We start from the raw sequence: 288,358 nt of genomic DNA on the forward strand, positions 1-288,358 counted from the left end.
GAAATAAGCAGGGCTCTGTGTCTAGGGACAGGGAGTGGGGAGGAAAGCGGGGCTGTCTGCTGAAGGTTTGGGTCTAGTGAGGAGACCACTGAAGAAAGGCAAGTCAAGAAACCAAGATCAAACTCATAGACACAGAAAGTAGAACAGGAGTTGCCAGAGTGTGAGGCTGGTGGAGGGGGCAGGCATATAAGGAATTACTATTTGATCAGCATGGAGTTTGAGTTTGGGAAGATGAAAACTGTTCTGGAATGGGTGGTGGTGATGTTTCCATGATAATGTCAATGTGCTCAATGCCACTGACTGTACAATTAATGGCTAAATAGTAAGTTTTATAAAATACATATTTTACCACAATTTGAAAAAATAATCTCAAGATTACCTCATAAGAATTTCCAAACAGAGGCAGAAACAGTGAGGAGATATTTCTGCACCACCCTCAAGTGCCAATATGGGGAAGACACCAGGGGTGTCCTGTGCTGGGGAAAGCCTTCTACATCCAGTGGCTCCCCGAATACCCATCAAGACTGCACCTCCATCAGGCCTTCTTCAGCTTCCTGGCCCCACACACCCATCTGGCCACCATGCCCAGCAGCTTCCCACAGAGCCACAGGGTGCCCAGGGTGACCACCAGCAGGAACAAGACGACGTCCAGCAGGTACTGCTCATGCCACGGCTGCTGCAGGGCACGGGGCTTGAGGTGTGCCGCACCCCCTGTCTGGAGGATGTGGTCGATCCAGCCCACCAGCCGCTGGGCAGGAGTCAGGGGGTGGGAGCGCCTGATGATGCTGGCGGCCACAGCTGCTGACTTGTACCTGTTGGCAGAGGCAGAGGTGGGCGTTACTCATGTGGTCTTAGGAGTCTTAGAGACCTTGTATCACACACACGCACACATTTTCATCCATATGCACAGAAGACTCAGTTTCAAGAAAAGTGGTTAGCCTGGTCTTATCACAGTCTAGCTGGGTCCCATGGAAAAGTTCTAACTGGACCCTAATGCAAAGATCCATGCATTGTGCTAAAAGTGCTAAACTATAAAAAAGTAACGAAGCTGTAAGGACAAGTCTCTACCCCAGGACACTTATGGTACAATAAATGAAAAAGTATATAGGAATATATGTGATGCACCATACACCTGATTCAGGGTAAATGTCCTTGAGACCCTAGTAAGATTACCACATCCTTGTGCTGGATGGGAATTTACCTAAGAGAACATGGACCCTTTTATTGACTCACTTAACAGAAATTCATCCTACCTTACTTTCTGGCAACCCTGTACTAGGCCCTGGGAGCAGAGGGGAAAACAAGAGACACGCCTGGCCATCCAGAGGAGCTTACGCTTTCCTTTCTAGTGTAAGGGACACACAATAAATTTTAAAAGAAAGAAATGGGGTAGGTACTGATCCTGAGAAGTGTTAAGATGGGAAAATGAATTATGATTGAAAAGGGTGGGAGAGAGGAGCACATTTAGGACTGTCAGACAAAGACTACCTCTCTGAGGAGAGGACATTGGAGATGAGTCTGACTGTCATGAAGGAGCCAGCCTTGTGAGGAGAAGGGAAGGATGTTCTAGGGAGCAGTACTGAGAAAGGGCCTGAGGCAGGAAACAGTGTGGCATATTGGGGGACAGAAAGGCAACCTCCTGCCTCAGTGTAATTCTACCAAGCACCCCAAAATATAAGACCTCTCACAGACCCTTTGTAAGTAGGTCAGAGTCTTCACAACACCAAAGGTAGAAAATTGATGTCAGCATCTACCTAAATTGCCTAGTCTTGTTCTCAGAGGAAAAGGTCAGCTGTAACCATCACACACATATGATTCCGTGTCCTGGAAGTTTCAACTTTTATTGCAAAAAAAGTGTCACACAGTGCCCTTCGTATTTGATATCTTCATTTAGCCTGAATGACCACAAGCCCCCTCCATACCTCTTGTCTTCTATGACTTGCTTCATCTTCAGAGCCAATGTCTCTGCCTTGATCTGCTTTAACTGGATGGAGACACCAAACTTTTTGGCTTCTACTCGGACCAGGTTGTCAGGCTGGTCTCCAAGGACAGGAATCCCCACCATGGGTACACCATGTTGGATGGCCTCCATTATGCTATTCATCCCACCATGGGTGACAAAGAGACGGATGCGTGGGTGAGCTGTTGCAAATCAGGAACACAGCAGAATATTTCAGGGTAAAGCTTCCAGAATGCCAAGGAAAGCATCAGAGTAGAAGAAAATACCAAGGCATTTCAAGGTATATTGGAGAAAATGTATTTATTGATTTAGTTTTGGACACACTCAAGGGTGCATATTCCAAGATCAAAATTCTGGCTTTGTCACTGGACAGAGAGTCCTCTAAATCAATCCATCTAAGACTCAGAACCCAGAGAAAGCTGCAGGACATAGTGCTAAGCAAGGCATATTCCTCCTCCCATCCATCCTTCTCTCCATCCTTGTCTTTCCACCCTGTCTCTCTCTTTATTTCTCTTCTCTGTTCTCTCTCCATTACTCTCTCCTAGTTTCACATTCTCTCTCTCTCCTCTGATTTTCTATCTGTCTCTCTCTATCTCTGTCTCTGTCTCTAGCTCTCCAGGTCTCACATTCTCTCCTTCACTGCCCATTCACTTCCCTCTTATCTGAAGCCTTAACACTTTCACTGGCATCACATCTCATGTGTCATTCATCAAACTTACACTGAATGTGCTCTCTCCTCAACTTCACAAAAATAATCCTCTAAAGTAGGGCAATGATGGACCACCCAACTCAGAATTTCCAGTTCCCGTGTGTTCATCTCGCTCTTATTTAGAGAAAATGAAACCAAGTGTTGATAATGAAGAGTTCATCTCAAACACTGCCTATCAACAGAGACGTGCATCAGAATCTATTCGTGTTTCTTTGAAAATCAGAATCCTTTTCCCCATACCATGCCTTGTGAATAAATGTGCAGAACCCTCCATCTTAAGTTCCCAATATTTTTGTGAGCCATAATCTGGGGATGAACCTCTGATGTAGTTAGTGGTTATGACAGTGAGGGGGCGCCAAAAAGTAGCACAGGACAAAGAAAACATATTGGGGCTTAACGAGCCCTATGTTACCAGAGAATTTGATGGACTAAATAACCACAAGAGGTTACTCAACTAGACATTCAGATATTTTGGCTCACCCTTCAAATACCATCAACATCAATTTTGTGAAAGCATGAGTACACTTTTTGCAGGGCAGGAGAATGTACTAAAATGCGTGGGAGTGTGTGTCTGTAATGGCACATGGCCTAACAGATACTCAATAATGGCAACAGGACCCCGGGTATGTGTTCTCAGAGTCTCCAAACTTCTTCTATTGTGTCTGGGCAACCTTGGTCTGTGCCAAATATGGTAAAGTCAAAACAAGCTGACAACAATATCACTTCTGGCGGCAGGTATCAGGACTGCAATAGAAAGAAAGAAGAAAACATGGCAGTTTTAGCCATTTGGGAAGCATAGCTTGATTTCCCAAGAACTCCAGCTGGCTGCTCCATTCCTGTCCTCTAAAGATTATCTTTAGCTACCAGCTGCCCTTTCTCATGCTAGTGGCATTGTCCAGTGGAAACCTAAAGATACATAAATGGAAAGAGAGAAATAGATCTGTACAGTCCTTACCCAAGAGGTCATTCTGAGGAAGCCAGTCAACAATTTTCACATTTGCTGCCAGTTTGACGTCTTTGGGCCAATGAGAAGGATTACACTTCCATATCACCCCTTGAGACAGATGAGCAAAGGCACTGTTCATCTCCCTGAGAACTTCCTGGGACTGATAGATGCTCACCATGGAGCCCAGGGCCACAAGGACAAAACCAGAGTCTCCAAACTTGGCAATGAAATTCTCAAATTCCTAGAGAGAGGTAAGAAAGGAAAGGAAGTGAACACAGTGGTTCATCAAAGCCTAGACAGCCCTGAAATGAAAGTCAGCTTTTTACTGACTACACCCTCCTGTCAGTCCCTAGAGCTCACTGTCTTGTAAAGTTTCTCATAGCCCCTGGACAGCTCAGTGCCCTCTGCTCCTATCTATCATGTCTGCTGGCCTTGAAGTCATTTTTCTGATATCTCACGACACATTCTACCAAATAAGCATTTTCAATAATCACAAAAGAATGTGAAGACAGCTGTAGGGGTTCAACCACTACCACAATAGTCCAAGTTGCCCTTGAGGCACTTAAAACATACTGTAGCAGCAAACTCTAGATCCAGGACTTGCATGCATAACAATGTTTTATAGAAGAGCAAAGTTGAGGTGGTGGGAATCTCTTTCTTCATTGAAAATATGGTCCCAGCACCAGGGTCATCCTCATGCCTCATTCTAGGTGTGGGGACATATGGTCATTTAGGAGTGTTCCAATGCCAGACCAAAAGTGCTAGTGCCTGGGAGAGTTCCAGTTGCTGTCCTGGTCCAGTAGGGGGCAGCATGCCTTCTGGAGGCTGAGGTAGATGCTGGGGAAATGTCTCTATGGTGTGTCTCCTCCATATACTTATTAGCCATCTGTCTTCTTTGTTCAGGGGTGTGGTAAGCTTTGGGGCCCATTTGAAAATTTTTAACTGGGTTTTTTTATTATTATTATTGAAATTTAAGAGTTCTTTGTCTATTTTGTATGTATGGTTTTGTACTTGTGTGCATAAGTGTATATTTTGAATAATAGTTGTTATCAGATATGTCTATGCAAATATTTACTCTTGGTCTGGGGCTCCTCCTTTTATTCCCTTGACTGTTCTGGCCCAGAACAGAAATTTTTAAGTTCAATTTAGCCTACTTTTCAACTCTATCATAGAACATGCCCTAGGTTCTACCTCTAAAAAGTATTCACTAAACACAAGTTCATCTATTTTTTCCTATGTCCCCTCATTCAGTTTCATACTTTTGCATTTTACATTTGGTTCTGTCATCCACTTTGAGTTAATTTTTTGTGAACAGGTAAGGTCTATGTCCATTTGTTGGAAAGGCTATCTTCTTTTCATGGTATTTCTTAATGCTTTGTCGAAGATCATTTGACTAAATTTATGTGGGTCCAGGTGTACTCTCTATTCTATTACACTGGTCTATTTGTCTATTCTTTTGCTTATATCACACTGTCTTGATTGTTTTAGCCATAGAGTATGTCATGTTGTTGACTAACGTAAGATCTCCAACTTAATTCTTCATCTTCAATATTGTGTTGGCTCTTCAGGGTTTTTGCCTCTCTGTGCAAATTTGAGCATCAGTTTATGAATATCCACAAAATAACTTGCTGCGATTTTCAGTGGGATTGCATTGAAGCTATAGATTGAATTGGAGATAACAAACATCTAGCAATATTGAGTCTTCCTATCCATGAACATAGACTTTCTCTCCACTCTTCAGTTCTTTGATTTCTTTCATCAGTGTTTTGTAGTTTTCCTCTTATAAATCTGATACATATTTTGTTAGATTTATTCCCAAGATTTCATATTTGGTGGTGCTAATGTAAATGGTATAGTGTTTTAAATTTCACATTCCTCCTGTTCACTGCTGATATATAAGAAAGAGGATGGATTTTTTTTATATTGAACTTGTATCCTTTTGATATTGCTATAATTGACTATTAGTTCCAGGAATCTGTTTCTTGACTTTTTCAGAGTTTTGAAATGGACCATCATGTCAGCCATGAACAAAAACAGTTCTTTCTCTTTCCTCCTAATCTACATTCCTTTTATGCCTTGTGTTGTCTTACTAAATTACTAGGACCTCCAATATGAGGCTGAAAAGCAGAGGGAGGGGACATATTTACCTTGTACCTGATAAATTGTTCTTTCATTTTCTATTTACGTGTTCTTCGTTATAGAGAAGTTTTCAATCTTGATGAAGTCCTATTTATCTGTGTTTTTCCTTTATTACTCATGCTTTTGGTGTCACGTCTACAAATTCATTGCCAAATTCAAGTCCATGAAATTTACCCCTTTCTTTTCTTCCAAGAATTTTTTGGCTTTTAGCTCTTTATTTAAGCCATTGATCCATTTTGAGTTAATTTTAGTATGTAGTGTGAGGAAGGTTCAAACTGCATTCTCTTTCATGTGAATGAATGCCCAGTGGCCCCAGTACCATTTCCTGAAAAGATTATTCTCTCCATTGATTGCTCTTGGCACCCTCATCAAAAATGAATTGGTCACAGTTGTATGAGTCACCCAACTCTGTTCTTTTTCATAACGTTTTTGTTATTCAGGGTCTCTTACATTTCCATGTGAATTTGAAGATTGGCTTCTCCATTTCTGCAAATAATAATAATAAGACCATTCAAATGTTGATAAGGATCAGATAAAATCTGTAGATCACGTTGAGTAGTATTGCTCTCCTAACAATATTAAGTCTCACAATCCATGGTCTGGAGATGTCTTTCTATTTATTTAGGTCTTTCTGAATTTCTTTCAGCAAATTTGTGGTGCCCATGTCTTTCACCTCCTCAGTTTAATTGGATGCTGTTGTAAATAGAATAATTTACTTAATTTCATTTTCAAAATATTTATAGGCAGTGTATGGAAATACAACTCATATTTGCATATTGATATTTTTCCCTGCAACTTTGCTGGATTCATTCATTAGATCTAGCGGGAGGTGTGTGAATTCTTTGGGATTTTCTATATATAGGATTATGTCTACAAAAATCAAAATATTTCCACATTGACCACTCCAATTTGGATGCCTTTTATTTCTTTTTCTTGTGTACTTGCTCTGTCTAGGGCATATTTGAACAGCAGTGATGTAAGTGGGCATCTTAGACTCCTGATCTTAGGCAGCACGATTTCAGTCTATCATAAAGAGTATGATGTTAGCTCTGTTCCATAAATACTCTTTATCATGTTCGAAAAGTAGCTTTCTACTCCTGGTTTTGTGAGTGTTTTTATCATGAAAGAGTGTTAGTTTTGTCAAATGTCTTTTCTGCATCCCTTGGTATGATGTGCTTTTTTATCCCCTTGATTCTATTAATGTGTTGTATTATGCTGATTGATTTTGTATCCTTTGTATACTGTAAGAGTTTTGACATCAGTCTATTTTGTCTGATATTAGTTAGTATGTAGCCACCCCCAGATGATTCTTAAAGAAGTTCATGATCTAATACCCTAAAAATTAGTTCAATATGTTTATGTCAATTCTGCAAAACATTTGTTTCTTCCTTTCTCTGCATTTGCTGGCTATCCCCAGCTGCCAGCCCCTTACCACCCTGTGCCATTCTGGCCCTACTTATCTCCATCCAGCATTACACTAAGAATTACCATCCCAAAGGACCACTAGAATCAGCTTTCTTATCATTTGACATTTATAAGATCAGTGTAAATCTATAATTTAAAATTGGCAAGGGCAGAACATGATGTCATAAGAAGCTACATACTCCCAGTCCCTCACAGAAAAAATAAAAGGACCAAAAAAGCTAAAGACTGACTCCAATAATTTTAAAGGACTTGGGAAAATAGTCACTGATATACAGAAACCAAACAGATGCCATTCAAGAAAACAAACAAATGGGGCGCCTGGGTAGCGCAGTCGTTAAGCGTCTGCCTTCGGCTCAGGGCGTGATCCCGGCGTTCCGGGATCAAGTCCCACATCGGGCTCCTCCGCTGGGAGCCTGCTTCTTCCTCTCCCACTCCCCCTGCTGTGCTCCCTCTCTCGCTGGCTGTCTCTGTCAAATAAATAAATAAAATCTTAAAAAAAAAGAAAACAAAACAAAACAAACAAACAGACACACTCAGAATGGTGAGAATTTCCATGGCATTTTTACTCCTTCTTGCCCCACAGTCTTCCTGGAGTGGCATGCCAGGAGCCAGAGGCAGCAGTGCTGGCCCTGACTTCAGCAGCAGGAGTAGAACTGAAACAATTTGCAACATTGTAACTGCTCTGTAGCTTCCCAAGTAACAAGTTTAGGTCTCACCAGACTCGGAGCTCTGGCTGAAATGGCAGTATAGTTCAGGTATCAGGCTGGTGGGAGTCTTGAAAGACAGTAGAGGGCACCATGCCATGTAAAACCTTCAGGGAGACTACAGAACTTTTTGAATCTTGGGAGCAAGAAATTATGGGAATAAAATACAATGGAACATCTAGGGCTTGGAGCAGAACCTGGGACTCTGGGAATTTAAGACATTAAAATTAGCCAAGCGTACAGGAAGAATCAGGTGACTAAAAGCTTACAAAAGGTCTAGACAAGAAAAATGCTTAGAAAATACGTAAGACTAAGTTGTCTTCTCTGGCTGATCCAAAGTATTAAAACATTCCCCACTAATTAGTGAAGGTGTTCTACGGCAGCCTGCAAATACAAGTAGAGGTGACTGATTCTTACAAATGCCCAAAACTTTCTAGAAAAGATCACAGGCATACCAAAAAAAAAAAAAAAAAAAGAATTAAAAAAAGAATAAAAAGCCAAAATGTGTCATATAAAGGGACAAAATCAATCTCCAGAAACTCTCTTTGAAGAAACAGACATTGGATTTACTAAACAAAGTCTTTAAAATTGACTAAATATGAGCAAAGAGCTAAAGAAAAATATGGGAAAAGAACTAAAGGAAATCTGGAAGACAAAATATGAACAAACTGACAGAAATTACTTTTCAAAATGAACAACCAAAATCAAAACAAAAAATTACAATAACTGAATTGAAAAATTCACTAAATCAATGCAGACCCAAACAGACAGGAGAAAGGCTTCGTACACTTGAAGACAGGTCATCTAAAATATCAGGTCTAAGGAACAAAAAGGAGAAAGGACCAAAAAAGTGAATAGAGTGTAAGGGACTTGTAGGACCCCATCATGTGGATTATTATATGCATTATGGAGGTCACAGGAGAGGAGAAAGGGGAAATAGCAGAAAGATTGCTTCAAGAACTTATGGCACATGACAAGATATTATATGTAGACAGCTCTAAGATTCCTCATACACCAATAAACCTGTCAGAACTAATAAACAAATTTAGAAAAGAAGCAAGAAACAAAATCAGCTCAAAATATTAGTTGCATTACTATACATTAATAATAAACATTTCAAGAAGGAGATCAGAAAACAATTCCATTTACAATAAATCAAAAAAATAAAAATACACTTAGGAATACACGTAACTAAGGAGGGGAAAGATTTTACATTGAAAACTATAAGACATTGCTGAAGGAAATTAAGAAAGGCAAAAAGAAATGGAAAAAGAAATCCAGGCTTCATGGATTAGAAGACTTAATACTTTAGGGGCGCCTGGGTGGCACAGCAGTTAAGCGTCTGCCTTCGGCTCAGGGTGTGATCCCGGCGTTATGGGATCGAGCCCCACATCAGGCTCCTCCACTATGAGCCTGCTTCTTCCTCTCCCACTCCCCCTGCTTGTGTTCCCTCTCTCACTGGCTGTCTCTATCTCTGTCAAATAAATAAATAAAATCTTTAAAAAAAAAAAAAAAAGAAGACTTAATACTTTAAAGAAGTCAGTACTTCCCAAGGTGATCCATAGATACCATGTGATCTCTATCAATAGTGAACAACATTTTCTTTTGGCAGAAATAAAAAGCTATCCTAAACTTGATATGGAATTTCAAAAACTTGAGTACCCGAAACAGTGTGGAAAAAAAGAACAGGGTTGGAGGTCTCACATTTTCTGATGTCAAAAATTACTACAAAGCTATAATAATCAAAATAGTGTGCTATGGCAAAAGACAGATGTATAGATCAACGAAATAAAAGAGAAAGTCCAGAAATATTCCCACGTACATTTGGTCAAATAACTTTTGACAAAGGTGTCAGGCCACTCATTAGGTAAAAAGCAGTCTTTTCAGCAAATGGCATTGGAAAACTGGATATCCACATGCAAAAGACTGAAGTTGAATGATTACATTATACCATATACTAAACCAACTTAAAATAGACTGAATATCTAAAGATATGAGCTAATAGTATAAAACTCTTGGAAGAAAAGAGAAGGAGAAATCTTCTTGTCATTATATTTGGCAGTGATTTCTCGGTATAAGACACCAACACCACAGGCAACAAAATAAAAAATAGTTAAACTGGATTTCACCAAAAAGAAAAACTGTGAATCAGAAGACACTATCAACATAGTGAAAAGGGCAACCCAGGGAATGGGAGAAATATTTGCAAGTCATATACCTGGTAAGGAATTGATAGCCAGATTGTATAAAGAACTGCTCTACCCAAAAAACCAACATGATTCAAAAATGGGCAAAGATTTAAACAGATATTTCTCCAAAGAAGATATATAAATGTCCAATAAGCTTATGAAATGGTAAACATCACTAATCAGGGAAATCCTGATCTAGCCATAATGAGACACCACTTCCCACCCATTAGGAGGGCTAAGAACAAAATTAAAATACACACATACAAACAGAAAATGACCAGTGTTTATGAAGATACAGAAAAGTTGGAACTCTTATGCATTGTTGGTAGAAATGTAAACTGGGACAGCCACTCTAAAGGACTGTATGGCAGTTCCTCAAAAAATTAAATATACAACTGTATGACCCAGAAATTCCATTTCTCAGTATATTCCCAAAAGAATTAAAAGCAGGGACTCAGACAAATATTTATACACTACTGTTCATGAACATAGCAGCATGATTCACAACAGCCAAAATGAGAAGTAGCCCAAGTATCCATGAACAGATGAATAGCTAAATAAATGTGGTATATACATACAATGAAATACTACTCAACCTAAAAAGGAAAGAAATTCAGACACATGATAAAACATGGTTGAATATTGAAGACATTATGCAAAGTGAACTAAGCCCTCACAGAAGAATAAATATTGTATGATTCCACCTATAAAAAGGTAGCTAGTGTAGTCAAATTCATACAGACAAAAGGAGAATAGTGGTTGCCAGGGTCTGGAGGCAGAGAGGAAACGAGGAGTCACTGTTGAATGGATATGAAGTTTCAGTTTGGGAAGAGGAAAATGTTCTGGAGATGGATGCAGTAATGGTTGCACAGTAGTGTGGAAGTTCTTAATGCCCCTGAACTGTATCCTTCACTATGGTTAAAGTGGTAAATTTTATACTATGTATATTTGGTCACAATAAAAAAAAATTGGGAAATGAGAGAAGAAAAATTGTATGAGCATCTGTTATCTGACAAATTACACACCTTAACTTCCATTATTCTCCTCCTTAATAACTCCGTCTCGGTTCCAAGACCTGACCCACCATCATGTCAGGTAAGACCTGTGTTTTGGCCTAGTCTTATTTGTGCAATTGAAGCTTCCACTATTCTAATCCCTCTAGTGTCACCAAGGGAACCCAGCCTCATGGCCATCTCACTGATACCTCCACCCATTGGACCTCCTGTTCTCTCAACCTGTGTCTTCCTCCCCAGTTCCATTTCTTTAAAAATGCCACCATGAACCAAAGTCCATTTTGCCCATGAATCATTCCCCAGCTTTTTCTGTTTACTCAATGCAAGGTCAGTAGTGAAAGGGTAGAGACTTTGGTGCCTAGAAAGCCCAGTCCAGACCTAGGCTTTTGCTGCTCTGAGCTGAATGGTACTGGGAATAGTATGTACATCACCTGAACGTCTGCCGTCTCATTTATAAAATTGGAGACCATCACCATTCCCTCACGGTGGCATGATATGCAATATATGGGATGACTTCCATACAATAGCAACCCAGTACCTTCAGGCAACAGGCAGCGACTAATCTCAGCTCTACTTCACTTTGATAACTTCTAGAGCAGTGGTTCTGAATTCAGGCTCTGCATTCAGACCACCCGAGTAGCATTTAAAACTTACAATACCTACACCCAATCCCAGGCAATCAAATCAGAAAATCTAGGCTGAGTCAGGAATGGCGGCTGTACAGGAAGGAACCATTGGAGATGATGCCTGCAGGTCTTGCTGTCAGGGGCACCCAGTGCCTCATTATACTATGTCTCTTTTTTTTATATGTTTCATCACAGATAACCAATCTCCTTAAATATTCTTTCATGTGGTAGCCTCTCACTTCATAATTATTGTACATGTGATCATAAAAAATGAAAATTAAAATATCAACAATCTGAAGCATTTTTACCTACACGTCTAGGACTAGAGTAAGGCATAGGAAGAGCTTAGGGTTGTTCTTCAAGGAGATTATCAGTAACAGGGTCATGTAGGACCTAACAGTACTTCCACGACCCTTACAGGAAGGGCTTCCTTAAAAGTGGGCCCTGCGGTCAGCAAGACGGCAGAGCAGGAAGCTCTGGACACTCCTTCCCCCCAAAACATGCCAATTTGGCAACATTTCGTGGTCCAATTCCCCTTGTAAGAAATCCAGAAACTAAATGAAAGGGTACTTCACCCCAGCAAAATGTGTTATCAGTCTCACCAAAGCCAGAGGATAGTTATGAAAACACCCTCTCACCGGAATCCCGACCCCCAGCATGTGGATATCCACATGAACAAGAATAAAACTGGATCCTCACCTTACACCATACAAAAACACAAAATGGATTACAGATTTAAATATTAGACCTGAAACTGAGAAGCTCATAGAAGAAAACAGGGCAAAAACTTCCTGATATTGATCTTGGCAATGATTTCACTGATAAAACACCCAATGCACAGGCAACAGAAACAAAATAAATTAAAAAAACAAACAAACACAAGTTTCTGCACAGCATAAGAAACAATTAACAGAGTAAAGAGACAATTTACAAAAGGAAAATATAGGCAAATCATATTCCGGATAAGAGATTAATCTCATTAATCTCCAAAATGTATTGAAAAAGCCTACAACTCAAGAGCAAAAAAAAAAAAATCTTATAACCCCATTAAAAAATAGGCTAAGGACTTGAATAGACATTTAGCCAAAGACAACATACAAATGGCAAACAATATGAAAAAATGCTCAGCAACACTAGTCATCAGGAAAATGCAAATCAAAACCACAATGAGGTATCACTTCACACCTGTCAGTATGGTTATTATTAAAAAATAGAAGACAAATGTTGAGGATGTGGAGCAATTGCAATCCTTACATACTGTTGTTAGGAATGCAAAATGCTGCAGCCACTATGGAAAACAATACAGAGATTCCCCCCCACCCCTCCCTGGCCAAAAACATAGAACCAGCATATGACCCAGCAATTCCATTTCTGTGTATATACACATGAGAATGAAAATCAAAGGCTCAGAAAGATATATGTATTCCCATGTTCACTGAAGCACTATTCAAAATAGCCACGATGTTGAAAAAGCAAAATGTCCATCAAAAGATGAAAGGTTAAAGAAAATACAGTGTATACATATATAACACACACACACAACACACCATATACAATATATATATACTCACCATATACAAAATATATATACACCCCATATATATATATATATATATATATATATATATATATATATACATACACCATATATATAATGTCCTCAGGGTTCATTCATGTTTTCATATATTTCCTTCTTTTTAAAGGCTAAATAGTATTGCATTGGGTGTGTGTGTGTGTGTGTGTGTATAGTATTGTATATATTGTACATATATTGTATTTGTTGTATATATTGTATTGTATATATATTTTTATTGTGTATATATATGGTGTATATATATATTGTATATATTGTGTATATATATTGTATTATGTATATACTATACATACATATGTGTATAAATACTATATATACTATATATATGGTGTGTGTATATATAGTGCATATATATACTATATATACAATGTGTGTGTGTGTATATACACAATGCAATACTATTTAGATTTTAAAAAGAAGGAAATTTTGCAATATGTGAAAACAAGAATGAACCGAGGACATTATGCTAAGTGACATAAGCCAGTCACAGAAAAGCAAATGTTGCAGGATTTCACTTATATGAAGCATCTAAAATAATCAAGGTCATAGAATCAGAAGTGGGAGTTGGTTTCCAGCAGTTGGGGGAAGGGGATAACAAGTAGTTACTATTCCATGGAGAGAAAGAGTTGTAAAGTTAAGTGAGATGAGTAAGATATAGAGATCTGAGGCACAACATGGTACCTACAGTCAATAATTCATATTGTACTTGCAAAAACTTAAGAGGGTAGATCTCATATTAAGTGTTTTCATGAAAACAAAATAAAATTTTAAATAGAATAGAATAAAATAGAATAGTAAATTTAAAATAAAATAAAAATGTATATTCCAGGTGTTTTGTTTGTCTCACCCCTACTTCAATCCCAGTTCCCACTAGCCGGGGAGCCCCCAATTCTGCACTGAAGAGCTCTGCATGAAGTCCATATTGACACTTAAGGTTTTACTTACTTGTGGTATTGGTTTAACAGGTCTGGCCAGTAAGCCTCCAACATACACAGTGTTGGGAAGCAGGGGCCGAGCAAACTCAAGGGCAAAGTCAGAGTTAACAAACCACAGCTCTGCTTTCTTTAGAAGATGAGACAAAACCGGCCTAGAATCTTCTGGGAAATGTTCCTTGATGGTGTTGTCAAATGTAGACTGGATTCGCCATTGCTTCATGGAGAAATCAAAGAACATCAGAAAATTCTTCACTCTGCCCCAGAAGTCCATGTGGTCAGTTAGCAAAGAATGGAATACTGGAACATAAGACACAGGGTTTGGTAACCCAAGGTCCACACTGCCAAAGGGAGTGGGAAGAATTGACACAAACTGCTTCCTAAGCTTCTCAGCAACCAGGAAAGAACAGAAGTCAAATGCTTCAACAAATACCAAGTCAAATTTCTCATTTTTTAAAGAATCCATGATATCACTTCTCCTCAGCAAATCACTGCACTGAATCCCCAATTGTTCCATTAACTTTACAAAGTTGTCAAATGCTTCTCTGGAAAAAAAAAAAAAAGTAAGGGCAAACAATCATTGGAGGTGTTAATTTCACAGTACATAATGGAGTCTTGGGCTACAAAGAAAATACCCCAGGTAAGTAAAACCATATCTGGCAGCAGCCCACCTATACCAGCGTCCAACGAATAACTCCCCTCTGGGCACTCTGCTCTGGGTGTTTCTGCTTCCTAAAATGTTCTCACCTCCTCCCCTCCCCTTTGTGCACCTAATCATATCCACCCACCATCCATGCCAATTCAAGAGCCCTCCACTTTGCAAGCCATCTCTGACTGTAGCAGACCTCATAGGCCCTTGTCTACTTGACACATTCTATGATGCTCTCTTTAACTTTTTTCTGTATACTGACTTTTAATGAGTGACTGTCTTCTTTCCCAGCCTACCTGTGGAAGTAACTTGGTAGCAGAGTCCACCAATATTGATAATATAGCCCTGTTTTTTTCTTTAAATTTTGTATAGTCTACATTTGACAGATTGCTTCATACAAGGAACTTTCTGATGGTAAAAATTAGAAGCCAAATTCTAAGCTGAATATGAGATTTACATTTTTCTAGCCTATGAGGGTTGTTAAAACAAACAAAAATAAAAGTCTGTTTAAAGCTTCTTATTAACCTTTCCATTTCATGCTTCCTAGAGTATTCAAAGAACTAACACTAGCATTTTACTGATACCTATTTAAGACGCTGTCTATGGCACTATTCTCCTTCAATATTTTCCCACTAGTGCCTGCAAGGAAAATGACCCTTTTCACACAACATATGGGCAATAGATGAGAACGCTCCTGACCAGAGGTTACAGGTGCTTTGGTGACCCATGGGCCTCCTACTTGAATGAAGGACTGAGAGAATCAATGGTCCAGCAAACCTCTAACCTATACAACACTGCACCATGTCAGCCCACCTAAAAAAGGCCCACAGGTGAGAACTTGCTAGCAATATGCAGATGCCCACGTGCACTTTAGAATGGACTTGAAGTGACAACAGATGATTAGCTGAAATGATCCTCCATTATATTTTTAAATGATTTTACATAATGAATGACTGCTACATATTGTGGATAAATTCAAGATATGAAGTACAAATTCCTCAAAAGTAGAGCATTAATAATATTGGAAATTAAGTTAATAAATGGAACAAAATACAGGAAGGTACTGTTCTCACCATATTGCACCATATTTAACATGTGTGTACAACCAGACTTCAAAGAAATAAAGTGGGGGAGAAGAGTCAAGACATACACTTAAAAAAATTATGAATAACAACACAAGATTATATAGACAAAGTTTAAAATGAGCATTTTAAATAAGATATCATAGACAAGAGAATTTGGTCTTCTAGTTTAGGTAAGGAGAAAAGCTTTATGGAAAAAGCCAGATTTTAAGACCACCTTGATGACTGAATAAAATTTTTAAGGAAAAAAAGGAGGTGGAGTTAGGCCACTATAATTAACCAAGCAAGGCACGAATATGTGTCTTTTCCTTCTTATGCCAAAGATGAAGATCGTTCAGTACATCCCAGGTAACAACAAAAACTTTCAGGCTAATCTCACACTGTATCATCAAGGCATTTGGGTTTTTAAATGAGTTAAAAAGACAGTGGCTCAAGATATGAAAAATCAATGTTCATAAACATTTTTCCATTCCTTTTTTTTTTTTAGATTGTATTTATTTATTTGAAAGAGAGAGACAGAGATAGCGAGAGAGAGCACAAGCAGGGAGGAGAGGGAGAAGCAGGCTCCCCGCTGAGCAGGGAGCCCAATGCAGGACTGGATCCCAGGACCGTGGGATCATGACCGAAGCCAAAGGCAGACACTTAACCAACTGAGCCACCCATGTGCCCCTATATTTTTCCATTCTTGAATTTATGTGATGAGAAGAGAGGAAAAGTAAGTATAAAGTGGGGGCTCTGGTATGCTTACCAACAATGAGAAATTATGTTGCTTATCCTGCCCTCTGCGTTGCAGAGAGTATATATGCAAGCACTGTGGGTGAAGCGTTGCCACGAAGATCCAGAAGAGACAATCCCCCCGTGCTATACAGAAATACTTTCAGGCTTTTACCGGAAGAGCCAAAGTAGACAGACTGAAAGACTGGGAGTACAAAACTGATCTACTCCGTCCTACCACTGCCCCCCATCACTGGTCTCCCCATCCATGCCCTCATCCAACCACCCATCTACTTTTCTTAAACTCACTCCAGGTATCCATGCATCCAACCATTTATTTGTCACTAAAATCGTCTTTCATTCAGAAAATAAAAGAAATTACCTGCCATGCAAAACTTCTGTCATATAGAAGTCAAAATATTTCTTTAATTCTTTTTCATGTTCCTCAGGTAGAAGCCAACTGATAACTTGGTATGAATTTTCCTTCTTTTCTAAATAAAACAAATTTAAAACACCAATAAAAAAATATGTAATTATGTCATAAAACCCAGATTAATATTAGCATGAAGACAATAGCTTTTATTCTAAAAATTTTATATATATTTGAATGTTTGCTTTTAGAGGGTTTTTTTTTTGCTCGCTTTTTCATTTCTTCAATCATAAGATCTGATAATATTTACTGAGAACCTTATAATAACTAAATTACTTCTTTCAATTTAAAGCCTTCAGGTAAAGGCATAGATATTTTTCATTTTACAAGTGAGAAAACAAAGATAAATGGAGTGTCAGATAATTTGTCAGGTTTGCACATATAGTAAGCAGTACACTTCATATTTAAATACAGTTCTTATTTTATCCCAGTTCCCCAGTCCTTTGTCTCTTAGAAAAAAAAAAATCATTTTTATTACTTAAAAGAGATACATGCGAAGGTTTTCATTCTGCCAAAAATATGCCAAAAGCTAAGTTAAAAATAGTAGTCCTCTGCAGCCCTACTTCACATCCTGGCATTTCCCCCATAACCCATGTGTTAAAAGAGTCTGACACCATTTTTGAAGTTGGACTGATGACAACTTTCAAGCTCCATCTCCCCCTTAACATTCTGTGACATATCTTGGCAAACAGAAGAAAGCTTCAACATGCCCTCTCTTCTGTGAGCAAGAGTTTCAAGCCAAGCAAGCCAGGGACCCAAGTAAGAGAATCCTCACCTCCACCCTACTTAGAAGCTTCCATAATTAGCATTTAGAGACAAAAGTATGGGTTTAGGTTTTCAGTGGCCCTGGGCCATGTGTCTCACACAAACCTGTTTTCTGTGTCAGCTTGGATTGTGCTTCTGAATCCCAGCATGTGCCCTGATTGATACAAGGCTAGGGAGAACCCTGTGACCAATAATTGTGTATCTCAAGGACTGCCCCCATTATAAACAGTGCTCTGGGTAAGACTGATTCCAGTTTACAAGAATGGTTGAAGAAGGGTAGTCACTATGTCATATGATGAGATTCACACCCACAAAAGTAGAAGGTGCACTAGAAACCCAGAAAATTCCTTTGCTACTGCTGCTGATTATATCTCTGTAGCTAAAAGAAAACCTTGATTAACACAGTAATGGGAAAAAACACTGATGATACCCCCATGGATTTAATGCAAAGAGGTCATTCAAACTCAATCTCAGGTCTCTCAAAATCACCACTAGGGAGGCCCCTAGCCTTGATGGGACATTCTGAGGAAGAAACATGTAAATACAAGCATGTTAGAAGGAACACCCTCCCCAGAGTATATGTAATAACAACAAAGGAATGGTAAAAAATGGGAAATTGCAGGGTGAGAGAGTCAGGAAAGAAATTAAAACAGAGTTCTTAGTTTTGACATATGTGGAATCTAACATTACTTAAAAAAAATTATTACAGAGAAATGACACAGATTGTGACTTTACATCAGAGGTTCCAAATTACTTTAAACATTGGATAAGATGACCAAAGACAAACCTTAATCGTCTTGGTTAATATTGGGGGGAAATAACAGATATATCATAAGAGCTCACCAAATTTATCAAAGTATATCTGTACTCTTAGGAGTTACAAAACATTAGATAGAGGACAATTGTTCAGGCCCTGTCTTAACTACCGGTATTAAATAACTCATAGTCGTAAGACCCATTGGTTAAGTTATTTCATAGCGGCTATGGTTGCTTTTATGTAACAAGTCATAAAATAAAATTAAGGTCTTAGCACTAACAGCATGACAAAAAGGGACTCATTGGATCTGCCAAATATATTAAAACTGTTAATACAATCAAATATGACTTAATAGAGTGCCTTCAAGGATTAAATCCCATTAAAAAGCATCTATTAACAAAGGAGTGATTATCCTCACTGGTTCTCCATTTAATAGCCTAATTTAGACTATTCTTAAACCTGAATGAATGGTGCCTCTCAGTGGACTACTGTAACTTCACTGCCAATGTCTACATATTAGGGCTGCCATTTCTAATATTACTGAAATTACTGATTGTATCTAACTACTAATAGACACTTTGCAAGCATAGATTAGGTAATATATGCTGTTCAATTCCTTTTTTTTAATTTTTTTATTTTTAATAATATTTATTTTGTTATATTAGTCACCATACAGTACATCCCCAGTTCTTGATGCAATGTTCCATGATTCATTACTTGCATATAACACCCAGTGCACCATGCAATATGTGCCCTCCTTAATACCCATCACCAGCCTATCCCAATCCCCCACCCCCCTCCCCTCTGAAGCCCTCAGTTTGTTTCCCAGAGTCCACAGTCTATCATGGTTCATTCCCCCTTCTGTTTACCCCCCCCTTCATTCTTCCCTTCCTTCTCCCACCGATCTTCCTATTTCTTATATTCCATAAATGAGTGAAACCATATGATAATTGTCTTTCTCTGCTTGACTTATTTCACTTAGAATAATCTCCTCCAGTCCCATCCATGTTGCTGCAAATGTTGTGCAATCGTTCTTTCTGATGGCTGAGTAATATTCCATTGTATATATGGACCACATCTTCTTAATCCAGTCATCTGTTGAAGGGCATCTCGGCTCTTTCCATGATTTAGCTATTGTGGACAATGCTGCTATGAACATTGGGGTGCATATGGCCCTTCTCTTCACTACGTCTGTATCTTCGGGGTAAATACCCGGTAGTGCAATGGCTGGATCATAGGGTAGCTCAATTTTTAACTTTTTAAGGGACCTCCACACTGTTTTCCAAAGTGGCTGTACCAACTTGCATTCCCACCAACAGTGTAAGAGGGATCCCCTTTCTCCACATCCTCTCCAACATTTGTTGTTTCCGGCCTTGTCCATTTTTGCCATTCTAAATGGTATAAGGTGGTATCTCAAGGTGGTTTTGATTTGAATTTCCCTGAAGGCTAATGATTTTGAACATTTTTTCATGTGTCTGTTAGCCATTTGTACGTCTTCATTGGAAAAGTGTCTGTTCATATCTTCTGCCCATTTTTTGATTTGATTATTTGTTTCACGTGTATTGAGTTTGAGAAGTTCTTTGTAGATCTTGGATACCAGTCTTTTATCTGTAGTGTCATTTGCAAATATCTTCTCCCATTCCATGGGTTGCCTCTTAGTTCTTTTGACTGTTTCCTTGGCTGTGCAGAAGTTTTGATCTTGATGAAGTCCCACAAGTTCATTTGTTCTTTTGTTCCTCTTGCCTTTGGAGATGTGTCATGAAAAAAAAGTTGCTGTGGCCGATGTCAAAGAGGTTGCAGCCTATGTTCTCCTCTAGGATTTTGATGGATTCCTGTCTCACATCGAGGTCTTTCAACCATTTGGAGTTTATCTTTGTGTATGGTGTGAGAGAGTGGTCAAGTTTCATTCTTTTGCATATAGCTGTCCAATTTTCCCAGCACTATTTATTGAAGAGACTGTATTTTTTCCACCAGTTGTTTTTTCCTGCCTTGTCAAAGATTAGTTGCCCAAAGAGCCAAGCGTCCATTTCTGGGTTCTCTATTCTGTTCCATTGGTCTATGTGTCTGTTTTTGTGCCAGTACCATGCTGTCTTAGTCATCACAGCTTTGTAGTATAGCTTGAAGTCCGGCAATGTGATGTCCCCAGCTTTGTTTTTCCTTTTCAAGAATTTCTTGGAGATTTGGGGTCTTTTCTGGTTCCACACAAAATTAAGGGCTGTTTTTTCCAGTTCTATGAAAAATGTCATTGGTATTTTGATCGGGATGGCACTGAAAGTGTAGATTGCTCTGGGTCGCACAGACATTTTAACTATGTTTGTTCTTCCGATCCATGAGCATGGAATATTTTTCCATCTTTTTGTGCCTTCTTCAATGTCTTTCAAGAGTGATTTGTAGTTTCTAGAATATAGATCCTTTACGTCTCTGCTTAAGTTAATTCCGAGATAACGTACGATTTTTGGTGCTATTGTAAATGGAATGGATTCCCTAATTTCTCTTTCTTGAGTCTCATTGTTCGTGTATAGAAATGCAACTGATTTCTGAGCATTGATTTTGTATCCTGCCACATCACTGAATTGTTCTATAAGTTCTGGAAGTTTGGGGGTGGAGTCTTTTGGGTTTTCTATATAGAGTATCATGTCATCTGCGAAGAGAGACAGTTTGACTTTTTCTTTGCCAATTTGGATGCCTTTTATCCCTTTTTGTTGTCTGATTGCTGTTGCAAGGACTTCTAGTACTGTGATGAATAATAATGGCGAGAGTGGGCATCCTTGTCGTGTTCCTGATCTTAAGGGAAAGGCTTTCAGCTTTTCCCCATTGAGAATGATATTCGCTGTAGGCTTTTCATAGATGGTTTTTATGAAATTGAGGAAAGTACCCTCTATCCCTACACTCTGAAGGGTTTTAATCAGGAAAGGATGCTGTATTTTGTCAAATGCTTTTTCTGCATCAATTGAGAGGATCATATGGTTCTTGGCTCTTTTCTTGTTGATATGATCTATCACACTGATCGATTTGCAAATGTGGAGCCACCCTTGCATTCCAGGGTGAATCCCACTTGCTCTTGATGGATAATCCTTTTAATGTACTTTTGGATCCTATTAGCTAGGATCTTGTTGAGATTTTTGGTGTCCATACTCATCAGGGAAATCAGTCTGTAATTATCCTTTTTGATGGGGTCTTTGCCTGGTTTGGGGATCAAGGTAATACTGGCCTCATAGAATGAGTTTGGTAGTTTTCCTTCTGTTTCTATTCTTTGAAAAAGCTTCAGGAGAATAGGTATTTTTCTTCTTTGAATGTTTGGTAGAATTCCCTGGGGAATCCGTCAGGCCCTGAACTCTTGTTTTTGGGGAGGTTTTTGATCACTGCTTCAATCTCTGCATAATTAATTGGTCTGTTTAAATAATCAATTTCTTCCTGTTTCAGTCTTGGTAGTTTATAGGTTTCCAGGAAGGCATCCATTTCTTCCGGGTTGTTTAATTTATTGGCATAAAGCTGTTGATAAAAGTTTCTAATGATCCTTCCTATTTCTTTGGTGTTGGTTGTGACCTCTCCCCTTTCATTCATAATTTTATTAATTTGGGTCCTTTCTCTATTCTTTTGAATATGTCTTGCCAGTGGCTTATTGATCTTATTTATTCTTTCAAAGAACCAGCTTCTTGTTCTGTTGATCTGCTCTACTGTGCTCCTTCATTGATCTCTGCTCTAATCTTGATCACCTGCCTTCTCGTGCATGGGTTAGGCCTATTCTTCTGTTCCAGCTTCAGCTTCTTGAGGTGAGAATGTAAAAACTGCATTTTAGATTTTTTTGTTCTCTCGAGTGAGGCTTGGATGGCTATGTATTTTCCCCTTAGGACCGCCTTTGCAGTGTCCCACAGGTTTTGGACCGATTTGTTTTCATTCTCATTGGTCTCCAGAATATGTTTAAACTGATTTTTAATTTCCTGGTTTACCCAATCATTTTTGAGCAGGATGGTTCTTAGTTTCCAAGTGTTTGAGTTTCTTCCAAATTTTTCCTTGTGATTGAGTTCCAGTTTCAAAGCATTGTGGTCTGAGAATATGCAGGGAATAATCTCAGTCTTTTGGTATCGGTTAAGACCTGTTTTGTGACCCAGTATATGGTCTATTCTGGAGAAAGTTCCATGTGCATTCAAAAAGAATGAGTATTCTGTTGTTCTGGGGTGTAGTGTTCTATATAAATCTATGAGTTCCATCTGTTCCAGTATGTCATTCAAAGCTCTTATTTCTTTGTTGATTTTCTGCTTAGGTGATCTGTCTATTGCTGAGAGTGGAATGTTGAAGTCCCCTACTATTAATGTATTATTAACTATACGTCTCTTTATTCTGATTAAGAGTTGGTTTGTGTATCTAGCTGCTCCCCTGTTGGGGGCATAGACATTTATAATTGTCATATCCACTTCTTGGATACATCCTTTAAGAATAATATAGTGTCCTTCTGTATCTCCAACTACAGTCTTTAGTTTAAAATCTAATCTGTCTGATATGAGAATTGCTACCCCAGCTTTCTTTTGAGGTCCATTGGCATGAAAAATGGTTTTCCATCCCTTCACTTTCAGTCTGGATGTATCTTTAGGTTCAAGATGAGTCTCTCGTAGACAGCAAATGGATGGGTCATATCTTCTTATCCAATCTGCAATCCTGTGGCATTTATGGGAGCATTTACGCCATTCACATTGAGAGTGATTATTGAGAGATATGATTTTAACGATGTCATGTTGCCTGTGAAGTCTTTGTTTCTATAGATGTAAATTTCTGTTCTGTATCAATTTGGGGGCCTTTTTACTTTTATAGAACCCCCCTTAATATCTCCTGTAGGGCTAGTTTGGTGGTTACAAATTCCTTCAGTTTCTGCCGTTCCTGGAAGGTCCTTATCTCTCTGTCAATTCTGAATGACAGCCTTGCTGGATAAAGGATCCTTGGCTGCATATTCTTCTCAGATAGAGCTTTGAAAATACCCTGCCAACCCTTCCTAGCCTGCCAGGTCTCTGTAGACAGGTCTGACGTTATTCTGATATTTTTACCTCTGTACATAAGGATTTTCTTCCCCCGGCCGCTTTCAATACTGTATCCTTGGATCTAATATTTGCGAAATGCACTATGACGTGACGTGGTGTAGGTCTGTTCTCATTGACCTTGGGAGGGGTCTTCTCTGCTTCCTGGACACGAATGTTTGTTTCCTTTGCCAGATTAGTGAAGTTCTCAGCTACAATTTGTTCAAATATCTCTTCTAGTCCTCTCTCTTTCTCCACCCCCTCAGGGATGCCGATGATGATTCTGACATTGGAACGCTTCATTGAGTCAGTGACCTCCCGTAATCTACATTCTTGAGATTGGGTTTTTTTGAGCCAAGTTTCTGTTTTAACTTTCTCTTCTACCATCCCATCCTCCAATTCACTAATTTGTTCTTCTGCCTCATTTACCCTGGCTGTCAAAGCATCTAGTTTAGACTGCAATTGATTCATAGCATTTCTAATTTCTGCGAGATTCGCTCTCATTTCTGTCCTTAGAGATTCTATATTCTCGTTAATATTTTCATTAATAGTTTTTTCAAGCCTACACATCATCTTGACCATTGTTACTCTGAACTCCATTTCTGACAATTTGGTTATATCTATCAGTTCTCTGGCAGAGGCCAGACTCATTATCTTTTCTTTGCTGGGGGGGATTTCTCTTTCTCATCATTCTGATGAGGAGAGTTTGTGGGGATGCCCAGAGCCCAAGTTATTGACCAGGACACAGGCAGTGCGCACTTGTTTTATAGGGACCTTAGGGATGTCGGCTTCCTGATATTTCAGCCTGCCTTCTGGGCAAGGGGCCTGCTGCGCTAATATTCAGGAAGCCCTGTTTGGGTAGAGTTGCCCCATCCCCTGTGAGGGGGGATGGGGATAGGCACACTGTGAGCCAGTATTTCTGGGCTTTTGTTCTCCGGCAGCTTTCCCTGGCGGTTTTCTATGACTCTTCTGAGAGTCAGAGCAGCAGTGGCCGTATCCTAGCCTCTGTCTCAGAACAGAGAGATCGCAGTTGCCTCTCCACTGAGCTCTCTTGGGCACTTTAACTCTGTTTCTATCAGTGCTGCTAAAAACCCTGCAGCAACCTGGGATGTGCGCCCCACAGCCTGTGTCCCAGCCCTCACTTCCAGGGCCAGCAAGTCTCTGTCCTTTGTGCTTCTAACACCACCAGCTGCCCCCAGTTTCCACGGGCACTCCTGAGCTCCTGAGCTCCCTGTTTCAGTGTGGTTCATGTACGCTTCAGAGCGCCAGTTTTTAGTCTGGTCGTGTGCACTCCAGAGCTCCTGGTTTCAGTCTAGTTCGAGTGTACCCTCCAATGTTCTGGTTTTCAGTTTGGACACGTGCACGCTCCCAAGCTCCCAGATTTAATCTGGTTCCAGTGAGCGCTACAGAGCTCTGGTTTTCAGACTGGTCGCACGCGTTCCTGGGCTCACAGTCTCAGTCCGCTCTCTTGCGGGTGCCGGTCCACAAGTCCACTAGCTCCCCAGTGCAAGTCTCTACTGCTTCCTGGCGCCGAAGCACGGAGGCTCCCTCCCCCTTCCGTTTATCTTCCAATATCTGTGCGCGGTTTCACAGCTCCCTGCTTCGTACCTCAATACTCAGCGCTGGAGATGTTCATTTGTAGAGATCCAGGTGTATCTTCCTGCATCTCAGGCTGATTCTGTGGGTTTTCAGGATGGTCTGGTAGATATCCAGCTCGACTCAGGAACAGCTGAGAAAGGGTCTCGTATTCCTTTGCCATCTTTTCTCCTCCTTGCAGAAAGTGGTCGCTTTCTGTTCATAGAGTTTCTGCTATTCTTTTCTTCATTCTCCAGTTGTGTTCATAGGTATTCAGAATGGTTTGGAAGCTCTCTCGCTGAATTACCTGGGACCAGATGAACTTTAGGTCTCCTGCTCCTCCACCATCTTGGACTCCTCTCCCTATTCTGTTTAATTCCTATTTCCACAAGCTCTCAGCTGCAGTGTCTCTTCACCTTCATCTTGGCAGGACACAAATCACTTGTAACTGGCTTCACATGGACTACCTCAACAGCCCTGCTCACAGGCTTTGCCGGCAAGATCTTAACCACCTTCAACTTTCTCCAGGAGCACATGTGTGACACTGCATGGAGGACAACCTCCTTTCTCAGAGATTCGTCCAGCGCACGCATGCAGGACACAAACATTCACACAGGAGCTCGCAGGAGGGATGTGCTGCTGGCCCACACAAAGCACAAGCCATGGCACCTCAGTTGAATCCCTGAGAACAATTACTTGTCACTGGAAGGTCTTTCTACCCCTGATGCTGTCAAACACCTATTACAGCTCCATTTCCAGCATGAGAGTATATGGAGTTTTCCTATTTTCAAGAGAGGAACTGCTGAAAATTTTGTATTTGTATGAAATATATGAAAATTGTATTATACATGCACATATATGTGTATATGTATATACTCACATATATATTCAACTATATAACTATACATAAAATTCTGAAAAGAAATAATAAGTCAAAAGGCAGTGGGGGAGTTTCTGCTAAGACGGTGGAGCACCAGGAATCTGTCTCCTGACCTAGACAACAATTCCACTGGCAGAATTTGTCTGAAATAACTATTTGGGAACTCTGCAGTCAATTGATGGTTTCCAAATACCAGGGGAAAGTCTTTAACTGTAAACTGCAAATAATTTCAGTCAGTCTCAGCTCTTTTCACAGTAGCAACTACCTATCCCCTACCCCTCAGTTTCTAAGAAGAAAGCTGTATAAATGTGTTCATAGAGCAGCTTGTACACAAGTTTCAAGAGCCTGAGTGGGCAAAAATGACCTTCAAATATCGAGTATCTGAGCTCTGATCACTGATTACTGCTTCGGAGCACAGACATACAGACAAAGAAGTCAGCAGGAACATTTTTGCTTTATTGTTGCAACCACATCCCTCTCTGGCTGAATGAACTTCAAGGGGTTTTAAAAGACTGATGCCCCTTTTCCCCCTCATTTTTCTCATTTTCTCCTTTTGGGAGGGAAACATTAAAGACTGGGACATTGTAAAACAACTACATATACCAGAAAAATTAGAAAGTGTCCATTCATGCCCAGGAAAAGGTTCAGAAAAGACCTAAGAATACTGAAGTTTGCACTTCACATTGATCCTTACCACAAGGGCAGCCTAGATCAATTTTTAAAAAATGAACAAAATTAATAATAAAAATTTGCAAACCCTAGAGAAAGGAGGAGAGTCTCACCTCCATAAATAGCACATTATCAGATTCAAATGGTCAGTTTTCAACAAAAATTACCACACCCCAAGAAACAGAAACTAAGGTTTATAGAGGAAAAACACTGTCCCTGAGAAAGACCTGATGGCAGATATACTAGATGACGACTTAAAAACTGCTTAAAAGTCCTCAGAGAACTAAAGGAAGAAGTGGAGAATGTCAAGGAAAAAGTGTATGCAAAACAGAAATGTCAATAAAGGCATAGAAAATCTAAAAAGAAACCAGAAACAAAATCTAGAACTGAAAAAAGCAATAAATAAAATGAAAATTTCATTAGAGGGATTCAAAGGCATACTTGAGCAAGTGGAAGAAATAATCTGTGAACCTGAAGATAAGACATTGGAAATAATCAAGCATGAAGAACAGAAAGTGAAAAGATTGAAGAAAAGAACACAGCCTAAGGGACCAACATAAGTATTGTGGATTCACAAGGAAAAGAGAGAAAGACAGGGATAGAGAGAACATTTTAAGTAATAATGGCTGAAGACCTCCCAAATGAATGAAAGATATGAGTATAAGCATCCAGGAAGCTCAACAAACTCCAAGGAAAATGAACTCAGACACTCACATCAGGACACATCATAATCAAAATTTAGAAAGATAAAGAGAGAATATTAAAAGCAGCAAGAGAAAAGTGACTCATCACATACAAGTGTTTGTCAATGATATTATCAGTAGATTTCTAATAAGAAATTTTGTAGGCAAAAAAAAAAAAAAATTGGAGTCCAGAAGACAGTGGGCCAATATACTCAAAATGCTAAAAGAAGGGGTGCCTGGGTGGCTCAGTGAGTTAATCATCCAACTCTTGGTTTCAGCTAAGGTCATGATCTCAGGGTTGTGAGATTGAGACCTGTGTTGGGCTCCGTGCACAGTGGGGAGCCTGTTTGAGATTCTCCACCACTTCCTCTCCCTTTGCCCCTCCCCCTACTCACACTCTCCTTCTCTTTCTCTCAAATAAATAGATAAATAACACCTTTTTAAAAAAATCCTAAAAGAAAAGAACAATCAACAAAAATATCTTATATCCAGCAAAACTGCCCATCAAAAGTCAAGGAGAATTAAGACAATCCAAGATAAACAAAACTAAGGGATTTTGTTACCACTAGATCTGCCTTGGGAGGAATACTCAAGGAGGTTCTCCAGGGAAAAATGAAAGGACACCAGAGAGTAACTCAAAGGTGTATGAAGAAATAAAGACTTTAAAAAGGTAAATGAATGGGCAGTTGTAAAAGCTACTGTTATTGTAACAATGGCTTATAACTACTTTTTTATTTTCTACATGATTTAAGAGACTAGTACATTAAAAAAATTATTAGTTTAAAAACTACCACATTATTTGGACTTTGCCTGTAACTTCATTCAAATTTTCTACATAATTTAAGATACTAGTACATTTAAATTAATGACAGATTATGTTTGGGGGCACACAATGTATAAAAATGTAATTTTGTGACATCAACTAACCAAAAAGGTTAGGGTTGAAGGCATAAAGGAGCAGCATGGCTGGCATAAATTAAAATCCGGATGTCACAGATTTAGAAGGTTAAATGAAATCCCCATTGTAACCACACACATGAAATAGCTGTAGAATATACACAAAAGACAATGAGAAAAGAATTTAATGTTTTGCAAGGAATCAACTAAACACAAAAGAAACAGTGATACAGAAAGTGAGGGACAAAGAAGCTATAAGGCATAGAGCAAACAAATATTAAAAGGACAGAAGTAAGTCTCTCCTTAGTAATTACATTAAACGTACATGGATTAAACTCTCCAATCAAAAGACAGATAATGGCAGAATGAATAAAAACACATGACCCCACTGTAATATCTTCGTATGGTGACAGATCGTGGATACACTTGTGGTGAGCATAGCGTAACTTATACAGTTGTCAAATCACTATGTTGTACACCTGAAACTAATGTAATGTTTTGTGTCACTATACTTCAATAAAGAATAATGATTTTAAAAATTAAAAATAAAATAGAGTTAACAATGGGGGGAGAAGGTGTGGGGTGGTGGAACTTCCCATATTATCTTTACAGTTTTCCTGTAAACCTAGAATTATTCCAAAAAGAAATGTATTTAAAAAAATAAAAAGGCCACAGACATACACACAAAGAAAAGCACAACCCAACTATATTCTGTCTACAAGAAACTCCCTTTAGATCCAATGACACAGATAGACTGAAAGGGAAATGATGGAAAAAGATATTCCATGCAAGTAATAACCAAAAGAATCAGAAGCAGATAAGCAAATATCAAACACAACAGATTTGAAATAAAAAATATTACAAGAGACAAAGAGAAACAGTATATATTAATAAAAGGTTCAATATAGCAAGAAGACATAACAATTATAAACATATATGCACCTAATAAGATACCATCAAAATGTCTAAAGCAAAAACTGACAGAATTGAAGGAGAAATAGCTCTATAATAATCATTGGAGATTTCATACTCCACTCTAAATAATGGATAAACAAACCAGAAAGAAGATTAGCAAAGAAATAGAAGACTTAAACACATTGATCCACTAGATGCAACAGACATACAGAATATTCTACCCAATAACAACAGCAAACACATTCTTCTCAAGGGTACACGGGACATTTTCCAGCAGAGGTCATATGGTGAGCCACAAGTAAGACTCAATAGATTTTATAAGATAGATATCATGCAACATACTTTTTTTGACCACAACAGTTTGAAGCTAGAAATCAACAGAAGGAAAACCAGAAAATTCATAAATCATGGAAATTAAACAACACCTTTTATATAAACAATGTATTAAAAAGAAATCACAAGGGAAATAATAAAATACTTGAGACAAGTGAAAATGAAAATACAACATACCAAAACTTAAGGAATACACCAAAAGCAGTACTTAGAAGGAAATTTAAAGCTGTAAATGCCTATGTTAAAAAAAAAAAAGCTCTCAAAAAAAATTTCTCAATTCAATAACCTATTCTGCCACCTTAAGATACTGGGGAAAGTGTTAAACCTAAAATGAACAGATGTTAGAATTAATAAAGATAAGGGGGAAATTAATAAAATTGGAAATAGAAAAACAATATGAAAGCAATGAAACCAAAGTGAGTACTTTGAAAAGATCAAGGAAATTCACAAACAAGACAGAAAGATGCAAATTACAAGAACCAAAAATGAAAGAAGGAGCACCACTAATGACCACGCAGAAATATAAAGGACTATAAAAGAATCCTATGAACTTTAGATGCAATAAATTAGGACACAGATGATATAGACAAATTCTTGGAAAGACATAAACTACCAAAGTTAACTTAAGAAGAAATAAACATTCTGAACAGACTTATAAAGAGTAAAGGCTGCCCCATTTAGGTAAATCTCAGAATTTATTGATCAATAATAATGTATGGAGGCTTCCTTAAAATGAAATGACACTAAGTGACAGAGGTAAACTATGCAGATATGGCATTGTGGAGGCCAGGTCTACACAGCCTAATAAGATATCCAGCATTTAACATAAAACACACACATACATTTTTCCCATCTTTTCAATAAGACATTGTTTATCTTTTCCTGGGATAGAGAAATTTAATAATTACCAAAAAAACATACTTGGAATTAAATAATCTCCTCCATAAAGCAGCATGGTGACATTATGGCCATGATCTTGAAGAATCTGAGATACCCGGTCCACAAGTAGATAATGGCTTCCACCTAGAAACAATACAAAATTTCATTTTTGTAAAGGTGAGAACAGAGAGTCGGAAATTGATATTGGGGATTGGGAAATCCAGGGTAAGGCAGCAGAGAGCTGATGGTCAGTAGAAGAAAATGAGTTTCTTTTGGATAAGCCCCAGATTAGATATCCACATTCCTTCTGACCCATTCTTGACATGTAGCAATCTTACGTGAAAGATTCCCTTTTGCATTTCAAGGTCTCTGTGCCAGTGTGATGAGCTTCTTTATGCTTAGGCCTGAAGGAGTTCCTGATCCTCCGTACATGTTGCAATTTAAGCAGGCTTTATGAAGATATGTGTCCCAAAGAAGTAACTACTTGGTGGAAATTTTGGCACAGTGCTATGTATGTGAGAATGAAGGGTTTCCAAGGGAAAATCAAACAGAGCTATTTCTGGGATCCTTCCCTCTCGAATTTATGTTAACGTGGAAGCCAGAAACATGGAAACATCAGTATCAGTCCAAGAAAGAGCCACGGAAGTGGAAGGGGATTAGAGCCACTGCTCAGAGTCCAAATCCTTCAGATTCAAATGTATTTGGCAAGAGGTTCTTCAGTTGGGTCCTGCCCCTTGTTGAACGTGAAATGAAGGCATGCAGGATAACTGCGGGCCCTTGGAGTAGAACTGCAGGACCCCGTATGCATGATTGACGGGGACATCACCCATCCAACAAAAATCCTGGCATCCTAAGGAAATAGAAACTCGATCATCTGGGGAGGTACAGCCTCTAACACACGAATGTCTACAACCATGTGATAACACAGAGCTTTTTCTTGAATTTATGGGTCAAGGATTAGAATTTAACCACATTGGGAGGTGGGGGTTATATGGAAGATAAAGAGCTCATGATGACTGGGCCAGCAGAGAGGGACATCGGACTACAGTAATGGTGTGTATCTGTGGAAACTACTCTAGTTTTTTATATCTATACTTGCGTTGCCTGAGATATCACGGATTATGGAAAACACAAACCCCTACCCCTAAGACTGCCTGCTCTGGCTCACAATCAACCCATGGAAGAAATGGATACAGGGGAGAAGCCAACCCGCAGCGGCAACCAGTCCTGAGGGTCTGGGTGAGCCCAGTGCATTCTGGGCCAGAGACGGGGCTTCCAGCCCTCCCCCCCCCCCCCCCCCCCCCCCCCCGCATCCACATCTGCTGCCTCTCAGAGTTTGGAGGATATGTACTTTCAGGAGATGAGAAAGTTCTTTTTTTTGTTGTTGCTTCTAACTATCATTTAAAAAAATAGATTTAAAATAGAAATCAAGGTTTTTTAAATACGCATTCTTAGGAATCCCTACTGTAAAGAGTAGATTCTGGGGAAGAGGACCGGTTTGAGGAAAGAAACAGTGAGTAAAGTTGGGTGTGTCCATCAGGGAGGTCTAATGTGCTCTTGCAAAAGGCCCCTCACTCCCCTGACCCTCAGGTTCCCCGTCAGGAAATAAAAGAGGGGTGCCCAATTAGATGAACGCTGTGGTTTCTTCCAGCTCTAGGATCCCCAGATTCATAGGGATCTAAAAGTGATCCTGGGAGCCCCCTATCCTTTCACAGTGGATCCAAAAACTTCTTGGGGACACTCCATCCTATGATGCCTCCTTATCCTGATAAAGGTACCTGTTCCCCTTCTGTTCCCTTTGGGGCAAAAGTGAAGGAAATAAACCTGAGTTCATGCGGAATTAACTGTTTCACTGTCTTTCAAAACCTTCCAGTAGCAAGGGCGAAAAGAGAGAGGTGCTCTCAAGAACTTGATTGTCCTGGGGCCCCCTCCTCTGCTCTGTCAATTCTCCAGGTGTCCTATTAATGACACATTCCCAGTTTGGGCAGCTGCCCCAGGAGCCCCTGTCCTCGGCCTCCAAAAGCCTGAAACTGACCTCACCTTCCACTTTCCACTGGCAACTACTCCACAGCCCCCAGAGTTTTAGCCAAAGTCCCCTCCACACCCTGGAGTAGGCGGCTCTAGCTCAAGGTCCCCGGGTCGGGACCGGATCTACATTCTGGCCGCAGCTGTGCACAATGCGAAGCACCTCCAGAGCAAATAAAAAGAGGACAGGGAACTGCTGTTTTCCCCAGAACTGACTTCCCCAGCCCAGCAGTGGGGACCCTTCTCTGCCGCACAGACATACCCACTTCTCCCTCCTCTAGCCTGAGACACAATCCAGTCTGGAAATCCACATGGTGTGTGCGCCTGAGCCCCGGCCCGGGTGCCTGGGATGCAGCTCTGATTCTCCTGCCACGCACTCACCCAGTGAGGACACAGTCAGAATTTTGGCGGCTTCTGAGAGCAGGAACCCAGGCAGAAGGAAGCCGGCTAGCAGCAGCGCCCTCTGTCCGGCCATGTTCGCTCCCGTACCAGCTGTGGAGCCCAGCGCTGTGCCCAGAGGCCGGCACGGCGACCTGGGCGCCCTGGGGACACGTGCGGAGCTGGCAGCCAAGGAAATGCGCTGGCGGGCGGATTGCGAAGAGCTGAGAGGTGGATCCCGCCGGTCTGCTCTTCAGTCGCTACTCGCCCTTTGCTCTTCCTCCCCAGGGTGCTCGCTGCACTGCTATTATTCTGTTCTCACCCTCCCTAACCTCCGGCAGTGCGAAGGAGGGGTAAGTGCGCTCTCCTTAACCCCTCTCTGTCCTTGTAATCACCATACTCTGCACAGAGAAGATACTCCGAACCAGGAATGCAGGGACCTTAGAAAGTTGCTTCCAAGATAGTTCCACCTCCACGTGACTCAGACCCATCTCTATTTTAGAGATCTTTTTCCAAATTTTCCCACACCTAACTGCTCTTTTGGCTGCATACTGCCATCCCCAAGCCGCATTTCCCCAGGTAGTTGCTTAAAATCTATGCTAGTGTTCCAATCTCAAGATCCCAGAAGCTGATTCCCAATGGAAAATACCTACACTTATTGCTCAGTGTTTCTTTGGAAAGTAAATTAGTGGCGACAAGTGCCAGGGTCGCCTAAGTGTTAAGCCCTGCTGGAGGCCCTGGAGCACTGAAGCTCTAAAGGTCAGTCTATAATTCTGAATGGGCATGACAAAATAGGACTGGGCGGTGGGCACCAAGAAGGTCTATTCTTATAAATGTTTCAAATTATTCATTAGAAAGATTTTTAAACTCTCTCAATATTATTCCATTATCTTCCTTCAAGTTCTCTCTCTGTTTGTGCTATGTAGTCTTTGAGGCCATGTGATTACCTGCGTACACATTCACAATTACCATCTGTTCAGGTGTTCTATCTTCCCAGTGAAAAAAATAAGCGTTAGGAAGGCACCATTTAATATTAATCTAATCACATTACTTTATCTACAAACCTTATTCCAAACCCTCCAGTTGTTCGGTTAATATCCTGTGTTGTGGTGTGAATTTGCTGGTGCAGGAGCCAATCCAGGATCACGCATTGCATTATCACATCTGTTCATCTCCTTTCATGAGGACTGGTTCCCAGCCCTTCTTTGTCTTTCATGTCATTGATATTTTAAAGAGTACAAGCTGCTTATTTTGTATGATGGATCCCAAGTTGGGTTTGGCTGACCCTTCTCATCAGACTTCAGGTTACTAGGAGTTTGGTGGGAATACTACAAAGGTGGTGTTGATTCCATCGCAGGGAATCACAGTGGTTAGTACATGATATCAGATGGTCCTGTCATTAGAGATGATAACTCTCTCTCATTTAAGGTGGTGTTCACCAAGATTCTCGACTGTAAAATTTTTTGTTTTGTTTTGGTTTTTTTACCCTATAATTAGGAAATAAGATGTGGGGAGACATTTTGAAACTGAAATACCGTTCCTCATCAAGTTTCCCTCATTTTATCATCTTTTATATTTCTTACCTGATTCAAGTATTACTGTCATCATAGCAAATTAATGGTTTTTTTAAAGCACCAGAATCCGGGAATTACCAAAGCACTGGACCTGAGGCCCCAGAGCCTCACACAGAGGTCTGGGTTCTGCACTTGAGGTCTCCATGACTACATTTTTAAGAGTATGAATCTTGAGAAGGGGATTGTGGGAAGTGAAAACCACAGCATGAGCTGTGGCCCAAAGGCAGTCTCCATGACTGACAAGCAAAGGAGGTGCTCTTCACAGGACAGACTCCGGACAGAGAGCACGGAGAGTGTCCTGGGGGGCCACGCCTGGTTAACTGCAGGACAGAGACCAGGCTTCCTGAGCTTGGAGGTGAGGTGAAAAGGAGATGCAAGAGAATAGGTCAAAATGGAGGAAGTGGCCAATATCTTATGTTATATCATGAAAAGTGCAAAAAGCAGAAAGAGGGAAAGAGATTGAAGTTTCTGAGGCAGTGAGTATATGAACCAGACTAAGGCCATCTTGAGAAATTCCACCATGATAACTGCTCCGTGGCCTAAAGCCTTCTTGAGTACAGCCCCTTCCTCCATTCTTTTCCTTTGTTTAACACACACTTAAGTACACCCTCCAGGCAAAGCTTCCTTGATCTGCCCAGGATAGGACTCCTCCTGGTAGCCCCCCAGTAAGTACTGCCCAGCCTTCAGGGCCATAAAAGCAGGTCTAACCGGAGATGGTGTTGTGGAGATCTACTCATCTTGTAGCAGCCCAAGACAGGCTTCTGTTCATATAATAATTGTTCATAATGAACTATTTCTCATTAAACTGGACCTGTTGGCCTTTTTCTTCAGTCTCATGACTTCTTTGGCCTTTGAAGTTAGTTTTGCATATACCTCCCTTTCAGGGAACAACAGGATGACTAGGCAGGGTGTTATTGTGTCTAGGAACAGGGAGTGGAGAGGAAGGTGGGGGCTGTCTGCTGAAGGCTTGAGTCTGAGGAAGGAGTCCATTGATGAGGGGTAAATTAAGATGCCTGAGATCAAATTCATAGACACAGAAAGTAGAACATGGATTTGCCAAGAGTCAAGGGTGGGGGAATGGGGTAGTATGGGGAGTTATGATTTAATCAGTGCAGTTTTAGTTAGGGAAGGTGAAAAGTTCTGGCGATGGAAAGCAGTATTGTTTAAACCACAATATGAATGTACTTAATGCCACTAAACTCTATACTTAATGGCTAAAATGGTCAATTTCATGTGATGTATTTTTTACCACAATTTTTTTGAAAGCCCCCCAAGAGCGCTTCACAAGAATTTCTAAACAGAAGCAGAAAATAGTGAAGAGCAATTTGTGTGCCACCTTCAAGTGCCAATATGGGGAAGACACCAGGGGAGTCCTGTGCTGGGGAAAGCCTTCTACATCCAGTGGCTCCCCGAATACCCATCAAGACTGCACCTCCATCAGGCCTTCTTCAGCTTCCTGGCCCCACACACCCATCTGGCCACCATGCCCAGCAGCTTCCCACAGAGCCACAGGGTGCCCAGGGTGACCACCAGCAGGAACAAGACGACGTCCAGCAGGTACTGCTCATGCCACGGCTGCTGCAGGGCACGGGGCTTGAGGTGTGCCGCACCCCCTGTCTGGAGGATGTGGTCGATCCAGCCCACCAGCCGCTGGGCAGGAGTCAGGGGGTGGGAGCGCCTGATGATGCTGGCGGCCACAGCTGCTGACTTGTACCTGTTGGCAGAGGCAGAGGTGGGCGTTACTCATGTGGTCTTAGGAGTCTTAGAGACCTTGCATCATACACATGCCCCCCCCCACACGCACACACTTCCATCCATATGCACAAAAGACTCAGTTTCAAGGAAAAGTTGTTGGCCTGGCCTTGCCACAGTCAAGCTGGAAAAGTTCAACCTGATCCCTCTATACAAAGGTCCATGCTTTGTGCTAAAAGTGCTAAACTATAAAAACTGACTAAGTCTATAAGGGCTAGTCTCTACCCAAGGAGGCTTATCACATACTATAGATAATTATATGTATAATAAGCAGCTACTTTGTGCTGGTGTCTGGGGTACATGTCAAACGTGACTCTGGGGACTGGGGCCCAGGACAAGGCCTCACTCTTAGAGCATCATATTGGCCAGCACTGGCTTCATGGGCTCCAGCCTACACATTTGCACAGGATCCCACACTTAGACAGGTCCTATGCTTGCTTTAATTCTCTGCTGTCATTGTCTTGAAATTCTTAAACTTTATAACAATGGGCCCCACATTTCCATTTTACTTTGGGCCCCACAAGTTATATACCCAGCCCTGAAGTGCAATGTATAGAGACCATCCCAGCCCAAATGACTCCTTCACAGGGCCAGCAAATTATGGACATTTCAGGTCTAGGTCTTTGAGTAGCCAATGAAATTCACAAACTCATTCTCCAGAAAGTGAACATTTGCTATTCATGAGATACCAAACATAATGAAATGTCTGAGGTTACCTGACCCCTGGAGCTTACAACTTTTCTAGGGTTAGGAATCATAAGCTATGTGGTGACTTTCAGTCATCTAAGAAGAATTCTTTGGGGTCTCCTTTGTGCAAGGTAATGTGGTAAGTCTTGAGGTCTGAGTCAGTTTATGCCCTTGAAACTTTTAAGTTATTCTGTCCTTATTTATAAGGTAGAAAGAATAAATTTTTTTCTTCATATGAGATCATTGTACTAGATAGGAATTTACCTAAGAGATCATAGGCCCTTTTATTGACTCACTTAAACCACAAACTTACTTTAGCAGGCCCTGTACTAGGCCCTGGGAACACAAGGGAAAACAAGAGACACTTGGCTGTCCGGAGGAGCTAACTCTCAACTTTCTAGTGTGAGGGACACACAATAAATTAAAACAGAAAGAAATGGGGTAGTTAATGATCCTGAGAAGTGTTAAGAAGGGAAAATGAATTATGATTGAAGAGGGTCAGAGAGAGGAGCACATTTAGGCCTGTCAGACAAAGGCCACCTGCCTCTCTGAGGAGAGCACATTGGAAATGAGTCTGACTGTCATGAAGGGGGAGCCAGCACTGTGAAGAGAAGGGAAGGATGTTCTAGGGAACTGCACTGACAAAAAGCCTGAGGCAGGAAACACTATGATATATTGGGGGACAGAAAGGCAACTCAGTTGGAATTCTATAAACACTCCCAAATATAAGACCTTTCAGAAATCCTATGTAAGTAGGTCAGGGTCTTCACAACCTTTAAGGCAGAAATTGTTTTTAACATCTAACCTAAATTGCCTAGTCTTGTTCTGAGAGGAAACACGTCATCTGTAAGCATCACACACATGTTATTCCGTGTCTCGGGTGTTTCAGCTTTTATTGCAAAAAAAAAGTGGCACTCAGCGCCCTTTGTGTTGGATGTCTTCATTTAGTCTAAGTGACCACAAGCCCAGAGAGCTCCGTACCTCTTGTCTTCTATGACTTGCTTCATCTTCAGAGCTAATGTCTCTGCCTTGATCTGCTTTAGCTGGATAGAGACACCAAACTTTTTGGCTTCTACGCGGTTCAGGTTTTCAGGCTGGTCTCCAAAAAGGGGAATCCCCACCATGGGTACACCATGTTGGATGGCCTCCATTATGCTATTCATCCCACCATGGGTGACAAAAAGACGGATGCGTGGGTGAGCTGTTTCAATTAAGAAGTAGAGCAGAATATTTCAGATTGAAAGTTTTCAGAATAAAAAGTTTCAGAAAACCATGGAGAAGCAGAAAGGGCAGAAGAAAATACTAAGAGAATTTCAAAGTCTGTTGGAGCCATTATAAAGATATTTTGCTTGGGATATATCCAAAGTGCATGTTACTAACATACAGGATTCCAAGCCTTGCCTTTCTATGGAAATTCCTTGCCCTAGCCAGAACCAAGCTAAGACTCAGACCCAGGGGACTCTCTAGACAATACTGCTAAGCAAGGCGTATATGTCTCTCCATCCACCCACCCATCTTTCTATCATTCTAGTCACTCCCTTTGTTTTGCTCATCTCTGTTTTCTCATTGTGTCTCTCTGTCTCTGTCTCTATCTCTCTCTCTCTTTGTCTTGAGCACTCTTTTCTCACCTGCCAATTTATTTCCCTCTTCTCTGATTTTCCTACATATTCATTGGCATCATAACTCGTGGCAATCATAAAATTTATACTATACGCATTGTCTCCTCTTATACATGATTAGCCCCTTGAAAGCAGAGACTAAATCCTATGCTTGAGTATTTCCATTTCCAGCATTTCCATCCCACCCTATTTAAAGCTAACTAAGATTATTGTTGAAAATGAAGAGTTTATCTCAGGCTGCGTCACTCAACTGGGATGCACATCAGAATCTCCTTGTCTCTTCTTTGAAAGGAGCACCACGTGCCCCACTCCAGACTGACAGAATTTAATTTGCAGAGGTGGAGCCAGGAATCTGTTCCTTCAATTCCCCAGGTTATTTTGAGTTGCTATCTTGGTAATGAGCCTTTGCTTCAGTCAGTGGCTATGGCAGTGAGTGGTCTGTAAGCAGCAGCACTGGGCACAAAGAAAACCTACCGGGGCCGGGGCGGGGAGGGGGCGACTGGTAAGAGAACTGTCTGGCACCAGAAATTAAATAACTATGACTTGTTCATCTTGGCACTCAGGTATTTTGGCACAACCTAAAGACACTATTGGCATCAATGTGGTGAAGGTATGAATTGCTCCCACCTTAATAGCTAAGAAAGAGGTGTTTGTGGGACGAGTACGTGTATATATATATATATATATATATATATATATATATATATATATATATGTAAGTGCATGTGGATGAACAGTTACTCTTGAAGCCACTAAATACAGTGGAAACAACCTTCTAGTATGTTTTCTTTAGAATCCATAGGTTGTTTCAGATTGTGTTTGGGTGACCCTGTTCAAGACACAATGCAGTAGGTCAAGGGGTCAAGGTGACTTTGATGTCTGCCGACATCTGGCCTGGGATAGAAAACAATGAAGGGAAGATGGCTGTTTGGGCACTGATCTCATTAGAAGTAGGGTCTGATGCCCCGAGAACTCCAGCTGGCTGCTCTGTTCCTGCCCTTCTGCAGACTTACTTTTAGCTATTAGCAGCTCCTTCTAGTGCAAACAGGATTGCCCTACTAGAGGTCACAGCCTGATGAGTTCTAAAACTATGTAAATGAGAAGGGTGAAGCAGACCTGGACAGTCCTTACCCAGGAGATCACTCTGAGGAAGCCAGTCCACAATTTTCACATTTGCTGACAATCTGATGTCTTCGGGCCAATGAGATGGCTTATATCTCCATATCACCCCTTGAGAGAGATGAGCAAAGGCACTGTTCATCTCCCTGAGAAGTTCCTGGGTTTGAAAGGCGCTCACCATGGAGCCCAGGGCTACAAGGACAAAACCAGAGTCTCCAAACTTGGTGATGAAATTCTCAAATTCCTGGAGAGAGGTAAGAAAGGAAAAAGAGGTGAACAAAGTTGTTCATAAAAGCCTAGACAGCCATGAAATGAAAGCCAGATATTTACTGAACACACCCTCTTGTCCTTCTCTGAGCTCATAGGCCCTGGGACAGCTCAGTACCCTGTGCATGGTGCTTATGCCCATGGTGTTGGTGGAAATATCTTTCTTCTTTAAAATCCTGATGCTAGTGTCAGGGCCATCCTAGACCCTCTGCTCATTGTAGGTCAATGGAGATATGGTCACTTGGGAATTTTCCAAGGCCACCAGCAAATGGAAATATAGGAAGAATACTGGTGGGGTGTTAGGGTCCAGCAGAGGGAGATGCTACATCTGAGGCTATATTGGAGAAGCTGGGAGAAGGCCTCCAGTGTACAAAGTGGAAGAAATGGAGAAAGTCTCCTGACCACTCACACTCAACACACCACATAGAGTAATTTGCTCTGATACATTGTGATATTCTTATTGACTGATCTTTGTAATTCCTCTTCTACTTCAATGGCTCACCCACATGACTGCAAATTATATTCACATAAGAAGACTTAAAAATTAGTAGTGCCCAGGGGCGCCTGGGTGACACAGTCGTTAAGCATCTGCCTTTGGCTCAGGGCGTGATCCCGGCGTTCTGGGATCGAGCCCCACGTCAGGCTCCTCCGCTAGGAGCCTGCTTCTTCCTCTCCCACTCCCCCTGCTTGTGTTCCCTCTCTCGCTGCCTGTCTCTGTCAAATATATAAATAAAATCTTTAAAAAAAAAAAAATTAGTAGTGCCCAGTCCTAACTCCAAACCTGGGCAGCTTATTTTTTAAAGTCCTTGGGCAATACTTAAGGAAGGTTGGGATTTAACATTGTAATCTCGACTTTAACACAGTTTTGGTCAATTCTTGTTTCAAGTATTTCTTCAGACCCTGACTCTGGACTACTAGAGCCCCCTTCCCCAGCTTCTAGATCCTCATCCCTAGATTGATTCCATCCAGCATAACACTGCCTGATTTACCATCTCAAAGGACCACGTTGATAACAGCTTTGTTGTTCTTTTTTTTTTTTTTTTAAGATTTTATTTATTTATTTGATAGTGAGAGAGACAGCCAGCGAGAGAGGGAACACAGGCAGGGGAAGTGGGAGAGGAAGAAGCAGGCTCCCAGCAGAGGAGCCTGATGCGGGGCTTGATCCCAGAACGCCAGGATCACGCCCTGAGCCGAAGGCAGACGCTTAACAACTGAGCCACCCAGGCACCCCAAAAGCTACACAAGGGACGCCTGGGTAGAGCAATCGTTAGGCGTCTGCCTTCGGCTCAGGGCGTGATCCCGGCATTCTGGGATCGAGTCCCACATCGGGCTCCTCTGCTGGAAGCCTGCTTCTTCCTCTCCCACTGCCCGTGCTTGTGTGCCCTCTCTCGCTGGCTATCTCTGTCAAATAAATAAATAAATAAATAAATAAATAAATAATCTCTAAAAAAAAAAAAAGCTACACGAGACACTATATAAAAACTGGAAAATACAGAAAATATTTTTTGAAAAAAGCCTCTGTTATCTCCCAGCCATTACAACACTTACTCCCATTATGCTCCTGCTTAACAATCCCCTCCCTCTGCCCTATAACCAAGGCGTAACCCACCTTCCTATCAAGTAAAGTCTCCTGCAATCTGGCCTGGGTGTATTTATGCAATTGAATCTTCTGGTCCAGTCTAGCTAGAGTCACCAAAGGAACCCAGAGTCATGCCTGTCTTATTTTTACTTTGACACCTGGAGCTATTTGTTCTCCCCAACTGGAACTCTTTTTTTCCCTAGCTCCATCCATAAAAAGTCCTGCTACCAACTCAAAGCCCATTTAGCCCATGGATCATTCTCCAATTCTCCCTGCTTACTCACTTCAAGGTCAGTAGATGAAGGGTAGACACTTGGGTGCCTGGAAGACCCAGGCCAAATCAAGTCTCCCTGGCTCTGAAATGAATGGCAGTGGGAAAGTCACTTATGCCACCTGAGCCTCTGCCTCATTTATAAAAATAGAGATCATCATACTTCCTTCCAGGTGGCAAGATATTAAATAAGATAAATTCCAAAAAATGGCAACCCAGTGTTAATAGGCAACAGGGAGCCAACTCATCGTAGCTCCCCTCCATTTAAAAACTTCTACTGCAGGGGCGCCTGGGTGGCTCAGTTGTTAAGCGTCTGCCTTCGGCTCAGGGTGTGATCCCGGAATTCTGGGATCGAGCCCCGCGTCAGGCTCCTCCACGGGAAACCTGCTTCTTCCTCTCGCACTCCCCCCGCTTATGTTCCCTCTCTCGTAGGCTGTCTCTCTCTCTGTCAAATAAATAAATAAAATCTTTTTTAAAAAATAAAATAAAAAATAAAAACTTCTACTGCAGTAGTTCTGAGTTTATGCCTTCAAACCAACTCGGCAGCTTTCACAATTTACAATGCCCAGGACTGACTCCAAATCAATCAAATCAGAAGGCCTAGGTGGAATTATGAACTATGGCCCTACAGGCTGGGGATGCTGGGGGTGATGATGCCCACAGTTCTTACTGTCAGTCCCACACCGTCCCACCTTGGTTACATAGTGTTGTGTGTTTCATTGTGAGTAACTCGTCTCTTTAACAATTCTCACATGTAACGGATGCTTGCCACACAGTTACTATATATATGATCCTACAAAATGCACATGAAAATATCAACTTACTAAAAGGCTTATCCCAGGGCACCTGGCTGGCTCAGTGGAAAGAGCATGCAACTCTCAACCTTGGGGTTGAAAGTTTGAGCCCTGTGCTGGGTTTAGAGATCACTAAAAACTTAAAAAAAAAAAAAGAAAGAAAGAAAGAAAAGAAAAGAAAAGCTTATCCACCAGTGCCAGAACTAGAAAGGACCCCTGGGTATACTATGTAAGGAGGTCCTCAATCTCAGGGCTGTGCAAGTCCTAACACTCTAATTGCATGACCCGGCAAGTGAGTCTTCCTCAAAAAGCATGTCTTAGGTGCACTTGTCTCACCCTACTCTGCCCCAGTTCCCACTGGCAGGGGAGCCACCAATTCTGCACTGAAGAGCTCTGCATGAAGTCCATATTGAGCACTAATCACTTACTTGTGGCACTGGTTTAACAGGTCTGGCCATTAAGCCTCCAACATACACAGTGTTGGGAAGCAGGGGCCGAGCAAATTCAAGGGCAAAGTCAGAGTTAACAAACCATAGCTCTGCTTTCTTTAGAAGATGAGACAAAACCGGCCTAGAGCCTTCTGGAAAATGTTCCTTGATGGTGTTGTCATATGCAGACTGGATTTGCCTTTGTCTTATGGAGAAATCAAAGAACATCAGAAAATTCTTCACTCTGTCCCAGAAGTCCATGTGGTCACTTAGGAAGGAATGGAGTACTGGCACATAAGACAGGGGGTTTGGTAGTCCAAAATCTATAGCGCCAAACGAGGAAGAGAGAATGGACACAAATGGTTTTCCAAGCTTCTCAGCAACCAGGAAAGGACAGTAGTCAAAATTTTCAACTATCACTAGGTCAAAGTTCTCATTCTTTAAGGTGTCCATGATATCCTTTCTCCTTAGAAAATGACTGCACTGAAGCCCCAGTTGTTCCATGAAGCTTAAAAACTTTTCAAATGTGTATCTGTAAGAAGGAAAAAAAATGGTGAATATTCACTGGAGGTGTTAATTTCACAATACATAAAGGAATCTGAAACTACAAAGAAAATACCCCAGGTGAGCAAGACCACATCTAGCAGCAGCACACCTGTTCCACCACTGTCCATAAATACCCTCATCAGTCCCTCTGAGCACATATTCTGCTCTGGAGAGTGCTCCCTTTCTCACCTCCTCTTCCCTCTCTCACCCAAATCCCAAGCACTCTCTTTGCCAGTTTATTCATAAAATTATAACTTTGAGCTCTTAATTCCTGAAATCCACAGGCACAACTAAATTATGTTAACTGAACACAAATTGTGGCTGTTGGACCTTCTGCTCTGGGAACCTTCTCTGACCATAGCAAATCTCACAGAACTCTTTCTACTTGATAAATTCTATAATGTACTCGTTAACTTTCTTTTACATACTGACTTTTTTATGAGTGATTTTCTTGTTTACTCAGCCAAACTGTGGAAGTCACTTGATGACACAGTTCCATAAATAGTGATCATACAGACTATTTAAAAAAATCACTGTGTACTCTAGGGCATATGATGTGATGAACACTGGGTGTTATACACAACCGATAAATTATACAACACTACATCTGAAAAAAAAAATCACTGTGTATTCTGAATGTGACAGATCACCTTACCCAAGGGACTCTTTTATCACATTAGAACTCAAAACTCAGCTAAAATGGGGATTCCACCTTTCTATGCCCACAAGTTAAGCAATGGAAGACAAGAGAAGAGAGAAGAGAAGAGCAGAGAAGAGAAGAGAGGAGAAAAGAAAAAATAGAGAAAGAAGAAACGAGAAAGGAAAAGCAAAGCAAGGCCTGGTTAATAAGAAACATATTATTAGCTTTACTACTTTAATGTAGATTGACATGTCCAGAGAAGATAATGATAAAGAGTACTAACATGTAATTAAGAATTTGCCCATGGGAATATTCCAGGGCTCTATCTCCTTACAATGCTTTCCCATCACTGCCTGTATAGAATATGACTCTGTTTCCTTCCTGTTTGTACACCTATGGGGAAATAGATAAGAATGGCCACCTGCACTTTAAGGTATCAGACGTAATAAGTGCAAGAGCTCAAGACATCAGCAGCCTGCCGGCTACATGGAGAACCAAGAGAATCAATACCCTGGAACCCTGTAATTGTACACTACTGTACCACTGCATCCCAGGTAGAGAAGGACCAGAAGCGAAGAACTCATTAACAATATACAGATCTCTCCCTGATATTTAGGAGCAACTTCAAGTCATACAATGGAAGTGACTTCCAAAAATCATCCTTGGCTGTGTATTTTTGAAGATTGCATGTAACAAAGGAGTATGATTGTCAGATATTTTATGTAATTTCAGTAGTGTTGTAGAAATTCCTAGAATATATTTCATTAATCATATTTAAAATTAAGCTAACAAATAGGGGGAAAAATGTTTAAGAATGCATGGTTACCTATGCCTGTCTCCAAAAATATTACACTAAGGGAGAAGAGACAAAGCATGTATTTAAAATATATAACCAACAGTGCAAGATAATATAGACTAAGTATCAAAGGAATAGCTTGCATCAGACCTAGACAGGAGGGACTGTGGCTGCCCAGTTTGAGTAAGGAAAAAGGTTTTCTGAAGAAAGGCAAATGCAAGCAAGACCTTGACTAGTTAGTAAAATTTTCAAGGTAAAAAGAAGGCAAGGCCACTGTAATTATTTAAAATATGCATGGATTTTTGTCCTTCCGCATTTATGTCTAAGATGAAGGAGTTATGTGTTCCTTTCAGTTCAGATAAAGCAAAAGGAGTCATGTCTTATTTTGCCTTAGACTGATTGCTTTTTACAAGGACTTTATATGGCCAGGGTGCCTGGGTGGTTTAGTCAGTTAAGCATCCGACTCTTGATTTCGGCTCAAGCCATGATCTCAGGGTTGTGAGATTGAGCCCTTTGTCAGGCTCTGTGCTCAGCAGGGAGTCTGCTTGAGATTCTCTCTCACTCCCTCTCTCTCTCTGCCTCTCACTCTCTCCCACCCCCACTCCTGCTCTTCCTCTCTCTCTCTCTCTCTCCCGGTTGCCCCAGCACCCCAAAAAATAAATCTTTTTTTTTTAAAAAAAGGACTTTAGATGACCAAAAATTAAAAAAATAAAATAAAAGGACTTTACATGGCCAGATGTTCAACTACTACAAAATCAATGTTCATAAATCTTCCCCCACATTAATAGAATATATGTGAAGAAAAGAAGGAAAAATAAGTGGAAGAAGGTCACTTTCATTTCCCTACCAACAGTGAGAGGTTGAGGTACCTACATTTCTGTGCTGGGGAGACTATAAACAAATGTAAAAGAAGTGTTGAAAGGATGTCCCAGAAGGAACAACCTCTACTTTCTACCAAAATCCATTCATGGAAGAGGGACAGTGCAGAGCAAAGAAGAATCTCCATTGACTGAACTGGGTAATTTGGAGTGAATACTAGTTTCCCCAACCATCCACTCATCATGTATCCCTTCACCTATCCACCCATCCAACCATCCCTTTCTTATGTCTTCAGTCCAAACATCCATCCATCTACCCATTCATTTGTATCACTAAAATAGTGACTCTTTGGTTCAAATAATAAAAAATAACAATTACCTGTCACCCAAAGCTTCTTTCATTAAAAAATCAAAATTCTCCTTCAATCCTTTGTTAAAATCTTCAGGTGGAAGCCAAGAAATAACTTGGTATGATGTTTCCTTCTCTGTAAAATCTAAAAAACACCCATGGGTTAAAAAGGTTAAATATGTCACAAAACATGGGTTAACACTAGCATGATAAGATCAATATTTGTTTGCTCAAATAATTTCATGTTTATTTGAATGTTTGCCTTTTGAACTATTTTTATAGGGTTTGGTTGCATTCTCATTCATTCACTCTTATGAAATGATAACATGTATTGAGAACCTTACACTAATTCAGGAGTGCTTCTCAATTTAAAGTTATGGAAGCTTCCATTTATTTTATTTTATTTTTTTAAGATTTATTTATTTGAGAGAGAGAGCACATGCAAGTGAGGAAAAGGGCAGGGGGAGAGAGAAAGAGGGAATCTCAAGCAGGCTCTGCTGAGTGTGAAGACTGTTAAGGGGCTCGATCTCAGGACCCTGAGATCATGACTTGAGCCGAAATCAAGAGTCATACTTAACTGACTGAGTCACCTAGGCGTGCCCTGGAAGCTTCCATTTAAAGCTTCCATAAGGGGGCGCCTGGGTGACTCAGTCGGTTAAGCATCTGCCTTCAGCTCAGGTCATGATCTCAGGGTCCTGGGATTGAGCCCCACATAAGGATTCCTGTTCAGAGGGGAGCCTGCTTCACCCTCTCCCTCCATCACTCCCCCCTGCTTGTGCTTTCTCTCTCTCTTTCACTCTCTCTCAAATAAATAAGTCATATCTTTAAAAAATTTTTTTAAAATAAAGCTTCCAGAAGGTACAGCTATTTGTCTCATTTTACAGGTGAGAAAACAAACGTAATGGAAGATACAAAGGTAATTATCTTAAGCAAATTAAGATAATTTGTCAAAATTGCAAACATAGGGAAGTGACAGAGTCTGTTTGATTCCAGAGCCTCTGCTCTTTCTGTTTTAGAAAATCTCATTTTCATTATTTAGAGTGATAAATCCAAATAGCTCTTTGATTCAGTAAAAAGTACTAAAAAGGTTATATAAAATAGTAGACCTCTGTACCTCTACTTACTAGCATGGTTTCTCCCACATGCCCATGTGTAATGAAAAGTCTGAGTCCATTTCTGATGTTTGACTGCTGACAGTTTTCAAGCCCTATCTCCCACTCCCTCTTCAGTGCTTCACCTGGCCAAACTATTAAGAAAGTCAGCATGGTCCTACACTTGGCCCTAGTGGGAGTTTCAAACCATGCAAGTTAAGGCCAATGAGGGGGAACCCTCAACATATCCCAACTCTCTACCCACAATAAAAACTCAAACTAGTCATCCCTCCCTCCTCTGGAAAGCCATTTTTCAGATTCGCTTAGGAGCCTATCTTACTCCTCTTAATAAATAAATAAATAAATAAATAAATAAATAAAGCCTTATTATTTAAGTAATAAAAATTCCATACTCTCTTACACATGTATGCTTTCATCAGTCATAACTTCCAATCAAATTGTATGTAAACTGGGGACAGATTAATGCACAGCCTTACACATTAAAACTACCAAGCCCAATCTTAGTGAAATTACTGCTATCCAAGTATGTACTGGCAAATACTTTGCAATCATAGATTTGGCTAGTATGTTCTTCAGTACCTATGTCAACAGGCCCTCAATGTCAGTTTTCCTTCATCTTGGAAAGGACACATTGTACCTTTAACTAGTTGTCCATGAGGTATTTCAACAGTTCTACCATTGGCCACAATCTTTATCGGCAAGATCTTAACCACATACAACTTTCACCAGGAACCCTGGTAGGACATTATATTGAAATTATCCTGCTCTAAGGAGATTCATTTCACATACTCATTCAGGACAGAGAAACATTCCCAAAGGAGCTCACACAAAGGGATGTGCCATTGCCCCCATGCAAAGCTCAAGGCCTAGGACCTTGGTTAAATTCTGAGAATTATTTGATCAGTTAAGGCCTCTCTAATCTATGACACTATCAAGAAACAGCTATTGGGCCACCTGGGTGGCTCAGTTGGTTAAGTGTCTGACTTCAGCTCAGGTCATGATCTCGGGGTCCTGGGAACTGAGCCCCAAGTTGGGCTCCCTTTTGAGCTAGGAGTCTGCTTCTTCATCATCCTCTCCCTCTGCCCCCCCACTGCTTGTGTGTTATCTCTCTCTCTCTCTCAAATAAACGAACAAAATCTTTATTAAAGAAAAAAAACAGAAACAACTATTGACTCATGACACCACAATATCCCAACAAGTCCAAAAACTTTTAAGCCTTTTTGCAATCTGGAGGCAATATATTTCTGATTTATACATTTTCCTTAAATCCATTTATGCTTATTTTTGAAAATCAGCCCACTTTGAGTAAGGCCAAATAACAAAAAGATCGAGAATCTGTCCAAATTGCAATACAATAGGCATTGTCTTTAGTGCCCCCCATATTTGCATTCATTATAAAAGCTTCAGCAACCTCTTCCCATGCTTCCTGGAGTTCTCTAGACCATCTGTTGATAGCAGTATTAGTCTCCAATTGCTGCTGTAGTAAATTACTATCAACTTAATTGCTTAAAACAGAACAAATTTATTATCTTATAGTTCTGGATATCAGAAGTCTAAAATGAGTCTCACTAGGACAGGAGCAAGGTGTGCACAGGCCAACATTCCTTTTGGAGGCTCTGAAAAACAATCCACTTTCTTACCTTCCCATCTTTTAGTGTTTGCCTTCTTTCCTTGGCTCACGGCCTCCTTTAAACAGACAATGACATCATCCATCATCTGACTTTCCCTCCATCACCACATTTCCTTCTCTTACTCTCTTGTCATCTCTCTTTTTTTTAAATAAATTAACATATAGTGTATTATTAGTTTCAGAGGCAGAGTTTAGTGATTCATCAGTTGCATATAACACCCAGTGCTCATTACATCAAGTGCCCTCCTTAATGCCCATCATCCAGTTACCCTACCCCCCCCACCTTCTCAATCTTTTTTTTTTTAAAGGACTCTTGTAATTATATAGAGCCCAAATGGATAATCAAGATAATCTTCCTGTCTCAAAATCCTTATATTAATCACATCTGCAAAGTCCCTTTGCCATGTGAGGTAGTATATTCATTGGTTCTAAAGATTAGAGCATATCTTTGGGTGGGAACATTATCTTCTACCACCATGTTCTACTCTCTGGACCTCAAACATTCATGGCCATATCACATACAAAATACAACACCCCATCCCAACATTCCCACAAGTCTCAAACCATCACATCATCAACTCATAGTTCAAAATTTCTTCTAAATATCACTAGCTTGAATGTCCCAAATTATATTATCCAAATAATTCAATCGAGTATGGATGGAACAGTCCAGATATGATCCATCTGTGGACCTACGAAAATTAGGAAACAAGTTCGTTGCTTCCAAGAAACATTAAGATACCAGTTACAGATATTATCGTTCAAATGGAACAAAATGGAAGGAAAATATGGATTTCTGGTCCTAAGAAATGTTGGCATCCAACCGCGCAGACAATGTTAGGTTTTAAAAACTGGAAATAACCTACTGTGACTTGACGCTCAGCCTTGTAGGCTTAAAGTTCTACCCTCTGTACGCACTGCTTGACATTTCGACTTCTCATTTGTTCTTCATGAAAGGTAGCATGAGTTCTCAGCTCAATAGTTTATGAGCGTTGTTTCTTACTTTGGGGTGGTTCAGGGGTTCTCTCATGTCACTCTTTCTCTGTCCTTTTAGTCCAAATTGGCAGTATTTATCCTGTATAAAATTCTCAAGTATCTTATGGATCTTCTGGGTATGTCATGGGAATTCACTCTGCTAGACAAGAGCTGCTATACAGATCTTTAAAAATAATTTCATCTCAACTTTTGGCTTCAGCCAACAGGGCTGAAGGGACTCATGATTCACACACCCAACCTTTAAAGAGCTCTGTGAGACTGAATATTCTGACCTATTCAGAGGCAACAGCAAGAGGTTATCCAGCCACACCGCTGGTTTTCTCTTTCTTGACAGCGAACCCCCTAACTTTAGAATCTTTTGCAATCTGGATAGGCTAAGGATTTCCAAAATCACTAAGTCCTCATTTCTTTATGCTTAATGGTTCTTCCTTCAATTTATCTCTTTCTACTCACATTTTACTATAAGAAGCAAGAAGTCCTTACCATCTATATTTTTACTGGAAGTGTGTTTATGATGATTTACATATTGTCTTAGACAATACAGATTTTCTCTACCATGCTCCTTACTTCCTTCTTAGTCCTCATTAGCAGAGTTCTTATATTTTTTATTAAGACACATTAGCTTCAGGTGTAAAACATAATGATTTGATATTTTTATATATTGCAACAGAGTTCTTAACATCCACATTTCTACCAATAGTCTCTTCAAGACAATCTAGACTTATTCTATCACGCTTTTTAATATTTTTCCAGCCTCTATCAATAACCCAATTGTAATGCCAGATATTAGTTGGAGCAGTAGGATATGTGAATACTGAAGATTTTTGCTTCTTCAATCTGATATCATTTCTTTATTAAAGTAGTAAATAAATGAACAAGATGGAGAAGTGTGTCCAAACAAGGAGTTAATCAATGGTTTAAATGTTACAATACATTGAAATGGGCATCAGGTCAGAAATAATAACTCAATCATGTGTTTTCCCTATTTACAGACGTCTAGTCAAGCTCTATTCCTAAGGTAAAGAATTAATATATTGTTTCAAAGCCTCAGAAATACCTGTGACTGGGGAATATTGGAAGAAACTCTAGACTTTTAAACCTGGAAACTAAGAATAAAACTGAAGGGATCCAAAAGACATACAAATGGCCAACAGACACATGAAAAAATGTTCAACATCACTTGACATCAGGGAAATACAAATCAAAACCACAATGAGATACCACCTCACACCAGTCAGGATGGCTTAAATTAACAAGTCAGGAAACGACAGATGTTGGCAAGGATGCAGAGAAAGGGGGACCCTCTTATGTTGTTGATGGGAATGCAAGATGGTGCAGCCACTCTGGAAAAGAGTATGGAGGCTTCTCAAAAAGTTAAAAACAGAGTTATCTTATGACCCGACAATTGCACTACTAGATATTTATCCAAAGGATACAAACACAGTGATTCGAAAGGGCAACTGCCCCCCAATGTTTATAGCGGTAATGTCCATAATAGCCAAAATATGGAAAGAGTCCAGACGCCCACTGACAGATGAATGGATAAAGAAGATGTGATATCTATCTATAGATAGATAGATGGATAGATAGATAGATAGATAGATAGATAGATACAGCAAGCTGTAATGGAATATTACTCAGCCATCAAAAAGAACAAAATCTTGCCATTTGCAACGATGTGGATGGAACTAGGGGGTATTACGCTAAGTGAAATAAGTCAGTCAGAGAAAGACAAATACTATATGAATTCACTCATATGTGGAATTGAAGAGACAAAACAGATGAACATAGGGGAAAGGATGGAAAAATAACCATAAGAGGTGCTGAACTCTAGGAAACAAAATAAGGATTGTTAGAGGGGAGGTGGGTTGGAGAAGGGATAACTGGGTGATGGGCGTTAAGGAGGGCACTTGATGTAATGAGCACTGGGTGTTATATGCAACTGATGAATCACTAAATTCTACCTCTGAAACTAATTTTAAAAAAACTGAAGGGATCCATGAACTTCCTAAATTGTTTATAGATTTTTGTGTACATATATTTATTAAAGGGGTAGAAGGTCTGTGGCTTTTATTAGTTTCTCAAAATTCATGGGAACTACCAAAATTATTTTTCAATCAATCTAAAATTTTAATTTAACTTTATTTCATTAAAATTTTTAATTAAATTTAATTGTAATTTTCAAAATTAAGAATAACTCCTTTGAAAATTAATACGCTACAGCTATTTAATCATGTCTGTGGTCAACACAGATTCAAAAGGGTATGTATATAAATCACGTTCAGTGAAGAATGCAGAACCTAATCTAGAAGGTGATTAAAATTATTTTAAGTAGGGACTCCAGTAGATATTTGTGCTCCAGTTTTCACAGCAGCATTATTCACAAAATCCAAAAGGTGGAAACAACCCAAATGTCCATCGACAGATGACTGGGTTAACAAAATGTGGTATATACTTACAATGGAACATTATTCAGTCTTAAAAAGGAAGGAAATTGTGAGCCATACTACAGCATGGATGAACCCTGAAGACATTATGCAAAGCGAAACAAGCCAGACACAAAAAGACAAATATTGTATGTTTCTACTTAAATGAGCTATCTAGAATAGCCCAACTATTAGAGAAATTAGTGGAATAATGATGACCAAGGGCTGCAGGCAAAGGGTAATTGGCAGATACCATATAATCGGCACAGAGTTCCCATTTGTGATGATGGAAATGTTCTAGTGGCAACAACAGTGATGGTTGCACAACGACATGAATGTACTTAAAGTCACTCAACTTACAAAACATGTGTAAGAGGTCAAGTCTATGCGGTGCGTATTTTACCACAATAAAAATCTTGAAAGAAATTTTCACAGAAAAAAAATTGTTTTAATAAAACCTGAACAATAACAAAGCCTGATCACCTTCAAAGTTTTACAAGTTTTCAGAATTTTATTCCTCCAAATGCTGCTTAAAATTGCATCGTTTTTTAAATCAAAGCCTGCGAAAATTTCAGATTGAGCAATCCAGAGCTTAAAGTCCTAAATCTATCCAACACTATTATTAACCTGGCATATCCCCTTGAGCAAACCATTTCAGTTCTCTGGGCTGCTGTTTTCTTGTCTGTCAACAGAAAAGATTTGATAAGATTTATTTGATCATTTTTGCTAAAATTCATTGGATTCAATGATTCAGTTAAGACCATCCAACACCATTATACACAAACTGTTGGGCAGTCATTGATTTTTCTAGAAAACAGAATCATCTCAGTGATAGATTCTGATCTTAGCTGGATAAATAAGGGACTTCCTAAGAAAGCTTTCTTAGATTTCAGATATCATAAAAGGAGAAAGTAATCAATATTAAAAAAAGTAATCTGTGATTTAAGAAAAGAAAATGGTATATTTGGCTGAACACTTCTGTTCACATGTTTTCAAGCTGTTATGAAGACCCATTTACCAAAATAATCTGTAATATATGGAGGATTGCTTGGGATGAAGTGGAAGGCAAGGTAAGGGAGGAAAATATGGGACTACAGAGTGTGGAGTGCTGGCAGACAGAGCCAAGAAGTTTTCCAACACCTTACATTAACACACACACACACACACACACACACACACATTTTTCATTTTTTTCAGTCCAATTAGATTTTAAAAATAGTTTTCTAAGCAAAAGGCATCATTGTTTTACTCTACCCTTTGCATAGAGTAGAGGAAATAAAGAATTAATGGGAAAAGATACCTGATATAAATGAATTTCCTCTCTGGTGAAGCATAGTGACATTATGACCATGATCTTGGAGAATCTGAGACACCCGGTCCAGCAGTAGATGATGGCTTCCACCTAGGAACAATGTACAATTTCACTTTTGTAATGATGATAATAAAGTGCCTGAAGCTGAGAGGTTGAGAGATCTGGGAGATGAGAATTAGCAAACAGAAAGCTGTTGGTGAGTAGAGGAAGATGAGTGTCATCAGTCAGTCTGTCTATCTCCATTTGGGTAAGCCCCAGCCACTCACTCATAGCCCACTGGCCCAAATCTTGACTTTGGCAAACCTCCATCAGATCCTCTTTGTGACTGTGGTCACAAAAATGACCAAACATCAGTGTGACGATCTTCCCTGCTTATGCCTTAAGGAATTCCTGATCCTAAGTACATGCTAATTTTAGCCAGGGTTATGGAGACACTGTGCCCTAAAGAAATAACTGTGCTGGTGGAAAGTGTGGCTCTATATGAGTGTGAAGGGTTCCCAATGGACAATCACAGTTCATTCTGGAAGCTTACTCTTTGGAAATTTATGCTAATGTAGGAGCCAGAAACATGGGAAATTGAATATCAGTCCAAGAAAGAACCATTGGAGCAGAAGGATGCTGAGCCACCACTTAAAGCCAAAATCCTTGAGATCCAAATATACTTGGCAGGATGTTTCTCAGTTGGGGCCTGCATTTTGCTGAACATCAAATTAAGGCATTCAGAATAACCATGGGCCCTTCAGGTGGAACCACAGGATCCTCTATGCGTGAGAGATGGGGACATCACCCAACCTCAGAAAATCCTGGGATCCTAAGGAAACAGAAGCTTGGTCATCTGGGGGAGGTACAGGTTCTATCACACTAAATCTTACCCAAAACCATATGAATCATGGGACATTTTTCTTGAATCCATGAGTCTCAGTAGCAGAGGAAGTCAGACCAGGAGGAAAGGAATAGAATTTGCTCAAGTTGGGAAGTGGGAGTTGTTTGGAAGATGAACATCTCATGATCTGGGTCAGCAGAGAGGGAAGTCGGACCTCAGTAATGGTGTGTATTTGTGGAAATTACCCTAGTTTTTAAAATCTGTGCTTGTGTTGCCTGAGGTAACACGGATTATATACAACACAAACCCCTACCTCCCTCGGACTGCCTGCTCTGGCTTCACATTTAACCCTTGAAGAAAAGCATACAGGGGAGAACCCAACCCACAGAGGCAGCCATTCCTGAGGGTCTTGTGAGCCCAGTGCATTCTGGGGCAGAGGCGGGGCTTCCAGCGCCTCCCAACTGCACGTGCTCCCGCTGAGTCCAGAGGACACATGCTTTGAAGAGGTGAGGGAGCTCTTCCCGATCACCATTACTAACAATCCAAACAAAACAAACAAACAAAAAAAAAGAGTTCAAAAGGAGTTACAGGGTTTCTTAAAGAGTATTTTTTTTTTTTAATCCCCCACTGAAAAGTGCTTAAGACTGGAAGCTGTGGAGAAGCTGGTCTTGGGGTAAGAAACCCTGACTAAATTCCTGATGTGTGCCATTAGAGAGGCCTGCGGTGCTCTGGCAAAAGGCGCTTCATGTCCTGACCCTTAGTTTCCTGCTCAGGAAAACACTGTGCGGGCTCAGTGAGATTATTCACGGCTCCTTCCAGGTCTCAGATTGCCCCCATTCCCAGTGGTCTATACACAGTAAGTGACCTAGAAGAGCCCGCTGTGGTTGGAAATACAATCTTGGGAAAGCTGCATCTTATAATGACCCTTTATCCTGGTCCTTTTCCCTTTGTCCCTTTTCCTTTTCATCATCCCCCGAATCCTTCAAACACTTCTAGCAGCACGGGTGAAAGGAGCGGGCATTGGTGAGACCCGAACATCCAGGGTCCTGTCCCCTGCCCTGCCCAGTTCAACAGGTTTCCTCTGGATGAAAGCACTCCACCTAGGTATCATTGAAATACCTTCCCTGCTCCACCTTGGCTCCCATGCAGTGTCAGAAAATTAGTGCTTCTGCCCCTGTAAGCTCCTTTCCCTGGCCTCCAAGAGCTGGCAACGCTCCCACAGTAGCTTGGCAATTGCTGCGCACCACCGAGAAGTTTAGGGTGAGCCTCTGAATTTGCAGCCCGCTCCCTGGAGGAGGCAGCCCCGGGTCTCCAGCACTGGAAGGGATCTCAAACTTCTGGACCCATTCCTGCGCGCCTACGAGAGCAAATCTGAGTAGGAAGAGAGGGGAAAGGGTATTCTATTTTCTCAGGAAGTAGCTCCTTCACCTCTCGGTGGTAGGGGCTCCTCATTTCCCCACAACCCCCTCCCGCCTCTCCCTCCTCTAGCCTGCGACCCAAGCCCAGTCTGGAAAACACATGGAGTGACCGACCCTCTGACCCACAGCTGTTTGAGCCCTCCCGCGGGTGTCTGGGGCGCGCCTGTCTCATTCTCCCGCCAAGCACTCACCCACCAAAGACAGAGTTAGAATTTTGGCGGCCTCTGAGAGCAGGAACCCAGGCAGAAGGAAGCCGGCTAGCAGCAGCGCCCGCTGCCCCGCCATGCTCGCTCGGGTATGAGCCCGGGAGTCCAGCCCAGCGCGCAGAGCCCCGCGCCCCGCACGGCGCAGCGACCTGTGCGCCCTGAGGACACGCTCGGCTCGCAGCCAAGCAAACTCGCTGACGGCAGATTGCGAGGAGCTGAGAGAGAGAGATGGACCCCGCCCGCGTTCCCTTCTGTTTGCGGTTTCTTGCCCTTCTGCTCCTCCCCGCAGGGTGCTCGCACCACTGGCTAATGGGTCCTCACCCGCCTTAACCCCGGGCATCGGGAAGGAGGGGTAAGTGCGCTCTCCTTAACCCCTCCCTGTCCGTGTAGTCGCCACACTGTCAGCGGAGAAGGCCCTCCGAAGCAGGAGTGCAGGGACCTTAGTTAGGAAGCTGCTTCGCAGGTAGTTCCACCTCCATCTGACTCACACCCATCCCCGTTTTAGGGACCCTTCCCTGAATCTTCCCACCTCCTAACTGCTCTTTTGACCGCATCCTGCCATCCGCAGCTCCATTTCCCTAGGTATTTGCTTAAAATCTCTGGGACACTACTCCCTAGAAGTAGTGTCTTCTCCCTGGGAGTAGCTCCTGTCTCCTCTCTAGAAGCAAATCGCGAAGAGAAGTCGACCTACCAATCCGGGGTTGCTTTCCGAAGACCTCTTAAGGAGGTCGTTTATTCATGAAGACGTGCTAGAGTCCTAACTCCAGAAGTCCAGGTCTTTACTGGGAGGTTTGAACCACTAAAGCTGAGACTATAATTCTGAGTGAGAATCATAAAAAAAGGACTGGGAATCTTTCCACAGTCTCCTCAGGCGCAAACTGAGGATATCTTGTAATTCCTCCTCTGGTAAGGTCAGCCCTGGCAAGCACAGGGCAAGGAAACCCCAGGAGGCATCTTTGCATTTTCTATCCTCAAAGCCAGACTGGCTCTTGTAAAGGTTGTCAGTGCAGCTTCCCTTACAGGCTTGAGAAACCAGGTAATGAATTCTGGACAATGAGGACAGAGTCTCTTTTCTAGGAAGGGGAGGATAATTCTGTGAAAACTTCTACTTTCCTGATCAACAAGCTATATTTCTTTGAAAGCTATATAGCTTTCTGAGCTTTGACAAGAGTTTACAGGAAAGGCAAATAGAAAATGAAAGGATTTGTAAAATACCTGTTTTATTTTTTTATTATAATTTTTTATTATGTTATGTTAGTCACCATACAGTATATCCTTAGTTTTTGATGCAATGTTCCGTGATTCATTAGTTGCGTATAACACCCAGTGCACCATGCAATATGTGCCCTCCTTACTACCCATCACCAGCCTATCCCATTCCCCCACCCCCCTCCCCTCTGAAGCCCTCAGTTTGTTTCCCAGAGTCCACAATCTCTCATGGTTCATTCCCCCTTCTGATTACCCCCCCTTCATTCTTCCCTTCCTTCTCCTACTGATCTCCCTGCTATTCCTTATGTTCCATAAATGAGTGAAACCATATAATTGTCTTTCTCTGCTTGACTTATTTCACTTAGCATAATCTCCTCCAGTCCCGTCCATATTGCTGTAAATGTTGTGTAATCATTCTTTCTGATGTCTGAGTAATATTCCATTGTATATATGGACCACATCTTCTTAATCCAGTCATCTGTTGAAGGGCATCTCGGCTCCGTCCACGATTTAGCTATTGTGGACACTGCTGCTATGAACATTAGGGTGCATATGACCCCTCTCTTCACTTTGTCTGTATCTTTGGGGTAAATACCCGGTAGTGCAAATGCTGGATCATAGGGTGGCTCAATTTTTAACTTTTTAAGGGACCTCCACACTGTTTTCCAAAGTGGCTGTACCAACTTGCATTCCCACCAACAGTGTAAGAGGGTTCCCCTTTCTCTATATCCTCTCCAACATTTGTTGTATCCTGCCTTGTCCATTTTTGCCATTCTAACTTGCGTAAGGTGGTATCTCAATGTGGTTTTGAGTTGAATTTCCCTGATGGCTAATGATTTGGAACATTTTTTCATGTGTCTGTTAGCCATTTGTATGTCTTCATTGGAAAACTGTTCATATCTTCTGCCCATTTTTGATTTGATTATTTGTTTCTTGTGTATTGAGTTTGAGAAGTTCTTTGCAGACCTTGGATACTAGTTCTTTATCTGTAGTGTCATTTTCAAATATCTTCTCCCATTCCCTGGGCTGCCTCTTAGTTTTTTTGACTGTTTCCTTGGCTGTGCAGAAGTTTTGATCTTGATGAAGTCCCACAAGTTCATTTTTTCTTTTGTTTCTCTTGCCTTTGGAGATGTGTCATGAAAAAAGTTGCTGTGGCCGATATCAAAGAGGTTGCAGCCTACGTTCTCCTCTATGATTTTGATGGATTCCTGTCTCACATTGAGGTCTTTCATCCATTTGGGCTTTATCTTTGTGTATGGTGTGAGAAAGTGGTCAAGTTTCATTCTTTTGCATATAGCTGTCCAATTTTCCCAGCACCATTTATTGAAGAGACTGTCTTTTTTCCACTGGATGTTTTTTCCTGCTTTGTCAAAGATTGGTTGCCCAAAATGCCGAGGGTCCATTTCTGGGTTCTCTATTCTGTTCCATTGGTCTCTGTGTCTGGTTTTGTGCCAGTACCATGCTGTCTTGGTGATCACAGCTTTGTAGTATAGTTTCAAGTCCGGCAACGTGATGCCCCCAGCTTTGTTTTTCCTTTTCAACAATTCCTTGGTGATTCGGGGCCTTTTCGGGTTCCATACAAATTTAAGGGCTGTTTTTTCCAGTTCTATGAAAAATGTCATTGGTATTTTGATCGGGATGGCATTGAAAGTGTAGATTGCTCTGGGTAGCATAGACATTTTAACTATGTTTGTTCTTCTGATCCATGAGCATGGAATATTTTTCCATCTTTTTGTGCCTTCTTCAATGTCTTTCAAGAGTGATTTGTAGTTTCTAGAATATAGATCCTTTACATCTCTGCTTAAGTTTATTCTGAGATAACGTATGATTTTTGGTGCTATTGTAAATGGAATGGATTCCCTAATTTCTCTTTCTTCAGTCTCATTGTTCGTGTATAGAAATGCAACTGATTTCTGAGCATTGATTTTGTATCCCGCCACATTACTGAATTGTTCTATAAGTTCTAGTAGTTTGGGGGAGGAGTCTTTTGGGTTTTCCATATAGAGTATCATGTCATCTGTGAAGAGAGACAGTTTGACTTCTTCTTTGCCAATTTGGATGCCTTTTATCCCTTTTTGTTGTCTGATTGCTGTTGCAAGGACTTCTAGTACTGTGATGAATAATAATGGCGAGAGTGGGCATCCTTGTCGTGTTCCTGATCTTAAGGGAAAGGCTTTCAGCTTTTCCCCATTGAGAATGATATTCGCTGTAGGCTTTTCATAGATGGTTTTTATGAAATTGAGGAAAGTACCCTCTATCCCTACACTCTGAAGGGTTTTAATCAGGAAAGGATGCTGTACTTTGTCAAATGCTTTTTCTGCATCAATTGAGAGATTCATATGGTTCTCGACTCTTTTCTTGTTGATATGATCTATCACACTGATTGATTTGTGAATGTTGAACCACCCCTGCATCCCAGGGGGTGAATCCCACTTGGTCATGATGGATAAATCCTTTTAATGTACTGTTGGGTCCTATTAGCTAGGATCTTGTTGAGATTTTTGGTGTCCATATTCATCAGGGATATCGGTCTGTAATTCCCCTTTTTTGATGGGGTCTTTGCCTGGTTTGGGGATCAAGGTAATACTGGCCTCATAGAATGAGTTTGGTAGTTTTCCTTCTGTTTCTATTCTTTGAAAAAGCTTCAGGAGAATAGGTATTTTTCTTCTTTGAATGTTTGGTAGAATTCCCCAGGGAATCCGTCAGGCCCTGAACTCTTGTTTTTGGGGAGGTTTTTGATCACTGCTTCAATCTCTTCATAATTAATCGGTCTGTTTAAATAATCAATTTCTTCCTGTTTCAGTCTTGGTAGTTTATAGGTTTCCAGGAAGGCATCCATTTCTTCCAGGTTGTTTAATTTATTGGCATAAAGCTGTTGATAAAAGTTTCTAATGATCCTTCCTATTTCATTGATGTTGGTTGTGACCTCTCCCCTTTCATTCATAATTTTATTAATTTGGGTCCTTTCTCTATTCTTTTGGATAAGTCTTGCCAGTGGATTATTGATCTTATTTATTCTTTCAAAGAACCAGCTTCTAGTTCTGTTGATCTGCTCTACTGTGCTCCTGGTTTCTAATTCATTGATCTCTGCTCTAATCTTGATCAACCTCTTTTTCGTGTGTGGGTTAGGCCTGTTCTTCTGTTCCAGCTCCAGCTTCTTGAGGTGAGAATATAAAAACTGCATTTTAGATTTTTCTATTCTCTTGAGTGAGGCTTGGATGGCTATGTATCTTCCCCTTAGGACTGCCTTTGCAGTGTCCCATAGGTTTTGGACTGATGTATTTTCATTGTCGTTGGTCCCCATAAATTGTTTAAATTGATTTTTAATTTCCTGGTTTACCCAATCATTCTTGAGCAGGATGGTTCTTAGTTTCCAAGCGTTTGAGTTTCTTCCAAATTTTTCCTTGTGATTGAGTTCCAATTTCAAAGCATTGTGGTCTGAGAATATGCAGGGAATAATTTCAGTCTTTTGGTATCGGTTGAGACCTGTTTTGTGACCCAGTATATGGTCTATTCTGGAGAAAGTTCCATATGCGTTCGAAAGGAATGAGTATTCTGTTGTTCTGGGATTTGGTGTTCTGTACATATTTATGAGGTCCATCTGGTCCAGTATGTCATTCAAAGCTCTTGTTTCTTTGTTGATTTTCTGCTTAGGTGATCTGTCTATTGCTGATAGTGGAGTGCTGAGGTCCCCTACTATTAACGTATTATTCACTATATGTCTCTTTATTCTGGTTAAGAGTTGGCTTGTGTATCTAGCTGCTCCCCTGTTGGGGGCATAGATATTTATAATCGTCATATCCACTTCTTGGATACATCCTTTAAGAATAATATAGTGTCCTTCTGTATCTCCAACTACAGTCTTTAGTTTAAAATCTAATCTGTCTGATATGAGAATTGCTACCCCAGCTTTCTTTTGAGGTCCATTGGCGTGAAAGATGGTATTCCATCCCTTCACTTTCAGTCTGGATGTATCTTTAGGTTCAAGATGAGTCTCTCGTAGACAGCAAATGGATGGGTCATGTCTTTTTATCCAATCTGCAACCCTGTGGCATTTTAGGGGAGCATTTAGGCCATTCACATTAAGAGTGATTACTGAGAGATATGATTTTAATGATGTCATGTTGCCTGTGAAGTCTTTGTTTCTATAGATTGTAAATTTCTGTTCTGTATCACTCTTGAGGCCTTTTTACTTTTATAGAACCCCCCTTAATATTTCTTGTAGGGCTGGTTTGATGGTTACGAATTCCTTCAGTTTCTGCCGTTCCTGGAAGGTACTTATCTCTCCAACGATTCTGAATGACAGCCTTGCTGGATAAAGGATCCTTGGCTGCATGTTCTTCTCAGATAGAGCTTTGAAAATGTGCTGCCAACACTTCCTAGCCTGCCAGGTCTCTGTAGACAGGTCTGACATTATTGTGATATTCTTCTCTCTGTACATAAGGATTTTCTTCCCCTGGCCTCTTTCAATACTGTATCCTTGGATATAATATTTGCGAAATGCACTATGACGTGACGTGGTATAGGTCTGTGGTCATTGATCTTGGGAGGGGTCCTCTCTGCCACTTGGACACGAATGCTTGTTTCCTTTGTCAGATTAGGGAAGTTCTCAGCTACAATTTGTTCAAATATCTCTTCTAGACCTCTCTCTCCACCCCCTTGGGGACGCCGATGATTCTGACATTGGAACATTTCATTGAGTCAGTAATCTCCCGTAATCTACATTCTTGTGATTGGATTTTTTTTGAGCCAAGTTTCTGTTTTAACTTTCTCTTCTACCATCCCATCCTCCAATTCGCTAATTTGTTCTTCTGCCTCATTTACCCTGGCTGTCAGAGCGTCTAGTTTAGACTGCAATTGATTCATAGCATTTTTAATTTCTGTGAAATTCGCTCTCATTTCTGCCCTTAGAGATTCTATATTCTCTTTAATATTTTCGTTAATATTTTCTTCAAACCTACACATCATCTTGACCATTGTTACCCTGAACTCCATTTCTGACAATTTGGTTATATCCATATCCATAATTTGGCAGTTGCCAAATCCCAGCCTCTGTCTCAGGACAGAGAGATCGCAGTCCGCTCTCCACTGGGGTCTTCTGGCCACTTTAACTCTTTTTCTGTCAGTGCTGCCCAAAACCCTGCAGTGTCCCGGGATGTGCACCCCACAGCCCGTGTCCCAGCCCTCACTTCCAGGGCCCGCACGTCTCTGTCCTTTGAGTTTCTAACACCACCAGCCGCCCCCAGTTCCCACGTGCGCTCCCGACCTCCCCGTTTCAGTGTGGTTCACATGCGCTCCAGAGCGCCGGTTTTCAGTCTGGTTGTGTGCGTGCTCCCGAGCTCTTGGTTTCAGTCTAGTTCGAGTGAGCGCTCCGGAGCTCTGGTTTTCAGACTGGTCGCACGCGTTCCCAGGCTCAAGGTCTCAGTCTGCTCTCTCCCGGGTGCTGGTCCAGGAGCCCGCCCGCTCCCCCGTGCAGGTGGCTACCGCTTCCTGGTGCCCAAGCGCGGCAGCTCCCTCCCCCTTCCGTTTATCTTCCGATATCTGTGCACAGATTCATGGCTCCCCGCTTCGTACCTCAATACTCAGCGCTGGAGATGTTCGTTTGTAGAGATCCAGATGTATCTTCCTGCATCTCAGGCTGATTTTATGGGTGTTCAGGATGGTCTGGTAGATATCCAGCTTGACTCAAGGGACCAGCTGAAGAAGGGGTCCCCTACTCCTCTGCCATCTTTTCTACCTCCCTCTGTAAAGTACCTGTTTTAGGTGTTATTTCAAGTGGTAGGGGCAGGAGTGAGGGAAACAGGCTGAGAAGATACTGGACATGGAGGCTGGAATGGTTCAGGCTCAGTGCCTCAAAGAGGAGCATGACAAGGAAAGTGGCTTCAAGCCTTAAAATATGAGGGTCACTGGTCCAAATTATCCTGGGACAAAAATCACAGAACAGCCCTTGCTGACTGGCAAATAAAGACAACCATAAGGGCTGAATAAAGAGTTCCAATTTTAGGAAGAAGCCAATGAGAAGGAATTGCAACAAAATTAACAAGTGGATATGATGTGGAGAACAAGAATTGCCAGAATCAGTGGGAATTTCATAAGAAATGGTAACACCATCCCCCCATACTCTTCTCCTATGGCTACACTTGGCATCAGGCCTTCTTCAGCTTCCTGGCCCCACACAGCCAGCTGACCACCACACTCAGTAGCTCCCAACAGCCACACATTGCCTAGGATGACCACCAGCAGAACAAGATGTTGAGAAGGTACTGTTCATGCTGCAGCTGCTGAGATGGGTGGGGCTGGAGGTGTCCTTGCCTCCCCATCTGGAGGTAGATCCAGCCCACCAGCCCCTGGGTGTCAGGGGGTAGGCGTGTCTGATGATGCTGGCAGCCACTGCTGCTGATTTCTATCTGTTAACAGAGACAGAGGGGGCCGTTACAACATTAGATGACGGTTCTCAGCAGCTTAGGCTGGACAGAGAAGGCTGGTTTTCAGGTAATTATAATCTGGCCCTGAAATTTACCAGCTGGGTGCCTATAAACAGTTTAATTTTATAAAGATTCCTGTATGCACAGAATCCAAATTAATGCTGAAAGGTAAAGTTTGCCTAAGTCAGTCACTGTCTTCATGGAGTTCATGATCTACTAGACCAAAAGATACCCAAAATGTTGCTAGGTGTGCTCATTGCTAACAAATCACCACTGTTTATAATCCTTTCAGTGGAGACAGCTAGGAAATACATGGTTATAGATATAGATATCAAGATCCTATTTGTTTCTCTACTTATTGATGCTGTAGCTATGTCTATTACCTAGTTACAAAAAATCAGTTTATAATTTATACTGATATCTCAGTTCAATACATCACAGCGGTTGTTCTAATCTTCCCCATTTCCACATTTGTAATTTTCTTTTCCAAAAGTAAGAAACAACATCAATACATTTACTCATTTGCTCTGTGCTATCATGCCTAGAAAGTGAGGTCAAATATACTAACCCACACAATGGTGAAAAACCTACTCAACAGACAAGTTTTGTTTGCAGTTTTTGTTGTCTTTAGACTGGATATACACAGTTGACCCTTGAGCAAATGGACTTGAACTGCATGGGTCCCCTGCAGTTCTAAAGCAACTGCATTGCTTGTATGTGGATTTTTTTCAATATATACAGTACAGTACTGTAAATATATTTTCACTAATGATTTTCTTAATAACATTTTCTTTTCTCTAGCTTATTTATGGTAGTGTATAATACATATAACATATACATGTGGTATATGTAATACATGTACTAGTAATACATATACATCTAGTATATAATACTTACAACGTACAAAGTGTATGTTAATCAACTCTTTATGTTATTAGTAAGGCTTTTGGTCAACAGTAGGAAATTAGTAGTTAAGTTTTGGGGGAGTCAAAATATATGCAGATTTTTTACCATGTGAGGGATTAGCTCTCCTAACCCCATGCTATTCAAGGGTCTATAGTACTAACAAACCAAATTCAACAGCATATAAAGTTGATTACATACCAATACCAAGCAAGATTTATCCTGGAATGCAAAGAGCGTTCAACATATGGAAATTGATCAATGTAATACACCACTTTAACAGAACAAAGGAAAAAAATTGATGCAGAAAAAGCATTTGCCAAAATTCAACACCCTTTCATGATAAAAACATTCAATATAATAAAAGCCATAAATGAAAAATCCGCTGCAAACTTCATACTCAATGATGAAAGACAAAGCTTTCTCTAAGATCAGGAACAAAGAAAGGATGCTTGTTTTTACCACTTCTATTCCACATAGTACTAGAAGTTCTAGCCTGAGCAATTAAGCAAGAAAAAGAAATAAAAGGCACCCAAATTGGAAAGGAAGAAGTAATATTATTTCTATTCACAGATGACATGATCTTACATGTAGAAAATTCTAAAGATTATACACACATACACACACACAGAGACACAAACTTGTTTGAACTAATAAATGGATTCAGCAATATAGCAAGAATACAAAGTAAGCCACAAAAATCAACTGCATTTCTATGCTAACAACAAACAATCTGAAAAGAAATCTACAAAGCAATTCCATTTACATAGCATCACAAAAAAGTGAAATACTTAGGAATTAACTTAGCCAAGGAGGTGAAAGACTTGTACAATGAAAACTGCAAAAGATTGCTAAAAGAAATTAAAGAAGATACAAATGGAAACACATCCTATATTGGTGTGGAGCCGTAGCACCGATCCTGCAGCTCCCTCCTTCAGCTTCTGTGAGTTCTGGGCCAGGTGCACATGCAGCTCTGTGATAAAGAGGCCAGCTTCTCTGATAGGTCCCCCAGCACATTGAGGTTGGAGGTATGAGAGACATTACATGGGTTCTAGTCATCCCCAGAAGTCCCAGGTCATCCTTGCTGGTTTCAGTGTATTCCTGCTCTCATCCTCATCCACTTTATTTTTCCTCACAGCCAGTCTGACTGACTTAAATATCAATACTAGAAGCTTACATGAGATGTTCCACCTGCTGCCTCAAATATGTAAGGTCTAGCCCAAATGATAAGTCTTTTTTTCTATATAATTCATAGTGTTCTTTCTTCTCTGATCAAAGCCTGACCTAATATTCCTTTTCCCATCCTGCTTACTAAACAAAACTCAATTTTATTTGGGATTAAACTTACAAACAAAAGGAAAAGGCTCTACATTTTCCAGCCTCTTTTGTAGCTGGGATCATCATGTGACATAGTTCTGCTTAATGAAAGTTAAATGGGAGTCACTGAATAGTTATAGCTTTCAAGGCTGACATGCACTATTAGGCTTCTACTTCCTGCTGTGACTAATTTCTGCAAACTTGGTGGCTTAAAGCAACATGACTTTATTATCTTACACTTTTGTAAATGTTGGTTTTATGGGCTAAAATCAAGGTGTTGGCATGGCTGTGCTCCTTTTGGGGACCCTAGGGATGGATTCATTTCCTTGCCTTTTCAGTTTCTAGAGGTCCACATTCCTTGGTTCAGAGCTCCTCTTCTGTCTTCAAAGTCAGCTACATTGCATCTCTCTGGCCATGCTTCCATGGCCACATCTCTCTCTGCCTTTCCTCCCCTTCAACTGTAGAGGGCCTTTGTGACTGCATCAGGCCCACCAGATAACCCAGGACAATCTCCCTATTTTAAAGTTAGCTGATTAGCAATCTGAATTCCATCTGCAATCTTAATCACCTTCGCCACGTGACCTAACATACTTACAGGTTCCAGGTATTAGGACATGGACATTTGCGGGGAGCCATTATTCTCCTTGTATCACACAGAATTCTTTTTTTCCTCCTTCTTCCTTGCCTAGAGCACATATCTTCTGGCTCCAGCTACAGCATGCACACAGCACCCATGAAGAAACCTTGTGATGGAAGCAACCAGCAAGAGTGGCTAGCCAGAAAGGTAAGAGGGGACCGGGGAACTGTTGACATTAGGGAACTGCCATTCTAGTTCCACATTTCCAACCTCCAGCCATCTTTCATGTAAGAATGAAATAGACTCTTCATATGTTTAAGCCACTAATTTTTGAACTTCTATGACAACTAGTCAATTTAATTTCTAGTGTTACATAATATATAGGAAGGTCCATTGCTATGAAATGAGAAGGGGATGGAATTCTTTTCCTGATCAAAATAGTCTTTGAAATCACCACATATCCTGCTGCCTGAATCACAAAAACATATTAAGGCTAAGCACAACTCTCATGGTCCTGTTTGACTTTCTCATAACCCTATTTTAGAAAGCAGGTGTCATGGCAAGATTTCATGAAAGTAGAAACTATGGAACAAACTGTAGGCCCTATGTGTGGTCAGCAGAGATGGTGGTCCCTGCAGGAGGGGATACTATAGCTGCAGTGGAATTCTGGGAGGGAAGATTGTGAGAGAGAGTGTCTGCACATACTTACGGGGCCTCTTTCTGGAACTTTGAAGAGAGCTCAGAAGAAGAGGCAATTTGGGTTTGTCTTACTAAGTTCTGGCTGTTATAGCAAAACACCATTAATCTGGTAGCCTATAAACAAAAGAAATTTGGGGCGCCTGTGCGGCTCGGTTGGTTAAGCATCTGCCTTAGGCTCAGGTCATCATCCCAGAATCCTGGGATTAAGTCCTGCATCGGGCTCCCTGCTCAATGCAGATTCTGCTTCACCCTCTCCTTCTGCCCCCATCTCATGATTTAGCTCTCTCACACACACTCTCTCTCTCAAATAAACAAATAAAATCCTTAAATAAAAAAAATTTAAGAAAACAAAAGAAATTAATATCTCATCATTCTAGAGGCTGAGTAGTCTGAGATCAGTGTGCCAACTTGGTTGGCTTTGGGTGAGGACTCTTCCTGGCTTGTAGATAGCTGACTTCTCATTTTATCCTCACATGGTAGAAAGAGAATTAGCTAGTTCTCTGGCCTCTTCCTATAAGGACACTAATATTCACGGGGCCTCTATTCTCATTACCTAATTGCCTCCCAAAGGCCACACTCCCAAATACCATCACATCGGGGTATGGTTTTCAACATACAAATTTAGGGGAAACTTTCAGTCCATTGCAGTCCCAGAAGCAGACCCTGAGATAAGGACTTGAGTACAAGTAGTTTATTTGGGAAATGCTTGGGGACACTGGTGTGAAAATGGGAAACTGATACAGAGAAGGAAAGTCAGTCAATAAAGGGTGACTCAATAAGTCAGTTACCATAACTTAATTCCATAGGAAAACTGCAAAACGGTACAAAAAACATGACACAAAATTATTCCACAAGAAAGGAAAGGGAATTGGGCTCTTTATATGCTAAATCCCAAGAACTGCTGGTTAAGGGTCGCTCCCAAGTTTGTTTATTAACTGGAATTTCCAGACTGTCTTATACATGGGCAACATAGCCTCCCACAGGTCTGGGGAAAGGATCACTCATGCTCAGAGTTGCAGATATTGACCTCTGGCACTCGTAAGAGCACACTGGAAAGTCCAGAGCATAAAGTAGGATTTGACAGTATCTACTACAGGGACGGAGGCAAGAGTGAGAGAAATAGACTGAGAAAGTGGCTGAATCAGGAGGCTAGAATCATCGGAGGATAGTGCCTAGGAGAGAAGAGTGATGAGCTAGGGACAAGGTTTTAAATCTGAAAAGTAGGACAAATCACACAGGGGCATAAACAAAGCATAGCCCCAGCTATTCAGTAAGCCAAGAAGCCAAAGAGTTCTGACAAGAAAATGTTAATAGAGAAAGAAACATCCATGGGTGATATATGCAACTAATCAACTATTGAATTCTACCTCAAAAACTAATGATGTACTATACTGTGGCTAACTGAACAACAACAACAAAAAGAAGCAGGTTGTGCTAATATAAACAAGAGGAGTTGATGTCAATTGGAGCCAGGGTAGTGGGAGACCAGCATGGTCTATGCTAGTGTGAGACATACTAAGAACCAGTGAATTCCCAACACACCCAGCCCTCGGATGCATCCACGTCACATCTGTTTCAGCTTCCTGGCCCCACACAGCCACCCGACCATGCCTAGCAGCTTCCCAGACAGCTAAATGGTGGCCAGGGTGACCACTAGCAGGAACAAGAAGACGTCAAGAAAGTACTGCTCATGCCACAGCTGCTGGAAGGCATGGGACTTGAGGCGTGCTGCACCCCCTGTCTGGAGGATGTGGTCAATCCAGCCCACCAGCCGCTGGCTGGGGGTCAGGGGGTGAGAGCCCCTGATGATGCTAGCAGCCATTGCTGCTGATTTGTACCTGTTGGCAGACACACACACACACACACACACACACAGTATACATATATAAATATACGTCTCTGTGTGTGTATATATACACACATGCTATAGACAGTTTGAAGGAATGTCAAAAGCCAAATGTTAAACATTCAGCTGACTTGCTGAAGTTAATTCTGATCACCGTAGAAAGAACTTCTGAAGAATTCCCAGATAGGGCTTTTCTTGAAATGCTCATGTCCTAAATGAAATTAGGCGATTAAAAAATAAGTTTTAAATTAGCAGATCTTTTAGGTTATAAATTCTAGAGCAACAAACAATTCTATAAAACTTGAATTATGATATAATAAAATCTCTATTACTCTTCCTTATGTTCCATATTTAAATTCTTATAAATTTTAAATGGAAGACACCTAAATTTTTGGCCTAATAAGCTGCAAAAACAGAGTTACAATTTACTGAAATGGAGATTTACAGGTTTAGGGGTGTCAGGAGCAGGGCAAGGTTGCTATCTGGTCACGTTAAGTTTGGGATGCTTACCTGATAGCAAAGAAGAAATGTCAGTTTAGGAAGGTAAAATGATATACTGCCATTAGCAGAAAGGTTGGGCTGCAGTTATCCACTTGAGAATCAACATTAGTCTACAGAGGGGATTTCAAACCATAAGACTGGACGAGCATCCCAAGAGTGAACCGTGGATTAGAAATTAGATGAGATCCAAGCACCAGACTTTGATCTGGAGCCCGAGCACATCTGGAGGTGTGGTGTTGAAGAGGCACCAGCCACAGAGACTGAGAAGTGAGGGGTAAGAACTAAGAGTGTGGTGTCTGGGACCACTCAAAGCAACTGTTGAAAGTGGAGCAGTCATCAGTTGACATAAATGGTGCTGATGGGGTAGGTGAGGTCAGAACTGAGAAGTGGGCACAGGCTTGGGCTGCATAGATGCTACCGGTGACCTGCGTGAGAGCAGTTTTGTGGAGTGAGAGCCTTACTGAGACAGGTGGACAAAAGAAACAGGAGAAAGAGAGTAGCACCACAGAGCCCAGGTGACTCCTCGAAGGGGTTTTACAGCAAAGCGAGGCAGAGACTTGAATAGAGCTACAGGAAGGTAGGCTCAAGTTGAGAACTATTCACAGTTAAATTTCTGGATTCTGATTATGGTACCGTGGTTATGTAGAAAAATATGTCATTCATAGGAGAAATACGCTGAAGTATTTAGAAGCAAGGTGTCATGACGTCAGCAACAAAGTCTCAAATGATTCTGCAGATATATATCTATATCTATAAATATAGATAGATATAGATAAATATAGATATAAATACATATATATATACACACACATATATTGACATATATTATTATTCAACAAAATGTATGTATATATAGAGAGAGAGGATACAATATGGCAAAACGTTAAGAAATGGTAAATCTAGGTAAAGGGTATTGTGCTGATTGTATTATTCTTGCAACTTTTCTGAGAGTTTGAAACTTTTAAAAATAAAAAGTTGAAGAAAAATATAGAGTTAGTATAGCAAGTGTTGTTGCTTTTTTTTTTTCCCAAAAGTGTTCCAGGAGAAAGGGAAAATGAACAATGCAGGAGGGAGGGGGAGAATTGCAGAAACAAGGGTCTTGAGTAAGTGACAGGATGGGATCCTCTGCCCCAGGCCAGGGCTTGGCCTCCGTAGGGACAGAGCAACAGGAGGGGCACAGGAGAAGGACAGACAGGTAGGCAGCCAGGTGACCAGGCACGTAGGTAGATCTGGCAGGTAGGGTGGTAGATTTTATGGTTAAAACATGTGAACAAGTTCTTTGCTGGTATCTTCTTTTTTTGTTTTTCCTTCAGTAAAAGAAAACAAAGAAGAGCATATGCTGAGAAAGAGCAGGGAGAAAAACCTGTTGGGGGTTCGAAAAGATAAAAGTAAAACAATAGTAGAAAAGTGGGTAAGAAAGATGATTAGAAAAATACAGTCAGGTTGTCAGGCTTGTCGAGTGCCCATGTCAGGCCTGCGGTCATGAATTTAAGTTGCCACCAGTCAGGGTGGTTGTGAGTTTCCTCTTTCTGGGGAGGCAGGCGCATAGTAGTAAAGAGGACCACAGGCAAGTGACAGTCAAGGCATCTCGGAAGGCTCAGGGACAGAGGAAGAAAGCCCATAGCTTCTGAACTGCCCAGATATGTGTTCAGACCAGAGAACTACCCTGATACACAAATGACTGAATCCAAATGTCTTGATTCTAGATACAGTCTGCACCATTTAATTTATGTATTTGCAAATACTAACTGCTTGCCAGGAAGGGGGCTAGAAGCTAAAAGGGTCCTGGGGAATGCTGGTGCTGCCCTTCATTAGGCGTCATGCTGAACATCATCGAGGAATGACTCCAGGCGTGGAGTGATTCCTCCACAAGCAGCAGGTCTTGGCCTTTCTGGGTATTAGACCCTATTGACAAACTGATGAACATTATAAAAACATACTCTAGGAAATGTATATATGCAAACACATACCATTCACAATTTTATATTTCTAGGGGTTCATGAGGCCCAGGAGCCTAACTATACGCTTGGGCCAAGAATCCCTGATGTAGAGGACTAGTATTTAGTTATTCTTTTCTTGTTCAACAATTACCTATGGAGTGCCTACTGTGCACAAAGCAGTGAGAGAGGCCATGATAAATGAGAAAGATATGACCCTACTCTCAAGGAGCCTACATTCTAGTTGGAGGGAAGAGTCCATAAACAAGTAAACTAATAAACAGAGCAATGCAAAGTATGACACATGTTGTGAAAGAAATTATATGGAATAACTGGCATTGATCAGAGAAGGCCTCTCTGAAGAGGTGACATTGGAGCTAGATGGAAAGAATATTCCAGAACAGCTAAGATCAAAGACCTCTAGAGGAAAGAGTGATGTGTTTGAAGAAGTAAAAGGACGCCCCTGTACCTGGCTAGAATTTTACGTTAAACATCTCAAGAGAAACAAAAACTCTAAAAAGAGAAACTCTTGTAAGTTTCTTTTAAAGACAGAAAGTTCTTCCTGCCAACTACCTTAAATTGGTCTTATTGAAATATAAGACTCATTTCTTCAACTCGGTATTCAGTAAAAATAGGCCAGGTGGTATCTTCGTTTAGCTGAGTTTTAGCCTCTATGGGGGGGGGGGGAAAGAACCTTCCAGCCAGTTCCCCTGGTGCTACCCCGAGGGCTCCATACGTATCTTTTGTCTCCCATGACTTGTTTTATCTTCAGAGCTAAGGTCTCTGCCTTGAGCTGCTCTATCAGAATGGAGACACCCATGTTTTTGGCTTCTACTCGGAGTAGGTTTCCAGGCTGGTCTGAGAAGAGAGGAATCCCCACCAAGGGCACATCATGATGGATAGACTCCATCAAGCTATTCTGCCCTCCGTTAGTGACAGGTAGGTGGATGTTGGGGTCAGCTTGGACGAAGAAGAAAGAAAGCAAGGTAATGCTGGAGAAAGGATTTGGGAAATCTGGAACAGCAGCCATGTCCGGGAAACATGCAGGGGGCTCTAGAGGTATTTGGGAACAACTTAAAGAGTCAGTTCCTTGGAAGACACTCTGTGAGCACCCTCAGAAACCAGGATCTAATACCTGAACCAGAGTCCAGCTAAAGCTAAAAATGCAGAGAGAGCACGAAGGTCGGCATGTACCACCGTTCATCCGTTTACTCCTTCATCGTCTCTACATCATTTTAAAGCAGGGATTATGCCTTATACCTTAGCACTGCCGGTCCCTGTCATGCTGCCTCTCTCTTATTTGGAGTAAAATAAAACGTTGATGAGGAGGGGCTTATCTAGCCCAAGGACTTAGGAACACTTAAAGTGTTTTTGGAAAATGCAATCTGTGAGCTCTGCCACAGCTACTGAAATACATTTGCAGGGACAGAATCAAAAACTTGTACCTCCAATTCACTGAGTGAGTCTGATCCAATCTGCAGCTATACACATGAGGCATCCCCAGACTGCAGCACCGGCCAGAGAAAACCCCCCTTGAAGATATGGTAGGACATCTCAGGACAATGAGGAATTTTATCGCATTAGAAAGACACCCTGGCACCCGGGTCTCTCAGCTCCTCATGAGAAGGAACTGGGTCGGTGCCTGTCGGGGGTCTGTGCGTAATGAGCATGTGGCTTCAGGACACTGCACACCAGTGACTTCCTGCTGTGCACAGTTATGTCTCAGAACATTGACAGGCACTTCTTGGAAGGTGTCTGAGCCCGATGACCTACCAATTGCAAGGGGCCACAGTAACCCCACTTGAATATCACTAGTGGCTACAGATAACTGGTCTGGGTTACAAATGAATGAAGTGACCCCAAAATGCCAATCTTTCCTGGTGCTTTGATTTTTGCTAACAGACGCTTTCCTTTTCAAGGATGGTGGAGTGCCCAGGTAAGAGTGACAGCTGCAATAAAGCCTAAAGAAAAAGGAGAGAGAGAGGGGCTGCTGCTTGTAGAGGGAGGAAGTCCTTACCCACAAGGTCATTCTGAGGAGGCCAGTCCACAATTTTCACATTGGCTACCAATTTGACATCTTTGAGCCAATAAGGCTTACACATCCATATCGCCCTCTGAGGAAGGTGGGCAAAGGCAGCATTCATCTCCGTTAGGCCTTCCTCAGCCTGTTGGGTGCACGACGTGGAGCCCAGTGTCACAAGAACACAACCTACATCTGCAACCTGGCAGTAAATTCTGAAATTCCTGAGAGAACAGAAAAAAGAATCATACCATTCATGGAACACACATCTGAACTCTCTGTGTTTCCCTTGTTTAGAATAAATTGAAACCTTTCTCTTCCATAGGCTAACATGTGCTGGGTGGCCTGGAAGAAAGAGATTTTTCTGAGCCTTGATTTATCCTTTCTCTCCAGGATCACAGGAAGGGTGTATGTTTTCTCTGCAGGCTTTATACCTTCATGAACTACGCTTCACTTTCCTCTCTTGTTGGTCAGGAGGGAAGACAGGAACAGTTTTTGATAGTATCCTTCAGAGGACAATGTGAACACCTTCCCTCATCCTACACTATGGGCTTCCCCCAGAAGAGACTGGGAGGTAAGCTGGATTCCCAAATGATCAGGAGCTGGATCTCACCCCTGTGAGGGAGGCAGCAGAAATATATAGTGCTGGAAGATGGTCAGAGAGATCCATGTGTCCAAATGATACAATATGACCTCAAATTCTCAGTTTTCTAAAGGTTTCCAGTGACTTATGTGGGCTTTGCCACAATGCAAGCTAAGTTCACGGGTATTTGTGCCCCTCCCAACCTCCACTCTCTCCATATGATGTTCTATGGGTACCCTTTTGAGAGGGCCTGTAATCTCTGCTCTCTCCTTTTTCTGGGCTTCCAGAGTCAGCCACTGCTGACTCATTCACTTGAGCTCGTTCCTTTCCCCATGGTAGTGGCTGCTATAGGATGAGGGAGGACCTAACGAAAAAGATGACGGTAAATCTCTCAAGAATGCATGGAAAGCTATAAGCCAGACTGAAATGTAGAGCACCAAAAATACAGAAGTAGCTGGATCTTTGCCTCTCAGTTCGCAGTAGCCGAGGGGCATGTGTGGTTTTCGGTCCTTGTTAACAGATGTAACAATAGTAATAATAAAGACGACTTAGTCATGCCCAACATGTGTCAGATACTGCAATGGAACTCTTAAAAACATATATCCAATCCTCTCAACAATCCTGAGTTCTGAGATTATCCCTCTTTCACACCCGCAGAAACTGAGGCTTAGTTGGAGACAATATAGCGAATAAATGGCAGAACCAGGATTCAAATTCAGGCTGTGTCTGACTCTGAAGTGCAAGTTTTTTCTACTACACAACAACAAAATGGACTAACATTCAGAGAGAATGATGATTTTCATATATTTCTCTTAGAATATTCACAGACGAACTCACAGTGAAAATATATTTCAATATGCTGGCTCACTTTGGGATTTCGCACAGACTGTGGAGGGAAAGAAGCGAAATTAGTGGCTGCCTCACAGTCAGTCTTATAGACTCAAACATTTAGTCTGTATAAATCCAGTTTGGGTGTTGTCGAAAATGCAAATTACCAGGGTTCAAACCTAGAGATTCTGATTCAGTAGGTCTAGGGTGGGGCCTAGAATCTATATTTTTAATAAGTATCTTGAGTGAACCTGACAAAAATGAGCTAAGACTCACACTTTGAGGAAGACTAATGCAGAGCATGACTTGCAAAATCCTGAAGCAGCAGGGCAGAAGCGTCCAGTTCACTGGAGCTCTTTATATATCCTAGGGCTGGGGTGGGAAAGGCTCTGACACAGCAGCATATATAACGGATAAGATTCCCTTAGTAGGGCAGCAATTGTTTCAGTGCTCCCCGTTCCCATATATCTCCTTGTTTCTAAGAAAAATGAAATATCTGGTTGTCAGATGTGCAAAGTGAGCAAATTATTTGGATAAACACACTTTATCAAAACTGGCACTAGAAAAATTAGAGATATTAAATAGCATTAGTAGTTAATGCAAGTTTCAAATTCTTTTTTACGAAACTGGAATTCGGAATCAAAAGTTTTCCAAAAAGAAACCTCTAGAAACATAACCTCATAAAATACAAGATGAGGGTACAATTCCAATGGAGTTTTATGAGGCCAGCTTATCCTTTAAAATATTTTTAAATGGAATCCAGCAATATATAGAAAACATAATGCATCATGACCAATTCTTTCATCCAAGGATGCAAGATCAATTTAACAGTCCAAAATTAGTCGTTATAATTCACCGCAATAAAAGAGTAAAAAGGAAGTATCACATGATATCCTCAATAGATGCAGAACAAATCTTTAACAAAATTCAGTATCCTTTTATTATAAAAACTCTCAACATGGCTAGGAATAGGAAGTAATTTCTTCAGTGTGATAAAAGGCATACGTTGAAAAAAATTCTTGATCTATAATCATACCTAATGGTAAAATATTGAACTCTTTCCCCCTAAGACAGGAACAAAGCAGAGAGGTGGGCTCTCACCACTTTTATTCGACACCACATTATAAACTACAGCCAGAACAATAAAACAAGAAAAATAAGTAAAAGAAATAGTGATTGGGAGGGAAAAAGAAAGTGTTGTTAGTTGTGTGAGACACCGTTGTCTCTATAGAAGACCCTGTGCGTTGGGCTCTGCTCTCCGTGCAGAGTCTGCTTGAGATTCCCTCTCCCTCTCCCTCTCTCTGCCCCTCCCTCTGCTTGTTCTCTCTCTCTCTCAAATAAATAAATTAATTAATTAATAATAAAGTCTTAAAAAAAAACCCCTAGATTTAACCTTTGTCTGAGCAACTGTTATCTGTGCACTAAAGGCACCATAATGAGGGTGATTCCTCACGCCCAAATGAGGCACAAAGGTTTTACTTGAGTATTGGTTCAACAGGTTTGACCATTAAGCCTGCAGTGTAAACGGTGTTGGGAAGCAGGGGCTGGGCAAAATTAAGGCAAAGTCAGAATTAACAAACCATAGCTCTGCTTTCAGTTAAAGATAAAATCGCTCTGGCCTAGAGCCTTCTGGCAAATGTTCCCTGACAGAGTCATCGAACTGAGCACGAATATACCATTATCTCAAGGTCGAAATGAAGAACATCAGAGAGTTCTTCACTTGGGCCCAGAAATCCATGTGATCTGTCAGGAACAGTAGAATGCTGGAACCTAAGACACAGGCTCAGGCAGCCCAAAATTCAGAATTCCGAATGTGTTAGTCAGGATGGTCACAAATGGCCTTCCAAGTTTCTCAACAACCAGGAAAGTGCAGCGACCTATAGCATCAACCACCACTGGGTCGAAACTCTCGTTCTTTAAGGAGCCTGTGATATCTGTCCTTCCTAACAAATGACTACACTGAGTTGCAGGTAGAGCTTCATGGCCTTTAAAGGTCTGTAAATGAATTTCTGCAAAAAAAGAAAAAAGAAGTGAGAGATATTCAATAGTCATGGATGGCATCGACCTTGAAGCACATGAAAGAATCCTGGCACCAGAAGTGAATATCTAGAAAGTACTTTTGTTAATAACCTGTTCTATTGTTCTCTGCTGAGAACTTTTGCTCTAGATGCTGGTCTTTTCATGATCTCCAAATCTACCATGACATTTCCTTGTTTTTTCCTTTGCTACAATTCTTTCTGATGCTTAGAATGTTCCTGTTTTCCTCCCTTTTGCTTTCTTCCCCTCATGGAAATCCTACTCATCTTTCAATGCTCTTCCTGCCCTGGGAGATGTTACCAGCTGTAGCTGGTGCCCATGATCTCTCTCCCCTGGCTGAACGCGGACTCTCATCCATGATGCTCTGGATGACCTTCAATTATATGTGAACTTTGCTGTCAACTGTAGGACTTATTTTCCTGGGGCTGTAAGCGTCTTGATGTGGGGGTCCCAGGAACATAAGTAAAAAAACAGCCTTTTCCATTGGCGAAACCACTGTAGAAGCTGTGTGCCTGTGCCATCTGCTGGTTTCTTGCTTTCAACTACTGGGCCAACAGATGCCTTCACACTCCACAGGCAACAAATCCTTCAAAAAGTTCGCTGTTGCTTGGGCTTCCCCATTAAGGGCCAGTGAATAAGGACTCTGAACTTTTATCTACCTCTAAGGGCCTCTTCTGTGCTACAAATTCTGAAAACCTTGCTGCAGATTAATGTCCCATGTCAGCGTTTACTTGAGCATTTACTTTATTACAGATTCATTTCCTTTTCTTCTAATAATGTTTAAACATTAGCTATGGTAATTCTGCACTGATGAGTCAGGATCCACAAAATGGGCTAAAAAATGAGATTCCAACTAGGATACAGGCAGTTGACTTACAAACTGGAGATCAGCCATCAGCTGTTTGATCTTCTGCTAAAGGGAAGACCCAGCACTTAAAGAGAACCCTTAGGTGAGAGCCCTGCCTTATGTCCTCTGGCGAGTGGTGAAGGGAGAGATGGAAACATGGCTCCAGGTGGAAGGACTCTACCCTGTGTGCTGTAATTCCTGGGTAGCTTTACAAATATATCTATGCCTGGACTTCACCATAAATAATTTACATAAGACTTTCTGAAAGTGGGCCCCAAACGTAAGTATTTGTTCAAAGTTCCTCAGCTGATTCTAATATTCAGCCAAGGTTGAGAAGTGCCATTCAGAGAGAGGGAGAAGGCAAATATGCATTTATCCTGATATTAAGGACACAGGGTATACCACTATTCATGTATATTTAAATGGTTCAACTACTTTTTTAAAAGATTTTATTTATTTATTTATTTATTTATTTATTTATTTATTTATTTATGATATTTATGAGAGTGGTGGGAGAGGCGGAGGGGTTGGGAGAGGGGGGGAGAGAGAATCTCAAGCAGACTCTGTGCTAACCACTGAGCCTGACATGTGGCTCAATCTCATAACTCTGAGATCATGACCTGAGCTGACACCAAGAGTCATATTTAACCAGCTTAACCAACTGAGCCACCCAGGTGTCCCTGTTTCAATTATTTTTTTAAAATTTGTTCAGGAGAAAGGAGAAGATGGAGTGAACTAACATTGGGATAAAAGTTGTTAAAAGTGCTGTTTCCATGAAGAAAATTCTTTCTCTGAGAATAATTACTGATAATTATTGAGGACAAGAGAGAGGAAGTTGTTTTGTCATTTCAGCAGTGCACTGGGTAGGGCAGGCTTCTTCCAAAAGGACACGAGTTTATGAGGAGAAAATAAATAGTACCAAATGGGCAGTCAGTTTAGTAAGTCTGATGAGGGTGTTCTGATTGGATCAGGGAGGGAGGGAGGCAGGCAGACTACTTTCAGCTGGAGATGAAGCCAAGGAGGTTTCTTGAATTCAATGATCAAATCAGGATAATTTTCCTAATTATATCTGGGGCAATATCAAAGGTTTCAATAACTGTAAAAAGCTAGTCAAGTAAGATGTAACTGATAACTTGACCTAGTCTTTTTATAAACCTTGACCTTTCCGTAATAAATGGCTACCTTCTGCCTACTATGCGCTAGACTATGACAGACTGTGTGGCTCTAGTAGTGTGCAAGGAAACCATGACCTTTGTCCTGATGGAGCTTACAGTTTGACAGGGAAAGCTGATATTGAGTAAATCATCACAAGTAAAAAGTTATCAGTGTGTTAAGTGTTTCAAAAGAAAGATCTAGGCATTATGAAAGTGTACAACCAACCTAGTTAGCTTAGCGGTTAGTACAGTGATCCTGTGTGCTACCAATTTCACATACATCAGTGGGGATACATTTTAAAAATTAAGCATTTAAAATAATGTTTGAAGGGGCACCTGGCTGGCTCAGTTGGTAGAGCATGCGACTCTTGATCTCAGTGTCATGAGTTCAAGCCCCATACTGGGTATGGTGCCTAGTCAAAAAAAAAAAAAAAAAAAAAAAAAAAGGTAACACATGGAATAGTTTTGAAAAATTCAAGACATCTGGTATAAATTTTTGGAAATTAGCACATGAAAATATAAACATTAATATGAGAGAGAGAAGTCTTGCAGAAACACAGTGCTAAGCCCTATGGGTCACACTCTAAAAGTGTACATTCCCTGCTAAATCTTGTTGGAGGATGGGAGAACAGAGAGAAGATGTGGGGATGTTTTGTTTTTCCAATAGCTTTCATTCTCTGCTCTATCTCTAACCCCTATATTGCCTGGCACATATTAAGTCCCCAGTAAATCTTTTTAATGAAAAAGAGAAAGCACAGAAGTAAGTGCTAAGTCAGTTGTATAGAGAAGCTTAGAGGAAGAAAGGAGGTAAATAAAACAGGTTTTATGGAGGAGAGTATTTAAGAAATGCCTTGGCTAGTGAGTCACGTCTTTTCGCAGAAATGAGGAAGGAGCAAGGGCATTCTGCTTAGCACAAACATCATGATTTTCCTCTCTATGATTTCATACTTAAGATGAGTACTTTGTCATTTTGAGTTTCAGATGAGTGGAATTTCCAAGAGTCAGTCTCATGATTTATTGTCTGCAAGGCTGAAAGTGAGTCTTAAATAGCCAGTTTCTAGCTCTACAATGAACAAATCTTAATGGCTGTCTTCAACTTCTGCAAAAACCAATCTTTGTAAGTGACCCCCATCAACAAAAAATTTATGAAAAGAGAAAGGAAGAGAAAGAAGTGAAATTGAGTGACTGTGACTTTATCCAACAATGAAATGGTGAGGTGTCCGTCACTCTCCCTAAGCTGGAGAGATTGAAGGCAAGGAGAGAAGTAGGGGAGTTTCATAAGGCGAGATTCAACCCAATTTCTAAGGGTACTTTCTACTCATTCAGGCTTGGAAGCAGAACAAACTGGGAATGTTTGCCAGCATACCATATCTCCAGGACTGTCTGAAGTGATCGGTTCAGAGATGATTGAAATTGTTCGATTCATTCATTCATTAATTCATTCATATATCTCAAATAATTATTGCTTTATTTTTGTTTTTAAAAAAAGTTACTACCTCCCAAACAAAGCTTCCTTTAAAAGGGAATCAAAATTTTTCTTGAATTCCTATTTATAGTCTTCAGGAGGAGACCAACTGACAATTTGATATTTTTTCTCCTTCTTTTTAAAATCTAAGAGACAGAAGAGAAAACCTAACTAAATATATCACACACTTAGATTAAAAGAAATCTTAAGAGACCCAATTCTAGTTCTTTCCCTTATTTATAACTCAGAATTTTTAAATTTTGTTTTCTCTCTTTAATAACATCTCTATTGAGTTATAATTTACATACCCTAAATTTGTTCTTTGAAAGTATACAATTTAGTGGGTTTTAGGATATCTGCAGAGTTGTGCAATCAACACCACAATTGATTTTAGAACATTTCCTCACCCTCAAAAGAAACCTCATACCTATTAGTAGTCACTCTCATTTTCTCATACTTTCATTTTGTTCTTTAGAAACAACTGCCATTAGTTCTTTGAATACATTTGTAATCACTGGCTTAAAGTGGCAGGATATAAAATCAATGCACAGAAATCAGTTGCATTTCTATACACCAACAATGAGACAGAAGAAAGATAAATTAAGGAGTCGATCCCATTTACAATTGCACACAAAACCATAAGATATCTAGGAATAAATCTGACCAAAGAGGCAAAGGATCTGTACTCAGAAAACTATAGAATACTTATGAAAGAAATTGAGGAAGACACAAAGAAATGGAAAAATGTTCCATGCTCATGGGAGGTACAAATACTTTTTAAATGTCTATGCTACCTAGAGCAATCGACATATTCAATTCAATCCCTATCAAAATACCATCAACTTTTTTCACACAACTGGAACAAATAATCCTAAAACTTGTATGGAACTAGAAAAGACACTGAATAGCCAAAGGAATGTTGAAAAAGAAAACCAAAGCTGGTGGCATCACAATTCCGGACCTCAAGCTCTATGACACAGCTGTAATAAGGACAGTACGGTACTGGCACAAAAACAGACACGTAGATCACTGGAACAGAATAGAGAACCCAGAAATGGACCATCAACTCTATGGTCAACTAATCTTCAACAAAGCAGGAAAGAATATCCAATGGAAAAAAGACAGTCTCTTCAACAAATGGTGTTGGGAAAATTGGACAGCCACATGCAGAAGAATGAAACTGGACCATTTCCTTTCACCATACACAAAAATAGACTCAAAATGGATGAAAGACATATATGGGAGATAGGAATCCATCAAAATCCTTGAGGAGAACACAGGCAGCAACCTCTTCAACCTCAGCCACAGCAATTTCTTGCTAGACACATCTCCAAAGGCAAGGGAAACAAAGACAAAAATGAACTATTGGGACTTCATCAAGATAAAAAGCTTTTGCACAGCAAAGGAAATAGTCAACAAAACCAAAAGACAGCCAACAGAATGGGAGAAGATATTTGCAAATGACAGATAAAGGGCTAGTATCCAAAATCAATAAACTTATCAAACTCAACATCCAAAGTACAAAAAATCCAATCAAGAAATGGGCAGAAGACATGAACAGACATTTCTGCAAAGAAGACATCCAAATGGCCGACAGACACATGAAGAAGTGCTCAACATCACTCGGCATCAAGGAAATACAAATCAAAACCACAGTGAGATACCACCTCACACCAGTCAGAATGGCTAAAATTAACAAGTCAGGAAATGACAGATGTTGGCAAAGAAGCAGAGAAAGGGCAACCCTCCTACACTGTTGGTGGGAATGCAAGCTGGTGCAGCCATTCTGGAAAACAGTATGGAGGTCCTCTAAAAGTTGAAAATAGAGCTACCCTTCGACCCAGCAATTGCACTACTGGGTATTTACCCAAAAATATAAATGTAGTGATCCGAAGGGGCATGTACACCCCAATGTTTATAGCAGCAATGTCCACAATAGCCAAACTATGGAAAGAGCCTAGATGTCTATTGACAGATGAATAGATAAAGAAGATGTGGCATATATATCTATATTTATAGCTATATAGATATAGATATAAATGGAATATTATGCAGACATCAAAAAGAATGAAATCTTGCCATTTGCAATGATGTGGATGGAACTAGAGGGTATTATGCTAAGTGAAATAAGTCAATCAGAGAAAGATAATTATCATATGATCTCACTGATTTGCAGAATTTAAGAAACAAGGCAGAGGATCATATGGGGAAGAGAGGGAAAAATGAAACAAGCGAAACCAGAGAGGGAGACAAACCATAAGAAACTCTTAATCTCAGGAAACAAACTGAGGATTGCTGGAGGGGAGGGGGTTGGGGGGATGGGAAGGCTGGGTGATGGACATTGGGGAGGGTATGCGTTGTGGTTAGCGCTGTGAGTTGTGTAAGACTGATGAATCACAGACCTGTACCCCTGAAACAAATAATACATTGTATTTTAATAATTAAAAAAATTAAATAAATAAACGACGACAACAACAAAGTCTTTGTCTAGTAAAGCCACTGTCTGGGCTTCCTCAAAAACCATTTTTATTGACTGCTTCACCTATGTTGTTGCATAGCTGCGATTAATTCATTTTCATTTAGTTTTTCATGTATATATCCATCACGTTGGATAAATAAATCTATTGTTTATTGAAGTGTTGATGGTTGAGGATATTATGAATAATGCTGCTATGAACAACATTCTTATGTCTTCTTGCCCACATACACACATTTTTGTGAAATATATATACTCATTGTCAACCCAAACTCACCTATGTTTTCCATGTTATCTACTATAAGTTTTATAGTTTTGTGTTATAGTTTCAGGCTTATGATTCATTTTTAGTTAATTTTTGTGAAAGGTGTAGGAAGCAGTGTCTAGATTTTTTTCTTTTCTTTTGGCATGTGGCTGTTTAGTTGTTCAAGCATCATTTGTTGAAAAGACTATCCTTTCTCGATTGAATTGTCTTTGTTCCTTTGTCAAAGATCAATTGACTATATGTGGGTCTGTTGCTGGGCTTACTATTCTGTCACTGATCTGTCTACTCTTGTCAATCTCACAATGTTTTGATTACTGTAGTTGTATAGTAAGTTTTGAAGTTGGGTAGTGTCAATTCTCTGACTTTGTTCTTCTCCCTCAATATTGCATTAGCTCTTCTGGGCCTTTGGCTTTGCCATATAAACTTTGGGATGTTTGTCAATAATCCACAAAATAACTCAGTGGAATTTAATTGGGATTGCATTGACTGTATAGATCAAGTTGGGAAGAACTGACATCTTGACAGTGTCAAGTCTTTCTGTGAACATGGAATATCTCCATTTATTTAGTTCTTTAATTTCTTCCATCAGTTTTGTACTTTTCCTCATATACATTTTATACAGCTATGTAGATAGATAGATAGATAGATAGATAGATAGATGATAGAGCATATATATTTTATATATACATTGTTAGATTTATACCTAGGTATTTCACTTTTGGAGGCGCTAATGTAATCGTTATTATATTTTTAATTTCAAATTTCACTTGTCAATTTGTTATGTGGGAAAGTGATTGACATTTGTATATTAATCTTATATCCTGCAACCTTATTATAATCACTTATTCCAAGAGGTTTTTGGTCAATTCTTTTAGATTTTCTACATAGACAATCACGTTATCTGATAATAAAGGCAGTTTATTCTTCCAAGCCTGTTTATCTTTTATTTCCTTCTCTTGCCTTAAATTCCATTAACTAGGACTAATATAAATGGTATTATTTTTAATTTCAAACTTCAATTGTTGTTTTTGGTATAAAGGAAAGCAACTCTGTTTTCTTAGCCTGGCTAGGATTTAATCAATTTTTTTGATATTTTCAAGCACCCAGCTCTTGGTTTTGTTGATTTTCTTTAGTTTCCCTGCTTTAAATTTCATTGATTTCTAATTTTTGTAATTTGTAATTACTTGCTTTAATTATAAACACTGGATAGAGTAATGTAGAACCTAAAGTGCACGTATTTATTTATTTTAAAATATTTTATTTGTAATGTCCATTAATATATTTGTAAAGAACAAAGAAAGCTTCAGGCTCATAAATAATCAGCAAAATTCTTAGGAACTTGTAGAAATGTACTTTATTTCATGCAAAGCCACATAATTTCCTATAATAGCTAATCAAATAAACATTTCAAAAAACTCATTACATCACAATAAGTTAAAATACTACAAAGCAATTACAAGTCCACGAGTTTGTCAAAACCAAACCGAGAGAACATTATGCATAGATAAGACCAAAGATGCTAACTTACTTATAGGTAGCACTTTGCAGCTTTTTCCAAATACATACTTGAAAATGTAGTGAGAATCTGCAGAGAAAAATAGTTAAATCTACAACCCATTGGTCAGATACGAAAACATTTGTCATTACATATCAGGTAGTAATGGCTGATTAAAGATAAATTTGGCATCATGCACCAAAGATGAACATAATGAACACTTAGAAAAATTATGATCAGATGCACATTTGAAAAGATTTATCCTCTATTTCACCTAATCCACTGAATTAGATAAATAACAAGTACTTTATTAATGCAACACAGAAATTAGGCTTTTGGTATACTTCGCTTGGGTACTGGTATATATAAAAAGATACCGAAGGGGTGAAGGAATATTTCAAATTCACACTGGACTACTGAACATTAGAATATTGCCCTAAGCAACTACGATGCAGGCAGAACTTATTTGAGAAGGATTTTTAAACTACTTAAAAGCACTACAATTAGTACTACAAAAACATTTTATAGAAATTAAATACCAGAAAGTAACAACATCAATATTAGAGCTCTTTTTCAATACTATAATTTATAAATATATATTAGATTACAGTAATTTAAAAGACATGTCCACATGTTCTCTACCTTCTAAAATGAGAAAAATCCTTCAAGCTGTTTTCAAAGTATGGACAAAAACAAATCCATTGGATTGCTTTTAATAAAATAAATACAAGTCTCTCCCCTACAACTTGGTGTACTAAGTAGGGAAGATGCTAGCCAGCATTCTTTTGAGAAATACAGCTCTAAAGTGACTAGGTTAATAGGATTTTTATCAATCATATTGACTCAAAATGTTGTGCAGTCAGATTAATAAAGTATGACTTTACCCTACATATGTCTGCCATAGTAAACCACATTTTCTACTCTTTTGCACTAAGTACAGAAAAAAAAACTCCTTTTATAAAATGATTTGAGATCAAGACACCCACCAAAGAAAAGATTTTCAGAAGAAAATAGTTAATTCTCCCCAGGGAGTATGTTAAAAACAAATGTCTTTTAGGGTATCAAGGAGAAGAGGAACATGCAATATTCTTGCTTTATTAACGCATTAAAAATTACAGCAAGACTTCAATCAACCTCAATGGACAAATCTTTTGACAATGATAATAAAATTTTAGGAAGACCAGGCTGAACGTGAAAGGACTGGGAGGTGAGGTCATGTTCCCATTGATGGGACTGAGGATGGGGCAGGGCTAGTGCCTGCTCTGCTGGGGAAGATGATTCATAGGGCCTGGTCTCCAGGAGTTGGGATGGGGATGACACGGCTTGAACTTCTAGCTCTCTGACCAGGAAAAAGTCCATTGGGAAGAAGAACCCTACATGGAGGGTTTTCATATTTTAGAAGGCCTCCTGTAACCCTCTTGTATTGTTCTAGCCTCTCCTAACGAAAATTTTGACAACGATGTAGGTTATTTATGAATTCCTTTTCGCAAAAAGGTATCTCAAGGTTCTTAATCTTTTTGGTTTTTTGTTTTGTTTTTAACAATTTCTGTTTTTGGAAATCCATCTTTATGCCAAAATATTCCACTGAGAGTAATTCATTTTAATGAAGTGCCCTCTTTAGTGACCTAAAGACGACACACCGAGCCAGCGTACATCACATTTACATCCAGATGTTGCTTAGTTGCCTAGAAAAATCTGTTTCACTACTTTAGGTGCAATATTGCTATTCAAGTAGTAGGGTGTGAAATCAGAACTAGTTCCTTTTGATCCTACTGATCATCAGGAACAACTGTGTACACAAAACAAGAAAAACCTGTCAGCACATTAAAAGTCATACTGTTAAAAGAGGCTTCATAAAGGAGGGAAGGTATAAAAGGAATGAGGGAGGAAGAAAAGAGAGATAAAACTCTAAATCCATTTACGCCTTAACATTTAGAATGTAATGTGATGTGATCCATTACATTTTGGAGATTCAAGTATGTTAAGATTTTTCAGGGACATGTTTAGCCTCTTTAGTGCAAATATACTTATCTTTGTGATTTTCAGGCATGGTCCACTCAAATCACAAGTACAAAACTCACATTACTGAACAGTGTGAATTATAATTATGGAGAGTTCACTTTCTTTTAAGATGGTAATCAACACACCATCAAGAGCATTCCCTGACTCTATTACAAGATAAAAAATGAGGTCTGTTATTGTACATAAATGAAATTCTTTCATCCGTACGCTGAAGTATACTTCAAAAAAAAAAAAAAAACACAAATTGACTTTCCTATCCACATTTAATTTCATTTGGGTACACAACCAGTGTAAATTTAAGAACTTATATTCTAATAAACAGTAGAGTCCAAAAACAAATCAATTCACAGTATTTATTTTTGATGGTGTGGATTGTCCAATTTTTGATCTATTTTTTATGAATGGAAAAGCCTTGAATGTTTTGATTTAGCTCTTACCACTCTTGTGAAAGGGGGACCTCTTATGTGTTGAAAGTACTCAACAGTCCTTGTATTCATTTGATAAGAGAGCAAATTCTAATAATTAGGCTTATACCTTATTTCTTATTTTAATAATGAGTTTTATGAAAAAGCTCCACTGGTAAGAACAAGTTATGGATGTAGTAACAAAAGTTAATTAGCAACTTGCAGGTGATTCGCAAAATTAACAGATTATTATTACTTTCTGCAATGGTTATTTTGAATTACTGGCTTACTGAATATACTTACCTAATGATTATTTAGAAAAACAATTTAGAAAATTTAATTGGGTATCTATTATTACATAAGAAAGACATCAAAAACTAATTGTTAGAAGTAATTCTTCAGGAAATTACTTTGAATTTAAAGTGTATTAATTTAGTAGTAATGTTTTACAGTAGAGGTCATTACATTTCAACAAACTTCCTCAAGCAGAAAACTTCTGTTCTTACTCCACTTTTTTTCTACACAAGGTGGCTTAACAAGTATTAACTTAGTTCCCCCCACCAATAAACTCTTTATTCTTCAGGGGTTAAACATTACCTTATGAACCCAAATTTGCCCAGTCAGGTAACCTTCCTATATAATCATATATAAAATCCTGTAAGATAAATTCTGCTAAAAAAGTTGAACACTCTAGACTTAAAACAACCAAAAACTATTTTGGGAATCACTCAGAAGTGACAAAGGGAGCTAGGTTATTTGTGAAGTAAGTATTACGTACACTCCAATTATTATAATCATAAAAATGTCAATAATAAAGGAAGTAGTATATTCTCCTACATATTCCTATCCATTTATGTTAGGGTATTATAAGTTACAAAAGTGCCTGGATAATCTCTTTTTCTGCTCCTACTTCTTCTACAGCATCAGGGTTTCATGACAAAACCTGACGAGAAGCAACATTATGCTGAAGGAAAATATTCCAAGGTAAACCCAAAGACCAAATATACAACAATACTATTTTCAAAGGACTTCTGATAAATTATTCCAAAAACAGTTTTGCCTCGGGGACTTAAAAGCTTCTCTCTAATTATAAGAAACTGAACCCCTCTCTGGGCTGATTATTTCTCCATCCAACACCGTCAAGTACCACTAGGAAAAGTAGCACGGGTAACCATTTATTTTGTTCTGTTTTTTAAATTCCAGCACATCAACATCAACTCAACACCCTCACAATCGTTTTGGGAGGTAGATCAGTAGGTAAATAGCAAGTATAATCTCCATTTCACAAATGAAGAAATTGAGGCACCGAAAGGTTACATAATTTGCCCGAGATAGTCAATGGTCAATCATGAAATTACGAACAATACCAAATGATCTCTGCTTCTGGCCTACAGCTCTCTAACCACACGTAGAGTGAAAGGCTGTGTGTGTGTTCTCAAGCGGACAGTCTGTATAACCTTGGACTGAGAATAAAGTCTATCCATTTATAATTCTTTTAAAGGGGATCTAACCTCAAAGCTCATAAAATTGAACAAAATCAGGTAATTAGAATGATACACTATTCCTTTCAGTATCGGCACAGAACAATCTCTTAAAAATTTACATGATAATACTAAGTAAAAAGCAAAATAAAACATTTAAAATTACGACTTAAGGGAAGATTACCTTCAAGAAACATACAATCATATTGTTAGGGTGACCATATAATTCATTTTCAAACTGGGATTCTTCCGAGTGCAAGCGAGCACTATTAAAAACTACACAGAACAACAGGTGTTAAACTGAGAGTGCTGTCGGTAAGCTCAGGAACTAAGGGTCACTGGATGAATCCACAGTGGGGATTCTTTGAGTTGCAAACATTTCAGGGACATAAAAAATTCTCTGCAAGCATGTTGTGGTCAACTGTACAATATTCACCGTGCAATAAAACACTGATGATTTAAAATATACCCAACTTTGGCTTAAACACAAAAGTTTAAAAAAACCCATTTAAAAATAATAAGTATGTTTAACAAAATTATTACACATAAACCACAATCTAAATGTTAATAATAACAGTAAGTGGATTCACATTTTACCTTTAAATAACCAAATGTTATTTTCCACAAAGCACCAACAGGCACCTTTAAAAATTAGAGGATTTTATGGAACTCTTTGGCTATTAAAAAAAAAAAAAACAAAAACAACCCACTATTTACCATTAATGCTTCAGATTCTCTTTGAGTGGAATGATCAATACTTAACTCAATATGCTGAATCATAAAGGTGAACATTTCTCCCTGAAATGAAAATCTTTTACAAAGCAATACCAAAAGCATAAAGTAATTTCCAGTTACTAGCAAAGACTGAAAAAATAATACATCACCCGATTACAGTACACATGCCAAAGATACTAACACTATCAGTTGAATCTTAATTATACATGCAAAAACCTTGCTAATTTGCATATAGAGTTGAAAAAGAGCTTTCTACATTCAGTTATGTCTGGTAAGTAAGCCTTGTTTTTAAGACATGGGTTTTGTAAATACCATTATTATTTGAGGTCTCCATCTCTTTGGGAAACACAGGATTAACATATTCTTTAGAAAGAGCAAAAATGTAAATCACGATAATAAAACTGTGTGATGTTATTTAGTTATGACGTATGGCTTTCTTGGATCTTTAAAACAACTTTCCCCCAAAATATTATCTGAAACAAGCCAAACTACATGTTCTCAACAGACACTGATCTTTGTCATGAACTGAATCCTTCCACTACACCAGTACTTCTAAGGCAGACACGTCAGGAATGGTGTGTAATAAAACAGATGATGCTCTATTCAATAGGCAATAAACTATTATTACTAAGATGTGAGTAACTTTCAGTGCCTTTTTTTGTCCTGACACTTTTCACTAAGAGTATAGTATAAATTCTAGCGCACACATATGTTCATAAAGACTGGACTGAAGTGCTGATCTTGGTTAGTTGTTCCATAAATTCTTTCAGACTTTAAACATCATCAAATATTCCGGTTTGAGACATCGAGAGGTATCGTCCACCAGGCTGATACCTGAAAGGTGGATAAAGAAATGTTCTGAGGCATCAAAAATAACAAAGGAGGAGAGAAAAACAAGGACACATTAAAAGGAAGCGGCTACATAATTTGTAAGCACAATTTGTAAAATCTATTCAGTAGCTGAAAGCAGAAACTTACAAAGATACTTTGTAACTTTGTAAAACTTACAAAAATCCCAAGGGGATTTACTTTACTATAAATTAATGAACAACTTTTTTAGAGCCTAGAATACACCTAAGACAGGGTGAGAGATATAAAAAGAAAGGGATAGGGAGATGTAAACACATCATGGAACTGAAGATTTAATAATCACTCTTGACTGTTCAACAGAAATAGAATATTCTAGGATTTTTGCTGTTTACAGGCAATATTGTCGCAAATATCGTCATGCATACGATATTTTGCTTTTAACTATTTTCTTAGAGCACAGTGGCTAAAAGCACAGACTCTACCGCCAGAGTCCTGGGGTTTGAATGCCTGACTTTGCCATTTGCAAGCTGTGTTACTCTGGGTAAGTTACTGAGATTCTCTGGATTCAAATCCAATTGGATTTACAACCTTAAATACAGTATTGTTGGTAATGTGCTTAGAATAGTGTCTGACACCCAGTCACGGCTATGTAGCTGTCACTAAGTACGATAAATTTCATAAATGGGATCATTACAAATAGGCATATAAACATTGTTAAGATCCTTAATATCAATTTCAATTTTTCTTTCTTATTTAGAATACCATTAGTAGTTTATGGAGATAGCAATTTCAATTACCAACACTGGATGCTATAATTTTTAAAATATAAAAGCATTAGCTGGTATAAAAAGTTACCAAAGATTGATGAATATGGTTATTATTAGCAGTAAAGATGAACATATTCCTTATGTTTATCTCATTAAGTCGTATGTTATTAAAATTTCAGAATGCTGGAGCTAAAATAGAGCTTACCTCTCTGATTTAGATTCAAGAGGATCGTCAGTGAATGTTTCTGCATTAAAATCCAAAGGTTCTACATCTTGGAGGAGTTCTATTCGGTCCCTTTCAGTCCTGTTATTGACCCTGGTATATTTAGATGCTGCTGTAAAGGAAGGAAAAAAAAAAAAAGTCAATTTTTCTATTGTCTTTATGGGTCACAGTCTATGGACTCATGGAAAAAAAGTCAAGATTATAAAGGATCTGAATTTTGATTGTGAAGACAACAGTAAGAAAAGATAACTACCTGATTCCTTAAAAATCAGATTAAAATGAAAAATGGTATGATAGAAAATAACAAGGAAAAGTTTCTCCCTGGTAGCTAGTCTAAGCTCAGAAGCAGGTACAAGGCAAAGATGCAATTAATTTGAATCGGAATTAACATTTAACATATGAGCTATGAAATTCTTCATTATCAAGTTTCAACTGGTTTCACAGTGAATCCAGGGGCTGCCGTATCTCAGTGCTTGGCTAGAATTTTCTTTCTTTCTTTTTTTTTTTTTTTTAAAGATTTTATTTATTTATTTATTTGACAGAGATAGAGACAGCCAGCGAGAGAGGGAACACAAGCAGGGGGAGTGGGAGAGGAGGAAGCAGGCTCATAGCAGAGGAGCCTGATGTGGGGCTCGATCCCATAACGCCGGGATCACACCCTGAGCTGAAGGCAGACACTTAACGACTGTGCCACCCAGGCGCCCCATGGCTAGAATTTTCTTTAAGGTGTACTCAACTCAAGCTCTTCAAGAAAGGCCTGAGTTTTTTTCCTAGGAGCCAAGAGTTTAGGGTAGCTAAGTCCAACAGAAATAAAATGCAAACCTGGTATTTACTTTTAAATTTTCTAGTAGCTACATGAAAAAAGTAAAAAGGAACAGGTGAAATTAATTTTAACAGACTTAATTTAGTTCAATGTATCAGATATATTATCATTTCAACATGGGGCACCAGACACGTTGCAAAGGCTCAGTGGCCCCATGTGGGTAATGCCAACCATCCTGGTCAGTACAGATCTACTGAACTAACCCTCCCTTCTCTCTTTGTGGATGGGGTGGGTTTTCTTCATAAACTAACCTAAATTTTCACAATGTTCTTCTGAGCAGTCCAATAACTTCAAAAGAACTTTATGATATAGCTCTTTTTGAAAACTTAAGGCAAGCCAATTCGATTGTATCGTACACTTTTGTCATCTTGGACTCTGCCCTTCATCTTTTCTCTCATTCATTCAGCAAATATTGGTTGCCTCCCCTATTCCAGGTTCTCTTCAAGTCATCATCCTAAGGCATTGTATTTCCTCTTCTCTTGAACATTCTCCCATACTCCCACATCTTTCTACCGTGTCAACTCTTACTCCGTGGTAAGCAAGCTTTCAAATCTTTGTAGAATCCCCTCTCTTTCCTAGTTTTTTTTTTTTTTTTTTAAGATTTTATTTATTTGAGAGAGAGAGAGGCAGAGAGAGAGGGAGAAGCAGGCTCCCCACTGAGCAGGGAGCCGGACATGGGGCTTGATCCCAAGACCCTGGGATCATGCCCTGAGCCAAAGGCAGATGCTTAACTGGCTGAGCCACCCAGGCACCCCTCTTTCCTAGTTTTAACTAAACCTTTAGCTCTCTCCCATTTCTTCTACCCTAAATCTCATTCAAACACATCCCTTCCTCCTTATCTCCATGATCACTGCTCATTTTAGGCCCTTGTTTCTTGATTGCATTACCAAAACAGACATTAAATTGGTTTGTTTTTCACTTCCCCGGAAATCAAGCTTTATGTTCAAATTTATCTTTTGAAACCAAAAATCTGAGCATGCTGCTTTCCTGACTGAAATCTTGAGAGAAAGTCTGCACTTCTGAGCATGGTAATACCTGCTTCCCAACTGTCTCTGCAGACTCCCCTCTTATCAGGCTCTTCATATTTTAGGATCTTGTCAAGAAACAAACTTGCATTCTCTTCAGTCACTCATTCATCTTTCTGCCTAAAACCCCTTCACTTGGCTAAGTACCATTCATTCCCAAATACTCAGTTAATATTACTTTATCACAGAAATCCTTTCCCAATAAAGAACTCTTTTTCTATCCCCTGAGTTGAGTTCCCTTGGCATCAGGAGTGTACCTTCTACTCTCTCGGCATTTGTCCATCTTCCCCAAAGACAACCCTCCTCTGCCTCTACTCCGGTCAGAGTCCTAGGCAAAAGCAGGTTTCTTGCCACCTTCCCAGGGGCAGATGGCAGGGTCAAAGATGTGGGGAGGTATCCTAACTCAAACCACTGGCAAATGTCTTCTACTTGGTATCAGTCCCTCACAAAATTAACTGGCATCCCAAGGACAGGAAATTTATCTTCTCTAGATCCCTGTATACCTGGGCAAGTATCTGACGTGTGGGTCAGTCATGAAACAGCTATAAAAATGACTGAATTGCCTACATCTACTAACAGAAAAGTAAAGGACACCATGTAGGTAAATAGTAGGTAAACACACCTGGGATAAGTACTGATATTATTTAGGGTAGTGCAATTACAACTGTTCAAGCATTGTCCCAATTCTCCGTCTCCTACCAGAATGCATACTCGAGTTTCCCTTTCCTTCTATACACTGAGCGATGAAAAAGGAAAGACGCTGCAGAACCACCTCTATAGTTCTCTAAAGGCATTTTTGAATGGATGTCTTAATTCCCAGTCTCCATGCAAGCAAGCGTTAAGAGAACAACTTCAAAGGGAACTAGAAAATAAACGACTTACATCGGGTGGTACTAAGATCTGAGAGGTTTGACTCTTTCGGGTCAATATGAATATTTCTGTTTCTAGTGGAATCTTCTCTGTTGTGTCCATAACGTTCTTTCCATTCCTAGGACAGAAACACAAATAAATATATAACAAAGGAACTCACAGGCAGAAAAGTAATTCCTCAGTGTCAGCAGACTGTATGTACAGAGTAAGAGAATTTAGTTATTTTCATCAGAAATTCGCCTGATAATCAGTATGATTAGCATAGTACCATGAAAATTTTCAAAAATATTTTTTCTTGTTTCTACATGATTTTAAGTCTCTGAATTTTTTCCCAAATGAACATTTATAGGCATTTTTGCTAGCTATAATTAACCTTTTCAATTCTTCGAAAATGTCAAAACATGATAGCTACAAGAGGCTTACCTTGACCACATAAAAGTTATGAGAATTCCTAATAATTCATGAGATGTTCACAAAATTTTTTCCTACATAAATAAACTACAGATATCAAAGACCTGAAAAGTCACTTTCAAAAGCAAAATTAGAGTTGTATACAAGCATGATTAGGTAGTTGTAGTCAAACCACATGAAATGGGATGCTACTCAATCAATTCTTGGAACTGAAAGGAACCTTAGAGGTCACCTTATTAGACCTCCCCTGCAGTGCAGGGTTTCACTCTAAAATAGCCGTGCCATTGGCTCTCTTATTAGATGACATGGAAGTTTCTACTGTGAGCAGCCCATCACAGTTTTGGCAAACCGCAGATGTTAGAAATTTTCACCAAGAGGTGAAATCTATCTTCAGGAACTTCCACTCTCCGGTTCCAATTATGTCCTCTGAAATAAAGATCAAGTCTCCTTTTACATGACACCACTAACGTACATGAAGACAACTATCATGTCTCCTCCTCTGAGTCTTTCATTTCTCCAGTACAGATACACCCAGGTGTTGTAAATTTGTGGTAACCGTGACTTAATTTTTCCTAATTTTCTGTAGGAGGAGATTAGTTTGCCTAAGCAAACAGAGGACTGAAGAAAAATTGAAGACGAATACAATTAATGTCATATTACCAAAAAAGCGTAACAATTTTTAAGCAATCAAAATGACTTTGATAGCAAGATTGCATGAATTTATTGCTTCTTTCATTAAGTATTCACAGAGTACCAACCGTAGGCAAGAAACTGCTAGACAGTGGACACAAAGTAATTTAATACTAATGACTTTCTAGAACAGGTCGGACAAAACACCTAGCATGTACATCTGAGTTATCTTTTTAAAAAAACGTGTCCCCTGTCATTTTCCCACTGTTCTTTGGATGTTAGCCAATTCTAAATCAGTAAAATTCTTATGATTATTTCACATTAGTCTTTAGGTTACAGAAAATTAATAAGTACTATACTTACTCTTCTTCGATTTTCACCTTCTTCTTGCCTTTGCCTTTTTCTCTTCTCTAGAGACAGAAAAGTGGTCTCAAATTTGGTATAACATGGTTTAATTAGACGTAGAGTAACTGAAGTAAAGGTATCAGGCTATGACCAATTTCCTTTAAATTACTACAAAGTCAAAAGTAATAGGTTATTGTTGGAAAGGACCTTAGAGGTCACTTAAGTCCACAGAGAATACCTTCTGTATTTTTGTTGGAGGTGATCTTTAGGCCTTGTCTAAATAGTTTTAGTGAGGAAAAAGTTCTTCCTCATGGTGATCTCAAATTTGCAGGTAACTTATTTTTCTTTGCTTTATCTTCTAAATTAAGTTGATATTTCTTTCTGCATGAAAGTCCTTTCCCTTAGTCTCTTCAGGCTATATACTCAGTATTTTTGGGTTTTTTTTTTGTTTTGTTTTGCATAAGATACACTCTACAGACCCATAATTCTGCCTCTCCTTCTCTAAATACCTTCTAACTTATCAGTTCTACTCAAAATCTTACCCAGGACTGAATATGATACTTCGGATGAGATCTAATTAATGTAAAAAGCAGTAGAACCATTACGTCAACTAGACCCCACCTTCCTAGGAGAGAATTTGAAGGCTCCAACAGCTTCTGTTGGAGCCACAACATATTTTGGCTTACATTTAACTAATGATCACACAAAAGCTCCAGACCCATGTAGGGAGAATGTCTAGGAATCAATGTCCTCACACTCAAGTTTTGTTTTCTTTTTTCCCTACCATCACTTAGACATCAGGAAATTTGATACATCCAGTGTTGGGATTGGATTCTAGTAGAGTGCCATGTATTCTAACAGGTTGTTAACGATCATCGTATTCTCAAAACCAGCCCTGGCTTGAATGATTTCCTGTGCGGTATTAAACTGATGATTCTTGCAACTCATGAATTTTATAGTTGTACTGAGCTTGGCAAATCTGTTTCCAGAAAAACACGAAAATGACTCCAACGCCATCCAAGAGCATTACTTAGTTGAGGACATACTAAATTTCTGCTGCAGTATTTCTTAAAGATGGGATGAAACCATCATTTGTTTTCAAATTATTTTTGCTATGAAGGCTGTACGTAGATTTTTAGCTAAGAAACATTAATTTCTTTTTTTTTTTTAAGATTTTATTTATTTATTTATTTATTTATTATTTGACAGAGAGAAAAAGAGAGCGCACAAAAGCAGGGGAAGCAACAGAGGGAGAGAGAGAAGCAGGCTTTTGGCTGAACAGGGAGCCTGATGTGGGGCTTGATCCCAGGACCCTGGGATCATGACATGAGCTGAAGGCAGACCGACCCCTAACAGACTGAGTCACCCAGGTGCTCCAAAAACATTAATTTCTTAAGATAGATTAAAAATTACAAATTATACAAACACTAATTTTGTATTTTGAGTCTTAGTACTTTCATTTATTTTAAAAGACAAATCTTACCTCGTCTGATTAATTCTTTTCCTTCATCAACCAGGTCTGATGTCATATCATTATCTCCCATGAACTGCTGGAAACCAAGCAGATTCAAACAACGAGTTCCCAAACTAATAAAAATAGATTTTAAAAAAGACAAGCATTATTTCTCATTGTAAATGTTTAGATAAACTGTTCTTTAGTACTGTCACCCCAAAGAAGCCTATGTTTTATCATCAGTTATCACAGAAAGTTATGTAGTTATACTTATCTTTCTTTAAGAAGGACTTATTTCTCTAAGAAGTTTATATAGCCAGTACTCCACAGACACGGTATGCACCATACCCAGATTTTTACAAAAATAAACTGAGTTAGGCCATGAGTATACCTGCAGAAAATTATTACACAATACAAAACAATGGCTATAATACAAATGCAACTTATTCTTTTCTTATATTCAAACAATTTTAATGCGGAAAATACACACACAACCAATATTCCCAAGTGTAAAATAACCTGGTTTAGAAAATCTTAATTATGCAAATTGATTTTCATGTTTAATTTTTTTAATAAGCTGAGAGCTAGGCAACTCCATTTAAATAGCTTTAATTATACACTCATAATTTTTAACTATATCTTATCTGAGGGCTATTGCTTTATCTTATTTGGTATTTACTTTAAACTTCACTGTTGTATAAGGCAAGAATACTCTGAAATTATGACACACAAGGAAAGCAGCAATGGATGGGAAGGCAAGATTAATATTTGTTAAGATCTTACTATATACATCAGCCAATTTACAGATACTCTCTTATTTTATTCTTACTGTAATCCTAAGAAATAATCTCTTTACAGATAAGGAAACAGAAGCTCAAGGGGTTAAATTAAATACTTTGCTAATGATCATTTAATAAGTTTTAGAGCTGGGGTTTAAATCCAAGACAAAACAAAGACCAAGCTCTTTTTATTGCCTTGGTTTTCAGACTTCTTCACTGATGTACTCCTAATGGCATAAGCCTGAACACATACATGGAGCAAGAGGGGGAGAAAGGAAGAAGGAGAAATCGGGGAATGAATGTGTGTGCGTGCAGGGGGGGGATTCGGGCGTGCAAGTGCTGGGAGGAAAGAAAAACAGCTACAAGAAAGTGAAGATCTTCCATTTTACATTACTGATGTGTAAAAAATCTGACTGTGTAAATCTGACGATGTGTAAAAAATCGCAATATTTATTTCCTTGCTTTAATATACCATTTACCATTAAGCACAACTGGAGTTTCACGTAGATGGTCACGCTAATTCAGTGACTTTAAATATTCCCTTACTATTTTCATATCCTTCTCATTCCAGGATGAGAAGCCCCAAACTGGATCCTTGTGTCTGGGAAGGTCATAGCTTTTTCTAAAGTGTCAGGAAACAGCCTTATACTCTCTAGGCAGTTAAGTATGAATATTAACTCCGGGGATGGCAGTGTTGTTAGTAACATGGGAATTAACAGGGTGCCTGGGTGGCTCAGTCGGTTAAGCATCCAATTGACTCTTGATTTCAGCTCAGATCATGATGACAGGCTGGTGGGATCGAGCCCTAGATGGGGCTCCATGCTCAGAGCATTGGGGGGGGGGGGTTGCCTGCGATTCTCTCTCTCCTCTCTCTCTGCCCCTCTCCACTCTGTGAGCGTGCACGTGCGCACAAGCTCTCTCTCAAAAAATGAATAAATTAATCTTAAAACAAAACAAAACAAAACAAAACATGGGAATTGACTAATTACGGCAGCATTATAAAAGAAAACAGACCTATGAAGCAAGTTACCATTAAAATGTCACTAAGGCATTGCTTCATACATCTCTATAATAGAATATCTGTTTTGAGAGATAATTTGAAAATTAAAGAATCTGGCCTTACCTTTCCTAAAAGACAATCTGGCACTCAAAGTTTATCCCATTTAACTCTAAAACAAAACCTTTAATGGATTAATAATTTTCCTTTTAGACATAATAATTCTTTAAGATTTTATAGTTGATAAAGCACTATCTGATCCATCTATTCCTTGATCCATATAACAATCTAATAAGGTAGCAAGAGATGCTAATCTTGCAAACATAACTACTAACATGTGAAGACCTAAGTCACACATCACAAGCTCTTAATGTTTCATTAATAGTTTTATAAACTTTTAAAATAAATAAGCATATAATTAAAACTAAGTTTTGGACATGCAAAGTATGGTCTCTTCCTTTACTACATCATTTTTTTTTTTACTACATCATTTTCATAATGACAACACATTTTCACAAACCTATTGTCTTTTCTACCTTACAGAAAAAAACTTGAAAGTTAGACTTACTATCAGTTCATATAAACAGTTTTATTTTATTTTATTTTTTTAAGATTTTTTTTATTTGTCAGAGACACAATCTTTTATTTTACATAGGAGAAGGTAAAAAGAAATGTTTTAAAACATTCAATAGAGAATTTATTTCAAACAATACTTGTGTGTTTACGCAATACCTTCTTAATGAGTACACACATATTATTTGTGATAACTATATAATGGTATTGGAAGATTTAAATGAAAAGTGGTTGGATGAAACATTTGCATTAGAAAAACAAACTGATTAACATCAATAAATACATTTTTAGGGGCACCTGGGTGGCTTAGTCAGTTAAATAATGTCTGACTCTTGGTTTCCAGTTCAAGTTGTGATCTCATAGGTTGTGGGATCGAGCCCTGCCTCAGGCTCCACGATCAGCATGGAGTCGCTTGGGATTCTCTCTCCCCTCTCCCTCTGCCCCTCCACCACTCGCAGGTGCTCGCACGCTCTCTCTCGCAAATAAATAAATAAATCTTTTAAAATAACTAAATATGTTTCTAAGAGTGGTCTTTTTGGTGTGTCATGGAGCACTTAAGCAGTCAGTGAAGAGTCATCTTCATCGTGTGCATGAAGATTACAAATATAAAAGCTAAATATAAAAAGCTAATACAGGATGAGGGCACCTGACATGTGCAAGTAGGGAAGACAGGGTGCTAGCAGCCAAGCACATCTGTCTTTACCTCCTTCTGAGTTGCACCCTGGCCAAGATTCAATCATTTTTCTCTAATCCTATAAAAAATAGTAGCCTGTGTCCTTTCTGGCCTTATATGTACTGCCTAGTTACAATTGCTCCTCATCTGATGCGTTGTGCTGGCTAAGGTCTGAGGCCTCTGGAAACCCGGCAAGGATTGTGGGGAAAGCCCAAGGCTCATTTATGTTACTGGATAAAAGACAGGCATGAGGGTATTTTACAAGCTACACAGCCTGTCAGTGTTGAAGGCCAGGACTTAGAGTTAACATTCTGTAATCAATCCTATCACTTTGCAGCCTAAATACTTGTAAAAGAATGACTGTACTTCTCTTCTCTTAAAAATACCTTCAGAGGGAGATCCTGACCTCATCACTTAAGCAAATCCTTTAAACAGCCCCCAGCTCCCCCAAAGCCACAATAAAACAAACAACAACCAAAACCTAACCAGTAAATATTTAAAAGAGCTTTAAGGAGAAAGGATATCCAGATTGGACAAGAGCAAGAAGAAAAATAAAAGATGTTAAATTTCTTACCTAAAGTAAGTAGCAATGCAGAGAATTACCACCAACATAGGATAATATATATAGAATCCATCTGCAATAAAGGATAAAACTTTCATGGAACCCATAATCTAAAGAGCAAAAACAAAACAAAACAAAAAAAAAAAAAAAGAAAAGGAAGTTAAATTAGTACAGTTCTACATTTTTCATCCCTTTCTACCATAGAAAATTCACTCATAACTAACCATATTAACAAATTTGGACTTTTCGAAAAGTAGAAATAAAGCACTAAATGGATTGATTTTTAAGCTCTCATCACAAGAAAAAAAACTTGTAAGGGTGTGTGGTGATGGATGTTAATGAAAGATACCGTGGCAACCGTTCCAAGATACATAAATACATCGAATCATTCTGTTGTACACCTTAAACTAATACAATGTTACATGTCAATTATGTCTGAATTTGCTTCCTTATTAAGGTTTTCACCCAAAGAAAATGAACACTTTATAAATATTACTGAAAATCATCGTGTGCATGAAGATTACAAATATAAAAGCTACTAAAGAGGTCTACTGATACTGCGCAGCTGCACAACCCATGTGAGCCAGAAAGCTTTCTTTACAATAAGAGAGAGCAAAGTAGTTTCTATCCAGTCATTAGTAATTACATATACAACCTTTAATAGAAAGTTTGATATTAAAAAAAAGATCCTAGTAATACGACAGAACTTTTCTGCTGGTATTAGAAGAAATTCCATGATAATACATCTCACACAGACAATGAATCTAAAAAACCTGTGTTCTTTTTTTTTTTTTTTAAAGATTTTATTTATTTATTTGACAGAGATAGAGACAGCCAGAGAGAGAGGGAACACAAGCAGGGGGAGTGGGAGAGGAAGAAGCAGGCTCATAGCGGAGGAGCCTGATGTGGGGCTCGATCCCATAACGCCGGGATCACGCCCTGAGCCGAAGGCAGACGCTTAACCGCTGTGCCACCCAGGCGCCCCTAAAAAAACTGTGTTCTGACCATACTTACAGATGTATAAGCAGTTGGCTGTGTATTCTGGTGAGAGATGGATGAATCCATGTGAGTCAAACCCAGGAAATTAAGACACAAAGGAGGAGTCAAACGGCAAAATAACCTGTAATGAGCATTTATAAACAGAATATGTAAAAAATATGGTAGCAAAATGCATTTTATTATATTGAAATATAACTAGGATTTTCATCTGTTTATATTATATTTATCTTGAATTCTTAATGAGAACTGTCTTTACTTGAGAGACATTCTGAAAATCCTATTAACTGCATCTCCCTAAAACGTCAACAGCTACATGGCAAAACTCCAGCCTCAGGCTGCCTGCTTTGGGGTGTGCCCCTGCTTTAGCCTAAGAATCTGCAGAGCGCCTGTGCATGCACTTTTTCCAAGTCTGCCATCTGTGTAATCGGCCTCAGTATGGCAAGGACGGCAATACCCTCAAGAGGGACTGTACTCGCTGCATAAGAGACCCGAAGTTGTAGCGAAGTGCGTCACTCTGACGAGTTCAGGTACAAAGAGCTGCTAGAGCTCAGTTCTGTCCGGCTCAAAAGAGAACCTCACAGAACTAGACTTGGAGAATGGGGGGAGAGTGTGAATACAAACAGGCAATATGAGGAGTTATTTTGTGCGATCAAACAATTCTGTATCTTGATTGTGGTGGTCGTTACATTACACACACACGCACACACACACAAATGAAGGATAAAAACGGTGAGAGCTAAATAAGATCTATAATCTAATTAACAGTAACATATCAGTGTAAAATTCCTGGCTTTGATATTGTACAACAGCTATATAAAATGTCTCCATTCAGAGAAGCTGGGTAAGGGTCAATAGGACGCTTTGTACTACACTTACAACTTGCTATGACTCTACAATTATTTGGAGGAAAAATGGTAAAAGAAAAAAGTCTTAAAGATGCTTCAGATATGGATTCCTGTGTGAACTTCCCTACGTCCACCCTTTATAATACCCAATATGACTGATTTAACAACAGGGACAAATAATAGCCCAAGCTAAAGCTGTCGCTCTAAACTCTTGCTAAATCTCTCAGCAAGGATTATTCTTGTTTGTTTTCTTAAGCCCTTCATGATGCAGTTTGATGCCATGGAATCTCAGAACCCTCTAGATCTGACTTAGCCTCTAAACTCTCAAATGGTCCCAGTAGTTACTAATCTATTTATTGAATCTCTGATTTGTAAATCCAGGCTTTCTTTTTCTCCTTAACCTAGTAAACCTATATGTCACCTTAGACTTCAAGCAGGATTAAGCTAGCAATCAAACATCTAACTAACACTTAAAGCTAATCAATGAGTTCACATAAATACAGGTGTTAGTAGGACACCCATAAACGACAAGAAATAAATGAGAGATCCATAGAATGCAAGCAGTGGAGTCAGTCCCGTGTTTCTAAACACCATCCTACTTACATGCCACTGAAAAGAAGGCTGTAAGCATCAGTCTGGTGATGTGAAGCCAAGTAGTAATAGTTAAATACACGAATCCTGAACACAGTAGAATAAACACAGATGCTTAGAAAGAAGATGGAAAGGAAGCAAGCAATCTGAAAAACAAGCAAAACCGGTTTAAGACGAACGACCTGAGCACTTCATATACGTTCACAAGCATTATCTTTTATTTCTGGCTAACATTTATTGACATTCTAAAATTTAAACACAGTAACAGTTTTTCTTAACCATCTAAGAAAATGGATTTATGAAAAAAAAATCTACGTCTCAACCAGTTTAACAACCTGTCCGTGACTTTCAAATCTACCTCCTGAAGTGAGCTTGCTCTCCCACTCCCTCGGCAATTCTCCACAGAAGACTCTAAAGTGTGAAGACTCACTGGCGTAAACAGGATCAAAGTATTCTCATAAAAGAATTTTGCACTATTTTGCACCTTGTCATATCTCCTCAAACACACTTCTTAAGTTCTTATAGTCTGGGTAAATGGATGAAGCTGCTTTGGAAAGTCTGAATAAGAACACTGTGGGGAACGTCACTGCTTTCCTCATTACTAGAATATATCCAGAAAAAATACAGCAGTTGACAACTGTACTGTGAACTGACACACATTTATGACAGAAAATCAACTGACCTCGATATAAATGTAATTGTATGTTTTTTCAGCCAGCTGTATGAAGACTGCAAAGAGGGATAAGACAGGTGTAGTACTAAAGAATGTGCATTCTGACCACACAACAATCACAGAGAAGACGGACAAAACCACGGCAAGTATCCTATAAAACCATGGTCGCAAGAGACATTCCCAGTACCATTCTGGAAGATAAAAGAAAACAATGATTAGGAAAACCATAAAGGAGTAACAGGGTATTTACATTGTTTCACAATATCACCACACAAGATACATAGCTGCAAAGAGGAAAATAGTTACTTTACAGTGCAGGAACCGGATAGAGCTGCTCCTCACCAAATAATCACCAGTAACAGGACAACCTGACATGGCGTGCCTTCTGCTGTGGAGCACAGAGAGGACCGCGGTGTCACTGCCGCAGTATTCCCACCAAAAATGCTACACCTGCATCCAACATGAGGAAATATCAAACTCAAATTCGGGGACACCCCATAAAAAACAGGCCTAGAGTCTCCGAAAACAACGTCACAAAACAGAAAGAGAGAGTGAGAAACTGGTTCAGATGAAAGGAAAAGAAGGGGTCATGACACCTAAATGCAATGCACGATTTGGGATTTTTAACGAAGAATATTTTGGGACAATTTGCAAAATGTGATTAAGGTCTATAGGTAACAGTTCTGTATCAAAGTTCATTTCCTGATTTGGGCATTGTACTTGGTTACATAGAATAATGTCTTTATTTTTAGAAAATATGCACTGAAACATTTAGGAACCAAAAGTCATGTGCAGATTCAACTCTGAAAAGATTAAGGAAAAATACGTATACAGAGAGAAAGAGAAAGCAAATGAATATGGTAAACCGTTTACATGTAGAAAATCTGGATGAGGGATATACAAGAATTCTTTGTATTATTCTGGCAACTTTCAGCTAAGTCTGACTTTAGGTAAAAAATAAAAGTTAAAAAAAAAAAAGCTCTTCCAATTGAGAAGGCTGTATTTTCAGTTCAGTCACTGAGGTGTTGAGTTCTTGGCTCACACTCTGAATCTTTCAACCCTACTCTCAGCACCAGTCCTGGGGAGTTCAAGGTCCACACTGGTGATCCTTTTTTCAGAACCCTGGGGTCTCTCACTTCCTTGCCCTCCTTTCCTCCTGTGATCTTATCCTCCACCCCACCTTCACAACTCATTCCCACCGTCCTCCCTAAACCTCTTACTGCTAATGACTCCGGCCTTCCTTTCAATCTCATTATAGTGTCCCTGTTTCCAAGCAATATTTTCACCTAATATTCCAATTCCGCTGACTGACCTTACCTGAGCCAATGAGCCATTCATTCTACCATTTGTATGGCCACTTAACACCCTGCGATCCTACTGCTTTCTTTACCAGCTCTGATTCTGTAGTCTTTGAGGATAATTACTCTCCAACATCCCAATTTCTTTGCCCTCTCTTGCTTCTCTGCCCTTGCTAAGTGAAACCACACCCTGCCTAAATCCAGCTCTCTGGCTGCTCTGAGCCTGTGCCCGTGGAGCTGCACACTGTAAAGTGAGACACATCTTCGCTGACTGGTCTCATTCTAAATTTTCAATCCCCACCTGCAGATGGACCCTGAGCACTGCCTGGCTAGCCTACGACAATTCACCAATCTTCTCCCGTGCCTTCTCTCCTTAGCAACTATTTTGTACCTTTTCTTCTTTCTTCAAATCTCCAAAATTTCTTCCCTTACACTTACTCTCAGCATTTCACTGAGAAGTTGGCAGAAGGGAGCCTCCCCAAGTTCCCACCACTACCTCTTCTTACCTGTTCAGGTACATTGGTGCCTTACTTCCTAATCTAAGGGCATTCTCGGCACTGTTCACTATTTCCCATTTCATCGCTCTCCTCATGAACATCTTCCCAGCCACTCTCTTATGACATTTCCTCTAAGATATCATTTCCAAATTACATGCTGTGATTGATCTTGACCCTGCCATCCTCCTTCAGCTACTACTTCTTTTCTCTACTCCCTTTTATAAGGAAAACATTTGGAGAGTTTTCTATTCTCCCTGTTTCTAATTGCTTTTTATTTAAAATTTTTTTTTATTATATTAGTCACCATACAGTACATCATTAGTTTTTGATGTAGTGTTCCATGATTCATTGTTTGCATATGACACCCAGTGCTTTCTATGCAAACAATGAATCTAATTGCTTTTTAATTTCCAACTGGGCTTTCTTAGCCCCTCCACCTCCACCTCACTTCTCTGAAATTGAAGGGCCAAGGCTTCATGTGCAGGACAGTAGACCCATCTACAACATCTGGAAAGGTACTTTACATATTCCTTTCCTCAAAACACCTCACCTTCCTGCTCTTCTTCCTACTTCACTGGCCACTCCCCGTTTAGCCTTTTCCTGGTTCCTCCTCATCAAGCTGAAGTCTACCTTCTGGAGCGCCCCAGGCTTGGTCCTCGGACTTTGTCTCCTCTAACCCAATCACTTCTTCGTTTTATTCTGACCCAAGGCTCACTGATACACTGATGATGCCCTGATTTATACTTGTAGACCAGACTTCTCCCCTTAACTCCCATTTCTACAGCCAAATACCTACTCAGCACCTTCTGAACACCTTTACATGTACATTGCCTATTTTCCTCATTCCACAGAGAGGCACTTGTCTTTACATTTATTGATATATACCAAGCACCCAACAATACGCAGCACAGACGTTCTCAAATGTTTGCTAAATGAATGAAAACAAGTATTTCTTTTATTTAATTAGAAAAGATCTTCGCTGAAGAAGTTTTCCGAGATACGTCATGGCCATATGTCTTCATACTCCAGACCAAACATGAGAAAGAAAAGCAAGTGAACATAATTATTTATTTAGATAAATAAGGTAAATGGAAGTTTTACTACTATGACACTTTGGCATATTTTCATTAAGTTCTTCATACTAAATCTGATAACGTTTGAAGAGAGTGTCATAAATAATCATTAAAGAGAATGAAATAATTAATGAAAACTTAGTGTAGGTCTTGTAAATAGACTAATAGATGTAAATAATCAAAGAGGACTTCTTAGGGGAATATTTTAGTAGTATGTCAAGACTAAAGAAAGGACCCAAGCTTGTGATGTAAAGTTGCTTAAAATTCTAATTCTTTTAAGTATATGTTATGAATACATAATATGCCTGATGTATTGCATATGTTTTTGCATAGGATTTTGATTAACTGTGAAGTAACAGTGGAAACTGATAGATTATCTGTTACATGACCAGTAAAATAGTTTTGGAGGGGGAAGTTTATCAGATACGTAATATCACCACATGGTATACGTCAAATTTTACAAATACAATTCAACTCTGCACTGGTGAAAATATAAACTTTTTTCCTTTAGAAAAATTAACATTAAATTTTGAAATTTATGTCAAATTACATACCAACTGTAGGATTATAAAAATACTGGATAAATTTATTTTCTGGCTCTGGTGACTGAAAGGTGTGAACAAACTGACGAGTAGCACTAGTTTCATTTTTTGCTACATCTTCTAGATAAAACGCTTGCTCCAGAAGAATCCGCCACTGTACTTGAGTTCGACGGTGCCTCTGAACTGAATAAATCACCTAAAAAAGAGAACGGAAGGTAGATCTGTCAGTGTTCTGATCCAACAGTGTTTCATATTCCTGCTAGATAGCATGTTTTGGTTATCACATGATGGGGAAGTGTTAGTGGCATCTGCTGGGTTGGGCTAAGGATGTTAATATTCTATGCTATATGCAACAGTTCGGCTCTGTGAATAATTCTCCCTCCCCAAATACCAAGAGTACCCCTGTTGAGAGACACGCAGTTAAAATACTTCAAAGAATAATGCACAGGATCAAAGAAAGTTTCAAATACACATTCACTCCAAATTCCCTTTTTGTGGGCAGTAATTATAAATCTAACTAAAATCAACAGTAAGTAAAAAAGCTATTATTAATAAAGTTACCTGCTTATGTAGTTTTACCAGACTCTTTTCACTTGGGTAGGTATTATGCTTTTCATCAAAATCTTCATAATCATCCATGTTCCTACCCATTTTTTCCTGATACTCTGTAGGGCACTAAAAGGGACAAGCAGATTTTTTTTTAATCTCATTTGCAAAAAAATTAAAATTTTATTTTTATTACAAAAGCTTCCATTCTTGGGCATATCTAATTTTCTCAAAAACATCTTCTTCCTTTATTGGCATCTCTAAACAGCTGGATTTTTAGTTGCTGACCTTTTCTTCAAAATGTTTTAGATGTATTGAGTATCTTCTTACCCCTATAAATATTAACCTTTAGGATCAGATATACTGGCTGTGGTAGGGTAAGGGAGCTAACCTACATGAAGCGACGAGTATTTGAGAGGATTAGGCTATACAGGCATCTGATGAAACTGTCAATTATTTTCCTAGCTAAAAGTGTAGAAAAATCACAACAAATCCAAGATGTTGAATTTTTAAAAGGCATGGTACAGAAAAACAAGCACATACATGATTTGGAGTCATCTGCCCTATTAGTTATTCATTACTTACCTGAACTTGGGCAAGTTACTTAACCTCCCTGACTAGGTCTCAAAAGGTAGCAATGCAAGAGAAATGATGAGAGAATTGATTCTCATGACCATCATCTTAGCTGGAGGGAACACTAGCTAATAATCAGTATAACAGATTTAAAATAGAGGGAAAGAAATAGTTCAGCGGTTCTGTGGTTGCAAAGACAACGACTGAGCAGCTCATATTTTGGAAGTATATGAATACCCCTAATTCAATCCCAGTGCAGCAAAACCTTAACTGCATGGCTTCTCGTTAAATATCTGTGTTAAATATCTCATAGGGTCATTCGTTTTACGATGTACTTCATTTATCGTAAACTGACATGTAAGAAGTGAGTGAAAAGAGATTACTGAGGCCCTAGTTTATTAAGGAGAGATGCCTGTAGTGACCACATTCAGTGACACTTCGATACTGTGAAGGTCCATCTCCATCGCTGCGTCATAGCGATTGTTATACATTATTTAACATAACCTCTATATCCACATTTCAATGAAAAATACTGCCAGTAATTAAATGTCAAACTTGTAATAATAACTGGACAAATTCTATGTGCAGATTACTACTGGTTTATGGTTAACATTTCCACGAAAATGGAAAGGAGATGGGAAGAACTCAGTCATAGGCTGTTCTCACACTTTTATTATAATATTCTATTCTATAAATGTATATTTCAAAAGAAAAAAGATGAGGAGAATATGATTAATTACCTTTTTAAGTATTGTATCAACACATTTTCTCAATGGGTGGTTATACTTGATGCTTTCATTCACTTTACGAACCTCCTATAAAAACAGTAAGAGGAATAAAAGTATTTCCGTTTCTATACATCATACGTTTCAAATGAGACTGTTCTAGATACTATATATGTTCTCACAAGTTTAATTTCAACCCAAACTACTCAGCATATACATGAAGCTCCATTCCCTGAATAAAAGTTCTTAAGAACATAAGTTAAAAATACATAGTTCTAGAATAGCAATACCTCCACCCTCGGGTTTTTTACTACTTTCTAAGATTTACTCCCTTATTATTTGCTTACTTGGTACACAAAGATGAGTAAGCATTATAAAAAGGTCACGAAGGATCAGACAAACTGTGATGCTGTGCTCCTCCCCCTGGCCCAGGAAGCTCAATTATCTCATTAGCTAAAATACAGTGAAGAAACCAGAGGAAGCAACAGGCAACAAACGTCACAAAGCACCCGCTCCTTTCCAATGAGTAAGTCCTCTATAGCAGTCACAGCCACTGATTCGTTCCACATTTGTTTATTAAGAGCACACTAGATGCCAGCACTGTGCTAGGTGTAAAGTCACACAACCTATGCTGGAGGGAGTGGTAGGAAGACATGATGTTACAGGCCTTTAAAGATTGAGGGCTGGTGGTGAGGTAATAAGCAATTTTAGTGATTATGAAAGGTATAAAAGGGTCAGGGAGGGGAATCTTTAGAACCAGTAGTTCCCAAAGAAGAACGATATTCTATAATACTAATGAAATCTTTTAAAAGTTGGAACCACTGTTCTAGGCAAAAGAAATGGCATGTTCAAGGGCTGGGAGGCAAGAGAACTGACCAGGGTATTAAAAAGAACATTCTGATTATAGAGGAGAGAATGGCCCTAAGGGATACAAAACTGGAGGCAGGGAAACCATCTGGCATATAGACAAAATTATGGAAAAAAAAAACTTATATGACAAAATAATCACTTCCTTTAATATACGGAGAGTGCTTATAAATCAAGCAAAAATTGGGAAGACACATAAGAAATACTATTGGTCAATAAATGTCTGGAAAGATAGTCAAGCTCACTAAAAAAATTACAAATTTTAAAAATAAGAACAGTTTTCTGGCAAAATTATATAACCTCTCTGAAAGGTAAATTAGCAATACCCATCAAAATTTAAAATACATAGACCTTATGAATAATCTGTACCAGTAGACATTGCTCCTGTCAGGAGCTTAGCTTAATGAGGACAATGTACATTATTCAAAAAGAAATGCTATGGAAAGTGCTGTGTAATCTAGCGTGGGAGGCCTTCTGATAAACTGATGACTTAAGCTGAGATAAAAAGCATGAGGAGGGGTAAGGTCAGCCAACCAAAAGAGGGGGCAAGAATATCCCAAACAGCGGGGCAGCCTGTCCGAAGGCCTCTATGCAGAAGTGCACAAGGAGTTTCAAGGAACTGAAAGAAGTACAGTGTGACCACGGGGAAAAAGGAGAGTGCGCGCCTGAGCAGCACTTGACCAGCCGAAGAAAAGCCAAGCCCTCTAGATGGCCTTAGTGACAGTTTATCTGAGGTCAGTGAGTGAGGCCTAAATATGGGAGTGACAGGATAAGACCCGGGTTTTTAAAAGACGCTCGCATCAACACTGCATTACAGTTTTCTATTACTAAATTACCTCAAGTCTTGTTGACTTGTTAGCACAACTTTGAATATGAACCGTACAGTCTGGTTATTTATTATACATAAAAATACTGTATTTTTCCTTTAAATTCTTGAGCCATATTACACAAAAATAAGTACTGAAACAGGTAACTATTGATATTTACTGTATCTGTTATAAATTTAAGGTTCCTTGGAAAATTCATAACTTTTATAAAGTGTGAAAAGTATTTGAAATATTGCGTATTATCTCCACATAAAATAGCATAACTTCAAGCACTGACATTACTATGCCTAATCACTAGGCAGGGCAGACATCTTTGAAGTCAGGCTAATAGGCGATTTTCAGTGGAAATAAGTAGTTGTTTCGCCCTCCCCCCAAATTCTCCACCTCAAAAAATGACAAAAGGTACAGGTGATCTCTTAGGCCTCGAGCAAATACCTTTTGAATGGTGTGACACAGCTTTGAAGTTTATTAATGCTTCAAAGAAAAGTAACAGACACAGATGTATATACTCGCTTCAGAGAAAAACATATAAAACGCTAACCTGGTTTTTACAAAACTGCATTTGGGAGATTTTTATGGATAGCTGAAAAATATAGTTAATAATCACCAAAAAAAGGTGGTTGAACTTTGTGATGGTAAAAGAGGTAATCAAAACCAGTGTATCTGGAACGTTTTTTCTCAAACTATTCATATTCTTGTTCCATGCCTTATTTTGCACACGCATCAGAGAGATCATCCAGAACCACATATCAGATGAGGTCTCTTCCTCACTGCTTTCAAAAGATAGTCTGGACTTTTCAGTCTGACATCATGGCCCTGCTCTTTCGGCTATAATCTATCTCTCAAACCTTACAAGCTTTTAGCTTTCCCACATCAACCTTATGCTCAATTAATTTGATTTTAAAACCTGATACCTGACCAGGATGCTGTCAGCTATGAAAATTCTACCCATCCTTCAAGACCCAGATCATATTTTACTTCCTCCTCTGATCACTATTCAGAAGTGAAACTTCTCTACACTACAGCATTGCCTTCGTATCATTCACAGCACATTGGCCACATACTGTCTAATTTTCCACTCCAGACAGTTAGTATCCTAATGGCCAGTTCTGCATACACTTAACACGTCAAGAAGACAAGTATTTATTAAGTGATGAAAACATTTTCTCAAGTTTACAAATGTTTAGATATTCAGAAAAACATAAAAGATCCCAAATTCCCTTGAAATATATAGGCAAAGAAATTCATACCTGACAAACCACGTTGTTTGATGGGGGGAGGAAGGGCAGGAGTTCTGCTATCTACGTGGACCTGCTGCTATTTTCAAATCATTCATTACAGAAAGAGGGGTTTCTCACAATATATAAATGTATCAAATTAACACTTCGTGCACTTTATACAATGTAATATGCCAAATATATTCAATAAAGAGAGTGGCTTCTAATTAACACAGAAAATTTTCTCTTATCTAAAAACCTTATACCTGTGTTAAAATAACAAAGAAAGCACCAATGCTGGTCCTAATTTTCCACATCCTATTACTCAGTAGAGGGTCTTACTTAACAAACAACAACAACAAAATCCATCTTTCTTCAGTCACTGATGACTCCTCCCAGCCAAAACCAGGTCTTGCCATAATTAGGTGGATTTATATTTCTTGAAGGAATATTGAGTAACTGGTGTAACCCACATTCCACAAATCTGAAACAACTGAATTTAGTACCGACTTTTAAGAGGGACACTATCAAATTTAAATTATCTTTTTAAAATTATTTTCAGGCACCTGGGTGACTCAATTAGTTAAGTGTTTGCCTTCGGCTCAGGTCATGATCCCAGGGTCCTGGGACAAAGACCCGCAGGGAACTTGCTTCTCCCTCTGCTTCTGCCTCTCTCCCTCTCTCTGTCTCTCGTGAATAAATTTAAAAAGTAAAATAAAATAAAATTATTTTATTACCAAACATAAATTTTCATATTTTTTCAAAAAATTCAAATTTTCAAATATAAACATATCAGATATAAATATAAAAATTATCAAACATAAATTATTTCTTCTGAAAAACATAATAACAGCCATCAGATGCCTGAGGAAATGTAAAAGAATACTATTTGTAGATTCACTCCTACATCTTGAATCAGCGTCTTCTGCTACCATTCTTACATTTTGTAGGGAATGAATGCAAAAAAGCCAACAACAGATTTTTCAGTCATAACATATACTCTTTTGTTCATTTACTCATTCACTTAAAAAATGGGTGCTGAATGTCTAAGAGTCTAAAGGACCAGGGAAGGCATGTCAGCATAACCATTAATTAATCATCTAATCTGGGAGACTTTTTAAGAGTAAAAGAGGGGAGCTATTCAAAGTTATCCCAAGATGACAAGCATAACCCTGCACTGTTGAACATATTCACGCTGAATCTTTGGTGGTTGGAAGGTGCAGGGGACATCTCATGAAACTCAACTGCCAATAAGAAGTCATGCTAATGGACGGGACATTCTGAAGGACTGCACGTCACCAAACGTTCAGGGTACAGCCCATCAATGTGCTAACGACAGCAGCAACAAACCAACCATGACTGACTGTAAGGTTTAAACTTGCTTACCTCCATGACATCTTCTAAAGTCTCTTCTGCATCCGCTTTCTCTGTCATCAGTTTGGCTGCCTTAAAATACGTTTTCATAAGCAGATAACCTCTTTTTGCTCCATTCCAGTATGACCGAGGAATTTCTACCAAACCATACCCCAGCAACAACACGAGAAGGAACAGGCCCCACGTGTTTGCAGCAGCTATCCCAATTGTCTGAAGCTGGTTCCTGAGAAAGAGGAAACACAAGCAGATAGCTGTGATAGATAAATTTTTCCAGCAGAAATGTAAAATAAAACTAGTATTAAATGGTTTTTCAGAAAACGGCTCTAAAGGATGGCTAGGATTTTATATGAGAAAACTTCTATCTTCCAAGCCTCAGCTACTCTTTTAGGAACAGCAGATAATCTGCGTGTTTTAAGAGGAAGTTAGAGCGTGACTGCAGAAATAGACTTTAACACAGGAAACACTGCTTCTATTATAGTTAATTTTAGAGGGGAATGAACCATGAGAGACTATGGACTCTGGGAAACAAACTGAGGGCTTCAGAGGGGAGGGGGGGTGGGTAGGCCAGTGATGGGTAGTAAGGAGGGCACGTATTGCATGGTGCACTGGGTGTTATACTCAAGTAGTGAAACATGGAACAACATCAAAAACTAAGGATGTACTGTATGGTGACTAACATAACATAACATAATAAAAAATTATTTAAAATAAATAAATAAAATAAAATTAGAATCTAGGATAATTCCTGGCAAAAAATATATGTATTTTGTCCAAAGAAAAAATATTTTTTCATTAGGGGCTTACTCAGTATTAACCAAGAGAAGCCTGAAAAAATTTTAAAGCCTAAAAAATTTTTAACTTACATTGAGGCACACTTACACAAATCCCAGGAATGCAACAGTGAGCATTATCTTTACTGCTATATTTCTAAATTTCTGAGATCCATCTCTTCACATATATTATGTAGGTCACAAGTATAATACAGGTTTCAATTTTATTATAATGTCAGAATGTAACATCAGAGAGAAATACACCCTCAAGCCATAGCCAGAACAAAAGAAAAAATATTCACAAGTTCTGGGTCGCCTGGGTGGCTAAGGCGGTTAACGTCCGACTCTCAGTTTCTGCTCAGGTCATGATCTCAGGGTTGTGAGATCGAGCCCCACATGGAGCTCCAGCTCGCCGTGGAGTTAGCTTCCGTCTTTCCCTCTCCCTCGGCCCACCTCCCTCTCAATTGTGTGTGTGCACCTGCACACTCTCTCTCTAAAATAAATAAATATGTCTTTAAAAAAATATTCGCAAGTTCCAATGAAAAAGAAAACTAGTTATTTTGTCATATACAAAATTGTACACCTGAAACTAACAGTACACTGTATGTTAACTAACTGGAACTTAAATAAAAACTTAAAAAAAATCATAAAGGTTAATACTCCTAACATGGAGCTATTAGACAAAGCATTAGTCCTTCATCTAATAACTATATTTAAATATATTATTCCATGTTTTCTTCTTACTAATAGGGATTATTTAGATTTCTTTTTGGGGAATCTAGAAAACATATAACTTGATATGTTTCTCAAAGAAATGTCTGTTTATCTGCATATGTGAGATAAAAATAAATTTTAAAAAATGCAAATACACACAGAAACAATGTTAAGAAAACTTTTCTTACCATTCTAAGTGCAAATGTGGGTTTACAGCTACATAAATTAAAAATGCTCCAAAAATCAGCAAATAGGTGCCATAATAGATTGCATTCTCAATCAGTGCAGTTTTGATCTTTCCAGTGATGGAAAACCCTCCTGATCTTGCATATGACTGCATAAAGGGTAACAGAATCCTAGATGGTTGGAAAAAATATGGTTAAAGAAACAACTGATATGTCTGTTCAATCTCAAAATACCAAATTAGGTGAATCTCAATTTTAATGTGTAGTTCTTTCCACAAATAAATATGATTTTGAGTAATTATTAATACTGAATGAACTCTAATACATGACTGAGTATTTTTGTAATATTAAATTTTGGAGAGAGCAAAGCACATTTCTGGGAGCAAAGGAGGCCACAATGACCAGCAGAGAGTAAACAGTGTGAGGGACTCATGATGAATCTAAAAAAAAAAAGTCTTTAAAGATTTTATGAAGACTTTGGACTGCATTCAGACAACGAGAAACCTTTTTCTTTACAGGAGACATGATCAAATATAAGTCTTCTAAAGACTGATAAGGCTTCAGCAGGAAGAACGGACTGAAAGGGAACAAAACTGGGACTATGTGGGAGAGGGTAAGGGGTGACGAAGTGGTAAGAAGCAGGAGGGGAGAAGACTGTGAATACACTGATTTGAAGTACTTATGACACATCTCAAAGGAGCTACACAGGAAGTAGTTGGCTATCCAGCTCCAGAATTCAGGAGAGAGGGGTAGAAACACAGATAGATTCAGGAGTCCTCACCACATCAGTGGTACTGACGTGACACCGGTAGATGAGATTTAGAAGGGTGACTACGTAGAAGAAGGAAAGAGCTGAGCCTGAGCTCTGAGAAAGATTATCTTTTAAAGGAGACGGAGAGAAACAGGAGGAGGAGGAGCCAGTGAAGGAGACAGAGACAGAACAGCAGAGAGGGATGGGAGAAAACCAAGGAGCATATGGAGGAGAAAACAGGAGAAGGAAGTGTTTCAAAGTGGAGAGAGAAAACAATAATCAAATGCTGCCAAGAAGTCAAGTCAATGAAGACTTGTGTGTGAGTGGAGAAGTGGGGCTAGAAAACAGGGTTCAGTGGGTTGAGGAAAGAGCTGAGTAAATGAAGACAATACATGTAGATGCTTCATTTGGGAAGTTTGGCTGGGTATGATAAACAGTGGCATATTCATATCATGGAAGATTTTTCCAGAAATGAATAAGAAAAGAATACTGATATACACAATACAACATAGATGAATCTTCCAAATTTGTGAGCCAAAAAAGAGATGCAGAAAAATACATACCAATAACTCATGTTTACAAAGTTCAAAAATGGCAAAACAAATCTATAGGAATGGATGTCAGAATCATGGCTACCTTCGGGAGGATATGACTGGGAGAGGGGTATGTGGGAAGCTTCTAGACGTAGCATAAACATTGTTAAGGTTCTGTAATATCATCTGAGTGCTGGTTATCCAGGTGTATTCACTTTGAAAAAAGTCAAACTAAGCACAATTTGTCACTTTCTGTACCATTTATACTTCAATTAAAAAGTCTCCCTCCGAAAGTGAGGCTGTGATGAGTAGATCAATGAGGTTAGAAGCCAGGAAGTTGGAAAGGGTGGCATTTGAGAGATGTTTTGGGTTTTTTCTTTCTTTTTTTAAAAGGATGAGAGAATTGTTTGTGCTTTGTTGAAACTGGAAGCTGCAAGTATAGGTAACAAGAGCTGAAGGAGATAGATCTGTATTTCAGGAAGAGGGACTTCACTCCGAAGTCACTGAGAGTGGCTCATTCTCTGAGAGGGAGGGAAAAGGATGGGTTGATAGGTGTGCTGCTGAGAAGCTGAAAGAGCAGCCATCTGATGACTTCTATTTTCACTGTGAAGTAGAAAGTGAAGTCCTCTGCAAGGGTAGAAGGTGACTGATTCTAGGACGTAAAAGAGAGAGAAAGAGCCACAAAGAGAACAGTAGAGGTTTGAGGTGTGAAGTCTTGCTGTGGAGAATGAAGAGCAAGCAGACTAGAGACACAAGGGAGGAAAGTGTGGCAATTCTGAGAGCCCAGGCAAATTCAATGAACATGAATTTACAGAGGGGCTACTCTACTCTGCTGTGTGATTTTTCTCTTGCGATGTTCACTAGCTTCAGTTTTAGAGCTTAGTCCCCTGCAGAGTACCTAAAATGCTCAGTACGTAGTGAATAACGTGTTTGGAGCACAGGAGAAAAAACCAACAAAGCTTCAAGGTGCCTGGGTGGCTTAGTTGGTTAAGCCTCTGACTCTTGACTTTGGCTCAAGTCATGATCTCAGAGTCATGAGAACGAGCTCCATTCCACGCTGGGAATGGAGCCTTCTTAAGGTTCTCTCCCTCTGCCTCTGCTTCTCCCACCACCCCCTCTCTTAAACAAACAGACAGACAGACAGACAGACAGACAAAGCTATAGTGGGCAGAAACATGTGGAATACATCGTTATTACAGCTACAATTCCAGCTATATAGGGAGGACCAGGTACAAGATGACCAAAGACGGGACCCTGGGGAACACCAACATTTAGGAAATGGCCACAGAAATAGAACCCGTGAAGGAAGTTCAGCAGGTTGAGCTAAGCAGAGAGAAAGAAAATCAGGAGACAATGGTGACCTTAGCAAGAGCAGTTTCATGTAAAACTGGGACTGGAAGAAGACTGAACTGAGGAAGGTCAAGAGAGAAGGTAGTAACTGGAGGGGAATGGTGACAGGAAAAAATTTTTGTTTCTGTTTTCTGTTTCTCATTTGTTTCTGTTCTTTTTCTTTTCATTTCTTTTAAGATGGGAGACAACGGAATGAGCAGAAAACAGAATATACAGATTTAAGAAAAAAACAAGTAACACTTGAATAAATTCTAAAACATGAAGGTTCATGAAGAAAGCATCATCTTTTTTTTTTCACTTTAGCCAAAATTAAAAAAAAAATTGTTTTATCCTTCACTGCCACTTACCATGTTAAAAACTGTGATGTCCAATATACTACCCTCCAGAAAATTGGCATGATTCCATCAGGAATGTAACTCCATGGCTTGAAACATGGATGTTGGCTGTTTAATAACAATTTATAGCCAATTAATAAATGACAACTACTTAAATTATACAATTAATTTGTGCATGGCAAAGTTCATTTACATTCAGATGTTAAATTACTGACTCTAACTTCTATAATTTCATAGAAAACTTATAATTCAAAGCTGACTATCAAATGCAAAAAACACACAGAAAGGAAACAAAACAGTTTGTTCTAGAAGAGGAATGCCATTTAAATTTTCAACTTTCAGTGTATTTTTAATTCTTGAGTAAAAAGAGGGCATAATATTCACCTAACAGACCGATAATGTGAGTCTTTAAAAGTGAATGAGTCATGAAACTAAACCTCTGATTTGGCTGCCTTTAAAATACAACCCCCTATAAAAAAAAATAAAAATAAAATAAAATACAGAAAAAAAAAAACAACCCATTTGTGGGTTTGCTTATTTTCCAGGGAGAGGGGGAAAAAGGAGGTGAAAGACATTAGGTGATTAACTCCTGAAACTGGAGCCCTAAAAATCAGTCACTATAGCATAGCTCCCATGGAGAGAGATGCCAGCGTTTGTATATAATTGTTTGAATTTTCTGAAGGTATGTGTATCATAGATTCTTTCATTAATAGTCTTCCTAGACTGTAAGGACATCATCTAGTCCAGGAGCTTCTAGCAATTCACAACTGCTGCTGATCTATATCCAATTTTTAAAATGCTTCAAAGGGCAGTAACATCTACATTTCAAATTTACCCTTATTCAGGTTAGATTAAAAACAATAATAAAAGCTGCATAAGGAAGCATTCAGACACTACTTAAAGCATTGGTAAAAGCTACTGTCAACATTTATTAGAGTTTTTTACTTGGAAATTTGATATGAATTTAACATAACCTTTCGATAATTCGAACTTTATTTATTCTCAGTTTAAAACTATAAATGATTTCAGGGCGCCTGGCTGGCTCAGTCGGTACAGTGTGCAACTCTTCATCTTCGGGTTGTGAGTTCGACTCCCATGTTGGGCATAGAGATTACTTAAAAATAAAATCTTTAAAGGAGTAAAAATAAAAATTAAAACTATAATGATTTCAAAGGATGCACAATATGAAAGGAACACCCTACACACAGAATAATCTCCTTACCCTTTATACAACCTTGTGAGTCAGGCAAAAGAGAAAATGAATGCCCCATTTTTTAGACCAGAGAGAGGCTGAGAAGAAAAATAGCCATTGGAAGTCACATTCTTAGTAAGAGACAGAACCAGGGCTAAAAAAATCAGGTCTTCTCCAAGTTTCTCCTTAGTGTCTATTAAAAGGCCTTGTGTACCAACAAACATTTAGAATTTATTTAAGATTTAAATTTAGATAGAATACAAAGTAATTAAAAGTCTACTAGCAAAGGATAGAAGTGGGATGGGGAGGATAATTAGAGAATGAGAATCAACTTTTATAAAATCCAAATGGTAAGAGCTGACAATTTTAAAGCAATTTTTCTCATCTACCCTATTTTTAAAAACAAACAAACAAACAAACAAACAGGAAGCAAATACCTGGGAACCGGGGTAGCAGTGGCGTACAATCCTGTGATGTTGCTATTCTCAGGAGGGCTGGAGTTTGCAGCAGCATGCTTGCACCGGTTGTATATAGTCTAAATCAATGAACACATGGTTTAAAAATGAAAACCAAAAGGTTACCAGGTACTTAAGGGATACTGGAGGGTATCAACCTATCCACCAATGACCTTCCTGGCAATGCTTTTTAATGATCAAATTCCTATAGAAAGATTCAAATACAAAATATTCAGTATAACCTTATATAATTTAGCTGTCTTAAGAACTAACATATCGCAAACACGCTGTATGATTACCATTGCCTTCTGAATTGCAAAACTCAGTTTCACCTCTTACCGTACTAACATCCAGAGGCAGTATGAAGACGATAAGAAAGCAGAGATACCAAGCTAGCAGTGTTCCGACAATTACAAGTCTATGCTGTTTCTTGAAATCTCCATATCGATGAAGTAGGAATAATGCCAGAAAAAAGACAAAAACAATCTCGAGTCCCAAAGCTGCACCGCTCATTATTGAATGTTCACTCTGACTAACCAAAGTCACTCATGTACAGGTCTGGGTCATATCTGTAAACTGGAAAAGAAAAAAAAAAGGAGCATTAACAAAGGAAATAAACACTTGGAAATTTCCTAAATACTCCTTTATTAACGTATTAATACATTCTTCAGAAAATTGTCAGGCTTTACATTGAACTATAATAAAAGGAAAAGGATAATTCCTATTCTCAAATATATATCATTATTTAAAGCAGATCTTAAAAGTTTCACATAAATTTTATCTTCAGGAAAAAAGTTATCTTAATAAAAATTATACTACTTCTAAAAATATTACAATATAAGAATACTAAATGTGAACAGTTTTAATAGCATCATTTGGAGTTTGTTCCTTAAGGCTGTAAGTCCCAACAGAAATTTTAATACAAATACACTATTGACTAGATCCTAGGAAACTGGATATTTTCTAAAATTAAGTTTTCTAAGTCATCCATAACTCATTACTTAAAATGTTCCGAAAGACGGAGAGAGAGCATGAAAAAGAGCATTTGAAAATAACATTTCCTTTGTTTGAAACAGTTTTATTTTTTTGTGATAATCTCATCTAAAAAATTTAACAACTTGAAATTCTTACTTATTTACAGCTTCACAAAATACAGTTGACCCTTGAACAACATAGATTTGAACTGTATGGGTCTACTTCTACACAGAATTTTTTGATAGAGTACTATCAATGTATTTTCTCTTCTTCATGATTTTCTTTTTTTTTTTTTAAAGATTTTGTTTATATATTGGACAGAGATAGAGACAGCCAGCGAGAGAGGGAACACAAGCAGGGGGAGTGGGAGAGGAAGAAGCAGGCTCATAGCAGAGGAGTCTGATGTGGGGCTCGATCCCATAACGCCGGGATCACGCCCTGAGCCGAAGGCAGACGCTTAACCGCTGTGCCACCCAGGCGCCCCCTTTATGATTTTCTTAATAACATCTTCTTTTCTATAGCTTACTTTATTGTGAGTATATAATATACCTACAATATATGTTGAATCATTATGTTGTATACCTGAAACTAATATAGTGCTATATGTTAATTATATTTCAACAAAAAATACTCATACTGTAAAATAAATATCAAGTTCATCCAGTGAAACACACACACACACACACACACACACATGCACTGTTAATCAGCTACTTATGTTATGGTAAGGCTTCTGGTCAACTGCAGGCTATTAGTAGTTAAGTTTCCAGGGAGTCAAAAGTTACCACAGATTTTCAACTGGACAGGGGATTGGCACCTCTAACACCCGCATTGTCAAAGGGTCAACTGCATGGTTACCACTTCCCATTTATCTATATAAATCTTATTTTCTTTAAAGAACGTTACTATTAAATGTTAAATAATCATTTAACAATGATTATTGAATAAAGTCATACACTTGAGAATATTTTTAATTATAAATGCTGATAATACAGGCATCAGCAACGGTTTGTTATCTCTCTAGTCTTATAAAATAATATACTCTTTTTTTTTTAAGATTTTATTTATTTGTTTGTCAGAGAGAGAGAGAGAGAGAGAGAGAGCACAAGTAGGGGGAGTGGCAGGCAGAGGGAGAAGCAGGCTCCCACTGAGCAAGAAGCCCAAAGCAGAACTCGATCCCAGGGTCCTGGGATTGTTTGTCTATAGACTAACTACAATATTCCAAGGAATTAATATCTTTTTCTTTAAGATTTTATTTATTTGACAGAGAGAGAGACAGCCAGCGAGAGAGGGAACACAAGCAGGGGGAGTGGGAGAGGAAGAAGCAGGCTCCCAGTGGAGCAGGGAGCCCGATGTGGGGCTTCATCCCAGGGTCCTGGGATCACACCCTGGGCCGAAGACAGAAGCTTAAAGACTGAGCCACCCAGGCGCCCCTCGAGGAATTAATATCTTAACAGAGAATCAAGATTGTGATGCAGAATAAAATAAGGCAGAATCAATAAAATACTTCAAATTAACATCTCCAACCAAAACTAGTTATAAAACAAATAAAGAAACTTCAGGTATTAACAGGATGAATTTAAATTCATGTAAGAAATATCCTTACATGGAATATCACAAACAAAAATCACACATAATAAACTATTTTCTTTACTATTTCTTCATATTGTTGAAGTACTTTCTATTCCTCTGTGTGTTTCAACCAATATTTTCATATTTCTTAAATATCTAAAATTGACCCCTTTTCATCACTCTATCACCACATCCTGCTATGTTTTTCTTCAAAGCACTTATCCACCAAATATAATGTATATTGACATTTATTGTCTCCCTGTAACCCTTTCCTCCTCACCTTCACCCCCCAGACTTCATGAAAGCAGAGACTTGACTATTCAATACTATATCCCAAGTGTCTAATATAGTGTCTAGCATACAGTAGATATTAAAAAAATATTTGTTGAATGAATAAATGAATAAAAAACTTACTCTGTACTTTAGTATAGACACTGTTTTCATTAATGCTGACTACAAAGGCAAAATAAAATTCCTGTTATGATCTCCAAAACTGATATTACAAATACTTACTGCAACTCAAAGATTTACTAAAACTGTCATTACCACTTCTCAAAATCTCAAATTTCATATTCTATGAAAAAAACCTATACCATCACATTAAGAGTTAAGTCAAACCTTATTTGTAAGCCAAGAAAAGATTAAGTGGATAGCTCAATATAGAATGTGCTAATGAAAACCATCACCTCCTTCAAGATTCAGCTTTAAAAAAAATAATTCAATGTGAATTTAAATGTAAGACGGTTATTATTTGAAAATCCCTTCATGGTTTGACCTAGATATTTATTTACCTGAAATTGTCCAGTCCAAGGAATATGGTAATCATAGAAAAAAGACTGAATATCAGAGATTACCAAGGAAATGCCAAAGTATGACAGAAGCAGATGATGGAATATTTTTGAAGTATAAGAAATGATGTTTGTTAAGATTATTTCAGAACATTAGAAAATTACTGTAATATTAACTGAAAAAAAACCTCAATTCACAGATTTTTACATTTATTATAATATGCATAAAAAACGTAAGACAAAATATGAAATATATGAAAACATTAATAATAGGTGGTAAGATTACAGGCATATGCAGACAACAAAATCAGTAAACTTGCTACTAGCTACTAATATTTTTTTACAATGGTTGTCAATTTTTCAGTCTGATTCATAGTACTTTAAAATCTTGCAGATGAATAAACAGAATTTGGATCCTTTATTCTAGTAATAAAGAAATTATCTGATTACATCTCTTCCCATTCTCAGTGTATTAGTCTCCTATTCCTGCTATAAACAATTCCTATAAACTTAGAGGCTTAAAACAACACCCTTATATCACAGTTTCTGTGGGTCAGGTGTCCAGGCCCAACTTGGTTCAACTAAATTCTCAAGATGGAAATGAAGATGTCAGCAGGTTTGTGTTCCTCTCCGGAGACTCTGGGGAAGAATGTACTTCTAAGTTCATTCAGGCTGTTGGCAAAATTCAGTTTGCTATGTTTATAGGATTAAGATTCCCATATTCCATAGCTGGCATTTGCCCTTAGCTCCAGAGGCCTCTTTCCAGTCTTTGCATGTGGCCCTGTGTATCTCAGACTTAGCAATGGCTTGTCAAATCCTTCTCAGGCTTGGAGTCTTAGACTTTCTCTTCAACTCCCAGCTGGGAGAACACTCTGCTTTAAAGGGCTCATCTGATCTCATTGGGAAAATCTGGATAATCTAGTCATATTAGTAATCAAAACTGTAAAAATAGAATTCCTCACTTGATGAAGGCATAGATATCCTTGGGGGTCTACTATTCTGTTTACCACACCATCTATTTCTGTTCAAGCTGAACTTCTGTTCTCTTATTATGACACAAGGTTAGGCCTAGGGGTCCCATTAAATTGGAGATAAAATTGGGGTTTCCCTAATCTGAGATGAGAAAATAATAGTTTTAAAGTCTGTATCTTTGACCTTGTACCTAAATTCAAGTGAGGAATTATTTTTTTTATAGTCCAGAATGATAGTACTTTCCAAGGTTCTTTATGAATTCCTATATCCTATAGCTTGTTTTGTTTATTTCAGCTGAAAAATTTTGTGTTCAAAGCTAGGTGCACCTTATCCTCCATCTGATCTAGTTACTTATATCTCAAATTCATAAAATCACTATTAATTAAAATCTAATAAAAATAAAGATTAGACAGCTCAGGTTTGGCTTACTGAAAAAACTCATCACCAGGGAGTATATATAGCTATTTGGCAATATACACCAAAGACCTTAAAACAGGTACATATCCTTTGTCCTAGCAATTCCTCTTCAAATAACTTAAAGAAAAACCAAAATGTGAACAAAGATTTATCTATAATGTTATTTTTCATGTCACCATTATTTCAACAGGAAAACATAGAAACAACTTAAATGTTTATACTAAACAGTCCAGGCCAGTCTTAACAATGTCCTCCAGTCACATCGCTGTCCATTGTCTTTTTGAAAAAAGCAGCCAAGGGTTTCATAAATCACTAATCCTTTTAATCTGTCCATGACTCATGGGAGCAGGAATCTGTGCCGAGTCCCCTGCACGTGAGTTAAGGACTACATAACAGCAAAACTCAATTGCAGGCAGTGATTCAAGGAGGCCACCAGACTCCCCCAGTCTAGAAGAAAGGTGAGATCCACAGGGACACTTTAGAGATGTCAAAAGGGACAGGGGTGGGATCTGAGGGAGTACACATAAGAAACACATGGGACAAATATACACCAAAATGCTAACAGTGGTTGTCATAAAATGGTAAAGAGATGATTTCTATTTTCTTCTTTGCGTTTTTGTGTGTGTTCAATTTTAAATAATGAACATTTATTGCTTTGTAATTTTAAAATTATTTAAAAATCAATGTAGTAATATGAAAGTAAAGCACATGGTAAATAGGAAATGAGAAATTCTACTGTGGTGTTGTGTCTCCTTACACCAGTTAGAATGGCAAAAATTGACAAGGCAGGAAACAACAAATGTTGGAGAGGATGTGGAGAAAGGGGATCCCTCTTACACTGTTGGTGGGAATGCAAGTTGGTACAGCCACTTTGGAAAACAGTGTGGAGGTCCTTTAAAAAGTTAAAAATTGAGCTACCCTATGATCCAGCCATTGCACTACTGGGTATTTACCCCGAAGATACAGACGTAGTGAAGAGAAGGGCCATATGCACCCCAATGTTCATAGCAGCAATGTCCACAATAGCTAAATCGTGGAAGGAGCCGAGATGCCCTTCAACAGATGACTGGATTAAGAAGATGTGGTCCATATAGACAATGGAATATTACTCAGCCATCAAAAAGAATGATCTCTCAACATTTGCTGCAACATGGACGGCACTGGAGGATATAATGCTAAGTGAAATAAGTCAAGCAGAGAAAGACAATTATCATATGGTTTCACTCATTTATGGAACATATGAAATAGGAAGATCGGTAGGAGAAGGAAGGGAAGAATGAAGGGGGGGTAAACGTAAGGGGGAATGAACTGTGAGAGACTGTGGACTCTGGGAAACAAACTGAGGGCTTCAGAGGGGAGGAGGGTGGGGGATTGGGATAGGCCAGTGATGGGTATTAAGGAGGGCACGTATTACATGGTGTTATACACAAATAATGAATCATGGAACACTACACCAAAAACTAAGGATATACTGTATTGTGACTAACATAATAAAAAATCATTATAAATAAATAAATAAATAAATAAAGTTACAACTATTTTAAAATACAAATATTTTGTTACACTGTGGGGAAACCCGGGTTCCAAATCCCAACTTTATTTAATTGTGTAATTTTATGCAATTTATGCTGTTAAGTGAGGATAAATAATCACCTCACACAGATTGCTATGAAGATGAGATACAAAAGTGAAACACCAAATAAGAGTTCTAGAAACAGAGTAGGTCCTCAAAAAATGCTAGCTGCTCATCTCCACCTCCTTCATATCATGTGCTCCTAGAAGATAACTAGTTGCTTCAATAGTCTCAAAGCAAAGCTTTACACTGAAAAGCTTCCTCTCCACCATCCCCTCAAAATATGAATGGATACCAAATGCTTTTCGCTACTCATTCTCTGTGGTTATTACTACAGCCTGGGCCCACCCTGATTCCTATAAAACAAAAAATGATCTTTGCTCCAAGAAATTGCTCCCCTTGCCTCTCTAAACAAATGGGATTACCTCTCCAGGTCTACAAGGTCGCCCAAACACTCCTTCGACTGTCTGTTGTAAAGAGAGAGAACACATCTCAGAGTCACGTCAAGAAGGTGTATTAGATACACCAACGTCATGGAGAAAGACAATGCCATTCTTCTAGGCACAAGATCAAAATGGACCATTTGCTGACCTGTAACTATATATAGCTGTGCAAAAATATACGCAAGGGCAAAAGAGGAAACATGCCTCTGACCACAAAAGTGGTCCTTCTTGTTAATATTCCTTAAATATTAAAATAACGTGTTTAGGCTAAATGGCAAAAATGAAAGAAGAATGTGCAAAAATTTGGAGGCAAATCAAAATTCAGTTCCATGTGATTAGAAATTGAAAGAAATTCAAAGCTATCATAGGTTGGCATTAACACCACAGCAGCAAAAGTAGATTTTACTCAAAATCAAAATGCCAGTTCATTCATTCAAATCTTAGCACTTGATAGCCAAACATAGTCTACCTTTCAAAATACGAGTTCTGAAAGTCTTTAAACACTTAAAATCCAATTTAGTCCTCTGCCAATTATCAAGATATCGTACAATGCCTTTCATAATTACCCTGTTAATGTTACCGACTTGGGGTACTGTTTCCCGAGTACTTTATGGTTGATAGTGGGTTTTTTTAGGCTAAACACACTTTAAGTGGGAAATTTACAGGTTAAGATAATTTTGGAACTTGAAGCATAACTCAAATATCTTCAAAAACAAAGAGAAAGAGAAAGAAAAGACAAGAAGGAAGGATGAAAGGAAAGATTTGTGGTAGCAACAGAAAACACAGACAAAAATTTTGTCCAAACCTAAGATTCTGAAGCTGAATGAAACATTTCTAGCCAGAACCTAATGATGCATCAGACTTAGACTGTGCTAACTTATATATGTATCTTCATTCAGATATGTGAAATAATAAAAACTAGGAGACAACTCAAGATCTTAATAATGAAAAATGGAAAGTATCAGAACTACATGTGAGTGTTGTGAAAGTCAACAATTCTCTACCACCGATGAAAAGTTAAATCTTCCGAATATAACCACCATTATTCCATTTTAAGATTCCAGGTATAAGGAGAATTCAGCTTAGGATAAACACAGAATACCACAAGAGAATGTGGTTCCTACTCTAAAAATACAAAACAGTTGCAGTATTTTTTGAAGCCATTTTCAAAAAGTAAGCTGAGTTGCTAAACCAACCAGGTAAAGTGAATTCCAAAGTGTGACAAGCCCTTCTGAAGAAAGATAGACATGTACAAAGTGCCTAACCTTTGGCAAGACATGAGAGAGAAAGAGAGAAACCATGTAAGCAAGTAAGAAAAAAACAATTGGAATTGTAATGGATTCTTGAAGATTTCATATAAAGAGATTATAAGACTTATTTTGGTAATTAAAGAATAATCCTTAGAATCCTTCTTAATAAAATAATAATAAAAAAAAGAACAGCTAACATTTAGTACGAGTTTACTAGATTCCAAGCATTATGCTAGCACTTAACATACTTTATCAGATTAGACCGCACAAACCAGTAAGAAGGGACTATTAGTATCCTTGTTTAACAAAGGAAAGGGCACAGAGAGTCAGCAGTTTGTCCACATTCCCACAGCCAGTGAGTGGCAAAGCTGGGGTTCAATCCTACTCATCCTAACTACAACTGGGATACTACACAGTTTTTTTTCGAATCCAGACATACTTTCTTAATGCAATTTAAATTGTTTAAATAATTTCTTTTGTTCGGTTTTTTGAGTGAACAAATTAGAAACATTCTATTAATTATTCCTTTAGATATATCAAGATAGAATGCTAGAAAAGTCATGTTTAATATAGAATTAATACAGTGAAGTCTTTTCACCTTCCAAGTAAGATTGCTGTATTACTTAACAGTAATATTTGACTCTAATCTACATGGGGAAGGTAGAAAAGAAAACATAGAGCAAATTAGAATAAAGAAAGAACCCTTCTGTTCTTGCTCCAATCTGTCCATCACAGACAGCATTAAACTACAGAGATCTAAAGATCTATTTTAAAAATAATGGAGGGAAAGGATCCTTTTAAAATTTGATTGGCAGAAAGAAACTTCTTGCTATATAATCAATCGTTCTTGGTCTTTTGTTCCCCTAAGCTAAATAACATTAAAAAAACCTAAAGAAATCTTTAAGATTTATTTCATGCTCCGATGGAACTAAGAAAAAAAGCACATCACTCTTCTATTTAAATACAATCTCTTTTGTTGTATTTGATTTTCAAAAAGAACGCTAATATACTACTGAATATATACATAGCTTACAGTGAAATGTAGTTTCCAGTCCTTTTTGGCCCTTCCTGTGCCCTCATAATATTGACCATCTTGTCTATTTTACAATAAACATCTTCCCAATTTACAAAGTCACTTTGTATTCTATCTCAAGCTTCCAAAGAGTACTAACACTCTAGTGTCATTTGCAGAGATTTAAAAAAATTGTAATTTGTTCTAGATACTGATCTAGTAATTCTTGTTTTAGAAATTTAGTTACACCTCTCACTAAAATGGGACATGGGTGTGCTGAGCAAGATTAAATAAATAAAATTAACCAGGAAAAAAATAATCCATATCAGTAGCAATCACAATGTAATTCTTGGAAGAAACCAGACTGCAGTATCTATGTAGCTGATAATCTCATCTTTTCAATAGACACAATTCCTTATATCAAACAGACTCCCATGTACCAATTTAAGCTTTTATTTACTATATAAAGAGAACAGCCATGATTAGAATAATGCAGAAAAAAAAAAGATTCCTATTGCAGCAAGCTACAGTATTTTTGTTACCAGGGCAGTTAGTAAAATATCTATTCTGGAATTTGAAGACTGATTTTCAAAGTTGACAGGCTTTCTTTGAAGTCCTATAGAGGACCTCCTGTCCACGAATTCAGCTATTTCAAGTATTCTCAGAACTAAAAATGTTCCCTGGCTCCTAGGAAACCACCTGCTAAACCTACTACCAGAATATTTCTCATCTTTAAATTTAAAATAATCCCATTAGATATTCCTATCTATAAGATCTACGTTATATATCAAAACTTTGTTTATTCTCATGGTGGCGTTTTAAAGTATTTTTTCCTTGTTTCTTTCTCCTCCAGTAGTGTATACATTCCCTCTGTCTTACTGACTTTCTCGAAAGAGACTATAACTTTTTTTATATAAAATTATGTTTTCTAATGAGTCGCAATTTTAAAGGGAAGGATGTAGATTTCAAACGAAGGCAACTGTTTTCTCCTAGCCAAAGTAACATAAAGGTAACTTTATGTAAAAAATCAGAATATTGCCATTTAACAATATTTTCCATAACATCAGTTTAATGAATTGTGAACATTCAGCCTAGTATTTTCACCTAGTTTAAATCAACTTGGGAACATTTCCCTTCTTTACACCAATTTCACTTATTTTCAAGAGAAAAACTAAAGATTCGTGAACACCTTAATCAAGAAGTGGTCACTTTTCAAGCTCAGCACCAAGCCTGAAACAAGTACATACCCGGGCAAGAGAGGTTTAATTCCAGCATAAAGAGAATCATTTTTTAATGGTATGTCATACTACTTTTGAAGGTATGTCATACTGCATACTGAAGAAATACTCTAATATTTTTGTGATGACGCGGGTCTGCTTACTTCTGAACTTTATAAATCCTCTCCATTTTTATGAGGGTTGGAATTTACTCCCCTTCTCTATTCCACTGTTTTCCAGGGGTCACAGTTATGGTTCAGTGTGCACAATGGATTTCGCATGGTCATCCTACCTTAGAATATGGCACACTCCCTCCTCTAACCGCCTCCAAACTCTTGGCCCAGATAGGCTAAAGGCAGCTCGCTTTTAGACGGCGACGCAACCAGACGTGGCCGGCTGAACGCAAGCAACAGAACGGCTTCGCTGACGGCCCCTAGCGTTGCGCTATAAAGCCCTTTGCAAATATATAGTCACCTTATTTGTTCCCGGGCTAGCATTTATGAAATTCGTCAAGGCTGCAAGGGGATGCGCAGCTTTCCCACCGCGCACAGGAACCAGTGTATTCTCCCGCTCCCCTAAAATTAAACCACCGCCTCTCGTTCGAACTGCGCTTTAGTTTACAAAACGCTTTCACAAGCGTTATCTGACTAGACCCTCACGCCAAGCCTGTTGTCGAGATAAGACTCGAAGCCGTCGTGCCTATTTTACTGCTGAAGAAGGGATCCTGTGCACAAGACCCAGTGCTAAGGGTCACTCTCTCCCCGATGGAGGAAGCAGCTTCCCGGCGGACGGGAGAGCAAGTGTGACGCCCGCGGCCCCCATCCTCTCACCTGGCCGGCGGACCCTGTTACCGCCTCCTATCAGTGGCCGGGAACTTAGGCCCGCGGTGGCGGCTGCTCGGGGTCTCCGAGGTCCTCTCGATCTCCTCCTGCGCTCGGCCTCAGACCCCAGCCCCCAAAGTGCTTCAGGCTCTCCCCATCTGTCTCACCGTCCGATCTTGCCAGACAGCGTCTGGAAGGACCGTGAAACTCCGCGTCCTCCCCAATCGCCCAGGATCTGGGACGTAGGGTCCGAGACGACGGCGGTGACGATCACTTAAAGGCCTGCAGGCTCTGGGGTAAGGAAAATCCGTCCCCAGTCAAGCGGCTGACATTTCCCCAGCCAGCCCGAGCACCGCCCACTTCCGCTTCCCCGCCCACCCCGTGGGTAGCCCAGCCCCGCAGCCGCGGGGGGTTGTGGGTATCTCGAAGGCGGGTAAAGTAGCAAGGAAGGAAGTGGCGGAGAGCGTCCTGAACTACGAGGCAGAGCAAAAACTACGGTTCCCGGCAGGCAGCGGGGTCGCAGACGGCAGCGGCGGCGGAGAGCGAGAAGAGCCCTGCGCGCGCGGCGAGGATGGAACGTTGCTAGAGTTCGCGGGTCTTGTTGCTGGGGGTCGGACCTGCACGCCGTGAGCAGCCGCGCGCCAAAGCGGGAATCCCGGAGGCGGGCAGTTCTACAATTAATGCACGCATTTAAAACTCCAGAACCTGTGGACGCCATGCACAGGTAACCCGACTGCAAAAGGGGCAAAGAGTGAATGAACCGTCTCAATTCTTCTAGGCCGCGCATACTGCTACTTGCTAATATTGTTACAAAGGCTGGAAAGTAAATAGTTGCTTAGCTCCTTCTTTGGGAAAGCGTGGATGGCTGGGTGGTTTAGTGCGGTGATCAGCGTGCGTTTTATTTGCCTTCCCTTATTGAACTTTCCTGCTGTTTTCCATCGCTCTGCCCTCCCGCTTGTCTGTTCCCTCCGCTTTAAGACATTCTTGAGGCCTTCTCCGTGGTCGTAAATCAAAAAGCCTTTTTGATTTTCGGTTATTTTCTCTTTCCTTCTTAGAAACTCGGCGCCGGCACTTAAAAGCGATTCTGTGAGACACTGAAAGTTCTCTGCATTGCATAACTTGCAGTTTCATTTAGGCCTATCTTTGAATTATTTACGGGCGTGTTTTTGAAAGAAACAGGGGCTGTTGTGCATTTTTGCAGGAAACACCTCCAGGAGATTCCCGACCAGAGTAGCAACGTTACCACCAGCTTCACGTGGGGATGGGATTCTAGCAAGACTTCTGAACTGTTGTCAGGCATGGGGGTCTCCGCCCTGGAGAAGGAGGAGGTGGACAGTGAGAATATCCCCCAGGAACTGCTCTCAAACCTGGCCCACCCTCAGAGCCCTCCCCGAAAACGGCTGAAAAGCAAGGGGAGTGACAAGGACTTTGTGATAGTACGCAGACCTAAGCTAAATCGAGACAACTTTCCAGGTAAGGCATGAGGATAAAACTGCCGGTCACATAAGAGGTGGATTGAAGTATTTTATTGGTAATCTTTGTTTAGCGATCTTTAGGATGGCACGCTTTTAAAATTGCCTACTTCTGAAGTCGTCTTTCAAAGAAATGGGACAGCTGGTCACTGAAATCTACAGGAATCTTGGTAGCTATATATTTTCAGGTGCACAATTGACTTTTAACCCATGTGAAAATTTAACCCAGGAGAAGACATTCCTGCCTCTTTTCTTTGAAGGGAATCTGCATGTTCAAAGGCCAGCTCAGTACCACTGATAAATGGGGATATAAGCAGTAATCTTGTAGGATTTTTTGTTTGTTTATATTCGGCTGCTCTATAGCCTTGATTGAGTTTGTTGCCATAATTGCTTTAATTATTTGTCAAAGGACTGCTAAAGTGAATGTTAAACTAAGTGTAGGGACTTATATCCCCAGGGACCTCCCAAGTGGGATTTTTCTGGTATTCTCTGTCTCCATTACTGCCGGCATTATCTGTTCAATCATCCAACCAGAAACCTGAGGGTCAGTCCCTTCCCACCATCCTCCAGCATCCAACCAATCATTGAATCTTTCCCTCTTGTCTCCTAGATGTTTTTCAGACTCTCATTATCTTTTGCCGGAATATTGGAATGGACTCATAATTCCAGTCTTATCCTCCACAGATCCACCCCCAGAGCTAGAGCCGACTGACTGAAATGTAGAACTCACCATATCATTTCCCTCTTTGATAGCTCCCCATCCCCAGGCTTCTCAAACAGGTCAATGAGGGCCTCTCAGAGTGAATCAGAACCCCAAGAGTACAAAAAGCCATAGGGTAAACACAGTGCAATGACTTGGGGTTATCAGTTTTTATTGCCAGTAAGTCATTTAAAACAATCCCGCAAATATTTGCTGAGCACATGCTGTGTGGGGGGGCTTTGTTTTAGGTGTTGGGGATAAGGCAGTGAACAAAACCTAAACATTCCTGCCCTCATGAAATTTCTGTTAGAGAGAGAGGATGCAATAAACATAATAAACATGGTATGTAGTATGTTAGAAGGTGATAAATACTGTGGCCAAAATCAAATATAGAACAAGCCAGGAGGGATTGGAAGTGCTAGGGTGGGAAGATGGATTGCAACTTTAAATAGGGTATTGAGGGAAGACCTCATGTAGACACGAGCTTTTTAAGCAAAGGCATAAAGGAAGTGTGAGGAATGTGCCATGCAAATATCTTGGAGCAGAGGGCTCCAAGCAGAGGACAGTCAATGTAAAAACCCTGGGGCAGAAGCATGTCATTTTTGCTTAAGGAAGAAGGAAGCCACATGGGGAATGAGCAAAGGGGAGAGTAGTGGGAGATAGAGCTAGAGGTGGTATTGAACAGAGTTGTGATGTAATCTTTTAAAAGGACACACTGATGTGTTGGGATTAAACTGTAGGGGGGTCAATTGTAGAAGCTTAGGGATTTGTTAAGAGCTGTGGGAGTGGCGATAAGTGCGCCCAGATTCTGGATGGATTCTGACGTTAGAGTTGACATAATTAGGAGGCTACTGAAACAGTCTGTAGAGGAGGTGATTAGAGCCTAAACAGGAATTGGGTGGGTGAAAGGGGAGAAGAAGAGACAGATTAAAGAAATAAAGATGAAGTCTTGCAGAGCCATGGTAAATAAGTATTTTCCTGAGTTCTCCCATCTGGCTTTCTTTAAAGAAGGGTTGGTTGCTTTGCTTTATTTAAAAAAAAAAAAAAAAAGTCTGTTGTTTTTGGGTGTCGACCCTTTCATTAGGAAAGAGAACCTACAGTTATGTTCTTGAAATCTATATTAGGGGAAGGGGTGAATTAATTAGGCAGTAAGGGATTGTGGTGAAGTCAGATCTGACTTTACATCCTAATTCTGCTGTTTACCAGCCTTGGGAAGTTATTTGCACTCTCTGTGCCTTTGTTTCTTTGTGAAATGGAATAATAATACCCACTTCAGAGGTTGGTGTGAAGAGAAAGTGAAAGAGTGCACATAAAGCTCTTAGCGTGCTGTGTGCACGCAACGTGCAGTAAGTAACCCCAGTTAATTAGGCATTTGGGAAGCCACTTCACTTTTTCTTTTGTCCTTAATCCTGTTAGTCTGAACTTGTTAGTGTAGAATTTTTTTTCTCAAAATTTAATGTTAATGTTATTTTTAATGTCTCGAGTGCAGCGCTAGCAATTTGGTGGTTGACCAACCAAATGTGGTGAAAGACACTTTCTGCTAAGATGAGCTGATGTTGATTAATTTGTCCAGTGCCGATTGCTTTTAAACGTTGACCATGATGCCTCTCTGTCCTTCCACAGTCATACCCAGAGAGAGATGTATAAATAAAAAGGTCATTTTTTTAAGCAAGGCACTACGGAAGATGAAGGGATGGTTGCTGGCTTGTAGGAAATTCCAAGTCAAGTCGAGGAGAAAAGACCATACGCTCTGAGAGACTCTCACAGCAAAAGATGGCGGCTAAAACACTAGCATCCGATGAGCAGTTCAGGTAGTTAGTGCTCTAGGAGGCCAGAGGCAGGCACCGCTTCGCAGAGAGGGAAGCTAATAGTATACATCGTATGCATGTGAAATTACACACAATATTGGTTGATTGGCGTGGAGTGTGAGAGATAGACTCACTGATGCAGGGTGAGGGACAGCTGGTGTAGAAGATTCCCAGTGGGCCTTCAGGAGCCTGGGCCTCCAGTTTATCCGGATCATCATTCCAGGGAGTTTCGTCTGCAGTTGTCAAGACAGGTGGCTAACAGCTCTGCCAGGATTAGGGTAGAAGAGGCCACACCTGCTTTATGTGGCAATCTGATGACCGTGGCCCTGGGCTGTGAGTTTTTCCTGGTTCTTCGCTCAGCAGTCTCCCTGCAGGCCCCATGCCACACTCACACGTATCTGGCGACTAATTCCTCCTCGTTGTTTTATTTGGAAAGATAAAACTGCGTGGCAAACCCGTATGAGGACAGGTCTGTGTGGCCCTCTGCGTGAGTGTATGGAAGGAGTTGGAAGTAAGTGGCCCAGTTAAGAAGTTAATAGGCACAAAAAGGACAACTTTATTCGTGGTCATTAAATGCCTGTCTTGGTCCCTTTTCTCCCCTCCCCCCAAACAAGAGGGCCATGAAAACACTGTTGAACTAATTTGCTGATTAGCTTTAACGTGGCTGTTAAACTGCTTGACATTCCAGACCCTGCAGTGGTTCTCAGAGTGGCGACTCTGAAGTTTCGTGTCTGCTGATACCCCCAAAGGAACTTGTTCAAAGTGCAAAATTCCTGAGATTCTGATCCAAGAAGTCCTGTCTTGAGCCTGGAAATCTGCTTTTTGATGTCCCCAGGCAAAAATTTTTCCTCCGATTTTTTTTTTTAACCAGTAATAAATATATTTTACGTTGCAATCCTGGGTGTGTGCCTGAAACAGAAATTTCACAAAACTATATTTCCCCTTACTAAGATATTTCCTATTCTGTTCCATTCCATTCTTTCCAAACAGTGCTGCTCAAACTAAATTGATTTCATGACTCACCAATGAATCTTAGCCCGCAGCTCCCAAAGCTTAACTCTGTAAGAGCCATATTTATGGGGCCCTTTGAGGCATCTTTCCTTTGGCCTGTAGCTTCCTTTCATTTATTAATTCAGCAAGTATTTATTGAGCATTCTAGAGATTAGGAATACAGCAGTGACCATAACAGATAAAAGACCTGGCTCTCAGATCTCATATGGGGCATGTATATTATACCTTATTCTCTAAATCTCAATTTCCATGGTTTCTCCACTGCTGTTCCCACATTTCAGGGTTGAGCAAGTCTCTTACAGAAAGAGAGGGTTGGACTGAAGGGGTCGTTGAGGACCCTATTTTTGTTTTGCTGTGTTTTGCCCACTTAGCCAAAACAAAAACCAAAAGTGCCAAGTTCATATGGTCTAGCGTTTTTATGATTTATGGGCAGAGAAAGGAAAACTCATCCCAGCATGGCAGCACGTGTGTGGTTTCCCAGAAAGGAAGCATAGGTTGTTAATACTTCAAACATGCTAGCACAAGCAAACATAAAGTGAGCCCCTGCCCTTAAACATAAAAAAAAAAAAAAAAGCAAAAACCCCAGTAAGTGTGAGCACCAGTGCCTGCGTATTTTTCAAGTATAATTTGTTTATCCATGTTTAAGGAGAGGAGCGGTTTTAAGAGTCAAAGATTTGTTTATGATTAAGATTTGGCATTTTAACTTGAATCTGAATGTAGGTGATATTCCAAGAAATAAATAAGCCCAGTAAGATGAGTAACCTAACTCGAGGTCTCATGCATAGAAAACTCTTCCCTAAGCAGCTCTCCCCAGAGGATTTGAGGCATGGGCAGCAGGGAGGTTACAGACGTGGACAGCTGGGTTTGCACGTGAGGGAGAAGTAGAAATGAGCATGGCCAAGGATGATGATCAACAAGTTTGTGAATCTGGCCAGTGTTCATCCCATTCGTGGCTCTGAAGTATGTTTAACTGCCTTCATGTAGTTGAAGACCAGCTGCTGTGGGCTTGAATAATTGTTTCCTTTACTGCGTGGGGCTGGTGTGCAGCCTTGGGGGGTTTAGAAGAGGCAAGTGGAAGAAAGACCTGCTCTGGACTCCTCCATCCGCTCGTGCAAACAGACCAGACAGCAGAGTCGTCAGGAATCCAGGAAACAGATGGTTGATGTTTTGAGAATTCAATATGGCAAGTAAAATTAGATTAAGCATATCACAGGCCTGGATCCCAGCCACTGGAGCTGGAGGACAGACTTCTGCTCCATCTGCTTGGACAGCAGCCAGTCTCAGGCTTCAGCACTCCAGCCAGGGGCCCTGCAGTCAGTGTCCTCCGGTCAGACTGAGGGAGCCCTGGGCACTTGCCTGCCAGCTGAGGCTGTGTATTTTCTCGGCCGTTGTTCCTTCCCTTTGGAAGTCCACTTGATAGCTCTCAGCATCTTTGTTTTTACTCCCTCTTCCTGCCAGCCCCTCCTCGCCCTGATTGAGTTCTTTTTCCATAGCAAGTCAGGTATAATTTCTAACCTTCCCTAGTCTTGTAGAACATCAAGAACTCAGGACAGGGGAGAGTGGAGAATGTTAGAGCATTCTGTGGTCGAAAGGGCATCATTTGGAGTGGGACATAGGGTTGAATCCCCACCCTGCCCCTTGTTGTGTGACCTTGTCCCTTTTGTCACAGTTGCATCTTCTTCTGAAGTCCCTCCCCCCATCTCAGAGACAACGCATGTACTGACCCGGGGACATTACCTTTGTACGCTGGCGTTTGCGCTCCACCCTCCTCGTCTGGACCCCAGCGGTGCTGTGTCATTCCTTCGCAGGTACAGCGCCCTCCGCTACCTGGCCAGCCTCCAGACATCCACCTCTTGGGTCTGCACCTGCACCGCAGGGCGTGGGCTTCTGGCGTGCTCAGAGCAGCCCCCGCTTTGCCTCCTGGCTCTGCCGCCTAATAGTTGGTATCGCCTTGGCGAGGTTATTTAACTCTGCCGAGACCAGTTTCCTCGTGGGTAAAAGGACATACACTAAATACACGGGGTTGCCGCGTTTAGAGTCCGTGTGTGTGAATAAATGCTTGAGGCGTTTTTAGGGCTTCAGTAAATGGCAGTTTTTAAATGTTTGGTTATGTATTTGTTGATTAGTTTGTCTCCAGGTGAGGCTGTTGGGCAGGGACTGGGGCTTACTCCCAGCTCCCAGCACTGGTGCATTTATTAGGCACCCAGGAATGCTTGTTGAAGTGAGCCGTAGGCTCATTTTACAGATGAGGAGACTAACTGGTCTTAAGAGGCAGCGGCAGCAGTCTTGCCTGACTCTAGAATAAAGCTGGCATTCTTCTTTTGGGCGTCAGTCATTCCTTTGTGAAATATCAGCTGAGCACTGTGATATTCATTGCCAGGCCCTCTCCTAGGTACTGGGTGTGTAGTAGTTACTTGGTTAGCAAAGGTTAACCAGTCACACAAATACAAAATTAGCACGTTGGCAAATATCATGAAGGGAAAGTAAAAGGTATAATGCATCTAGCAAAGATTTATTGGTTGCCTGTTGGGGGAGGGGGGTATAGTGCTGTGTGCTGGGTATGCCAGTCTGGGCCTGGGGGCTGCGGTGGTGTCCTGGGAATGCTCCTCTGAGAGGGTGACATTTAAGCTGAGCTCTGAAGGATGAATGGGTAGGAGTTGGACAGAGGATGCAAGGCCCTCCTCCTTCTAGCATTCTTGTGGTGGTGTCTTCGGTGCCTGGCTTCAGTGTCCTCTGCAAACCTCTGCCTTCCTTGCTGTGACTCAGTTTCCTTCTAGCCTTTTCATTGGCTCATATTGTTCCAGTTGTTTCTAATTTCTTATGTGTCCCAATAAAATAAGCACTATGTTCATTAATTTATGTCTCCCACCCCACCCTTCACAACAAGTCTCCCTAATTTCCTTTCCCACCGTCTTTAGTGGATGTGTGGCGCCCCGTCCATAGCCCCTTGGAGCTCAGCACTCCTTTATATGCCAAGGCTTTCTCCTACATGCAGATGTGCCTTCTTGACACCTCTCTGGGCAGGCCTATGGGGAGGTAACATGCCTTCCCCGCTCCCTGAATCCCCCACCCAGGGACTGACAGGCCTTGTTGGATTAATACCCCAGCCGACTTGAACTCCACTTGGCTGTGGCCATAACCTGCTCATTAACACACCCCGAACCGGCTTCCTTCCCTTCCATATCTCTTCACTTTCCAGTGCTCCCTGGGGTTACTTACCAAATCAACTACTTGAATTCAGGTCCTCCGGATCTGCTTCTGGGGATCCCAAACTTAGAATGCTGTTTGGGGCTCTTGGTAAATCACACCATGGAGCCCTTGTCCAAACCCTATTAAAACCTGGTGTGTTTCCAAGCAGCTGAAAATTCTAAGCAACATTGGAAAGAAAAGGTCCTCACAGAAGGCAAAGGCGTGGATTTAATGGAGCAGGAGAGAGAGTCAAGAAGGAGAAAGGAAGTTTGACTCTGCTGCTTGATCTCATCCCCTACACTATTTAGTCTTCACAAGGAATGATTTTGCAGAATAAATTCCTTTATTCCCATTCCTGCAGATGAGGAGACCAAGCCCGAGGGATTAAGTAACTTGCCCAAGCATCACAGACTTGGGCACTACAGGTGCATTCCCTTTCGAAGCCGTGCTGCTTCCCGAAGTTCTCACGCTCGGGGAGGCCAAGCACCTGGTGTCCCGATGGGCCGACGGGTCATAGTGCAGCCTCAACATTCTAGATGCAGAATAACTAAGTGTGTCATCTTTTGCCAAATCAACTGCTAGAATCGGATCTGCACGGGCAAGAGGCAGCAGAGGTCAGGGAGTTAAGAATTAATGGAAGGAAATTTTAAGAAAAGCCTGTCTATCAACTTTGTTGCAATTTGGGAGGCAGAGTAGGAGCCCTGTTTGAGAAACTCCGTCCTCTGTCCATGCTGAGCTTGGAGGAGCCTTGTGGGGGTGACGGAGGGCTGCCGCCGCACTGAAAAGCTGCAGGGTCCTCTCCAGCTGCCTGCCCAGGTCGTGGTCCAGGGTCAGCAGGCATGATCTACCTTCATCTGTTTACCCCTAGTTTCAGGGCTGCAGTGATACATTTTGTCCTCTCGAGCGGTGGGGGTGCGTAGGCATTCATTGAGCAACTACATAGCTCCTCATTTTTCAATAGAGGCCACTTCCTCCAGGAAGGCTTCCCTGATCACTGCTCTACCACCACACACTGCACAGCACAGCACCGTGAACCCTGTTGCAGCCCATTATGATGCTTGACTGAAATTTCCCGTTTGTGTCTCAGACTCTGAGCCGGCCATCCTTTATTCGTCTTTGTAGAACAGACACCTGCATATGCTACGTGTTCCGTAAATGTATGTGTGGACAAATGTATCAGACATTGTGCTAGTTCCTAGAAATACAAAGATTGTTTTTTTTAAAAAATCATTTTTTTCTTCTCAAGAACTCAGGGCCCGGCAGGGGCTAAACAGGTGAGTAAGTAAATAATAAAATTGTGGTTAAAAAAAAAGTGACTTGTTCTTGGTGATGTCATGGGAAGCCTTCCATAGGCATCTGGGCTTTAATAGCAACTTGATTTTAAATGAATAGCAGTCGGGGGCGGCACAGTGTGTACAGGGCTATTGAGATGTGGCACAGAACGACTCATTCTAAGAATTACAAGTAGGTCCAAATGGCTGGAACATACTTCTGCATAATGAACCTAGAAAAATGAGCGGGGCCCTGACATGAAAGCTTTGAATTTCAGGCTACATATTTAGGGGGCACCACTGAAAGTTTCTAATTGAGGGAAGAGCATGATTGTTTTAGAAAGATTGCCCAAGAGTACCACCCAGAGGCAGCAAATGCTACGGTTATCACCCTCCTCAAGGCTGTTCTCCGTCGAGTTTTCCACAGAGCCTGGCACAGTGCACCTGTGCAGCGAATACTGACACCTTTTAGATGGGGAGGGACGGTGGGTTCGTACTCAGGGTTTTCCAGAGATGCTGAACAAGTAGGAGACGTAGGGAGATTCATTATAAGGAATTGGCCCACACAGTTATGGAAGCTGAAAAGTCCCAAGGTTTGCAGTCCACAGGCCTGGGAACCAGGAGAGCAGATAGTTAAGTTCTAGTCCGGCTCAAAGGCAGGGAGAAAGCCCGTTCTCCCTTCCATCAGCGTTTTGTTCTCATCAGCCTTGGATTGGATGAGACCCACTCGCATTGGGGAAGGGAATCTGCATTTCTCAGTCGATGGACTCAAATGTTCATCTTACGTGGGTACCCCTCACGGACACACCCAGAATAGTGTTGAACTAAACCTCTGGGCACCCCTTGACCCAGTCAAGTTGACTGGGTTGGTTGAAGCATCCCGGAGGGGAGAGGATAGCACTAGGCTTGGTGTACAGGAGTGATTGGGGCGGAGGGAGCCTGGGAACTCCAAGCACTCGGCCGCTTTGGTGCATGCTCATTTCCTTCTTGACCATCGTCCTGTTGTCCTGATCTTGTTGGTTATTCTGTATGTTCATACATAAGAATTCTATTTAGAAACTGCTTTTATAAGACAAAACTGATCTTAATGTATCTACCTTTTTTCCCCTCCAGTTTTTTATTTTTAACAGCAGCCCAAGCAGTCCTTTTAGAACTTTCTATGCTCAGAACCCTCTAGTGGTTCCTGCATGACCTGGCCCCTCTCACTTCTCTACCTCATCCTTTATCACCCCCTTCCTTGCTCTTCTTCCACACTGGCCTAGCTGTTCCTCAAAACAGACATGCTGTTCCCTGAATCTAGAACACACCCTGGGTACTCACAGGGCTGCTCCCTCACTTTGTTCAAGCCTTTGCTCGGTGAGCACTGTCTCCGTAAGGCCTTCCTTGACTGCTTTGTTGAGATTTTTGAACACTGGCCACTGTACTTCCTATCCTCTCCTTTACCCTGCTTAATTTTTCTGCATAGCAATAATCCAATTTTTACATATCATGTAATTTACTTGTTTTTTTATGTGTGATTATTTCCTCCCACCAGAATGTAAGCTTCATTTCCTGCTCTCTCCCCAACACCGAAAATGCTTCCTGTTACCCTGGAAAATGCTTCCTGTTACCCTGTTACCGTAGTAAGTGGAGAGGTGCATGAAAGCGCCCTCTGGGTATTACACTTATAGGCAAATTGACTTCTGAGTGCTTTCTGTAAGTCTGAAAGGAGGAGGAAACTTCATTTGCCTTTTAGATAAGGTCACTACTCAATAAATCCACCACCAAATCCACTTCTGAGAGAAACAAGGCATTTCTTAGCGACCACAGTCATCATACCTTAGACGTTGTATGCTGTCTGAGGGGCTGGGGACTTGGTCTGTACCACGATTAACATGGTCCTTGCCTAAGGTTCGCCATCAGGAGCTGAAGGCAGAAACAATACTGGTTTTGTCTTTTCTGCTTTGCTGAGAAAGTGTAGTGCTTACTGCTGGGTACAGGGACCATGAGTGAAGAGAAAAACCATTGTGGAATGAGTAATTCGATTTGTGTTAAATTCCCCTTTTAAGTTCTATATTGTGTATCCTTAACGAGCATGAAAAGACTCAGTAGACTTGATTGGGTAAAAGAATGGTGATGAGAAAACACATTTTTTTCCCTCCCTTAAAGGTGTTTCATGGGACTCACTTCCAGATGAGCTGCTCTTAGGAATCTTTTCCTGTCTGTGCCTCCCTGAACTCCTGAAGGTCTCTAGTGTTTGTAAGAGGTGGTATCACCTAGCGTAAGTATTTTTCACCCCTCTTGGTATACGCGTGGGAGAAGGGGAGGGTTATTTATTCGTTTGGGCCTAGTGAAACCAAAAACTAAGGAAAATGTAGTAGCACAAACGCATTTTTATTAATAATTAGCGTCTCCCTTTCACAGTGGAAGGGAGGCGTCTCCTGGAGGTGTAAACTTACCCACCTCAGAAAACTTCTTTCTGTATTCATGCTGCCTCTGCACCAGGCGACGCACTAGGAGAGAAGGAGGCTATGGGGGGCTGCATGAAGGCCTGGCCACTCCCCACACTGGGGGGGCCGGGCAGTGAGTGCAGTGGGAGAGCAGTATTAGACCTCATTGTGAACCCCGTCTCTGCCACTCAACACTCTGTGACCTGGGGACGTACTTGACACTTGTGAGCCTCAGTCCCCCCCATATATACAATGGAGAGCAGAGTACGTTCCAGACAGGGCGGTGGTGAGGATGAAACCTGAAGATTGGCTCGTGGAAGCGTGCGGCACGTGGCCGCCAGTAGGCACTGATGTCTTTGTCGGTTTGGGGGCACACCTGCGGGTTTGCACCGTGAGCTGCACGTGGAAAGTCTCGGTGCGCTGGAAGCAGTAACAGGCCAGAAGGGGTGGGGTGGGGGGGAGGCTTTGTTTCTGAGTTGGAACTTTTTTCCACTTGTCATCTTCAGCCAAACACTAGCCATCCTTTGCGCTTGGAGGCCATTTGTGTCTCGTCTCCCTGCACGTATCCAGGGCTCTCACTGAGATGGCAAGAGCCCCTTCCCCTCCATTCAGGGCTGCGTGGGCAGTAAGACACCGCAGGCAGTTCCAGGAGTGGGCTCCAGGCTTAGAAGACCCCAGGGGGTCAGGGGGCGCACCCGGAATGCTGCAGCGAGTGGTGGTGGAGTTGCACTGATCCCTCTCCAAGTGACCCCCTAGTGGTTTTCTTTTTCAGCCAGCTATCCTTCATGCAGAGTCTATTAATCCCCACCTCAGTTGTCCTACAAGTAGGAGCCGGCATCTATGAAGCACTGCCTTCTTGGTAACAGAGGTCACGTAACACCCTGACAATTGCTTTACACAGAATTATTTTAGAGCCCAACCAGTGGTCTGCTTATTTTAAGCCGTATTAAAAAATACAATTCTAGTAGGCATTTAAAATGTTCCCTTCTGTGCTTGATCTTGTGTTTTCTTCTTTTTGTTCAGTTGAATTAATCTGTGGCTGTTAAAGCTCCCTCATTGTACTGTTCAGTACATTTTGGTACTTCATTTTTGCTTTAGAACCACTATCCAAAATCTAAGTAATATTTTTCCTTTCACATTAGTTCATACATATACATACATTTCTGTGCACGCATATACGGTTTTTTTTAAGCGTAAAGGGTATTGTAAAACACCTTAACTCCTTTGTACGGTTCCTTATTCCTAGTAGATATTTGATAGTCATATCTCTTTAATAAAGTGCAGTTGAGCCTTAAACAGCATTTTAGGGGGCTAGGGGGCCTGACCCCCTCCCCCCCGCCCAGTCAAAAATCCGCATAGGACTTTTAACTCCCCCAGAAACTTCACTAGTAGATTACTGTTGACTGGAAGCCTTACCCATAGCATGAACAGTCAATTAACACATACTTGTAAGTTACATGTATTATATATTCTTATTTTTACAATAAAGGAAACTAAAGGGAAGAAAATGGTATTAAGAAAATCATAAGGAAGAAAAAATACACTTACAGTACTGGAAGAAATCTGCATATAAGTGAAGCTGCTCAGTTCAAGCCCGTCTGCAAAGATCAGCTGAAGCACTAACTTGCCTGCTTTTGTATTTCCATGTTACTTAGGGTCATTGTGGGAACTCGTGGGTGCTTTACAAAAACAGCAAGTGGGATCACTGAGGCCCTTCTGAACCTACCTGCCTATTCAGTAATCAGTTAAATGATTGGAGCAATCATTTTTAAAATTACCAGATTGTATTGAACACTAAAATTTTATTCTGTGGTTTCGGATCATTACATTGGTAATAATAGCATTGAACCATCTGAAGGAAATACATACAAATGTGTGTGTGTGTGTGTGTGTGTGTGTGTGTGTGTGTGTGTAGCTGAAGGTGGAAGCTTATCCGTGATATGAGCAAGAAATATTCAATTGTGTCTTAAAAAATACCATAGCTAGTTGTATCGTCAGCTCAAAACCAGAGCTTCCTTTAGAATCTGCTTCAAGGCGATTTAGGGGCCAAAGCTTCCTTGTTGAGTAGCAGTGGTGGGGCCCTCCAGTATCCAGTGCCCCCAACTTACTAAGGAACCCCCCCCCTTTTCCAGGTTTGACGAGTCTCTGTGGCAGACGTTAGACCTCACAGGTAGAAACCTGCACCCAGATGTGATTGGTCGGTTGCTGTCTCGAGGGGTGGTTGCCTTCCGCTGCCCACGATCATTTATGGATCAACCATTGGTTGAACATTTCAGGTAAAGAAAGAAAAATCCCCAGAAGAGGCTGTAAGTCTTAAGGTGGAAACAGATCAAAACCCTTTTTTATTTTCTTTTCTGTAGCCAGCCTTACGGCCTGTGACAAGTCTGTGCAGTTGAGTGCAAGTTGCATATTTTGCTGTGTGGCCTTTGTGTTGAAACATGGCGCAGCTTTCAGTGACGCCATTCCCCTTGAAGTTGGGGTTACTATTAGGCTCTGCCAGGGGTCAAGGATGCACATTTTGCTTCTCAAGTGGGGTCCCCGGAGGCTGGGCATCGTGCGTCCCAGGAGGCAGGAGCCACGCACTCACCGGCAGACGCAGGGCAGCCTAGCTCTTCCCACACTGCCCGTTTCTGATAAAAACAAGGTGTGAGGAGTCTTCTCAGATGTTATAATTCTGGGTATCCAGTCCTATGGTGGACAAATTTCCAACCTGAGCAAGAATGCCCTCTTTTTGTTCGTTTTGTGGAAGATTTTGAGAAACTACTTCTCTGTTACTGATAGTTTTGCCATATGGTTTAGAGCCATCTGAAACTTGAGTGGAATAACTAGATACTGAACAGAAAGATAAGCTAAAGATAGCAGAGTTAAGGACAAAACCTACATCCCGACTCTGGTACTTTCCCCTTCCCTCCATGGTCACATGGCAGCACCCGTCTTCCCCTGGTGATTATCCTTCTCCCATGGCTGTTCCTTCCGGGTCCCCTGCATGTGTGCGCTTTCCCCTCCTACTTCGGACTCTGTCCCTGGTCGCCATCTCTTGATTCTCATACTGTCCTTGGATATGCTGTCTTACACACCCACAGTCGTGCTGGAACTTTCAGATCCTTTTCTCTAGTTCAGCCCTTTCTTTCAAACAGACTTCTAGGCCCAGTTACCTAGAAGCTTCCACACCTGCGTTTCCTCCAGGTATCTCCATATTAGCCGTTGATACCACTGTCTTTTCTGTTTTAGTAATTTACTCACCTTTGCCAGGAAGATTCATAGGCGTAATCGCCTTGTCACCCACATTCAGCTCATTCTCATGATGCCCACTAATTAATTTCCTAAGTGGGACTCTGTCGGCAGCACCATCTTGACTTGGCAGAAATCCTCCTGAATTTTATTTATTTTTAAAGATTTTATTTATTTATTTGAGAGAGAGAGCAAATGCACATGAGAAAGCATGGGGGGAGGGGCGGAGGGAGAGGGGGAAGCAGACTCGCTGCTGAGCAGGGAGCCCAATGAGGACCTCGATCCCAGGACTCTGGGATCATGACCTGAGGCAAAGGCTAACTCTTAATCGACTGAGCCACCCACGCGCCCCCTGAAATCCCCCTGAGCTTTAAAATGAATGAGGGAAGGGAGTTATCTAGTAGCGATTTAAGACAGAAACTCTAACTACTGCTTGTGTATTTAGGGTCATGTTTGTGATTGGCTGCTCATCTGGGGAGGAGATGGGGTTGGATTTGATGTGGAGATACTTGGGTGAGCCGCCTTCACGGAGCCTCTCTTTTCCCTCTGTGTTTAGCCCTTTCCGTGTGCAGCACATGGATCTGTCCAACTCCGTAATCGAGGTGTCTACCCTCCATGGCATTCTGTCGCAGTGCTCCAAGTTGCAGAATCTCAGCCTGGAAGGCCTACAGCTGTCAGATCCCATTGTCAAGTGAGTGGCTGTCAGGAGCATGTGACAAAGGCAGTTGTTTTTATGTGCGTTACCTTTGTTTCCTGAATATAATCGGGGTGCCCTTCTGTCCATAGCCAGATGGACTCAGAAAATATCCGTGGGGTGCCCCAGCTTCTGCAGTACTTTGCAGGACTCATCCAGGCAGCCCGAGTTTGCATGCTAGCTCTGTGCCAGGCCTCATGCCAGGTTCTAGACACACAAGGATGATGCACACAGGCACGGTCCCTGCCTCATTCGTGGGAGAGGCACATAATTACAGTGCGGTGTGTGGGTTACATGCATCGGTGAATATGTGGCATCACACAGAGAGACCTAATTATATTGAGGGAGGGCAGCCTTCGTAGAGGAAGTGACTCTTACGCAGGGTATTGAAGGTACTCAGGTTGCAGATGTGCACGTGATGAGGTGAAGGAGCCGACCAGGTAGAGCTGCCTGTGTGCTCTGAACTCCGCAGCAGGTGGGAACTGCTAGCGCGCCGGGTGCAGTGGGGGGGGGGGGGGGGTGCCAGCACGGGAGGAGCAGCTCGTCGTGGCCCCTGCCATGCTGTAGGAAGCCCGGACTCCGTGGTGGGCTCCGAAGAGGGAAGCGTGCTCTGAGAATGGAAGGAACATGTCCGAGTTGAAATTTAGAAAGATAATTTGCTGGACACCTTGGAGTATTAACCAGATGTGGAAAAAACTAGACTAGCTAAGATGCTGTTGTGTTCATTCAGGTGAGAAATGATGAAACCTGATGTGAAAAAACACCATCATCATATAATAAGTACCAGTGTTTATTGAGCACTTACTGTGTGCCAGATACGAAGTTCTTCAAGGGTAATCTCATTAATTCTCACAGCAACCCATGCCCATGACATAAGTTCTGATTGTTCCCTTTTTACAGATATGGAAACCGAGGCACAGAGAGGCTGAATAACTTGTCCAAGGTCACACAGTTCGTAGGAGGCAGAACCAAATTTGAACTTGGCAATGGAGTATGATTCCAGAACTCTCGCTCTTAATCATGGAGTTCCACTAACACAGGCATTTGGGAATGTAGAGAGGGCAAATTTGAGAGATGTTTAATTGCAAGAACCTGTAGACTCAACAAGCAGAAGTGTGCCTACAAGCTCATTCTAATTATGGGTGAAATAGAAATAATGTCTATTCAAGCACTGGTTTTTGTTTTGTTTTGGTTTTGTTTTTTTAATTTAGAAACTACATCGCTTGGTGTTTCTTGTGTGCTTACTTTGTGCCAGGCATTGTGCTGAGCCTTTATCATATTATATAATTTAATCTTAGCAGCTGTACCAAGAAGGTACTGATTCTGCCATTTCACAGATGAGTCAACTGAGGCAAAGCATCCTGGTTAGTGTCCTACAGAGAGGGAGACATGAACTGAAACTCACTTCTGGCTCAAAGGCCTGCGTGCTTAACTACTGACTTCTCTAGCCTGCTTTCCTCAGAATGCTTATTAATTGAGTAACAGTGTCTCATTGGTTATTCCTCTGACATTTTTCTCTTTTTCCAGTAATCTTGCGCAAAACTCAAATTTAGTGCGACTGAATCTTTCTGGGTGCTCTGGATTCTCCGAATCTGCCCTGAAGACCTTGCTGAGCGGCTGTTCCAGGTAGGAAAGGTTTGAGACTTGATTATAGAACTGTTTTTGCAAATATACAATTATCCCCCACACGAGCGAGGAATTGGATCTATCCCTTGAGCTGTTCCTGGCTCTGAGCTCTTGATGCTACGTACCAGCATCCTTCACGCTCTAACCTTTCTGTTCAAACGAGGAGCCAAATTGGTTAGGTTTGAAGAGGATACTTGTGTAGTAGTCCCCCCCCTTTTTTTTTACTATTAAAATAAGGAAAATTTAGTAATGTGTTTATCAATAGTATGGTTGAAATTAATCTGTTCATACCTGACTATACAGTCAGGCTTTTTCCCTGTAGTGTCTGTACCTAACTAATGCAGATATAATAAATTTGGGTGACTCCATTAAAAACATCCTTATCTCATGTAATAATGTCAGCATATAAATAAGGCTACAGATACAGATGTTACTAAGTAAGAGGAGGACGTGGCTCACAGAATACTGTGTGTGTGTGTGTGTGTGTCCTTTTTAATATCCCTTGATCTTTCTGCTATGGCATTGTACCTGTGTCTCTTTAATGATTGCTGAAAGTAGATTGCCTTTGGATAAGAAGTGTTATCCGTGAGGTAAAAATAAATGACCCTACATTTATTCAGCAATGTCAGGAATGGGGTATGTGGCTTAATCATTGGATATTGTCTTTGAATTTATTTGCTCAGTCATTAGAAGTCAGATAAGATGAAGAGACCTTTTGCAACATTTATGTCTCTTTATTGGGTATAGTCCATCAAATTTTTAAAGCCTCTCGAGTGATTGTTCAGTCTCTGTGGTTGTTTGCTGACAGCCTGGGTGGTTGAGAGAAAAAAGAGGCTAGAACTGCGCCATCTAGTTCTTCAATGAGGGTTGAGTCACCAGGAGGAGGAGAGAGTGTTCCCTCCATTTCCAGAAGGGGGCATCACTCACTAATACTTGGGCTCAGATCGCCTGGCAACTTTCTGGGGGCACACCAGGGCAGGGGAGTGTGTCAGGAGGGGAGAGGGCAGTTTCAGGTGAGCAGAGGGAGCTGCTTCGAGAAGCAGAGTTTCTACACATGAAATGGTTAAGGAATCTGTGGCTTTGTGTTTTCTTTGGCAGCTTTGAGTCCGTGCTACCGAGAGCCCGTTCCTGTGTCCTGGTTTCATGCTTTCCTTCTTTCTCCTCTGGTGTGCAGATTGGATGAGCTGAACCTGTCCTGGTGCTATGACTTCACCGAGAAGCACGTGCAGGTGGCTGTCGCGCATGTGTCCGAGACAATCACCCAGCTGAACCTCAGCGGCTATCGAAAGAACCTGCAGAGATCAGGTAGGCCCCTCCCTTCTCGGCAACCACAGCAGTAGTGAGTGTGATTTCCTGAAGAGCTCCCAAGTGCTGTCCTGCATCGTTGGTCGCCTTTAATGCGGCGCCCCTGTTCTCAGTCCCATTTTTCAGATGAGGTGACAGCTGATGAGAAAGGATAGGTAAAGACAAACAGCGGGTGGGTAGCATCGAGACTGGAATCCAGCATCTCGAAGTGGAAACCTTTATACTTGAAACCAGTTTGTTTTTAAGCAGAACTTGTTTAATCCGCTACATTAGTAGGAGAGACCTGCAAGAGAAACTAGATGAATGCTGTGTTTGGTCCGTATGAAGCGGTGGTTCTCAACCAGGGGCAGTGTACCCACAGGGGGACATTTGGGGAGGTCTGGAGACATTTCTGCTGGCTGCAGCTGCGGGCGTGGTCCTGGCCACTAGTGGGCAGAAGCCGGGACTTCTGGTAAAGGAGTGCCCAGGACAGCAGAGTAGCACAGAAGGATAATCTGATCTGAAATGTCAGTAGTGCCACGGTTGAAAACTCGTTATAAACTCTGTTTACAAGCTCATATTTACAGCTCTTCTTAATTCGATCTAAGAGGACCGTGAAGTTGTTTAGTTGAACGTAGGCATTTGAAGTGAGGGGCAATGTGTGCACGTTAACAGACTTTATAAGCTTCAGCGTTCACTTATGCTTTGTTTATTTTGTCATTTTATTTTTTTAAAGATTTTTTAAAAATTTATTTGAGAGAGAGAGAGAGCACAAGCAGGAGGCAGAGGGAGAAGCAGACTCCCTGCTGAGCAGGGAGCCCGACGCGGCACTCGATCCCAGGATGCTGGGATCATGACCTGAGCTGAAGGCAGACGCCTAACTGGCTGAGCTACCCAGGAGCCTCCAGTTATGCTTTAATTGTCTAATTAATCTGATGACAGTATTATATATTCATTCTCAAAAATATATAAAATATGGAAAAACCACCAAGAAAAATAAATCATCAGTAATCTCACTAAGCTCTTGCTGGGCTTTTTCCTGCATAAAAGTGTTTTTTAAAGTGGGACGTAGTGCGTGAAATACTTTGTAGTATGCTTCTGCCCCCCACCCCCAGATAATCCCATTTTTAGGAGCTACACCACATCATTTGCATTGACTATGTGGTATTCTGTCACTTAGATCTGAAATCGCAGCCACCAAAAACAAATGAAATCTTGCCATTTGCAGTGATGTGAATGGAACTGGAGGGTATTATGCTAAAGCAAAATAAGTCAATCAGAGAAAGACAATTATATGATCTCACTGATACGTGGAATTTAAGAAACAACACAGAGGATCATAGGGGAAGAGAGGAAAAAATGAAACAAGACGAAACCATAGAAGGAGACAAACTATAAGAGACTTGTAATCAAAGGAAACAAACTGAGGGTTGCTGGAGGGGAGGTGGGTAGGGAGATGGGGTAACTGGGTGATGGGCACTGGGGAGGGTATGTATTGTAATGAGCACTGGGTATTATATAATACTAATGAATTACCTGTACCCCTAAAACAAATAATACATTATATGTTGATTAATTGAATTTAAATTAAAAAAAGGAAAAAAAATATCAGGAGGTAACAGAAGAGATTATGCATATAGAAGTTATTTAAAATGGAAAAAAAAAAGAATCTCAAGCAGACTCCACACTGAACAGGGAGTCCAACATGGGGTTCCATCTCAAGACCCCGCGATCATGACCTGAGCCAAAACCAAGAGTCGGACATTTAACTGACTGCACCACCCAGGCGCCCCTAAATTTTTTAAAGTATTAAACAGTTTGAGGAATTTAACTAAATAAAAATATAATTAAGTAATTAAAAAAAAACAAATAGATATGGAATAATTTGTATCAATTCAATAATAATTTCTTCACTTGATCTCCTTGTAATGGACTTTTAGAATCTTTCCAGTTTTTTCCTTTTATAAACAACCTTGTCATGGACAGAGACAAATCTTGGTGTGCATTTCTAAGGGTGGATTCTTAAAAGTGGGATTGCTGAGTCAAGGATTAGGCTCTGTTCTTAAGCTTTGGGTTGTTCTTGCCAAATTGCCTTCCAAAGATTTTAAACTCCCCCCAGCAAGCAGCGTCTTCACGTTGAATCCCACCACCAGTTCTTCCCTATTCATCCCCAAGCCAAGAAAAGGCAGTGCCTCATTGACATTTCCTTATCTGAATTTCCCGTTTTATTGAGAGTTTTTCTGAATGAAACAAGGTTCTAGGGTGCGAGGTGGAGAAACTGCTGTAGGCAAGCTGCTGTTAATCTGTCCAAGTTTGGCTTTAAACGCTTCTCTTTGTTCCTCCAGAAAAGAATAGAGAGCTTGTTTACCAAACTCTGGCAAGAATAATAGGTAATAAAATCTTGCTTGTTAGACACATTCAGGGCAAGGTCAAAGATCCGTAATTTAAGTTGAAGTGTGTGTGCTCTGAGTTACGCAGTGGGAATCAGATGTTTCAATGTCTTTAACAGTGGTCCCCACTACACTATTTAGAAGATAATATGAATGCCCTTTTAGCTCCTAGACTGGTACTGGTCCGCCTGGGGTCAAGTTCCTGCTCTGCCGTTCCCTGGGTAGTCTTGAGCAAGTTGCTAAACTTCCCTGTTCCTCAGTTTCCTCGTCAGTAAAACGGAGATAATAGTGGAAGCCATCTCTTAGAGTCGTGGTAAGAAGGAAGTGGGTTAATCCCATGATGCGCGTTAACCCTAGTGAGCGTGCCGTGATCGTCGCTGTTCTTTTTGCCACCCCCGTGGGGCAGTAGGGAAGCACTGACCAGGGTCTTGGATTTGACCTTGATTTCTCTAGATGAAATCACCTCTCTCCTTAAAATAACAGGTTAGATTTGGGGTTTAAGATGCCTTCTGGCTCAGGTGGCTCTCCAGCTCGAGGCGAAATGAAGGGGACAGTGTGTAGAGGGAATCTTAGTAGTGACTGCTGTTTACTAACCCTTTCCGCTGAGGGACACCGGGGCTTAAATGAGGGCTGGACACTAGCCAGTTCTACCCCCCGAGGTTTTGTTCTTTCTTAGGTGGCATCAAAATCGGATTGGATCTAATTGGGGCTTTGGGGGCTGGCTGGTGGGCTGGCTCCGTGATGGGTCGCTCAAGATTGTCCTGTGCACTTCTTCATTTTTTAGTCACTCATTAAACCAATGTTTATTGAGCACCTATGATGCGCAAAGCCCTGTTCCCGACTTGGGAGCTGTGGCCTTGAGCAAAACCGATGAAGTCACTGCTGTGCAGTGTACGTTCTGGCAGGGGAGCCAGACAACCCACAAATAACTAAATGTGATGAGAGGAGGTAAAAGCAGGAAGGAAAAATGGAGCGGAGTGACCAGGCAGAGTATTGGCCAGAGGGGGGCTGTTTTCAGATGGAAGGGCCAAAGAGAGGGCCTCTCCCTGGAAGTGACACCTGAGCAGAGGCCTGATTGAGTGAAGGCATGAGCTGTATAGATAAGTGAGGAAAGAACATTCTGGAACTGGGACCAGCAAGTGCAGAGGCCTTGATGGGGAACCAGTGTGAGAGGGAGCAAGGAGCACAGTGATAGGAGGTAAGATAGCCCAGGGTTCTCTAAGCCAAGGCAGAAGCTTTGTTCGGATTTTCTCTGAGTGAGATGGGAAGCCGCGGTAGCATTTTAAGCAGGAAATGAGAGGATCTGACTCACCTGTAAAAGTCGTCTTCTAGTGCTGTGTTGAGACAAGGCTGTAAGAGACTCGGGGGGTGACGTGCAACGTGCCAAGAAGTGATCAGACATTCAGAAGCCAACAGGCTGGATGTGGGATGTGAGAGAACGGTTGAGTGTGCCTCCCGGGGTTTCGGCCTAAGCAGCTGATCGGTGACGTTAGCACTTTCTCAGAGACAGCGAAGACTTTAGGGACCACATTTAGAGGAGAAATGAAGTATTTGCTTTTAGGCATGAATTTGAGTGCCTGTCCCACATCACAGTGGGTATGTTGAGGGGAGTTTAAAATGCAGTTCTAGGGGTGCCTAGGTGGCTCAGTCGTTAAGCGTCTGCCTTCGGCCCAGGGTGTGATCCCGGGGTCCTGGGATCGAGCCCCACATCAGGCTCCTCCGCTGGGAGCCTGCTTCTTCCTCTCCCACTCCCCCTGCTTGTGTTTCCTCTCTTGCTGATTGTCTCTCTCTGTGTCAAATAAATAAATAAAATCTTTAAAATAAATAAAAATAAAAATAGAATGCAGTTCTAGGATTCAGGGGAGGGGAAGGGGCTGAAGACAGAACTGTGGGAAGAAAAAACCCCAACTGTGAACAAAGCTTGTTTATTTTTAAAAATAAATAACATGTATTCATTTTCTTTCTTTCTTTCTTTCTTCCTTTTTTTTTTTTAAAAGAGAGCAGTGGGGAGAGGGGGCAGAATCCTAAGCAGGTTCCACATCCAGAGCAGAACCTGATGGGGGGGCGGGGCTCCATCTCAAGACCCTGAGATCCTGACCTGAGCCAGAATCACAGGTCGAACACAACCAATTGAACTACCCAGGTGCCCCTATTGATTTTCTGATTGCAAAGTAGCACATGTGACTCTCTTCCCAATTCTGAAATTATCTGTAATCCCACCACCCTTGGGTGTATTTCCTTCCAGCCTTACCCCCCAACCCCATGAACCTTTTTCCCTCTGTGAGTTTTTATATAAATATGAGTTTTTGAGTGTGTTTTTACTAAACTGAGATTGTAGTGCATTGTATGTATTTTGTTTTGTTTTCACTATACACTATAGCTTGAATATTTTTTAATGTCATGAAGTGTTATTTAAAAGCTTTTGAGTAACTGCCATTGGCATTGCATTCCACAGAATGGATGGAGGTTAACAAAATAATTGGGGAAGGGGCTATTATAAGTATTGCTAAAATGAATATTTTCTTGCACACCTCATTGTTTTTCTAAAAGTAGAATTACTGAGCCAAAGAACCAAGTGTATAATGCCCAGCCACACCAAAAAATCAGTTTGCTCCCCTGAAAGGCTGCATAAAATTAAATATCCACTTGTAATATACGTGGGACCTGCTTTATTATATTTCATCAATTCTGGATATTAGGATAGAATTTTTTTTCATTTGATAGCTGAAAAACAATATGTTAATTTTATTTTTCCTTTCTTGCTCCATTTTTCTCTCTGGCCAAGTATTGCTTCATATTATTTGCCTATTTTCTGTGTTTATCTTTCTTTACTCTTCATATAAGACCATTAACTCTCTGTTTAATATATGTTGGAAACATTCCCAGTTTTCTGATACTTCTTTAATTTTGTGTTTGTTTTGCTTTAACATGGTAGACTTAGAATTCTTACGTAGTAAATTATCAGCGTTTCTTTTATGTTTTCTTTTGTGTTTAGAAAATCCTTACTTATCCCAAGAGCCAATGAATAATTACCCTACATTTTTGCATTTTAGGACTTTTAAATATATGTGGAATTTATTTGGAAATATTATTTGAGTTGGAGAAATAAGTTTTTTCCTGCTTGTAGTAGCAATATAATTTTTAAAAATAACCTATGATTTCCCCCACTAATTTTTTTTTTTTAAAGATTTTTTATTTATTTATTCGACAGAGATAGAGACAGCCAGCGAGAGAGGGAACACAAGCAGGGGGACTGGGAGAGCCTGCGGAAGAGCCTGATGTGGGGCTCGATCCCATAACGCCGGGATCACGCCCTGAGCCGAAGGCAGACGCTTAACCCCTGTGCCACCCAGGCGCCCCTCCCCCACTAATTTTAAGTGCTACCTTTATAATACGTTATTTGTTTATAGATGATGGTGTTTGGTTTTGCATTTTGCTAGTGTGAGTGGGTTTTTTTTTCTTTTTTCCCCACGTAGGTATTGCAGATACATAGGTAAGCTATGGGTTGTTATTAACTTATCAAATTACATAGTTTTCTTACTATTTCCAGTTGATTCTCTTGGATTTTCTAGGTTCAAAATCTTATATGCCAAGGTGATGATTCTGTGTTTTATTTCTGAGAGTGTGACTCTAATTGCATTCATCGTTCCAAGCGTCTAGCGCAAAGTCTAACGATAGCGTTGACAGCTGTTGATAGTTGTCTTGTTCCTCATTTAACAGTGACCATCATTTTCTTCCCTAGATGTCTCAACCTTAGTTGGAAGATGCCCCAATCTTGTCCACCTAGACTTAAGGTATTTTTTTTCGTTTATTTATTTTAAAACAAACATTGAAAAATCATGACTGCTCATTGAAGGAGGAAAGGATCTTAACATGTTGAATTGAAGGAACCAAGCGGCCGGTTATTTCTGTTTTCGCCATCTGAACTGATGCATAGGTTTTGAGTCTGCTCTTCTGCTCTGTTCCAGCGATAGCGTCATGCTGAAGAATGACTGCTTTCCGGAATTTTACCAGCTCAACTACCTCCAACATCTCTCACTCAGTCGGTGCTATGATATAATACCTGAAACTTTACTGTAAGTCTTTCATTTTCTAAAAGTAGGAGAAGACAGGGAGCAAAAGAGATGCCACTTGGTGCTAATATCTGCTGTTATTAATAGCAGATGCTTAAAACTGGAACATCTGGAGGGGAGGCGGGTGGGGGATGGGGTAACTGGGTGACGGGCATTGAGAGGGCACGTGATGTGATGAGCACTGGGTGTTATACGCAACTGATAAATTACTGGACACTACATCTGAAACTAATGATGTACTATATGTTGGCTAGTTGAATTTAAATTAAAAAAAAACTTGAACATCACCACTGGTGTACCACAAGGAGGTTAGGGAAGTGCCACAAAACAGAAAAATCAAGGCAAAATTTTTTGCTTAAAATATCTTGGAAAGTTGACTGGGATAATTTACTAAACATTTATTATTTAGCTAGAAGCAGGTTTAAATATTAGAATGCCACGCTCTGGTATCTGGAAGCCTTGCAAAATGAGAAGACCGTGTTTTTACCTCCAGCAAGCTCAGAGTATAACTGGGGAAGCAGACCCAATGGGGACTTTCTTCCCTGCTCCCCCACATTTTTCAAATCAACTCCAGTTAATTCTGAAAGGCTCCCTCTGGGCTGAGATGAAAATTCTGTAATCTTCTAGTGATGTCTATCCTGGACGGTGGTCAAAGAATGGGAGGAATGGCATCATGTAAACGGTAGATGGCATGAGTCCGGTGCTATCTTGGAATGGGGGAGACTGACATCCAGGAGAGTGAAGTGACTTAACCTGAGGCTGTAAAGAAAGTTAATGGCTGAGCTAGGTCTGCACCCTAGGTTTTCTGGGCCGATGAAAATAGTCCGTAGCTAATCCAGTAGCTGTTAGGAGGGTTCACTTTGTACCTGCTCAGCACCTTCCACAAAATCAAGGGAGTGCCAAAAGGAGTCTGGGCTGTCTGTCTTTTACAAGGTGCTATTCCCAAGTCATCCTAGGAGTAACATCGTCTGTTTATTTTTAAAGTTTCCTTTCTTCTATCCGCAAAGGGCCAGAAAATCCTTCTCGTGTAGGTGTAAACGTATAGCAGTTTTATTGAAAACCACAGGAAGTCAGTATCTTGAATTTGGCCGGGCGCCCCGCTTGTTCCAGCCGGTACGCCTTGACCGAGGCTGTGCCCTCCTGGAGCCCCCCTGTCCGAAGGAAGTAATTTAGCTTCTGATTCCTGCCAAAGAAGGTAGTGAATTTGAACAAAGAATTTTTGTAGTCCTCGAACGATTGGTTTGGATCTTCTAAGTTAGTCTCAAGAATTAATAAATCAGATACGTCAGCTATACAGGGTTAACTAGTAGAATTAGAGAATCCAGTAATTACATTTTTAATTAATCACTTTAATTAATCTTGGGGCTCAGGGTCTGAGCCAGTATCTCGTTTGAAAAAGCACTGCCTAAAAGGGATGGTCTTCACTTCCGTGGCTCTTAGACGGTAGGGTGTGAACTCCTCTATATGGAAACACGTATTAAAATCTGGTGCCCTCTAGTATCCAGAACTCCTAGGGGCCTCTAGCGTCCACCTAGAGAGCATCTCTGTCACCTGTCTCTCCTGTCCTAGCCGTCTGGGCTTTGGCGTCATTGCCTGTGCAGCCCCTGGGGACGACAGTGATCAGTCTTTTTTGGTTGCTTTTCTCAAGAGAATCTTACCCAGTCTCACTTCTGTTCTTTCTCTCCCGAGAAAGAAGCTAATAAGCAGGTAATCCCCAATGCTTTTTCTTGAGCAGAGGCTAAGGGAAGGCTGTGAGCTCTCACAGTTTAGTATTTTCGTCCAGTAGAATAATAACACTTGCGGGGTCCTACCTGCAGGCAGAGTGAATGGGTGGTTAAGGGCACAGACCTCAAGTCACGGACCTGAGTTTGAACCCTCACTGCCTTGTCGTGACTTGTCTCAACCTTATCTTGAAATAAGAGAAATGGGCATCAGGAGTTCAGATACAAATCAGATGACCAAAAAAGAATGAGAACAGAGAGAAAAAAGATGCTCTCCTTTTACTTGAAGGTAAAAGAGTGTGTTTCTTCAGGCATTATGTAAATAGTACACTGGTTAAACCTTATGAATCCATTAAAATGAGTTTGCCCGTACCCTATCGTTAGAAGTTTCTTAAGATAAAGTGTTATTTTCTCTAATTTCATTCTGGCAGCTGATGTACTCGAAATTCATAGAAGACTTCTATGGATCCTCAATAATAATTTTGAGAAAGCCATTTATGCTAAAGAATTCTTATTTCTTAGAAGTGGGAAAAAAAATTTTGAGTGACTTCTTCTGTAATACTAGTGCTTTAGAATGCTTGGGAGACCGTAGGTTTTTCTTCTACAGAATATGTCCACATTGTATCTATTCCTTTCGGCCTGAAGTGATCTTATCCCCTATGTCCAAACTTTCTTCTGATTATTCTGTATCTCGTTCAAGTAAGAAAGCCACGTTGGAGATAGTAAACTGATCTGAGATTAGGAGAAACTAAATAAAAAGTCTGTGGTAGGAGAATTTGTAGTTAGGCGTTTACTAGATTTTATAAGGAAAACAGGATTGTGTCATTGAGATAAGGTGTGGACCTGTGAAAGGGTCTGTAAATATCTTTCGTTTACTTGGATGAACCAAAGATACACAAGACATTATCCTTTTATATTTCTTAAATTGGAAACAATGGCTCTTCAACTGTTTATTCATTGCTGTTTACTGTCCTTTGGTTGCTTTTCAGTCTAAAGATAGATGCTTATAAATTTGTTCTAAGATGACACATGTACTAAGGGGCGTTCAGTGTTGTTTTGTTTCGTTTTATTTTCGGTCTCCTTAAAATTGTGAAAGACTTTCTGGCTTTTCAGCCTGGATCATCCACCATCCCATGGTGTGCAGCTCACTCATTTCTCACCTAGGACACCTGAGTGTCTTCTGAGAGTCTGCTGCCATTTCCTTCCTCCCACCAAGGCTCCTTCTCAACACTGTTGCAGGAACATTTCTTCCGCCATCTGCTATACATCCTTTCCTCACTCCCACCTACTGTCCACTGTAGAATGACTTACAGTTTGGCTAATTCGAATATCCCAGCACCCAAATTCTCATTACAAGGTTCTCAAATACTCAGATTTCACATAAGAGGGATTTAAGGTTGGGGCAGAATTGCTGTCATCTTAAGTGATGTTGAGTGTAAGCATCTCTGTGCTGCGGCCTTTCTTTGCACTCCTGTGTCTATTCCAGAGATCAGTTTACCTGAAGAAGAACAGTACTTTGTTATTCCTTATCGTCTTTTTTATCTGTTGTAACCTCCAGATCTTACCGTCCTTTTATGAACTCCGAGCATATTTATCTTACTTAGATAGTACTCTTATTTTCTAAATTACCCTTCATCTTTATTCATCTAACATGTATTAGACATCTGTGGTGTTTAATATACTTGTTGAAAGTAGGATAAATACATTTAGGGGTAGTGGGGTGACTGGGCGAGTGGGTTGAACGTGGAAAGTCCTAAGGCCAGTGGAACAGTTTGAGTTCCGTAAACAAGAGGGCAGCATCAAAGGCTTGGAGGGTGGAAGGGGTGGAGGGGTGACATAACCTGAGCTAGGCTTTAGGAAGATGCCTTGGACCTTGACATATAGAATAGGCTGGAAGGAAGAAAGATTGGCGGCCAGGTGATAATTGCTATGAGGAAAGTGGTTTTTTTAGCAATTATCAGCAACAGGAAAATAAAAAGGATGCTTCTAACGCTAGGTCATTGATGTGTTCATTGATCTGCAGTGGGATTTTGTTGATATTCCAAACTAAATATTCCCTTTCCTAAGACTTTGTACCGTGTGTCCCAACCTGGAGCAAATACAGATCAGAGAGATGAATTTCTAAGCACATAGATCTGAGTTAAGAAGAAAGAATCATTACCTAGAAGTATTTACTTTGGGGAAACAGTCTCCCTTTCTCGTGGATCAGAATGTCACTGTTGACAGAACTGTATTTCACTTAATGGGAAATAGCTGAGAAGAGGATTGGCATAGATGTGACCGCCCCCCCCAAAAAAAAGTGCTATGTAGAGAAGTCAGACGGCTTTTGCCTCTCGTAGAAAAGGTGTGAGCAGTTACTCCTTTTCTCCACCTGCACCCAACTGCATAGCCCCGTCCAAAGTACCTTAGTGAAGTCGCTGTTAGGTTTTGTCGCAGGCAATGGACTTACTGAGAAGTTACCTTAACTTCTGCTGTTCTTTTGAGAGGAGGAGACTAGTTCAAATAAAGGTCAAGTCCATACTTTGAAACTACGTGTAACCCATGGTGATTCTTTACCATCACCAGCTTCTAGCTTCTCACCATACGGTAACTCCTCTCAATTTAAATCAAGAACGGAGAAAGGAAACAACTATGGTTGGTTTTAAATAAACCTCGGGGTATTCAGGTTGTGAGAAAACATTTAGCAAAACGCGCCTGCATGGGTCCTCAGGCCATATTGTCCGAGCCGTAGCCTGTGCTTTCTGCTTTGATTCACCTTTGCTCTTTCCTCAGATCATTGATGGCAAATTGTGTTTTCAGTTTGCATTTTATGGACTATGATACAAGTGGCACAAATTGGGTCATGGAACTCTAGTGGATCAGTCACCATGGACTGCTACTCTGAAAGGTCTCTCTTCCTTTTCCAGTGAACTTGGAGAAATTCCCACCCTAAAAACACTACAAGTTTTTGGAATCGTGCCAGACGGTACCCTTCAACTGTTAAAAGAAGCCCTTCCTCATCTACAGATTAATAGTTCCCATTTCACCACCATCGCCAGGCCGACCACTGGCAACAAAAAACCCCAGGAGATATGGGGCATCCGATGCCGGCTGACACTGCAGAAGCCCAGTTGCCTATGAAGCATTTATTGCAGGATGCTGTCCCCTCTTTTCTTTGGAACAGGGAAAATAGGCAGGTAGCCCGCTTGCTGGAGCACTCGGCTGTTTTTATTCTTGGTTTCCCCTTTGCCTTCCTTCTGCAAGTATATTAGACAACCATTTGAGAGCGAAAACTATGAAGTTTTGCTTTTTCTAAATAACCAGAAAAGCTTCGGTCACTGCTTCTGTGCACTTAAGAGCCTAAGTTTAAGGCCTTTTGGAATTTTAGGAGAACCTGTAATTTCAGGATACCTTAAACAGCAAGATTTGAGCCACCTCTTTCAAGTGTCCTTCTTATTCAATCTATTTAGAATCAAGCGTAAGATTCACCACCAGCAAATCATTTTCACGATCTATATGGTAACTTTCTTCTATTTAATTTTGCAGTATTGCTTTGTAAAACATAGATTGGTAGAAGTATTTGTATTGTGAACGGAACAAAAGGAGAATCATAGGATAGTAGCATTTGTGGCAATCTCTTCCAGAGATCGAAAAATAGGCATTTCAACTTTGCCTTTAGATTTGAAATTAGGTTCATGGAAACAAAGCCCTGGGCAATTCACCTGGAAATCTAAATGAAAAACAACTAACCAATCAGCGGTAAAGAATTGGTACAGAATTTGAAGGCTCAAGAGGCAGTTTTCTATGACGGGTTAATCTGAAGTATCCTCTAATGCACCTTCGTGAAGTTTCCTTCATGCCCTGTGTTCCCAGAATTCCGAATTAGCTGAGGAAATATAATTGTGGTCTTCTAACTTTCTGATCAAGTGATGTTAACGTGAGTTCTTTAGCTTTTGAGATGACTTGCTTTGTTTTAGAAAGGTGGTAGTAGCCAGTCTTTATTCTTGAAATGTTGGATGGAACGCCAAACTGAAGTTGCCTGCCATTTTCCTTTATAGCCAAGGTTCTTAAAGTTATTTTTATATTATTCTAGAATCAAGTATTTTAAATTGTCTTCTTAAAAAAAATTGTCTCCCACAATAATTGTTTGAAAGTCATTGTTTTCTAGTTACTAGACCTCGAGTTCCCTAAGAACTACATGTTCATTGACTCACAGACATAACCTCGGAGTAGGTGTGGGTTCCACGCAATTTCAAAGCAGTAAGACAACTTGAAACTTACAAAGTTAAGACTCAGGTGTGGAATCTTTTGATAGCAACAGTGATTTTTTTTTTAATGGTGTCTAGAAGAAAAAGGATTAAATTCTACTTAAAAAAACAAAACAAAACACTAATGTCTTTAAATTGATGACCTTCCCATATGTTCAAAATGGAACAAAAAGAGCTAAAACCTGTTATTTCTGTTCACATTAATTGTTTTTAAATCAGACTTTTTAAATGTTAGAAACTACGGTATGAAGTGCCCTTATCAGCTCAGGCCTAAGGAAGAACATTTTAAAGTGGCATTATACGGGAAATGATTGTTTCGATTTTGTACTAGTTAAAAAGTGCTAAATATACTACATGAAATTATTGTTTACAGATTAGTGACAAGGGCTGATGATAGGATCCATTTGGACTGTGATTTCCAGATGCCCTCAAACATGCAGTACTTCCAAACTCAAGTCCAGCCATAAGCTATTTTGCTAACATGTCAGAGTAATCTGTATTTTTGTATGTGATTTCTACTTTTATAGACCTGTTTTAAAATAAAACACATTTTTATAAAAATGAGTTGTTCCGCTAAGTTGTATTCCTTTGTTCTTTCTCTTTTTTTCCTTAAGTACTATGGTTAAAAATAGAAAGCACTGTACGATATGCCTTTGGTATGGTGTGTCCTCGGTCCAGCCCTCTAGTTAAAGACCTACAAAACTAGCCCTAAAATGGTCCGCTCTGTTCCATCCACTTCTTATGCTTTCTGTCAAATTAAAATGATAGTGTGTAATGCTTTCTGAGAAAGTGCTAAGTACAGGCTTATTCTTATCTTTAAAGTGCTCTAAAATAGTAATATTTATAAAACATTTGGAATTCGGGTGATTAATGTGATTCTCAAGGCAGCTAGTATCACTTTTTAAACATAGCCTGGACCAGCTTACGCTGTATGTTTTACTCTTGTTAGGAGACTGTTTGGCGCACTGTCTACCTAAGAGGTCTTGGGAATTCCATTCCCTTTGACCCGTGCATTCAGATGGTAGAATGGTGATTCTTACTCAACATCACCCCCCCCTTTTTTTTTTGGCTGCTTTTTGTTATGCTGTTATCACTTTTATGCTTGCTTCTTTAATTATGAAAAATGTCAATTACCTGCAAAAATTAGAGACTGTCATGAACCTCATCATTCACTTTTGTCATTAACTTATGGCCTGTCTCATTTTATCCATCATCACAACCGCTCCCTCACACCCCCACCCACTCAAATTACTTTGAAGTAGAGTTTATAAGAATTTGGTATATACATCTGAAAGAGATTCTCCTGAATTCATTCTGAAACATTAAATATCAAGACACTGTTGAAAATTCCCTAGTCGGTCTCAAGTGCTCCCCTTACACGGGTTTGTTTTGATGAGGCTCCGGAAGTCCCCAGAAGTCCCGACCAGGCGTTTGATCGACACTCTCCTAAGTCTCTTAACCTTTGGGTTCCCCTCCCCCTGGCTTTTTTTCCTTTGTTTATTTTTTGAAAAAACTAGGTTGTCCTGTGTTCTACCTACTGACTTTTGTTGATGTGAGCCCTGTAGTGACATGTAACAGGTTAATCTGTCCCCTGTTTCCATAAACTGGTGGTTAGATTAAGCAGCAAAAAGCCCTAGACCAAGGGCATTTTGCCACCCAGGAGACGTTCGGTAATATCTGAGAACATTTTTTGGTGGTCGCAAGCAGAGGGGTGCTGCTGGCATCTTGCAGGTGGGGCTAAGGATGCTGATAACTAACCGTCTTACAAGGTATAGGACAGCTCCCCACAAGGTGTTATCTGCTTCAAAATGTCAGCAGTGCCGGGCTTTGAAACCCTGCTCCCAAGGCTGATCTTACCAGTTCCTTTTTCAGCGAATCGATTCTTGCTAGGTGGTATCATGTTCTTCCGTCAAGAGGCACGTAACATCTGGCTGTCATTCTTTTTATGTTTCTCACATCTGCCTGTGGCCCTTGATTCCTCCCTCTCCTGTACCCACGAGTTCCGGAGATTGGACTTTCTGGGTAAAGTAACTCGTATCCCTTCCGTCCTGGTGAACTTGATTGCAGTCCAACGTGTACTGAAGAGCTACAACGTGGACAATACTGTGTTTGAGCGGCAGCAGCTGGGACGGTGCAGAGCACCTGAGGAAAGGCACAAAGTAACCCAGAGACCGGAAAAAACTAGAAAGAAACCCCTTTCCACTGGATGCCCTAACCCTGCCTGCAACAAGCAAAAAGGCAGCCTCCTCTTTTGTTAACACCCTCTCTCCTTCCCAAACTCGCGGAGTAGCCAAGGAAGTCAAAAAAAGACTCTTCCTCATGAGGCCAACTCTTCGTGGTACGGGCTGAAGCGCTAGGCTTTGGCGATATTTTAGTCTGACACTGCATTTAAAGCAGAAAATCTACAATAACCCATTTAAAATCCTCATGGAACTACTTAAAAGATGAATACAATGTTTGTGAGGAATCATTCCACAAAGAGAAGAGATGTTTTGAAGAGAAGATCTGAGGCAGAAGGAGATAGCTATATAATCAAAGTGTATTTACCAAAGTTATTTTAAGTAGATTAGTTTCTTGTGAAAGCCAAGAAGAACCAGCCTCGTGTGACAGCATCATTCAAGCGCCCTCCATCCATCCGAAGAAAGTAAGTGTGGGAAATAAACAGCATTTGTAGTTGGGGGAAATGTCTGTGTAGAAGAACAGTTTGTAGAAACCTGGTTCTCAGATACTGTCCTACTTATTTCAAATTTCCATCTAGCAGGTCCCCCCCTACACATTCCATAAGGAAAGAATGTTCAATTTCAGTATGTTAAAACTGTTGTTTATTATTGTAATTAGCAGTTTCTTCCCTAGCTTTTTATTTTGATGTAGTTCTGTTTATTTTTGCTTTTGTTGCCCTACATCCAAAAAAATACTGCTGAAAGTGATGACAAAAGGGTTTACTGCCAGTGTTTTCTTTTAGGAGTTTTATGGCTTCAGGTCTTTCTTACATTTTAGTCTTTATTCCGTTTTCAAGTTTATTTTTGTCTCGAGTGCAAGAAAGTTCTGTAGTTTCATTCTTCTGCATGTGGCTGTCCATCTTTTCCAGCACCATTAATGAAGAGGCTGTCTTTTCCCCATTGCATATTCCCGCCTCCTTTGTCATAGATGATAGTTGATCCTTAAACAAAATGGCTTTGAACTTTATGGGACCATTTATATGCATATTTTTTGAATACATATATTGGAAAAATTTTTTTGGAGATTTCAGACAATTCGAAAAAATTCTCAGATGAACCCTGTAGCCTAGAAATAAACAAAATTTTAAAAAGTTAAATATGTCATGAGTGCATAAAAGTAGGTAGACACTATTCTATTTCATCAATGACTACCATAAAATAAACACAAACCTATTATAAAATGTTAAAATTTATCAAACTTACGTAAGCACACACAGACTGGCGCCGTTTGCAGTTAGAGGAATGTAAACACGTAGAGATGCCATGTTAAACCGTAATCATAAAATACCCGCAGTACGGACCGTGCCCCTGCGGGGAATGTATAGCCACCTGCTGTTGCTGTGGAAGTGAGCTCAGGGGTTGCAAGAATTCGCTTACGTGGCCGTGTGTTCCCGTCATCTGAGCAGGTCGTCTTCAGTGCATTGCATATCACTTTGAAAGATTTCTCACAGCTCTCACGTATTTGTCATCATGCTGAGTACAATACGTGACCTTGGGTAATACCTTAGGATCCACATGACGTGCCACTGGCCGTACTGAAATTGGTCCCAGGAAGCGGAGAAAAGTCATGATGTTACAAGAAAACTTGACTTGCTTGGTATGTACCATAGCTTGGGGTCTGCGTTTGCAGCTGCCCACCATTTCAAGGTAAATGGATCCAGCTAAGGACTGTGGTAAAAAAAAAAACAAAAAGGAAATGTGTGAATCTGTGGGTGCAGCCACACCAGCAGGCGTGAACACCATGCACTTTTTACAAAATACTTTTTTATCTTGTATTGAAAATGCAGCTTTTGTGTGGGTTCCGGATTGGTGTAAGAAAGGTATACCTGTAGGCTAATATGATTTGAGAAAAAGCAAGGTCATTATATGACAACTTAAAGTAAAAGGAAGGTGAAGCATTTTAAGCTGGAGAATTTAATGCCAGCAAAGGATGGTTTGATAATTTTATAAAGAGGTTTAGCTTAAAAAACGCCAAGGTAACAGGAGAGACAGCTTCTGCCAACAAAGAGGCAGCAGACAAGTCCCCAGACCTCATTAAGAAAATCATTGAGGAGAAAGGATATCTGCCTGACCAGGTTTTAATGCAGGTGAAAGTGGCCTACTCTGGGGGGAAAAAAATGCCACAAAAGACATTTATCAGTAAGGAAGAGAAGCAAGTACCGGTATGTGAAGCAGGAAGGGACTGGCTACTTTTTGTCCAAATGCAGTCAGGTTTATGATCAGCACTGCCCCTTGCTAACCCCCAAGCCTTGAAGGGAAAAGATAAACACCAACTGCCAGTCTTTTCGTTGTACAAGAAGGCCCAGACAGTAACAACTCTTTATAAAATGGTTCCATGGATGCATTGTCCCTGAAGCCAAGGACTGCCTTGCCAGTAAGGGACTGTTGTTTAACATTCTTTTGCTATTGAACAACGCCCTGGCCATCCAGAGCCTGGTGAGTTTATCAAAGTGGTCTACTTGCCCCCCCCCCCCAGTACAATGTCTCTAATTCAGCAGTCTCTAATTCTTGATCAGGGGGTCATAATGACCTTCAAGGCTTACACACAGTACTCTATGGAGAGGATTGTCAGTGCTTTGCAAGAGAACCCTGACAGAACATCATGAAAGTCTGGTAGAATTTTTCCAATGCAGATGGCATCGTTACAGGAAAAGCCAGGAAAGCTCTCGAGCCCTAAACAAATTCCTGCCGGAGAAAACCATGTCCAGATGTTGTGCGTGACTTCACAGGGTTTGTGACAGAGCCAATCAAGGATATCATGAAGGAGATCGTGGATATGGGGGGGGGGGGGAAAGGTGGGGGATGAAGGCTTTCGAGATAAGGTTTTCGGAGAAATTCAAGAGCTACTAGACGCCACACCAGAGAAGTTAACTAGAGATGACTTGATAGAGGTGAGCGCTTCTGAACCAATGCAGACGATGATGAAGACAAAGACATAGAAGCAGCAGCAGAAAACAAACCGACATTAGACGGTCAGGTCAGGGTTCTGATTAAGACTGCTTTCGATTGCGTTTACTACCTGGACCCTTCTATGAGACGGGCACTGAAACTAAAGCAATGGTGGGAGAAAACTGGCACTCCATAGAAATATTTTTAGCACAAGGAAAAAGCAAAAAGGACAGAAATCATGATGTATTTCCGTGGAGTTAACACGGAGTGTGCCTGCCTCTCCTGCCTCCCCTCCGCCTCTTCGTTTCTGCCGTCCCTGTGTCTCCGTGCAAGTCCGGCCCCTCCTCTGCCTTCTCCCCAGCCTCCTCGACATGAAGACAATGAGGATGAAGACCTTTTGATGATCCATTTAATGCGTACTAAACAATCTGCTGTACAGTTAATAAACTTCTCTGCTGTATGTATGTGTGAATGTCTTCATGTGAAAACCTAACCGTGTGGCAAGAACTGTCTGATATGTTGTGTCATCCTCATCATCACCTGCGTACTCACAGGGAGGAACGTCACGTGCAAAACACGTCTGGAAGTAGATAGCCTATCCTTACATAGGCAGAAGGTGAGTGATTTTAATATAAAATTAATAACATTCTTCTTACTATTTTATAACTGCTTTTGAAAAATTACATTACAGCGTGCCTCTTTCTTGTAACTGGAGAAACTGTATCAGCCTGTTATCAAGGTAAGTGGTTTTTAAAAAAAATATAACTTTCTAATACTGTGTTATGAATATGACTGTCATGCTCTAAGTATTTTATAATGATTCATTCACAGGTGTACAGGCTCGGGCACTGTGAAAGCATCGTATTTACACTGGGCTACTGTAAAGCGATGATCTTGCTGCCTCTTTGTAATCGATGCATGAATCATTATAGCTGTGAACAAATAGGAATCTGTTTTTCACATTATCTTTTCATTTTTCATGTTTAGTGTTAATATGTGTAACATTTACAGTGTTTTTTATAAGACAATATTGATGATAGTAATGACAAATGATTAATCTTATAAACAGATTGTGGATATGGGGAAAAAAAGGTGGGGGGTGAAGGCTTTCGAGATAAGGTTTTTGGAGAAATTCAAGAGCTAATAGACACCACACCGGAGGAGTTAACTAAAGATGACTTGATGGATAATGACTTAGATTATATGGTAATGTAAATGTATTTTCCTTATGATTTTCTTAATATTTTCTGTAGCTTTATTGTGAGAATACAATATATAATATATAGTATGTATATATTACATATATGTGAGAATACAATATATATAATATGTATATATTACATATATGTATATATGTATACATATATGTATATAATACATATACAAAATGTGTTAATCAACTGTTATTACTAAGGCTTTCGGTCAACGGTAGGCTATTAGTAGTTAAGTTTTGAAGGAGTCAAAATCCTTTGGAGAATAGCTGTGTTGGCAGGGGGTCATGCCCCTAACCCCCACATTGTTCAAGGGTTAACTGTAATTGACCTTCTGAGTATGGGTTTATTTCTGGGCTCTTATCCTATTCCATTGATCTGTGTGTCTTCATTTGTGCCAGGACCATATTGCTTTGATTACAAAGCTTTGTAGTATAGCTTGAAATCAGAGAGTGATACCTCCAGCTTTGTTCTTCTTTCTCTAAGACTGTGTTCAGGTCTTTTGTCGTTCCATACAGATTTTAGGATTATTTATTCTAGTTCTATGAAAAATGCCACTGGTGTTTTGATAGGGATTGCATTGACTCTGTTGATTGCTTTGGGAAGTATGTAGTTTTTAACAATATTAAGTCTTCTAATCCACGAGCACAGAATATCTTTCAGTTTGTGTCATCTTTAATTTCTTTCATCAGTGTCCTACGGTTTTCATAGTGTTTCTTTCATCTCCTTGGTTATATGTATTTTATTCTTTTTGATAGAACTATAAGTGCGATTGTTTTCTTAATTTCTCTTTTACATAGTTAGTATTAGTGCATAGAAGCCACAGATTTCTGTATATTATGTATTATGCAGTTTTCCTGAATTCACTTATTCTAATAGTTTTTTGGTGGAGTCTTTTGGGTTTTCTCTATATAGTATCATGTGATTGGCAAATGGTGACTGTTTTACTTCTTCCTTTTCAGTATGGGTGCTTTTATTTTTTTTCTCATTTGATTCTATGACTAGGATTTCCAGTACTACATTGAGTAAAAGTGGGGAGAGCAGGCATTTCTTGTCTTGTTCCTCATCTTAGAAGAAAAGCTTTCAGTTTTTCACTGTTGATTATGGTGTGAGTTGTGCGTTTGTCACATATGGCCTTTATTATGTTGAGGTTTCTTTCCTCTATACAAACTTTGTTGAGAGATTTTATCGTAAGTGGATATTGAATTTTGTCATCTATTAAAGTCATCATGATTTTTATCTTTTTTTTTAAGATTTTATTTATTTGACAGAGAGAGAGAGAGAGCACACAAGCAGGGGGAGCAGGAGGGAGAGGGAGAAGCAGGCTCCCTGCTAAGCAAGGAGCCCGACGTGGGGCTTGATCTCAGGACCCTGAGATCCTGACCTGAATGGAAGGCAGATATTTATCCGACTGAGCCACCCAGGCGCCCCTATGTTTATGTTTTGGTGATGTGGTATCTCATTTTGATTGATTTGTGGATATTGAAGCACCCTTGCATTTCTGGAATAAGCCCATCATAGTATATGATCTTTTTAGTATATTGTTGACTTCAGTTTGCTAATATTTTTTTGAGGGCTTCTGCATCTATGATTGTCAGGGACATCAGCCTGTAATTTTTGTTTGGTCATGTCTTTGTCCAGTTTTGTTTTCAGGTTAATGCCAACCTTCTAGAATGAGTTTGGAAGTAAGTGTTCTTTCCACTTCAATTTCTTAGAATAGTTTGAGAAGGATAGGTATTACCTTTAAAAAAAAAAAAATATTTGCTAAAATTTATCTGTGAAGCCATCTGGTCCTGGACTTTGATTTGTTGGCAGTTTTTAAATTACCTGTTCAATTTCTTTACTAGTAACTGGTTCGTTAAGGTTTCTCTTTCTTCCTGATTCAGTCTTGCAAGATTATATGCTTATAGGAATTTATCATTTTTTCAAGGTTGTCCAATTTATTGGTGTAAAACTATTCGTAGTAGTCTCTTATAATTTGCAGTGTCAGTTGTTAACTTCACTTTGAATTCCAGTTTTATTTATTTAGGCCCTCACTTGAGTCTAGCTAAAGGTTTATCAGTTTTGTTTATTGTTTCAAAGAACCAGTTCTTTCAGTGTTTTTTTCTCTTTTTTTTAGTCTTTATTTCATTTATTTCTGCTCTGATCTTTATTATTGCCTTCCTTCTGCTAACTTTGGGTTTTGTTTATTCTTCTTTTTCTAGCTCCTTTAGTTATAAGGGTACGTTGAGATTCTTGTTTTCTCTTGAGGTAGGCCTGTATCATTACAAACTTTCCTTAGAAGTGCTTTTGCTACATCCAACCGATGTTGGCGTATTGTGCTTCCGATTTCATTTACCTTTAGGTATTTTCTGATTTCCCCTTTGATCTCTTCATTGACCCATTAGCTTTGTTTAGCCTCCACATGCTTGTATTTTTTTCCATTTTTTCCCCCTGAAATTAATACCTATGTTCATACTGCTGTGGTCAGAAGATGCTTGCTAGGATTTCACTCTTCTTAAATTTACTGAAGCTCGTTTTATAGCCTAACATATGATCTGTTCTAGAAAATGTTCCATGTGCACTTGAAAAGTATGTGTATTGTCCTGTTTGGGGTTGGAGTGTTCTGTATATTATCTCCTGAGTCCATCTTGTCTAATGTGCCAATTAAAGCTACTGTTTCCTTACTGATTTTCTGTCTGGATGATGTATGCATTGATGGAAGTGCAGTAGAAAAGGCCCCTAGTATTACTGTATTACTGTCAATTTCTCCTTTTATGTCGGTTACTATTTGGTTTCTATATTTAGGTGCTCCTGTGTTAGGTTCATATGTGTAAGTGTTATATCATCTTGTTAGTTGATCCCTTTATCATTATGTAAGGCCCTTGTCTTTTGTTAGTTTTTGTTTTAAAGTCCATTTTGTCTGACAGAAGTATTGCTACCCCAGCTTTCTTTTCAGTTCCATTTACGTGGAATATCTTTTTCCATCCTTTCACTCTCAGCTTGTGTGTCTTCTGGTCTGAAGCCTCTCGTGGGCAGCATATAGATGGTCTTTTCTTTTTTTAATTTTTATATATTCAGCCACTCTGTTTTGATTGGTGCATTTGGTCCATTTACATTTAAAGTAATTATTGTTAGGTATGTAATTATTGTCATTTCGTCCATTGTTTTCTGGTTAATTTTGTATTTCTCTTCTGTTGTCTTCCCTGGTGGTTTGAGAACTTAATTTTTAGTGTTGTGTTAGGATTCTTTCCTCCTTATTTATGGTGTATCTGTTAGAGGTTTTTGGTTTGTGGTTACCATGAGGCTCCTACATAACAACTTGTGTATACAGCCGTGTTTTAAGTTGATGGTTGCTTATATTTGAAAGCATTCTAAAAACACATTTTTACCCTCCCCCGTGTTTTGTCTTTGACATCGTATTCTATGTATCCCTAATTGCTATGGTTGTAGTTGATTTTACACTTTTTCTCTTTTAACCTTCCAACTAGCTTTATAAGTAGTTGATCCACTACCCTTACTGTATGTTTGCTTTATTACCAGTGAGATTTTTTTTTCTTTCACAATTTTCTCCTAGTTATGGCCTTTTCTTTTCCACTTAAATAAGTTCCTTTAATATATCTCCTTAGGCTGATTTAGTGATGAAGAATTCCTTTAATTTTTGTCTGAAAAACTTTCCAATTCTGAATGATAATCTTGCTAGATAGAGTGGCCTTGGTTGGACGTTTTATTTTTCTTTTCATCACTTAACATATCTTACCACCTCCTTCTGGCCTGCAAAATTTTTGCTGAAGAGTCAGCTCATAATCTTATGGGGGTGCATAACTAGTTGAGTTTTTCTCTTGCTCAAGATTCTCTCTTTCTCTTTAGTTTTCCACAACCATGTCTTCCAGATGCTGGTAGTACTTCTGCATAATCTAATCTGCCGTTGATTCCCTCTAGTGTATTTTTGTTATTCTTCAGGTCTAATTGGTTCTTTTTTATATTTTCTATATATTTGTTGAAGTTTTGTGTTTCTTCCAAGTTTGGTAAGTATCTTGATGACCATTACTTTGAACTCTTTATCAGTAGGTTACTTATCTCTGGTTCATTTAATTCTTTTTGATTGTCTTGTTCTTTAGTTTGAAATACATTCCTGTCTCCTCATTTTGCCTGACTCTCTGTGTTTCTGTATATTTGGTAGATCAGGTATGTCTCCCAGTCTTGAAGGAGTGGCCTTATGTAGAAGGTGTCCTGTGGGACTCAGAAGTGGAATCCACCCTTATACCAGAACCAGGCACTCCAGGGTTGTACATGTGGGGTGTGTGCACTCTCCTGTTGTGGCTGGGCACAACTGCTATGAACATGCTGCTGGGTAGAGCTGACCCCCAGCTCAGCCCGCTGCAGCACCCAGGTGCAGTTCCTGTAGATGCAGTGTTAGGCTGGGCTGCTCTCCCAGGGGAGGAGCCACTCTGGGGAGAGAGGAGCATTGGATCAGACCAAGGCCACCCACTGGGTGCAGTGGCACGGGAGCTGTTTGGAGGGGCACCTGCTGGAGCAGGCTGGTTAGATGGATCAGGTCTGCAAGGGAACGCCAGGGCAGGACAAGGCAAGCAGTACTAGCTAGGTAGAGCCAGAAATGGTGCCTACCACCACTAGACCAGCTAGGTCCTTTGTCTAAGATTAATTGTATATAATATACAATACAATAAATAATTATGATTTATTTCTGAGTTTTCTGTGCTGTTCCATTGATCTATGTGTCTGTTTTTGTGCCAGTACTATACTGTTTTGATTACTACAGCTTTGTAATATAACTTGAGTCTCAAATTGTGATACTTGCAGTTTTGTTTCTCCTTTTCAAGATTGCTTTGGCTATTTGGGGTCTTTTGTGGTTCCATACAAATTTTAGGACAGTTTGTCTAGTTCTATGAAAAATGCTGCTTGTATTTTGATAGAGATTGCATTAAATCTGCAGATTGCTTTGGATAATATAGACATTTTACCAGTATTTGTTCTTCCAATCCATGAGCATGGAATGTCTTTCCATTTCTTTATGTCATCTTTCATCAGCATTTTATAGTTTTCAGAGCACAGGTCCTTTACCTCCTTAGTTTATTCCTAGGTATTTTATTATTTTTGGTGCAATTGTAAATGGAATGGTCTTAATTTCTCTTTCTGCTGCTTCGTTATTTGTGTACAGAAATGGAACACATTTCTGTATATTGATTTTATATCCTGTGACTACTGAATTCATCTATCAGTTCTAATAGTTTTTTGGTGGAGTCTAGGATTTTCTATATATAGTATTATGTCATCTGCAAATAGTAAAAGTTTTACTTCTTCCTTGTGGATCTGGATGTCTTCTATTTCTTTCTCTTGTGTGATGGCTGTGGCTAGGATTTCCAGTACTGTGTTGAATTAAGGTGGTGAGGGTGGTGTGAGTTTTTATCATGAATGGACATTATACTTTGTCAAGTGCTTTTTCTGCATCTGTTGAAATGAGCATATCATTTTTATCCTTTTATTGTGATCAGTCGTGTTAATTAATTTGTGAATATTGAGCCACCCTTGCACCATGGGTGTAAATCCCACTTGATCATGACTTTTTTCATTGTATTGCCTGTCAGTTTACTATTATTTTGTTGAGGATTTTTGCATCTGTGTTCATCAGGTATTGGCCTGTAAATCTCTAGCCAGACTTCTCAAAAAACAAAAACAAAAAAATCACAGATGAGAGAGGAGAAATGACAACCAACTTTTTTGTGCTGTATCTAGTTTTGGTATCACAGAATGAATTTAGAAGTTTTCCTTCCTATTTCTTGAATAGTTTGAGAATAGGTATTAACTCTTCTTATTAAATGTTTGGTAGAATTCACCTATGAAGCCATCTGGCCCTGGACTTTTGTTGGGAATTTTCTATTCCTGATTCAATTTCATTACTGGTAATTGGTCTGTTCAAATTTTCTATTTCTTTCTGCTTCAGTTTTAGTAGGTTTTATGTGTCTAGGAATTTATCCATTTCTTCTACGTTGTCCAATGTGTTGGCATGTAATTTTTCATAATATTCTCTTACAATTGTATTTCTGTGGTGTTGGTTATTTCTCCTCTCTCATCTGTGATTTTTTTGTTTTTGTTTTTTGAGGAGTCTGGCTAGAGATTTATCAATTTTGTTGATCTTTCCAAAGAACTAGGTCCTGGTTTCATTGATTTTTTTTTTTTTTTTTTTTTAGTTTCTATATCATTTCTTTTTTTTTTTTTTTTAAGATTTTATTTATTCGACAGAGAGAGAGACAGCCAGCGAGAGAGGGAACACAAGCAGGGGGAGTGGGAGAGGAAGAAGCAGGCTCATAGCAGAAGAGCCTGATGTGGGGCTCGATCCCGGAACGCTGGGATCACGCCCTGAGCCGAAGGCAGACGCTTAACGACTGAGCCACCCAGGCGCCCCTCTATATCATTTATTTATTTCTGCTCTGATTTTTGTTATTATTTCCTTCCTTCTGCTGGTTTTGGGTTTTGTTTGTTCTTTTTCTAGCTCCTTTAAGTGTAAGGTTAGGGTGTTTGAGCTTTTTCCTGCTTCTTGAAGTAGACCTGTATTGCTATAAATTTCCCTTAGAATTGCTTTTGCTGCATCCCAAAGATTTCTTGGTTGACCCATTCATTGTTTTAGTAGCATGTTATTTAACCCTGTATTTATGGTCTTTCAGATTTTTTTTCTTGTGATTTCTAATTTCATTGAATTGTGGTTAGAAAAGATGCATGGTAGGATTTCAGTCTTTTTTAATTTGTTGAGACTTGTTTTGTGAGAATGTTCCATGTGCATCAAGTGATTCTTTGATACAAAATTTGTTAACTGATTCTAATGATTTTATATTCTTTTGATACTTAAAAGTGAAATGAATGGAAATTCTTTATACTTGAAGGCTAGTAAAAACATTTAATATGATTGGGGCTATGAATATAAATACATGTGAAGCATCAAAAATAGTAAGCTTTGCTTTGCTTATACAATAAGTAAGTCCTAGTTCTGTGTGAAATATTAGCAATGAATGAAGTCAGCAGGGCACAGCAGTGGAAAAGACCTGAAACATAACATTTTAGGAGAATCTTGTTTTCTAATAATGATGCTGTAAGAGTTAAGGAAACAAATGTAGTTAAAAAAAAAAAGATAACACTAGTTTAATTATGTTTATTCACAAATAGTTGCCATCAAAAGGTTAACTCATTCATAAAAACATTTCTTCTGTTGTAATATCCTTTGCCTCTTCTCTCTTCCAAATAAATCCCCACCACATAGCAGAAATGTTAAAAGTTATACTGCAAAGGGAGAAAATTATATTTTAAACCTTTAAAATATGGCTTATGAAAAATTCTACAGAGCATGTTGCCTATTAATATGTTACATATTAACAAATGAATGGTACCATTTTGGACAATCAGATTTGCTCGATATAAAGATGGAGCTGGAATTTTTGTTAAGAAGGTATTTAAACCTCTTAAGAGTTTTTGTAAAGAACTGAAATCCCATACTATAAAGTGTTATCTTCAATCATTTTAAATCAAGCCAGAAACTAGATCCAGCTGGGAAAACATTTTTTTTTTTTTTTAAATGCATCATGTAAACACTGCTCTGAGGGTCTGTGCAGATACTCTTAGAAAAGAAAAACAGATTCTTGTTCTGGATATACATCAAAACCTAGGTTACCTTTGTATAACATTTAAAATTTGACAAGAACATGTTAAATGTTGGCAAAACTAATAGCACAATTATACATTCTAGCTTTCACAGATTTGAGCTCACAGGGCTCCAGTTCTATTAGGAAAGAGTCTTTCATTCATCGTGTATACCCAGCATCTGACACAGTACATAGCACAAGGTACGTGTTCAATAAATATTTCCATGTTGAATATAATTTTTTAACAGCAAATGAAAAAAAGATACAACTCTGAATAATGGCATGAGAATACCAGTTGTCTCATGATGCAATAGGTGCTTTTTGTAAAAATTCTAGGATTACTTATAAGTAGATCAAGAATTAGATAATCTCCTCTCAAACTAAAGGAACTCTCATGGTGGGGGTACAGGGAGCTAATGTGTGAAACATGGAATATTAGCTAGGTGAAAACTACCATGATATTAAAAGTAAGGCAGTTCCAAAATTAATGTTTTACATATTTATTAAAGAATCATTTTCCGACAATGCTCCTAATACTATATGGTAAAACCTTTGACAAATATTTTCAAATTCCTCATGTCTAATCAGCTCATCCTTTTAGTCTTTGATTCCATGTTAGAGTTTTAAACATGGAAGAAATCTATTAAGACTCAAAAGCATTCAAAAAAACAAAAACAAAAAAACCTATGACCTAAAATAGCTATCGGATAATAATTTGTAACAGTATCATGATTTTGTCCAGATATACTTTATTTCACCCAGCACTGTCAAAATTAACCTGAAAGTCAATTATTAAATGAAAACATGGATAATTTCAAAAATGATTGAACTTAAATCAATAAAGAGCCATAATATTGTACTCTGAAATTAGAAAATTCTAAGCGTATATAAAAAACACATTTACCTACTTCAATTAGGTCAATGTCAGGATTTATCAAAATTCTCCATCAAAATTTTTTAAAAATCTTGATTTTTAGGTACTATAAAAAATATACACTAACCAAATGATATGTGTTTGGTCTGACCAATTCCGCAGTTAGGAAAGGGAAGGAAAAAAAAACTTGTACATTTAATCCTTTATTTGAGCCTACCTCTCTGAAAAGATATCAGTACTCTTGGATACCAACTATAAACGATATAGAAATTCCACTGGTATCAATTCTAATCAGTTTAGTCCATCCATTTTCTAACACAGTGAACGATCTTTTCTACCCGAATCCAAAGGAAGAACAATGCAGATCTCACTTTCTTGGTCACCTTTGAAGCCCGGGGCCAGCCAGTCTTGATAATAACCAAAGATGTAGCTTTATGAGTGGTAGTCTGTTTCTGCAGTGGAAGCATTTTCCCAGTAATCAAAATTTGTCATCTGAGGAAATCTTTCATTGTTCTAGAAGCACAGTTCGAAGCTCATCTTCTTTATTGATCATCATTGAAGCAATTGCTCCATCATTAAACTCAAAAGAAGTACCTCCATCCACAACCATGCAGGCATCCCAACAACGAGAACGAACACACACCCTGAGCAGAAAGAAACAGCTCATTAAATGTTAAGTTTTCTTAACCTTGAATTATGGTTTCTTTGAAACCCTTAATTTTTATTGAAACTGGCAGCATTTGGCCTTGATTTTTAAAAATCAAGTTGTTCTTTGATTTGAGAGAGTAACAATGTAAATATGTGTACATTACCAAAATCTAATGTTCAGGATAGCTCCATTCACCCAAACAGTTATGAGAGAACAAGTTCAGATTTGATGGAACTCACAGGCTTTTTCATATGAAAAAATGTTATTACTATTACAATACTGAACAAGAATGTGACCATTTTCAGATAGCTTTTACTTAAGTATAACACACGAAGAGGCACAGATCTGTAGTGTACAGCTCAACGAACACATCTGGGTACTCATTCGTCACCCAAATCAGGAGTCAAATGTTCCCCAGTGGCCCCCTCACTGCCACTGGCCCCGCTCTTTCGTACACACGCACTATCCTAATGTCAGTCACCATAGTAGTAATAGCTCTGTTTGTTCTTAAACGTTATATAAATGGAAGAATAGGTCAGCTGTGTCTAGCTTTCCTTTGCTTAATAATATACTTGTGAAAGTTATCCATGGTTATTACCGGTAGTAGTAGTACGTTCATTTTCATTGCTGTATGAAAACACTTCCATTGTATGAAAATACCAAAATGGATGGTTCCCTTCTATTCACTGACACCTGCGTTTTTGCTATGGTAAGTAGTGCTGCTATGTATATTCTTGAACATCTTTTGTTGCAGACATTTGTGTATATACATTGCTGTTGGACATGCACCTAAGAGTGGAACTGCTGGCTCACTGCGTGTGCTAGATTCAGCTTTGGTAGGTAACCGCCAAACAACTTTCCAAACTACTCCTAACAATATGTAGCTTGCAGTTACTCCCACCTTACAACAGCTAGCATCTCAGCTCTTCTGGCGAGTGTATATGGTAGCAGAATATGTAGTTTTAATTTGCATTTCCCACATGAATAATAAGGCCAAGGGTCTTTTTTATACACTTAACCATTTGGATACCTTCTTCTGTGAAATGCCTGTCCAAAACTTTGGCAGTTTTTCTACTAAGCTGCCTTTTCTTATGGAGTTTGTAGGAATTTTTATAATATTCGGGACAGAAGTCCATTGTTGGATATAGGTACTGCAAATATCTCACTCCGTGGCTTGCCTTTTTTTCCCTTAATGTTGTCTTGATTAACAGAAGTTCTTAATTCTAATATAGTTCAATTTGTCAATCTTTTGTTAAGTGCTTTTTAGGACATGTTTAAGAAATATCGTCCAACTGCCAAAGTCATGAAGCTTATTCTGTTTAAATAAGCAAAAATTTAAATGTCTTTGTCATCTCACCTAAACTGAGTATAGATTTATTGAGTAATCAAAATTAACTCTCAAATGAGTAAAATGAGTTTCCTTGAGTGTTTTTCCTAGAAAAAAATCAACAGTATTTTCAAAAAAGAATTATGTACACTATATAAGCAGGAATTCAAAATTAAACCATTCCTTGCCTGCCATGAGACAGATGACATTTTTTTCAGTTTTTTTGGTTCAGAAAATTGGACAATCTTTACAAAATAAATTATATATTTTTTTATATCCACCCTTCCAAAAAAATCAAATCTGATAGATATGGGAAAGGGGGGGTCACTTTTAGGGAAAAGGTGACAGAAATGAGTCGTTTACTGCTATACAACTGAGGTTTTATATGAATATTTATCCTGCTTTTATCCCATAGCATATGAAAAAAAGTTGGTTTCCAGTTTTAAGTGATAATTTGATCTTCTTGTGTCTTAATATATTCAAACAACAAATCCACATCACCTACTTAAATAATTATGCCCCTTCTAGTCACTTACAGTTTCTCTAAAGTGGTACAGTATGTTAGAACGGAAAATACCATTCTCACCAGGGTACAGCATGACACCTCATTAGTTCCACGAGTTCTATACCTTTCCTACCAGATTAAGTTTGAGTGCATTTCATCAAACTGCATACTTTAAAACCAAGACTCCTTTATAATTACATGAAAGCACAGTCACAAGTCAGCCTTTGGAAGCTTACTTTGAGGTGAAGCAACGCTGACGACTGCTGGAGAAAACTCTGTTTGCTATTGGTTCTCGAATACTGAAAAGTATTTTTGGTTCTTCTGGACTGTAGAGCAGCGATTCATTATATTCATTTGTTACTATACAGGAAAAAAGTATTAGCGCATTCAATGAAAGATGGTCACTTCTGAGAAGTGCAAAATGAAAAACGAACACGAGCCTATCCCCAACTTAAAAGCAACTCTGTTCCAAAGGTCTGTTTGGCATCAAGTTTCTTGGAACTCACAACGCATTCCATTAAAAACAAAAAAACTTATGATGATTAGGTTCCAAGATTAGGCCATCAAAGCCTGTATCAATCACAATATAGCAGAAATAGACATACGGGGGGTGGGCTACAAAACCAGTAATTAAACAGAAGGAAGAAACTAGTATCTTGAGGCATTCAAACGGAACTTGAGCTCCAACAGTCTCCCTTCCAAAATACCATGTCCAAGTGTTCATAAGTTAATTGTCTTGATATAAAATGCAGTCTTAAGCAATGACAGGCAATATGCTTTGCTTTCTCTTATGAAACTGCGATTACTCAAGATATTTTTAGAAATCTTTGAGTCCTGTTTCTCATAACCAAGAGGCATATAAAAGTTGATAGGAAAGCACAAATTGGTTAAAAACAACTGTACAAAGAAATCAGGCTTGTAAGAATGTTCAGTTGAACACCATATATTAAAACAAATCATGAGACTGTCAGATAATCTAGCTTATTTACCAAAATTTCACTTAAATTATTTGGCTCTTTGAAAAAAAAAATCTAATTCACTCTCAAAAATAAAAATTTGCTTCTCTGGGAATACACACACACACAATGTGCTAATTCCAGGGGCACCTAGCTGGCTCAAGCAAATACATGTGATTCTTGATCTCGGGGTCGTGAGTTTCAGCCCCATGTTGGGCACAGAGAGAACTTTAAAAAAAAAAAAAAAAAAAAGTGCTAGCTCTGAAAGTAGTAGTTCCAAAAATGTCTGTAACAGTGACTGCACCCTGGCATTCACTATTGCTTCTAAGGACAGTCAAAGGAGTAACATTCATTCAATAAAGCAGAAAAATCACTGTATTTTATATATTTTATATAAAACCTTAAGTTTACATGCCTGGTATAAATTTCAGTTGTTTTATATAATTATGTTTTAAGTTAAATTATATAATGAATCAATTACTATAAATACCTAATTTTCCTTTCTTTGACACAGATTTCATGTTAATCTTTTTAGTCTCCAATTGAGAGAGGGAGAAAGTCCATTTTAGAGAGCTGAAAAGGACTTCAGAGATTGAGTCCTGTTTTCAAACTATTAAAGGACCCCAACAAAGGAAGTCTTACTGGAAATACAAAATCTACACATAAATGAACTGACACGGTTATACATGTAAGTAGATGCACTATGAAAAAGTTTGGATTTTTTAAAAAATAATTGAGCTTGAAATCTTAGGATATTCTTCAATTAACAGAGACAGAAAGGAAAGCTTTAGTGTGAAGTCTGTACAAAAATGTTCCTGACAGATGAGATGGGACTTTGGTGAGTTAATTTCATATGCAAATCAAAGAAATGTGTTTTCCAATTTAGGAATTAAAATATTTAGAAAAAAAAATTTAAGAATGAAGTTGAAGAATCCCTATGAATTCATTACCAATCTACTTCAACATCCTCATTTTACAGTCCAGGAAGTAGAGGAATGGAATCAGTCTTGCTCATATTTTTAGTAAGTGACTGGTCTGGGATTGGAGCCCAGGTCTTCAAACTCCCTGATCAGTAGTATTCTTTCCCAATAGGGCCAGTTATCTATCTCAAGGAAACCCTGAAGCAACTGGGCAGGAGTAGGCAGTCGAAAGTTAAAAAGAACATTTTAGTGGATGTGAAGATAAGCATTCACAGCTCAGTGAATTCCATTTCATTCAGAGGCTATTAATGGCATACTGAGTTTAGGTAAGCATTTCCTATTTGCCAGATCTGTATTTTTCTTTATTTTCCTATCCCCCAGGAAATGTTTGTAGTTAACACTGCTTTGACATAAAGGTTATATTTCATAGTTCACAAAAATATATAAAAAGTCCAGCTCTAAATGTATTATTGCTTAAATATACATAAAGGGATATTAAGAGCCTGTTTGAGTCAAAAAAGTACTATGCTTTGCTAATTAGACAAGTAAACTTCACAATAACGTCCTCAAGATGAATGCAGAACTTAGCTGTTAGTAATTATGATTATTAGTCACTGACCTTTCTCTACCAATTCTCTGTTCAATGGAAGACTTAAATTTCCTTGTCGTTTTGCTATTGAAAAAGGAAAGGGGGAAATATCTTGATTAAATATTTTGCGTCATTTATAGCTAACATATAATAAAATATATACATTATATAGCATATAATTGTAACATAATAGCTATTTTGGTACTCACCAATATTTAAAACATCCTCCACAGCCTGAGTCGCAACCCTGTTAATATTGAATGACCTAGAAACAAACATCACATAAGTTCTTTACTTCTAAAAACATACTAAAAATGAAAAAGGAATTACCTACTTAATATACAAAAAACTCTTAGAATTATCAAGAAAAAAACAACCAAAAGACAATAGCCACTTCAGCCAGTTTTACAAAGTAGGCAAAGTACACAAACAGGGCAAAGTACACAAACAGTTTACAGGCCTATATGAAAAAGTGTTCAATTTTACTCCTACTTAAGGAAATACAAATTAAAGACTAATGATATATTGGCATTGGTATCAAAAAAACATTCTCATACACTGATGGGAGTATGGAAGTTGCAGTTGGAGGGCAATTCTGCACTATTAAAATTTAAAGTGAACATATTCTCCAATCTACTAATTTATCCTAAAATATACTTATATTTATAATACACAAAGACATGTACAAGGAAATTTACTGAAACATTGTTTATAATAGCAAAACAACTCATATTCACAGGAAGCAGGTTAAATATATTACTATGTAGATGTTAAAAAGAATAAAATAGAACTGGATATGCTGATAGATAATGGAGATGTTACGGTAAAACCCAAAGGCATTATGTAGTATAAACAAACAGGAAAGTCATATATACCTCATATACATATGGCTGTGCCTGGAGATTAGTATTAGAGATATGAAATGAAAGACTCGCTTTTCATTTGATACCTTTTTGTACTAAAACAGAAAAGATGAGAAATCTTTACTACTGTGTGATGCCTTGCTTAACGACTTAACAAACATCGACACAGACATGAATCACTTAAAAGTAGCTCTGTCCTTAGGTCTACAAAGATGGTTATGGAATGTGTGTGTGTGTGTGTGTGTGTGTGTGTTTTCACTCTTTCCAGTGATTCAGAATTCTGCTGCTGCCTTACAGCTCTTCTCACATGTCCTCAGATAATGACCCACACACACTCAACATAATTCAGTGACTCTTAACCTTTCTGAGGAGGGGGAGTAATCGGTACACTTGCATACCCTAACCTATACCTTTCACATTTTGAGAAATGTGGTGACATTTTGGGCATTCTTTTAATAAAACAGATACACAAATTTTTATATTAAAAATTTAGGGTCATTCACACACCATATCCCTATGCTAAAAAAATCCCAAATCCAGCCATTGCCTATTCTATTCTTCACCATTATCTACTCTCCAATTTCATAGTGCAACCACACCAAGCCCATTCCTGCCTCTGTACCTTTGCTCATGCTTACTATGTGGCATGAAGCAAAATACTTTTAAGGGTCCTGACTCATTGTTTAGTATGAGGTTTGCAATACCTATCTCATTAGAATTACTGCCATGCACTGCAAGGCCAGGCATCTGCGGCACCACCTGGCTCATGGCAAGAACCCAATACTGAATGAAAATATCAAGTGAGGGGCGCCTGGGTGGCTTAGGCGTTGAGTGTCTGCCTTTGGCTCAGGGCGTGATCCCAGAGTCCTGGGATCGAGCCCCACATCAGGCTCCTCTGCTGGGAGCCTGCTTCTTCCTCTCCCACTCCCCCTGCCTGTGGTTCCCTCTCTCGCTGGCTGTCTCTCTCTCCATCAAATAAATAAATAAAATCTTTAAAAAAAAAAAATCAAGTGAAAGAGATGTGCATGAGTTATATTTTAATTCTTCTGAATAGTCACATTATTGGAAGATACTGTTTTACAACTCTAAATTAAAAGTCACATAAAATGAGCTATGTTTATTAGGGTTCCATTGAATTAAAATATTGAAGTTAAGACTTAAGAGAACAAAAGTCTCATACGACTTGATCTAATAGCCCTAGAGCTAGGACTTATTCGGGATACCACAAGACAAGCCAAACTAAGTCCTCTGACTTGGGAGTTAAAATAAGAGGAATTTCCTATGGTTGCAACCTGGATCTCAGCCAGTTCACTGTCCCTTTAGGAGTGGTTTATATTCTACGTCAAAGACAAACTATATGCCTACGATGGTATTGGCACATGATGACTTGTTTCTTAGGTCTACAACCTTCAGCATTTTGACCGTTCCCACTTGAAATCACACATGACTTCCACTAAAGACAATCCCACTGAAAGACATATTAAATCCCCTATCTTAAGCTAGCAAAGCTTTCTCTCTTCACTTAAGAACACTCACCCTTAAGTTGGCTAAGACAGAACGTATGGAGGAGGGGGACTGGCAACAGTCCTAAAAACTAACAGAAATATATGTGATTGAACTCTGTAGTACTTCTCCCAGTGAATGTAGCTAATTCTACACTAGGAAGAGGACAGAAATAACAATGAGACAATTCAGAGACAACTTGCTATGCAACATAACCCTTACCTCCTCTGTCCTGTGGAGGAATTTTTAGAAATGCAAAATGGGATACCTAATCCCCAGACTCTCTGCATGCGTGTGTGTGTGTGTGTGTGTGTGTGTGTGTGTGTACACACACGTGTGGGGGGGGGGAGTGTGTGAGGAGGTGGGGGGATGGAGGGTGTGGAGGGGTGTGTGTGCATAATCAGGCTATCTTCTCCATCCTTTCCTGGCATAAAGCCATGTGACTGAGTTCTAGCTACAGGAATGAAGTCATGCACAACACGTCTAAGCGTGTGTCCCATAAGCCTCCCACAGGTGATCCTCCAGGCTTTTCCTCCTTCTGTGGCTTGATGTATATAAGTAGAGGGACTTCAGGAGTTACGTTTAAAAGATGGTTGAGCCACATGTTGGAAGGAGCCTGGATCCCTGAGTCACCACTTAGAGCTCCACCTCCCAGGGAGGACCCTACTTGGACTTTATAAGAACAAGAAATAAACTTCTATTGTGTTAAGTCACTGAGATTGGGAGTTTATCAGTTACAATAACTATCTTATCCAAAGTTATACATGTCCACATTTCATATTCAAAGCAAGGACTGAGAGGTCACGTAGGAAAATTTCTCTCTCTCTGGATCAAGAATTAAAAGAGTAAAAGAAATAGGCTATTCTGTTCCTTTCTTTCCAGTGATTCCTGAGGTCTACAGTTGAGAGCTAAGTCCAGAACTTAAATCCTGTCTTCAACCATTTATTAGCCACATGGCTTTAGGAAACTGCTGAGACTTGTGAATAATGTTCTATTAATAAAAATAAAATCATTTACTTCCAGAGTATTTTTGAAAATTTAAATAATATATGTAAGCTCAAGACAAAGAAGCAGCTTAGAAATGGTAGTTTGACAAAGTTATTAATGTACAGAAATGTATAGCTTTCCCTCAGCCCTTCTGGCCCCCAGGCTTCTCTTCACTCCCCCCATTTTCTAAAGAGAAAAAGAACAAAAGACGAATGGGAAATGCAATCACAGCAAACGAACGATCAGTAATGGGCGGGAGTAAGGTAGAAGATGTTAGAAGCAAGCAAGCTACGTAGGGCTGAACAGAGAAGAAAGAGGCTGAGTGACTAAGGTGGCAGGGACAGGATATAGTTAGGGACAGAGATTTCTAGACCACAACATCGGAGACAACAGGAGACTTTAATAAGCAACATAGAAAAGACTGAAATCCTAATCTAAGCCATACTTACTCATGTCCAACATCAACACAGGACTCAGCTCTAAGGTGTGTGGCAGTGGAGGGCAGGACTACTTCACAAGCCTAATGGCTCTTACTCTTTATGCTCTTCTTACTACTAAAAGGTGAAAACTAAAACTATCAAAATCACACAGACATTGACACACACCCCAATGCAAAAGTCAAAGCTGATTCACTGCCTTTAAGCATAACCACTATTTCACTAAGATTAGCAAGTTTACCTTGATAATTCTGCAATACAACCTAGTGACACATCTTTGAACTGTAGGAATTCTATAGACAGCTCCCCCTCTGCATTTACAAAGCTGGCAGTCAAAAAGGCCTTGGTTTTGTAGTCAAGCACACCTGTGCTTGTACCCAGTTTCTGACACTAGTTGTGACCTCACCCTAATTATTTATCCTTGCAAAGCCTCAATTTCTACCTTTATAAAACAGGGATACAACTACTTTCTTGCAAGATTTCTGTAAGAATATTGTCAAAGTATAAAAAGCACCTAGCACAGTGTACTCAAAGTAGCAGGGGCTAAGTAACTGATAGCTTGTATTATAACGCATAAAACAGAGCCTACAGACTCACAGGTCGGAAGATAAAGTAATCTTATTTTATCTGTTCCATTTCCCCTCACTTTGCAGAAAAGGAAACTTGTACAAGATCACAGAGCTAGTTGGTGGTTTCGCCAGGGCTCTAACTTCCTGGCTAGTACTCTTTTCAGTTATACCACTTTGCCCACTTTCGGGAGGGGGGGGATCAGAATACTAGGAAAAGAGAAATATCTAGGAAACCATTTCTGATTCTCAATAGTTTTCAACAAGTAACACATCACGGTGAGCAGAACAGATGTTATGATGAATTAAAGCAGTTAACTGTAATGTTTTCATTTTATGAGAGGGCTACACAATAATTTTATAACATTTTAGATTAAATTTATTTTTTCAAACAACTATTGTTTAAAGTCACTTTAGAAATGTAGTTCTCATTGGCCCTCAAGAAAATGAGATATTATCCAATCTTTAAATAATACTTTTCATTTTTCTCCAAAGGTTCATTTATTTGACAAAGATGAGGATTTTTTTTAAAAGATGTGAAGTTATAGAGTACTTATGAATGTGATGTCTGAAAATTAATTCAAAATACTATGAGACAAAAGGAGACAGTAGGGGAACAAAGGAAAAGGTTGGGCATGTGCTGATAATCACTGAAACTGCCTAATGGGTATATGGATATTGATGATACTATTTTGTCTAATCTTACATATAAATGTTTCCACAATAAAAAGTTTTAAAAAGTTATACTGAAAAAGTATTACTCCATTTTAAACTACCCAAACTTAAAATCACAGTTTAATAAGTACTGTTTTCCACTGTATTTGTGAGCATGCATTTATTTAAAAATAAACTGAGTGAATATATATTAGGTCATGCTATACACACAAAAAATTGAGGAAAAAAAAAAAAAACCCACACACAAAACCATGAGTCACCATCCCAAATGCCTCAAGTTGCTTGAACCAGCCGGGTGTCAGCCAGTTAGAGAACTGATAATGTGGTAAGTGATGTAACAGTGCTATGAGGAAAAAGTGCGAGGGATGCACCGAAAGGGTTCGTTATGCTGATGAAAAGAACGAGATCCTAGTAAGGATTTCCTACACAGAATGACATTTGAAGACTGGATTTTTCAGCCAGGGGATGGAAAGTGGAGAATGTTCAGGCATTCAACCCAAGAAGAAGATGCACTGAGCAAAAACAAAAAGCCCAGAGAGAACGTGTTGTGCTGAGAATTTCAAGTAGCCTGCAGTGTCCCAGCGTGCTGGTGGGTGAGGGTAGGGCAGCAATAGGCTGGGAAGGTTCCTTAGGTCACATTTAAAGGGTCTTACACACAGACTGAGTAATCTGAACATAGTCAGAAGTAAATGAAACTTTTACAGCACAGAAGGCATATAGCCAAATTTATCTACATTTTAGAAATATTACGCTGTTGGCAGTTTGGATGACAGCCTGAAGAATAAAGGGTGAGGCACAAAGAATATTCACCACAAAGCTGGAGGCCTGGACCAAAGAAATAGCAGGAGGAATTGAAAGAAAGGGGCAAGGACTTCGGAAGTGTGACTGGCAGGATTCAGAGACTGGTATGTGTAAAGGGGAGAACAGGGAGACTCAAAAGTAAGAGCAACGATTGGGGGAGTAAGGTTTTTTTCCTCTAGAGCATGAACTCAGGGTAACAGTGATCCTATTAAGCCATACAGGGATCACAGGGAGAAAAACTGAAGATAATAAATTTAGTTTTGAATGTATTGAATTTGAAGGTCTATTAACACACTCTTTGGTAGGTAATTTTCAGATAGGAGTTTGTGCTCAGGAGACAAGAGAGCTCCGGATGAAAGTCTGGGAGGCATCTGCATGTGTATAACCAAGAAGCAGCAGCAATTACCCAGAGAGAGGTGAGAGCGTAAACAAGAGACAGGAGCCCAAGTTATCTCCAGTTAGGCCTTTGCCGCAAACACCTCCGGGGCATTTGCTCTTGTGTTACAGAACTTGTTTTCATTTCTTCATGATTATTTAAAGTATTTTTCATTAAAAAAACATATATAATCCCCTAAAACATTCCTCATTTTCTTCTTTCTCTTTACAAACTTAGTGCAATAGGCTAGATAATGACCAAATCCAGGCTACCGCTCTAATCTACAGTCAAGGCAGGACTTCTGGACCCAACTGATGAGTAAAGCAGAAAGTGAGCCAACCAACATACCACCACCAGGCTACCTCTTGCATATCAGAGGCTTTAGATAAACCGACGTGCAGCCTCGAGTAAATTACATTACTTAAAATATTTCACAAAAGTCAATAAGCAACATCCCAAGCTACTCACCAGGCCTTTGATCCTGTTCCAGTACACAAATTGAGCCCTGAACTCTTCTGTTTTTCCCATGGACCATCATCAACTGAAATCTCATAGTAGGAAGCCCTATGAATTGAGAATATAACACTGGATTTGCTGAACTTATGGCTCACAGTAAATAAGACAAACATCATTTCTTCAGAACTAATGAAATCTAAGTGGGCCAGCTAGACTTAGACATACCTGACTTAGTAGGCACGCATACCATGATGCTAATACCAATACTGAGTAAGTGAAAAAGTTTAAAAAAAAAAAAAATCTGCATATCTCCATCCCTCTGATTCATATGCTCCTTTCTATCAATATTTCAACATTTCAAACGAGGGCTGCTTGTAAATTTTTACCTACCATAGCTTCTACCGTTTTTACGGAATCTAACACACACAGAGCCTTATTTCAGAATTCAAAAAGAAAATACCATTCTTAATGTGAGTTTCATTCTTGGTAGCTAGCTAGTCCTCGGTAGCTCCAAGTCTGTATCTAACCCCTCAAGTTGCCAGAAGTTTCTGCTCAACTTGTGTTTAAGTTACATACTGATGTGCCTTTTGAATTTATAGTAAGCTAAGAGAGATAAAGTTCTAAAGAAAATTCTCAACTAGTACTGCATCAGTGGACAAAACTAGGAATAAAACTCGAATTATGATTTCTTTAAAAATTTCTATTTCTTAGAGTATTTCATAAATATGAAATCAAATGGATTTTCTGACACCAGCAAAAGTGACACTTCTTTAACTGCATGAATATATAAATTTGCAGTTATTAAAAAAAAACCTCTTGAATCATGTAAACGCCTATTTTGTAAAACTATATCTTAAAATAATGGTGTCATTGATCAACACTGGGTTATTTTTGTCCAGCAAATAAAAAAGTTAAATTCTTAATATAGCTTTTCCAATAATGACAATTATTAGACATGCTTGCAAACACTAACACTCAATGGATAATTTATCTCTTAACCCTCAATTCTCCTGCCAAACTCAATCTGTAAAGGTTTTACATGGCACAACTTCTTTTCATGTTTTCTCTGAAGTCACCATTCTTCAGAAAAGATAGCAGACTCTCATATTCACATTTAATCTATTTCATAGCTTTGTTATGTCTTCCTACAAAATTAGGAATTTTAGGCAATTAGGAGCCTATTACATTCAGACAAGCCAGTCAACTCTATAGGAATGGCTGCTATTATGCCAGAATCACATAGAAACAAATGAGATTAGAGGTAAGTGGGGATAGAAGAGAAACAGGTGGAGAGGAAGAAAAGTATAGTCAGGTAAGGGGTGTTGAGCCCAAAATGATGAGCAAATTTAGTGTCATTCTCACATGCAGGTTTATCAAGATTAGTCAACTCGGAATTTTTGTTTCAGGGAAATTATTTCTTTTAAGGCAGCAATAAAACTCACAGTCCCTTTAGAGTGGGTATACTTCTTCTTAAAGTGTCCACTGCTACAGCCCAAGAATAAGACATTCTAGGTTAGAATAGAAAACAAAAAAAAATTGGGCTTTTAAAATGTTCTTAAATCTAAGAACATTATAAATGAGGCAGGAATAATATTGCTGCACTTCATATTTTCCAAGCAAAGCTCTTAAGTTTCCAGGGCACAGTGAAGCCTCAATATAGGACCTGGAGTCAGAAGTACTGGGTATACATGACAGTTCTGATGCTAACTAATGATAGGACCATGGGCAAGTTATGTGAACTCTCCCAGTCACTTTTTCACGGATACATACAACTACCTTTCTCACAGGGTTGCTCTGAGCGTGCAATGTGGTAATACACACAGTATACACAAAGCCTGACACAGAGCAGCCATCCAGTAAGTATTCATTTCCTTTCTGCCTAAGGAGTCCTTGAAAATAAGTTCTAATACCTCCTGTAGTGAAAACTTTCTCAATAGCATCAGAAGCGAACCCACTGCTGTCCTCATCTTAGTAAGGATATAAGGGGAGGCTCAACACAAAAAGCAGCAGCATCAGACATTATTTGGAGATAAACTAACCAAATCACTGCTGCCACAGAAAAAAAAAAAATCAGTCTATAATCTAGTGGGACTTCACTGAATTCCCAGAAGTCTGTCAGTTGATCCCAGTTTTCCTCCTTTTTAAGTTATTTGATTTTTAGTAAGTACAAATTACAAAGCAACACTAGTAGAAGCTCTTGGAAGTTATAACCTTTAAAATACACAAACGATAACATAAGCCATTAAATGGCTTCTCTAGAATCAGCATAAACTCAATAACTTTTTTACCTTTGTCATCTATTTTATTATTTTTTATTCAAGTTTAATTAACCTACAGTGTTGTATTAGTTTCAGGTATACAATATAGTAACTCAACAACTGTATCCGTTCCTCAGCCCTTATCAAGATAAGTATTACTCTTAATCCCCTCTATTCACCTAACCTCCTTTCCCCTCTGGCAACTACCAATTTGTTCTCTGTATTTAAGTCTGCTTTTTTCTCTTCTTTCTATTTGTTTGTTTTGTTTCTTAAAATCCACAATTGAGTGAAATCACAAGGTAATTGTCTTTGACTTATTTCACTTAGTAGAATGCCCTCTAGGTCTACCTATGTTGTTGTAAATGGCAAGATTTCATTTGTCATCTAATGCAGACATTCTCCAATTTCATTGAAAGTTGTTGCTCTCTGCCTTATGTTTTTAGTAATCATGATTAATCACTAATTAGAATTACATTTCCTGCCTCCCCTATCACAAAGTATCCATTATTCATTTCCATATTGCTTCAAACTTGATATAGAGCAAAAGAAAACAGTTTATGTATAGCATGGGTCTTATTACTATGTTAAAATAAGTATATTTACACTTTATGTTCTTTAAAGAATATATTTTTATTTGATTTCTTCAAAGAATTTTACTTTTAATTACTTTTTAAAATTATGTATTTTATCACCCTTCAAAAAAATAAGATGTTATTTACTACCTTTATTTACCTTGACATCCCTAGTGACTTGCATATAGCACGTAGCAGGTACACCATACATTTTACTGAATAAATTTAAAATTACATTAATCAAAATAATTACGACTGATAAAGATTGTTCAAAGCATTCTACTGAATCAGGCTTTGTTCTTTTCAGTACTGAGTTAGTCATTGGGTAAAACACAGATATCTTTTTTAATTAAGACAAATACTTCCCACCATAATTAAACTTCTTATGAAAAGACAGATCAACAAACAGAATTTCAGAATATATGGGACTCTCAGTAAACTAGCGAAACAACTACATGACCTTCAAAGGGTCACACAGTTCTGAGAGCAGCAAAGTGGGACAGAGACTCATCTCTAGTTTTCCACCCCTAATTTACTTATATCTACAAAAATGAGAAGGCAAGTTCTAAATGACAACCAGGAGTTAAAAAAACATTACATTATGGCAGTCATTTTATAACTGGTAATATCACATGAAAGTTTTGAAAAAAAAAAATTCTGCTGACCATTTAAGGCTAAATTATATTCAACACCCACCAAACAGATTTCCTCAGTAATAAAACCATATTATACTTTTATACTCCTAATGAAGAACTTTATTAACCTTAGTTTTTGCTAATAATGGTTACAAATCTTAAACTGCCCATACACTCGGCTTATGATGTAGTAGTATTTCTGCCAAAAATTGTTTAGTCTGAATCTTATGCAGAGAAAAAAAAATCATACAAATCTAAAACAAGGGATATTCTGCAAAGCAACTGGCTTAGACTATTCAAAAATATTAATATCAGGAATGACAAAACAGGGGTGGGACTAAGGAATGATTCTTAATTCTAAAGGGCCGTAATGGCAAAATGCAATGCATAATCCTTAACTGGATCCTGGATAAAAATAAGCAAACAAATCAGCCTTAAGGAACCTTATTAAGATAATTAGTTGGGAAGTTTTAATATGGACTGTCTATAAAAGTTTTATAACTGCAAATGTATGCCTAGTATATTATTCTCTTAAACATTTATAAAGTACCTATATGATAGATTAGGCTCTGTAGTAACAGAACCTGAATAACTTTGTTTAACCTGGGGTTTCAAACTTTTTTGCTCATAGAACCTTCTTTCCTCTTAACATGTATTATAAATGTGTGAGAAGGTTTTGGAAATATTTCATTAAATAATTCACTTCTATCCCTTATACCATATTAATTATTCACAATTCTTAGGTTGTAGAAATCAAATAAATATCTAAAAAATACTAAAACATTACATTCCAAACTCAAGCACACAGGTTTAAAAGTACCTGGATGACAGACTCTCCCCAATGAAGACTTCATTTAGTGCCCTCACTGGCAAAAGCTGGGGTCCTGAAGCCTCAGGTCCTGTAGGTAATGAAAAGAAAAACAACTTGTTTAAGTTTTAGAAATATTAGGATTTAAATTTTATAAAACATTAAAATATTCATACTTTTGTTTCAATAGAATCCATACTTTAACATTAACACAGAAGTTAAATCTCATATTTAGAGTATTCATAATGAACCTCAAAATCACCTAACATATCGGCAATGAAGCCTCTCTTTCTCCCCAAAATAAACCTTAATTCTTTTTTTTTTTTTTTTAAGATTTTATTTATTTATTCGACAGAGATAGAGACAGCCTGCGAGAGAGGGAACACCAGCAGGGGGAGTGGGAGAGGAAGAAGCAGGCTCCTAGCAGAGGAGCCTGATGTGGGGCTTGATCCCAGAACGCTGGGATCACGCCCTAAGCTGAAGGCAGACGCCCAACCGCTGTGCCACCCAGGCGCCCCAACCTTAATTCTTCTTGAAACAATTTTTGAAGAGTGGTGAAATAAGACTTATCCATCTCATAAGATTCTTGTTGTCACACTTAATTTTTCTCTGCAAGCTTCAGATGTGGAAATAATCAAGTACTTCCACAGGAGCCACTTCGGATTTAAACAGCAAATTACATGCATGGCTCATATTGGAAACCAAATCTGTTATCTACTGGAGATCAGATTTTTTTTTCCTCCTCAAACAGAAAACCTTAGAGTGTTTTTAGCAAGAGTAGCACTGGAGGAACACTGCCACATCTAGTTACTAGTTTATGTGATGAAAATTTTAATAATAAACCAACCCTATCTTCCCTTCAAAGTATACAGGTAATAAAAATGTATTCCTCACTAACTTGTACACAAATACAGTCCAGTAAAGGATTTTTTTTTTAATCTGAAAAGTTAAAAAAAAAAAAAAACTATGAGAGACTATGGACTCTGGGAAACAAACTGAGGGCTTCGGGGGCGGGGGGTGGTGGTGGGAGAGAATGGGATAGGCCGGTGACGGGTATTAAGGAGGGCACGTATTGCATGGTGCACTGGGCGTTATACACAAGTAATGAGTCATGGAACTTTACATCAAAAACCAGGGATGTACTGTATGGTGACTAACATCACATAATAAAAAATTATTATTAAAAAAATAAATTTAAAAAAATTTAAAAAAAAAACCCTGAAAACTAAAACGTTTTTTTCTCTGTAATCTTTTGTTCTAAATTAGAAAGCTAAATCAGGGATCAAACATGGTGGCATATTTATTAATCTCAAAACCTACTCCTCTATTCCAAAATTCCAAATGGTAGCTTCCTAAGAAATGTTTCCTACAAACCTGATGAGAATTTAATTAGAAAAAATGAGAAATACACCTTGGAATCTTCCTAGATTTTTTCCTCACAAAATAAAGCTATCAAACAACAAAAAACACTCACAAAAAAGCCCTCTATAGTAGTCCCTGGACAAAGTAAATGTCATACAATTGTTACTAACAAAAATATTATAATAAGCAGAGTGATTTCCAGTGTTACTACTGAGAAATCAAACTAGTTTGAGTCCAGATTCTTCATATATAAAATAATCGCCACCACTACTTCCTCTCTGGAAGCTTACAGCAACTTTATTTTATCCCTAGTATTCTGACATAGCTTGGTATAAAATCTTTTATCATTAGTTACGCTAAGTATTTGTGAGTCCTTTCAATTCCAAGAATGGTACCTAAGTTTTGAGAAATCTCTTTGAATTATTTTTTTGAACATTTTCTCTTTTCTACAAATACCCTTAATTAGATATGTACATCCTGGATGTTACTTAATAACTACGTGATTTTGTTTGTATATATATTACCTTAGTTTGTAAAACTAAATAAACAGTAAATCTGAGACAGGAATCTGAGCAATGAATCTCTGAATACCGATCTAGAGCTTTCTTATAAAGCCGCTGAAATTCAAAGCCAAATCTCGAACATCTCCGATGATAGCAATAACTTCTTTTGGCTAGGGATAAAGTAAGATTTCCAACTAAAAATTTAGAATCTTTAAAACATGACACGAATACATAGTTTAAGAAAAGCCCAACCTATAAAGCTATAAATCACCATGAAAAACTCTGAAAATAATGAGACAAGACAGAGACAAAGCAGATATGTAAAGGTAGCTTTTCCTGATAAGTTGAACCAAGAAATGAAACACAGGAGGAAAAAATTATCTTTTTATACAGTCCACAGGTAGTCAGTAAGATCTCTTGGGGTCTTCCTGTATCATGAAAGTCTTAAAATTACTGGAAAAGGTGGGAAAAATGGCTTAAGACTTCACCTTAAGACTTATTAAAAAAAACAAACGAACATATATCACCTTAAACTACTACTCTCTTAGCAGCTTACAGAGATGTCTGAAACACAAATCTAAAGGCTGCAATTCAAAATTTCCCAACAAAAAGGTTTTAATCAACAACTATAACACTGGTAGATATATTTAAATATGATTATACAAATGTATAATTATTAAGAAATCTTCTACAGATTAGGTCATTTCTACTGCTCTCTTTTTTGACATTTCAAAGATTAAAGCCAAGAATCTTTCCTTAAATATCAACTATTTTCTTAGACATTTTATAATTCTTTCATAATCAACAAGTTTTCAAACCCATCCTAGAAAATATTTCTTCTGGAAATACACTTATTTCTTATTTCTGTATCTAGTCATATTACATTTTACACCTGAAGTAGTTCGCTGTATTTTCTTAAATGTGGTCAGTGGCACTAAAATCCCCAAATAAGTTAATTATAAATTATTACTTCTAGAAATTAGAAATCAAAGGAACAAGAAGTTAAATATTGCCCAAACACGTCTAATTCCCAATCTACCTACTTTCATCATGAACTCTTTCAATGTTGAAGGCTCTACTGTGTTGATTCAAACTTAGCTGCTGTTCGTGAAGGTCCACAGGAACAGGGTTTATGCCAGTCCCTTCAAGGTACAACCTGATTCGCTGCCTCCATAACCACCTTAGAAGAGTGAAGGAAAAGCAGATATGTTAAGATAAAGTAAACTTAGCATTAAAATTTCACCAAATTAAAAAATTCATATTAAAAACTTCGTTATTCCATGAACAAATTATACCAAAACACCTAACACCCACAGGTTCCTCCTCAAAGACAAATCCAGAGATTTAGTTGTCTTTTCAAAAATAATAGAAATATCTAATGTATTTGTACAAAATCTCCCACATAACTTGAATTAAAGTCAAATTCTTTATCAAGTGTCCATTAAATTTAAGATACTGAGTAAGACAGAGTTAGTTGTATTTTGCTCATACGAGAGCATAACATGCAAAAACAAAACAAACACTCTGAAATTAAAACAATATTATGTTAAGGTGGTTAGACAAAACTCCCTCTCCTGGAGTTCTATAATGATGATTTTTTTACAATAAAAAAGAAATCAATGACAAATTTTATAACATTTAACATTACACCTAAAACTTAAATGACATTTTTGATAGAAGGAAAAAAATTGGGTATCATTGATTTTAAAACCAAAAACTGATATATCAAAAAGCCAGTGGGGCAGATTCTGCTAGATTAGTATATAAAAATACACTCCCACTTGGTAGCTATAAACTGGTCATTTGTAGAGGTGCCAAACTTCTGAAATGATCAGAAACTACAATCATTACTAATGATTCCAGAAATCAATAAGATTTAATACAATTTCACACACACACACACACACACACACACACACACAGAAAAGCTTTCTCAAACTAAAAAATCTGGTCCAAGTTAGGAAATAAAAAGTCGTCCAACTTGGCTCTCTCTACTATAATCACCAACCCCATCTCAGCTCCTCCCTCCACTCTTCTCTTTTCAGGATAGTCTGACCACTGAACAAATTAAGTGAAAGAAATATGACAAAACAGCCCCCTACTAAAGAAACACTTAAATATGTAAAATAAAGAGACTGGGAACCTCAGAACGGTGGAGTAAACCCAACCCTCGGGCATTCTGGATGGGAGAGGAGGATATAAATATAAAATCTCAGAACGTGAACGCTTATTTTTGGCCAATAGTTTCAACTAGCTTTCTACCAAACTGCTAAGAACATGTAACAACGTTAAGAAAATAGAAACATGGCCTCTATCTCACTGATGGAGAATACCCCTCTACTTGCATTTGGGTTACAGGCCAAGTGGCATTTGTCAGGGTTTCTCTACACAGTTCCAGTTGGACTAGAAGAAAGGTAGAGGTGTGTGTGACTCAGCTAATAACAGTAGCCATAAAGAGTAATACATAACTATGCACTAAGCCAAATATTCTCTAACTTGTTCTATACAATAGCATTTCTAATGGCACATAAAGGTATTTATAAAACGACCGTAAGAAATTCCTACCTGAACTCACCACGATAGAACTTCTGTAAGGCTTCTGGGAAGGAATGTGTATATCGAACAGGAAGACATAAATGACCCTCGGACCTTTACGAGATTTGTAGTGGTGTAAAGGGAAGAAAAAGGAAAAAAGAAAAAAATTAATGCAAAAGGTATCACTAAACTACAAAAGCCAGACATGAAATTTTGTAAATTTCTGTTTTATACTTCATTTTTTTTTTGCCACAAAATTTTCTGTACTTTCAGTAAGACAAAAAACCAAATAGAAATAGTGGTTTTATACCCAGCTTCAATGCCATAAAACACACTACTAAAGTTTCCACAACACAGTGAAACTAAACAGCACACGTGCCACCGATTGATTACCCTACAAAATTACCTAAAGGTATAGTGGTGTTTGCACCCTACCTTTAAATTATTTAACATAAACTTTGGGCAAGTCACTTTAGCATCAGCTTTCGCATCTCTAAAAGGGTGATAAAACCACTAATCTCAAAAGGTTATTGTGACGAATCACACTATATGTGAAAGTGAACCATAAATCCCTTTTAAATATCATTTAAGATATTCTAAGTCATAAAGAAAAATCATAAAGCTAATCCAATCCTATCATTTATTCAAAAAATATATAAGGGTGAACTGCCTTCAGGGAGTTAAGGGCTTGACATAGAAGACAAATTTTTTTTTTAATTGCAAATTAAAAAGTGTTAACATTGCCTAAAGCTGATACAGGAAGATGAGAGAACGTGGCACCTAACATGAGGAAATGTGTCCAGAAAGCTCAATCATCATCATTTACATGATGCTTTGATCTTGAAGGAAAGGTTAAGAAGAGACTTGGCAAAACAAACTCTTAATAACTGTACATTAACTTATAAGCATGAAGAACAGAAAAAAAGTCTTTTACCAAGTTGTGACAGGTCAATTTCTTTATCTGTGAGGATCAACACTGAAATTAAGACTAGGCCCTAAGTTTTTTAATTTTTATATTCACTGCAACACTTTTACATGGTGCTAAGTATATAGAGGGTATCAACAGTCATTTGATAGAACAATACCTGCTAGGGTCCACTACAGGTCTACAACACCGAGAGAGAACAATCTCTCATGAGATTATAGGCAGAGCCCAGCCAGGGCTGTTAGCACCGGAAGGCTTAACTTGGCCTGGAGGATTCACTTTCAATGTGGCTCACTCACAAGGCTGCCAAATTGGTGCGAGCAATTGGCAACAGGCCTCAATTCTTCCCCATGAGAGCTTCTCCACGGGGCTGCTTGAGTATCCTCACGTCATGCTAGCTGACTTACCCCAGAACGAGCAATCCAACAGACTAATACAAAAGCTGTAATACCATTTATGACCCGGCCTTGGAATCCACACACTGTCATACCATATTCCACGGGTCACACAGGCCAACCCTGACGGAATACAGAAGCAGGGAGAGAACCACATAAAGGAGTGAATGCTAGGCAGCTACCCTGGAGGCTAGCTACCACATGCCTTCTATCCCATTTTAATTACGAAGCATTCAAATGTCATAATTATTTACTGGGCTCAATAAACTGAACGCAGAATACAGACAAGACACACCGAAGTTTTATATTTAATTTAGATGAGTCCATGTAAGTGAACCATCTTAGAAGGGTATCCTCCAGCCCAAGTCCAGCCTTCAGGTGCCAGCAGGCCCTGCTGACTAAAACCTCATGAGAGATGTCAAACCAAACCACCCAGCCAAGCTTCTGAATTCCAGATACACAGAAACCATGAGCAATAATAACTGATTATTACTGTTGAAGCCTCTAATTTCTGGTCTGATCTGTTATGCAGCATTTGATAACTAATACTGAGGAGAGGAAATTTAAATTGAAATTAACTTCTGGGCTTATTTAAGCCTTGTGAGTCATCAGAGTACTTAAGAAAAAGAAGTCAGGCAACCTGAATTACCAAACAAGCTAGGAGGCTTAATACACTATTGGCCTGGAGACAAGAAGAGAAACCAAACGACTTCTAAAGCCTATTATTCTAGGTAGAAATTAGAGAAGCAATACTGCCCGTTTACCAGTTTCAAAATTCCCATAAGCTTATATGAGTAGTAAGCCAGCTTTTTGAAGGAAAATATATTTCAACAACCTGTATACAATGTGATCACTAAAGAATCTCTTAATGATACAGAAATATGCCATTAAGAAGTTCTAAAATATAAACGCATCAACACTGAAGGCAATCAAAAAATAATTACTGAACCAATGATCTCGATTACTTATATTCAAGAAATATTGGGGCGCCTGGGTGGCTCAGTCGTTAAGCGTCTGCCTTCGGTTCAGGGCGTGATCCCAGGGTCCTGGGATCAAGCCCTGCATCGGGCTCCCTGCTCTACTGGGAGTCTGCTTCTTCCTCTCCCACTCCCCCTGCTTGTGTTCCCTCTCTCACTGGCTGTCTCTCTGTCAAATAAATAAATAAAATCTTAAAAAAAAAAAAAAAAAAAAAAAAAGAAATACTTACCCAGCTAGGTTGGGGTCCTAGCCCTACTCCCTAAGATCATTTAATCACTCATTTCAAAGGTTGTTTGTGGACTATGTATAATACCGTATCAGTGTTAGAGGAATTAAAATACAATCCTATACTCAAGAACTTTATAGTCTAATGGAAGAGACAACCAAGCAGAAAATAATATGCTCTCTACAGAGAATTATAGTCAGAGTCCAGGAGAGGCAGCAGTCTTCAATGAACAACTACACAACTGAGTAAGTGGTATAAGGGCACTCTAGGCAAAAGCATGTATAAGGGCATGAAAACAATATGCACCTTCTGGAGAACTCTTCCTCTTACTCTTTCATAACCTACTGTTTCGAGTATCAACAAACCTCCTCACCAGTGGAAAAGCCTCCATCCATGGTGTTAGCAGATGCTCATACCTGACAGTTACACTTAAGGTCAGAGTGGTTAGTGGAGGTATTAGGTGAAGGTGGTCAAAGGTAAAAACTTCCAATTATAAGATAAACAAATACTGGGGATGTAACAATACAACGTAAGGCCTATAGTTAATACTACTGTATATTTGAGTTATTAAGAGAGTAGATCCTAAGAGTTCTCATCGCCAGAAAAACACTTTTTTCTCATATCTATATGAGATGATAAATGTACACTAAGTTTACTGTGGTAATCATTTCACATTATGTCTAAGTTATTAAAGCGGTACACCTTAAATTTATGCAATCTGTATGTCAGTTATAGCTCAACAAAACTGGGTAAAAAATGCAATTCAAAAAAAAAAAACAACAACAGCCTTAGGAAGAATCCTAGGCTGTTCCTAGAAGGACTTCAGTAATTATTTCTTAACTTAAGAAAGTATAGTGCCTACGAGTAAATGAGGATCAATGAAACTAAAAAACCAAATAGGCAACAGATGGTGAAAGATCATATTACTATACTAAGGAATTTGCAACATATTCTGAAGGTCATGGAAAAACCCTAAAAGATTTTAATTCAGAAGGAGATACAATCAGATTTGTACTTCAGAAAGAACATGAAGATAAAGTGTAATGGATGGGTTGGAACGAGCAAGACTGGAAGCTACTGCGGTAATTTAAACAACAAATTACAAAGGCCTGTGTTCAGTAGCAGTGAGGATGGCAAGAGATGGACTCAAAGGTAAGCTCCCAAGAACTCAGCACTAGAGCCATAGACCAATGTGATAAAGGGGGTGAGGGGCGGGTGGGCCCTGCTTCAGCACACGTTGGTTCCATTCATCAAGTATGGTAGGGGAAGGGAAAGGAAACGGTTTCATTTGTAGACATGTTGCCGTTTTTTTTTTTCTTTTTTTTAAGTAGGCTCCATGCCCAATATAGGATTTAAACTCTTGTTTAACTTAAACCCCGAAATTAAGGGTCCCATGCTCTAAGACTGAGTCAGCCAGACATGCTACATTGTTAATGCCACTGGATACTTTCAAGTAGAGGAAAGTATGGCTAGAATAGCATGAAGAAAGAGAAAAATAACAGGAGAGAAGGATAGCCAGGGACCAGAAAATGTAGTGTCTTCTATGTCACTGTTCAGGTGACCAACTGTCCAAGTTTGCCTAGGACTGACAATTTTCCCAGGACATGGAACTTTCAGTGCTAAAACTAGGGAAGTCCCTGGCAAACCAGGGTGAGTTGGCGCCCAAGTCAGAGTAAAGAATTAGATTTTATCCTGGGTTAGACGGGGAGCCACCATAAGATTCTGAGCAGAGAAGTCAGATAATATTATCAAGCTTTCATAAAATGATTACTCTGGCTACAGTGGGAAGAAAATGTAAATAAGGATGAGAGTGGAAGCAAGATCAATGTTGGCTATAAATATTTTGGAGTCACCAGGATTTAAGTTCAACTACAGATATTAATCAGTTATTCTGGAGACAGTATAAAAAGTTAAAGAGAGAAAGATGGCCCAGAGGATATGTGAAAATGCCATTATTTAAGCAGTGACTTAAATATAACATCCTTCAAAAGAGACAAAGAAGTAGCCACCAGGGTAGGAAGAAAGGGGGAGAAGGTTATAAATGCCAAAGAAGTACAGATGCAACAATGGAGCAAAAATTTCCCAGAAATCAAGTAAGACAAGGACTGAAATGTTCATTAAGTTCAGTAACCAGGACATCACTGGTAAGGCAAAAAGAATGTCAATATGAACTGGTTGGAGGCAATCCAGAAAAGATGGCAAAGATGGCAAAACAATAACTTAAATAAGGACGTAGAGATACCAAGATACGGGGTAAAGAGGAAAAAAAAGAATAATAACCAAGAGAAAGACACAGGGTAAAGGATTTATTAAATTTTCTTAAAAGAGGATAGTCTTGAAAAAGGTTTTAGCCTCCGAGGAAGCATGTTGGAGAGAGGGGAAGAAAGGGAACAAATAACAGAACAAGCCAGGGAAAAGTTGAAAAGTCCAATGATTTCCATCTCCTTTATGAAGTAAGAGAAGCCTAATGCTGAAGGAGGAAAAGTAAGGAAAGCAAGGAGCACACAGAAATTAAATAACTTTGAAGAAGCTATTGCAGAGAATGGGGAAGAGAGAGGAAGACCTGAGCCACGCGAAGTTTTTTGAACAACTCTGAGGGTCAAGTTCTAAGTGCTAGAAATGACAAATTGGAAGTAAATTTGGGCCCAAACAAGCCGCCAAGCTTAAGTTTCTATTTTGTTCCCCCAAATGGCCTCAGCAGTGCTAATGAAGGAATAAAAAGGGTGACCGACTGATGCGGGATTGAGCAGAAAGACAGTGGTACAAAATGTTTAAGAGATTTGTCAAGAGGGGATCCTGGGTGGCTCAGCTGGTTAAGCGTCCAATTCTTGATTTGGGCTCATGGTTTTGAGATCGAGTCCTGCATGGGCTCCACACTAGGTGTGGAGCCTGCTTAAGATTCTCTCTCTCTCTCTCCCTCTCCCCCCACCACGGGAAGAGAGGGAGGGAAAGAGAGGAAGGAAGGGAGGGAGGGAGGGAGGGAGGGAGGGAGGGAGGGAGGGAGGGAAAGAAAGAAAGAGAGAGAAAGGGAGAAAGGAAAGAGCGACTTTTGTCAAGAATGTGAATGAAGTGAGGGAAAATTAAGAAAATAGAGGGGTTCAACACTCTGAAAACCAAAGGGCAGATTTAGCAGGATTGAGGAAATAAGACCGCTGTTAAGAGTAGGAGGCTGTGGTCAGAGTGGAACTAAGATTTGAGAGATGGGGCAATTCTAGATGATCATAAAGTCCAGGTATGGTCATGGCTGTGGGTGGCTGGAATAGAATGATGCTAAATGTCAATGAAGCTGAGGAAAGAAAAAAAGAAGTGATGACAGGGTTTGGTCTCTTCATTAAGTCAATGAAGTCACCTAGAAAATCAGCAGAGGCATAACCAGGAATGTAGATGAGAGACAAGGAAGAGCAGAAGATGGGACATGAACTCATACCTCTTCAGCAATACCAAAGGTCACCAATAACCAACTAGGTCAAGGGCTCAGGTCTATTCTGCCAAAAGGTACTACTCCCAGACTACCTGGGAAGTCCAATGTGAAGACTTGTCCATCCCATATCATAATTTTCTACCACCAGTAGTAGCTAAACACATATATATATCTCATGCCTGAGCTACACATAAGAGCTAGGTCCTTGAAAACCACCCCATAGAAGAAAATTCTACTAAAAGTAGAAACGAATTGTACATGCCTGAATTTCATCTCTAAAATGTTTCTGGAGCACGGTTCTAAGATTCAGGATAACCAGGAGCAATGATACTTCCACTTAAACATGATGCACCACAGTAAACTCCCTGTAGCAACAGAGCACAGCGATGTGACTACAGTAGAGAAAATAAAGAGCTCCCCAAATTTAAGACTTATCAGAAATAGATACTATGCAAAGCAAAGAATAACTGTATGTATAACACACACATACCAAACAAAAAGAACACGTTTTTCCTTACCGTTCCGGATCAGTGTTTACTCCAATAACTGGTTTAAGTCTGTCTAAGACCTTACTTGCTGCCAGAAGCATCGTGCCATCACCTAAAGGACATAAGACATAACCAGATTTGTTACAAAACTAGTTTTTAACATCATTTTGAACACGAGTACTTTTGTTTCAACAATCACACTCCTACTCCACCCTGCTGACCACCACAGTCTCTTCCACTTCCTTTCTACCCGTTATCCCTAATCCAGGATTTCTCAACAGTGGCACAACTGACATTTTAGGGCAGATAATTTTTTGTTGGGGGAGGGGGTCCTGAGCATTACAGGACGTTTAGCAGTAGCCATGGCCTCTACCTGCTAAATGCCCCGTAGCAGCCCCCCAGCTGGGAACCACTGCTCTAATCCTATCACTTCTACTAACAAATCTCTTTGCTTCTGTCATAACATCAGTCCAAATTCATAATCAGAATACATCCAACAAAGCGTCCAGTGCAGATTTTTCTAACAAATGCTATCAATTTAAAGCTTTAGCAACAATATCCACTTACTTAATAATAAAGCCCAGGAAAAATAGCTGTAAGTATATTAGAGCCACGGTTGGATGGAATTTATCTAATCTCATTGAACTCTTAAAAAAAAAAAAAAAGTTTTGAAATTGCTTAAGAGTGGCGTAACTAAACCAAAATAGTTACAACTCATCCTTTGAATCATATTTGAAGTTAAATGTACACCTTAAATATACACACAGAAATAGACACAGAACCTCACAATAACATCATTCACTGAAAAAGTGAAATGTTATATATAGCAGATATTTTAAATCTTATCCTAAAAATCCCAAAATGCACCTCGTGGTAGGATTCTGAAGGCTTCATTACAGCTAGAGCATAGGGTATCTGGAAATGCACAGTAAAGAGCGTTTCCATATTCCAACATCTTTACCTCTGTGAAACTATTACCTCCTGCAGCTATGACAGCGTCTGCCCATCGAACAGCCTCTTCATCATATTCTCTCCTCTTTACTAGACGAACCTCAATTCCCTCATTCCTAGGATAAAAAAGTAAAGGTTTTATAAAAGGTCCACTAATAACATGAAGGATGTTTTGAGAGGCAGGTTATTACAATGATGTAAAATAACCAAACTTGTTTTATAAACAAATTAATGTTTAGTTTTGCAAGGTTAACTTCATTTTCATTTATTTAATTATGACAGCCGATTTACTATGGTCAGGAAGTATATGAATAAACTGAAAGTTAATGACTATCCCGAAACTCCATGTGCTTCAAAAACATCTCGTTTTTGCTCCTGACAAACAGCAGTATCAATAGATTAGAATTTCATTTCATCTTCTCTATTCCTCTGATGCTAAAATTCACTAATACAAAAATGGTCGAGAAGTATAACAAAACTCAAGAGACTTTAATTAAAAAGTAAATTATAAAAGTCATTATTTTAAATCCAACAAATACTCATTCAGTGTCAGACACTGAAACAGTGACTAAAATACTTTCTACTTTGCATGTTCGCACACTGATTCTCATATAAACTTATTCACTGACTGCATTAATTAACTCAAGTTCCCATAATTTTTAGACATTCAAAGAATATTTTAATGAACACCCATATGATCAAGTTTTCAGTTTAATAAAACATTATACATACAATTGAAGCCTAATGTATACAGAATTCTCTCTGTAGAAAAGGCACTTCTCAGGCCAAATATTAACTGAAAATCTGTGAAATTTTCAGAGTACAATAAAAATTTCCTTAGAAACACTATGATATCAACTCCATTAACAATATAATTTTCTGAAAATGATTTTATAATGGCAATCTTTACTAAAAATCTCAGGATCATCTGCTAGCAAAATTAAAAACTGGAAGTCCTGAATACAAAAGCCCATCAAGTATCCAAACCCATTAACTTACCGTAAACTATCTAGAATGTGCTCTACATTTTTGGTGTGAATATGATGCCGTTCAAGCAGTCCACTGTAGCTAGAGCCTTTCAATGCAAGCTATATCAAGATAAAACAAACTCTGTCTCATTATAGGACATATATTACACATTATAACGTAGCTCTTTAAAAAGCCTTATGAAAAATACAATGGGTTTTTTTTTTTAAGGCACATTTTTATGACTACGAATTCAAACTGAACTAGAAAGTCTGATTTCAGAAAATCATAATTTGGTTTCAATACCAAATACAGCAGCATTAAGTTTCCTGAATCATGTAGTTAACAGAATCTCAAAATTTGCTTATTTTTCAACTTGAGGGTTTTTTTAATGGATTTTTAACACATCACATGTGGCTACTTGAAGACCAAAGCTAAACTAGTATTTTAGAAGGCAGCTAGATGACCTTTGTTCCACTTGGATTTGCAGCTCTCTTCTATTCACATTTATGAACTCTATTTGGAATTTACCCCACGCAATCCAAACAAAGGCTGGGTTAGCTCCCTGAAATTGGGTAACTCTTAGATATAAAGACATATATCCTTCAAGAATTATCTTTCCCAGTCCATTGGAGTGACATTTTTACAATGTCACTATTTTACCATTACTATTCTCCTTTTAAAGTATATGTCTTCGAAATAATCCATAAAGTAAAATGTTGAGAGAGAAGTTCACATCCGTTTAATCAACTAGGAAATATGTCCAGTAGAATGAATGTGAGAATTAAAAAACGTTATTTTCTTTCCTTCTCCAACTTCCCTTATACCCTGCCTCTTAATGACACAGTATCAGTTTTTCAAGTACCTGTCCAAAAGACAATCTTAAGTATATTCTTTTGTTTTAGATTATTACTGAACAATAAAGTAAAACCAAATTTTAGATAGCATCCTTAATATGTATTTTATCTTTTAAAAAAATTTATAACAAAACATGGAAGATACATAAAGAAAATTTAAAATAAATATAATCTTATTGTCCCAGAACAGTTTATGTTAATATTTTGATATCTACCTTTCCAGTCTTTGGTTTATGAATACGGGGTCAAGAGTTTTAAAATAGTTTTGCCCTCACTCTATAATCTAAGGGCAATCAAGAGAGGAGGTCAGGACACATTTGGCTATTTGATAATTAATATATAGATGTTAACTCACAAAGACACACTAGATCTCATCATCTGTACAACACTTTGACACCTAGACATAAGCTTCATATTTAGACCATACCAACATCAAAAATATTTTTTTAAAGGAAAGCAGTGACCAAGGTCATAATTAGATAATCCTTCATTTACTTTAATTAAAAAAAAAAAACAGGTTTGAAAAACTGTTTTAAGAGAATTTCTGAATATAAATGAACATAGCATTAGCATTCAGATTATTATACTATCATTATCCAATTACAAATTAAAACCGTACTAACCATCTCTCAGTAAATATGGATCAGGATGCTCTTCATCTCTACTCTCTCCCTGGGGTCTCTAGCTTCAAGGCTTTCTGTGAAAGATCTATATGCATAGATATTTACTTGATCCGTATTACTGAGAGATGGTTAGTACGGTTTTACTTGATTCTGAACCAACAAAAATTTGCCTACTTTAAAGTTAGATGTGATAGGCTATTTCCTAAATGATCCAACCACTTTTATTAAAATATCATAGATATTTTTACTTGAGTTTATTACAAATACAAATGTTTAAGACTTGTTTTACTAGTCAGTTGAATGTTACTACTTTGTACTCTATGTACTAATTCACATGAAAGCTCAATAAGGGAAGGAAATAGGTCTTTTTAAATTTAACACGTAAGAAATGCACAAACTTTCTGAAACAATGACAATTTGGTACATAAAACTCACGATTCATAATTTAAGCATTTTTTTTAAAGATTTTATTTATATATTTGACAGAGAGAGAGACAGCCAGCGAGAGAGGGAACACAAGCAGGGGGAGTGGGAGAGGAAGAAGCAGGCTCCTAGCGGAGGAGTCTGATGTGGGGCTCGATCCCAGAACGCTGGGATCACGCCCTGAGCCGAAGGCAGACGCTTAATGACTGAGCCACCCAGGCGCCCCTAAGCACTCCTAAAAGCATACCCGCTTAACTAAATGGTACAATAAATGTTAAGTGTAAACATACAGGAAGAATCGCCTTAAAATGATTAGTAACACCTAGTCAACAGCTAGAAAGTAAACTATTCCACCCAGCATGATCAGGCCTGGTACAGTGAAAACTAAGTATTTCTTTAGCTATATTTGGCATTTATCTGGGATCATTTCAGTTTCACTCTCCTTTCTCCTAGGTGCTTAACTTTACTTTCTCCATCATTCTCTTTCTGCTTCTGCATTTTTTTTTTTTTAAGATTTTATTTATTTATTTGACGGAGAGACAGCCAGCAAGAGAGGGAACACAAGCAGAGGGAGTGGGAGAGGAAGAAGCAGGCTCCCAGCGGAGGAGCCCCATGTGGGGCTCGATCCTGGAACCCCGGGATCACGCCCTGAGCCGAAGGCAGACGCTTAACAACTGCGTTACCCAAGCGCCCCTCCTCTTTTTATTCTGTTTACCTACTCCTTCATATGTTGGGATTGCTCAGGTTCCATCTTTAACTTATCTGCTCCCACTTCATTTTCCTTATCTCCCCACTCCAGGGACTTGATCTCTCAAGTACGCACCAGTAACTATGAAATACATACTGTCAACTCACGCCATTCTCTTGAGCTAAAGGCCCAAATCTTCAAAGGCCTACATTAAATCCCCCCACTGGTAGATCAAGTACCTCTCCCCAAAACCATCCAAATCTGATGACATATTCCTCCTTCAAATTTGCTCTTCCCAGTCTCATATATCAGTTAATAATACTTATATTTATATAATCAACAGAATAAACCCAGGTGTCCCCTTTATTCTTCCCTCACACTCAATCTCCATTGCCGGTCAGTGGCAAAGTACAGTAAATATACCTGTAAGCTGCTTCTCCCATCTGTCCCTCACATTCATGCTGCCACCGCCTGACTTCTGGACAACATCAACTTAGCTGGTCTCATGTAATAGCCCGCCTCCAACACTGCTAACTACTTCCTTCAGTCTTTATTTCCCATTCCGCCAACCTAACCACCACTATCAGAAGCCTGCCTTTATACTAGCCCCAGAATGCTAACGTCTCAGAAAAATTCACCCTTCACTCCACTCTTGTGGGGATAGAGAGTAGGACTGACAGTTGTATTCTCCTGCTAAAAACGACTGAAAATTACTAGGACATAAAGCCAACTCCTGCACGTGACATTTAATACCTTTATAAGGTCCGGCCTACCTATTTAGCTTCTATATCCGTATTCTTGAGCAATGATTTCCAAACTGCCCTTAAAATGGTTGTCACATCAATTTACTGATCACGACCCATATTAAGAAAAAAAACAACTCTACTACATGTAACTAGCTCAGTTGTTTCATGTTATCTTTTATTTCAAATATGAGCATATGTACTTAGTCATGATGTAAAATTTTTCTGACTGTGGATTACAATCAAAAACATTTAAGTTCTTTTTGTTGGCAAAAAGATTAACTTCCCCCTGTCTTGCTAGTACGGCTCTCTCCCATTCACATGTAAATTCTTCCTTATTCTTTAATATTTAATCAAACTATCCTGAACTTAAAAGATATCATTTCACGCTCATCACATTGGTAAAAATGTAAAAGTCTACCAAGTACTAATGACAGCATAGGGGAGCTATTCAATGCTTATGGAAATATTATTTGTATTCTAATTGCATTTTTTAATTAAAAAAACTGGAAACCTAATTATCCAAACAATGTAATACTAGATGGCACTTAAAGTGAATTAACACATACCAAATAAGTTTCAAAACCAATAGTAAGAAAAGCAAATTTCTAAAGAACAGGCGCACAGTCTAAAGAATGTATTATTGATGTAACTTTTTTAAGACACACAAAATAGTGTACTTTTTATGGACATGGTCATATTATGTATAACACAGGCATGAGAAAGATACATTTGTGTATACATATGTGCATACACATACATATAACAGCTGCAGGCTAGAGGTTACCTCTAGGGACACAGGGAGGGGGAAAAGGTGGAAGGGCAGGCCTTTAATTATAACATTTCCTTTAAAAATATTTCAAGCAAATGTGGCAAATATTATATCTGTTAAGGCTCAGTAGCTGGAGATATAGGTGTCTATTTTGAAAGCTTTCAATGTGGCAAAAATATTTCATAACTGAAAATCTAAACTTTAAAAAGATCACTAGAAAGTCTACTTAAAAGTTGAAAAAATTCAAAGGTCTTCTTTTTCCCTTTCATTCTTGCCCTTTCCCAAATTTTTCTCTCCCTTCTCTGTATTCCCATAGACTACTTATAAACAGTTATAACACAATTTAATATATTTTCTCCAAACATTTGGGAACCCTTTTTATTTTTTTATTTTTATTTTTTAAGATTTTATTTATTTGACAGAGAGCACAAGCAGGCAGAGTGGCAGGCAGAGAGAGGGGGAGAAGCAGGCTCCCCACGGAGCAGGAAGCCTAATGTGGGACTCGATCCCAGTACCCTGGGATCATGACCTGAGCCGAAGGCAGACGCTTAACCGACTGAGCCACCCAGGCGCCCTGGGAACCCTTTTTAATCACCTATGGCTCCCCAGAACCTAGCAGGATGCCCACTTAGCAAGTGCTCAATGAATGTGTTGACCAATATTCAAAAGTGACTCTTTAAACAAATTAACCAACAAAGTTCATGAATGTTGGCAACAGTGACACTGTAAGCTTGTACTTTTAAAGATCATAGTTTTTATTATTTTCTCCACTACAAAAATACCTCTTAAAAGAAAGTAAAGAAATTCAAAACTGTCACTTCCTCCAAGAGATTGGCTTAAAAACAACAATAAAAACTACATAAGCAAGAGTTAAATTGAACAAATCTTCAGTTCCTTTAGCGGTCTATTTTATAAAGGAACCTACTCTGAAGTGCCCAAAGTAGTACCATTTTAGGTACATAATTTAGTAAATAATAGTGGCATTTACATAATGATCATTGTGGCTGAAAAATCAGAATTATGCTGCTTTAAATTATGTAAATTATAGATTAATTTGATCTTCCTAAAAATTATGTAAGCAAGGAAAAGCAGACATTATTACACCTATTTCAAAGTCAAAGAGGCTGATAAATAGAGAGAGCTTAGGTTACTTGCTCAAGTTTATAAAGCTAATAGACTGGTGCCAGGATCAAAATTCTATCTCCTGCTCTTAATCTAGGACTTGCCCACTACAGACTCCTAACATTCCTAAGTTAGCTATATATTTCACTCCTGCTTGAGAACTGTAAATACTCAGGGCACTAAGCCTCAATTTTAATGATTAAGCTACACAGGCCAAGACCTAGTCTGTTCCTCTGTCCTAATTCTACCAACTTTCAGTTAGGAAGAAGAGAGCCAATTAGCTAACCTCTCCTTGAACACAAATGTCTTACAGAGGTTGGTTGAATTTCCTGCACAATCCACATCATATACAATGAACTCTGCTAAGGCATGAAATAACCCGCACACTTGCTGATATTCTGAAATACACATTTCTGTTACATATTAACAAAGATTACTGATAGTGAAAAATAAAGTGAACTTACACTTTACTAGCTGAGAAGATATTAATGTGCATTGATACTTTTTTTACTCAAAACATAATTCATATAATTAAAAATATAGGAAAAGTGATCACAGTAAGAAATTATGTTATTTACAGTCTGAAGGCTGGCCACATATATATAGTTTCTAAAATCTCCCCCTGATAACCCTGATACAGTGAAGAGCGAAAATCAGGGCTCTAAAGCACATTGGTCAATGATTACGTTAATGGTAGAATTTCAGCTACTGTAATATTCAACCCTTTTACATCTTCAGGACTCTATTTAACTGCAAATATTTATGGAAGGGAATATACCATAAGCCTTTTTTCCAAGTTTTCCAAGTTGTATTCCACAAAATTTAACATGTTTTTCTGCCCCCTGCCAGATCCCATCATCAAATAAAAATCCTGTTTTGTTTAGGTTTATGTTTCTCAAACATATTTATCCATGAAACTCTTTTGGGGAACTCATGTTGGTAACCTCAACCTTAAGCTTTCAGCAGCTAAAATCTTTTGGAAGAAAGATAGCTGGAAATAAGGCTCTGGACTGGAAGCCTCCAAGAGAAAAGAACTAAAACTGATTTTTAAAAAGTCAGAAACCTTTTTGGTGGGGATGGGAAGGTAGAGAGGATGATACGATGAGGAGGTCCTTGTCCTCAAGTCTAGAGAAGAAAATAATCAGATTATACTCAAAGGTGGAAAGCTCAAATACGTAAGTATCAGGAAGATACAGTGAAAAACACCAAACACAACCTCGGTAGCCAGAGAGGGGCACAGCAACGTTACCAAGGAAGGCTTCCTGTGGAAGTAATGTCTGGAGCTTGACCTCAAAGGAAGGCTAGGGATTGGCTAGAGGAAGGAGAAACCTTCAAAGTAAAAGAGGCTGCAGAAGAAGTAAAGACACTGACAGATGCAAATCAAACCATCCTGAAATACCATTTTCACCTACCAGCTTGGTAAGACTCCCAAAATGTGATAAACTGCTTATTGGGGTGGGGGGGGGGGGGACACCTTTCACCCACTGTGGTGAAGGTATACGTTGGTACAGCCTCTAAGGGAAGCAATTTGGTAATACCTATTAAAAATTCCCGGGGCGCCTGGGTGGCACAGCGGTTAAGCGTCTGCCTTCGGCTCAGGGCGTGATCCCGGCGTTCTGGGATCGAGCCCCACATCGGGCTCCTCCGCTGGGAGCCTGCTTCTTCCTCTCCCACTCCCCCTGCTTGTGTTCCCTCTCTCGCTGGCTGTCTCTATCTCTGTCAAATAAATAAATAAAATCTTAAAAAAATAAAAAATAAAAAAAATAATAATAAAAATTCAAATGCACATGCCTTTTGACTCAGCAATTCTACCTTTAGGTATTTATCCTCAAGCTTGAGTCACACGCAAATAAATTAACATAAATGTTATTCATTACAGAATATATTTTCATAAATTAAGACATGCACACAATGGAATACTACACATACTATTTTAAGAAAGAATAAGCTGCAGAACAGCTTAAATAGTATGTTATCACTAAGTAAAAAGGGATGGGACAAAGAAAAATATTTCACTGTGCTGATTGTATGTATAGATTATTTCTGGAAGGAAAAACAAGAAACTGATAACACTGGCTACTTCCAGGGACAAAAACTGTGTGCCCAGTGACAAGAATAAAAGAAAGATTTTTCATTGTACACCCTTCTGTATCTTTTACATTTTGAACCATTTTAATGCACTACTGATCCATAAGTAAATAAAATTAAATCAGCACACAACCTAATGAAAATAAAAGCAGTTTGAAATTAATGGAAAATGAAACACAAGACAAAAATTGATCAGAAATGAAGTTCAAGGGGTAAACAGGAGCCAGTTCATGAAGGGCCTTGTTTGGCATACTAAGTAAGGATCATGATGGTTCCCATACACTGCTGTATCACACTCAAAGTGTGATCTGGGGACCACTTCCAACCTGGAGAGCTGGTTAAAAATGCAGATCCCACTCTGGAAAACAGTGTGGAGGTCCCTTAAAAAGTTAAACATTGAGCTACCCTATGACCCAGCCATTGCACTACTGGGTGTTTACCCCAAAGATACAGACGTAGTGAAGAGATGGGCCATATGCACCCCAATGTTCACAGCAGCATTGTCCACAATAGCTAAATCGTGGAAGGAGCCGAGATGCCCTTCAACAGATGACTGGATTAAGAAGCTGTGGTCCATATATACAATGGAATATTACTCAGCCATCAGAACGAGTTCTCAACATTTGCTGCAACATGGACGGCACTGGAGGAGATAATGCTAAGTGAAATAAGTCAAGCAGAGAAAGACAATTATCATATGATTTCTCTCATCTATGGAACAAAAGAACTAGGAAGATCGGTAGGGGAAGAAAGGGATAAAGAAAGGGGGGGGTAACCAGAAGGGGGAATGAAGCATGAGAGACTATGGACTCTGAGAAACAAACTGAGGGCCTCAGAGGGGAGGGGGTGGGGAAATGGGATAGACTGGTGATGGGTAGTAAGGAGGGCACGTATTGCATGGTGCACTGGGTGTTATACGCAACTAATGAATCATCGAACTTCGCATCAGAAACCAGGGATGTACTGTATGGTGACTAACATAATAAAAAAAACATTAAAAAAAATGCAGATCCCTGGACAGAGCTAGCAAACTTAAGGGTATGGTTCAGAAAGGCAGAGACTGAAGTCTCCACAAACTGAATCAGAATCTTGGGGTGCTAAGGTTCAGGCACCCTCATTTTAACAAATTTCCTAGGTGATTCTACAGGTTTATGGGGAGGAAGCTTTTGAGAAGTTCTAAGCAGAGGAATAAAGTGGCCAGATGTTCACTTTAGATAGACGACTCTGGTGCCTATTTCTGAAAGATGTGAAAGAAGTGAGATTCTGTTAGAAGGCCCTGGAAATACTCCAGATCATATTCTTTAATTTGATAAATACTCATATACACTGCACTCATTGCACACCATGTGGCAAAAGTATCTGCCCAAGAACTATAGCCTAAGCTACACCATCATTTTCAGGACACGCGGTAAGGGAAACAAAATCCAAGGTGCTACATGTCCTAAACATGCTGAGAAGGCGGTAACCAGGAAGAACTTAATCCAGTAACAGAGGCACTACTAAATGAAATTTTCTATCCCATTATAAAGATGATTAAAGAAGGAAGGAAGGAAGGAAGGAAGGAAGGAAGGAAGGAAGGAAGGAAGGAAGGAAGGAAAAGAAAGAAACCAACCTAAAAATGGCAACCATTAAAGAAGTTGCTTCTGGGGTTGGGGTGGAGGGAGAGAAGAGTGGAAACAGTTCATATCTTATTTGGTATACACTAAAATATTTTTAAATAAAACCTACTCTTGGGCCAATAAGGCATGTTTACAATGTCAAAACCCTTTCCAATCAGCTTGGATTCACCTAAAGATCTAAATTTGTTGAGTACCATGGACCCTATTAATAAAAAAAATCCACATCTGCCAACAGCTGCATCTCTTATGATGTAAGTAAATCGTAATAATAGTTTAATTAGCCCTTGCAAGGTAATGAGCCAGTACACCTTCCTAGAAATTCACAGGGAACATTACTGCAAGATTTAAAAATAAAGCAATGCAACCAATATGAAAGAGTAATTGGAAGTCAGACTTGGACCAACTTTGAAAGATAGAAACGTACTCTGGGGCGCCTGGGTAGCGCAGTCGTTAAGCGTCTGCCTTCGGCTCAGGGCGTGATCCCGGTGTTCCGGGATCGAGTCCCACATCGGGCTCCTCTGCTAGGAGCCTGCTTCTTCCTCTCTCACTCACCTGCTCTGTTCCCTCTCTCGCTGGCTGTCTCTCTGTCACATAAATAAAAATAAAATCTTAAAAAAAAAAAAAAAAAAAGAAACGTACTCTGTACATGCTTTAACAACTAAGACGTATTTCCTCTATTTGTTTAAGTTTCTACAAAGTGAGAACACCATAAGGGCTGACGGTATAAAATTACACTGACACTTCATCCTTCATCTTCTATTTGCATTTTAACAAATAACCTAACAGAGACCTATTCTGCAACAAAACCACCACCTGCACAAAAGAAGAGAACCCTCTGACCTAAAACTTCAGGTTACCGGGACACTACAGACAAGAGGTATGGTGCCAAAGACTAAAGTAAGCCCATGGCCACTTTCTTTTATTCCCAATTCACATGATTCATAGGTCTTGGTATCTTTTACCCCAGCAAAATAGCAAACAATATCAACCAGCTTATCAGTAGTACCGCAGAATCCCATTTTAGAGCTACTTTACACAGCTCAGTATTCTTCGGCATGGACTCCACCTAAGGCTATTCCATTCTTAATACTGGCTTTAATATAAATGGTAAAACAAACTCAAATCAGGAAGGAGCTAATCCAATGAAATGTAATTGAAATGACAACAACTGTTTCACTGCCTTGCCATTACAAAACCATGTGTTCTACAGTACGGAAGTTTTAACTCAAAGTTTTCTTCTCCCAAACAGCATTACCCAGCCAAAGACAAATATTTACCTATTAGAGATTTCTCCTTAGATACTCAGAGTGGGTACACTAGGTAGTTCAATTTCTAAAGACTTATTGATTTGCCTACATTTTAAAACTTTTGATTAGTGGCAATCTAGTTCAGAGGTCCCAGAATTAACCTAACTCAGAGGACACTCATTTTCTTGAGGCCTTGAAAAGTTATCCAGAGTTTCAAAACGCCAGCACTAAAAAAGGCCTTGGAAGCTATCTAGTAGTCCAACCTTACTATTTCACATACTGAACTAGGCAAAAGCACTTTGAAAACCCGACAGTACAACGAAAAGGTATCATTGTCACACATAAGGCCCAGAGAAGTTAAAAAGACCCCTAGGAAGTTAACCACACAGAACTGGGCCTAGGACCCCAAGATCCTAACTCCCAATCCCACACTCCAAATAGGCCAATGGAGTGTACTATTTTAAATTGTTCTGAGAGGTTTTCATAAAATTGTATAAAGAACATATCTATACATATATTTGACAATTTCTAAAAAATTCTTGCAAAATTGAGAGTACAATCCAAGGAACACACCTCTTTCCCAACACAGAAATGATGTGCTTGCTTCTGAATTATTATTCCCTGGCTCACCCCCAATTTCGCTCCCTGACAAAACTACTCCAACTTCCTACTCAAACTGATTGGTTTTCTATAAACTGCTACATCTTCAAACACTAAAGGAAAGAAAACAAACCTGCACCTAGCAATTCCATCTAATGAAAGCAGGGGCCCTCAATTAACTCATTAAAGAATCAACAAGTTTAATGCTGAAAATAGATTCAGTACTTAAGCAGACATGATTTACAACTTCATTTTGATACCTGTACAAAACATTACAAACAAATCTGAAGATTACAAACCATACCAAAAGTTTAAAACAGGGTGTCTACTCCTGTACAGAATTCTACAAGATTTGGTTATAGGCATGTAATTCCAAAGCTTTTTGGTGCACGATATCAACAATTAGAGATTTCCACATTGTTCATAGTAGCATCGTCACTCTCCTTTTCCTAAAGTTGGTGGGCAGGAAGCACGGGATCAGAAGTCTCAAAAGGAGAGGGAAGACAGGGATATTCGGGGTTTTTTTCTTGGATGCATTTATATACTTTTGCAAAGATATTAGTATCTGTACTAAATAGAGTCTATTGTAGAGATACTGCTACGGTATGGACGTAGGCTTTTTATTTCATAATTACCAAGTTTACCTGCCCTCTATCTTGCCCTTTCTATTTAATAGCATATATTCAAAGTCAGATTTTCCCCCTTGCTATCCCCTGAACTCAAAACACGTGCGCTTTTAAAACAAACTGCTAGAACCCTGACTGACGACAACGTTCCATCACGGAAAAGGCTCACCCAGACTGGCTTTCCGGAGTATCCCAGGCCTCGCAGTCCTGCAGAGTAAAAGGGGGTGTGTCCGCGGTACCTTAGCCCTCTCTCCCACCTTCCGCAGCGACGCCCCGGAGCCCCTTTTCTCAGAGAGGCTTAAGGATCTGTTTCCAGAGCGTCCAGACCTCAGCCACCCGCCCACCTTTCTCGGGGCTGTTGTTGCTATTCTCAAAAGGGAGAATAGGGGGTGGGGCAAGCGAGGGCACAAATGAATCCCCAAACCCTTCCCACTGGGAGCTCCTGTACCCCATCCAAGTCTTCCTCCCCCATCTTGGGGGGGGGGGGGTCTCTACAGTAACAGTGACTCTCTCCTTCCCTCCCTCCCTCCCTCTCCCTCTCGACACACACAAACACAGAGCGCGGCGGTGGGGGTGTCTACGAGCGAAGCCAGAGGGAGTGGAGGTCATCGAGCCGGGAAGGCAGGGCATCTAGGGCGCCCAGGAAGAAGGGTGGTCCCGAGAGGTCTCGCCACACCACAAAGCCGCGGCCGAGCCTGGGAGTGAACGGGGGCCGAGCCCACACACAACGAGGAGCGGGGGCCGCCGGGACCCACCAGCTGCTTCAGATCCTCCTCCGAGAGCTCCGCGTAACGGTACCGCTGCTGCTCGAACTCGTACCGGGTGGTTTTGGCCACCACCACCACCCGCGACGGGCGGAAGCCGCCGTCAGGGCGGCTGCCACAGCCCGCCAGCTCGCGCGGCTGCCCCTGCCCCAGGTGCCGCCGGCCGCCGCCGTCACCGCAGAGCCGCGGCCGCGCGGCGGGGCCTCCCGCGCCCGGCCCCCTCAGCACCGCCGCCCGGCCGCCCGCCACACGCCGACAGCTGCCCAGCAGGAAGCCTCGGTAGCAAGTCATCCTCCGCCCGGCGGGGCTGCAGGCCCGGGCTCTCGCCTCCACTCCCCGCCACCAGCAGTGCGCGCCGCCCGCGCCGCCCCGGCCTCTAACTCCGCGCCGGGCGGGGAGAGGTTAAGTGCACCGCCGTGCGTGGCTCGCGCCGCGAGGGGGACGTGCCCAGACGTTGGCGGGGGCGGGGAAAGCCGGGCGACTGGGAGGCGGGAGAGACGAAGCCCGAGAAAGGTGGGCGGGGAAGAGCTAGAGGCCTCAGGATGGTGGGTTTTGTTTGTTTGTGTATCCGTTTCCATCCACGCCTGCGCAGTGGCCGCTTCGCCTCCCGGGGGCCCACACCCGGCTCCACCCCCTTTCCTGGGTGGGCACCAAACCCACCCGTCCGCCCCCAACTCTGTGGGCCAATCAGAGCCAGCTGCGGTTTCGGAGCCCGAGGAGCGGCGGGGATTGGCTGCGGCCGAAGGAAGGGCTGGAATTCTATTTGGCGATTGAGCTGCCCTAGGAATCCAGCTGGAACCGGTCTGAAGCTGCGCGGGGGCTGCGGGTGGGGTTTCGAGCGCCTGGCGGGAGAGCAGGTGTCTCTGGGCCCCTCCTCCCTTGGGTTTCATTATTGCACTATCGGCCCATATAAAAATAGACCCTTTCAGTATCGCGCACAAGACTAGGTTCTTTATTCCTTCATTTAACCAAGTCTAGTCGGATGGCCGATATAACCAATGCTGGGCTAGGGGCCAAGGAGACCGACCAAGGACCATCTGCACAACTTGTGCGGCCTAGTGCAAAATGAAAATGCAGAGCTTCTTGCTCAGAAATTATTAAGAATTGCAAGACCGCAGTAAGCAGAGTGCCTGGCCCATTTCAGCATGGCGCCTTGTGGAACTGCACAAGTTTTAGCCCCTGCAGACAACCAAAAAACTATCAGCCCAACGGGAGAAAGACAGGTAGACTTTGAGGAAATTAGAGGGTAATGGGTAGAGGAATCTGGCCAAGTGGAGCATTTCTAGATGGGGAGATACGATTGAAAAGGTAGATAGGTCAACAGAGAAAGGTAAGAAGAATGTTAGTAATTTGGACCTCATTCTATTGACGGTAGTTAGCCTTTTGAAGGCTCTTAACTGGAAAGAAGTGAGTTCTGAAAACAAAGATGACTGTTTATCTGGCTTGGAACTGTTGAGCGGATTGGGAGGTAAGAGGAGGAAGGAGACTCGGCGCTACTGGAATAGTTACACATGGCCCTGGGTTGACTTAGTACTAATGGAAGTGGAAGAAAACTCTCCCATTACAAGGGGAGAATCAAAAGGCAATCCATGTCCTACTGTTCATCCTTCCTGCTCCTTATATCCACTTGCTTGGGCGCCCCCTTTGCTTCTTCATAGTCCTAGCATTATCAATAACTAGCCTGTGGACTTTGGGCAGGTCAGTTCATCTTTCTGGGCCTCAGATTCCCCATCTATAAAATGAGGGTGTTGAACTACAGTGATACTAAGGTTCTGTCAAGCCCAAATTGATCCTGAATCTGGACTCTTCTTTTCAGCTAGCCGCCACCAACAACATTCATTCATGGGTTCACTGAATATTTATGGAGTCCCTACTGTGTGCCAGGTAGTATATTAGAATAGGAAATAACACAATGAAAGCTGATGTCTACTTTTAGTAGGTCACTGATCCCTTCTGGTCAGGAACTTTGCCTCATGGCAGGTGCTAGTAGTGACTTGCAGTGGAAATTTAAGCACAACTCTTAACTTCCGCGGGGTGTGAGTTACTCATGTATAATTTGAACATCCTCAAGGTCCTTTCTCTTCTCACTATTCCAACACCTTGTTATCATAAGGATTTCCACAGAGAAAACAGCATGAGCAAAAGTATGAAGCAATGAAATAGCAGTTTTGAATTGCTAGAGAATTTAGAGGGAGGCAGGCCACAGTGGGAAGTGAGGCTAGGCAGGAAGATTGGGGAAAGACATGGAAAGTGTTATATCCATGCTTAGAAACTTGGCTTTTATCCTGTATATGCTAAGAAGCCACTAAAAGAGGAAAATGGCATGCTTAGGTTTGCAAAGATTATGAACAGGAATTTCTTAGAAGAAACAAGCACAAGAAAAATACAAATTAAGGTAATTTCACTGAAATAGTCTTTTATATCCACTAGCTTGGCAGAAATTAAGAAGTTTTGGCAAACTTCTAATTGTTTGAAAACTATTTCATCAAGTCTTTATTAGGCTACACATTTGCCAGTTATTTCAATAACTTCTCCAATGCCACAGTTTCCAAATATCATCTTAGAAACTTTAAATGTGTTCATGTATTCCAGTTTGTCCACTCCAAGTCTGATGTCAAAAATCATGCAGTACTGTGGGTGTGATTTGTCCGTTGCAAAACAAACAGAAGTGCTTGCACTCATGGATTTAATACGAGTTTCAAAACCCTCAAACTACTAAAACAATCTGTAATGTTACCGAGTTTCAAAAACTCAAACCCCATCTCTAGCAGAGCTGATACACTTTTCTAGTAAGTGAGCTTATCCAACCACCTGGTAACCACATCTCAAGAAGCTTATTTGTTCTCAACATTTTGTGGGAAAGGTTATATATCATTGTGATATTCACAATTTGAGGATTTACAAAGGTTAAGATGTATCCTTCCAACCCATTTCATGTACATTGTGACTCTATGAAAGATACACACACACCCTTTTTTTAAATGACATATTCTAAGACTTGTATAGGATATTAATCCTTGCAAGGTCAAAGGATTCCTGGCTTTGACAGTAATGGATGTAAAATAATATTTTAAGAGAGAATATTTTGATGGTCCATAATTAAGCTGAATAACTTGGTAGAGTCTAAAGTCCTGTTGAAAGAGAAGAATGTTAAGGTTACTTGAATATAAGATATATAATTAGATATCATATTAAATATATATCTAGTGTATTTGGGAAATATTTAAGTAAATTTTGACAAAAAGCAGCTTCTATCAAAATCTAAGATGTATGCTTTGAAATCATCTACCTAATAACTTATGAAAATGATTATCATTGTATATGATCTCTTCACCTTACAGAAAGGTCAACATATGTAGAAAAGCCAAAAAGAAGAAGGTTAGATGAAGATATAGGACAAAGAAAAACTAGAAGATGTTTCTACTTCTATTATCCCCTCCAAAATATTACTAAATATTTGCACAAAGATTGTAAGAAGAAATAGTAGAGTGGATAGAAAATGGTTTAAAAGTCATAAGCTGAATATCATGTTTCTGCTGTTGGTAACCATGTAATAATCCAGAATTTTTCACTTTTTCTCTCTGCCTTCCTGATATTCTATTTTTATTCTGTTGCACTGACATTAATGTGTAGGTAAGTAATTAAAGTAGTCTAATTTTTTTTTTTTTTTGCTTGGTATATTCAGAGAAGTACAAGGAAAATCAAAGAAAGAAAGAATGAATTCAAATGATATTAAAATATTTGAGGGATTGAGAAAATATTGCTTTATCTCCACCCTAAAGTGAGCACAAGAATGAACATGTCAGGAAGATCAAGATCTCTGTTCTCTGCTTTACTTTAGCAATTCAGTGCAATCACAATGTTACCATATCAGCTAAGATCTTACAGGAAAAGAGAACCAACTCTAATTTCTTCTCCAGATGTCTTTCTGTTTATTTTCACTTCTAAAGAAAATTTTCCACTGACTGTGTTCTGCATCAGAGGCATTTTTGGGGGTTAAAAAACCCAAACTTTAAACTTTTGTTTTCCCATTGTTTTTATTCTTCCTTTTATGCTAGAGCTAGTCTTTGATTTTTTTTCTTCTAACCTTTCTCTATTCCTCTCTCACATTAATTTTTCTTTTCCATTTCCTGAATCATTGCTTAATTTAGAATGTTGTTATATTTCTTCTATAGTCACTAGAATGAATGAGCCTCTCTTAGTAGCTAAATTTTACTAAGTTATAGGGAAAGAGCAAAACTCTGAACAATTTATATACTTAGAGTCTAAAAGAGTTAATTGAACTTTCATATGCCAAACTATCAGGCATTAGCTTGGGTTTTACTATATCTATGTGTATGTGTGTATGTATGAATCTATCTATCTATATCTAAATAATTGCTTTTATTACTATAAAAGGTACTGTAGCAAAATAATGTAACTTAAAAAAATGTGTATTCGCATGTATATATCCAAATGAATATTGTTCTTCAAAGTAGCATTTAGTGAAGTTAGATCCATTATTCCTAATGTGTTGTCATTGTTCAAAAAATTTTCAGCAATCATTTTGGAATTATAAATCCTATTCCCTAGTTATGGACTGAATGTTTATGTTCTCCCCCAAATGTATATGTTGAAGCCCTAACCCCCAATGTGATGGAATTTGGAGATGGGGCTTTGGGGGTAATTAGAGTTAGATAAGTTTATGGGGGCAGGGCCCTGGTCTAATGGTCTAATTAGCGCCCTTATGGGAAGAGACACTAGGGAGCTTGCTCTCTCTCTGCCTGGGCCCCCACAAAGAGGTCCTGTGAACACTCGAGGGAGGCAATGGCAGCAGCCTACAACCAAGAGCAGAGGCCTCAGAATAAACCCATTTTGTTGACCCTTTGATCTTCGACTTCTCAGCCTCTGGAACTGGGAGAAATGAATTTATACTGTTGAAGCTGCACGGTGTGCTATTTTGTTATGACACCCTGAGAAGACTAAGATGTCTCTCACAGGGGAATATTTAGGAATCACAATCAAAAGTCATTTTGAAGTCATGAGATGATCAAACTGGATTGGAAAAATGAAATATGGCTAGAAGCACTAATTTTTTGTGTAACTCATAAAGTGTTCTGAGGCAAATCTCAAAAGAGGAGCATCAAAACCTTTTTGCACAGTTGGTGAAATTATTACAGTCTACCACAATAATGGCATTGAAGAAAAAAATTCATTTGGGTATATATGAATGTATTTGTTTTTTAAAAAGGTCTCTATACAGCTACACCCGTTAGAATATTAATGACAATTTAATTACATAAAGCAAAGAACAAGTTAACATATTTTACTTTTTGGATACTTACTGTTTTGTTACATAGTTAATGTTCTTGTTCGTCCCTTCAACAACTATTGGAAGCTGAACTGGAGTCAAGCATATACAAGGTACAATGGATACAGGTCTAAGAACAATACTATCTTTAAAGGAATTCATACCATGAATGTATAATCTCATAGTATTAGTAAATCCAAAGGTTCAATGAAAATACACATTTCCCAGAAGAGAAACATGACTTCTTGAAATGTTAGCATGCAGTGATAGTGCTTTGGAAGAAATGACTGGAAATCTTGTAAAATATTTGTTTTATGACCAGACAATGTACGACTGAAAAAATATTTTAGTTGGATATTTATCAAATCCAGCAATTTATTTTGACTATTATAGCCACCAATGTGATGAATAGTCCAAATTATCAAATCCTATTCTAAATTAGCTTCTTCAAAAATGATAAATTTTGAACTTCCAAAGTCCACGTATTTCTTAAATTCTGTCATTTTCTCCACAATAATCAGAATGTAAAACCTTGCAATTATTAGACTATATAAGAGAAAAATCTTAATTGCAACAGATTATCTTTCGTGAACTTTGCTATAAAAACTCTTCAAGGAATGAATAGGATCTTCTCATTTAGTTAGGATGGCTTAGTGTTTTCGGTAAGGTGACCAATCTTTTTGTAGATGTTGTCACGTTTATAGTAGATAGCGCTCATGAACAGGCAACCGACTGTCTGTGGGTCCACCTAGAAGGATCTGTGATATAAATTTAAAATATTATAAAATGTTATATTCAGATTAGATTTAATATCAAACACATGAATATGCTTACTGTGAGGAAATGCAATATATAGAATATACATTTTATACGTAATAGTTGGAAATGTTGCTAATTTTAAACATGATATTTCAGATAATTAAACCCTTCCTTAATTCACAGGCAACAAAATTTTTTTTAAAAAAATGGACTTTTTATTGCTTTCCTAACAGTTTAGCATTTGTATGCAACACCTCCTGGAGTAAGTACTAAGTGAAAAGGGAAAAATAGCAGAGGAAGGGTGGGTCCATATGATTGACATTTACTTTGCAGTATTTCCATTGTTTCTCATCTTATACGAAATAGTTGCATATTACTCTTTCCTAAAATGGAATATAATAAAATATAGACTTCCTAAGTGTGACTGTTGTTGATGAATTTTACCATTGAATCCTGTTTTGAGTTAACATTTCTAATGGATAACAGTTCATTTTCTAATAGACCCCATTTCATTGACAATATAAACAATATAAAAGATAATTTTATTTATACATCTCACACATTTTAAAGAATAAGAAACCATTTGTTTAATAGAGACAAGAAAAATCATTCACTTAGTTCTCTGGCTCACTGAGTCACACAGTTTATAATCCTCACCTGCATATTTTGTGCATTTTTCTTCTTGATTACATTTTTAGTATTAGGCAAGGGAAGATATTTCATCAAGTTTTGCACATATACTTTGATAGATTCTTAAATTACGTACGATTAAGTTACCTTTAAGATTCAAAATGATTAAAAGTTGGAAAAATGCTTGCTAACACACTGTCTTTGTAATATGTTACTCAGTTCTCTGTAGAGCCGAATTCAGGCCTCAATGAAACTATTACTGAAAATACGTGGCACCATTTAAATAACAAAGCCGGGATTATTATTTCCTTGACACTGCTTCTCTCTAAAAATAATAATAAATTTTTTTGTACCTTTAAATCTACTCATCAGGACAAGCATTGAAACCTAAAAATCTGCTAACTACTGGTCCCACTTTAACTTTGCTCAATTCATGAATCCTGACACAATAAAAAAAAATAATACTGTTTGTCCTAGACAAAAAAAGTCCTTGAGAATAAAGCAGTCAAATTCCAAAAAGGAGATAAATAGGAGTTTCAGTATTTCAAGCCAGATTTGCCTGGTGGGCTCCATCGTAATGTGCTTTTACCTTTATATTTATAATTTCTTCTACTATAGGCAATAATAGGAAAATGAGAGCAAGTGAAGAGAAATATGAATAAATGGGTTAGTTTCAGTGTATCAGTGTAAGACTTTATAGTATTAAATTTATGTGCAAATGACATATGGGCATCACAATGAGGATGACTTTTGTAAAATCCTAATGAAGGCCACATATAGAAGACAATGATTTCCAAACCTATTTCTTCTGATCCCAAAGAGCTAGGACTCTAATTCCCATCCACTTCAAAGAGATTAGTTGCACCTTACAAAAATCTATTTCATGTATTAGGATTGTGCAGATTTCTTTCTTATGCCACTGACCTAAGAAAAGTTATTTACCTGATCTATTTTTAGTGACTTGGATGAAATCATCCTCATCCTCATCACAGCTTTCGCAGTTTAATGGTTGGAGGATTGTTTCTGACTGGCTTTCAGCTTGATTTACACCTTTCTGTTTATCGAAGCTCCGAAGTGCAATGAGCCGATGGTGTATTGCGGCATACAGACATCCTGTGTCTTTGGCGCTGGCCTGCATCAGGAATATTAAGTTGTTAAGAATATAAATAGAGGCATCTGGGTGGCTCAGTCAGTTAAGCAGGTGACTCCTGATTTCAGCTCAGGTCATGATCTCAGGGTCATGAGATCAAGCCGCGTGTGGGGCTGTGTGTGCTCAGGGTGAGTCTGCTTGATATTCTCTCTCCCCTTCTCCCTCATCCCTCCTCCGCCCTCTCTCTCTCTCAAAATAAAGAAGTAAATAAAATCTTAAGAGTATAAATAACTTAATAATAGCTACATTTTAGAGATTTTTAATCTTCCACTATTAATAAGGAAGGAATTATATGGCATAAATCTAGGATATAAATAACCCTAAAAATCAAAGAGTAAAAAGCCATTCATCTTGAAGCAAATTGAATCCGAAAGTGGATAATTTTATAACAGGTCCCAATTTGTGCATTTTAAACTGAGAAATGAAATTTTGTGATTTAAAATTTCTATTTGAATTTAAGACTTCTTCCTCCACTATTTTACACTGTAGAAAATTGGAAGGTGGATGAAAAAAGACCCCCATTTCCTTTTCATGACTGTGTTTGGACATCTCCTGCAAGCCTCACAGCTCAGTGGAAAAGCAGAGCTCATGAGAGCAATCTATAATATCGCATTGTAGTTCAGTGCACTGTCCCTTGTGCCACAGAGCCACCCTATGACATTGTATCAGAAACACATTAGAAGTCTTTGCTCTCAGTACTTTTCTGTGCTGTTTTTATGGAGGCTGTTAATATAAAAAAATGATGGTAACAATAACATTGGTATAACAGTTATGGTTGCTACATTCTTTTTTATTGAATCCTTGCAATAAAACCATGAGTGAATTATTTATTTCATTTATATTAGCAAAAGCACCCAGCACAAGTATTCAATATATACTCATTTCCCACATCCCTCTGCAGATTAAGAGATTAAGGATCAGAAAGGTACAATGACTTGCTTGAGCGTACATGGCTAGTCAGTAAATTGGCTGGGCTCGGATCCCAGATCTTGGTCATCAAAGTCAGGGCTCTTTTAAGGTAACATGGCAGTGGTTCACATTTTTGTATCTTTGCACAATTTCAAAGAGAATCTAGGTAAATTATTCTCTTTGCTAACCCTCCAGAAAGCTGTCTTACTTCTCAAAGTCAGGAACTGAGAGCTGAACAAACTACATGCCAACTTTTTGGGAGAAGGGTCTTAAATTGTATTTTTTCATTTGCACATTCATAAGTTCCCTTAATTACTTTGGGGGGAAAGTAACTATAAGTTAAATAAATTTTTTAAAAGATTTTATTTATTTATTTCACAGAGATAGAGACAGTCAGCAAGAGAGGGAACACAAGCAGGGGGAGTGGGAGAGGAAGAAGCAGGCTCATAGCGGAAGAGCCTGATGTGGGGCTCGATCCCACAACACCGGGATCATGCCCTGAGCCGAAGGCAGACGCTCAACTGCTGTGCTACCCAGGCGCCCCTAAATAAAATATTTTTGTTCCTCATATTGTGCTAAATATTATATATTAGATGTTGAGAAAATAATTGACAACTCTTGACTGATTTAATTTTTTTACATTATGTGCAAAGTTATAATTTTTCTTTAGTAAGTGAATAAGTATTGAAAGAGTATTTGGAATTGAAATATAAATACTACTCTGCCACCTTGACTTTCTAACATTAAAATTTAAATATGTCTTCCACTAGTCGATATATCCATTCAGATATATTCATTCAAGAAATTCAGAACAAGAAATTAAAAATAAAATCACGATGATGTATTTTTTGAATAACAAATTTTCAATGCTTAAAAAAATTATAACTCCCAGGAAGTACCATAAGAAAATGCTGGTGAGAATGAAAATTGATTCAGTCTTTCTGAAGAGAAATTTGTCAAGACAAGTCAAACGTTATCCCAAGAAAACTAACATGTATGTACACAGAGAATTCCCCACATCTTTCTTGCAGAATTTATAATAATGAAAGACAGTAAATTACTTAAGTATTTAACAAAGTGGAATTAATGGAATAAATTAGGGTGCATAATAGAATTTTCACCTGTTGAAAGAATTTTTAAAGAATGAACTATTTAATGACAGGAAAATACTCATTTTCATTGATGAGTGAAAAGGTTACATATGTGTACTTACTTCATAATCAAATATTAGTGTTCTAATCTATTCAACCACTTTATTAAGTATATTATTATATTGATTTTGCAGATGAATAAATTCAAGTTAAGGAATCTAAATAGCCTGCCTGCAGATGATGCCGTTTGTCTAGTACAGACACGTGTACGCACACACATATATGCTAAATATAAGACAAAAATGTTGGTAGGGACCATCCCTGGGAATGGAATTCGGGGTGATTTTTATTTGCATTTGGTTTGCTTATCTCTAGCAGATATCCTACAATTTATGGAGTCAGCGTGGGTCACAAATAGTGAACAGCGGAATTCCATCTTAGCTAATGGTCTCAATCTCACTATCAGGGGCAGACAGGCCTTCCTCGCTCCAAGCCAGGGGATCCAGCCTGGCAGAGTATCAAGGATTGTCTCCCTAAATGGTCAACAGCCTTTGGGCATTATCTTACTCTAACATCTCAATACTCAACATCACTTACACCTAACAGTGCCCTTACCGGTAGTTAATAAAACCTTTGGTTTTTCATCATTGGGTACTTGGAAACTTTTTTTCCCATTACTCTATGGGAGCTAATTCACTTGTATTGTTACCTTCTGCCTGAGTCACTTGAGTATGCAGTCTTTTCCAGTCTTCCGGGTCTCAGCCCATGTAGGAAACCTAGCCTTTTTTCTGGTCTGATCCCTGCCAGCTCTCTCTCTTTTGTGCCTGAATCTTGCATTTGAGGTCAAACATTCCTGCTGCCAGGAACAGCTAAGACTGCACTCCCATCCTGTTACCTTGGAGACTGACTCATGTCCAGAATTGGAATTTGCTGTTGGACTGGTTGTTTTAACTTACTAGCCTTGTGTTTTTCCATTTCTCACTGGTTCCTTTCCAGTGATCTCAAAGCCTTCTCAGTTTCGGCATTCAGTATAAGCACTGGGCTGTGTATTCCACTGGACTCCTAGGAGCCAATCTTGACAACAGTCTCTTTGGTAACTTAGTAAGATCATTGACATAATTTCAATGGTAAAGAAAAATGTGGAGGTTTGAAGCATATATCAATACCAACATCTTGGGACATATACCAATTGATTACTATAGATTTTGGTATTAATCTGTAAATTGCATATAAAATTTGGGTCTTATATTGAACTGTAAATAACCAAAATGAATGGCTGAGGTTTGTTTTTTGGTTTTGGGGGGGGGTTGTTTGTTTTTTTGCCAGTGGTGCAGGTTACAATGAAATTAAACAAATTAGCAATTGCAGAGATCTAGAAATATAGTAGGATAATTAATAATCACTGAAATTTGTTACTTACCTGAATTAAAAACACTTTGATGCTATAGTCTTCTAAATCAGTAGCTGTTATTCGCAAATTTTTGTGGTTCGCTCTTTGAATCTCCATTTGAGCCCAGAGTTTGCTATTGAGAATCAGCCTCAGGCTGCCTTGATTGCGCATAACTAAAATAGAAAAGTGAGTATATAAGACTACAGAACAGTTGATTCCTTGACCTTCCTGGGGAATTTGCCATTTTTGAAAGCAAAGTAAATCTTACAGTTGTTTTTCAGACTGTATTTTCACTATTACGTTGTAATTTGGCTTGATTATAAGTTGTTTTTCAAATTGAGCTTCATTATGTTGGAGGACTATTCTTAGCTTAAAAGCTGGAATTATTTTTTTACTATAATATTCAAAAATGATGAAAATTTTAGAACTCCTTTGAGGATCTAGTAGTCTGAAGAATATTTATCCAAGAATTGTTTATAATGGAGAAAACTTGGCTTTAGGCATTCAAAAAATGGAATTAGCTAAGTAAATGATGACATGGCTATTCAAGATATCTATTCAAGATAATATTATGAACCCATTAAGAATTGGGAAGAAAGGTGACAACTGATGTGGAAAGGTGATCATAGTATACCATATAGAAAGTAAAATCAGGTTACCCAGCATGTAAACACCATGCATCACAAATTTTGGCAGGCAGTGGAAAGAGTGGCATTGAACAAGAGTAGAAAACAACTAGCACCTGCCTTGGGAATAATACTTGGTTGGGTTATTTAGGAACCTATTTGCCAGTTATAGAACTTTTAGTCTGAATTCTATTCCTTACTGGTTCCTTGAGCTTGATATCTGAAGCTCAGTAAACATCCATATATGTGGATCCAACTTCTACCAATGGTCCCCTCCACAGCGTTGACTGCCCAGGGTTGACCAGCAAACCCTCCCACACCGTGCGGGGTGCTCACTTTCAGTTTGGGCCTCTGAACAACACACAGTGTGTCTTTTCGGATGCCAAAAACTTTCCGAGTATTCCAGTTTGACTGACTCGAGATTCTCACCATCACTCTGGATGTCAGTAACCACACACAGGATTCAATAACCACACCCCTTTATTTCCTAGGAAACTGACCCTTCATCTCAACCCACACGCCATGTTTAGAATGCCAAGAATAAACGATAGGGCAAATATTCTCTTTTAGAAAAACTATTTATCCTTCAAAAATAATGTCATCATATGGCTTTAAATAATACGGAGATTACTACTGAGGTGTGTACTGGGCTCACTCATAGGTGCTTAAATGCGTTATCTCACTGAATTCTCACAATTGCTCAATAAGTCAGGGAGTACTAGTCTCCCTGTTTGAAACTGATATAAGTAGGGCAAGGAGAGATTAAGTACCTCATCCAAGGTCACTGGTTAGTCAGTGATAGAGGCAGAACCAGAACCTGTGTAGTCTGACACCAGAGCCTGCTCTAAACAGGACGCTGCTAATAGTACATTCAAAACAACATTGTTTTCAACAGTCTGGTTTGTTGACTCTTTGATAACATCTCCAGAAAATGATGTGTACCTACTGGCAAATTTTACTCTGAGAAATAGTGGGTTGCTTTACAAAATGATTCCTTACTTAGTCTTGAGTGGAATGTTCCACAGTTACTGCTTGCTGTGTCATTCAGCCTCAGAGCTCCTCTGCCCCTTTCAATCCAGGACTGTGTTGTTTTGTTGAATATAAAAAGCTTGCAGTTGATCTAAAGAACAATTTTTTAAATGTCAAATATATAAAAAAAAATTTCAAAGTGATTTCTTTCTTATGCTGTAACACTTCTCTTTGTCTGATTTTACCAGAATAACCTCTGTTAATGATTTGTAAACCAGCTTTAAAAATTTATTTAACTTTTAAAACATGCAATTTTTGAATAGTTCAAATATCAAAAAGCAAAAAGATGTACAAAATGGAAAGTCCTGGGGCGCCTGGGTGGCACAGCGGTTAAGCGTCTGCCTTCGGCTCAGGGCGTGATCCCGGCATTGTGGGATCGAGCCCCACATCAGGCTCTTCCGCTGTGAGCCTGCTTCTTCCTCTCCCACTCCCCCTGGTTGTGTTCCCTCGCTGGCTGTCTCTATCTCTGTCGAATAAATAAATAAAATCTTTAAAAAAAAAAAATGGAAAGTCCTTCCCAACCCTGCTTCTCCATCTGTCAATTTCCACCCCCTGCAACAGGTGACCGCTGTTGCTAATATTTTTTTATCCTTCTAGAGATATTTGTATGTATATACATGTTGATACATATGTCCCTTACTTTTTCTATAAGTGGTAGAATACTACACATACTTTCTGCATTGTGCTTTTTCACTTAACAATATATTTATAGGTACCAACTTTTAAATGAAATTTAATGTTATTTGAGCTATGTAACTTACGTGAAAGTAAAGGAATAGTGAAACTATTTGCATGCTTAAAATTTTTTGAGGAATACAGCATCAGAAGTAGGATGTGATACCAGAGTACCGTAGTATAATTTAATGCTTTTAAATGTTACTGTGTACAAGAATCACCCAGATGACTTGTTAAAAATATAGCATGCCAGGACCTCAAGCAATTACCTCACTTAATCTCAGTTTAATCTGATCTGAGAGTTGTGCTTGGAAACACACTTGATAGTAAATGTGTAGTAAATCATGGGAGAAGAGAAGAGAAATGGAAAGATTTGGGGGTAAAAGCAGATGGAGAAAGAGAAAGGGAAATCTGCACTCTGTTGGAAAACGATTAGGTCATAGTGATTACGTTTCATGTGCCTTGACTGATCGCTAGGCCACCCAACATTCAAATCCTATGTATGATACTGTATACTACATCTGTGAAAGTCTTGCTTTGTATAAAATCCAAAACTTTTTTAAAAGAACTTTTCAAAGAAAAACAGATTTTTTTTTTATTATCTTGAACTGAAATCTATTCATCTTATCATTTAAAAATGTCCAGGGTGAGTAGAACTTTTAAATCATAGGATGATGCACTGATTATAGAAGTAGGCACGAAAAGTATAAAACAGGTCTGTAGCTGTTTTAAGACAGGGTGTCTGGCTGTCTTCTTTCTAAGAGACTAATGTGAATGGTTGTAAACCCAATAATCCATCTTCCTGAAATTTACATATACTAACGTATGAATACAACAAAATATTGGCTTAGTCTTTGGAAGCCTCTCACATTTTTATGGAAGCAGCTCTGTCTTCATGAAAACGACACTTCTGCCTTTATTTTTAAAGGTGTTCCTGCTGCCAGAAAGAGCAACGTGTGATATACAGACCTTTAACACATTATGTTCTGCTTCCTCTCCTGTTACAACATCAATTTTCTCCAGCAAGCATTTGGGTGATGGCTTAGAAGAGAAAGCAGCAGCTGATTCAATTAGGGATATATTTTTAATAGAGTCTGTGCCTAAGAAAAAATTGGGGGAGAAGACACGTGAAAGACCCCATTTTCTCTACTGTACAAGCTCTTTATTGTCCCCATTAATATACATGTCTACTTCGCTTTTTATAACCATGACTGTTTCCCAAAAAGTGAAACTACTCGAGTTTAGATAAATCTCTTTAATGATTTCTCATATCCTCAAGTAAAAAAATGTTTAAGCTTATGTATCATATGACCATACTTGTATGCTTTAATCTCAACCAAAAATTTTTAAAGCACTGTGTTATTGATTTTGTATTGTATAGATATTAAACAAATGACATGGAAAAACAGGAAATGAACTAGTTGAATCAAATTTTTTTTTTTACAAATGACATAATTCTTACTTGAATTTGGAGAGTTGACAAGAAGTTCTAGAGTGGATTTGAATGGTTTTTCCTTGGTGTAGGCGTCATTTTCGAGTTGAGATCGGGTGAGATGCTGCGTCTCCTAGGTGAGGGATAAAGATATGTTACTGAATCGTATCCCTATATATTTGTAGTAAGCCAGAAGCTACCTTTTTTTCTTCTACTTCAACACGGCAAACAAACTCTAGTGCTGTGCTTTTGTTAGGGGCTCCCTATGTGCTGAGCAGGGAAATCCTATCATGGGAGGACCTTGGTCCTGATGATGAGGAAGCGTAATCTAGTTACCACCAGCCTGCTTCAGATGGGCTCTCGTTCCAGGGACAAGGGGAGGAGGTTTAGAGACCCGAAAGGGGTCACAGCTGTTCCGCGCTGCACCCAGACTAACCTGATGCCTGGAAGGAGATGCAACTCTCATCTCGGTTTCAAGGTCTTTCGATATTCCCAGCAGTCCACTTCCTATCCAACATAATCATACAAGCTACCCAGCGAACCCACTCGCTGTCTCAGAGCTCATCTTCATTTTCCCTCTAAGACCCTTTCTGCCCACAATCTCTTTTAAGGCTGCACACCTAGGGCCCTGCACAGGGGCTGTAAATCAAGACCTGTGAAGAAAGACTGAGCAATTGCCAGGCCATGTGTGATCCTGGAGAGGCCCCTGAAGAACAGGGGGAGTCAGAACAGTACTTCAGAACTTGGGTTTCTGAACTCAAAATTCTTCCACATAATTTAACTGGATATTTTAAGATAATTCTGTTAAAATTGGTAGAGATGGGTGTGATTATTTCCATTTTAAGAAAATAAACAGGAAGGCACAGAAAGTTTCATGACTCACTGGAACAGCACACGGTCAGCAAACAAGGCAGGAGGGCATTCTGACCCCCAGATCACAAGGTCGCGGGATTATAGGATTAAGCAGAGGACGAATACAAGGGACAACTACTGCTCCTGCTAGTCTAGGATGTTATCAAAGAGACAGGAAGCTCAGTTTCCTTTGCAAGCCAGACTGAAAGTGCCCATAGGAAATGTACACAAATACCTCCTCAAACCACATTTCTAATCCCAACTGGAGCTCATGTGCTCAGATCTGTCTCTGCCTCCCCTTAGATGACAAACACCTCCAGAGCACAGTGTCTCCCTTTCGCTTTGCAGAACCACTCCCCCAGGTGTTTTTCAATCCCGGCTGTACATTCAAATCACCTGACACCTAGCCTCACCCACAGAGACTCTGATCTAATCGGTTTGGGGAGATGCCCGGGCACATGAAATCCTTTAGAGGCTCACCAGATGATTGTTATTATGCAGCCAAACTTGAGACCAACACCAGCGCTTTCGATATCATAAGAACACAAAACATGCTTGTGAAGTTGAATTGAATGTTAAAGTTGATCCTTGGGAGGATTGGAAAGTATTTTATTTGTGTCTGTGACATCTTACAGAAGCTGTGGCTAGCCTAGTGCCAAATTTAGGAGTAAACAATGGGGAAGAAATGTGCCTAAAGGTATCGCCTAGAACTTCGCTCTGGAAGTTGGTCCATTCTGGTTCAGATCCAAAGATGTGGGTCAACAGCTCTAGAACTGTGGAGTTGCCCTTCATCTTGAGAGTGACAGAGGGTGTCCCCAAGCTAAAAAGCTGTGACACTACTCTTGGGATTTGGGGTTTAGCCCGAGGCGGGTGTAGAATAAACCAAGTCTTAAAAATGGACCATTTGTGAAAGCCCTAAAAAACTTGAAATAGGCCTCATGAATTGGTCCTTTGTCATTCTGAGCCTCTATGCAGGTTTTAATATCTGTGTAGCCTCCTCTGGATCTTTGATGTCACTGGTAGTCCTAATGCACGCTAGCTGTGGAGGGCAGAGCGGCAGCCGCCTCATGGAGGAGGACGCCCAGTAAATAGGGATGCTGGTAATACTCCTTAGGGGTTTCCACGTGGCAAGTATGTTTCCCTAGGCAATAGAGTACTATGATTTTCCTCTTAAAGCCTGCAAAAAAAAAAAAGTTATGATAATGTTTTTCACTGTAAAAGCTTGAAGGGGAGGGTTGGGGTTAACAAGAAAAAATTGGCAAATGATTTTAAGTGCATCTCGTTACGAAAAATGCTATAAAAAACCTGAAAGTAGGGGCGCCTGGGTGGCACAGCGGTTAAGCGTCTGCCTTCGGCTCAGGGCGTGATCCCAGCATTCTGGGATCGAGCCCCACATCAGGCTCCTCCGCTATGAGCCTGCTTCTTCCTCTCCCACTCCCCCTGCTTGTGTTTCCTCTCTCGCTGGCTGTCTCTATCTCTGTCAAATAAATAAATACAATCTTTAAAAAAAAAAAACCCTGATAGTAAAATATCATTACCAGTTAAGTTCATCTATTGCAGATAATTCTGGGATTTCCTTGGGTACCTTGGGTGTAAAACATGTCAAAGAACTATTTAATATTTCTCATCAGTAATGATGTTATAATTATACAATTCCCTTCCTCTGTGGGTTCCTGCCCATTATTCTAACAACTGGAACTTACTTCCCAGGAGAATCTTTCCGGTTAAAGAAAGAAACGTGCCCTTGAACTCAGGAGTTAAAGTATGCTCCAATTTAACATTGTTTTAATTAATTTGCCTCCAGAAACTCGAAGTGACAGCTTTTATAATAGAAACATTCGCCAAATTCTTACCAGAACTCTTTCTACCATGTTTTCTCCAAACACGAAATCAGAACTGCAGCTTTTAAAAGAATACTTATCTTCCTTTGGTTGACATCTAAGGAAAAGAAATGAACATTTGCTACTGGAAATATATGGATAAAGCCATGTTAGACCTCAGCACATGAAATAATTAGGTGATTTAACAGATTTATGTAAGGCATAAAAACATCTGCTAACTCTTGTTCATCTGCAGTTACTGAGAAATGAGGGAAAATTTGAGGTTCTCCCAGGGATGAGATTGAAAATATTTGACAGCTGTGACAGCAGTAGTTGAGACCAGTCCAAACACACGTCATGCCCATCACTGTTCAGGCTGTGTGATCAACCAGGGGCTGCCCAGACCTTATCTTCTTGCTTTTGCAGCACAGCCTCTTCAATCTCTCATTTCTTCTGTCCTCTTCCCCAAGTGGCCAATGCTCTCAGCCACCAGAGGTCTCCAGAGCAAAAGCACAGCCAATCTATCTGGAGTTATACTTGAGTGTGCTTCTGTTTAATTTGGGTTTTTCTCCTCCTGGAAATTTTGTTGTTGTTGTTGTTAAAAGTGTTTTGCATGATGAGAAACTCAAAGATATGCCGCTCTCTATCTGTAGGCCAATGTGCTCTGGGGTCCCCACTGCACCCCCAGTGTGCACCGTACGTAAGTGCTGTGGTACCTACGTGGGCCCTAATCATGTGAGTCTGGTTAGGTCTATGGCTCATTTTCATCTTCCTTCAGATCAAACATGCCTTCATTGCTGATGATATCGGTAAATACTAATTTTCACATTTATACTGCTTTCTTTGTTGTCTAACCAGTGCATGTCAATAAATAAGGAATAACACCAAAAATAATGAAAAATGGTGGGGGTGGGGGGGAAGAACACCAGAGAAGGGGGAGGCTAATCTAGCAGCCACAAAATTAATTCCTAACTAAATAAAAATTTAGCTGTACGTTTTTGAAATATTCTCACCCAAGTCAACGAAACAATGGAGATAATCCAATATTAATAATGATAATCTTTAAATATTACAGATGTTTTGAAAAGCATTTTAAACTTGTGTCCTTTATAGAACACAATAGAAACCTTAGCAATTTGGGGTACATGGGCAGCTCAGTCAGTTAAGTGTCTGCCTTTGGCTCAGGTCATGATCCCAGCGTCCTGGGATCAAGCCCCACATCGGGCTCCCTGCTCAGTGTCAGGGGGGGAGTCTGCCTCTCTCTCTCTATCTGCCTCTCCCCCAGCTCATGCTCTCTCTCTCGCAAATAAATAAGATCTTAAAAAAAAAAAGAAATCTTAGCAATTTATCTGTGTAGTATCAGAGAGCTATTTTCCATAAATGATTAAAATGATAAAAGAAAGCAAGCATAAAAGGGTGTCCTTTCTGTGTCCTCATCATTAAATTACCCTACTGATGTTGCACGTGAACAATTCTGGTTGGTAGTCAGCGGGACTGAAATTCTGGCACTTGGTAAATTTTCACTCAGCAAGCAGGAGTTCCCCTCAGAAATCTGAAAGAAAGGAAATCCATCAGAAAGTTCCTTTCAGTTGCCTGAAGGAAAGAGCATCAGACAAGGAAACATAGTTACAGTTAAATGTATTGAGAAGTTACTATGTTCAAGTACCACCCCAAGCATTTTGCGTACATTACCTCATTTACTCCTCACAACATCTCTGTATAGGTTGTACGTCTATTATCCACATTGTATAATTTACAGAAGAGTAAACTGACCTAACGAGTTTAAATAACTTGGCTAGGATTGGGCAACCAGGAATGGGGCTGACCTCAGAGCCAGGGTCCGTCTGACATCAGGGACAGTACCCTTCTCCATCATATTCAGAAATCCCACCTCTTTTTTTACTTTTATCCTTTTAGCCACATGGAGTTCTCATTTTTAGCTTCGCAAATATATCCTTCAGGACTCTTTAATCCTGAAAACACCCCAAGAGCTTCACCAGCACGGCCACCATATGTTCGAGGAAATGCCATTCATCTCTTCATCTAAAAATTTTCCACTGGTTAACTTAGTCAACTAGTTACTCTGATGTGTATGCAAATGTACATTACCTGATTAATGTATAAATGAAGGCGTGGGCAATTTTAGAACTGGAAGGAGCCCTATAAATGATCTGATCTAGTATCTCCAATGTTTTCCGAACACCTCCCTTCACCCAGCGGGGGTTTGCAAATGCATTGCAAGGAATTCATATCTTTCAAGGTCTGTTTCCACTTTAATTTTATATCAATCTATAAAAATAATTCTGAGCATTTTTCCCTTTATAAGAGGATTTGGAAGCTGAGAAATGTGTATGAAGAGAATATATGTTGTTGGTTAGCAAAGATCAAAGTGCATGCTCATGACTCAGTCACTCAGATGATTCATCTCTCAGCCAGGATGGTAGTTTTTACTCTTATGTACTCAAAACAGTTTTTATTAGGCATGTATTGTTTAAATCGTACATAATAAGTGACCATTGATGAATGACAGTGAATAAAAATTGCTCTGATTTTAAATACAAGTCATTAAGGAATATGAAAATAATAGTTCTATGAAATTCACCTAGAGATAATTTTCACTAGATCTATAAATTACATTATTTTGCCAGTGTTCTTACATTTCATTTTATATAGTGTGTCTTTAAATCTTCAAAGGTCATTACTAGAGAAAATTCAATAATGGGCATATACAGTTGAGCTGTTCACTAATTAGGAAAAAGTGCCATTCATAGATTTGATGGATTTATCCAAGAAGAAATGTTTACAATTACCCCAAAATTTCTCTTAATCTTTACCATTTAGAAAGAAAATACAAGAAAAATATTAATAAATTTAATTTTAAAATACATAATGCCATATTTCAATAAGCCATGCCAAAGAAGAAATATTGATTTACTTTTTATATCATAACATGTAACAAAAAATTTAATCTATAATTTATAGTACATTCTGTTCCCAAATCATATGCAATATAATAACCTTTTAGAAATTAGTCCACACATCCATACTTTTTCTTACATACCTTAACACAAATTAAACAACATGCATCACTTATTAAATGGATAAAAGTGAGAATTTATGTAATATGGTTATGATTATTATGTTATATTTAAATGAAACCTTTTAATAATCTACTGATTTGAAATTTAAAACATGTTTTACTTAAAAATCACACCATATACCATGCAGAAATAATGAAATGATTTTTAAAATTCACAATGAGTCTCATGAGATCATATCTTACAAAGAAAAAGGTTTGGAATTACAAAAATGTTGTCAAATGCTGACCAAGTTCAACTCTCTCACTTCACTGATAGAAAGAGAAGATTGAGTGCTTTGTCCAAGAATGTAAGCATAAGTTAGATACGGGCAGAGGTAGGATTAGTACTGATCTGATTTTTTTTCACTGCATTGATGAAATGACTGGTGTTTTTAATTTCCATGTGTCACTCTCTTTGTATGGAAAAAGAAAACGAAACAGGTGACCAACCCTTAACCTGGAAACGAATGAAGGATGGAATTACTCTGAAAATCTTGGGTGCCATTCCTCTCAAGCATTGGCTTCTGGAAGACACAGCAACAGAATATCCCCAAACCCACACCTTCATGGCTTGAGCAAAATGACAATCTCCCTAGAAAGGCCCACAGTGAGGGATTCGCCACCCACAACCATTGGAAGGGAGACTTCTCTGTCTTCAGAAGCTTCCCCAACCCTCCCAATTCCCTACTCTGTGTAAGTAGTTCCCTGCTCCCATTATCCATGAAGATGGGTCTGGATGGATCCCCGTTGTGACCTAAACTGGCAAAGCCACGCTGGGACGTAGACCAGCTGGGGATGCAGGAAACTCCTGTTCCTTTTTTGACGTGTGGCTCCTGGTCCCGGCCACCTCATTGCTCCCCCTGATCTCATGTGGGATTGGTGCACTGAGAGCCCAGAGGTTTCTCCCATAAGGGACTCCACTTTACAGCTTAGGGGAGACCACATAACTAGTTCCTAGGAACAACTTTAATAAGGTCACCGAAGGCTGTTTGCTACCTGGGTGTTTCCCCAGCCCGACAGCTGCTTCAGCAACAGAACAGAAGTCAGGCAGCCCCCGACTCTGAACGTAGGGCCCACACAATCTACTAAATGAAAGATGGAGAATTGATGGCAGTCCCGCCATAGGAGGTTTTCTTACCTTATTTTTTGTTTTTTCCTTAGCCTTGCAGGATTCCAAGGTATTGTGTCCAAATGTTTTTCTTACTTTGTCACACTTTTGAGCTTGCGGTGGTTGCAAAATAGCAGGTCTTAGAACATGTTCAGAATGTTTCACAGGACCTTAAAGGAACAGAATTAAAGTGTTGATGTATCTTTAGTGAAATACTTCTTCCTCCATATTTTTGATTAATTTAATGTTTATTTTCTAAAATCATCACTAAATGAGGGATTAATGTTAACCGATCAATGTCAAAATAGCCAGTGAATTGCTTAGTGATTACTTCTGCCTTAGCTTTTAGCCAATACCTATTCATTTTGATCACGGGACTTGGCTTACCAAATTTGTTTTCTCATGTTTTGTCGCTCAGCCCTACCTCCATACTCCAACATACACACGACAAATTAAAATATAAATGGTAAAATGTAAAATTTCAGAGGTTCTTGTAATAAACTACATACCTTGTTCTGTACTGTTCATATCCACATTCCTTTGCACGAGAGCTGATGTCATAAAAACATTGTTTTTCTTCACTGTAAGAAAAAATATTTAGCAAATTTTATATCTGAGAGTTTCTACCCAATTCGGGTTTTAACAGTCCTGTAGTACACTCACCAGTAGATGTCGCTGTTGGCACTAACAACTGTAGGCAGCGCGCTGAGAAGGCAGTCCGCTAAAAATGGGTGATGGCCTTGAGTTTTGCCACATAGTTCGTTTACTTTCAGAAATTTAAGTGAAAATCGGCCCACTAATGGAATAGGCACTCTTCTTTAGAATCATGAAAATGAGGACTGAAATGAGTACAGATTATAAAATCTGATGGTAGTGAACCCTCTGTGTGCATTAATATGTATTTCTTACAAAATATTACAAACTATTAGCAAATTCTGCCACTTTCCCCACTCTAGGGATACCTACAGAGAGAGATCACCTGTCACGCTAGGTGATTTTTCTGTGAAGTGTACTGGTGGGGTAAGACTATGGTGGTGGCTGCAAGTATAGGAGGATTATTATACCTTTCAAAGAGATCACCCACCTCTTGGCTGCAAATTGCAGAAACAGCAACTTTTGAGCATTGAATTAATAGAAATGAGAAAAGTATAAGAATTGCTTCTTCTAATATTAAAACGTATTATAAATGTTGGGGTAGAATTGCTTCTCTAATTCAAAGTTCAATTAAATGCTTTATGATCTTTATTATTAAAAACCAGCAACAAATGGGCTATATCAAATTGTACTATTTTTCTCCTTTCCAACACCACCAACATTCCACACGACATAAAATGGAATGGTACTTACTGATATCAATGTTCCTTTATTTAGTCTTTTTGTGTGTGTATGTCTAACTTAAAATACTAATGAATCGAAGCAGTTATTCAGATAACTTCAGCCATTCCTTCACTTTATGCACAAATGCAATAAAATAAATTCTCTAGGACTAGGACCCCCCTATTTCTCTTAATGTCTGTAACTTGTCAGTCAGGTTTAAAGGGGATATATTGAGCTTGAAAGTATTTCTTCTGTATCTGGGCAGTTGGTTGTTCAGTAGAAGTGAAAAATGAAAAGAATATAAAATCATAATTTTAATGTAATGTTCCAACCATTTCAAATATTTTATAATGATAAAATAGATTTACTTAGCAAAGCACTACAAGTTTCAAATAAAAAGAAATGTTTTAATTAGTGAAAAGTTTAAAAGGAATCATATTCTAAAAAAAATAAAAGGAATCAGCGTCTAAACCTTAGGATATTCACCTAAAGCATAAACTTTAGAATAAGAATTTAAAGCATAGCTGTATATTTTGAGTACTATATATATTATAAACTGTACAGATGAACAATGAGTAAAATAAAGCGAGTTATCTTATGGAGCTGCCTTACATAACATATTGCTGTCATAAACATGAATTCCTTAAACACATCATCAAGTTCAAAATTTCTGGCAAAAATAAACAGATACACTGTCTAGATTTGTGGAGCTGGAATTCTTAAGGCATTCTTCTAATCATACTTTGCTAAGGCTTCTATTTTATTTGCCACTAAAATGCCAGCATTTTATAGTAGCTGAGTAAGAAAGCTCAACATCAATGAGAATGGATTTTGGAAAAGTCAGAGCATCAGGCTCGAGGTTCTGGAAGCTGTTTATTACCTGGCCCAGAAGGGGGGAAGGTCAGGAGGTTGGTGAAGGACGATGATCTCATTCGATTCTGGGACAAGGTGGACGCTAGAAGCAAATTGCAAACTGAAGTCAGTGAAAAAGTGGGTTTTTGTGTTTCTTTCGAGTTGGACTTTTGCTGTTTCAGAAAAATTTCTGTATCACTAACTTAGAAAAGGTTTTATATTTTTTATCATTAGAAACAAAATGTGCCTGTGGTGAGAATTATAAAGTAATTTCTATTCGATTCAATAAATATGGGAGTGCTCACCGTGTGTAAGACACTATCAGGCATGAGGATGACCTCAGGGAAGGCACAGTGGAGAAAATAGGCATGCACCGAGATCGCCGTCTTACAAGGCGGAGGGCAATGCGGTCACGTATAAAAGGAATCACAGAGGGCTTGGAGTGTAGAAGAGAGGCAAACAGAGTTACTGGTTTACTCAGAAAACAGTATATGATGAAGTTCTTAACGTGTTCTTTTCAAGGCAGACATCTATTTGTTTAAGTAGATGGTAACTCAGGGAGAAATGTCGGTTTCCTCTAATTAATACCTAATGCATACTTAATGCAGACCCTTTGGAAACACAACAGAATGCAGAGTGGGTGGGAAACCCCCAATCACCTGTTACCCAATTACCTAAGATAACTGCTACTGACATTATGGCTGATGTTCTTTCCATCTTTTATCCAATGTTGATAAATCAAATTATTTATTTATTTATTTATTTATTTATTATTTTTTTGATAAATCGAATTTTTTCTTAAAGATTTTATTCATTCATTCGACAGAGAGAGACAGCCAGCGAGAGAGGGATCACAAGCAGGGGGAGTGGGAGAGGAAGAAGCAGGCTCCCAGCAGAAGAGCCTGATGTGGGGCTTGATCCCAGAACGCCGGGACCACACCCTGAGCCGAAGGCAGATGTTTAACGACTGCGCCACCCAGGCGCCCCTGATAAATCGAATTTTTAAATAGCGACTCACTTTACAATCCCTCTTATAGACTGCTTTATACAACAACTGAATATAAGCATTCTCCAACGGGTAGAGTTTTCAACATTTCCATTTGAAAAGTTTCTCAGTAATTCCACACTCAGAGAAAACATAACAGTGAACAGCCAACCGTGAGGTCTGTACCTACCTCCTGGGGACTGAGGATCTGTGGTATGAGAAGTAAAAGATGAAGACCGTACACGCTTTCTTAGAAAACCATGGCATTCTGCAAGAAATTCAACATGACGGGTAAAATTGCTGGCGATAACAACTGATCCTCAAGCCAAGACATGGAAGGATAAACAGAATTACCTTTTGCCTACATGGGTCATCATCTGCTAACATGTTAACCCCTGAAGCCCAAGTTTAAAGGCTGGGGTTAATAGCTTGGTGATTGTAAAGCCATAGGCATATCACCCTCGTAGGAAACACTTAGAAACAAGCGGCTTCGGCAAGAAACTGCATATGAATGATGGATGACACTGTGCAGACAATGTGTTTGATAGGTTGAGACCCAGGCAATGGAGAAACAAGGGACCTTAGCGTTGCTAACGTCAGTGTTCTCAGGACCTACGTGTCATCTTTCAAAACAAAAGCCAGTTTATTTTGGTGTTTAAACAGAAGCAAAACCATGAAGTTTTACCCAGTTCTTGCCACATGCCAAAATACTTGTGCCTGCTTATTTTCTTTGTCTGAAGGTTGGTTTTGAAATACAGGATGTAAGTCATTACCATGCTCTGCTGCTTCGTTCCCCGGGTCTTCTGCACGTCTCTGGAAGGAAACAAAGCTGCCAATGAGAGCTGAGTGTTTGCTGTTTTTACGTCAGAATTCTACCCGTCACTTCAGAAGAGAATTCTCAAAAGCCAGCTCTATTCAGCTAGGCCCGGACAAAGCCACTCACCTTTACTCCTTTACTCACTAGGCATATATTCAAGACAAAGCAAAGTCTTAGTCTTAGCAGTTTTGTATTTCAGTGACTGCAAAACCCCTTGTCGGAACTTGTTTAAAAGGAAGATTTTGAAACACCAGCTCTCAAGATCTGGAGTGGTTGGCCTGGGGTGGGGCCCAGGAAACTGCCTTTTAGACCAGGGCTTGGGGGTTGAGCTTCTCTTTACTGAGTTTTGTGGGCAGTCGGTAAATGACTTGCATAAGCAGGACCGAGTAACAGGAAAATACTAATCAAGCTGAAGTGGGAAAGCTACTAATCTTATCGTTGGTCTTTCAAAGCAGGTGGTTTTATCTGATGCAGGGTCCTTAAGATCCCTTTTAAATCAAGCATCGCAGTTTAGAACTTATTTTATCCGCAGTTTTAAGTGAGGTCAGCGGTGGAGACCTGCAGCCAGGAGTCTTGACCCTGCTAACCTCTTTCAGTCCCGCCCCTTTCCAAGTCACTCCAAAATACCCTATAATTTTGGTAAAGATGGCATGTTATTCATAGCTTCAAGACAAGGCAGGCCTCTGGCCTCCCATTTAGACCAAACTGCTGCCAGTAAAAAGCTACTATATAAATATTCTAGAGCCACTACTCCGCTAAGGGAAAAGCAAGAGGAAAAAGTAAGGCAACCATGACATCATTCAGCACCACTAGTTTCTTGAAACATCAGTTTCTTTGTCAAAGTAAAACTCAAACAAAGAAAATGAACTTGAGGGGCGCCTGGGTGGCGCAGCGGTTAAGCGTCTGCCTTCGGCTCAGGGCGTGATCCCGGCGTTATGGGATCAAGCCCCACATCAGGCTCCTCTGCTGGGAGCCTGCTTCTTCCTCTCCCACTCCCCCTGCTTGTGTTCCCTCTCTCGCTGGCTGTCTCTATCTCTGTTGAATAAATAAATAAAGTCTTTAAAAAAAAAAAAAAAGAAAGAAAATGAACTTGATCTTACCTTAAAAGTTTGTTCTCTCTTTGCAAAAACGAATATGGGTTGAGCAATGACAGATTTTTCTGTACAAGAAAGAACAGGCAAAAAGTCAAACTCTATAGGGACATTTCTAACACCAGCTAAGAATATTTGAGGGTTTTTGGTTTCATTTTGTATTTTTCCTGCCTTTGGGTAAAATCCAAACTGCTTTTACATGGACACTATAACTTGCGTATTTACAAATGATTTTAACAGTTAATTACAGAAATAAATACTTGGGGAAAGCAATAATAATGTGTTTCCACAAATAGTGAGATCATCCCATTAAAAGAGCACACTTTAAGTGTTTAGGGAAAACAAAGTATAATTACCTGCGTTTAGAATATCATTAGGACATCATGATTACCATCTTTGCTTTTAGCATGAAAAATTGCAAGGGGTGAAAAAATCTCATCTAAGAATAGTTCTACTTGGGTTGGATCTCAAGGTAAAAATGGTATAGATGTATTGCATTCCATCCTTAGAATGATCCAGAAATAATCCGTATTTCCTTGATTGGGGTAGTCATAGACTAAGCCGTGTTTTCAGTATTTAGACTAGGAATCAGTCTTAGTCTTTTGTCTTCAGCCCTGCTGACCTTATTAATCTTTTATATTTTCCTATCTTAGGTAAGACAACAGAGAGAAACTCATTTATTCTAGGGTATAAATGAGTGATAACAGCTTTAAATATCAGCACTCCAGAATTCTTAGGGAAAATGACATGTTTGTTAAAAGCCTGGGCCCTCGAGTTAGGTACACATGTGTGTAGCACTAATACTTGGGGAAATAATATGCTTGTACCTTTAGTTTCTTCATCTGAAAAGAAAATGAAGATTATAGCAGTACTTACCTCACAGAGTTTATGGGACGATTAAATGAATTTTTGGATATAATTACTTAGATTTTTACAAGACCAAAGAAGAAAGGAGAAAAAAATCTTTAAGGAAAGGATATTAAATATGTGGCATGCCACCAACCACCATTCCAAAACTCTTAGCTGACATTGCCAACTTATGACAATTTCTCCTTTCTTTCTTTCTTTCTTTCTTTCTTTCTTTCTTTCTTTCTTTCTTTCTTTCTTTCTTTCTTTTTTCTTTCTTCCTTCCTTCCTTCCTTCCTTCCTTCCTTCCTTCCTTTTTCTTTCTTCCTTCCTTTTTCTTTCTTTCTTTCTTTCTTTCTTTCTTTCTTTCTTTCTTTCTTTCTTCCTTTTTTCTTTCTTTCTTCTTTCTTTCTTTCTTTCTTTCTTCCTTTTTTCTTTCTTTCTTTCTTTCTTTCTTTCTTTCTTTCTTTCTTTCTTTCTTTCTTTCTTTCTTTCTTTCTTTTCTTCTCTCCCTCTTCCTTCCTTCCTTCCTTCCTTCCTTCCTTCCTTCCTTCCTTCCTTCCTTCCTTCTTTCTCTTTAAATTGAAGTATAAACGACAACACTTTCTTAATGAGCCCAAATATGACCTCAGAATTTTTCTCATAATAGGTTTCCAGCAGCCATTACCAATATATTGTCCTGGCGTACAAGCTGAGGTATTTTGCCATCCCTGGGCTGAAATAAATAAAACTCTTACCGAGGAGTTTCTACGAACTACCAATTACATTTTTTTTATATGCCAGAAAGGGGTTCGCCAGTTCCCCAAAACTAATCCCATAAGAGAGTGTCAAAACTCTGCCAGACCATCCTTGCCAAACTCCTGGGCCCTGTGACCTTGGGTACTTTCTTTCAGTCCAGTGAGGTAAACTGTTCACTTTTTCATGCAAGTGCTTACCACACTGTCTGCCCTTGGAGCTGAGCGAGCCCCAGCAGAAAATGCTCAAGAACATATTGGCGTTCCCATCCATATTAACTATAGCTCAATTCTTTGTTTCTTCTTGAACAAGCTCCTCTTCCAGCAATTACATTAGATTTAAGAAATGAGAACTCTAGTGACTTTGAAAAAAAATAGTCTTTGTGAACGTTCAGGGGAATACTTATGAATTAGAGTTATAAATTGGCCTCTTCCAAACTGGACTTAGGATAGTTATGCCTCAAATAACTTGAGGAGGTCTCATCCTAGACAAAGGACATGTTGACTTTCCCTTGATCAAAACATTCAGCTGAACACAGGCAAAAGCAATCTTCCATGCAGCATTAAGAAGGAAATCACAAAGAGCTACTTGCAGCTTGGAGGACATATGATAAGTAAGTACATCACTTTTATTCATTAATTCAATGAATATTTATGGAGCATGTTTTTTGTGCCAGCCACTGTGCTACTATGTAGGCATACATCGTCTGATTGAAGGCATAGTAGCCTCAGCACAGCCACCTTCTCTCCCTGACACTGCCCAGCATGGTGCTTGGAAAGCAGAGACTCTCCATACCTCCTCCTCCATCTGGAGTCTCCCAAGCAACACTTTTGGCTCCAAAGACAACGCCAAAAGTAAGCATTTATCAAGCCATCAGATCCATAACAATGTTCTTACTTGATCCAGTAGGAAAGTTTCAAAATAAAACCAAGGTTCTTATGATTTTATATTTTTAAATTTGTCCTTTTTTCTTTCCGATGGATTCATAATCAATCCATTTATTCAAAAAATGTGTATTGAGGGTTGACTGTGCAAGATGAGGCTGAAGGTGAGCGAATATAAACTTCTTTTGCTCCTCTTCTAGTATGTACCATAATTTCCCCTCCCCCAATTTTATGTGCACTGTAAGGCCTTGTCCCTGCTGTTTATTTCCATATGTTTAATTGACAGTCTCTGACAACCTGCTTCATCTAGGAAAGTAGCTGGAGGATTTTCTTAATAAATCATCTCAGAGAAGGACTGTCAAATGGATCTATGGAGCCAAAAGCAGATCCAGAAGAGGAGGAAGACCCTGAACACGGAGTACCATTGACTCAGAGTCCCAGTGGGGGGGGGGGGGGCATCGCCAGGGGCCCCATTTCTGCTGCATGGTTTCTCCCACGTAGAGTCCTGCAGACCGCCTCTTTGCTGCATTGGGAGTGTAGGAAAGGGGAAAACCGAGTTGTCCACGCTGGATAGAACCAGGCTACTCGAGCCAGGGCCAGAAAGGTTATGGAAACAGTGTTGGCAGGAAAGACAGTGGTTACAACCCCCCTGCAGAGGGGCAGGCTCTGCCAAATGGGTCACTTCTTAATTGCTACCAGGACTGGAATTATCCACTTGGACCCAGGCCCTGGCAAGCCCTGCATTTTCCTCTCCCCTTCTTCCTGGACCTATCCACATGTCTGCCACATCCTCTTCTCTAATTTCTTCTCCTTGTGCACTCTTATCCCAGTCTCCAATACTGTTCTTTATGCCCCTGCCTCTTTGACTTGTGTCCAGCTCTGGGACTGGTCAAAGCATGGATTTTGGAGCTCTGAAGTCGAATAGTCCTAGAGCTGTTTTTTGAGTTTTTTAAAAAATCACTCTAAGCGTCAGCTTTATCACCTCTCTCTGTATATATTTTTAAAAGTCTGTCATGAGGTTTGAGGCCATATACGCATATGGGAGCTCCTGGTACAGCTTCCTCTTCAAACCTGTTCCGAACAGAGCAGAACCTCATCTAGCTAGCTAGCTATCATCTGTCTATGTATGTATCCATTCATCCGTTCTCCATCTAAGCACACATCTCCTAGCTAGCTAGCTATCATCTGTCTATGTATGTATCCATTCATCCGTTCTCCATATAAGCACACATCTCCTAGCTAGCTAGCTATCATCTGTCTATGTATCCATTCATCCGTTCTCCATCTAAGCACACATCTCCTAGCTAGCTAGCTATCATCTGTCTATGTATGTATCCATTCATCCGTTCTCCATATAAGCACACATCTCCTAGCTAGCTAGCTATCATCTGTCTATGTATCCATTCATCCGTTCTCCATCTAAGCACACATCTCCTAGCTAGCTAGCTATCATCTGTCTATGTATGTATCCATTCATCCGTTCTCCATCTAAGCACACATCTCCTAGCTAGCTAGCTATCATCTGTCTATCTATGTATCCATTCATCTCTTCTCCATATAAGCACACATCTCCTAGCTAGCTAGCTATCATCTGTCTATGTATGTATCCATTCATCCGTTCTCCATCTAAGCACACATCTCCTAGCTAGCTAGCTATCATCTGTCTATGTATGTATCCATTCATCCGTTCTCCATATAAGCACACATCTCCTAGCTAGCTAGCTATCATCTGTCTATGTATCCATTCATCCGTTCTCCATCTAAGCACACATCTCCTAGCTAGCTAGCTATCATCTGTCTATGTATGTATCCATTCATCCGTTCTCCATCTAAGCACACATCTCCTAGCTAGCTAGCTATCATCTGTCTATGTATGTATCCATTCATCCGTTCTCCATCTAAGCACACATCTCCTAGCTAGCTATCATCTGTCTATCTATGTATCCATTCATCTGTTCTCCATATAAGCACACATCTCCTAGCTAGCTAGCTATCATCTGTCTATGTATGTATCCATTCATCCGTTCTCCATATAAGCACACATCTCCTAGCTAGCTATCATCTATCTATGTATCCATTCATCCGTCCTCCATATAAGCACACATCTCCTAGCTAGCTAGCTATCATCTGTCTATGTATGTATCCATTCATCCTTTCTCCATATAAGCACACATCTCCTAGCTAGCTAGCTATCATCTGTCTATGTATGTATCCATTCATCCGTTCTCCATATAAGCACACATCTCCTAGCTAGCTAGCTATCATCTATGTATGTATCCATTCATCCGTTCTCCATCTAAGCACACATCTCCTAGCTAGCTAGCTATCATCTGTCTATGTATCCATTCATCCGTCCTCCATATAAGCACACATCTCCTAGCTAGCTAGCTATCATCTGTCTATCTATGTATCCATTCATCCGTTCTCCATATAAGCACACATCTCCTAGCTAGCTATCATCTATCTATGTATCCATTCATCCGTCCTCCATATAAGCACACATCTCCTAGCTAGCTAGCTATCATCTGTCTATGTATCCATTCATCCGTCCTCCATATAAGCACACATCTCCTAGCTAGCTAGCTATCATCTGTCTATGTATCCATTCATCCGTCCTCCATATAAGCACACATCTCCTAGCTAGCTAGCTATCATCTGTCTATCTACGTATCCATTCATCCGTCCTCCATATAAGCACACATCTCCTAGCTAGCTAGCTAGCTATCATCTATCTATATATCCATTCATCTGTTCTCCATCTAAGCACACATCTCCTAGCTAGCTAGCTATCATCTATGTATATATCCATTTTTCCGTTCTCCATATAAGCACACATCTCCTAGCTAGCTATCATCTGTCTATCTATGTATCCATTCATCCGTTCTCCATATAAGCACACATCTCCTAGCTAGCTAGCTATCATCTGTCTATGTATGTATCCATTCATCCGTTCTCCATATAAGCACACATCTCTCTATATATCCACATAGTTACACTATATTCCATATCTACCTATCCATCGATCTGTCTATCCATCCACACAGAAGCATTTGCAATTTATCAGACTACAGGTTGCGCAGAAGACATTCACTAGGAGTCAGATATCCTGCCCTCCTCCTCTCCCGTCCAATGTTACATGCAGGCACCCTGAGACTCTTGTTAGTCTGGGGGAAATGTCTCATTGTTCCTCAAAGGTCTCTCTTTTTCCTTTCACTCATTACTTTATTCTTACCCCTAGTTTTCTTCTCATTTCTCCTCATTGAGCTCCTATAGTTCTTCTTCTTAATTTCAGGAAGTTCCTGAATTCAGGCTGTGGCCCATGCATAGTTTTAGAGATTGCTGTCCTCAACGTGTGGTCCAGATTGACCAGTAGCATTACAGGGCGCTTGTTAGAAATGCAGACTCTCGGGCCCCACCCCAGACCTACAGAATGAGCATTTGTATTTGACACCTCCCCCAGGTGATGTATGTATATGTATTTAAGAAGTAGTCCTATAGACTTCTCCCGATTTCTATCACCCGAGACCAAATTTAGGAAGATGGCAGTGGAGACTCGTGGAGCCACTGACTAAACCTCCAGATGTTCTGAGTAACCTGACAATGAGAAAATGATTACTACTCGAACCACATACTATGATTGCTATGACTCAATGTAGGGTGAAGTCAAGGGCTACTCTGAAGACTTAAAAAGAAATTTCTGGAGTAAGGATATTAAAACATTGACATTGATATTGAAATCAGTCATTCAGGGGCGCCTGGGTGGCTCAGTCGGTTAAGCGTCTGCCTTCGGCTTAGGGTCCTGGGACCCAGCCACGCACCAGCCTCCCTGCTGAGCAGAGAGGCTGCTTCTCTCTTTCCCTCTGCTGCTTCCCCTGCTTGTGCTCTCTCTCTGTCTCTCTGTCAAATAAATAAATAAAATCTTTAAAAAAGAAAAGATGTCAGTCATTCAGATATTTTGCTTGAAGCAATTAATGATTTCCTCTCTGATGCAAAAGTTTGCTGCTTTGATATGTCTGAAATCTGACTTTTTTACTTGAAAAATGTTTTTAGAAAATGTCTCTGCTTGAGATTATTAAATGTTAATGAAAATGTTCATTTCTGCAAGGCAAAAAATTAGGCTGAAAGCATAAACTACATCAAAAACCTCACCACGGTACTGATGGTCTTCAACAAAAATCTGAAACACATGACATTTCAACTCTAAAAATGAGATCTTCTGTAGAAAAAAATAGACAAATCATAGCAAGTGACCTTAATCTCTGTATGGGACCCCCAGAAAGAGGAGACACAAAGGGTCTGAATCATAATCTTGATTTTTTAAAAAAGAAAAAACACAAGCTCAACATTATATTAAAATATTCCAAGACAGTTTTAATAAGGGCGAGGTGCAGCCCCAGAAGATAAAGGAATCTGTGCCAATTTACAGGGGAGCACAAGCATGAGATGTTCTGTACTTATTTCCGGCCACACGTGGAGGAGCTCTATAAAAATGTTAAAAGAATGAAATAAGCAACATATTACTCGCCCACCAACGTATAAAAAAGTTTAAGTCCTTTACAGAGTGGGCGGTCGGGCCACAGAGTGACATTATGAACTGTGATGGGACACTCGTGGTTCTATGTTATGAGATGCTTTGTACTGCCCTGAAGATAAAATAACCAGGACCCCAGAGGAAAACAGAGGCAGTTTACTCAGGAAGTTTCCAGGCTGATTCACAAAGCACTAGCTCAACTTGAGACACAAGATGAATGGACCCTGCTGGAATGATTCCAGCCCTGGTCATTGCTGCTGAAGTCATAACCAATTTTGTGTACTATAAATATAAACCAGTCGTAATAAACACAGTGCACGAAGTAGAAGGGGGAGACACTCACCCTTTCAACCAACTTCTGAATTTTCTGAGCTCTTTAAGTTCTTGGTGAAAACGAAGTTACTAACTGCCCAGTCTAAGAAATCCAGCATTTCCAGTTTTTTTTTAATAATCTCTCTCTTTTTTTTTTAAGATTTTATTTATTTATTTGACAGAGAGAGACAGCCAGCGAGAGAGGGGACACAAGCAGGGGGAGTGGGAGAGGAAGAGGCAGGCTCCTAGCGGAGGAGCCTGATGTGGGGCTCGATCCCAGAATGCTGGGATCACGCCCTGAGCCGAAGGCAGCCACCCAACGACTGAGCCACCCAGGTGCCCCGAGCATTTCCAGTTTTGATTCATTATGAGAAGCACACACTAGAGACAAAAAGAATCGACATTACAATGGCACAGGAAAGCTATTCTTCTTGTCAATACCATGCTGATAAAGAAATCGCTCATTTTCAAAACGAGAATCATATCAGAGCAGGAAACTGGAGATGAGAAAAGCCTCTCTCAATCCACTGAACACAACCATCATCAACCAGAGTTTATCCAATCCACCCAATTTCTGAACTCATCCGCTTCTCATGCTGATAACCTTCAAGGGATCGGTTCATCATAAGTTCTAAAGAGTCTGGACTCTTTCTGCCACTGGTTTGTACATTGGTCTAGATCTAGACACAGACCAATTTTGGAAAATCAAGGCATAGAGATAATAAAAGTCTCTGGTGTGAGCAAGAAGCAAGAAGACCCAGAGGCTGTGTCAATATAGACCTTGCTACCCTTCTGGAGGTAGGACCAAGCCCTGAGAATTCTGTGCTGAATGCACCCATCCAACCTCAGCTCTAAACTGTGCTGCTTAATTTATTGTCCAGTTCTATATGGTAGTGGGAGATAGCCAGTGAATTAATTTCATTTACATTTTAGAATCTGGAGATTTAGAGCAGCAGTAATTCAATGGAAGAAAAATTCTTTTTTTTTAAAGTCACTTACTTTACTAATGTCTGTATAGAGAAGTACACAGGTTAAAAAACAGATCATTTCAATTAAATCATTTGGCGTAGACATCTGGCAAAATCACTCTGTCAATCAAAACACAATGGTGAGGGGAAAAAACTGGCTTTATATTTTTGAGAGTGTTCTGTAATTGTCCCCCCAAATATTTGGTCATCATGGGCAGTGTGCTTTATATTTGGGGGTGATCAGTGATTTTTAAAAAGATATCATAGCATTCTCCTTTAAATTTTACTATTATTCCAGTGTCAAAACATAACTCTTTGAATTATTTCTTTTTTCATTCTTAACTAGCATATGATATGCTTATGCATGTCATGATTAGTCTTCATCTTTTGCCTTTTGAAGTGTTTAACTCAATATGACCTTAAGAAGTAGCATAAAAAGTTAGACCTTGGTGACCTCCCAAGATGCTTCTTTTGTGCACTGGTGTAATAGAAAAACTGACATTTGCATCCTACTTCACCTATTATAAAACAGATTTAAATATATCAAATTTTGGTGACTAAATGAATGCTTACTAGGGGCCAGAATGCATGGTTTTAAAAATCTAAGCTTTGGCAAAAAACAAACCTGGATTCAAATTCCATCTCCTGAATGTACTAACGATGAGCTAGGGCAGGTTTCCTCATCTGTGAGATGGAGAGCATAAAGCAGTCTTCACACAGTTGTAAGGACGAAGCAAGGTAATGCAGGCAAAACGCTAAGCGCAGGGGCTGGCGCGTACAAAATGCTCGGTAAGCTGCTATTCCGGCTGCGTTACGGGGTTCTCAGAAGGCGCGTTATTAAACCCCTGTGCTCCCCACAAGGAAAGAACGGCTCTAAAATTACAGGATGTACCCAAGGTCAAACAGCTAATACTTAGGGATAAAGCACAGGAGAGCAGACTCCAAGTCCGAGCTTTTTCCTGTAGCGAATGCTCCCACCGCCCCACCCCGGTTCCATTGTGAGTAAAATGACTACCGGACAGCTTCCTCTCTTCTGAGACTGTGATACGCCTGGGCTGTGATAACCCCCCTCCTTCCGCGGTCTCAGACGGTGTCCGGCTCCCTGCACTTCCGTTTCGCCCTCTGGAAACACTGTAGGATGCTCGACTTCGTCTCACCATTTTCTGTTCGCATTCTGACAATAGAGGTTTTTCGAGAATGTCGGCAGACCAGTGGCCTGGTGAGCCTTGCCATCTAAAATCTCCATGTCAATATATATATTCGACCACGGGCAAAAATAACTCAGACAAATGTAATACTTCTGACAGAGCATACCCCCTTCACCGTAATTTGAAGGTGCTGTTTTCTTATAAATGAAACAAGTTTGTGATAAGGTTACTTGCAATCTTCGATGACTTGAGTATGTTTACCAGCAGCACACGCGGGACTTCTGGATTGAGAATGCCAAAAGGGGCCATTTGTTTCTCTCTCCATGGTGTTCCTTCATTTACGCCCCTGGGGTAATAAAGATGTGGAATGTGTCCTAGGATGTGCTTGGTCAACTTGGTACCATTTGGAGATACATATTTCATTTGACAGCATTTATAAATCACATATTTTCCCCTCAGAATAACTTGCAGTGTGAAACTGCTTCCATATGTTAGAAATGGGTCTCTCCATTTTGCTGAGGGAGGGGGAATAGAAATATCATCTAGGTTTTAGGACATGGTGAAGATTAATATTGAACAGGCACATGCACAGGTTTAAAATGGTATCTTTTTATTTTAAGTGATTCTCTAGTGTTTCTGGACTGCTAAAATTAAAGAGGTGATTTTGACACCAAGTATCACATTAGTAAGAATTAAGTCACTCGTCACACAGACTATTAATAAGTCAATATGGCTGAAGCACAGCTTCATACGTTGAATTCAGATAAATTTAAGCTCTTCCTCTTCAGTAAAGAAGCACACTATTTTTAAATTCCTCCATGGATTCCAAGGACGCAGGCCGGATGGAGAAGTTCGATTGCAACTTCTTCTAATTCCAAATCTCTTTTCCTTAAACTTATTCCTCTTTGAGCCTTTGAGCAAGTAGGAGAAAAGGCTCCTTGTTTTCTTGTTTCCACAGGAATAAATGGATGTTATTCCCCTGAGAACAAGACCTTGGAGGCCTAGGCCAGAAGAAAGGAGCAGAGCTGCCCACCCAAGGCGCTCATAAGCCCAGAAGGCCTGGACCTCATTCTCTTCTTGGGAACTCGCAGAAGCCGGCAGGCGGGCATTCATCGTCACTGAAATGCCCTGCTGGCCCTCAGGCACAGAACTGGACAGGAATAGAGTGATGCCTGCTGCGGATACCTTATTGCATTGATTTAGAGTTAATCTGGCAGAAGTAAAGGCCAGGTAGCAATTTGTAAGACTTACCAGACATATTTTGTTCACCATGCTACAAGAGAAAAACACTGTTCACATTTATGTGACTTGAAACATTCTCAAGAAGACAGAGAACAATCCCTTAAATTTATTCATTTTTTTCCCTTCAAGTTTTTTTTTTTTTTTTTACTGTGGGAAAATACACATAACGTAAAATTTACTGTCTTAACCATTTAAAATGTACAGTTCAGTGACGTTAGGTATATTCACATTGAGGTATAACTATCCCCACCATCCGTCTCCAGAACTTTCTCCTCATCCCAAACTGAAATTCTGCCCATGAAGCACTAACGCCTCATTCCACTCTCCCCACAACCCCTGTAACCACACTCAACCCTCTCACTCTGTGAGTCAGCTGCTCTAGGACACCTCGTGTCAGAGGACTCACGCACTATTTGTCGTTCTGTGTCTGACTTATCTCACTGAGCGTAGTATCTTCAAGGTTCATCTCTGCTGCAGCAGGTATGAAGAATTTCATTCCTTTATAAGGCTGAATAATACCCCCGTGTATGTATGTAGCACATTTTGGACCTTTTTTTTTTCTTTAATCAGATTTTTTTTTCTTCATTTGCCTTCTCCTCCTTTTCTCGTTCTCATTTGGCTGCATATTTCTCTCTAGCGACCGGTTCCTGGCCTCCCCACATGCTTCCCTCCCTCCGCATTTCCTGTTTCTCCCCCTCCTCATATGCTCATCATTTTCTCTACATGCTTAATATTAGGATTATTATGCAAGTAAATACTCTTTCTATGGGCATTTTTAAGTGAGCTAAAATGCGAGTTTATCTCATCTTAATTTTCTATCCATTTTAGATACTTTTTTTGTGCTGGCCCGATACCATGAAATTCTCAGGGAGATGTAGAAGGAATACAGTACGAGTCCTTCGCCCTAACTATTAACGGCCAGTAAGTCTCTTCTCTCCTCTGGTTTCAGTTTCCTAGTGAAGATCAGTTGGACTAAACGGAGTTTGAAGCTCAGTGATTGAGGACTATTAATCCCTTGGATGAATTTTGGGGGGAAAAGTATTGATTCACTTAATAAACATCAATTGTCTGCTATGAGCAAGGTAATAGGAAATAACAATATCTTGAATTTAAGCCTTAAAATGTGAGAAATGTCTACATAGAAAGATATTTGATACCTCCATTATGGTATTTTTTGAAGATGTGTTTTCTAAGTCTTTACATTTTTCTATTTGTAGCTAGAGTTGTTTTCTACAAGTCCCTCAAAATCTACTTTGCTTCGTCCTACTATCAAAACAATCACTTTGGGGCACCTGGGTGGAACAGCAGTTAAGCGTCTGCCTTCGGCTCAGGGCGTGATCCCGGCGTTCTGGGATCGAGCCCCACATCAGGCTCCTCCGCTATGAGCCTGCTTCTTCCTCTCCCACTCCCCCTGCCTGTGTTCCTTCTCTCACTGGCTGTCTCTATCTCTGTCGAATAAATAAATCTTTAAAAAACAAAACAGAAAAAATCGCTTCTACTAATTCACTTTAACTTTTTCAATTTTCAGAAAGAAAAACGGCAAATAATACCAAAACGTTCGTCCCTACTTGAGGGTGAAGTTCCTTCTGACAAAGCCGGGCAGCTCCTCATAATTGGTCAGGTGCTGCTGTAAGTCTTACCCACGCTCAGCTTATAAAAACACACATGCTCACGAATCTTTATCTGTGACTCTGTTTCTCTGCCAGACAACTAAAGTTTAACACAGAAAGCCCTAGACCAAAAATGTCCATTTCCAACAAGAAGGCGTTCTCCCTGCTTAACTCTTTCCTCCCCAGGTGGTCACATACCTTTTTCATGAATTACCTCCTTTTATCAGAACAAGAAAGGTTGGTGCCCATGATTTAAACCAGTCATTATAGATCCCTACCCGAGAGGGACAACCAAGTTCCTGAGCTGTAGTGTCTGGAAGTCTGGTAGTTTCTCTGCCTCTGCTGAGGGAAGGCAATTTGTGTACCGTTAGCCTTGGGTTCTTTTCGGACCTGAAGCTCATCCTGTGTGATACAGGCCACTCACAAAAATCTCTTTCTTCTCTCTCCTGTTCGAATATACAGGTCAGTTTTCATTTCCTCAGTTACAGTTTAACCCCATCTCCTGGCTCAACACACAGACACATGTTTCATGCTCTTTTGATGTGGTTTTAGTTAGTATCACAAGCCACCTTCAGACTATCACCTCTTGCCAGCAGTCGGGCTCTTACTCCTGTGACCTCGTGCTTCCTTATTGGCCATCCACGCAGGGTGGGTCATCTGCTCATTGGGTGGAAGGAACACAGCTTCTTACTGAATACGGGTTATTTACTGCATTTTGAATCCTGACTTTTGGATATTATGCTAGGTTTACCAACAGGAGTCATTAAAAAGCAACTCAGGTGTGAAACTTACTTTGCCTAAATGTTACAATTTCAAGTCAAGTTAATGATTTAATGTAATAGTTGAGCCAGCACTTTGAATAGAATCTTCAGCTTAAATAAAAAAGCGAATGATAATAATGACTATTATTCAGCCCCTTTTTAATTTGGAGTTTTGGATACTTCTTGTGTATTTTGCTAAAACCCAAATCATCTCTCCAAGGTCGTATCGGCCCAGTTCCAGGAGTGGTACATGCTATCTTTCACAGTTGGTGCCGTGTGAGAGATGGAGACCATGCAGCTACGTAGATGTAAGTGGAAGCTGCCAGCCCGGTACGCAGACCCCTTGCTCTGGGCTGACGTGTTTGCACGGATACTGCTGCATTTTCTTACCTGTCTGCTTGAGAGTCAAATACACCCTTTTGGGAAACAGGTGGATGTGGTGAGCAGTCTATATAGGAACTGACCAGCGACTTCAATAACCACACGTGTTAAACTGAACCACAAACTGAGTTCGTGGGCCAGCCGTCACTCAGATCGTCTGCAGGTACTTAGGTGAACATCGATCTTGCGCCCCCATACGAGGAAGCGAACATGCCTTAAAGCACAGGTTCTGGAGTTTCTTGGGCCAGGATCTTGGCTCAAGACCCCAGCTGTGAGGTCTTGCTGTTACCTACCACACGGGACTTTCCTAAAGAAATGAGCTAACATCATGCAAAGTGCTTAAAACAGCACCTGACACATGACAAAATGCGATTTGTTTGTAAGCGACAAGCTAGCACTGTGCTTGGTTCCCGGTATAAACTCAGGGAACTGCTCCCAAAGAACTTGTTCGACACCGTTGAGGAGGCAACATCCAGATGAATGAACAAATTAGGGGCAAGTCACAGAATCTTGGTTTTGAAAGGGATCTTATAGGTCTCCTAGGAGAACTTACCATCTGAGGTGTCTACGGCAAGCTCAGTAGATGGCCCTCTGTAACACAGCGTAAGGGCTAGAACGTAGGCTCCCGCCAGAGCTTACGAGCCCGTGGGCAACAGCAGCCTGCTTCATGGGCTACCTGTGTGCCAAGCTCATAGTCCTTCACCCCAGAGCCTCAGCCTCTTGTCTTCACCCCCAAAAGGTACAATTTCAGATTCACCTATGTGGTTATGTGTATCGGCAATTCAACCCTTTCTCCCACTAGGTAGTGTTCTACTCTACGGACACACCACAGTTTGCTTATCCATCTTCCAGCTCATGCACATGTGGGTTGTTCACATGTTGGAACGCATCTGCTGGGGACATTCTTCTGCAAGCTTTTTGTGGACATAACATGTCCATTTCTCTTGGGAAAATATCTAAGAATGTAATTGAGTATCATAGAGTAGGCATAGATTTAACTATAAAAGAAGCCGCCAGACTATTTTCCAAAGTGGTCATACCACTTCACAACAGTAAACGGGAGTTACGGTTGCGCCACATTCTCTGAAACACGGGATCATTGGTGTTTTTAATTTTAGCCCTTCTAGTGGATGTGAAGTGATATCTCACAGTGTTTTCAATTTGCATTTCCCTGATGACTAATTATGTTGAGCATTTTTTTGATGTGTTTATTGGACATTTGTATATCCGTTTTCTAAATTGTCTGCCAGATCACTTGCCTATTTTTATTTTTATTTTATTTTTTTAAGATTTTATTTATTTATTTGACAGAGAGAGAGAGACAGCCAGCGAGAGAGGGAACACAGGCAGGGGGAGTGGGAGAGGAAGAAGCAGGGTCATAGCGGAGGAGCCTGATGTGGGGCTGGATCCCAGAACGCCGGGATCACGCCCTGAGCCGAAGGCAGATACTTAATGACTGAGCCATCCAGGTGCCCCATTTGCCTATTTTTAAATCAAATTGTTTTTTATTGACTTCTTTACATATTCTGATTGCAAGCTTTTTTTCAGATCTATATATCACAAGTATTTTCTCCTAGTCTTCGTTTTTCTTTTTTTAAAAAAATATTTATTTATTTGAGAGAGAGACAGAGAAAGCAAGGGAGAGCATGAACAGGAAGGAGAAGGAGAAGCAGGCTCCTCACTGATCAGGGAGCCCAACAGGGGGTCAATCCTAGGACCCTGGGGTCATGACCTGAGCCGGAGTCAGATCCTTAACCGAATGAGCCACCCTCAGTCTTCTCTTTTCTTGTGTTAATGCTATCTTTTAAATACAAATATTTTTAATGTCGATAGTCTAGTTTATCTATTTTTTTGTATCTAAAAATTACCTATTCCAATTTTGTGAAAATATTTTCCTATGTTTTCCTCTAGAAGCTTTATGAACTAAGCTTTGGTATTTTCATATTTTATCTTAAATTAATTTTTGTGTGAGGAGAGTAATGAGGTCCATTCTTAGTAACATGTTTAGCCATTTGTTCCAAAGCTGTTACAAAAAATACTATCTTTTCCTTCTTTGAATTATCTTGGTAGCTTTGTCAAAAATCAATTGGCCAAAAATGAATGAGTCAATTTCTGGGCTCCCCCTTCTGTTTCAGTAATCAATTTTCTATCTTTACACAAATATTACACCATTTTGATTATTATAGCTTGAAATCCCAAAGCATAAGTTGTCAACTTTGTTCTTCTTTTTCAAGATTCATTTAGCTCTTTTAGGTTCTTTGCATTTCCTTATAAATTTTAAATTAGCTTGTCAGTGAAAAAGAAAAGAGCCTGCTGGAATTTTGATTGAGATGGCCTTGACTCTCTAGATCAATTTGAGGAGGACTGATATCTTAATATCGAACCTTCCAATTTGTGTATTTAGTTCAATCTTCTTTAACTTTTCTCTGTAATGTTTATTTAAGTGTACAGGTCTTGCACATATTTTTTAAAATTAATCCTTAAGTATTTTTTAATAAAAAAAGGTACTACTAAAAGAATACTTAAAAATTTTCAATTTCCAATTATTCTTTGCTAATACATAGAAATACAATTTTTTTTTTTATATTGAGTTTGTATGCTGTTATCCTGTGACCTTGGTAAACTCATTTATTAGTTCTAGTATTTTTTCTCTTAGTAGATTCCCAAAGGTTTTTCTATACTGACTATCATTCATCTGTGAATATAGTTTTACCTCTTTCTTTCCGATATGTAAGACTTTATTTCTTTTTTTTTTTTTTTTTTTTTTAAAGATTTTATTTATTTATTTGACAGAGAGAGACAGCCAGTGAGAGAGGGAACACAGCAGGGGGAGTGGGAGAGGAAGAAGCAGGCTCACAGCAGAGGAGCCTGATGTGGGACTCGATCCCGGTACGCCAGGATCACGCCCTGAGCCGAAGGCAGACGCTTTAACGACTGCGCTACCCAGGCGCCCCTATTTCTTTTTCTTAACCTAACACACTGGCTAGGACCTTCAGTCGTATTCCATAATGTTGAACAAAAGTGATTATAATGGACATCCTTGTTTTCTTCCCAATCTTAGTAGGAATGTGTTAAGTCTTTCGTTGATAGTGAAAGTACTATGTTAGCTGTCAGTTTTTTAAAAACGTTCTTTATCAGGTTGAGGAAGTTCCCTTCTATTCTAAATCCTTTTAGAGCTTTTACGTGAGTGGCTGTTGAATTTTTTTTTTTTTTTTTGGCGTCTTTCTGGCACAGTGTTAATCATAATATTCCTTTATTATCCTTCTAATAGCTGTAGGATCTGTAATGACACACTCTATCATTTCTGATATTAGTAATGTTTTGTTTCTTTTTTGTGGAAATTAGGAGTTTATTAATTTTATTAATGTTTTCAAATAAATAACTTTTGGGAATCAGAGATGAGCAGGATATTTCCTTCTATTTTGGAATAGGAAAAATGAGGTTTGTTTTGGTTTGGTTTGGTTTTTTTAAGTCCAAATTCAGAAATGTAAATAGGGATGGCTTTGGGCAGCCATGGCTTTAAAAATTTTTTGGTAAAATACACATACCATAAAATTTAGCATCTTAATCATTTTTAAGTGTACAGTTCAATAGTGCTAACTGCATTCACATGTTTGTGCAATCAATCTCTAGAACCGATTCATCTTACAATACTGAAACTCTATACCATTAAATAGTAACTCCCTAGTCCCCCTCCCAGCCCCTGGCAACTGCCATTCTGCTTTCTGTCTCTGTGAATGATTACTCTAGCAATCTCATATTAGTGGAATCATACAGTATTTATCTTTTTGCGACTTCCTTGTTTGATTTGGCATAATGTCCTCAAGATTTATCCATGTTGTAGCATGTATCGGAATTTCCTTTAAGGCTGAATAATATTTTATTGTATGTATATACCACATTTTATCTATTCATTTGTCAATGGACAGATGGGTTGCTTCCACCCTTTGGCTTTTGTGAATAATACTGCTATCAGCATTGGTGGGCAAGTATCTGTTTGAGTCCCTGCTGTCATTTCTTTTAGGTATATACACAGAAGTAGAATTGCTGGATCACGTGATAATTCTATTTTTAGCTTTTGAGGAACTGCAGTACTGTTTTCCACAGCAGATACACCATTTTACATTCCCACCAACAGTGCATAAGGGTTCTAATTTCTCCACATTCTTGCCAACGCTTGTTATTTTCTGGGTTTGTTTTTTTTCTTTTGATGGTAGCCATCCTAATGAGTGTGAGGTGGGAAAATGAAGTTTAAGCCATTACATATATTTTCCAAATCCTTATATATGTGCCATCTATTAAGGAGGTTTTAATGGAAAGGAGTTCTGTACTTGGTGAGAGCTTAAATATGATCAAATCCAATATGAACTCTCTCCTTTCTAATTATTTTAAAGTGGTCTATATTTGTTTCCACCAATCTGTCCTTTTAAATGCAAGTAGAATGGTTTTGCAGATAGAACAAAGCTCATTCTGGCCGCCTTGAGGCTCCCTTTGTTGGAAGAAAAACGGAAATATGTGTCCATCTTCTTTGATCCTTGTTTATTTAGCCATGTTATCACCCAAAAGATGTCACGTTGTCTAGGCCATATCACAATTTTAGAATCACAAAAAGGAAAGCTAATACAAATCTATTTTGAGAAGCATAATATATATATTTCACATTATCTTTTCATAGAAAAGGTATTATGTCGTTGTTTGCCACTACCGGGCTCCCTTTCTCATGGTTGTGTCTTCAGTCCTTAGTGCTTAAATTTTTTAGGTGTTCTAAATTAAGTACATTCATAAATGTTCACAGAATATATTGAAGGGAAATAGTGTATTTGCAACAGTCTAAATATAACTTGTATTTTATGGTTTAGATTCAGAGCAAATTTGATAGCACAGTAAATGGGCCCCACTTAGCCTTTATATTTATATTTACTAAGTTCAAAGCTAAATTAAGTGCCTTCTGAAACCCTCAGGAGGAGTGTAGCTAAAATACAAAGAACGAGGATGAATGCGCCAAAGTCAGAACATTATGGAATCAAATCACTTTTTCTTCCATCCAAAAAGTTGAAAAAGTACCATTAGCTGAGTTCTTATTACTGAATTCCTCTAAAAAAACACGTGATAGAAAATAAACCTGGGAGAGAAACATCTTTGCATTTCTGGTGTCTAATACAGCATCCCGCACAGGGTAAAAACTGCATTGTTAAAGGCATTAATCAATGTTTCCTGACTTGCAGGAAACTGTCCTGACATTAAGAACAGAATTCATCCAGAAAATCATGGCCAAAGTGTGATGTCATAAAGAATAGATCTGGGTTTTGTTCTCTATTCCTTGCACAGAGCTTCAAAACCCTTTGAATTTCCCAACAGAGTCAGGTGTCTGTTTTGCTAATGAGGTGACTCCAGGGAAGGACTGGCCACACCAAAAAGACCAAGCAAGTATAGAGTTGGAACTTCTAGCCCTACTTCCTACCCCCGACCTGCAGAGAGGGAAGAGGGACTGGAAATTGAGTTCAATCATAGTCAGTGGTTTAATCAATCACACCCACGTAAGGAAATCCTATATGAAAACTCTGGACACCCACGCTTACCGGAGCTTCCTAGTTGGTGATCTTACTGATATCCTGGGAGAGTGATAGACCCAGACTCCATGGGGACAGAACTCCTGGGCTCAGAACCCTCCCACACCTTGCCTTATGTATCTCTTCGGTTGGCTGTTCAAATGTATCCCTTATAATAAAATGGTACAGGGCTTTCTTGAATTCTTTGAGTCATTCTAGCAAATTTTCAAACCTGGATGAGTTGTGGGAAGCCTTGCATTTGTAATCATCCGGGCAGAAATGCAGGTGGCTTGGAGACACCTGAAATTTTGTAGCTGGTGTCTGAAATGGTCAGTCTCATGAGACTGAGGCCTTAACTTTTGGAGTCTTCGCTAACTCTGGATAATGTCAGAATTAAATTAAACTGTAGCATACCCAGTTGGTGTCAGAACAAACAAACTCAGAAGGAATGGTAATGCATCTTGAGTATTTGCAGAGAAGTTTCTTTGATATAGATCAATGAAAAAAAGTTAAACATTGTAACTCTAGGAATCATGGATTTTATGAGACAGCTATATATAGCAGAAAGGGCATTGAAAGTAGGCCTTAGTAACTTAACCTTGGAAAAATCACTTGACTTTGAGGATTCCCAGTTTCTGCATCTTTGAAATTAAGGACAATGATGCCTACCTATAAAGGTTAATTTTATGTGTCAACTTGGCTGCACTACAGTGCCAGATACTTGGTCACACATTATTCTGGATGTTTTTGTGAGGGTGCTTTTGGAGAAGATTTACATTTATACTGGTTAACTGTGAGTAAAGCAGATTGCCTTCTAGAATTTTGATGGGCCTCATCCAATCAGCTGAAGGTCTGGATATAACAAAAGACTGACCTGCCCTGAGCAAGACGGAATTCTGCTAGCAGACTGCTTTCAGATTTCAACCGCAATGTTGGTCCGCTCTTTGCCTGGGACTCCAGCCTGATGGCCCACACAAAGGATTTTGGACTTGCCAGCTTCCCTAATTGTGTGAGGCAATATCTTAAAATAATTTTTTTTTCATTTTTAAAGATTATTTATTTATTTATTTGCGAGACAGCGAGCATGCAAGTGGGGGGAGGGGCAAGGGGAGAGGAAGAGGATCTGAAGCAAATGCCACACCAAGCATGGAGCCCCACATGGGGCTTGATCCCAGGACCTTGAGATCATGACCTGAGCTGAATTCAAGAGTCAGATGCTCAACCAACTGAGCCGCCCAGGTTTTATTCATTTAAAATAAATTTCTATCTTTATCTCCATCTCTGTCTCTGTCTCTATCTCTAGCTATCTATACACACCGACACACACATGCACACACAGAGCCTATAGATTCTGTTTCTCTGGAGAATCTTGACTACTGTATTACCTTACCTGACTATTTTAAGAATTAAATAAGATAATGTATTGAAAATTTTGCAATTTTGAAAGCATTTTAAAAATTTACTTTGTAAATTTTAAAGTATACGGTATTATAAAACATAAACATGGCGAAGGTTGCGCAGCGCCTCCATGTAATGTGTACTGAACATTGGTGAGGTTTTGCAGATACGTTAATGTCAACAAATGTGGTCTCTGATCAGAGTTATAGATAAATGGAATTGAACGCTCACAGAAGAAGCTCTCAGGCAGCACCAAGTAGAGAGAGGAGCCTCCTGAATTCTGTCCTGTACCCTGCAGCATCTCCCGCTGTAGCAGGCGAGCGCTGTGCGCACTGGAAGCCACGACTTCGTTGGCTTGATTCAACTCATGTGCCCCGTGCCTGGCCCAATGCTTCGCATAGTCATTGTTCAGACAGTTGCTAAAGAACAAGGGGCTTTTACCTAAGTGATCACCCAAAAAGGACAGCTTTATAACATCAAGCGCTTCAACATAGAGTGTGGAAGGCTAGAAAGTACATATGTGTTGAATCTGGTTGTGCCCTAGGAAGAGTTAAATGCCAGTTAATCATGGTCCCTAGGTTAAGTTAAAAAGCTGGAAACTTGGTGCGGCTGGGGGTAAGCCAAAGCCACAAACTCAGAATCCCTCAGTGAGTAAATCCACAGCTGGACCTCACTCGCTGAAACGAATGGCTTTGCTTTCTTGGACCTTTGCTGAATTTTGCATAATAGCAAGGTGCAAATATAGCTTGGAGGGAAAATCAAGGCCGCTACACTCAATGAATACTTTTAAACTCCCAAACAATAACTAGAATGCTATTTAGCAGCATAGCAAACACTGCCCAGTGTCACTTGTCAATTCGGATCTCTAGATGACAGTTCTTGTAGCAGTCAGTGGCCGGTCTGGATTGCATCAGCATGCTTTACAACTTTATGGATTGTGGTTCATGTGGGCTGATATTTTGAGACTTGGTTGTGGAAGAATATGGTTGCTTTCAAAACATTCTAGGCAAAAGCTTCAGTCTGAAAAAAGAGACCAGACTTCTAGTCTTGCTGGTATTTTGGGAAGTATGTCATCATAATGATTTTTCCAGTGTCCTCTGGATATGGCCAATAAGAGGAGAGGCTATTCAGACAGCCTGCCTTAAGTGAAAACAACAGCGGGATAGTATTTCCACTTAGAAAATCGGGAAAAACTTTTAAAAATATTACCCAGTATTACTGAGAATATACCCCTAAACTTCTGATTGGAGGACCAATTGGCAAAACAAAACAAAACAAAACAAAAACACAAAATCTTAAAAATATACATATCTTTTGACTTCACAATTCCACTGCTAAGAATGTATCCCAAGAAAATAATCTTATCTCTGCAATGATTTATCTATTAGTTTATGTGAATCACAGTGTTGTTTGTAATAGTGGAAAAATAGAAATAAAATGTCTAATCATAGAGAACTGCCTAAGGAATTTTGCTTCATCCATTTAAAGGAATAGTACACACCTGTTAAAACTAAGGTTGTAGAAGAATATGTGATATGGAAATCAATTTAATAATCAGTTATTAAACTAGAAGGCAGTTTACAAAACAACTATATATAAAATAACTCTATTTAAAAATCAAGCAAAAGGAATAAGCTGTACATGTGCACGGAAGAAAAGCCTAGAAGAATAACATTAAAATCTTAATAGCAACTATTGTTGAGTGATGATTTTTACCATCTCCTTGATGCTCCCCCTGGCAAATTTTATATAATAAATATTATATTAGCAACGGAGGGGGGAGGTCACTTTAAACATTTCAAACAAAACGAAAAGCCAACAAAAACCTAAGATGAATTAGGGTTTACTAATAGAAGGGTAAGAATTTTACAGTGCTATGATTAAACCCTGGCACATTCCAGGACTTGACATGCTAAGGAAGTTAGTTTAAAATAACTTATAGAAGCCCTGACGATACAGAATGGTCTTAAAAGTTTTTGCTGTTTCCATTTATTATAAAGTATTCTCTACCCACACTCTGCCAAGCCTTGTACAGCATGAAGTCCAGGAACTAATGCAGGGAGGTGGCCTGACACTGTCTTGCACATGTCAGCACACAGATGCCACCTTGGAAATGGGAGGTTTCAGCCCATGAGCCAACACTTTCCGTGTCACTAAAATCTAAAACTGTATCTATGGAAAAGTAAATAAAGAGCTGGGAGCCTGGATCTGTGCATAGACAGCTCCATCAGTGGTTATTGAGGGCATGCTAGAAATGTCTGGGGGCCAATCCTTAGCCTCTGGGGAGTGATGATGTCATCTACGACAGCACCCTGCCTTTTTCTCAAGTGTCCTTTGCTGTCTGTGACAGAATGGATTGGAGGGATCATCTTGTCTATTCATGTCCACCATCTGCCACCAATCGATGCAGCTGGGTAGTGGATTTGAAATTTTAAAAAGACTGATGGTGAAAATGGCTGCCAGGTAGATAGTTTCATCTGAATGAGGAACCATCATGTGAAATGTGACCCTTCCCCCTGGCTGTCTCCAGCTGTTCCTACATCATAACAGGAAAAGAGTCAAGAATCTATTTCTTTTTCCCACAAATGAATGAGTCAGAGACCCAGGCAAAAATTAGGTTTAAACTTCAAATCCAAAAGTGTGCCATTAGCGAAAGGACAGGGAAGATAGTTCCAGGCTAACTTAAATCTACTCTCAGCAAATTCCCCCTGTAGCTGATTCCGCCTTGCCTGGATGGGCGTTTTTGAATTACACAAGTCTAGCATATTCTAGAAAAATGACAGTGGCCAGAAGTTTAAGCACATAAGCTTCAGAATGACAGGTCCAAGGAATATGCATTCTTGATAGTCTCCCATAGTCCTTTAAAAACCAATAATGAATCCAAGTTAACTCACCCTTATGCATCACTAGTATGTCTATTCCCAGAGTTAAAAAATCAAAGATTGTAAAGCATTTCACAACCAGAGATTCCCCAGGTACTTCCCCAGCCTACCATTCTGCCTGGAACGTGAATGGTCGGGAGATCACCGTGATCACACAGCACATTAGCCTGGCTGACTCACCTTGCTGCCGCTGGTCTTCTGGAAGCTTCAGTTTACAGGTGTACAGACTGTTAAACAGCTGGCTGCTGCCTTTTCTTGGTATGGTAGACATGGTGCTGGCAATATGGCTGTGGCTCCAGTCTCACTAGGGCATTTCCTTCCCTTGGTCAGTCCCCTAAAATGGTCTTCACCAGACACCCAGGCCACAGAGTACGTGCAGATCTCGTCCTTGAGTGTAAAACATTTACTTCTCTAATAAAACTCCAAGTGCTTCTGAGTCATGATTCTTGAAATAAATATTTACCAGTATAACTTCCCCTACATGTAAAGATGCCAACTCGTTTGGATAAAAATACAACTTAATTCTACTTTCATTTCAAAGCACTTTGAAGCTTTCCCCCCTTATAATGTAAACTCCTACAAAATAACTATTTCTAACCAATTACAGTTTTGGCAATTTTTGACTCATCTACTGACATGAAATCTAATGCCTCTGGTATTTAGAGAGGACTGCTAGAGTAATAGAAACAAAATTTAAGAAATGCTGCTGAGTTAAATCAAGTGATTTCTAAGCCTGGTCTGAGTTACCCTCCGTGACAGCTGAAAGTGAACAGTTCTTAAGGGAAGCCGAAGGAGGAGGAGCCGCGTGAGCTAGGCTGATTAGCATAAAGAGGCAGGCAAGAAATGGCATTGGAGTTGCTTTGAATAATAGTGACCAAAGCAGGGATTCTAGAAAGATGCCTTGATGTTTCAGTAATCACATATCTGACTTCTGCTGCTTTGTAATTAAGACAGAAGCTCAGAGCAGGGGTTTATACTGCAGGGATATTCATTCACACGTGCAACATCTAAAGGATATCACCGGAACCAGTAATGAGCTCATGGAAATATACTGCTGGAACTTTCAGTTTCTGTAAACACCTCTGAGTCTTCAGAAGGGGGCAGTTAGAGAGCAGCCTGCCTGCCAATGCAACTATTTGGAGTTCTGGAAGACAAATAAACACATAAAACATTACCTTTCCAGAAATCTACCTCTGTTTCCCCTTAGACTCTCTATTTCCACTTCTAGGTCATAAAACAAAGCTTTTTCCAGGGTTTTCTTGTGCTGAAATAGCGTATTTCATTGAACTATTCATTGAAACAAGAGAATATTTCATTATTGTTTGAAAAACAAACCCTGAACATCTTTCATTTAACTGGGAACCCTGCTACTTCTGAAGTTGTAATGAATGCTAGTATATTCTGCTCTTTAAGATTCACAGCTCTGTAGATTCTGAACGGAGGTGGTGGGCTGGGAAAAAGGAGAAAGGCAGAGAGCTCAGCTTCAAAATCTGGGTGCTGCAGCTTCCTGGGCAGATTTGGAAATTGGTGCTAAACCTGACACCTTAACTGGGTTATCCCTAGCCAGATCTCCTTCTCCTCCTCCTTCTACTTTGATGCAGTTAACAACAATTCCCCAAGCATACTCTGAGTTATGAAAACTCTTATGATATGTGTGATTGCTCTTTCGCAATTACTATTATTTATTAAACTGCTTTTATTATTTTAATAGTTTACCTATTGCAGTTTTAGGTCTCTCACAGTGCGACAGGTTATAGAAGTATGTACTACTTGGAAAGAGATTGCTGTTACTAGAAAACTAGGGTTTCTGCTTTAATGGTTGGCATTTATTTATTTTTTTTAAAGATTTTATTTATTTATTTGACACAGAGAGAGGCAGCAAGAGAGGGAACACAAGCAGGGGGAGTAGAAGAGGGAGAAGCAGGCTTCCTGCTGGGCAGGGAGCCCGATGTGGGGCTCGATCCCAGAATGCTGGGATCATGACCTGAGCTGAAGGCAGACGCTTAATGACTGAGCCACCCAGGCACCCCTAATGTGGTTGGCATTTATCTTCTACAGTCATGGTGGAAGGCTGGTGGAGGCATAAAGCTATCGATATTTTATCAAATTGTGGACCTGACTAATAAACATATTACTATATAGGTAAGTCAAATAACCCACAAAATTGTAAGCCAGCCCTTGAGAGAAATGGATTCTTAAAAAAAAAGTTTTACAGTGAGAAATTTAAAACATATAAATGAATAGGTAGAAAGAATAGCATAATAAGTCCTATGAGCCACCACTTGGATTCAATCATTTTAAACTCATGGTCAATCTTATTTCAAATCTCTTTCATCACTGCCATTCCCACCCCCCACCCCACTACTGGATCTGAAGTTTCCCAGAAATCGTTGCATTCATAAATATTTCAATATGTATTTCTAAAATGCAAGGACTTTGAAAAATAGAGCCATAATAAAATTGTCACCCTTTTAATATTTAAACACAATTCCTTAATGTAATTGAATATTCAGGTGGTGTTCTTATTTTCCTGATGTCCCATAATTTAAAAAAATTTCAAATTGGGACCCCAAGGTCCACATACCATCTTTGCTTGATATGTGTCATAAGTCTTTTTCATTCTGTAGGCTTCTCTCTGAGAGATAATGTTGCTTAGGGATTAATATCTACATTTACCCTGATTTATGTCTGATTTTTCAAGGAAACCCCTAGATAACCTCCATTTTTCTTATGCATGGGTGTAAAGCCGAGGAAAAAGAAGGGAAAAGGAATGGTCAACTAACCACAGAGGCTAAAACAGACAGCTTTCTAGCCCTGGCACGCCATTAGTGTCCTGTGTAACCTTGAACCAAGTACTTAACATCTCTGAGTTTGTGTCTTCATTTGTCAAAAGAAACAAACTTTTGGTAAGCAACGCAAGAAATTATTCAACACTCACTCTGTGAATATGAAGACCCAAGAAAGGAAGGAGGATCCTGCTTTGTCTTTAGCTACAGCCTGACGAGAAAGAAATGGACTTAAACCTAAAAATATGAGAAGGATTTGGGAGTGTATTTGAAAATCAAAGCCTTCGATTTTCAAAACTGGCTGAGTAATCACGCTGGGAATGTCATAAAGATCGATTCCTGGGCCCCAACTGCAGAGCTGGTGGTATGGGGTGGTGTTTGAAATATATATAAAATATTCTTTTTAACCTAACTTTCCCCCCTCCACCTTCATTGATATATAATGGACACGTGACACTGTGTAAGCTTAAGGTGTACAAATGGTGATTTGATACATCTGTATCTTGAAAGATGATCACCACTATAACATTAGCTACCACCTCCATCCTGTCACATAATTACCATTTGCTTTTTGTGGTGGGAATATTTAAGATCCACTCTCTTAGTAACATCCAAGTACATGATACAGTAGTATCAGCTATCATCACAATCCCCCAATCTGCTAATCTTACAACTGTAATTTTTACTCTTTGACCAATATACTTCCTATTTCCCCTACCCCCAATCCTTGGTAACCACCACTCTATTCTCTGTTTCTCTGAGTTTGACTTTTTCAGATGGAATATTTTAAAAGTCCTCTTATCAAGATAAATAAGCCTAATCTGCTTAAACAGATCTGGTTTACTCCATTATTTCATTCATCATATCTTTCCTGAGGGCTGATGAAACCAAACGAGAACTCCCTAAACATAGTTTCCAGCGCCACAACATGAGGGACTAGAGGCAATACCAGAGATTTGCCGCCTGGTTCCTCTATGTCCCACGGTTGTGCACCATTGAGTCAGCACTGGGCAGTGACCCTGTTATTGACGGAGTTAAGGAGATTCCTGGACTCCTACATTGCATGTTGAGTCACATGCCTGCTCTGGGAGGAGTCTCTGTTTTGACTCACCCATTTCCACTGGAAATAAGCCAGTGCAGCTGAAAGCAGTGTTTTACAGGAATATATAAAATAACATCAGCTGTAACAGCCTTGGTAAGAATCTGCTATAGTAAGCCTTACTCTGATTTTTCAGAAACACTACCAAATTAGTAGTTCGTAATGGGCATAATATACTTTGCTTCTTGATTGTAAATAAAAGCAAGGAGTCAGACTATAGAAAGTGAAGTCTGGTTGGGTCAAAAAACAGGTGAATAATTTTTTACTTGCAATTTGATTAAAAATGAAGTAGCATTTCTATGAAATTCAAGCTTTGTCCCTTGTCAATTCTGCGATGTCAAAAAGACGCCACTATTGAATGCAAGCTGGTACGGCCACTCTGGAAAACAGTATGGAGGTTCCTCAAGATGTAAAAAATAGGGCTATCCTACGACCCAGCAATTGCACTACTGGGTATTTACCCCGAAGATACAGATGTAGTGAAAAGAAGGGGCACATGCACCCCAATGTTCATAGCAGCAATGTCCACAATAGCCAAACTGTGGAAGGAGCCAAGATGTCCATCAACAGATGAATGGATAAAGAAGATGTGGTTCATATATACAATGGAATATTATTCAGCCATCAGAAAGAATGAATACCCACCATTTACACTGACAGGGATGGCACTGGAGGAGACTATGCTAAGTGAAATAAGTCAATCAGAGAAAGACAATTATCATATAGTTTCACTCATATGTGGAATATAAGGAATAGCACAGAGGATCATAGGGGAAGGGAGAGAAAATTGAAGGGGAAGAAATCCGAGAGGGAGACAAACCATGAGAGACTCTTGACTCCAGGAAACAAATTGAGGGTTGCAGAAAGGGAGGTGAATGGGGGGATGGGGTAACTGGGTGATGGGCATTAAGGAGGGCACATGATATGATAAGCATTGGGTGTTATATGCAGCTAATGAAATCATTGAACATTACATCAAAAACTAATGATGTACTATATGTTGGCTAATTGAATTTAAATTAAAAAAATATGCCATTATTTTTCTTGGTCTGGATTCTTCCTTCTCCCATATTCTCTTTGCTTAACCTGGTCTTTGTACTCCCAGAGGATAGAGCAGAATGGGATGTCACAGGTAAATAATCGATCTTATCAGCTGGTGCATTTGTGGTGGATACTGGAAAAATTGATATTTTATGATGAGAATTTATAGCTCAGAAAGCAAAGTACTTGGTTGAATAATATAAACAGTCCTGAATTTATAGGAGTTTTCGTCTTTCAGTTGAACCATGTTTAAGAAGTAGGAACACATGCATTGTACATTAGTATAGCAAGTGAGTTACTTGTTTAATTAATAACCTGCCTTGTTTCAAAACTATTTATGGTATTTAGTGTACGAGTATATCTACTCTTTGAAAGTCTTTGGACTGCTTTGAATGACAAGTATAATATAAATAAAAAGCAGTAGTATTACATTTATCACTCTTAACCTCAAAGAATAGGATAAAAGACCCTCAGCAGAATACAAACATGGAAATGATGAGCTCTTGGCCAGAGCCTCACTATGCTCCCCAAAGCACTGCAGGATTACCACATGGTCATTTCGGTTCAAACTGATGAACCGGGATTAAGACTTTGGAATTTCTATTGATTTTATTTTATTTTTTATTTTTTTTATTATAATATATTTTTTTATTATGTTAGTCACCATACTCTATTGGTTTTAAATAACAGATCTCCTCCTTTATATCATCGCATGGTAGATTTTTTTTTTCCTAAATCACTCTTCCTTCCACCAAATACGTGGTGGAAGAGAATGTTGAGTTTCGGGATCTCACAATGGCTTATGCAACATGTATATCATAAAACACCAGCAAGGCAGGTTTTTGTGGCTGTCTAGAGTTGTGTTAATCTAAGTCACCATATGTTTTAGCTCAAAGAATTTCTCAGGTAGCACAGTTGGCTGGATTCACATAATTGTTCTTTGTGAAAACATGGGAGATGCAAGTGGTTGTATTAGAGATTGTTCTGTTTGAACACTTGCTCCTCTCCATGAATTCAGGAGGCTACACTGGCATAGCCCCAAACTGCTTACTTATTAAAGGTGCGCACTGTTCTGAAATTGCTACCATTGATCTTTAATCCATTGAACACCAACATTCGGGTCTTGGTTATCAGAAATATTGCCTTACTCCATAAACATTGCCTTGGCATTTGAAACAAAACTACCTTTGGCCCTTTCACAGATGAGCCTCAGATTTGGCTGCCACAGGGCTCCCTCTGGAGGTCAGCAGAGTCCAAGGTCAGTTAGCAAAATAGCCTTGGCCTCAGCGCAAAATAAACCCATGTCTTTTCATCTACTGCCTACAGAATGGGGTCTTGTATTTGTGAGCTCAGGAAACGATTATCTGTGTCTGAGGTTGAAGGAAAGTTACCTGATTATTCTCCTGTGGGTGAAATTTGATTGTTGCTGTGCTCTGGTATTTAATCTCTGTAGCTTTACATTTTTTTCTACATTTATCGAAGACTTTCAGCCAAAGTGAAAACAAGACAAAATAAAACCAAGGGCAGAAAAATGCCGAGTTTTATTTTGTTTGTTTTAAGTGGCAAGGAAACCCAACGTATGATGGTTCTGGTTCCATAACGTCCCCCATCTGGGTAGGATCAAATGATCCTACAGAGTCTGAATTCCACCTAAGAGTGTTTGAAGTTCATGGGCATGGGGTCAATGGGTTTGCCGCAGAACTGAACTCTGAAGGTAAACATTCATTAGCTGGGATCATTTCCAAAGTAAAGCAAATTAACTTGCATCAGACCAAACTTTTGTTACTTGATAGGAATTTACATTCACAGGAATAAAATAATAACCAAACTATGTTTCTCCCTCCTCACCTCCCTTGTACCTTCCTTCCTTCATTAATTAGCTTGTTGGTTCCTTCCTTCGTTTCTCCTTTTTCACTCTTTTTCTCTACTTCTTCTTTCACTCATTTTCTTTTATGTTAATTAAGTGGCATAAAATATAGTTTTGATATATTGAAAATGAAATTATATGCCTGGAATTTGCTTCAAAATAATTTGAGTGAGGAAGGTATGGAAGGTATAGATGACATAGGACATGCCATAAATGCTACTGTATTTTAACCAGTGGCTGTAGGAGGGGCGCCTGGGGAAAACAAAGTCATTTCCCTTTGTTGAAACAAAACTAAAACTTAAAGAAATGTATTTTTGTTCAGTAAAAATGGGATAGAATCCTAATGTCCCTAGCCATAAGGGACCAGTTCCACTGAGAAGTGAACACTGGCGACTCAAAATTTTGAAAACATTTGGGGTTAGAAAAATTGGCCTTCTGTTAATTGGCAAGTGTTCCAGTGGGACTCTGTTTTGGTTGGGATGTGTTATGTTGTAAGTACATATACATGCACCAGAATCTCTGCTGAGTTTATAAGGTTCAGAAAAGATGGTTGATAAAATCTTGGGGTTTTTTTGTTTGTTTGTTTTTTAAAAGATTACTTATTTATTTAAGAGAAAAAGATAAAGAGAGAGCAGGAGGGAGAGGGAGAGAGAATCTGAAGAAGACTCCACACTGAGTATAGAGCCCGACGCAGGGCTTGATCCCACCACTGAAAGATCATGACCTGAGGGGTAAGGAAGAGTCAGACACTCAACCAACTGAGCCACCCAGGTGCCCCCATAAAATCTTGCTTTGTGTTGGTTTATCTCAATAAAAGCTCTCTGGGGTCCCTTTTATGAGGGCACTATTCCCATTCAGGAGGGTTTCTTCCTCATGACCTCCTCACCTCCTAAAAGCCCCACTTAACACCCTCCCATTTGGAGGTTAAGATTACAACATATGAATTTGGGGTGGGGGGAGGACACAAACACTCAGTCCACAACAGGTTGCATTTTCAAGGATGGAAGAGAGTTTTCAATCTAAATTCAGCAATTTGGTGGGGCATTGAGGACAAAATATCTATGAGCTTTTTATATTCCCACATATATGACTTCAGAGGCATGTTCATGATAGTCAATAAATATCAACTAACATTTACTGTAGGACTACAACAACTTCTTGCCTCCCAAACCACACACACACACACACACACACACACACACACACACACACACACACGTGGCTTATCTCCCTGGTATTCATGACTGGCATGTGAAGATCAGGTGTTGTAGCTCAGATATTGATCTTCAACTTCAAATAACAACAGCACCCAGTGATCTGTAGTGTGGAAGCTCCCTGAAGTTAGGTCAGTACCAGGGCCACTGAAGCCACTCCTTTGTGGTTCAGTGAGGACACAGAGCTGCTGAGCTTGAAAAGGATGGAAAGGTTGTGTTCATGTATCCATGAAAAGGATGGAAGGGTCAGAATACAGGATCTCGCTCATTGTCTCAAGGGTCCGATGGGGTAAATCAAGAAAGGTTAAATCATGAAAGAATCGGCATTCTACTTCTGATTCTTTAAAATGTCTTTCAATTAGGAGAAGCTCAGAGCTCTCCCAGGAACTCTGAAGCCTAGATTTAAGTGTTATTGACACGATTAGATAAAACTCCTGGTATGTTTTCATGGATATTACACATACAAGAGAGTCAGCAAACATATACTTCATTGTCAGCTTCCCTAAGTAAACCCGTGTAGCTATCTACCAATCCTAAATAACCATTTAAAGAAGACAATAGAGAAGAGATGACTTAAACTTACTACAGAAAAGACTAATCAAAATAAGAAGCTGAGCACACACTTCAAAATGCTTTCAGGGGCACCTGAGTGGCTCAGTCAGTTAAGCTGCCCTTCAGCTCCCAGGGTCCTGGGATTGAGCCCTGTGTTGGGCTCCCTGCTCAGTGGGGAGTCTGCTTCTCCCTCTGCTGCTCCCCCTGCTTGTGCACGCTCTCTCTCTTATTATCTCTCAAATAAATAAACAAAAATCTTTAAAAAGTACATTCAGATGATATGAAAAGTTATACAAAGGGATAAATAAAAAATATATGTAACGTTGATTAGAAAGTTATCTTTATCTGTGCACCATGATTGGATGAGAAATTTTGAGGACTTACAAGAGGATAAAAAAGAGGGGGGAGGGATAGTCCAAGATGGCAGAGGAGAAGGAGACCTTAGTTTCGTCTGGTCCCAGGAATTCAGCTAGATAGCTATCAAATCATTCTGAACACCTACAAACTCAACTGGAGATCTAAGAAAAGAATAGCTGCAACTCTACAATCATGAGGGGAGAATTTGAGAGATAAATGATACCATAAAGTGAAACAATATTAGAATAATTGAGATCCCAGAAGAAAAGGAAAGGGGGGGGCAGAAGGTATACTGGAGCAAATTATAGTGGAGAATTTCCCTAATCTGGGGAAGGAAATAGGCATTCAAGTCCAGCAGGCCCAGAGAACCTCCCTCAAAATCAATAAAAATAGGTCAACAACTTGATGTGTAATAGTGAAACTTGCAAATCTCAGAGACAAAGAGAAAATCCTGAAAATCTGGACAAAGGATCTGTAACCTACAAAGGTAGAAATATTAGACTGGCAGCAAACCTATCCACAGAGACTTGGCAGGCCAGAAAGGACTGGTATGATATATTCAAGGTGCTAAATGAGAAAAATATACAGCCAAGAATACCTTATCCAGCAAGGATGTCATTCAAAATAGAAGGAGAGATAGAAAGTTTCCAGGACAAACAGAAACTAAAACAATTTGTGATCACTAAATCAGCCCTGCAAGAACTATTAGAGGGAATCCTTTAAGCAACAGAAGAGCCCAAAAGTAACATAGATCAGAAAAGAACAGAGACAATATGCAGAAACAGTGACTTTACAAGTAATACAATGTCACTAGATTCATATCTTTTAATAGTTACTCTGAATGTAAATGGGCTAAATGCCCCAATCAAAAGACACAGGGTATCAGATTGGATTAAAAAATAAGACCCATCGATATGCTGTCTGTAAGAGACTCATTTTAGACCCAAAGACACATCCAGATTGAAAGTGAGGGGGTGGAAAACCATTTATCATGCTAATGGACATCAAAAGAAAGCTGGGATAGCAATCCTTATAACAGACAAATTAGATTTTAAACCAAAGACTGTAATAAAATATGAGGAAGGACACTATATCATAATTAAAGGATCTATCCAACAAGCAGATCTAACAATTGTAAATATTTATGCCCCTAACATGGGAGCAACCAACTATATAAACCAATTAATAACAAAAGTAAAGAAACACATTGATAATAATACAATAATAGTAGGGGACTTTAACATCCCACTCACTGCAATGGACAGATCATCTAAGGAGAAGATCAACAAGGAAACAAGGGCTTTGAATGACCCACTGGACCAGATAGACTTCACGGATATATTCAGAGCATTCCATCCTAAAGCAACAAAATACACATTTTTTCAAGTGCACATGGGACATTCTCCAGAATAGATCACATACTGAATCACAAATCAGGTCTCAACTGGTACCAAAACACTGGGATCATTCCCTGCATATTTTCAGACCACAATGCTTTGAATCTTGAACTCAATCACAAGAGGAAATTAGGAAAGAACTCAAATACATGGAGGCTAAAGAGCATCCTACTAAAGAATGAATGGGTCAACCAGGAAATTAAAGAATTTAAAAAATTCATAGAAACAAATGAACTAACAAAACTGAAAAAGGAAGAGATAGAAAACCTGAACAGACCCATAACCAGCAAGCAAATTGAAGCAGTAATCAAAAATCTTCTAACAAACAAGAGTCCAGGGCTAGATGACTTCGCAGGGGAATTCTTCCAAACATTTAAAGAAGCTTTTATTCTTCTGAAGCTGTTTCAAAAAATAGAAATGGAAGGAAAACTTACAAACTTTTTCTATGAGGCCAGCATTACCTTGATACCAAAACCAGACAAAGACCCCACTAAAAAGGAGAATTACAGATCAATATCCCTGATGAACATGGATGCAAACATTCTCACCAAGAGACTAGCTAATAGGATCCAACAGTACATCAAAAGGATTATTCACCGTGACCTAGTGGGATTTATTCCTGGGCTGCAAAGGTGGTTCAACATCCACAAATCAATCAATGTGATACACTACATAAATAAAAGAAAGGGCAAGAACCATATGATCCTCTCAATAGAAGCAGAAAAAGCATTTGGCAAAGTACAGCATCCTTTCTTGATTAAAACTCTTCACAGTGAGGGGATAGCGGGACATACCTTAATATCATAAGAGCCATATAGTAAAAGCCCACAGTGAATATCATTCTCAATGGGAAAAAATCAAGAGCTTTTCCCCTAAGGTCAGGAACACAGCAGGGATATCCACTATCACGACTGTTGTTCAACATAGTGCTAGAAGTCCTAGGCTCAGCAATCAGAAGACAAAAAGAAATAAAAGGCATCCGAATCAGCAAAGAAGAAGTCAAACTCTCATTGTTCTCAGATGACATGATACTCTATGTGGAAAACTAAAAAGATTCCACCCCAAAATTGCTAGAACTCATACAGGAATTCAGCAATGTGGCAGGATATAAAATCAATGCACAGAAATCAGTTGCATTTCTATACACTAACAATGGGACAGAAGAAAGAGAAATTAAGGCATCAATCCCCTTTACAATTGCACCCAAAACCGTAAGATACCTAGGAATAAACCTAACCAAAGATGCAAAAGATCTGTACTTGGAAAACTATAGAACATTCATGAAAGAAATTGAGGGAGACACAAAAAAATGGAAAAACATTCTATGCTCATTGATTGGAAGACTAAATATTGTTAAAATGTCTATGCTACCTAGAGACTACGTTTGCCAGAAAACAAATTCCTTGCCTCTCTGTAGGTATTCAGCAATGGAATGAATGAAGGCAAATTTAAATCTCCAGCACCTTGCAGATAATGAACAGAAATTTCAAAGCACTTTCAAAAGCACTGTTTTAAAGATAAAGAAACAATAAAACAAAACAAAAACTAATGAAAAGTCCTTTACAGACCATTATATGTGACCTATAGTGATGTGCATGGTACTAAAAAAGGAGAGAAAACATGCAAGGCTCCTTCTTCATTAGTACACAGAAGCATCATCTCTACTCCACTGCAAATGTCAGTCACCGAGTCCCTCAATTTTCTTATTCGCTCTCTCTGTAGCAGATGTTGTTGAGTGCCTGCCCAGCAGCCATTCCTCCCTCCATTTCATTGACAAAGCTTTAATCTAGTGCAGCCACGTGCCTTGGGAGAGATGGGTCTCACCCCTATCATCAAGGATTGGTCTGAATCAGCACGAAGACCCCACTCTCCTCGCATTAAAGATGTCTGAGAAAATAACTGTTCTGCATCACAGCCTTGTTCTAATTTGTACCATGTCAATTGGCTTTTATAACAAACAGAAAAAGTCCTGATAAAAGATGAAGTATTTAGCATCGTCACTTCCAGGAGAGAGGTTGTTCCATCCACACCGACTGGCGTGGTGCCATCCCTGCAGCTGCCTCACCTTCCACGCTGACACTGCTGAGAGCCGCAGGATACTTGGCCTCAGAAACCATGCACGCTTTGCCAATATCAATACAGTACTTGCTCGGCTCTGACCTTTCTGCATCTCCGTTCCTCTTCTTAACACTGCATTTAGCAGTCGCTGGTATAGGAATCTATAGCCGGCCAAGACTCACCCGGGCTTTTTGTGCTCTGTGCTCTCTCCCCAAACTGCCCTTTCTCTTGCCTATTCATTTGTCAAGCATCAAGATCAAGTGTCTTCTGGGTGAAAGATTCCCTGGCCCCACCTTCTTCAGGATACAGTTAATCATACTCTTTTCTGGGCTAGAACTGTATTTTGGATATATTTCTATTATTGAATATACATATTTCCTGATAATTATCTGTACACATATATTTCTTCCCACGAAGACATGAGTGCATTGGGCCTAATATATGGTGCTTTTAAATTAGGAATAAAGGACAGAAAGGAAAGCGGACAATAAGAGAGAAGGGAGGGAAGGATGGAGGAAGGGAAGAAAGTAATATATTACGGTTTCTTTCTTTTTTCTCAATGAGACCATGATTAAATAACCAACTTGTGGCATGTTTAGATCTTAGCAGATTGTTCCCCATATTGGGAAAATGTCTGCTCCATCCATGGTTAAGAAACCAAATGGAGAAAATTGCAGTAATTTTTTTTTAAATAGTTGGGGAAAATAGATTCATTAAGTGGTCGACATCTCGAATAAATAGAAAGAATAAAGTGCTACTGACCTAAGAACCAAAGGCAGACTTAATACTGGTAAATGAGCTCAAGATCATTAAATCGGAACGGCTCGGAAGCAGGCCGGCCTGCTGGAATTGGGGCTCCCCCTTTGCAACTGTACGATCTTGAGCAACCTTTCATCTTTCAGCTTCCATCTCTGCATCACGCAAAAATGAGTGCAGTAATACCTATATTATAAGATTAATACGCGTCTCTAGTAGATGAGATCACAGTACCTAGCTCAATGCTGGGCACAAGCTGTTTAGATGTTTAGATGTTAGCATCTTTCCACGCATAGCAAGTACTGACTTCGAATATATATATTTCTTACCGTATATATCTGGTAAGAACAAACCACTTGTTCTTTTTTTTTTTAAAGATTTTATTTATTTATTTGACAGAGAGAGACAGCCAGCGAGAGAGGGAACACAAGCAGGGGGAGTGGAAGAGGAAGAAGCAGGCTCATAGCAGAAGAGCCTGATGTGGGGCTCGATCCCAGAACGCCGGGATCACGCCCTGAGCCGAAGGCAGATGCTTAACCGCTGTGCCACCCAGGTGCCCCCAAACCACTTGTTCTTGTGCGTCTGGTTTGTTACCACATATAGTGGTAAGGACAAACCACTGTTCTGGTTTGTTTAGGATGAGTCAATTCTCTACAGAATGAACATTCTTGGGCAAATTGATAAATTTGAGTTACCGAATTTGAGCCCTGTGGATTGCAGGGGTCTCGACAAGAGGACATCAAGATTTTCTGTGGACAGGGACCATGTCTAACTCAACTTTGGGTCCCAAGTGTGGGGCACAGAGACCGGCACACCTCAGGTGGCAATGAGTTTCATTGGCAGAATGAATTCATGAAATCACGCTCAAGGTCTTATCTGAGCCAAACTGCTATAATTCATATCAACAGCAGAGCCCAGAACTCTTGGCAGGACTTTTTTCTGATGACATCTTTTTAAAGTGCATAATATCAAGCAGAAAAGCAGTAGAGCTTCATTCTTCCTTAACTTTCTCACATTCCCATTTTCTCTCAGTGCAAGGAAACCTTTTTCAGCTTGATGGCTGAGAGACAACCAGCCTTTCAGCTGTGGGGATTTTCCAGTTGCATGAGAGAGCTTCATCAGAAACCATCTCCACTCTTGCCCTCAACCTCCCGCCCCCAAGAAATAAACAAACAAACACAGATATTTTTTCTTTTTCTTTTTCCAGCTCTATTATTATGGGTTGTGAAATGCATTTTTTAAATTATGTCATTTTTATGATTTACAAAGTTCTAAATAAAATACTATTTACAATCACACAAAGCACTAAGATGTTAACTAGATATGATGGAAAGAGGGAGATAGCTGCCCAGTGTGAAATGAAGAGGAGAACCCCACTGGGAGTCAACTAACATGATTTGTTTAGTCAGCATTTGGCAGACCCAGTAAATTACAGACATAGCAGATACCAAGTGGAATTATCTGCAATGCATTTTAGACAGCCAGCCATGCTTGGGATAAGAAATAGTGTTTCATCTAAGGGAATTAGTGTATGAAATAGAGTAAAGTATGTCTGTTTAAAAACTATTATATAAAAATATATGGTTTTCCAGGGGCGCCTGTGTAGTGCAGTTGTTGAGCGTCTGCCTTCGGCTCAGGGCGTGATCCCGGCGTTCCGGGATCGAGTCCCACATCTGGCTCCTCCGCTGGGAGCCTGCTTCTTCCTCTCCCACTCCCCTGCTGTGTTCCCTCTCTCACTGGCTGCATATCACATAAATAAATAAAATCTTTAAAAAAAAAAAATATATATATATATATATATATATATATATATATTGTTTTCCCTCTTTGAAGCTCATGTGAAACAAACTTTATAAGTGTCATTTTGAGTTTAAAAGTAGGCAAGCATTTTGTAGTTTAAAAGAGACTGAGACTGACAGAAAATGATGGTACCTGAATTGTTTAGCAGAACAGGGCAGAGATTTCTGAAAAAGTCCTTGTGTATTTGGGAAACTGGCTCACAGACTGTGGAGTCAACCTGGTGTTAAACTCTAGAGCAAAAAAAAAAAAAAAAAAAAAAAAAAAGTCATGAACGTCATGAAAAACTGATGTCCTCCAACCCCCAATGTGGTATCAAGCCTGGTCCGTCACAGCCAGGTGGTGAAAAGTCCTTGGATGGCTTCAAAATGGCAATCCACAGGTCTTACTTTCTTCCCCCTTGCAACAAACCCCTTCCTGGGAGAACTACAGATGCGTAGACTCCGTGAGGACCAGCCAGGTGTGAGACAAAAACTATGGAGCAAAATCAGAAGTGAATTCGATGCCTCACTCCACCGCTAGAGGGTGGTCTACAGAGAGATTCCAGAGAAAGACTGGGGGAGACTTCTCGAAGAGATCTTGGAATGTTAGAGTTGAAAGCTTCTTTCTTTCCCTATCCTCCCACTCTTAAGAAGGGGAGTACTCGAGGTGGTTTCCTTTAAAGAGGATCCCCAGAGAACAGCCTGGGAAGTTCAGGGATACATCTGAACATAGAAGTTGGCACCGATTTCTCATCTGGAATCTGCTGAGTGGCAGAACCCACGCGCACATCCGAGGCTGCCAGGGTACAGGCAGAGGGATAAGAAGGGGACAGGACAAGTCAGGAAGAGCCACAAATTCCCTCCCAGTGTTCCATGGAGCCAAGGTGGTCCTAACAAGGAGTCCAAGCTTCCCAGGGCCCCAGAGGTCCCATAAGACGGTCAAAAGCACCAATTGGCTTGCTAAGAAAACCCTTATCCCCCAAAGACAAAAAAAGCAAAGGTTTCAGTACCAGCCCTAGTCTCAGGCAAGAGGGACCCCTCAGGATCTGAGGTCAGAGGTGGCACAGACCAACATAAAACCCTGAAGACTTGCTCTCGGACGCTCTCCAGGCCTCGGGGAAAGCTTCGCCACTCCCTTAGATACTCTGAACAGAAGGCAATTGTGTCCACAGCCGGGAAGGTCTGTGGTCTGCGCTTGTGCAGAGACTGCTTGGGAGTGTGGGGAGGATTATAGCAGTGCATTTGGTGAAAACACTTTGGGGAGAAAAAACCAAATTAATTAACTTGTGAATCCTTCCTCTCAAATAGTGTACATACAGAAATTTATTTTATAATGAAATAGCAATTCCCTCATTGTGCCAACTCTCCGGTGTTTTTTTTTTTCTCTTAATTTTTTGTTTGTACTTCCAGAGGTGCTCATGAATTTGCCCACTATTTTCAACAGCTAACATGATAGCTGAGAAATAATCACAGCATTGCTCATATTATCCTTAAGTGTATGTGTATTGTAGGTCTAATGTAGCAGGCATGAAGCAACGATTACTTTCCTTTATATTGGCAATTATATGGACACTAAATTTTAGACTTACAAATAGTTCTTTCTATAAAAATATTTAATTAGAATTAAAAATTTTTTAATTTTCAGTTTTAATGGAATCACTTTGATTTAAAATTTTGTGAAATATGAACTGATATTCATTATAATTTCTAGTTTGCCTTTTAATTTTAATAAATAATTTAAAATATTTTAGAAGAAATCTTACATAACAACCTAGGAAAAACAATTTTATTTGTTTACATTTACTTTAAATTTTCCTAAAAATTCATCCAAATTTTATACAGTTTGAATATAATTACATTTTCCTTTTTACTCTATGTGTTCCCTAGTGAACACAAGTTATGTGTGAAAGTTTTGATTATATCACCATAATTAGTGACTACTTGAAATGACGGCTCAAAAATTTAGATTCCCGGAAACAAATATGTACTTATTTCTGAACTATTACTCATACTAACTTTGCCATCCCATCAGGATACTGCCTGGGCGTGTACGACACGAATTAATTTCAATCGTATTCAACTGATATTCTGCTAACTCTCAGCTTTATATATATTTTTCTGATTTGTCCTTACAAAGTTTATATTTCAGGTTAGGAGGATAGAACATATTTCATTTGGCAATTTATTTACCTGATTTATAACTCTTAAATATATAGATTTAAGGTATGTGTGCCTCCATTTGCCTCAGGCCTTCTGAAGGTTGGGTGGGCATGAAGGGACCCCACAAGCAGAGATCCAGGGTAGATCAGCACTCTGGGATTAAAGCAGAAGCAAATTGCAGGATGCCAGGAACATTCATGGACTGCTGAGCCAGCAGGAAGATACCCACAACCAGACTGGGTGATGACATGGGCATCTGGCATCAGCAGAGAAGTGACTGTAACCAGCTCTTCAGTGTCCTGCCCCACTGGCCTGTATCAGTCAGCTCATGCTTCCTGACGTCATCTCCTTGCTGCTTTCACAAAAGTCAAGCATGAGATTTCTTCCCTGGAAATTCAGCAAGAGTAGGGAGTGAAGGCAATTTGGAGCAAAGATATTGAACTTGATCATGATTGAAATGATTTTGCCTGAATTTGACTACGGATATGCTAAATTAGATGGATGCCCACCTGATCACACTAAATTGTATTGTCCTGCTGCAGAACAGAAATGGGGGCTTGTAACAGGAAAATGGGCCCCAATACCAAAATAAAGGGAGTATCATATTTGCCAATGCCTGACTTTGCATTTTTCTAATACGTATCTCCTACTGGTAGCATCTTACTGGAGAATAGGACATCTTTTGAATGGGAGAGACTAACAAAGATAAAAAGGTGGGGATTATTAATTTCTTGGCTTGACACAGCAATTTGTAACCCTAGCTGTACAATAGACTTGCCTAAGAGCTTAAAAAATATTCTGATTTCCTTCCCCACCTCAGAGTAATTGAGTCTGAATTGCTGGGTATAGGGTTTAGCTATATATATTTAAAAACAACTCAAGTAATTCTAAGGAGCAGCCAGGGTTGTAACCCACAGAGCAGGTATCTTCCTGGTCAGTTCTTTGTGTCTGTGTTCCAAAATCCTGGCAGATTCACCAGTTAATACCGTACTGTTTCTTCTCTCCTTTCTATGCTGTCATGGTCCAAGATCCTGCCAACTGATTAGGTCCTGTGCCTCAGGTGCCTTGCACATCAGCTTATTTACTGAGAGGTGTGCGACAACCACATCACCAACCTGGGGAAATTAGCCTGTGTCAAAGCCAATTAGTCTCACTGTTTCCATTTTAATGAAGCAGATCAATTAAGAACAGGGCTCCACTGGAAAATTCCTGGACGTGCCAGACCAGCAGTCCTTGAGTTTTATGTGGTTAGGCACCAAATTCATTCATTGATTCAACAAGCATATACTGAGCACCAACTATGTGTTGGACACCAGAAACAACATGTTTACTAAAGATAAAATCTCAACCTTCAAAGAGCCCACAGTTTTTTTATTTGTCACCTTGGAAATCATTTATTTCTCAGCCACCTGTTTTTAGTCCCCAAATTTACCACTCTTTTCCAGACTCTAGAATTTGATAAGCCAGTATTTTTTTCAGTTGGAAGAATGATCATTTTTAATTTTACAAGGTAAACAACAAAATCAGATGAAAGTCCTTTTAACACACAAAAATAGCAAATATATATCTTAGCATAAGGAACTGACATTTAAATGAAATAAATTAAGCTTAATGAAAAACTCTACGTTATTCTTTTTTTCTCATTTTGCTGCCTTCCAACAACCTCTTTTTATAAGGTTTATTTAAAACCAAATTTCTTCCACTCTTTCTTTCCCTTTCTTTCCTGATAATGAATAGTACCCATTATCCTTCTCCAAATAAATATGGTGGAAACTGAATTACACTTCTGGCCAAGATGGAGTAACAGGGCCAGATTTACATTTCCACCTTAAACAAGCAATAAGTGAAGAAAATATATGAAACAATGGTTTTCAAGACACTTGATATCCTGCAATGAAGAACAGCGACTACTGAAAGAAAGGAGAAAAATGAGGTGAGTACTATGATTATCCCAGCTTGCTGTCTTAAGAGGGATTCCAGTCTGTAGTGTAGGAAAGGGGGACACCAGGTGGAGCCTGGATGATTCCCTGGCTTGAGGTGGAGCTGAAAGCATGCAGTGAATAGGTGGCTAGAGTTCACAGGAAAAAGTACTGGGGAAAAAAGGAGCTTTACAGACAGAGACACTTGATGATCTGCAGAGTTTCCCTTGAATCTTCACCTGAGTATTGACTAGCAAATGCATGTGAGGAAACTGCCTTAGGTCAGGGACAGAATCACCTGGAAAGGTAGAGGAAGAGTACCTGAGACCCATACAGAGTCAGAAGAGTGTTTGCACCCAAAAATCATGATGGAAAACTTCATGATTCATAAAGCATTAGGTAGGGTACTAAGAAGGGTGTCATCTTTGTAGTGGAGAATAATCAGCCCTATACTGATGACTGTTCTGATCCCACTTAATAAATCATAAAAGCAAGACCTGAAAAAATCAAACTGTTTCCACACAATATAACAGTGTCCTGGAAAAAAGAGAAAGAATATTTATAGAAATGTAAAACACATATCAAGGTAAAATTCACAATGACTGGCATCCAATAGGAAATTATCAGGTATGCAAGTTATTAGTAGGGATGAGAAAAACTATAACCCATAGTAAGGCAAATAATCAATCAATCAAAATAAACTCAGAATAAAATAAGTGTTAGAATTGGCAGACAAAAAATATTAAAATAGTAATTACAACTACATTTTATACGTTCAAAAAGTTAACTAGAGACATGAAAGATATAAAAAAAAAAAATAGACCCAAATAGGAATAAAATGAGATGAAAAATACACTGGATGGGATTAGCAGCAGATTGGATACTAGAGATGAGAAAAACAAATGAGCTTGTAAACAGAATAATAGACACTACCTAAAATGTAGTATATAGAGAAAGGAAAATTTTAAAAACTGAACAGAGCAGCAGCGAGCTGTTAGGCAACCTCAAGTAAACTAATATATGTGTAATTTGAGTCACCAAAAGAGATGAGAGAGTCAGGGGAAGGTAGGAAAAATTTTTTTTTTAAAGAACAGCCAAAATTTTTCCAAGTTTGATGAAAACTATAAACCCATAAATTCAAGCACAAGAAAGATAAAGAAGACTACACCAAGGCACATCATAATTGATTTGTTAGAAACCAATGGCAAAAAATGTTAAAATCAGTCAGTGAAAACATGTGTCTAACACATGTGACATACGGCACAACAAAGATAAGGATAAGAGCAGATTCCACACCAGAAGCAATGCAAGTAAGAAGACAGTGGAACAACATCCTTAAAAGTATTGAAAGAAAAATACTGTAAACCCAGAGTTCTACTCCAAGCAAAAATACCTTTCAAACATAAGGCAAAATAAATAATTTTTTACACACAAAAAGCTGAAAAAAACTAATAACCAACATACCTTCACTATAAGAAATGCTAAAGGCAAAAGGAAAATTTTATCAGTTGGAAATGTTAATCTGTACAAAGGAATGAATACCATTGGAAATGGTAACTACATGGATAAATATATAAGATTGTTTCTTATTATTTAAATGCATTTAAAAGACAATTAACTGTTTAAACAAAAATATTAATGATGTGTGAGGTGTATAACATTTGCAAAAATAAAATCTATGACAACAATGGCACAAAGATCAAGAGGGAAGAAATAGAAGTATACTATTGTAAGGTTCTTAGACTATAAGTAAAGTGGTACAATGTACTTAAAGGTAAGCTGTGAAAGGTGTAACTTATAAACTCTTGAAACAACAAAAGTCATAGTTAATAAGCCAACAAAAGAGTTGAATTATAATAATAAAAAATACTTCAAGAGAATAAGAAAACAAGCTAACAACTGGGAGAAAATATTTTCAAAAGACATATCTGACAAAAGACAGTTAACCAGAATATACAAAGAACTTTTAAAAACTCAACAATAAGAAAACTAACAACATGATTTAAAAATGGACAAAAGACATGAACAGACACCTCATCAAAGAAGATATACAGATGACAAGCAAGTGTATAGAAAGATGTTCAACATCATATGTCTTAGAGAATTGTAAATTAGAATAATGAGATACCACTACAAACCTATTGAATGGCCAAACCAAAACACTGACAACATCCTGATGAAGATGTGAAGTGCCAGGAAATCTCATTCACTGCTGGTAGGAATGCAAAATGGTGCAGTCACTTTGGAAGACAGGCAGTTTTTTATAAAC

General features: G+C 39.4%; 7 protein-coding genes across 20 annotated transcripts; 1 reads left to right on the forward strand and 6 right to left on the reverse strand.

Annotated features, from left to right (window-relative positions):
- Positions 1-337: 337 nt before the first annotated feature.
- On the reverse strand, positions 338-33,976 carry LOC113260889 (UDP-glucuronosyltransferase 3A1-like). Its single transcript, XM_026506812.4, has 7 exons — positions 32,881-33,976; positions 30,517-30,618; positions 17,065-17,173; positions 14,251-14,782; positions 3,625-3,856; positions 1,923-2,142; positions 338-812 (listed from the first exon to the last, which is right to left on the reverse strand). The coding sequence occupies exons 1-7, from the start codon at positions 32,972-32,974 to the stop codon at positions 536-538; spliced, it is 1,566 nt and encodes a 521-aa protein (XP_026362597.2). The 5' UTR covers positions 32,975-33,976; the 3' UTR covers positions 338-535.
- Positions 33,977-35,674: 1,698 nt separating this feature from the next.
- Positions 35,675-56,344, reverse strand: LOC113260887 (UDP-glucuronosyltransferase 3A1-like). Of its 2 annotated transcripts, none has more exons than XM_026506807.4 (7): positions 56,025-56,344; positions 53,581-53,682; positions 46,147-46,261; positions 42,968-43,499; positions 39,641-39,872; positions 37,872-38,091; positions 35,675-36,165 (listed from the first exon to the last, which is right to left on the reverse strand). In XM_026506807.4, the coding sequence occupies exons 1-7, from the start codon at positions 56,116-56,118 to the stop codon at positions 35,889-35,891; spliced, it is 1,572 nt and encodes a 523-aa protein (XP_026362592.1). In that variant the 5' UTR covers positions 56,119-56,344; the 3' UTR covers positions 35,675-35,888. The 2 variants fall into 2 exon arrangements, with proteins under 2 accessions (XP_026362592.1, XP_044242965.1); XM_044387030.3 differs by having other exon boundaries at positions 56,029-56,330.
- Positions 56,345-68,799: 12,455 nt separating this feature from the next.
- On the reverse strand, positions 68,800-73,597 carry LOC123001452 (UDP-glucuronosyltransferase 3A2-like). The gene is made up of 3 exons (XM_044386971.2): positions 73,471-73,597; positions 72,196-72,413; positions 68,800-69,009 (listed from the first exon to the last, which is right to left on the reverse strand). Exons 1-3 carry the CDS (start codon positions 73,595-73,597, stop codon positions 68,800-68,802), a joined length of 555 nt encoding a protein of 184 aa, XP_044242906.2.
- A 10,862-nt stretch (positions 73,598-84,459) lies between these two features.
- LMBRD2 (LMBR1 domain containing 2) lies at positions 84,460-130,618 on the reverse strand. Of its 6 annotated transcripts, none has more exons than XM_026506803.4 (18): positions 130,188-130,618; positions 119,478-119,714; positions 119,121-119,218; positions 117,504-117,599; positions 114,526-114,693; positions 112,866-113,076; positions 108,584-108,658; positions 107,286-107,399; positions 106,737-106,920; positions 103,324-103,505; positions 102,654-102,787; positions 101,221-101,326; positions 100,219-100,316; positions 96,653-96,756; positions 95,188-95,234; positions 93,796-93,901; positions 91,048-91,177; positions 84,460-90,099 (listed from the first exon to the last, which is right to left on the reverse strand). In XM_026506803.4, exons 2-18 carry the CDS (start codon positions 119,649-119,651, stop codon positions 90,039-90,041), a joined length of 2,088 nt encoding a protein of 695 aa, XP_026362588.1. In that variant the 5' UTR covers positions 119,652-119,714; positions 130,188-130,618; the 3' UTR covers positions 84,460-90,038. The 6 variants fall into 6 exon arrangements, with proteins under 6 accessions (XP_026362588.1, XP_026362586.1, XP_026362589.1 ...); XM_026506801.4 differs by having other exon boundaries at positions 84,460-90,123; positions 130,188-130,582; XM_026506804.4 differs by having other exon boundaries at positions 91,048-91,174; positions 130,188-130,565.
- Positions 130,616-161,885, forward strand: SKP2 (S-phase kinase associated protein 2). The gene is made up of 10 exons (XM_026506819.4): positions 130,616-130,902; positions 131,380-131,651; positions 141,778-141,889; positions 144,191-144,334; positions 145,846-145,980; positions 147,511-147,609; positions 148,784-148,914; positions 155,026-155,077; positions 155,252-155,359; positions 159,984-161,885. The coding sequence occupies exons 1-10, from the start codon at positions 130,859-130,861 to the stop codon at positions 160,195-160,197; spliced, it is 1,311 nt and encodes a 436-aa protein (XP_026362604.2). The 5' UTR covers positions 130,616-130,858; the 3' UTR covers positions 160,198-161,885.
- Positions 161,886-174,775: 12,890 nt separating this feature from the next.
- Positions 174,776-217,336, reverse strand: NADK2 (NAD kinase 2, mitochondrial). Of its 7 annotated transcripts, none has more exons than XM_026506821.4 (13): positions 216,948-217,336; positions 204,818-204,906; positions 203,846-203,934; positions 202,898-202,979; positions 196,465-196,548; positions 194,943-195,079; positions 192,047-192,125; positions 189,204-189,269; positions 187,774-187,869; positions 181,307-181,362; positions 181,128-181,181; positions 178,869-178,992; positions 174,776-176,795 (listed from the first exon to the last, which is right to left on the reverse strand). In XM_026506821.4, the coding sequence occupies exons 1-13, from the start codon at positions 217,245-217,247 to the stop codon at positions 176,657-176,659; spliced, it is 1,395 nt and encodes a 464-aa protein (XP_026362606.1). In that variant the 5' UTR covers positions 217,248-217,336; the 3' UTR covers positions 174,776-176,656. The 7 variants fall into 7 exon arrangements, with proteins under 7 accessions (XP_026362606.1, XP_026362610.1, XP_026362608.1 ...); XM_026506825.4 differs by lacking the exon at positions 216,948-217,336 and adding an exon at positions 216,362-216,683; XM_026506823.4 differs by lacking the exon at positions 216,948-217,336 and adding an exon at positions 206,265-206,493.
- Positions 217,337-222,150: 4,814 nt separating this feature from the next.
- RANBP3L (RAN binding protein 3 like) lies at positions 222,151-268,060 on the reverse strand. Of its 2 annotated transcripts, XM_026506820.4 has the most exons (15): positions 267,286-268,060; positions 243,868-243,926; positions 242,724-242,763; positions 242,141-242,218; positions 240,994-241,068; positions 239,306-239,377; positions 238,827-238,966; positions 236,058-236,161; positions 234,643-234,727; positions 231,968-232,070; positions 231,475-231,605; positions 229,801-229,921; positions 228,206-228,348; positions 224,578-224,767; positions 222,151-223,004 (listed from the first exon to the last, which is right to left on the reverse strand). In XM_026506820.4, the coding sequence occupies exons 1-15, from the start codon at positions 267,374-267,376 to the stop codon at positions 222,961-222,963; spliced, it is 1,476 nt and encodes a 491-aa protein (XP_026362605.1). In that variant the 5' UTR covers positions 267,377-268,060; the 3' UTR covers positions 222,151-222,960. The 2 variants fall into 2 exon arrangements, with proteins under 2 accessions (XP_026362605.1, XP_044242969.1); XM_044387034.3 differs by lacking the exons at positions 242,141-242,218; positions 242,724-242,763 and having other exon boundaries at positions 267,286-267,333.
- Positions 268,061-288,358: the final 20,298 nt, after the last annotated feature.

The sequence above is a fragment of the Ursus arctos genome, unplaced genomic scaffold (assembly GCF_023065955.2).
Source record: "Ursus arctos isolate Adak ecotype North America unplaced genomic scaffold, UrsArc2.0 scaffold_15, whole genome shotgun sequence".
NCBI lineage: Eukaryota > Metazoa > Chordata > Mammalia > Carnivora > Ursidae > Ursus > Ursus arctos.

Bases quoted from the DNA above. Each gene is read 5' to 3' on its own strand.
- LOC113260889 (XM_026506812.4), bottom strand. From the start codon at position 32,974: ATGGCCGGACAGAGGGCGCTGCTGCTAGCCGGCTTCCTTCTGCCTGGG. The intron at 14,783-17,064 runs GTAATTTCTTTT...TTTTTTTTCCAG, and splicing joins ACAGAAGTTTTGCATGGCAG to AGAAGCATTTGACAACTTTG. The intron at 813-1,922 runs GTATGGAGGGGG...CTCTGCCAACAG, and splicing joins CAAGTCATAGAAGACAAGAG to GTACAAGTCAGCAGCTGTGG.
- LOC113260887 (XM_026506807.4), bottom strand. From the start codon at position 56,118: ATGGCGGGGCAGCGGGCGCTGCTGCTAGCCGGCTTCCTTCTGCCTGGG. The intron at 46,262-53,580 runs GTATCTTTTCCC...GGTGTTTTTTAG, and splicing joins AGGAAATTCATTTATATCAG to ATTTTACAGAGAAGGAAACA. The intron at 43,500-46,146 runs GTAATTGTTATT...TCCTTCTTACAG, and splicing joins AAAGAAGCTTTGGGTGACAG to ATACACATTTGAAAAGTTTT.
- LOC123001452 (XM_044386971.2), bottom strand. From the start codon at position 73,597: ATGAATGCTGCCTTTGCCCACCTTCCTCAGAGGGCGATATGGATGTGT. The intron at 72,414-73,470 runs GTAAGGACTTCC...TCTTCGTCCAAG, and splicing joins TCCTCAGAATGACCTTGTGG to CTGACCCCAACATCCACCTA. The intron at 69,010-72,195 runs AGATACGTATGG...GTGTCTGCCAAC, and splicing joins AACAAGTCATGGGAGACAAA to AGGTACAAATCAGCAGCAAT.
- LMBRD2 (XM_026506801.4), bottom strand. From the start codon at position 119,651: ATGAGCGGTGCAGCTTTGGGACTCGAGATTGTTTTTGTCTTTTTTCTG. The intron at 114,694-117,503 runs GTAAGTGGCAGT...CCAACCATCTAG, and splicing joins ACATCACAGTTTTTAACATG to GATTCTGTTACCCTTTATGC. The intron at 107,400-108,583 runs GTAATTAATCAT...TGTCCCTTTTAG, and splicing joins TTGATACAATACTTAAAAAG to TGCCCTACAGAGTATCAGGA.
- SKP2 (XM_026506819.4), top strand. From the start codon at position 130,859: ATGCACGCATTTAAAACTCCAGAACCTGTGGACGCCATGCACAG. The intron at 131,652-141,777 runs GTAAGGCATGAG...CCTCCCTTAAAG, and splicing joins AAATCGAGACAACTTTCCAG to GTGTTTCATGGGACTCACTT. The intron at 144,335-145,845 runs GTAAAGAAAGAA...CTCTGTGTTTAG, and splicing joins CCATTGGTTGAACATTTCAG to CCCTTTCCGTGTGCAGCACA.
- NADK2 (XM_026506821.4), bottom strand. From the start codon at position 217,247: ATGACTTGCTACCGAGGCTTCCTGCTGGGCAGCTGTCGGCGTGTGGCG. The intron at 195,080-196,464 runs GTAGGAATTTCT...CACTCTTCTAAG, and splicing joins TTCTATCGTGGTGAGTTCAG to GTGGTTATGGAGGCAGCGAA. The intron at 178,993-181,127 runs GTCAGTGACTAA...TTTCCTGTATAG, and splicing joins CAGAGAATTGGTAGAGAAAG to TAACAAATGAATATAATGAA.
- RANBP3L (XM_026506820.4), bottom strand. From the start codon at position 267,376: ATGTCTACCATACCAAGAAAAGGCAGCAGCCAGCTGTTTAACAGTCTG. The intron at 238,967-239,305 runs GTATGTAGTTTA...TGTTCCTTTAAG, and splicing joins TATGAACAGTACAGAACAAG to GTCCTGTGAAACATTCTGAA. The intron at 232,071-234,642 runs GTAAGAATTTGG...TCCCTCACCTAG, and splicing joins ACATGGTAGAAAGAGTTCTG to GAGACGCAGCATCTCACCCG.